Source organism: Hippopotamus amphibius, chromosome 17, assembly GCF_030028045.1.
Source record: "Hippopotamus amphibius kiboko isolate mHipAmp2 chromosome 17, mHipAmp2.hap2, whole genome shotgun sequence".
Taxonomy (NCBI): Eukaryota; Metazoa; Chordata; class Mammalia; order Artiodactyla; family Hippopotamidae; genus Hippopotamus; species Hippopotamus amphibius.
The window spans coordinates 34,853,584-35,125,665 of NC_080202.1; the positions used below are offsets into that span (position 1 = coordinate 34,853,584).

Here is a 272,082-nt window from a genome sequence, read left to right on the forward strand (position 1 = left end):
AAAGCCTTCTCAGTCTTGCAAAACCTCTCCTGGAATTACTAGCCTCCGGGAAGGGATGTGTTAATTTCACAGGTGGGTGGGGTTCCCGGAGGCAGGCCATAGTGTATGATTAAAGCAATGAAAAGCAAAGGTTAAAGTCAAAGAAACAGATCTAAGTGGAGCCTGATTTAGCTCTACAAGGTCACAATTCCCCACTGTCAATGTCCACTCCACAATCTTGTGGGAAAAGGGTGGTGATATTCTAACCGCTCTGTCAGATGGATCTTTCTGGGCATGTCCACCATCCACCATCGGTGTCAGTGTTCCAAATGTTGAGATTTGACTTTTTGTTCCGTTTTGGAAGTGTAAACCTATAAACTTAAAAATATTCACAACCTAAAAGTTGAGAGTTATCAGGAATTTTGATAGCTCAAACCCACGTGCTGGGACTCGAACCCTGCTAAACTCAGATTGGGACTCAAACCCATGTGGCCAGGACTCAAACCTGGCCAAAACCCAGACTGGGACTTGAACCCAAGCGGCCACATCTCAAGGTAAAGAATCTAGTATTTTTCTATGTATGGGAAGATACAAAAGGCTGTGCTCATTGAAATCTCTCCTTTTTTTTCCATATGTACCACAGCTGTCTAGGGCCTGTATCCTGTGTTTTCACATCCTGAGTTTCCTCAGGGCTCCCCATAGAAAGTGGCTGCAGTCCGATGGCTGCCAGGTGGCAGGTCTTCTTTTCCTGAGTTTTCTCAGGGTTCACCAGCTCACATTGGAGGCCTGCAGCTGCCAATGACTGATCCTCTTCTCTTGGTCAGGAATTTGACCAGTATTTGGGAGATGTTTCATGATGAAATTTTGTCCCACGGTGCCAGGAGGCTCATCCCAGGTCAAGTGAAAATTCTTGATATGCCACTCCAGGTGCTAATTTCAGATTAGGCCGTATTGATAAAAATTCTCTGGACCCTCTGTCTAATTATGATCCAGGAGACATTTACCCTTGTTGCTTCTTCCCATACCTAGAATCACATTATTACACTTTCAGCCATAGAAGTTGCGTTGGAGGCCTGGTTACACACTGGGTACTGCAAGAGACAATAATCATAAAATAGACAGGATATAAGTAACACAGCTAGTAACATTGACAAAGACATACTGCAGCAGGGAGACACAAAGCACAAACGATTTGTAAACAAAGAACAAATTAAAACAATGATTAGTATAACTAGTTGTAATCCAGCTGCAATAAAATATCAAGTCCACAGGAGAGACAGCTGGAGACACCAAATTCTGGAAGGATCAGGTAGAGAGAAAAAGGATAAAATGTTTTGTCTTTGTTTACAAAGGCATACTTTATCACCTTGTTGTAGGTCAAAACATAAAAGGTTTTTTCCAAAAAACAAGGATTAAAGCCAGTAAATTTTCCAAAGCCATAAAGTTATAAATTGTATTTACCAGTCCACTGTCTCATGTAATTAATCCCCGTTGATCTGGGTGAAATACTCAAGCTTCTCATGTTTTTGTCATTTGTTACCCAGTCCAGTGATACTATCTAAAGGAAACTTACATTTGTTAAAAAGTTCTTTGTAAAGCATCAGGACATATCAGAAGAGGGATTCCATATAAATTTTGGAATATCCATATAGATGACATTTATCCATACACTATAACCTAAGGTTCATCTCCAATCACTTGACAATGTTTTTGAAGTAATGTAACACACCAAATAAACTTAGCTTGACATCTCTCTCTGAGATGTCTCAGAGATGTTCTTTCCAAGTATCCCCAGAGTCAGCTGGAGGCTAAAAAGCTTTAGTCAGATTTTGATACTTGGGAAGTTTGTTAAAAATATCAAAAAGGTTTTAAAACATAACAGGATCATAGGTTACTGTGAAACAATACTTATTCATTTAACCAAAGTCACAAAATGATGGAAAGAAAACAAATACAGATCACCTAAGGGCGCAGAAACTCATACAATCTGTTATCAAAGAAAGAGCATTTTTAACAGATCAAATTCCAGTCTTGTATTAGGTTACTTAACAAAGTCCATTTACTTAGTTAACTTCAATCTAGCTTTAGTTAATCCTGACCATATACAAAACTTTCTCAGTAAAATGTAATTCCATTTCTCATAACTTCTTAACTAAAAACACACATTATACTATCAAGTTATTTTTCTTGCTGACAAATTTGCAACAGATAACACTATTTCATTTAACTTCTATTAAACCTAGGTGCAGTGAGAGTACCATACTTAGTGTTGATGGCTCTAATGACATGTCTATATTAATTAGATCAACAAAGTTAAACACTAATACTAGGTATTAGTTTAATACTGAATATTTCCCAGTTCGTGTGAACCTGAAACTCATTTAGCTTAATTTCTCTTCTATTTAGAATTATTTGGTTTGCAAGTGCTTACTTTTCTTTAAGCCAATTAAATAGAGCTCATTTACAGATAACAATGTTATCTAAAGACAAAGACACATACAAACACACAAACAGAGAGACCTCATAGTTCTCATTTCAAAATTTCAGCCCAGAGTCAGGTACAGCAATGTAAACCCATCAGTTTACAAAAGGTTGGGCTAAGATTGTGTTTCTGGCAGATGGAACAAATCAAGCTCACTTGTCTAGATGGCTAAACCCTTTTTAATAATATTTATGGAAAACAAGTTCTAAATTACTGTCTTCTAGGATGACTTTGTTTCCCTTTGTTGGTCTCTAAGCAGACAAAGCCATTGCAATCATGTGGGCCTTTTGCCTATTTCTCTGGGTGTGTTCAGCCTTTTCAGCCATATCCCTATTATTGAAAACTGAATAAGCCAATTGGACACTGGAGTCTGAGGACCAGCAGTTGCTTTCTGAATTTTGCACCTGATGTCTGGGGCAGACTGGGCCATGAAATGCCTAGCCAAAAGGGCCTGCACCTTGGGGGAGGAGGGGTCCATGTTCATTTGGGATCCATGGCCCTGTAGGGTGAGGTCCCCTAGTTGGCCTTCTAGAGCTTGTAAGAAGGAATAGTGTTGTACTTCTCCAGAAAATCCCATGACCAGGATAGACTGAGATGTTTTCTGTGCCACCTTGGTGTTTAGCACAGAATATGTGGCACCTGTATCTATTAAAAAGTCAGTCAACTTGTTTCCCACTGTCAGTGTTACCTGGGGTTCCTGTGGTGAAATCAGAATCAGACACCTCAAGTCCAAAGGAATCTCCTGGTCTCTTACCAGATATAGGAAAGGGAAATTGCCCTGCTGCAGAAATGGCTCCTGGTCCAAATCAGGTGCCCTGCCAAGTCCCTGTGCTCCAGGGGTTAATCTCATGTCCCCGCTCTCATTTTGTCTCTCTTCCCTTGTAGAACAGGTTTCCCACTGGGTTTCCTTTCTGACCACTGCACCATAAGGTCACAGTCCTCTGACTCCTTTTCTTCCTGATGCAATAGCATAAATGCTTCTACATATGGAATCTCATCTCTTTTCCCTGCTCTTTTGCAAAACACTTCTAACCGCTAGATGGTATAATAATTGAGTGAGCTATTCAGGGGCCATTGTTCTTCTGATCCTAGCATATATTGGTTCCACATCAGATTACAATAGTATATCATGCCTTTCTTAGTCATAGGCTCACAGCTATGCTTTGCCCCTTTACTAATATACACCCCAAAGGGCTCTCCTTTGGGATTGATGGAGTATTTCCCATTTTTATAAGTATGATAACACCAAAACACAAAAGATGCAAACAAATTCCAACATTAAAAGCCTAAGCAAATTCTAGCGTCGATGCACATAAAACCAAGACATAACCAAGACAAAAACCAGTGAACTAATTCCCAGCCAGCCAGCTCCCAGAATCAGGTAGAGTCCAACAACAATTCACCCCTCCAGCAGGGTACCCCAACCAGGTTTGCTTGTCCCATAAAGGAAAAGCCCAGATTGAGGGGGAATATGTTCCTGGCATGCATGCCAGAGTGACCTACCCTCAGAATTGGATCGAGTCCATCAACTTGTATCTCCAGATGGGACCAAAGTCCCCCAGACAGAACCAAAGTCCCCCAGATGGGACTGAAGTTCCCCAGATGGGATCGAAGTCCCCCAGATGGGACCAGAGTCCCCCAGGTGGAACCAAAGTCCCCCAGACGGGACCGAAGTCCCCCAGATGAGATCAAAGTTCCCCAGACGGAATCGAATTGAGTCTCTTGACTTGCAACACAGAAGGATACACAAAACCAAACCCAGGCAACACCAAGACAAATGAACCAGTTACCAAATTGGGTAGACTTACCGTACAAAATCGAGTCTGTGAACTCGCAGAAGTTGGTTGGTTCCTTGCTCCAACTGCCAAGTGCTGGTGTAGCCGGTGCCGCTTCAGGGAACTTTGAAGGGAAGATCCTCAGGACAAATGGTCCTGGCAGCTGCTAGGACCTTGCCCCAATATTCCCTGACCCAGGGCTGGCTAGCCACGAGCAGCAAGGCTCCTGGCTGGCTCGCCAAATTTGTTACCAAGTCCAAGCTTGTTCTGCTTGCCACACAGCAGTCCAATGAATCAAAGACGAGGTGTTGAGGCAAGGAATACGACTTTATTTGGAAAGCCGGCAAACCGTGAAGATGGCAGACTACTGTCTCCTAAAACACCATCTTATTGGGCTCTGGATGCCAGTTTGTTTCATAGAATCAGAGATGGAGGGGCTGGGAAGTAAAGTAAAAAGCCTTCTCAGTCTTGCAAAACCTCTCCTGGAATTACTAGCCTCGGGGAAGGGATGTGTTAATTTCACAGGTGGGTGGGGTTCCCGGAGGCAGGCCATAGTGTATGATTAAAGCAATGAAAAGCAAAGGTTAAAGTCAAAGAAACAGATCCAAGTGGAGTCCGATATAGCTCTACACAGTAACACAGGGACACCCAGTGTTTAATTTTATTTGAGCATCCTTTTCAGTGTTATTAAATGTCAACTGTGAGAAAGAGTGGGAATTTCACTGGATATTTCTCCACAGAGCTGTTTGCCCCTTGGCCTGGTCCCTAATACCGTCTTGCAGTACAGCCAATAGCAGCCCTCTGCCTTTTACCTCTCCTTTCCTTCCTGGGAAGACTGTCCTTAACTGGGGAAGGTATAAATGAAGAGGGAAGGTGACAGGGCACAATCCTTAAAGAATAACACAGCCCTTGAGAAAAACTGGATACAACAAAAACTGGCTAGAACCAATTAGGCCCACGATGGTGGAAGATTCAACTTCCAGTAGAACTTGAGCCTCATTATATGCTCATTGTAATGCATTAGCATGCTAAATGACAACCCGTTAGCCTGTGGAATTACCCAGCCTATGAAGACTAACCACTCCCACACCTTAGGGCTTCTCTGCCTTCTGAGACAGACCCTATTCTGTCTATGGATTTATAACTAAGCAGGACTCTTTGGGGCCTTCTGGGGCAGACCCTTCCCTCATATCCTCTGCTTTAGCTTCTCTCTGAAGTACCCAGATATTAGTACCTGATGCACATTTACTGAGTTATTTTACAGATGTGAAAACCCCCCACCAAATGGAAGATACTAACTATTTGATGACTGTGAACACATAGCCCCCAGGCCTCCTGGAGCCTAAGGATTGACTATGCTTACCCACGTGACACCACCCTGTTACCTCACCATCAACCAATTAGAGAACTGTACACAAGCTGGTCACATACCCTGTGACCACCCTCCCTCACCTGGCTTTTAAAAATGCTTTGCTGAAACCCTTGGGGGAGTCAGGGGTTTCGAGAGCATGAGCCACCTGTCTCTGTCTCCTTGCACTGCCCTGCACTAAGACTTTCTCTGCTCCAAATGCCAACATTGAGGTACTGTTTGGCCACACTGTGCATCAGGCATATGATCATAAGTTTGGTAACAGAATGTATATCTCTCTCCATAAACCTGCTTTCACTTTACTATGGGTTGGCCTTGAATTCTTTCCTGCACAAAGCCAAGGACCCTCATTTGGTGGCCTGTCCCAGGAACTCACCCGAGACCTGGGACATGACCATCCTCTCACACCTCATTTTCCTGCAACATCTTTACAAAGGAAGAGGAAGAAGGTGGTCTTTTCCCCTCCCCACTTTTCCTTTGATTATAAAAATGTAGCCCACTTTGTTCTCAGGGCAGAGCCCTCTTGCCTGCCCACTTGTATCCTTCACAAGCATCCTTTGTTAATAAATCTACTTCCTACCTATCACTTTGTCTCTTGCTGAATTCCTTCTGTGCCAAGATGTGAAGAACCTGAGCTTCAGTAAGTCCTGAGATGAGGTATGCAATTTCATAACCGTCCTGCCTCGCTACATGCATATTCATCCCCCCAAAGTCCTGCTACTCTATCTCACCCCCTATTCTATGTATGAAACAGAAACTCATCTAGTCCTCAGCTCCCCTGAAAAAAGTTGGCCCCCGATGGGAGAAATGTATACTTATAGCACAATGTATACTTATAGCAAATCATTATGTTGTACATTTTAAATATCTTACAATTTTATTTGCCAATTATACCTCAATAAAACTGGGGGGGGAAATCCAAGCAGGTACGGTATGTAGAGGTGGTGATGGTGGTAAGGCTCTAATCCTTGAGGTGGTCCAGGGACTAAGTTCCCTCCAACCAATCCAAGATGGTTACTGCCCCTATATCCACCTTCCAGCAAGTTGGGAATGGATGTAGAATCATCCCTTCCTTGCAGGGTACAACCTTGAACTTACCACCTTCACTTTTTCAAGTCTCTTTGGCCAGAACTTGGTTCTGTGGCTGTACCTAGCTGCAAGTTAACACAATCAAGCTAATTAGCATAACCATGGCTGTTGCAACAAAAATAGGAATGAGGTTTTTTTTCCTCTGCTGGTAACCAGCAAAATAAAGGGAACAGTGAACATGCTAGAGAAGAAACATAACCTGGACTGAAAGAGTTAATCACTCTTTGTATTAACTGTCACTAATCTGTAGTGTCTGTAACTAGATTTGTACTTTGCAAAGCTAACTTCACTCCCTGATACTACGTAAAGTATATTTGGCATGCCCCTTGTATCAAATCACTCCTGTAGTTTTTGCATTTCAGAAGGAAGGTCTCCAGCCAATAAACCAGAGGCAAAGGGACACAATTAACAGATTGCTGGACCCCAATTACCGGGTGGCCTGACGTCAGCTATGACTGTTTTGAAATAATGTAAAGGAAAAAGAATACAAGGCCTTCACTACTTTGATCCTTATCATATACCCCAGACTGGAGCCCCAGGTATAAAATCTTCCCCAGCTCCCAAGGAGGGGGGGCACAGTTCTTGAGGCGCTAGCCTGCTGTGTCTTCCCTTCTGCCTGGCAGAAAGATAAAGCCATCTCTCTCTTCCTCCAAAATCTCTGTCTCCGTATTTCTGTTTGGCCTCGGTGAACAGATTAGCCATAATTGTGGCAACAGGGCTTCCCATGGTTACCATTTCCTTTCTTTCTGACTTTCTTTCTTTTCTTCCTTTCTCTCTGTCTCTCGCTCTTTCTCTTTCTTTCTCTCTCTCTCTGTCTCTCTCTTTCTTTCTCTCTCTCTCTGTCTCTCTGTCTCTCTCTCCCTTTCTTTCTTTCTTACTTTCTTTTTGTGGTGAGAACACAGATCTACCCTCTTAGCAAATTTCAAATATACAGTACTGTATTGTTAACTATAGTCACAGTGATCTACATTAGATCTCCAGTTTGAACTTTTAAATAAATAATTAGTAAATTTCCATCTTGTCTCTGTTAAAGCAACCAAATCAATATCCTAACAAATCAAAACTACTTAAATGATATCTCCTGCTTCTTTTGAGGTCATCCCAGAAATTCAGGCCCACTATCCACACAGCTTTTCTGTTTTGGAATAGTTACAACTTCTCACATTCCCCCAACCACTGAATCCCTGAGAGCTTCTCCAGAGCAGGAAGGATATCTTTTATTTCCAGTGAACCTTTGACACATAGGAAAGTCTTGGCAACCTAGCAGATCCCTGACAGATAGCTGTTGACTGACTCAGTGGCAAGAGTGAATGGAATGCAGGGGGAAGTGAGGGACAGGCACAGAATGTGTGTGTATATGTGATCTCTTAGGCCAATATAAATAATTTATATAGTATTTACACTCTCTATTAGCTTAGGTTAGCCAGAGTACATGAAAAAGAAAAAACAATACAAAGCAATACAACAATACAAAGTAACTTACTCAATGACTCCTTCCTTGAGATGAAACATTTTAATCTGATAATATCACATAACATTGTACAGAGAGCATCCACAGCTCCAAGAGTTTCCCTCCAGATGAAAAGCTCCTTCTCAGAAATAAATAGATTTGCTATGGCCTGGCCCCTGCCCACGGGAGGGAAGGGAACAGGCATGGGACAAGCATTGTGGTCTGCTTCCATGTTACTCATAGATCCAGTTCTGAGCACAGCTCTTGTAATTCACCAGTTCCTCAGGGTGAAACCACAAGCCAATCTCCTTCTCCGCACTCTCCATGGAATCACTGCCATGGATAATGTTTCTGGATGGGGAAAGAGATGGCCACATTACCAAGACCAGAAAGATTAAACTGCCCAGAAGCTCCCCTCATTCCCATGGCCAGAAAGCCTACAGCCACCGGAGCAGAAAAATAACAAAGCTTCATGTACATTATTCCATGTCAAAAGGAAAAACTCATGACTGCCATTAATGTAAGGATAAAGAATGCCCTCCCCACATCCAGCCCTCCTAGCAACACTGATACAAGCAGTGGGAGCCTTCAGGAAGGACTCTGGCTGGGAAAGTGCATTGTACCAGGTTCTACTTTCACAACAGAGGCACAACCATAGTGATGCTGATGACCAAAGGCAGAGGGCCTGCAAAGCCAAACACCAATTAAGAAAGAGGAAAACAATAAAACTGATTACAAATTGATCTGTATATGGTATCAGGTCTACCCTCAGCTTCAGAAACCCAAATTCTTGTGGCACTTAACTTGGATTTTAGAATAGAGTAAAATGCATGAATTCCCACCTGCCAACTTGGATGCAAAAGTCCCCACGGATGGTCCCAGGCTTGGAGTCTGCAGGGTTGGTCTCCCCAAGCATTACTCGACCTGTCTTCACAACATTTAGCCCCTGCCAGACCTCCAAGGACAAAGGAAGAAAGAAAGGAAGAAAACCAATCTCAGCAGAAAATCTGAAAACTATTCATTCAAAAAAAGAAAAAGCCCCCTCAAAATGATATTCATTCATTGAACAAATATTTATGGGGCATCTAAGTGTTCCAGCACTGGGAATACTGGTCTCCCTGCCCTCCTCTTGCCTTTCTACAAACTATTCTTGACACAGCAGCCCAGAATAGCCTTTTTAAAACACCAAGTGGGGACATCCCTAGTGGTGCAGTGGTTAAGAATCTGCCTGCCAATGCAGGGGAGATGGGTTCAATCCCTGGTCCAGGAAGATCCCACATGCTGCAAAGCCATTAAACCTGTGCGCCACAACTACTGAAGCCCACGCACCCTAGGGCCTAAGCCTGCATGCCTAGAGCCCCTGTTCTACAACAAGGGAAGCCACCGCAATGAAAAGCCAGCACACTGCAACGAAGAGTAGCCCCCACTTGCTGCAACTACAGAAAAGCCCGTGCACAGCAATGAAGACCCAACGCAGCCAAAAAAAAAAAAAAAAAAAAAAAAAACCCCAACACCAAGTGTGAAAACCTCCCATAGCTTTCCAGCACTCATGAAGTACAGCACCAAGACAGCCCTACATAACCTGGCCTCTGCCTGTACCTCTGAATTAATCTCACCCAAACTTCCCTTTCACCCACCAGGCTTCAGCTACTCCAAACATCTTTTTGTACTTCAAATAGTCCCCCACCCCAAGTCCTTTGCACGTGCTATTTTCTTGGTTGAGAATGCTCTTCACTGTGAATTTGTGCTTTGCCAGCTCCTTCTTATAGAGATATCAGCTTGAAAATCAAGTTTCTTGACCACCCAAACTAAGGTGGTCACTTGCTATCACATCATCCTGTTTCATTTCTGTGCATATCACTAATCATTAGCTGATATATATATGTTTTTTGGTTTCTTTATTATCTGTCCATCCTCCCTTTTCAGGATATGTAGGCAAGGAAAGCTATGAAAACAGTTACCTATTTTGTCTTATTCATGATTGTATCCCCAGTGTCTGAAAAAGAGGCTGGCACAAAGATGACAACTAATACACACTCAGAGAATTACTGCAACAAACAAGACACAGTCTCCCTGCCCTCCAGGAGCTTACAACCAAGCATATTTCTCCTGATCTCTCCCAGATGTGAGTCTTCAGTTAGGTAAGCAAATGTATGTTGTGTTTGGTGAGCCAGAGAGCTGCCTCATATCCTGTGTCCAATGCCTCAGCTTCAGTATCCTCTGCATCAATGAGGACCTGGCATTAGAAGCAGGAATCACAATATTCACTCTTCGCTCCCGAGTCATTCACATCAACATCCCACACATGTACACTCACCATGGCAACCACTGGCCCTGAGTGCATGTATTTCACCAGGCCAGCAAAGAATGGACGGTCCTTCAGGTCAATATAGTGCTCCTTGAGAAGGTCTTCAGAAGCCTATCCCACAAGATACAGAATGAGACTTGATCCCCAAATTATCTAAGAACCAGTAATTTAGTTATTTCCCACTTACCCTTCCTGCTATTTAAAACGTGAGCTCTCAGCTCACTTGTTCTATTATAACCCAATTGACTCGACTTTATCAGAGGGAAGAAGTGATAGAGACTAAAAGTGCTTTAGCTCTGTACCAGTTTCCCCCCGATTGTCCTTGATGGATCAGCATAAAATTACAGAACATTAGAACTGAATCCAGCCATGGTATTTTAGACAGGAAAAATAACAATACAATGAATTTCTATTCCCAAGCCAGCCTCAACTAAAATGTTACAGAGAGGTGGTCTCAGCATTGCATGAGAAGCAAACTGAACCAGGCCACTTCTCTTCACATTTATTCAGAGAATAAAGGCCCAGTGTGGTGACCATGCAATTTCCACAGGTATTTGCAAACCACCCAAAAGTACATGACATCTAGCAGTAAGTAATTTTAGTGAAGAATGAATTAGAATCTTTTACATTGCAAGGCTGCTATCTGGGAACAAACCAAGTTAGCTAGAGAACAAACCATCTGCTTAGCAATGCCAACTTGACTCAGCTGTGTTCTGTCCTCGCCACCATATACATGCTTAAATGTCTAATGAGGTTCCTTAGTTTTCCCAGGTCTCTGGTACTACATCATACAGCATACTACACACTTCAGTGATACACACAAATGTTGGGTTTTGCTGCCAAAAAGCACATCCTATTGTTCAAACCCCAGTTGATTTTCACTTGCCAAAGTAAAATTACACAACCACGTCATCACTCCGTGTTAGTGTTCACCTTGACCCATCCCTTTCAATCCAAATGGAAGACTTGTGGAACTCTCCTAACACACTGATGACCTTCCCTTACCAGAACACTCTTTTAATTCTATTAGTTGGTTCTGATTATCTTCACCCTGCAAAACAGGTCACAGGCTTTTTTTTTGGGGGGGGGGAGGCAGGTGGGGAGGTGGCTCAAGTTTTCCCTCACCTCCCTCCACATCAGATTTAAATAACCCTTTAGGCTCAAGGCAACTATCCCTCTTCCCATTCCCTCTTCCCACCAGATCCATGCCATTGATAGCAAAATCAGTGTAAAGTCAAAATGTATGCACTTAGGGGTCAGAGAGACCTGGGTTAAAATCCCAGCTGCATCACTGACTGGGTAACCACACATGATTTAACATCTCCGAGATGCAGCATCCTTGCCACTAACAACCACGGGAAGAGGAATAAATACCCCCCTGGGTTGTCATGAGAGCTAGATGAAAAAACACATAGGCCCAGCACAAGGTAAATATCTGATCAACAATACTTAGATTTCACTTTACTTTCAAAACCTAATTTAATACACAAACTCTCTGGAAAGCACTGCTTGTCCAATTCCTGGCTCTAATCATTCTATCACGCTCTCCCCTCAGCATTAACAGCAGTCTACTCCCTTTTATATTAACACAGTTTTTCTAAAACATTACATAGGAACTAAAATGCAAATCAAACTAAATTTAAAATGCACTAGGAGGGGAATTTCCTGGTGACCCAGTGGTTAGAACTCGGTGTTTTTACTGATAGGGCCAAGGTTTGATCCCTGGTCGGGGAACTAAGATCCCACAAGCTGCGCAGCATGGCCAAAAAATAAAATAAAATGCACTGGGAAAGTCCAAAGTTGACCACCTCCCCTTTTTTTTCTGATTCATTCATTAAAAGTTGACTCTTAATAGGAAAAAAGATTATCTCCTAATGTATTTGCTTTGAGAATTTAAATTCTTATTTCCCAGGTCTGTTTGAAGGTGGGTTCTTGGCCAATCAATCCTTTGCATTTTTTTAATTATTGCTTTGTAGATATCTTGCAAGTGTGTCTGCTCTCTGCTGTTTCAGATGGGCCTCCCCAAGGGCAAAATCACAACTTTCCCCTACATGCCCTGATGGCACCTAATGTATGCTAGACACTAGGCAGGTGGCAAACAATGATAGAAAGACTTCCTTGCTGAAAAAAAACTTGCCTTAAATGATGTGGACAGAGGGTGGGGGCGGGGGGGAATTATCTGCTCAGGAAGCTCAAGATCAGCAGCACAAACATGCCCAGGGCTTGGAGTCAGAAATCACAATACTGCAGTAATACATGGAACTCTGCATTGCCAAGAGAAAAGGGTGGCTACTTCCAAAAGTCCCAAATAACTTGCTTTGTTCCAAGACTCAGCGCAGATGCCACCGAGGAGTTTCCAGGTTTTAGGACATTAGTGTTCACCCTAAATGGAGAAGTCTGAAACAAGTTGAAGGGAGAAACAGAGAGGCTGACCTACAATGCTCCCCTATTTCTATGAAATAATGGAAATAGCAAGAATGAAGTCCACTTACCTGCATGAATTTCATGGCAACAAGACGGAATCCCTTCTGCTCAAAACGCTTGATGATCTCTCCCACGAGACCACGCTGGACTCCATCAGGCTTGATAGCAATGAAGGTGCACTCGCTGTTGGCCATTGTCCTGGGGATTGACAGGTGGAGGGATGAAACAACACTGAATATCCTGCTTACATCATTATCCTTCTCAAGCGGATTACCCCATAAAGCTGGTTTAAATCTCTCACGTCAACTGCAGGACTCTCTAGTAAAATCCTAATTCCTCCTCAGTCCCCTCATCTATGAACTAATATCCTAGAGTGGGGAAGGGTCCAAAATCAGGGGCTATAATTTCTATCTCAATTTATTTAATAAGCTGCTATTGTCATGTCAAGAGGACATGACTACCAGTTCACCCTCAACTTGGGCCCAGGCAATGAGTCTCCTCACCCCCTTCCTGTCCTTGGAATACACATTCTATACACTGTTCCCACAGTAGGAGCCATCCCAAGGACACAGCCTTGAGAGAGTAAGGTGTTGAGACCATCTGGACTGAACATGTGACTGAACCCAGTTAAATTATACAAACTATATAAACCTTAAGATTCTGGTAGGTGGGTACAATTCAGCCAGCCAAGACAAGCCTCATATGTATGTTCCCTTGCTTATTAAATCACCACCTTCCAACTGGAGGGTCTGCCTCATTCTTTGGTCTCTCCTCGCCCTCTCTGTACAGGGCCCAGTTTGTGAACTAACAATTGGTGAACCAGCCAGGAGACTGAAGAAATCGGCCTTGGGAAAGAGGCATCCCTGGGGGAAATCCCAAGATGAACATCGACCTCTATGTGGGGAGGGTGGCCTGCATATTTGATGCTTGTGGACCATGACATGAGAACAAGGATGCCCTGAAACCACTGGCTGCTTTAATGCATTTGTTAGAGAAACTACACAGAGCAGCAAAGAAGGGAAATGAATGGCTGCCACAGTGCACTGGCCTCTACTGTGGGCAGGCCACTAGCCACAGATGCACTAGAGGCTGAAACTTGAGTTAGACAGTTGGAAGAAGAGCTGAAGTTAGAGAAGAACATGCAGGTATCCACTGCTCTGCCAGCTCTGGGGCCAGCAGACAAGGATGAGAGAGCAGCATAATAAGTTGGAGACCTTAGCTTGTCATGTTGCAAAGCTAGGAGAGCACAAGCTGCTGCAGATTAATGTCCAAGCACTGTGACAAAGCCTGATTAGGACACTAAGAGACAGAATCCCTGGGAAAGTAAGGAGCACAAAGAGGAGGATGTTGTGGTGATTGACAATGAATCAGATGAAGTGCCCCACGCTGTCCAACCCCTAATACAAAGAAAAACTTGAAACAGTAATTACCCTAGACTTCTGAGAATAGAGAAATACACCCCAAAACTCCTAAGAGAAAACTTGCATTCTTTCTCTGGCCCTTGAAGTTGTAAATCTTACCATGTCTTTGAAATGTAAACATCACGGGAGATAACTAAAACATTGCCCACAAACTGAAGAAAAGTGAGGGAAGGGTGAAAACACAGACTGTTATAGGAGCACCCTCACACAAAATCTAGTCCACAGCTTCCATAAGATTATTCATCAAGCGCAAGTCCAAAAAAAATTTTTTTGGTGGTGCTGTGTGGTTTCAGGGGATCTTAGTTCTCCAACCAGGGATCAAACCCATGCCCCTTGCAGTGGAAAATGCAGAGTCCTAACCACTGGACCACCAGGGAATTCCCAAATTTTTTGTCTTCACCACGAATATTAGTAAAAGGCTTCAGCCATGTGAGTGGATACCTGATTCATGGCTAAAGTTTTGGAGAGAAAGCTATGGATTCTCTGTTTGTGTCTGTCTGTGTGTTCGTATGTCTATGGATGTATGTTATACATAGGTGATGTTTTTCTATCTTCAGAGAGTATTGTCAAAATTAATTTGAAAAAGCTCAATTTAGTTGGGCTAAAGAAAATAAGCTTTGATATCTATAGTGTATTTATGTAAAGCTGAAACAATGTTCCTTCATCTGTTCAAAGGACAAAGTTTTGTTGGACTACTGGTCTGTTCCTTATGGGATTGTAAGAGGTTTTTCTTTACTTTTTGAGTAACTTACCTAGAAAAAAAGATTCTGTTTTATCAAAATAATTTCTTGTGCCTCATGTTGTCTTTATCACATCTTCAATTACTTAAGAAAACTGAGTCTTCGTTAAAAGAGCTAAGTTTTTTTCTTACAATTATGTAATTTTCTATATTTGCCTTTGGAGTCTGTGTCACTTAAATTAAATAGATAACTAAATTTTGTTTCACAGTGACCTAAGATCCTATTTAATCAAGTGTTTTAAAACCTTTTGGTATTTTTGACAAGCTCCCCCAAAATCTAATTCTAAATAAAGTTTTGCTGACCTAGAACTAAATTTGGGATTTTCCAGAGGGCCCCTGGAACATCTCAAAAGCTGTATTTTCTTTCCTTATAAAAGAGAGATATCAAACTAATTAGCCTATTTGATATATTAAATTTTATGGGAAACACTGCAAATAAAAAGTGATGTCAAACTTTCTTTGGTATATATTTGTATGAAATTCCTAAAAATCTGATATGTTCTGATATAATGTTATCAGTTATTACTTTAAAATGTATGTCACAAAATCAATCAAATTCCTTTGTCAACTGTATTAGAATGAACTCTCATTGGATCTTTAACCATGGCCATTTTAAAGTCTTTTGTTGGGACTTCCCTGGTGGCGCAGTGGATGGGACTCTGCACTCCCAAAGTGGGGGAGGCCCCAAGTTTGACCCATGGTCAGGGAACTAGATCCCACATGCATGCCACAACTAAGTTTTCATGCTACAACTAAAGAGCCGACCTGCTGCAACTAAGGAGCCAATGAGCCACAACTAAGGAGCCCTGGAGCCGCAACTAAGGAGCCCATGTGCTGCAACTAAGGAGCTGGCGAGCCACAACTAAGACCAGGTGCAATCAGATAAATTTTAAAAAAAAATTTTTTAAGTATTTAGTCATTTACAATCATTGTTTTACTCTGATGCTTTTGCAAAACTCTTCCTGCAAAAGTGCTTTGTCTTCAAGGAGATTTCTGGAAAAACTTTGACAAGCATAAGTTTCTGATAACTATGATTACTTTGCCTTCATATGAGAAGGGCAGTAATGGACATTTCAAGGACCTTCCCATGGCTACCTGCACAGCCCCACCACACGAGATGGGATGATAGCTCAAGACCCGTGCCTGTACCCCTTCCCCACTTCAGGGTCATTACATTGATGATATAATGTTAACATGTGAAGACTTGCCCCTGCTGTAGGACACTCTGTGAGGGAGAGGATAGGCAGTGAATCCAGATAAAATGCAAGGCCCAAAAAACAAACAAACAAAAAAAACAAAAAAAACCAAATGCAAGGCCCAGGCACCACAGTAAAGTTTTTGGTGGTCCTTTGGTTAGGTAAGATTCAAGTTGTCCCAGAAGCTGTCATTAATAATGTACAAGACTATTCAACCCCTAAGAATGGAAAGAGGTACAAGCCTTTGTAGGAATTTGGAAGCTTTGGAGGACTTTGATTCACCATTTGGCACAGTGCCTCCATTCCTCATACCCCCTTATAAAGAGAGGGCATACATGGGACTGGGGATAAGAGCAGCAAGACTTTGAGATGGCAAAAATACTAGTGAAGCAAATTAAAGTTCTGGGCATCTCCCAAGCCAGGCTACCATTTGAGTTAGACATATCTGTTACTCCAGAAGATCTGAGTTGGGCACTGTGGCAGAGACAACAGGAGAATACCCCTAGGATTTTGGTTCCAGCTCTGGAAGGGGGCAGAAACCCAATATACCCCACAGAGCAACAACTTCTAGCAGTGTACACAGCCTCTCACAAGGGAACAGCACACCATGGTAAGAACTTCCCTTCCTTTGAAGGGGTTATTAAGAATATATTCCATCTACCCACCTCTGCCATGGCTCAAACCCCCACACTGACTAAATGACGCATCTATTTACAGCAGAGGAACACCCTACCACCAGCCCACTGTATAGAAATGTGGGTGCTCCTAGGCCCTGTAGAGAATGTAGATCCTCCAAATGTCCTGCCCTGGTTCCTACATCGGCCCATAGAGAGGGAGTGAGGGAAATTCCCACTGATGCCTGGTATACACATGCCTGGGAAGAGGAACAAACTGTAGCTTCCAGTGGGCTGGTGAGCCCTGGCCACTAACCCTTTGCACTGACAGTTGGGCTATTCTAATGGGATTGAACTTATGGCTTGGACAATGGAAAGAGAAGAGGGGGATGATGATAAATAAGCCTTGTGGGGTCTGGATATGCAGAAAGACATTCGGGTTCACCTGCAAGAGCCTGAGGCAGTCCTCACTGTCTTCCACGCCCTGGCTCATAAGGCACTGACATCCTCTGGCAATCAGGAAGCTGCTGATGCCCTAGTTCAGAAATGAGTCCTAGCAATGGACACTTGGGTGCATAGGAAGCAGGAACACTGAAGTGCCTGAGGGGATGATGAATCGCCAAGGATGCTGGATAGCCCTTGAAATACAGTGACTCAATTAATGCAGTAATAGCATGTCCTTTGTGTTCTAAACCACACCCAACGGACTTCCTAGATGGTGCAGTGGTTAACAATCCACCTGCCAATGCAGGGGACATGGGTTCGATCGCTGCTCCAGGAAGATCCCACATGCCACAAAGCAACTAAGCCCGTGCGCCAAAACTACTGAGCCTGTGCTCTAGAGCCTGTGAGCCACAACTATTGAGCCTGTGTGCTGCACCTACTGAAGCCGATGTGCCTAGAGCCTGTGCTCCACAAGAGAAGCCACCGCAATGAGGAGCCCATGCACCACAATGAGGAGTGGCCCCTGCTTGCCACAACTAGGAAAAGCCCGTGTGCAGCAACAAAGACACAACACAGCCAATAAATAAATAAATAAAGTTTATTTAAAAAAAAAAAAAAAAACCCAGTCAACTGCCAAAGGAGTCTGGGACCACCCACCAGAGCTCCCAACTGATGTGGAATTAGCCCATTGATTATACTGGCCCCCTTCCTCCTAGTGAGGGTTCTAAATATGCCCTGGTTTGTGTGGCCACTACATCTGGCCTAACCCAAGCTTGTCCCCTGTTGCCTCACAAACCAGGCTGCCACCATCAGGGGATTAGAGAAGCTAAGACCATGTATGGATACCTTTGTCGAATAGACAGTGATCGGGGGTCATATTTCAAAGGTCATAATGTGCAAAACTGGGCAAAAGAACATGACATCGAATGGAAGTTCCATCTCCCCTATAACCCACAGGCAGGAGGACTGGCAGAAATGAAAAATGGAATAGTAAAGCAGTAGATTAAATTACTAAGGTAAAACCACCTTGGCCAGGTGGACTAAAGTACTGTTCCAGATTTTGATATGTTTGAATGATCAACCAGTAGAACCAATGGCCCTAAATGCAGACTGGGGGCCCCTGACAAGACACTAAATGCCATATAAGTAAGGAAGTTTTGGAAAACAGCCACTGCAACAACTTTCTCTGTGGATCAATGTGCTACACTGCTGAGAACACCAGGCCCCATCATACCTGGGAAAGGAGTTATCTACTAGAATTTGCAATGGAATGTCTCACCGGGATGGGTGAGGGAGAATTACTCAATCTCCACTGGGATCCTGCTTTTCTACTGCAAGCCAGACTGTTAAAATGTGCTATACCTGGAATGAAACACGCACCTCTGAAAGAGGGGAGAAGGTGGGATTCCTGGCCTGGCACATCCCGCCCCCAGTCCACCTCCTCATGCTTAACAGTGCTGCTTGCCCCAGCCAATATGTACAGTATGTACAACCAGGTCAAGTTCCTAAAGCCACCAACCTCCCTCTCCTCCAGGCCAGATGGGCACATTCTGTTTTCTACTAGTACAATCATTTAGCCACCATCTCTGTCCCCTCCATTGGCCTGGAGGACATTATAGCACACAGAGAAGCCGTTACTTACTAAGTTCACCCAGCAAGCTTTAAATGACAGCCTGCGAAGCCAGTCTTTACCAAACACTGAAATATCTTTAATGAGAAAAGCTCTCTTCCAAAACATAATAGGCTTGGACATTATTACTGCCTCATAAAGGGACACAGGAGATCAATGGCTTGGATTTTGGGGCTCTTCATGGAGGAAACTGCTACTTATTTTGGGAATCATCTTAATCTGTGTTTTCTCTTTCATGTGCCTCTATATTGTTGCTGTGGCATCTGCCTCCACTGTAGTCAAACAAGCCACCTCCATGCTGGCAGAACCCCTTGCTGACCTCTCAGGGCACACTGCTGACCCCGCAGAAGGGGGAGGTGGGGGGGGGGCGGGGTGAAATTGTAAGAGCCAGCCACAAGGGGTGGAGTATTGGAAGAGGTCATGACTATCAGCTGACCCTCCAGCTGGACCCAGCAATTGGAGGCTCCTCACCCCTGCCCCTGTCATTGGAATGTACACTCTGCCTACTGTCCCCACAGTAGGGGCTATTCGAAGGACGCAGCCTTGAGAGAGTAAGGTGTTGTTGAGACCATCTGAACTGAACATGTGACTGTACCTAGTTAAGGCCTCTATGTATACTTTTAAAACTCTGGTGGGCAAGAGCAGAGATCTACTCGTTTTGCAACCACCCAAGACAGGCCTCAAGCTTCACTGCTCATTACACCTGCCACCTACCAATCTGGAGTGGTCTGCCTTTTTTCAGAATCTCCTTTCCTTCTGTGCACAGGAGCCAGTTTTTGAACTAATATAAGCATCTACCATGTAGCCAATACTGGAGAACTAAGGCAGGGGATATATTTAAAACAAAACAAAAAAAGACATCTTTCTCAATTATCCAGATAAGGGAAACTACAGTGATAATATGAAAGTGATATCTGGTACAGGGCAGTCTGAAATATAGTTTGACCTCCTGCCACAGTCATGTTACTAGAACTACAAGGGGTTTTAGACATTATTTCATTACAATCCCCTTCTTTTACAAATGAGGAAACAGATTTAGAGCACCCAAATGAGGACCAAAATCCAGATTCCCAACCCTATGCAACCTATGCTATATCATGAGATGTAATGAATATTCTGACTAACCAATAAACGGTGGATTGTGAGAGAACTATAGCTATGAGTGATATGCGAAATCATGCTGGAAAAAGACTAGAGAAGTATCTATTCCAGACCTTTCTTTTTACAGAGAAGACTGGGCTCAGGACCGGCTCTATCTCCACAAGATGAGAAAGGAGTCCCCTCACTTTGAAAGACAATTCCTCTGTGACTAGCTGCACCACCTATCTTCCTGTACTTTAGTTTACCTCTTATTACAGCACCTTAACAATATATTTGAATTTTCTGTTCATCTGTCTCTCCACTGGCTTGCTGCCTGTGTGCAAATGTGGTTTACTTCTGTGTCCATCCCTGGTACCTAGCCATAGGGCCTACCACTCAACAAGAGCAAAGAAAATGCCTTAAATGATAATCACCCTGCACCTCCAAGAAAAAGTGACAAAGCCCAAGAAGTGGCAGAGAACTCCCAATGGAAACTCAAGACAAGCATGGATTCCCCAGGGCAAAATAGAGCTAAAGAGCCGCAAACAGTCCCTAACTCTCCACATCCACCTGACACACACATCTGTCATTCAATCCGACCCAGCCAGACAAAAACAAATAAGGCACAACCCTACGGTGGCGGCCTGATGGGAAAGGCAGCCAGGGACAAAGGCGAGTCCGCGTGGCGTGGGACGTGAGGGGACAGGTTAGCACCTGTCTACAGGCACTTCCCTCCCGCCTGATCCCCCTGGCCACCTCTCAGAGCGGAACTCATCCTACCTCTTCACCTCCCCCTCCTCCGACCCTATTCCTCTCCCTTTCCTCTCAGGACCCGCAACCCTTATCACCAATCCAGCTACTTGAGCTTCAACTCTGTCTGCTGCCACCGTCACCGGAAACGCTGCCCGGCTCGTCGCGGTTCCCGGCTTCCGCCCGAGCAGAACGCTTCTGCCCAGATCGGTTGCGGGAGGGCCCATTTTGCAGAACACCACTCGCCTACGCTTCCTCCTGACACTCTGCCGGGTGTCATTCTAGGGAGCAACTTCCAAAATTCAACTTCCGGTAGTGTTTTAGCCTGCACCTTTTTCCTGCTCTTCTGATTGGCTACCGCCATCTTTTTTTTTTCTTTCTTTTCTTTCTTTCTTTTTCTTCCTTCCTTCCTTCCTTTCTTCTGCGTTGGGTCTTCATTTCACTGCACAGGCTTTCTGTAGTTGCGGAGCTGGGCCACTCCTTATGGTGCACTTCTCTTGTTGCAAAGCACGGGCCCTAGGTGCGCGGACTTCAGTAGTTGCAGCACATAGGCTTAGTAGTTGTGGCTCTCGGGCCCTAGAGGGCACGTTCAGTAGTTGTGGTGCATGGGCTTAGTTGTGGGATCTTCCCGGACCAGGGCTCAAACCCATGTCCCGTGAATTGGGAGGTGGATTCTTAACCACTGCGCCACCAGGGAAGCCCCTTTTTCATTTTTTTTTTTTCTTTAAGATTCTGTGACTCACTTTTTTTGTTTGAGATTTTCTTCCCGAGAGGTGGCGCTCACACTTTTCATGACGTCTGAACAACCGCCTGACCTACAAGTAGACAGTCGCCCTCGTTTTACATTTACTCATTCTTTCCAGCCTGTCAAGCAAATTATTCTTCAAGTACCTTCTATGTGCCAGGCACTGTTTCAGGGTCTGGGGTATAGCAGTAAACTTTCTTGAAGCTGGTTAAGGGGTTGGGAATGGGGACAAACGATAAACAAATGAGCAAATTAATATATAATATATCATAATATGCAAATGCTGTTAAGAAAAAGCAGGGCAAGGGGAGAAGATTGAGGGAGTAAACTACTTTAAAGATTGAAGGAGGTGACAATAGAATAGACTTGCATGAAGTGAGGGAGCAATTCTGGTGATTACCCAAGGGCCAGTATTATAGTGGGCATTAAGTGCTAGAAACTGCAGTTAGAGAGCAGCAAGTTTATGTTTTGGTGGGAAGCCATTGGAAGATTTTGAACAGGGTATCATATCATCTGATACACTTTTTTTTTTTAAATCATTCTTACTGCTGTAGGAGGAATGGATAGTGTAAGTTACAAAGTAGAATCAGGAGACTTTCAACAAATGTGCTGAAGCAATGTGACATCTATAGGCAAAAAAATGAAAGAAAAGAAGGAGGAGGAAGGGGAAGAGAGAGGAGGGGGAAGAGGGAGGAGGAGGAAGGGGGAGGAGAACCTCTACCTAAACCTCTCATCTTTAATGAAAATTCACTCCAAATGGATCATAGATTTGTAGTTGTAAAAGTATGTGGAAAAGAGAGAGAGAGGAAGGAAGGAAGGGAGGGAAATCAGGAGAAAAATAGGATACTGAGCCTAGATAAGATGCATATCAAAGAATAATTTAAATGAGCATATTTTTTCCAACGCATCTTCTTATTAGTAATTTTTTAAAAAATTTACTGTAGTTGATTTACAATGTTGTGTTACTTTCTGTTGTACAGCAAAGTGATTCAGTTATGCATATGTATGTTCTTTTTCATATTCTTTTCCATTATGGTTTATCACAGGATATTGAATATAGTTCCCTGTGCTATACAGTAGGACCTTGTTGTTTATCCATGTATATATAATAGTTTCCATCTGCTAACCCCAAACTCCCAATCCTTCCCTCCCCTACCCTTCTCCCCCTTGGCAATGACAAGTCTGTTTTCTAAATTGATTAGCAGTAATCTTTTGATGTTCCATGAACATGTTTCTTTTTCTTTTTTTTTTTGGACAAAAACTATATATCCTGGCTTCTCCCTTACCTCTTTGGAACAGTTCCTCAGAGCTATCTTAGAGACTGTCTTGCAAGCTATAGTCCTCAGTAAGGTCACCAAATAAAATTTAACTCACAACTTTTAGGCTGTGCAGTTTTTTTCAGTCAACACTGTAAAAAGTTTAGAAAAAAAATGAAATGTGGTAAAAAATCTTCAGGACTGGGGACTTCCCTGCTGACACAGTGGTGAAGACTCCACACTCCCAATGCAGGTGCCCGGGTTTGATCCCTGGTCAGGGAACTAGATCCAACATGCATGCTGCAACTAAGAGTTCACATACCACAACTAAGGAGCCCGTGTGCTGCAACTAAGGAGCTGGAGAGTCACAGCTAAGGAGAGTGCATGCCACAACAAAGACCCAGTGCAACCAAATAAATAAATATTAAATATATATATAATATATATATTAAAAAAAATCTTCAGGACCAGGGGCTAGGCAGAGTTTTCAGACTTGCCACCAAAAGCACAATTCATACAAGGAAAAGGTTGATAAATTGGATCTTATCAAAATTAAAACCTTTGGCTTTTCAAAAGACCCTGATAAGAGGATGAAAAAACAAGCTACAGGGTGGGAGAAAATATTTGCAAACGACATATTCAACACAGCCCTTGTATCTAGACTATGTAGAGAATTCTTACAACTCAATTGTTCAAAAAACAATCCAATTAGAGAATGAGCAAAAGACAAGAACAGACAGTTCACTGATGAGGATATACAGATGGCAAATAAGCACAGAAAAAGATATTCAGCATCATTAGCCATTAGGGAAATGCAAATTAAAACCACAATGAGATATCACTACACACCTATGTAGTGGCTACAATTAAAAAAAAAGATAGTGACAACACGAATGCTCTCAAGGAGGTTGAGAAACTGGATCTACTCATACATTGTTGGCAGGAGCATACACTGATGCTTAAGGTCTAGTGGAAGTCAACTCATCCTCCGTCTTGAACCTGTTTAGTTCTAATCAGTTTATGTCATGTCCTCAGGCTATGTCATTCTTTTAAATGTTGTGCCCTGCTCCCTTCCCTCCTGTTTCACAGCCACTCTGGAAAAGTTTGGCAGTTTCTCATAAAACTAACATGTATGACCCAGCAATTGCACTCTTGGGTGTTTATCCCAGAGAAATTTATTTATGTTGTGCTCACACAAAAACTTGTACACAAATGTTTATAGTGTAAGAAGATATGGTAGGGGGGTCCCCAGAGAAAGAGGACTAGCCTTGTTTGTTTGTTTGTTTACTTTAAGAGAAGACATTCTTGGCCTAAATCACTTTGTGATCTAAGCCTGGCCACAGTGCTTGCCCCTGAAGAGGTCTCAGTAATTAATGATCTTTTTTTTTTTTTTTTTCTTTTTTGAGACAGGGTCTCACTATGTTGCCCAGGCTGGAGTGCAGTGGCTATTCACAGGCGCGATCCCACTACTGATCAGCACAGGAGTTTTGACCTGCTCCGTCTCCAACCTGGGCCGGTTCACCCCTCCTTAGGCAACCTGGTGGTCCCCTGCTCCCGGGGGGGTCACCATATTAATGCCAAACTTAGTGCGGACACCTGATCGGCATAGCGCACTGCAGCCCAGAACTCCTGGGCTCAAGCGATCCTCCTGCCTCAGCCTCCCGAGTAGCTGGGACTACAGGCGTGCACCACCACACCCGGCAGTAATTAATGATCTTAAGGGGACTAAACAATGCAGGAACAAAGGGAAAACAATCAAGAAACAATAGCTCAGTAATAAAAGAGTCCTAGTTCTTCCTCAAGGGATACACATAACAACTAATACATATCTTTGAGTTCTGCAGGAACTAAGGCCCCCAGCCAGGTGGAGGATGGTTAACTACTGGCTGAGACCCCAGACTGGTCAGAACCTAAGGAATAACAATATTGACCTTTACTGAACCTAATGACTTCAATCAACTAAAGCATGGTCTCTCAACCTTTGTCCCAATTCTAAGCTAAATTCTCCTCTGCTCAAGCCCCTTCAAGAGTATGCATATACCCTTAGCTTAAAGCTTCCCCAGTTTTGCTGTTGGGGAGACTCTGCTTTGGGAAAGATCCCTGGTGTTCTCCTTACTTTCTATAATTAATATAGTCTTCCTTCTCCCATTCTTTGGCTTGGTTGTGTCTTTTGGTTTGACACCCACCAAGAGGTGAACCCAGTTTTCAGGTAACAATAGCAGCTTTGTTTGTAAAAGCCCAAAACTGGACACAACCCAAATGTCCATGATTCACTTTGCTGTACACCTAAAACTAGTACAGCATTATAAAACAACTATAGTCCAATAAAAGAAACAAAAACAAAAATAGAACTATGGTCCATCCATACTGTGCAATGCTGCACAACAGTAAAAAAGAAACCACTGATACATGCAAAAACTTAGGCAGATCTCAAGAGAGTTAGGCTGACTGAAAAAAGCCAGTCATGAAAAATTACCATGTTACTGCATTTATATAATTTTTTTAAGGTTCTTGAAATAACAAAATTATAGATAGGTTAGTGGTTGCCAGGAGTTAGTGATTGGGGAGAGGGCATGTGTATGTTCTAAAGAGGCAGCACAGAGTCTTATGGTAACGGAATCGTTCCGTATCTTGATTGTGGGGGCAGTTACATGAATCTGTTACCAAAAGCTCAGCCTCTCTGTACACTGGTGTGGAATCAAATCTTAGAGACAGAGTTTTCAGTTAAGTAGAAAAAAATACCTTTATTGCTTTGCCAGGCAAAGGGAGACACACTAGGCTCCTGTTGGGTGTCCCAACCCCAGAGGATTTGATGAAGGTTTTATAACAGTGGTTCAAGGGTGGGGTCTCTGACAAGATTAGGGTGTGTGTAGGGCCTGTGCTCCTTTAATCTCATTTCAGGTGGTGTCTCCTAATTTTGATGAGCCTCTCCGATCCCTTTAATCTTGCCTCAGGTGGTTTCTCGGCTGCTCCTCCCTTGATTAGCAACTGTTTGAATCTGCCCTTTCCAACTCAGGGAAGGTTATGGAGGCTGGAGTCTTGCCTACAAGAAATGGGGGACAAAAGGGCCACAGGGCCCCACTCAGTTTCAAATCTACACATGTGACAAAGTTGCACAGAACTATACACATACAAAAAAAAAAATGAGTGCATATAAAACTGATGAGATTCAAGTAAATTCTGTGGATTATACCTATGTCAATTTCCTGGCTTTTATATTGTACTATTGTTATACATGATGCTACCATTAGAGGCACTGGGTGAAGGATACATGGGACTTCCTCATACCTATTTTTTTGCAACTCCCCATGAATCTATCATTATTTCAAAATTTTAACAATTTCTAAACAGAATCAGAAAAACTGGTTGAAACTATAGTAGTAGCATTACCAAGTCCAAGCTCACTCTGCTCACCACATGACAGGCCAATAAATCAGAAGACAAGGTGTTGAGGCAAGGAGCAGCATCTTTTTTTTTTTTTTTTTGCTTTTACATTTGCATTTATTTTTTTGTGGCATTTATTCCCGGGCCATAAGTTTCTGTTTCTTGAGTTTCTTCTGGGATATCTTTTTCTTCTGTGCAACCTCCTCTTCTGGTTTAGGAACAATCTGTTCTTTCTCAGTAAGAATCATCTCAATGTGGCAGGGAGAGCTCATGTATGGGTTAATCCGACCATGAGCTCTGTAAGTCCTTCGCCGCATCTTGGGGGCTTTGTTCACCTGGATGTGCTCCATGACCAGAGAATCTACATCTAAGCCCTTAAGTTCAGCATTACTCTCTGCATTTTTAAGCATGTGCAGTAAAAATTCAGCACTCTTCTTGGGCCACCGACCCTGTGTCCAGCCCCACTGTTTGGCCTGGGCACACCTACCAACTCCACCATTGTAACGACAGAATGGCACACATTGTTTCTTTAAAGTGACATCCTTCAGATACTTGGTGGCTTTTTGGATATGCATACCCTTAATGGCCTGGGCAGTTTCATGAGTGTTCTTAAAGTGAACGCGAAGATTTGAACCTCTTGATTTGCATGACTTTGTGGGGTTTTCTGGGTCAAGTGAATAACGAACCATTTTTAGAGGTCACCTCAGGCCGCTTGCCGGAAAAGGAGGGGGAGCAGCATCTGTATGTGGAAATCTGGGATCCGAGAAGGGGATGTGTTAATTTTTTTCTTTTCTGCAGCCACTCACAGGTGGACAGGGTCAGGGTGTTTCCCTGTGAGCTGAACAAAGGCACTTTAACATTCAGACAGAGGAGCAGGGTCCCCCAAGGCAGGGCATTATATATGCCTACAGCTATAGACAGAACAAAAGCAAAGGTCAAAGTAAAAGAAACAGATCCAAAACGGAGTCAGATTTTGTTCTTCCCTTTTACAGTAGTCCAAGTGGGAAATGGTGGTGGTTTGCAATAAGTGGTGACAAAAGAGAGAAAGAAAAGTAGTTAGTTATAGGGTATATATTTAAGGTTGAGCCTGAAACAGGAGGGAAGGGGGCACAACCCCTAACGAAAGACATAGCCATTGAGGATCTGACATAAATTGGTTCGAACCAACTAGGCCCAAGATGGTGGAAGATTTAACTTCCAGTAAACTTCGAGCCTCATTATACACTCATTGTAAGGCATTAGCGTGCCAAATGACTCACCCACAGGCAACATGACAGTTCCAAGGCCAACAATAAAGGCCAAAAAAATGGGCAGTTGCCCAATTTCTGGAAATCCCCACCCCTTCCCAAAATAGTCGGAATAATCCTTCCACTTGTTAGTCAATGAAATTACCCATAAAAACTAACCTCATATTTCCAGGCTGCACTCACCTTTTGAGTTGGAACACATTCTGTCTCTGAAATGTATATCTCACAGGGCCTCTCACCTTCTGAGGTGGCCCATACCCTGTCTATGGAGTGTGTATCTCCCTAAATAAACCTGCCTTCTCACTTAGTTCTTAGGACAGATCTCCCTTGCCTGCCTGCTTATATACCTCCCAAGTGTCCTATATTAATAAATCTACTTCTTGCCTATCACTTTGCCTCTCACTGAATTCCTTCTGCCGTGCATAAAGAATATGACCTTTAGTAAGTCCTGACATCAGTTGAGTGATTTTAATTAAAAGACAGCGGGTTCAAGTCTGAATCTGAGTTTTGGCTGAGTAAAAGTCTCAGCCTGTGGGTTCAAGTCCCAATCTGAGTTTTGGCCGGGTTCGAGTCCCATATCAGTTGTGCGGTTTCAAGCCTATACATAGATCTTGCTGATGGATAGGATGTGGGGCATGAGAGGAAAAAAAAAATAGATGCAGACTCCTAGCTTTTGTTTTGTTTTGTTTTGTTTTGTTTTATAGAGGGTACATTAAATATCAGCACAATAGAGTATTCATAAAGCACCTTTTTAGTGTTTGGGGTCCACTGTACTAGTGCTTCTAAAACCTCTGTGTACAAATGAATCACTGAGAATTTGTTAAAAGGAAAATTCTGATTCAGTAAGTTCTGGGATAGATCCTGAGAGACTGATGATTCCAATACTGTTGATTGGTAGACTGCAAGACCATGTCTTAGAGTCAGGTTCTTTGAAATTGATGATTTAAGCTTTATTGGGTGGAGAGGGTCTTGCCCAGGCAAATGCTGGAGAAGGGGGATGGGCAATAGAAAACATGAAGGTCTCAACTCTTCCTGGAAGCCTTCCTAATTACATGACTCACCCTAATATTCCTTGCTCAACCTCACACACAACCTCCATGCTTCCACAGGTAGATGTTTCTGTAAACCAAATCAGAAAACAATGAGAATTTAAAGATGAAAGTAATCTTAACTGGCAAATGGACCAATCCCCTCTCCAGAAACCCTAGCAAGTGGTTTCAGTCTCTGCTTGAAACCTCCAAAAATGGGAATTCACTACATCAGACATTAGATCACTGGCTTTGCACCCACTCATTGCTAAAAGAAATCTGCTAATCAAATATCCTCACCTCTCAAAATAATAATAGGAGTAATGTTTAGTGAACCGTGCTAATGATATCAACTATTGTGAAGAGACAAAAAGGGGTCATTAAGCTTCTCTGATAGAGTGGGGGCAAGATTTTATAGAGGAGGTAGGATTTGGATCCACAAAAAGAAGATGGTATTGATAAATAAATAAGTCTGTAGGTACTGGAAGATCAGGAAAGTAGCCAAGAGTAAAGATGTAAGCAGGGAAAAGTAGAAAATGTCTGAGAAACTGATTAGACATTCCTAATAAAGTGCAACTGAACAGTGGGGGATAGAACCGCCAAGATTAGTGACAAACCTTGAATGCTAGTCTAAGTTAAGAGCTTAGGCTGTAATTAATGCAAAGCCATTGACACCATGGGGATAGGAAAATGACATGAGAAATATCTTAAAATTCTATAACTCAAAAAAAACTCTCAAGGCCATTCACTCACTTTACAGAGATAGAAATAGATTAGAAGAGATGATTCAAGATTATACTGATACAGAGAAAGAGCTCTCTTTTAGATAGCAAAGAATCTAGCTATGATTTGGAGGATAGATTGGAGAGCAAGAAGCTGGAAGCAAAGAGACTCATTAAGAGGATGCTGACAGCATCAATAATCAAGGTATGAGGATTAAAATGGTCAAAGGAATGGTTATGACAGAATTCCTAGGATAAACTGACAGGAATTGACTAGGTATAATGAAAAGAGACCGACTGAGGAACTGTATTATAGCAATGATAGTGCTTAGGAACATGGCTTTCTTTTCAAAAGATGTGGGGATGATTCTTGACTCAGCCATTTATGTTAGTCAACATCACTAAGCCTCAGTTTCTATATTTGCTAAATCATCATAAGACTGTTGTGAGGATTATATAAAGTAATCCAATAAATATTTGTTTTGCACATAGTAAACAATGTGTCAGCTGTTTGGATTTTTATAGCTATGGTGACAAAATTATTACACCTAAGAAACTGTGACAATAATGAAATTAACAGAAATAGGGAAGTCCAGAGGGAGCCAGCAAGAGGAAGATGAGTTTGGTGTAATGTTGAATCTGATGGAAAGTGATGCAAGAGAGAAAATATATAGTAATCAATTGAGGACATTTGTGTGGGGTTCAGAAGAGATGCTAGGCCTGTAGAGAGAATGTGGGAATTATCTGCATAAAAGTGATCTGCAGGTCTATAAAATATTTACAAATGGGCAATATTTACCATTCATTTGTTACACAGAAATGAATAATAACCAATGTTTATTAAAAGATTGCTCTATGCCAGGTACAAAGTGTTTTACTTATGGTAACTTTTTAAATCTGAATAACTACTTAATGATATACATACCACTATTATTCTCACTTTTTTTGAACCCCCCCTTTATAAATATTTAAAATTTTTTTAATTTTAATTTTTTTATTGAGGTATAGTTGCTTTACAATGTTGTTTTAGTTTCTACTGTACAGCAAAGTTTGGTAGAGTTCCCTGTGTGATCCAGCAGGTTCTTAGTTATCTATTTATACATATTAGTATACATATGTCAATCCAAAATTCCCACTTCATCCCACCCCCCCACCCCCCACTTTCCCCTCTTGGTGTCCACATATTTGTTCTCTACATCTGTGTCTCTATTTCTGCCTTGCAAACTGGTCCATCTGCACCATTTTTCTAGATTCCACATTTATGGATTAATATATGATATTTGTTTTTTCTCATTCTTACTTACTTCACTGTGTATGACTATCTCTAGGTCCATTCATGACTCAATTTCATTCCTTTTTACAGCTGAGTAATATTCCATTGTATATATGTACCACATCTTCTTTATCCATTCGTCTGTTGATGGACATTTAGGTTGCTTCCATGACCTGACTATTGTAATTAGTGCTGCAATGAATATTGGAGTGCATGTGTCTTTTTGAATTATGGTTTTTCTCTGGGTATATGCCCAGTAGTGGGATTGCTGGGTCATGTGGTAATTCTATTTTTAGCTTATTAAACAACCTCCATGCTGTTCTCCATAGTGGTTGTATCAATTTACATTCCCACCAGCAGTGTAAGAGGATTCCCTTTTCTCCACACCCTCCCCAGAATTTATTTGTTTGTAGATTTTCTGATGATGGCCATTCTAACCAGTGTGAGGTGACACCTCATTGCAGCTTTGACTTACATTTCTCTAGTAATTAGTGACATTGAGCAGCTTTTTATGTGTATGTTGGCAATCTGTATGTCTTCTTTGAAGACATATCTATTTAGGTCTTCCACCCATTTTTGGATTGGGTTTTTTGTTTTTTTGATATTGAGCTGCATGAGCTGCTTGTATATTTTGGAGATAAATCCTTTGTCTGTTGATTCATTTGCAAATATTTTCTTCCATTCTGAGGGATGTCTTTTTGCCTTGTTTATAGTTTCCTTTGCTGTGCAAAAGCTATTAAGCTTCATTAGGTCCCATTTGTTTATTTTTGTTTTTGTTTCCATTATTCTAGGAAGTGGGTCAAAAAAGATCTTGCTGTGGTTTATGTCAAAGAGGATTCTTCCTATGTTTTCCTCTAAGGGTTTTATAGTGTCTGGTCTTACATTTAGGTTTTTAATCGATTTTGAATTTATTTTTGTGTATGGTGTTAGGGAGTGTTCTAATTTCATTCTTTTACATTAAGCTCTCTAGTTTTCCCAGCACCATTTATTAAAGACACTGTCTTTTCTTCATTGTATATCCTCGCCTCCTTTGTCATAGATTAGTTGACCATTAGTGCGTGGGTTTATTTCTGAGCTTTCTATCCTGTTCCATTCAATCTATATTTCTGTTTTTGTGACAGTACCACATTGTCTTGATGACTGTAGCTGGCAGTACAGTCTGAAGTCAAGAAGTCTGATTCCTCCAGCTCCGTTTTTTTGTTTGTTTGTTTGTTTGTTTCTCAAGATTGCTTTGGTTATTCAGGGTCTTTTGGGTTTCCATGCAAATTTTAAGATTTTTTTTGTTCTGGTTCTGTAAAAAATGCCATTGGTAATTTGATAGGGATTGCATTCAATCTGTAGATTTCTTTGTGTAATATAGTCATTTTCACAATATTGATTCTTCCAATCCAAGAACATGGTATATCTCTCCATTTCTTTGTGTCATCTTTGATTTCTTTCATCAGTGTCTTTCAGTTTTCAGAGTAGAGATCTTTTGTCTCCTTAGCTAGGTTTATTCCTAGGTATTACATTCTTTTTGATGTGATGATAAATAGGATTGTTTCCTTGATTTCTCTTTCTGATCTTTCACTGTTAGTGTATAGGAATGCAAGAGATTTCTCTGCATTAAATTTGTATCCTGCAACTTTACCAAATTCATTGATTAGCTTTAGCAGTTTTCTGGTGGCATCTTTAGGATTTCCAATGTATAGTATCATGTCATCTGCAAAGAGTAATGGTTTTACTTCTTCTTTTCCAATTTATATTCCTTTTATTTCTTTTTCTTCTCTGATTGCTGTGGTTAGGACTTCCAAAACTATGTTGAATAATAATGGTGAGAGTGGACATCTTGTCTTGTTCCTGATCTTAGAAGAAATGTTTTCAGTTTTTCACCATTGAGAACAGTGTTTGCTGTGGGTTTGTCATTATATGGCCTTTATTATATTGAGCTAGGTTCTCTCTATGCCCACTTTTGGAGAGTTTTTATCATAAATGGGTATTGAATTTTATCAGAAGCTTTTTCTGAATCTATTAAGATGATCATATGGTTTTTATTCTTCAATTTGTTAATATGATGTATCACATTGGATGTGCTTATATTGAAGAATCCTTGCATACCTGGGGTAAATCCCACTTGATCATGGTGTATGATCCTTTTAATGTGTTGTTGGATTCCATTTGCTAGTATTTTGTTGAGGAATTTTGTGTCTGTGTTCATCAGTGATATTGGTCTGTAATTTTCTATTTTTGTAGTATTTTTGTCTGGTTTTGGTATCAGGGTGATGGTGGCCTCATAGAATATGTTTGGGAGTGTTCCCCCCTCTGCAATTTTTTGGAAGAATTTGAGAAGGATGAGTATTAGCTCTTCTCTAAATGTTTGATAGAATTCAAACATTATTATTATGAAGCCATCTGGTCCTGGACTTTTGTTTGTTGGAAGATTTTCTTTCTTCCTTCCTTCCTTCCTTCCTTCCTTCCTTCCTTCCTTCCTTCCATCCTTCCTTTCTTTCTTTCTTTCTTTCTTTCTTTCTTTCTTTCTTTCTTTCTTTCTTTCTTTCTTTCTTTCTTTCTTGGCTGTGTTGGGTCTTTGTTGCTGCGTGTGGACTTTCTCTAGTTGCAGCAAGTGGAGTCCACTCTTTGTTGCAATGCACAGACTGACTGCAGTGGCTTCTCTTGTTGTGGAGCACAGGCTCCAGGTGCACGGGCTCAGTAGTTGCAGCCCGTGGGCTCAGTAGTTGTGGCTCACAGACTTTAGAGCGGAGGCTCAGTATTTGTGACACTTGGGCTTTGTTGCTCCATGGTATGTGGGATCTTCCCAGACCAGGGATCAAATCCATGTCTGCTGCATTGGCAGGTGGGCTCTTAACCACTGAGCCACCAGGGAAGTCCCTATTGCAAGATTTTTTATTAATTAAATGTATTTATTTATTTTTGGCTGCATTCCTCACTGCTTTGCTCAGGCTTTTTCTAGTTGTAGCTAGTAGGGTCAGTCTTCATTGTGGTGCACGGCCTTCTAATGAGAAGTGTTGGCCTCTCTTGTTGCATAGCATGGGTTCCAGTCTCATGGGCTTCAGTAGTTGTAGCACGCAGACAGTAGTTGTAGCTCAAAGACTATAGAGCACAGTCTCAGTAGTTGTAGAGCACAGGCCAGTTGCTCTGTGGCATGTGGGATCCTCCAGACCAGGGCTCAAACCCATGACACCTGCACTGTTAGGTGGACTCCCAACCACTGGAACTCCCAACAGGGAAGTCCCCCTGTTGGAAGATTTTTAATCAGTTTCAATTTCATACTTGTGATTGGTCTTCTCATACTTTCTATTTCTTCCTGGTTCAGTCTTAAAAAGTTAACCTTTCTAATAATTTGTCCATTTCTTCCAGATTGTCCATTTTATTGGCATATAGTTGCTTGTGGTAGTCTCTTATGATGCTTTGTATTTCTGAAGTGTCCATTGTAACTTCTCCCTTTTCATTTCTGATTTTATTGATTTGAGTCCCCTCCCTCTTTTTCTTGATGAGTCTGTCTAAAGGTTTATCAATTTTGTTTATCTTCTCAAAGACCCAGCTTTTAGTTTTATTGATTTTTGCTGTTGTTTTCTTTGTTTCTATTTCATTTATTTCTATTCTGATCATTATGATTTCTTTCCTTCTACTAACTTTGGGTTTTGTTTGTTCTTCTTTCTCTAGTTCCTTTAAGTGTAAGGTTAGATTGTTTATTTGAGATTTTTCTTGTTTCTTGATAATTATGTAGTGTCATTATGTAGTGTCCTTCCTTGTCTCTTGTATCATGCTTTACTATAAAGTCTATTTTGTCTCATATGAGTATTGCTACTCCAGCTTTCTTTTGATTTCCATTTTTATGGAATATCTTTTTCCATCCCCTCACTTTTAGTCTGTATGTATCCCTAGATCTGTAGTGGGTCTCCTATAGACAGCGTATATACAGGTCTTATTTCTGTATCCATTCAGCCAGTCTGTGTCTTTTGGTTGGAGCATTTAATCAATTCACATTTAAGGTAATTATCTATATGTATGTTCCTATTACCATTTTCTTAATTTCTTTGGGTTTGTTTTTGTAGATTCTTTTCTTCTTTTGTGTTTCCCACTTACAGATGTTCCTTTAGCATTTGTTGTAGAGCTGGTTTGGTGGTGCTGAATTCTCTTAGCTTTTGCTTGTCTGTAAAGCTTTTGACTTCTCTGTTAAATCTGAATGAGATCCTTGCTGGGTAGAATATTCTTGGTTTTAGGTTCTTCCCTTTCATCACTTCAAATATATCATGCCACTCCCTTCTGGCTTGCAGAGTTTCTGCTGAGAGCTCATCTGTTAACCTTATGGGAATTCCCTTGTATGTTATTTGTCATTTTTCCCTTGTTGCTTTTAACAATTTTTCTTTGTCCTTAATTTTTGGCAATGTGATTACTATGTGTCTTGGTGTGTTTCTCCTTGGGTTTATCCTGACTGGCACTCTGTGCTTCCTGGACTTGGGTGGCTATTTGCTTTCCCATTTTAGGGAAGTTTTTGAGTATAATCTCTTCAAATATTTTCTCAGGTCACTTCTCTCTCTCTTCTCCTTCAAAGATCCATATAATGTGAATGTTGGTATATTTAACATTGTCCCAGAGGTCTCTTAGACTGTCTTCACTTCTTTTCATTCTTTTTTCTCTACTCTATTCTGCAGCAGTGATTTCCACCATTTTGTTTTCCAGGTCACTTATCCTTTCTTCTGCCTCAGTTATTCTGCTGTTGATTCCTTCTAGTGTATTTTTTTATTGTATTGTTCATCTCTGTCTGTTCTCTAATTCTTCTAGGTTTTTGTTAAACATTGCTTGCATCTTTTTGATCTTTGCATCCAAACTTTTTCAAAATCCTGGATCATCTTCATTATCATTATTCTGAATTCTTTTTCTGGAAGGTTGCTCATCTCCACTTTATTTAATTGTTTTTCTGGGGGGTTATCTTGTTCCTTCATCTGGTACATAGTCCTCTGCCTTTTCATTTTGTCTGTCTTTCTGTGATTTTGGTTTTCATTCTGCAGCCTGCAGTACTGTAGTTCTTCTTGCTTCTGCTGTTGCCCTCTGGTGAATGAGGCTATCTGAGAGGCTTGTGCAAGTTTCCTGATGGGAGGGACTGGTGGTGGGTAGAGCAGGGTGTTGCTCTGGTGGGCAGAGCTCAGTAAAACTTTAATCCACTTGTGTGCTGATGGGTGGGGCTGAGTTCCCTCTCTGTTGATTGTTTGGCCTGAGGTGACCCAGCAGTGGAGACTATGGGTCCTTTGGTGGGGCTAATGGTGGACTCCAGGAGCACTCACACCAATGAGTACTTCCTAGAACTTCTGCTGCCAGTGTCCTTGTCCCCGTGGTGAGCAATAGCCTCCCCCTGTCTCTGGAGGAAACCAACCAACAATAGCAGGTAGGTGTGCTTCAGTCTCCTATGGGGTCACTGCTCCTTCCCCCTAGGTCCTGGTGTGCACACTACTTTGTGTGTGCCCTCCAAGAATGGAGTCTCTATGTTCCCCAGTCATTCCTCCTCCCATTGCCAGAGCCCCAGGTTGGGAAGTCTGACCTTGGGCTCAGAACATTCACTGCAGCGGGTGGCCTTCTGTGGCATAGTTGTTCTCCAGTTTGTGAATCGCCCACCCAGTGATTATGAGATTTGATTTTATCGTGATTGCAACCCCTCCCCCAGTCTCATTGCAGCATCTCCTTTGTCTTTTGATGTGGGGTGTCTTTTTTATTGAGTTCCAGTTCCTTCCTGTCAATAATTGTTCAGCAGCTGTGACTCCAGTGCTCTCACGAGAGGGAGTGAGTGCTGGTCCTTCTACTCCTCCATCTCAAACCAATCTCCATCCCCCCCCTTTTTTAAATTAAAGAATGCTAACGACTTTGAGATAGATGGTGCTGTTGTCAGATAATGAAGTAATTAAAATAATAAAACAGGGACTTCCCTAGTGGTCCAGTGGCTGAGAATCTGCCTTCCAATGCAGGGGGTGCAGGTTTGATCCCTGGTCAGGGAACTAAGATCCCAGATGCTGCTGGGCAACTAAAACTGTGTGCCACAGCTAGAGAAGCCCCTGTGCTGCAACAGAGACCCAGCACAGCCAAAATAAAAATAAATAAATAAATAAATAAATAAATATTAATGATAATAATGAAACAGAGGGAAAGAAAGCACTGATTTGAAATTATCTTCTTTTGAGTTTGGATGGAAAATTAAGAAAATTTCCAATTCAAAGTCTAAGCACAAAATCCAGGTATGTGTTGTGGTGGACTTACTTCTTCAACTGGACATGAATTCAGCAGCCAATGGAAAGAATCCACACTTTAACAAACAGCAAATGACAAAATGATTTTCTGGAATTCCCTGGTGGTCCTGTGGTTAGGTCTATGCACTTCCATTTCAGGCAACACAAATTTGGTCCCTGGTTCATGGAATTAAGATCCTGCAAGCTGCTTGGCGAGGCCTTAAAAAAAAAAAAAAAAGAGTCTCCCCATGAAGAAGCCAGTGACTTTGCATTTGATTTTTCCAGCCTGGCTCATACCCCAAAGTTCAGGCTTTGGAATCCTAAAGTTTTCTTCAGAATTTATCTAGTTCTTTGTTGTTGGAAGGGCTAGGACTGTCTCTCCACATGTAAACTGATCTTTGTCATAAATCACTTTTATAATGAGAGAGCACCTAAGGCACATTGCCATGTCTTCCCTATTCACTAAATCTTCCCAGGTGATGCAGAAGTTACCCCCACATCGTCAGGGGTAAAAGTATATCTCCTAGTTCTCATCATATTGTCCTCGATCTCCACCACCATTGTCACTGTGTCCAGCAGAGATCTGTCACCTCCACTGTCCTATGCAGGCTGGGGCTGATCCAGCTTCATAGGCACTGCACAGCTAGGCCTATTCTCATTCTTTAGGTGAAGAAACTGAGGCTTATGGAGGGTGGGTAACTTGCTTAAATTCAGGTAGCTAGAAGAGGTAGAACTAGGATTTAAACCAATCCATGCAGTGCCACAGCCTGGGCCCTAAACCACATGTATTCTACAAAAGGCTTTATTCCCAGGTCTCACCTCCATGTGGGGATCACTATGGGGTGCAAAGAAATCGTAACTCCAGACCAATAATCAAATACTGTGGAAAGAAAATAATTGATTCAGGTCATGACTGTCCTGTTGTTAATGATTTAAGGAATCAGAGCAACTAATGCATTATGCCTATGTATGAGTAATGGAAAGGTGTCTGGGGATGCAGGGCAAAGAAAGAACATTTATAACACTTATTGGGAATGGGCCCCCAGGGAATCTTCACTGTCTATAAGCAAGAATGAAGTATGAACCCTTCCACCTTTGACTCCAGAGTCAAACTACAAATCAAACAGAAGGATCATTTGGTGAAGGTAACTGCTTCTGTTTCCCAAAAACTATACACAGAACATCTGTCTGCTTCCGGCTCTAGAGTGTGGAAGGAAGAACTACCTCCTCAATATTCTGAGTGAAGCCCTGATCACTGAGGGAGGGAGAGGGAGAGTTTTTGGGAAAACTGCATTATTTGCTGATTGGGGAAAGAAGTTGTGAGAGACTCCTCACATATTCTGCTGCAACAACCATATGAAGAGCACACTATTTTAATTCCTATTTTACAGATGAGGAAACAGAGGCACCAGGAAAGTTAAATAACTTACCCAAGACTACAAATCTAATAAGTGGCAGAGCCAGGCTGCGAATCCACCTTACTCTTGCTCCAGAGCTCACATGTTTAACTACTATGGTATACCGCATAGAATAGGATGTCCTCAGAAATCAGACTTCCTTGGCCCAGTGAGACCTTAAGGATCACAGCCCAACCCAAATTACATCGGTCATCTTCGTTCTTCCATTCAATTTTACTGCCTGCCTTTGGCATCCCTGCGTTTTCTTCTTTTGCCTATAAACAATGACACTAATACCATTGATCTTGTCTCCATAAACTCCTCAATCCCGTTTATTTTTACATTCTCTTACAACCCTCCACTTGTCTCCATTTTTTTCTTTGTTTTTTCTCTTGTCTCCACTTTCTATGCTTAGACATAATAAAGCTTTTAACAAAAACATGGACTCTGCCTATAACAGTCCTTCCACTTGCCTTGACCCTGATAGTCTTTCAGGCTAAAACTCTCTGGGGGAAGGATTATGTAGCTGAAAAGGCTCTCCATTCAGAGCAGTGATTTAGCATTAATCTGCTTCTTGCTTTCATGTCCTTTGACTCTCCAGGACCCCTACTGGGAGCCTATGACCTGCACATGGTATCTTTCATCTTTACTGTTGAAGGTTACCATATTAGACTGGCTCAGCAGTATCTCTCCTTCCTCCCTTCAGACTCTTCAAATTGGGGCTGAATGTAAATGTCATATAATCTGTGATTTCTATAATACTATGATTGTTGTGCCTTTTGTATTGGTCAGGATAGGCTGGGTTGTGCTGAAGAAAAAAAAATCACCAAATCTCCATGGCTTAATTTCTTAGTCCATTCAGATGCTATAACAAAAATACTGGGATTTTCCTGGCAGTCCAGTGATTAAGACTCCACGTTCCCAATGCAGGAGGCACAGTTCAATCCCTGATCAGGGAACTAAGATGCCGCATGCCACATGGCACAGCCAAAAGACAAAAAAAAAAACAAAAAAAACACCAAAATATTATAAACTAGGTAGTTTATAAAAAACAAACATTAGGGAATTCTCTGGTGGTCCAGTGGTTAGGTCCACCTAACTGCCGAGGGCCCAGGTTCTTGGGGAAATAAGATCCCACAAGTTGTGCAGTGAGAACATAAATAAATAAATATATAAATAAACAAACAACAAACATTTATTTCTCATAGTTCTGTAGACAGAGAATTCCAAGATCATGGTGCCAATAGATTTGGCATCTAGTGAGAATCCCCTTCTTCACTGACAGCAGTCTTCTTACTGTAATGTCACACAGTGGAAGCAGCAAGGGATCCCTAGAGGTCTTTTTTATCAGAGCACTAATCCCAATAATGAGGGTGGAGCCCCTCCCAAAGGCCCCACCTCCTAATAACATTATCTAGGGGCTTAGGATTTCAACATATGAATTTGGTTGGGAGGTGGGTCATAAACATTTAGTCCACTGCATTGAACAAAACCAGACTTTCTCATTCACCTGAAATCCGCTGCAAGGCCAGCACCTCTGTGGTTAGTTCTCCCCCTGTAATGACTTGGGAACCTGGTTCTTTCCAACATGTGGCTCTGCCACCCTAATACAAAGCCTAAGTGCAGTACAACAGGGCAGAGAGAGCTGGAGAGTCATGCAGTCGCCCTTAAATTGTTGGTTTGGCCTGGAAATGACACCTATCACTGCTCCTTGCAGCCCATTGACCAGAACTTGTCAAATGGCCCTGCCTAACTCTAAGGGAACTAGGAAATAAGAAGGAACACAGGGCATTCTGTGAGTAAGAAATATCTTTGCCTTCTTCTCATTATTGTATCATACATTGCAATCTTGTCTCTTTCTCTGCCAGTCTAGTCACAGCCAATCCACATGTACCTTGAACCTTCTACCTCTAAATCCACAAATTATAGTTTACTCCAATTCTTGTCCTTTGGAGTGTTTTATCTCCTGCCAGATGACCCTGCCTTTGCTCTTTTACTGGTATACCTCACAGCTGCAGAGTTTTCTCCCTGATCCCCATCCCTACTTTTGTATCTAGTCATTTTCCAGGATCTACCCAGCTGAGAATAGTCTGGAAAGACCACCTAAACTTTCTGCAGTTAAAATTGTAGTTATTAAGAACAAGAGCCGTGGACTTGCTAGGTGGTGCAGTGGTAAAGTATCTGCTGCCAATGCAGGGGACGTGGGTTCGAGCCCTGCTCTGGGAAGATTCCACATGTCACGGAGCAACAAAGCCCGTGTGCCACAACTATTGAGCCTGTGCTCTAGAGCCCATGAGCCACAACTATTAAGCCCATGTGCTGCAACTATTGAAGCCCACGTGCCTAGGGCCCATGCTCCACAACAAGAGAAGCCACTACAATGAGGAGCCTGCGCACCACAATGAAGAGTAGCCCCCACTTGCAGCAACTAGAGAAAGCCCGTGTGCAGCAATGAAGACCCAACGCAGCCAATAAATAATATAAATAAATAAATAAATAAATTTAAATTAAATAAAAAAGAACAAGAGACGCTCTTTCTCTGGAGTGAAGAGAAGAAAGGGAGAGAGGGGAAACTTTGACAGGAAAAAAACTGGTTGAATAAATCTTCTGGAAGTCAGGTCCAGGAGCTGCCCTGGTCTACTGTTTCCCTAGGACAGTTTAATACAGGTCAGAAAAAAAGACCTCTGGGAAAGGGCCTGAATGCTCTGTGCTATCTGTGAGTTTTCCTCTTCCATGGTTTACTCATGTTCTGATCAGAATGAGCATTAGTGTCACACTTTTATTTTCAATAAACACACTAAAAGAGCAGTATTTAAGGAAATTTTTAAAAAAGAAAATTTAATCCTACCAACCTAAAAGTTATTGTTGCTTGCCTACTTCTTTCTAATTGTAGGTGAGGAAAAATCTTTTCCTCTACCCATCCTGGGTTCTCCAGCTGGGACCCAATAAATTAGACTGGCTAAAGGCAGACAAATTAACAAAAGAAAAATAGGTGTTTATTAACATGTTTGTTGCACATGCATCTATGGGAGTACCCAGTGATGAGCTACTCAAAGGGATAGCTAGCATTTGGGTTTATATCCAATCTTAGGCTAAACATGGGAGAAGATATTTGGGGCTTCTGAGCAGGGGAGGCAGCTTACAGGAAGGAGATCAGGAAAATTGCAGTAAATAAGGGTTGTTTAGTAAGGTTTGTTATGTAGATTTAAGTGGGTGCCTTCTCCTTTAATAAGAGTTGTTAAAGGAATGGTCCAGTGATTAGGACTCTGCACCAAGGGCCCCCAGAACTAAGAAGATCCTGCAAGCTTCCAGGCAAGGCCAAAAAAAAAAAAAAAAAAGAGTTGTTAAGAGTCCTCCTCTTCCTGGTTAGGAAGAGGGAGACACACAATGGAAATTTCCTTTACAAAAAGAAAATTGTGCCCTGTTTTTGAGCTTTTCCTGAGTCTGCTTGTTTTCAATGGCTTTTAGCTCAGATTAATCCATATGCCAAAGAGGCATATTTTGGAGTGGCAGTATTCTGGTACCCTTCATAGTCTTTGTTTATTTTTATATGTTTGTGATTATACTAAACGTACAACTAGGAGACAAGTATTTCCTTTTTTTTTTTTTTTTTTTTTAAATAAAGGCCTTTATTTGGTTAAGTATTTCCTTTTAAAGGGGTGTATCCCTGAGAAGAGAAGACATAAAGTGAATGACTTAATCATTTATATTTTACTAAGAATTGGCTGCTCGAGGAGCCTTTTTATTTTTTTTTCTTTAGCAACTGTTTGGGATTAGGACCCTAAAGCTTGTGTATAGAAGGAGCAACAGGTAAGCTGGTGGGCATGTGTTCCTCACCAAAAGACTCTGGGTAGCCCATGGCAGCAAGCAGTCACTGGGTCTTCGGGCCAATCGGGGTAGAATATTAGAATTAGAAAAAACAACAGGAAAGGGGAGCAATTGGCTCCAAAAGAAACTTTGCCAGCCTAGTGATTTTAAGATCACACACCTAGTGTACAGGATCTTGAAACTCACCTATTCCAACTCCCATCTCGTGTTTCTCTTAACTGCATCTTTGTCATTTGCTGCCAAAACTGGGCTTGAAGTGCTGGGGACTCCATTATTTCCCAAGATCCCCATAACTATTTTGGATAACTCTCACTCATTAAAAAAATTTTTTTTTAATTTTAGCTTTATTAAAATTTTAAAACACATCTTGAGAAAAAATGCACCTCCTTGTAGCTTTAATTATAATCTGCCCTCTAGTTCTGCCCCTACACGACCTGCTATTTCAAGACAGCTCCATAATCTCTTTGGGGGCCCTCTTAAATAGGGTAATCACGTCCAGTTACTTCAAGCATTTTTCTCATGTCAACATTTCAAGGCCGATTTCCAGCCAGGCCACTTTCCCCAGAATATACCTGGCCTTTGTAGTTTTCAAGGGATAATATCATCCTGCATAAACCTTAAGAAGGAAATGCAGAATCCTTCTGAGAGAATGGAGACACTGCTTCAGACATGCTAGGTGTGATTTAGGAAACAGTGACTTGTAGTAAGAAGAGATCCCTGTAAGAAAGGGAGGTGGGCTCGGCTCCTTGCTAATAACTCTATGTCAACTAATAATCTTAGCTTTTATTTATTGAACATTTATGTGCCAGGCACTATTCTGGTGCTTTATGTATATTGTCTCACTGAATCCTCACAATAACCCTATAAGATAGGTCCTCTTATTCTCAACCTCATTTTACAAATGAGGAAACTGAGGCACAAAGAGTAACTTGCCTCAGACGTCACAGCTAGTAAGTGGCAGAAGCACAATTCAGACCCCAGCAGCTAATTCCAGACCCCTTGTACTCTCTCAGTCACTGTTGTTTATTGCTTCATGCTTGGCTAAGATTTTGAATTTTAATATTTTTACAGAGCAGTGAAGAATACTTCCCTCTGAGTCTTGATCTCTGCTAATTTGATAGTGAACAACAGAATGTTATTCCCTTATATGCAACATATACATTACATCAGCCCAGGATATGTCCTCTTCTTTCAGACCTATGGTCAAACATATGGTATTATTTGGCTTTTGACGGAGGAATTTGAAAAAAGAGAGGTCAAATTGGTCACTGAGCTAAGAGTCCAAAGCTCTAGATACTAATCCCAACACAGCCATAATTTTGCATGCATGACTCCTCAATTGTAAAATGAGGGAATTGGACTCCACTGCACTCTAGGGGACCTCCAAATGCTGCAACCTCATGTCCAAAGGAATGACTTTCCCACTGAGAGTGTCCAGCACCCTGGCAGAAGGAAAGAACAAATATATATCTTGAAAAAGCTGGACTCTCTGATGCCCCTTGAGTGACACATATCAAATTGAAATGAACAAATGAGCATCTGTTCCCTGTTTCTGAAGTGTAAAGCTGTCAATTGGCAATAGTTACTATGCTTAGGTTTTCAACCGGCTCTGTTGTCCCTACTAAAAATAAGTCACTGGTGTTAGGGCTGAGTCATTCTCATACATGAATATGTGGAGGAAAAAAGTGACAAAGGTCATAAAGGAACTGTGGGTTATTTCCCTTCCAACCAGACACCACACCTTGTTCCCAGCCAGCCTCTCTTTTTCTGTTTTATTTCAGATAAGCTGCATACCTTAAATAGAGAACGTATTCAAAAATGTTATTGTTATTGTTTTAGTTTGTTCATATCCTGTTCACTGCTTGTAGATTGGCCTTTTCCTTAGAGCTGGATTTTGTACTTTTCTGAGGAATAGAGGTTGACATTAACAACATTTGCAACTGCACTTTATAGTTTACAGAGTGATTACATACACATAGTTTCTTTGGAATAGTCAGCCTCCCAGTTAGTAAAGTCTTATGGGGACAGGAGATATCTTGGGCAAAATTGTAATTTTGCTTTGTTTTAAGGTGGTCTTTCTCTTTAGTTTTTGGGGATTATTTCTCACCTTGTGGAATCTCCATTCCCCAACCTCCATCCCTGTGTCCAGTGCCCTCATTCTGCTTTCTACTCAAAGCTTCGCACTCTTTCAGCCTTATTCTCCTAGCTCTAAAATGGGAGGAAAGTTGGAGGAGGAAAACACTAAAGTTCTTTCTTACTCTAACTTCTTTTTCCAAATATGCCTTTTTAAGAAGCAGTAACAAACTCTAAAATTATCTTAGGCTTCTTTCCCTTACCTGATAAAATCCCCCATTCCCTCAGGGTTGCTGATTTCAACTAGCTATTTGATGGAAAGCAGTTGACTAGACAAAATATAAAGGGTGAATATTGGACCATGTGTTTCATAAAACAATTCTTCCTAGGAGTATTATTCACAAACAAGACTTAACTACATTCATAAATTAATGACTTAGAATGGTTTGTCCAGCTACCATCTCTCTTTGCGATCCAGTCCAGAAGCACCTCAAACCAAAAATGTCCAGAATGAGCTTATTATTTTATTTTAAAAAGCTACTTTCCTGGCAGCTACTCACTTGATTCTGCCCACTCTCCCCTTGAGAGTGTATTATCACAATAAATCCTTGCTTTCTTGAGGAAAAAACAAAAGTACTTTCCTTCCTGAATTTACTTTCTCTCTCGCTCTCTCTCTCTTTTTTTTTTTTTTTTTTTTTTTTTGGCCTCACCAGACTGCTCGTGGGATGTTAGTTCCCCAACCAAAGACTGAACCTGGGCCCTTGGCAGTGAAAGCTCTGTGTCCTAAACACTGGAAAACCAGGGAATTCCCCTGAATTAACCCTCTTGATTGATGGTACCACCATTTATCCAAACCAGAAACCTGTGGTTCCCTGTCTTCCTCTAAATCTACCAATTTCTGTCCACTGGATTTCTCAAATATTTTTCACATCCATACCATTGCCATTACCTTAACATAAAGGATGGGGTGGCAGGGAGGGAGATTAGGCAGATATAGATGGAATGCACAGAGCATGATCTAAGTAAGACCAGTTTAAGTGCATGCATCAAGGCATTAGTCTGGCAAACAAGACAAAGTTCTTGACCCCTACACATAGCACTCTACCTCTACCACCGCTTTTTAGCATATCAGTAGCCTAGTCTGCAGGGCTCCCAAATGTAGAGAAAATACCTCTGCTCACTATTAAGATTTAACTTGGAGGGACTTCCCTGGTGGCACAGTGGTTAAAAATCTGCCGGCCAATGCAGGGGACACAGGTTCAATCCCTCGTCCAGGAAAGATCCCACATGCTGGGGAGCAACTAAGCCCATGCACCACAATTACTGATCCCATGTGTCTCAACTATTGAAGCCCACGCGCCTAGAGCCCGAGCTCCACAGCAAGAGAAGCCACCGCAGTGAGAAGTCTGTGCATCCCAATGAAGAGTAGCCCCCGCTCGCCACAACTAGAGAAATCCCACACGTAGCAACGAAGACCCAACGCAGCCATAAATAAATAAATAAATAAATAAATAAATAAATAAATAAATAAAATGTTAAAAAAATTAAATAAAAAAAAGATTTAACTTGGAGTTGAAGTTGAGATGGAGAAAGAATATACGGGAAAAGTCCTCATTTTTCAGACTGAAAGATTGGTAAGATGGAGGCAAAGAGAACAGGAGTAAAAGAGAATAAATCTGTCAGATATGCATCCACAGTTTTGGAAGTCCAAGCTTTGTTCCAGAGTGTAGGAGAAGCGTTGAATAATGAAAATAACATTGAGAGCTCTACGCTCCTCTTTTTTTAAAAAATAAATTTATTTATTTATTTATTGGCTGCGTTGTGTCTTTGTTGCTGCACACGCACTTTCTCTAGTTGTGGCGAACACAGGCTACACTTCATTGCGGTGTGCCGGCTCCTCATTACGGTGTCTTCTCTTGTTGTGGACCACAGGCTCTAGGCATGTGGGCTTCAGTAGTTGCAGCACACAGGCTCAATAGTTGTGGCTCGCAGGCTCTAGGGCACAGCCTCAATAGTAGTGGCACATGGGCTTACTTGCTCCGCAGCATGTGGGATCTTCCTGCAGGAGGGATCAAACCCATGTCCCCTGCATTGGTAGGCAGATCTTAACCACTGCACCACCTAGGAAGTCCCTACCCTCCTCTTATCTGGGGCTCAGGATGCTGCTGCCTTGAAGATCACCCCCTGTCAATGCAGGGAAGAAATGCATCAGGTTTGCTGTGTTGTGGACTTGGGTGGTGGGAAGCTCAGAGGTTTAGCTTTCTTAATTTAGCCTGAGAACTTGGGGTGGGGATGGGCAGTAGGCAGGAGGTAGCTCTGAGGTGAGGTCTGCAGGGAAGGCTACCATCATAGCCAGACCGCAGAGACATCTCATGTAACATCAGAGTCAAAGAAGGCCAAGTTATATGGGGAGTGGTACCAAAAGAATTCCTGAGTTCCAGTAGCTCAAAAATTCAACTTTTTTTTTTTTTTTTTTTCTGGCCACACTGAAACAGGAGGGAAGGGGACAGGGCACAACTTTTGAAAGAATGACATAGCCCAAGGACATGACATAAACTGATTAGGGCCAAACGGGTCCAAGATGGCAGACAAGTCAATTTCCACTAGACCTTGAGCATCAGTAATACAACCATAAGAATCAAAAAGTGGACAATGGCCCAATTCCCTGAAATCCTCGCCCCTTCCTGAAATAGCTGGAATACCCCTCCCTCTCATTAGCCTATGAAATTACCCACCCCTATAAAAACTGACAACCCCCATACCCTTGTGCCTCTCTCACCTTCTGAGATGGCCCACATTCTTGTCTGTGGAGTGTGTTTCTCTCTAAATAAATCCACTTCTTACTTATCACTTTATCTCTCACTGGATTTTTTTCTGTGATGAGACATCAAGAACCTGAGCTTACAAATCCTGAAACCAGGTGTGTGATCTCAGTTGGAAGACCTTGGGGTTTGTTTTTATATATATATATATACATTTATTTATTTATTTATTGACTGTGTTGGGTCTTCATTGCTGCACACGGGCTTTCTCTAGTTGTGGAAAGCAGGGGCTATTCTTCATTGTGGTGCACAGGCACCTCATTGTGGTGGCTTCTCTTGTTGCAGAGCACAGGCTCTAGGTGTGCAGGCTTCAGTAGTTGCAGCACACAGGCTTAATAGTTGTGGTGCACGGGCTTAGTTGCTCCACAGCATATGGTATCTTCCTGGGGCAGGGATCGAACCAGTGTCCCCTGTATTGGTAGGTGGATTCTTCACCACTGAGCCACCTAGGAAGTCCAAGACCTTGGGTTTAGGCTGGGTTCAAGGCCTGGCACGTGGATTCAAGTCCCAATTTGAGATGCACAGTTTCAGCACCATGCAGCATGCAGGATCTTAGTTCCCTGACCCAGGAAAGAACCTGCGCCCCCTGCAGTGGGTGCTCAGATTCTTAACCACTGGACTGCCAGGGAAGTCCCTGAAAACTTCAACTTTGAAGGCTAGCTCGATATTTAGAGACTAGGCAAGCAAGGAACATTGCTTAGAGGCCAGAAGACAAAGAGCGAAGACCCTGTTCACCTTTATCTACCTTAATCAAGTGGCCAAAGAAACACTTCTCCCTCATAATCTAAATACTCTAAAGGGGAGGACCAGGAAGGGGAGAGGTTAACTGAAAAGACTCACCATTCTTATCCAAGAGAGACTGAACATGACCTAAAGGAACTGTTTCAACAATCCCTTTTTAGACCAAGCTTTCCTTTAAACTCAGTCTTCTGTGAGTGAGGTTTCAGGAAGTAGGCCAGATTAAGTTTAGATAAAACAAATAAATCATTTTTCTCTGCTTATCTGAATCTGTGAGTTAACTCCCTAGCCAAACCTCTACTGAGGTAACCTTGGCAAAATCTTCCAGGAGGCCTTCACCTAAATAACCTCCAAACAGATGTAACTATTCTTTCCTCTTTATCATTGCACTTTATACATATTTAGATTGTTGCACTTGCACAGGATTTATGCTTCCCAGACCTGCCTCCTTCACTAGACTGCTTGCCTTGGGGGAAAATATTGTGCCTGACCCATTTTAACCTTGGTCTAGCATCTTCAACTTGAGCCTCACACAGGACCAACATCTAATAAACAAGTGCTGTCTGAGTTCTTAAAGATGGTGGATTTCAGGTGTGATGTTTTGGGTCATTGACACCTTCCCCCCAAATCATATACACAAACAAATCAGTATTCAGAAAAATTTGGCAGTTTCTTCTTCTCTCCATTCCTTTTCCAGCATGACTGTTAAAAAGTGTGTCAAAATTAATTTCTAAACCTGAATGGATTGACAGTGTCATCCACAATGAAATCTGTTTAAAGACTCTTATGGAGGGCTACCCTGGTGGTGCAGTGGTTAAGAATCTGCCTGCCAATGCAGGGGACATGGGTTTTATCCCTGGTCTGGGAAGATCCCACATGCTGCGGAGCAACTAAGCCCAAGCACCACAACTACTGAGCCTGCTCTCTGGAGCCTGTGAGCCACAACTACTGAGCCCACTCTTGTTGCAGCTACCAAAGCCCATGCACCTAGAGCCCTGCTCTGCAATGAGAGAAGCCACTGCAATGAGAAACCCACAGAGCACAATGAAGACTGGCCCCTGGTCACCACAACTAGAGAAAGCCCATGCACAGAAGTGAAGACCCAATGTAGCCAAAAAAAAAAAAAAACCTCTTTTGGAAATGGGCTCTTGGTTTTTCTGATGTTTCCTAAAATTCTAATGTATACCTTTCTCATCTATTTATTTAGGAGACTCCAGTGAGGGGGTGGGTGAACAAAATTCAGGTTTCTTGCTGGCGAGTCTCACTGGATGCTTACTTGCTCCAGACAAAGCAAGTCCCCTTGCACTTGACTCTTTTCCCACAAGGATGATGATTTCCTGGATCACCTCACAGATTGTTGAATGTTAACCATGTGATATCTTGGAAATGGAATTTTCTGGGTGGTTTTGAATTTCTTTGTGCTTTTCTGTATCTTCTGTAGTAAGTATACATTTTGTCTATAATTGGAAATATCCAACTAACACACTGTTTTGAAAACGTCTTTTATTCCCAGAGTGAACCTCAGCTATAAAAAGTATACTGAGGTATTAGCTAACAGAATCCAACAGCACATTAAAAAAATCATACAGCATGATCAAATGGAGTTTATCCCTGGGATGCAAGGATTCTTCAATATATGCAAATCAATCAACATGATACATCATATCAACAAATTGAAGGATAAAAACCATATGATAGAGGACTGGGGCGGGGAGGGTGGGGGGGACTAGAGGGGGGGCATCAAGGAAGGGAGGGAATACGGGGATATGTGTATAAAAACAGTTGATTGAACCTGGTGTACCCCCCCCCCCAAAAAAAAAACCATATGATAATCTCAATAGACACAGAAAAGCTTTTGACAAAATTCAACATCCATTTATGATAAAACCTCTTCAGAAAATGGGCATAGAAGGAAATTACCTCAACATAATACAAGCCATATATAGAAACCAACAGCCAACATTGTTCTCAATGGTGAAAAACTGAAAGAATTCCCTCTAAGAACAGGAACAAGACAAGGGTATCCACTCTCACCATTATTATTCAACATAGTTTTGGAAGTTTTAGCCAAGCAATCAGAGAAGAAAATGAAATAAAAGGAATCCAAATTGGAAAAGAAGAAGTCAAATTGTCACTCTTTGCAGATGACATGATATTATACATAGAAAACCCTAAAGACTCTACCAGAAAACTGCTAGCACTAACTGATGAATTTTGTAAAGTAGCAGGACAGAAAATTAATGCACAGAAACCTCTTGCATTCCTACACAAACAATGAAAGGGCAGAAAGAGAAATTAAGGAAACTCTCCCATTTACCACGGCAACAAAAAGAATAAAATACCTAGGAATAAACCTGCCTAAGGAGGCAAAAGACCTGTATGCAGAAAACTATAAGACACTGATGAAAGAAATCAAAGATGGTACAAACAGATGGAGGGACATACCATGTTCTTGGATTGGAAGAATCAACATTGTGAAAATGACTATCTTACCTAAAGCAATTTACAGATCCAACAAAATCCCTCTCAAGTTAACCACGGCATTTTTCACAGAACTAGAACAAGAAATCTTACCATGTGTATGGAAACGCAAAAGACCCTAAAGAGCCAAAGCAATCTTGAGAAGGAAAGATGCAGTTGGTGGAGTTAGGCTTCCTGACTTCAAACTATACTACAAGGCCACAGTGATCAAGACAGTATGGTACTGGCACAAAAATAGAAAGGTAGATCAATGGAACAGAATAGAGAGCTCAGAGGTAAACCCAAGCACATATGGGCACCTTATCTTTCACAAAGCAGGCAAGAATATACAATGTAAAAAAAAAAGACAGCCTCTTCAATAGGTGGTGCTGGGAAAACTGGACAGCAACATGTAAAAGAATGAAATTAGAACACTTCCTAACACCATACACAAAAATCAACTCTAAATGCATTAAAGACCTACATGTAAGGCCAGACACTATAAAACTCCTAGAGGAAAACATAGGCAGGACACTCTATGACATACATCAAAGCAAGATCCTTTCTGACCCACCTCCTAGAATAATGGAAATAAAATCAAGAATAAATAAATGGGACCTAACGAAACTTAAAAGCTTTTGTACAGTGAAAGAAACCATAAACAAGACAAGTAGGCAACCCTCAGAATGGGAGAAAATACTTGCCAAGGAAGCAATGGACAAAGGCTTAATCTCCGAAATATACAAGCAGCTCATGCAGCTTAATACCAAAAAAGCAAATAACCCAATCCACAAATGGGCAGAAGATCTAAACAGACATTTCTCCAAAGAAGACATACAGATGGGCAACACGTGAAAAGATGCTCAACATCACTAATCATTAGAGAAATGCAAGTCAAAGCCACAATGAGGTATCACCTCACACCAGTCAGAATGGCCTTCATCAAAAAATCTAGAAACGATAAATGTTGGAGACTGTGTGGAGAAAAGGGAAATCTCCCGCACTGCTGGTGGGAACGTAAGCTGGTACAGCCACTTTGGAAAACAGTTTGGAGGTTCCTTAAAAAACTAAAAATAGAACTACCATATGATCCAGTAATCCCACTACTGGGCATATACCCAGAGAAAACCATAATCCAAAAAGAAACATGTACCATAATGTTCATTGCAGCACTATTTACAATAGCCAGGACATGGAAGCAACCTAAATGCCCATTAACGAATGAATGGATAAAAAAGATGTGGCATATATATGCAATGGAATATTACTCAGCTATAAAAAGGAATGAAATTGAGCTATATGTAATGAGGAAGATAGACCTAGAGTCTGTCATACAGAGCCAGAAAGAGAAAAACAAATATTGTATGCTAACACATATACATGGAATCTAAAAAAAAAAAAAAAAAAAAAAAATTGGTATTGATGAACCCAGTGACAGGGCAAGAATAAGCATGCAGATACAGAGAATGGACTGGAGGACTCAGGGTTGGGGGGGGCGGGGGGCAAAGGGGAAGCTGGGACGAAGTGAGAGAGTAGCATAGACATATATATACTACAAACTGTAAAATAGATAGCTAGTGGGAAGTTACTGCATAACAAAGGGAGATCAACTCGATGATGGGCGATGCCTTGGAGGGCCAGGACGGGGAGGGTGGGGGGAATTTGTGGGAGGGAGGGGATATGGGGATATGTGTATAAATACAGCTGATTCACTTTGGTGTACCTCAAAAACTGGTACAAGGGTGTAAAGCAATTATATTCCAATAAAGAGCTTAACCTGGTGGTCCAGTGGTTAAGACTTCAAGCTCCCAATGCAGGGGGCCCAGGTTTGGTGCCTGGTCAGGGAACTAGAGCCCACACGCATGACACAACTAAAGGTACCGCACACAGAAATGAAGGTCCTGCGTGCTGCAACTAAGACCTGGTACAGCTGAAATAAATAAATCATAAATAAATAGATATTTTAAATAAAGTATACTGAGAGGTGGGTGATGAGTCTTATTTTCCAATTCTTCCACCAACCCAAGTCAGAAGGAGGTGGAGAAAATAGACCTAAACACAAATATGATCAACACACCTTGGTCCCATCTAAAACAGTCTCTATAATGGGATATTGCTTCAGCCATATGTTCAGTCTCCTCATTTTAGAGGGATTTCTGGTAGTCTGATGTTCTGGGTGGGTGCTTGGAGGGTAGGAGAGGGTGCTACAAGGGAATAGGCCTTCTTGCAACTTCAACCTGGACATATTTAGCCCATCTTATCCTGACACCTTAAAAGGCTTTCAAACGAAAAACTGAGAACTCAGAAAAGTCCTCTGGCACTTTTCAAGAGCCCTGAGTTCCATAGTTGGACTGCCTCACCAAGCATGTCTAGTTTATAAGGGGTGATAAATCACTTATCACTCCACACTGCCATAGGTGGAGGGTCTTGTGCACTAGCAGCCCTCTTTTCTCTTCCTCTTCCAGCGACTCACTCTCCCCATGTGGGAAAATGTAGTTTGTGAGACCAGAGAAATTGATTCACATAAAAATAACTGTAAAAGTTCCAGAAGGCTAGACAAAAAACAAGACCAGCAATTTCAGTCTTCCAGTGATGATAGTAATTGAGCTTAGGAAGAAACACCTCCCTTCCTTCCTTTATCAACTCTTCCCCTCTGCTGCTCCCATTGGTGTCCTCACGATTTGTGCAAGGCCAAAGAATCTCTTAAAATGAAATTTCCTTCCTTTTAGGAACCAAAAGTAAACATGTACTCAATTTTTTTTTTTTTTTTTTTTTTTGCCACACCGCACAGCATGTGGGATCTTAGTTCCCTGACCAGGGAACAAACCTCTGCAGCGGAAAAACCACTGGACTACCAGGGAAGTCCCGTAAACATTTATTTTAAATCCACAACATAACCTGTTTTCCTGAATGACTCTTAGTCTTTAACAATAATCTCAGCCCATGGGGTTAGAGGTGGGTGCTGGGAATTTATCTAGGTGGTTGAGCACAGGAGGTAGTATTACCACCTACAAAATTAGGAGTTGACTAAAGGGACTCAGTTTCAAGGCCCTCTCTCCCATCTGTCACTCCCACCTACAAACCAGAATCATGGAATTTAATAATTGCAAGAAATCTTTACAGATTCTGTAACACAACTCTTCATCATACAGATAAAGAAGTTGAGGCTTGCAGTCCTCATCAGAGTGACTGGCACCCAGTAGGTACTCAGTAACCATTAGATTTTTCGTTTCTGGCCTAAGTTCTTCAAAATGACCAGTCCAAGACTATAAGTTTCCGAGTTTAAAATCTGTTTTCTTTGCACTCTATCACACTGAGTTATGTGGTTCTATTGGGTTTATTATAAAGTCATTATAGCCATAAATTTATTTTTAACAGCTTCAATGAGGTACAATTCACCCATACAATTCAACTATTTAAAGTGTACAATTCAATGACTTTCAGTATTTTCAGAGTTGTTTATCTACCACCATAATCAATTTTAGAACATTTTCCTTAGCTTTAAAGAAACTCATGCCCATTAGCATTCACTCTTATTTTCCTTTGTTCCCCCAGCCAACCCTAAGAAACCACTGATCTTTCAATTGCAGTCCTTTGTGACTGGCTTATTTTACTTAGCATATTTTCAAGGTTCATCCATGTTGTAGTCTGTACTTCATTTCTTTTATTGCTGAATAATAAATATTCCATTATATGAATATACTATATTTTATTTGAGTTGATGGATATTTGGCAGAATTTTATTTTAAACAAATGTGATCACTGAGCTAGCAGAAGCTTAAAATCAAGATAAATATTTATCTCATATATTTCTATCTTGAATTGATACCTAAAAAAGCATACTTTCTATGAAAACTTTATTATAATCTCGATAATCAACAGACATTTTTCCTCTAAACTCTCTGATGTGTATGATAATACTGTGGAAAGACAAAGTAAAGCCTTGCCCTAAGTTTTCCTGCTCCTCTGACTCCTAGGAAAATAAAGGCATATATATATATATATACACGCCTCTTTTTCTCTTTCTGAGGGTGCTTACTTGGACAATCTATTATATATCTAGATTGTTCAAGTAAGCACCCTCAGAAAGAGAAAAAAGAAAAGAAAAAACAAAAGAAAAGAAAGATCCAGAGCAAGACTCTTCTGGTTTTCAAATGTGAGAGTTAGAAAAGAAGGGGCATTTGGAGCACACACCCAACCAGCTGATGGGCAAAACTAAGACCCAGACATATACACAAACAATATAAAGGTGACTGTAGGGTGAGGGTGAGAAATGAGGACAGTACAGGCTGCAAATTCAGTCATATCTGACCTCATAAGACTTAGTATTTTTACTTTTGTTTTTTTATAGCTTGGCTCCTGCCCAACTTCCATACTGCTTTTGTGGGTCTCCAGCTGGGTACAGATTGGGAGACTTTGGAGAACTAGTTTGCGCTTGGAGACTTGAACTTGTATATACTAAATTGAGGGTGTTTATGATCCTGGTGAAACAGGAGGGAAGGGGGCAGGACACAACCTTTGAAAGAATGACATAGGACTTCCCTGGTGGTGCAGTGGTTAAGAATCTGCCTGCCAATGCAGAGGACTTGGGTTTGATCCCTGGGCCAGGAAGATTCCACATGCCGTGGAGCAACTAAACCCATGTGCCACAATTACTGAGCCTGCGCTCTAGAGCCTGCAAGCCACAACTATTGAGCCCACATGCCTAGAGCCTGTGCTCTGAAACAAGAGGTCACCACAATGAGAAGCCCACACACCACAATGAAGAGTAGCCCCTACTCGCCCCAACTCAAGAAAGCCTGTGTGCAGCAACGAAGACCCAATGCAGCCAATAAATAAATAAATTAATTAAAAAAAAAGAATGACATAGCCCAAGGACATAACATAAACTGATTGGAACCAAATGGGTCCAAGATGGCAGAACATTCGACTTCCAGGCGCCATGACAGTTCCATAAGGATCAAAAAGTGGGTGGTGGCCCAATTCCTGGAAACCCCAGCCCCTTCCTGAAATAGCTGGAATACTCCACCCACTCATTAGCCTATGAAATTACCTACCCTAAAAAACTGACAACTCCCATACCCTGGTGCCTTGCTCACCTTCTGAGATGTGCCACACTCTGTCTGTGGAGTGTGTTTCTCTCTAAATAAATCTCTAAATATACTTCTTACCTATCACTTTGTCTCTCACTGAATTCTTCCTGTGATGAGACATCAAGAACCTGAGCTTCATTAAGTCCTGAAATCAGGTGTATGATCTCAGTTGGACGATCTTGGTTTTTGGCCAAGTTTGAGTCCTGACCTCATGGGTTCAAGTCCCAGTTAGGGTTTTGGCTGGGTTCAAGTCCCAGCTTTGTGGGTTCTAGTCCCAATCTGAGTTTCAGCTGGGTTCAAGTCCTGGCACATGGGTTCAAGTCCCAATCTGAGGTCACGGTTTCACTGGGAGGTAGCTGATTCCCCTACTGAACCCTTCTTTATCCAAATTTTGCCTTCCCTGGTCCTATTCTTAGAGGAGTCAAGACCACAGTACTCCTGAGTCACCTGTTGCAGAGATAAAGGGCTTTCGGGAGTGTCTTCTGCCCCCTTTGCTGAGGCTGTGATGCCGGAAGCTCAGCTTCTCTGTACACCAGTGCCAAACAATCTCAGAGACAGAGTTTTGGGTGAAGTAGAAAAGGATAGCTTTATTACTTTGCCAGGCAAAGAGGGACACAGAGGGCTCCTGCCTCAAAAAACTGTGTCCCAACTTGGAGAGGATGGTGAGAAGTTTTAGAGTGATGGTTCAAAGACCGCGTGATCAGCTTGTGGACATTCATCTGATGGGTTGGTGGTGAGGTTAGTAGGAGTCCGCATCAACAACCTTTAGGTTCCAAATGGTCTGTGGTCTACATGCTTGTGGGCAGCATACCAACTATAACTTCTGTCCATCTGGAAAGGATTTCAGTATCTGCAATACAGCTCAAAGATATTAGCATGTCTATGCCTTGACTAGGAACCAGGACCTTGCCCCAATGCTGCACTATTGTTTCTCGACTTTGTTTCTCCCTTGCCTCCACTCCCCTGCCTTTCCTAATTAACAACTGCTTTAATCTGCTAGTTGGAATTCAGGGAAGGTCATGGAGGCTGAATGAAGCCTATTTCCTGTAATCAAAGAAATGGGAGACACAAAAAGGCTTTTGTGCCCAGGAGCCCCACATGGCCCTGCTCAGTATCAGCTGGAAGAGAACACCAGGAAGTGATCCTTGACTCACCCTGCCTGAGGTTTGAGTGTTGTCATTCCCCACACGTGATTCTCTCCCAGGCAGCTGAGCCCTCAAGTACCTTGCGACTTACTCACCCTAGTGGCTCCACCTCTTTCCTCTACTCTCCAACCCCCTCTCCCCCATTAGCCTGTCCTGTTTCAAGATTAGACGAAATAAGGGTAGCTGGAGCCAGGAAACGCCACCCCCCGAAGTTGGCCGGAAGCAGCAGAGAAGCCCGTGTTTGGGAAAGTGCAAAATGTGGTGTTCGGTTTACCCTTCTCCACAATGCTTTGCACGTCCTCTGTTTAAGGCCACCCTTACTGTCTTTATCCCCAAGTAATTCTATCCTATTCAAGGTCATCTTATCTCTGAAGCAGACCATGTCCCAGTTAAGGATGCTTTCCCTTTCCGTCTGTTTTCCACTTCTCTGAGTATGGAGTTCTCAATCAGAACTGGTCTGAGTCCCTGATCAGCCTCCTTCCCGGTCTAGCTGCGTGACCTTGAGTGAACTATAAGTCTTCCGGACCTACTCTCCTCCTCTGTGAAACGAAGGCCAAACGTCTACCGCGCCCAAGCCTGTGGTGAGCAACAAATGCGAAAGCCCTTTGTGACCTGTAAAAACTAATAACACGTTCGCTATTTTGGACTGCTAGTCACTCTTCCAGAACCCCTCCCTTTCCATTGGGGGTCGCCCCGCAAATCGCGCCTGCGGCGTGCACTTCTCACCACCCTTCTCTCGCGGTCTTTCCTATTGGCGTACGCAACGTCCGCGTGGCGCCGAGTGTTGACGTCACTACTACTCCGACGCATGGTGACGCATTGGCCCCGCCCCCGGCCGCGCCTGGCTTCCCGCGGGTCCCCGCCCTACGGGCCGACGCGGCGCGGCTCCCGCCCCGCCGGTGACGTGCGGCGCGCGCGGCCCGGCCGCTCCAGCAGTTGGTGCAACGGCGGTTGGGCTGAGTGCGCTCGCTTCACCCCTCCCCTCCTCCGGCCCGGGCCCCCACCCCGCCGGGCCCAGCCCCAGCCCCAGCCCCAGCGGCCCGTCCCGCGCGGGCCCTTGTCGCCCCCTCAGCCGGCGACGCCCCGGGCCGGCCGGCCGCCTGCCACCATGGAGCTGGAGGATGGTGTGGTGTACCAGGAGGAGCCCGGCGGCTCTGGGGCCGTGATGTCGGAGCGGGTGTCCGGCCTGGCCGGCTCCATCTACCGCGAGTTCGAGCGGCTCATCGGGCGCTACGACGAGGAGGTGGTCAAGGAGCTGATGCCACTGGTGGTGGCCGTGTTGGAGAACCTCGACTCGGTGTTCGCGCAGGACCAGGAGCACCAGGTGGAGCTGGAACTGCTGCGGGACGACAACGAGCAGCTCATCACCCAGTACGAACGAGAGAAGGCGCTGCGCAAGCACGCCGAGGAGGTGAGGGCCGGCCGGCGGGGAGTGCGAGGGCCGGGCCTGAGGGCGGGCCAGGGGCCGGGGGCCGCGGTCAGTCTCCGGGAGGGGGTGGGGTGGTGAAGACGTGCCGGCCTCCTTGGGGCAGGCCTGAGGCCGAGGCCCGCCGGACTGAGCCCGGCAGCCGCGAGGTCGCGGGACCCCCAGCCGGGTTGGACGCCCAGGCATATAAGTGAGTGTTCAGGAGAAGAGAGTGAGATTGGGGAAGCAAGGCCCGGAGAAGAAGCCACTGCCTGGCCTGAGGGCACCTGGGGTTGGCTGAGAGCGGAGATTTTAGGGTGTTTGCTTGCCTCTTGTAGTTTAGGGAAGTTTCCGACCCCCGTGGGATCGTCAAATGGCTGTTCAAACTTTTACCATGGGCGGGGGTTGGGGGACGCATTTAAATACTCTTGTCTTGGATATGTAACTTCCGTTGGTTCCAGCACCTTTCCTGGGGGTTGCTGCTTTGGGAAGTTAGAGATCTCCCTCTTTCGGTCAGTTTCTTGTTGACGTTTTAACCCTGTTGAAAAAGAGGTTTTATTTTATGTTATGTGTGCCTTGGTTGACACTCTGTCAACATTTAGATGCTGTACAACAATACTCTGTAAATATGGAGAGTATGCAGTTTTATGTTATTGGTATCCCACATCAAAGCGTTCTCCCTTGTCAGGTGGTAACCTTGGACAGTTCCCTTTAAAAACCCTTTGTTTTATAAAGAGGACGGAAACGGGGTGGGGGGTTGGTTCAGGAGGTGTAGGGGTGACAGTTGGCAACCCTTTTCAAAGACTACAGTTTACAGGTGCACTTGGCCAGTTTTTAACTTTAGTACCTCAGCAGTGTGACCTCGGTGCCCTAACCTTGAGTCTGTGAACCTTTTGGAGCTCTGGAGTGCAAGTGATAGGTCTTTGACTTCTTGAGACAGTCAAGGATTTTAGCTTTCAGGTTGTGTTGGCATTATTTCTGTGGAACTTGTCTAATACGGGTGAAGTGTCATATTCATCTTTGTTTGCTGAGCATCTAGCAAACCTGACTAAATATATGGTGATGATAATTATTGGAGGAACGGCATGTTGTCTTTCAAAAATACTTGAAAAGTTTTAAGGATGTGCAGCAGCTCTTTCCTAATACTAAATAGTGCCACCATTTAAACTTTTTGTCGCTTAATACCTTTGTACCAGGTCGAATAGTTTTGTTTTTTTTTAAGCTTGACTATATGATGATTTGTAGTTCTGATTTTGTGATCCTTTGTCTCAAAGGAATGCTATTGAATTTGCCAAACAACGTTGACTTTATTTCAAGAATGTTTCCAAGTATATAGGGAAGGAAAGGTTGAAAAAGAAATCTAAGGATGGAATCACAATTTCCACAAGTTTATTAGCACAGCTTATGGAACACAGATTATGTACTACTCCTGAGATGACTTGCCATGTCTTCATGCTTAGACAGGCCCTTGCCATTTTGTGGATGTACGTGGAAAGACTGTGGAATTAACCAAATATACACACAGTTGAGGAATAGGCCCAGCATGACCTATTACTACAGATAAAAGAAATTTCTCCTTTCAGCCTTAAACTCCTGTCAGTCCATGTAAACATGGGCAAAATGCCAGGGTCACACGTGCCAAGAAAACCATCTGCCACAGGTTGCAGAATCAGAAAATAAAACTTAGCTGCTAGACTCTGGACTGTATATTAATTTCTTAAGTAAATGACTTTTTAAAAATAGATTATCTATGGGGACTTTGGTGATGGCTCAGTGGTTAAGAATCTGCCTGCCAGTTCAGGTGACACGGGTTTGATCCCTGGTCCGGGAAGATCCCACATGCTGCAGAGCAGCTAAGCCCGTATGCCACAACTACCGAGCCTGTGCTCTACAGCCCACATACCACAACTACTGAAGCCCATGTGCCTAGAGCCCGTGTTCTACAATAAGAGAAGCCACCGCAATGAGAAGCCCGCACACCGCAATGAAGAGTAGCCCCTGGTCTATGCAACTGGAGAAAGCCCATGCCCAGCAACGAAGACCAGATACAGCCAATAAATAAATAAGTTTATATAAAAAATAAATTAAAATAGATTTTCTTTGTAATTTATGCTTTTTCAAATATGTCTATAAATTTTCTATATAATGAAACCTTTGGGCAAAGGGCCATGACCTGAGAATACAGAATATTGATGAGCCAACTTCCAGACCACAAATGCAAAACCATCTTTTAAAAAAAAAAATTAATTGATTTGATTGCACTGGGTCTTAGTTGTGGCACGCGGGCTCCTTAGTTGCAGCTCACCTGCTCCTTAATTGTGGCTTGCCAGCTCCTTAGTTGTGGCACATGAAGTCTCACTTGCAGCATGTATGTGGGATCTAGTACCCTGACCAGGGATGGAACCTGGGCCCCCTGCATTGGGAGCTCAAGTCTTAACCGCTGTGCCACCAGGGAAGTCTCCACACCATCTTGTTACCAGTTTTTATGTAAATCAGGTTTTACCCACGTACTCAGAAATTCAGTCTCTCTTAGGCTCACATGCAGAAATGAGTCTGTGTTTAATTTTCTTTCAGTGTTTGTGGCCTTTAAAACGAAGACTATTTACATAAACAGTCTGGTATTATAGCAAAAGTGCCTCAAGGTATTTACAGCAAGAGTACTTCAAAGTATGGAAATTGACCATCACCAGAGAGTGTAAAGTAAATTCTGAGCACCTCTGTGGAGATTTAGAAGGATGTGTAAATAATGATGTTTTAGGAGGTGTGAAGTGCTTTAATCTCTTGCTTGCAGGAATTCTCAACAAGGAATCAGGAATTTAATCTTTATTATAATGATATTACTTAATTTGAATGCCTTCTGTCTTTTTCTTTGCTTATTTGGATTTGTTGTGTGGAGTTACCCTGCTGGTTTTTTTTTTTTTTTAATTTATTTATTTTATTGGCTGTGTTGGGTCTTTTTTGCTGTGCATGGGCCTTCTTTTTAGTTGAGGTGAGCGGGGGCTACTCTTTGTTGTGGTGTGCAGGCTCCTCGTTGCCGTGGCTTCTCTTGTTGCGGAGCATGGGCTCTAGGTGCATGGGCTTCAGTAGTTGCAGTACATGGGCTCAATAGTTGTGGCTCATGGGCTCTAAAGCACAGGCTCAGTAGTTGTGGCACACGGGCTTAGTTGCTCCGTGGCATGTGGGATCTTCCTGGAGCAGGGATCGAACCTGTGTCCCCTGCATTGGCAGGCGGATACTCAACCACTACGCCACCTAGGAAGCCCACCCTGCTGGTTTTGAATCATTAAAAACAATCTGAAGGAGGGCTGATTTTAGATAGATTGGTAACCAGCTTCAACTGCTAATCAAGAAATCTATTATATTATAGCTCACCACTCTCCCCTTTGGGTCCCTCCTCCAGCCATATATATTTTTTTGTATTCTTTAACCAAGTCCTTGTCTGATGCTGTTTCTTTGGCCTAGAATGCTTTTCCCTCAGAGCCTCACCCAGGCTAGCTACCTACTTTGGACTCAGCTTAAATTTCACTTCTTCTGCTAGTCTTTTCCTGTCTATTCTATGCAGAGTAAGCCTTGTGAATCTGTGAACAATTTATCTGTAAATCAGTAATTTAAAAAAAATCTGGAGAAGGAATTCCCTGGTGATCCAGTGGTTAGGACTTGGTGCTTTCACTGATGGAGCCTGGATTTAACACGGTTGGGGAACTAATCCCACAAGCCAAGTGGCATGGACAATAAATAAATAAATAAACAAACAAACTGGAGAGAGATGTTTTTCTTGGGAGGAATACGTTAGTGTTTTTTATGTTTTTGTTTGTGTAACTTGTGATTGTTTTCAAATAGACATGATTTGTTTTGAGTAATTAAAAAAAAAAAGAAAACTTCCCTGAAGTAGGCAAATGAATTAACCTTTTTCTTGGGAATTAAATTTTTTATTATTTTTTAAAAATATTTTTTAAAACTTTTATTGAAATGTAGTTGATTTACATTATGTTAGTTTCAGATGTACAGCAAAGTAAAACAGTTATATATAGGGAATTTAGTTTTAAAGTGAGAGTGTATTTAGCATACACTGGAAGTGGGTGGAAGTAGATTGCACATAAAAATGGAGATGTACCCTCCTCATGCTCCTTGAGTGGTAGCAGCATATATGAAGAGAGAATATCTTTACTGGGAAGAAGATGTTGTGATTATATGATTTTATAACTGCTTTTCTGTGGCTTGTCTAAAAAAAATTGGGGTGATTAAATGCAGAGATGAGAGAGATTACTGAGAATTTTCTAATTAACTTTGCCCCAATGAATCAGCACTTAAAGTAGTAACAAAATTGATGTTTTATATTAAGACTTTAATCAGGTTTTCTTTGGAAGTCTGTGAACATGGGAGTGAGTGATAAGATTTGTGGGCATGAAAGCAGGCATTGATATTGATTTTTTTAAATTGATGTTATAGTTCTCATCCATTCATAAAAATATTTTAATCAAAAGTTAAGGAAATTAATCTTGATTTGTTTGCAAAATAATTTACAATGAAAGTTCACTTCTTTAATATACACTTAAAAAGGAACATTTGAAGTCTTTTCAGTTTGGTTTTTATGACTTTTTATCAAGACAGGAGTGAAGAATAATTTTGAATACTTTAGCTTATATTCGTTGATGGTGGCTATTGAGGACTTAGGATGCTAAAAGTGGAAATTCCATATTTGCTTCAACATTAAGTTTATTTTGTGTCTTTGGCACAGTTGTTATTTAAACTGGTAATCATGGTGGTTCTTTAGATGTTTAGCCTTAATTCTATTATTCTAGTGTCAAAAGGAATTTAATTTCTATTAAGTAGGTTAAGGGGATTCGGTGGTGGTCCAGTGGTTAGGACTCTGAGCTTCCACTGCAGGGGGCATAGGTTCCATCCTTATTCGGGGAACTAAGTGGCGCAGTAGGGGAAAGGTAGTTTGTTTATATGCACGGATGATCTAATAGTATAAGAGAAAAATTTGCTGGTCCATCGGATGTTAACGTTTGACATTAAATTTTCAAAAGTGTTTTAAAACACTTTTTAAAAGTAAAGTCTCTCTGTGGCATCTGTTCAGTGTTTTTTATTTTTGTTTTTTGTCCCCTAAATATTTATTTATTTAGGCTGCGCCAGGTCTTAGTTGTGGCACATGGGATCTTCATTGCAGCTTGAGGGATCTTTAGTTGTGGCATGCAAACTCTTAGTTGTGGCAGGCATGCGGGATCTATTTCCCTGACCAGGGATCAGACCTGGGCTCCCTGCATCAGGAGTACAGAGTCTTACCCACTGCACCACCAGGGAAGTCCCTGGTCAGTGGTTTTTGAAACCAGTATCTTGTGGTATCTTCAAGAAACTAAGGATTTTTGGTCCAAGGATTGGCTGAGGTGCTGACTTTATTGCTCTCTTGGTTCAGTTAGAGCAAGGGTCAGCAGCTTTTTGAATGTTATAGCTTAATTTCTTTAAACTTAAGTTTTAGAATGCTCAAAATACACTTTAGTGCTTCATTGATCTCTGTGTACCCAAAATATTTTGTACATAAAACCAGTACATTTTAAAACACATTTAAAATACATGTTTTCCTATTTAAAAAAAAAACCATTGTTTTTTCTTCTTGAAGTATTTGAAATAAACTTTACACTGCCCCTAGTCAGAGTAGATATGTCCTTGCCCCTAGTCAATCCCTACATCCAGGCCCTTTCTGAGATGAACCGTGTATTTGTTCTCTGTGGGAATGTGTACACTGGTGGGAGGGGGTGTATGTTACCTTTTGAAATGTAGCCAAATACCTGTTCTTTTGTTCCCTTGACTAATGGTTGAGTTATTTTAAAAACACCTTTTTTTTTTTTTTTTGCTGTGCTCAGCACTCATAATGAATATAGCTGTTACCTAAATACATTACTAGGTTGAGATAAGAAATATCAACATAGACTCTTTAATAATGTATGTAATGTGTCTATTCAAAAAGCTGGAGAATGGAAATCAAGAAAGCTGGAGTAGAAATACACATATCAGACAAAATAGACTTCAAAATAAAGAATGTTACAAGAGACAAAGGAGGAGACTTCATAATGATCAGAGGATCAATCCAAGAAGATACAACAATTTTATATATATATGCACCCAACATAGGAGCATCTCATTATATAAGGCAAATGCTAACAGCCATAAAAGGAGAAATCAACAGAAACACAATAGTGGGGTACAGATCATCCAGACAGAAAATTGATAAAGAAACAAAGGCCTTAAATGACACATTAGACTAGATAGCCTTAACTGATATTTATAGAACATTCAATCTGAAAGTAGCTAAATGCACTTTCTTCTCAAGTGCACACAGAACATTCTCCAGGATAGATCACATCTTGGGCCACAAATCAAGCCTCGGTAAATTTAAGAAAATTGAAATCATATCAAACATCTTTTCTGGCCACAATGCTATGGGATTAGAAATCAGTTACAGGAGGGACTTCCCTGGAAGTCCAGTGGTTAAGAGTCTGCGCTTCCAATGCAGGGGGTGCAGGTTCCATCCCTGGTCGGGGAACTAAGCCCACATGCTAGCAGCACAGCCAAAAAAAGAAAAAACTGTTAAAAACACAAACATGAGGAAGCTAAGCAACATGTTACTAAACAACCAATGGATCACTGAGGAAATCAAAGAGGAAATTAAAAAAATACTTAGAGACTAATGACAATGAAAACACAATGGCCCAAAATCTCTGGGACGCAGCAAAAGCAGTTCTAAGAGGGAAGTTTATAGCAATACAATTTTAACCTCAGGAAACAAGAAAAATCTCAATTAAACAACCTAACTACACCTGAAGCAACTAGAGAAAGAGGAACAAACAAAACTCAAAGTTAGTAGAAGGAAAGAAATCATAAAGATCAGAGCAGAAGAAGATGAAATACAGACAAATCAATAGCAAAGATCCATGAAGCTAAAATTTGGTTCTTTGCAAAAATAAACAAAATTGAAAACCTTTAGCCAGAGTCATCAAGAAAAAAGGGGACAGAGCTCAAATCAGTAAAATTAGAAATGGTTAAGAAGTTCCAACTGACAACACAGAAACACAAAGGATCATAAGAGACCACTGCAGACAACAATATGCCAATAAAATGGACAATCTAGAAGAAATGGACAAATTCTTAGGTACAACCTTCCAAGACTGAACCAGAAAGAAATAGAAAATATGAACAGACCATTCACAAGTACTGAAATTGAAACAGTGGTTAAAAAACTTACAACAAACAAAAGTCCAGGACCAGATGGCTTCATGTGTGAATTCTGTCAAACATTTAGAGAAGAGTTAACACCTACCCTTCTGAAACTCTTCCAAAAAACTGCAGAGGAGGGAATACTCCCAAGCTCATTCTATGAGACCACCATCAGCCTTATACCAAAACCAGACAAAGATATCACAAAAAAGAAAATTATAGGCCAAATATCACTGATGAACATAGATGCAGAAATCCTCAACAAAATACTAAGCAAACAGAATCCAACAATGCATTAAAAGGATCATCCACCATGATCAAGTGGGACTGATCCCAGGAGTGCAAGGATTCTTCAATATCCACAAATCAATGAGTGTAATATACTGTATTAATAAAGCAAAGAATAAAAAACATATGATCATCTCAATTGATGCAGAAAAAGCTTTTGACAAAACTCAACACCCACTCATGATAAAAACTGTCCATAAAGTGGGAATAGAGGGAACCTACCTCAACATAATAAAGGCTATATATGACAAACCCACGGCTAACATCATTCTCCACAGTGAAAAGCTGAAATCATTCCCTCTAAGATAGGGAACAAGGTAAGGATGTCCATTGTCACCACTTTTATTCAACATAGTTTTGAAAGTCCTAGCCACGGCAGTCAGAGAAGAAAAAGAAATAAAAGGAATCCAAATTGGAGAAGAAGTAGTAAAACTGTCACTGTTTGCAGATGACATTATTCTGTATATAGAAAAATTCTAAAGCTGCTACCAGAAAACTACTAGAGCTCATCAATGAATTTAGTAAAGTTGTAGGATACAAAATTAACACATAGAAATCTCTTGTATTCCTATACACTAACAACAAAAGATCAGAAAGAGAAATCAAGGAAACAGTCCCATTTATCATCACATCAGAAAGAATGTAATACCTAGGAATAAATCTACCTAAGGAGACAAAAGATCTCTACTCTGAAAACTGTAAGACACTGATGAAAGAAATCGGAGATGACACAAACAAATGGAAGGATATATCATGTTCTTGGGTTGGAAGAATCAATATTGTCAAAATGACTATACTTTCCAAGGCTATCTGCAGATTCAATGCAATCCCTATCAGATTACCAATAGCATTTTCCCACAGAACTAGAACAAAAAATTCTAAAATTTACATGGAAACACAAAAGACCCAGAATAGCCAAAGCAGTCCTGAGAAAGAAAAATGGAACTGGAGGAATCAGGGTCCCTGACTTCAGACTGTACTGCAAAGCTGCAGTAATCAAAACATATGATACTGGCACAAAAACAGAAATATAGATAATGGAACAGGATAGAAAGTGGAGAAGTAAACACATGTACCTATGGTCAATTAAACTGTGACAAGGGAGGCAAGAATATACAATGGAGAAAAGACAGTCTGTTGAATAAATGGTGATGAAAACTGCTACATATAAAAAAAAAATTAGAACACTAACACCATACACAAAAATAAACTCAAAATGGATTAAAGACCAGACATTATAAAACTCTTAGAGGAAAACATAGGCAGAACACTCTTTGACATAAATCACAGCAAGATCTTTTTTGACCCACCTCCTAGAGTAATGAAAGTAAAAACAAAAATAAACAAATGGGACCTAATTTTAAACTTAAAAGCTTCAGCATAGCAAAGGAAACTATAAACAGAAGAAAAAGGCAGTCCACAGAATGGGAGAAAATACTTGTAAACAAAGCACCTGTTAAGGGATTAATCTCCAAAATATACAAACAGCTCTTGCAGCTCTATGTGGGGAAAAAAAAATGCAGAAGATCTAGATAGACATTTCTTCAAAGAAGTCATACAGATGGCCAAAAAACACATGAAAACACATTCAACATCACTAATTACCAGAGAAATGCAAATCAAAAATACAATGCGGTATCACCTCACACCGGTCAAAATGGCCAGCATCAAAATGTCTACAAACAATAAATGTTGGAGAGGGTATGGAGAAAAGGGAACCCTCCTACACTGTTGGTGGGAATGTAAATTGGTATAACCACTTTGGAGAACAGTATGAAGGTTCTTTAAAAAATTAAAAATAGAACTACCACGTGATCTAGCAGTCCCACTCCTGGGCATATATCTGGAGAAAACCATAATCCGAAAGGGTACATGCACACCCATACTCATTGCAGCACTGTTTATAATAGCCAAGACATGGAAGCAACCTAAATGTCCATCAACAGAAAAATGGACAAAGATGTGGTACATATATTCAGTAGAATATTAGCCATAAAAGAGAATGAAATAATGCTGTTTGCAGCAACATGGATTATACTAAGTGAAGTAAGTCAGACAGAGGAGGACAAATATCTTATGACATTGCTTATATGTGGAATCTAAAAAAATGGTACAAATGAACTTATTTACAGAATAGAAATAGAGTCACAGGTGTAGAAAACAAGCAGTTACCAGTGGGAAAAGGGGGGAGTGGAATTGATATATGCACAATTCTATATATAATGTAGATAACTAATAAAGACTTACTGCATAGCACAGGAAACTCCACTCAATACTCTGTAAGGACGTATATGTTAAAAGAATCTAAAAAGAGTGGATATATGTATAACTTATTGCCTTTGCTGTACAGCAGAAACTAACACAACATTTTCAGTAAACTGTACTCCAATAAAAATTAAAAGAAAAAAAAAGAAAGAACAAACAGTACATTTCAAGGGAAAAAAAAAATTTTGGTGTCTAGTGGTTTAGCATAGTTTCCCTGAAAATATTTCAACTGAACAACGGGAAGTTATGTATTAATACAATAGAGAAGTTACCAAGTTGAGGATTTAGAATTATTATTGGGAACTTTAAGAATACCATTCTTTTTTTTATGTCAGTAAACTTTTTCAGTAAATCTTCCCCCCACCCCCCAGCTTTTTATTAGGAAAAATTTCAAACATACAGAAAAACAGAAAGTATGTTTACTATCTATATATTCATTACCTGGATTCAGTAGTTGTTTTATTTATCTACCTACACATACGATATACAACATATAAATATACACATTTTTAAATTGCTGAACATTTCAGCATAAATTACAGATGTTATGACATTTCACCCTTGAAAGCATTGTACCATATAACCATAATTTTATTTACATAGAACATTCTCTAATATCTAATATTCCATTTGAATTAATTTTTAAGAACAGTATATTCAGTTATAGAGATGAGTAAGTTAGTATTTTTATAGTGAACTAATGTCACTCATCTGGAAAGGAAGAAATGATTGCAGCTTAGCTACTTTTCTGTAAGAAATTTAAATCTGAGATCTATAAAACAATTAAAATTAGTTAAAGTTTTTAAGATTGTAGTATAAAATTATTTTTCCCCTTTGAAACTTCGAGATGCAGAAATTGAGAATCTACCCTATATTTAAGTTTTCTCTAGTAACTTTTTTTTTTTCAGTCTTACATATATTCCGGGATATCTTGTTTCTGACTGCTTACCTGCTCCACTAGGATTATAGAGCCTAAGAAGAATTTTTTCCTTGTAATTTGACGTCCTGCTGATTGGCTTCTCTCCAAGGGATGGGTCTAGGATTTTTGTGATTTTGGATTCTGTTATCCTTTAAATTGTATTTTCACTTGCTCTTCCTGCAGGTATTTTTAAAAAATAATTTTATTTACTTATTTACTTAAAGTATATTTATTTACTTACTTCTTTCTCTCTTTATGGCTGTGTTGGGTCTTTGTTGCTGTGCGTGGGCTTCATCTCGTTGACGCTAGTGGGAGCTACTCTTTGTTGTAGTGCTCGGGGTTCTCACTGCAGTGGCTTCTCTTGTTGCAGAGCACGGGGCTCTAGGCGTGGGCTTCAGTAGTTGTGGCTTGCGGGCTGTAGAGCACGGGCTCAGTAGTTGTGGCGTTTGGGCTTAGTTGCTCCGTGGCATGTGGGATCTACCTGGACCCAGGGCCCGAACCTGTGTCCCCTGCATTGGCAGGCCGACTCTTAATCATTGTGCCACCAGAGAAATCCCCTGCAGGTATTCTTTGACAGCTGGGAGGAAACTCCATGATCTTCTGGTTCTTCCTTATCCCATTCCCATAGGTTGATAAACAGGACACATGAATGATCAGAAAGAACAAATATTTACTGAGCCAGGTACTCTTCTAAGATTATGGGAATGTGGCCACAAACAGATCAGACAAGTAAGGTAACACTTGCTTTCTTAGAGTTTATACTGTAATAAAGAATAAACAAACCAGTTAATTATAGATTGTGATAGGTGTTACACAGGAAATAAAAAGGGTGAGGTTATATACAGAGAAAAGAGGCAGGCACCTTAGATGGAACAAACAAGTTTATAAAACGGTAAGCTGTCCATGCAGGAAATAATTCATCTCATTGTTTAGATATGAAGAGTAATTATTTAGATATGAAACTTTAGGCATAATAGAGTTTCTCCTACTCATATTCTTGAAAGTTCACAAAAGTGATGGGAATTCCCCGGCAGTCCAGTGGTTAGAACTCTGTGCTTTCATTGCCAAGGCACTGGTTCATTCCCCAGTCATCCAGCAAGCCATATGGTGTGGCCAAAAAGAAGCAAAAAAAACCCCAAAACAAACAAACCAACCAACCCAAAAACCAAGTAAGAAAATTCACAGAAGTAACTCTCATAAATGCTTTTCTTCTATTATCTGCCTTACTCCTTCTCATATTTGACTTTTCAGCAATATTTGACTCTTTTGGTCACTCTTTCCTTAAGAAACATATTTTGGTTTTCTGACTTTGAAATCTCTTGGTTTTCCTCTTATCTGACCACTCTATGGATTCTTCTGAGTCATATTAGCTTTGGTGTTCCTTGATGCTTTTTCTAAGATCCCCTTAAGTTCTCACTCTGCACACTGCCTAGCTCAATTACCATTTGTTGACTATTCCAAAATGTATATCTCATTCATTCATTTAACAGATATTTATCGAGCACCAACTGTGTGCCTGGTACTGTGTCTGTTGGGGTTACAGTGATGAGTAAAAGAGGCAAGCTTCTTCTCTCATGGACCTGACAGCCTATTAAGAACAGCCTGTCAAGGCCAATCTCTCTGGAGTTTCAGATCATATTACTGTTGTTTATTGGACATGTTGTTTATTTGAACATGTCTCCTAACTGAACTTAACTCCCAAGTTTGCTCATCCTCCGTTCTCATTCTTTGTGAGGGATACTGCGATCTATGTAACCAGATAGCAGGTCACGATTCTTAACTGTTCTTTCTCCTTCATCCCCATTGCTACCTTCTTGTTTTCAATTTTTAAATGTATTTGGAATCTCTTTACCTTTTTTCAAATCTATTTTTACTATTCTGAAGAGCTGAAACTTCTTTCATTCACACTGAATATCAGATTTGGTACAGAGGAAGTACCCATTGAAAATTTCTGAATAAATGAATGGGCAACTAAAACTATCCCATAACTGATCTCTCTGCTTCCCGTATTGCTAACCTACAAACTGCCCATCACACTATACTCCAAAATGGCAATCTGATCAGATCATTTCCACACTTAAAAGCCTTTAGTGACTGTGTCTAAAGTTGTTGAAATGACTAAAGTTTCTAACATACAAGGACTTGTAATCTGACTGCTCCTTATTTTACCAGCCTAATGTTTTCCTTTTAGAGCTATATAAAGGCATTCTCTCTAGGCCTTCTTAAAAGCTGCCTCTTCGCTTGGCATTCTCTTTTCTCTTCTGTTTCCTGGCTGCCATATTCATCTTTCAGGTTTCAATCCTGGCATGCCTTTTTTGACACCTAAGTTTGGATTGTACCCATTTTCTATGTTCCCACAGCATACTGTCCTTGTCTACTGTCCTTGTCCTCTCATAGTACTTTCAGTGTTATAGCTAACTAACCTATTGCTTTAATTCCCACACTAAACTACAGGGATGCATTAGGTATTAGATATTTGTTGGTTGGTTGGATGGTGGATAGATAAGTACGCTAAAGGTCAAATTACAAAGCCTAGTTATTTAAAATTCTCTTTTGTGCATTCAAGTTATTGTCCTTACTGTTGGTGCCAAGTTATGCTAAAACTTCCAAAAAGTTCTTCAATAAGTCTTTTGACTTAGGCATGTACGGAAAAACTGACTTCTCCTGAGTATAGTTATTACAGACAGTTTACCTACATTGTCCTATACTTAACATTCTAGAAATATTTAGGCATTTTAAAAGTTGAAATATTAAGATCATTGGGACTATTGTCAGAGTATTGTAGAGAGTATTTCTGCATTAGCAACAGTTGGGCTAGGTGATCTTAAAAGTCATGTTAGCACCATGATTTTTTGATTGTCTATTTTTTTTTGTTTTTAATTCTGGCTATGCCATTTGGCTTGCAGGATCTTATTTCCCCAACCAGGGATTGAACCCGTGCCCCCTGCCATAGAAGCACGAAGTCCTAACCACTGGACTGCCAGGGAATTCCCTTTCTGATTTTTTTTTTCTTCTTCTTCCCTCAGAGAAAGAAATTTGGAAATGGGAGTGATGGCATCAAAGTCCAAGCCAAGACTATGAGACCTCTTGTAATATACCTCATGGTTAAAAAGTGGTTTTCAGAACTCTGGATGTCATCTGCTTTCCAGAGAAAAAGAGGGGAGAAGAGGTGGTGTCAACCACATCTTTTTTCTCTTAGTCTGCTCAGGCCGTTATAACAAAAATACTCTAGGTTGAGTGGCTTTAACAACAAATATTTATATCCCACTGTTTTGGAAGCTGGGAAGTTGAAGGTCATGGTGCTGGCAAATTCAGTGTCTGATGAGGACCCACTTCCTGGTTCATAGATGGCTGTATTCTCAGTGCCCTCACATGACAGAAGGCTCTGATTAGTTTTTTTAATTTATTTTAGCCACAAATGTTTGTTTTGAAGTTACTGGTTGAGAAATAATTTCTTCTATCTGAATAAATTTGCCACACAAATGACAGTTAAATGCTAAAACTTAATTTTAACTATTTGCTTAGAATTTTTGATAGACATTTCTAATTAGGATACAGTAGTAGTACCATATAGTAACAAATAAAATGGTTAGTAAAACAACGTTGATTTTTTTTTCAAGACAAGTTTATTCTGAAGAATAGCAAATATTTATTTCTTAGGCATTGAAATCTATGTTGATTAAAAGCATCTTCTAGGTTATTATGGTATAAATAAACTTTCTAATTTTAATTATCAGATCCTTAATTTGAATTTTCTTTCAGTTACTTGTCTCCCTAGCCTCATTTTTTGTTACTGCTGCCTATTAAAAAACAAACACCTTTTAAAAAGTTAAACAGGTTGCGCAGAATTGTGGAATCAAATAAAATAGGCTTTTGTAAAACCAGAAAAGTAACTTTTTAAAAAGACTAATGTTTGTTTTTGGTTCTACTGTGAAAATAGTCTACTTGTACTTGTTTGCTGTGATTTGATTTAGGAAACGTTTGACAGAAATTACCCACTCATTTGTTGCTCTGTTTAACAAGTACTTGTATGTATAAGATGCTAAATACCTAAGTCAACCTGCGGGACACTTAACAGAGACAGGGTGGCATTTAATTGGGTTATGTGTCACTGAGTCAACGTATGGGAGGTTTGAAAGTGTGTGATGTACTCAGAGAACTATAAAACATAACATTTATTTTTTCAATATATTTAAGTAGTAAAAATTAGTTTTCCATATGTTCTTTAAAAAACACACAAGTTCTTTTTTTTTTTTTTTTTTTTTTTAAATTTATTTATTTATTTATTAGCTGCGTTGGGTCTTCGTTGCTGTGCACTGGCTTTCTCCAGTTGTGGTGAGTGTTGTGGTGCGTGGGCTTCTCATTGCAGCAGGTTCTCTTGTTGTGGGGCATGGCCTCTAGGTGTGCACGGGCTTCAGTAGTTGTGGCAGGTGGGCTCAATGGTCGTGGCTTGTGGGCTCTAGAGCACAGGCTCAGTAGCTGTGGTGGATGGGCTTAGCTCCTCCGAGGCATGTGGGATCTTCCCAGTGCAGGGATCGAACCCGTGTCCCCTGCATTGGCAGGCAGATTCTTAACCACTGCGCCACCAGGGAAGCCCAACACACAAGTTCTTTTATGTATTTACATAGATGAGTGACAAGAACTGAGGTTGAATCAGGGGTCAGAAAGCTGGACTGTGTATGTTGTGTTTTTGTTTTTTGGGGGTCCTCGCTGTGCTGCATGTGGGATCTTAGTTCCCTGACCAGGGATGGAACCCGTGCTGCCTAAATTTGAAGCACAGAGTCTTAACTACTAGACTGCCAGGGAAGTCCCTGCATTTGTTTTACTTATTTATTTATTTATTCATTCATTCATTTATTTATTTTTAAGCTCTTTATTGGAATATAATTGCTTTACACCAGTTCTTGAGGTACACCAAAGTGAATCAGTGGTATTTATGCATATATCCCCATATCCTCTCCCTCCCGTGACTCCCTCCTACCCACCCTGTCCTAGCTCTCTAAAGCATCACCCATCATCGAGTTGATCTCCCTTTGTTATACAGCTACTTCCCACTAGCTATCTGTTTTACAGTTGGTAGTGTATCTATGTCTATGCTACTCTCTCACTTCATCCCAGTGTCCCCTTCGCCCCCCACCCCCAACCCCACCTCCATGTACTCAAGTCCATTCTCTACATCTGCATCTCCACTCTTGCCCTGTCACTGGGTTCATCACTACCATTTCTTCAGATTCCATACATATGAGTTAGCATACGGTATTTGTTTTTCTCTTTCTAGCTTACTTTGCTCTGTATGACAGTCTCTAGGTCTATCCACCTCATTACATATAGTTCAATTTCATTCCTTTTTATGGCTGAGTAATATTCCATTGCATATATATGCCACATCTTTTTTATCCATTCATTCGTTAATGGGCATTTAGGTTGCTTCCATGTCCTGGCTATTGTAAATAGTGCTGCAATGAACATTATGGTACATGTTTCTTTTTGGATTATGGTTTTCTCTGGGTATATGCCCAGCAGTGGGATTACTGGATCATATGGTAGTTCTATTTTTAGTTTTTTAAGGAACCTCCAAACTGTTGTGCAAAGTGGCTGTACAAGCTTACATTCCCACCAACAGTGCAGGAGACTTCCCTTTTCTCCACACCCTCTCCAGCATTTATTGTTTCTAGATTTTTTAATGATGGCTATTCTGACCAGAGTGAGGTGATACCTCATTGTGGCTTTGACTTGCATTTCTCTAATGATTAGTGATGTTGAGCATCTTCTCATGTGTTTGTTAGCCATCTGCATGTCTTCTTTGGAGAAATGTCTATTTAGGTCTTCCACCCATTTGTGGATTGGGTTATTTGCTTTTTTGGTATTAAGCTGCATGAGCTGCTTGTATATTTCGGAGATTAAGCCTTTGTCAGTTGTTTCGTTGGCAAGTATTTTCTCCCATTCTGTGGTTTGTCTTCTTGTCTTGTTAATGATTTCTTTCGCTGTACAAAAGCTTTTAAGTTTCATTAAGTCCCATTTGTTTATTCTTGATTTTATTTCCATTATTCTAGGAGGTGGGTCAGAAAGGATCTTGCTTTGATGTATGTCATAGAGTGTCCTGCCTATGTTTTCCTCTAGGAGTTTTATAGTGTCTGGCCTTACATGTAGGTCTTTAATCCATTTAGAGTTGATTTTTGTGTATGGTGTTAGGAAGTGTTCTAATTTCATTCTTTTACATGTTGCTGTCCAGTTTTCCCAGCACCACCTATTGAAGAGGCTGTCTTTTTTTTTTACATTGTATATTCTTGCCTGCTTTGTGAAAGATAAGGTGCCCATATGTGCTTGGGTTTACCTCTGAGCTCTCTATTCTGTTCCATTGATCTACCTTTCTATTTTTGTGCCAGTACCATACTGTCTTGATCACTGTGGCCTTGTAGTATAGTTTGAAGTCAGGAAGCCTAACTCCACCAACTGCATCTTTCCTTCTCAAGATTGCTTTGGCTCTTTAGGGTCTTTTGCGTTTCCATACACATGGTAAGATTTCTTGTTCTAGTTCTGTGAAAAATGCCGTGGTTAACTTGAGAGGGATTTTGTTGGATCTGTAAATTGCTTTAGGTAAGATAGTCATTTTCACAATGTTGATTCTTCCAATCCAAGAACATGGTATGTCCCTCCATCTGTTTGTACCATCTTTGATTTCTTTCATCAGTGTCTTATAGTTTTCTGCATACAGGTCTTTTGCCTCCTTAGGCAGGTTTATTCCTAGGTATTTTATTCTTTTTGTTGCCGTGGTAAATGGGAGAGTTTCCTTAATTTCTCTTTCTGCCCTTCTGTTGTTTGTGTAGGAATGCAAGAGGTTTCTGTGCATTAATTTTCTGTCCTGCTACTTTACAAAATTCATCAGTTAGTGCTAGCAGTTTTCTGGTAGAGTCTTTAGGGTTTTCTATGTATAATATCATGTCATCTGCAAAGAGTGACAATTTGACTTCTTCTTTTCCAATTTGGATTCCTTTTATTTCATTTTCTTCTCTGATTGCTTGGCTAAAACTTCCAAAACTATGTTGAATAATAATGGTGAGAGTGGATACCCTTGTCTTGTTCCTGTTCTTAGAGGGAATTCTTTCAGTTTTTCACCATTGAGAACAATGTTGGCTGTTGGTTTCTATATATGGCTTGTATTATGTTGAGGTAATTTCCTTCTATGCCCATTTTCTGAAGAGGTTTTATCATAAATGGATGTTGAATTTTGTCAAAAGCTTTTCTGTGTCTATTGAGATTATCATATGGTTTTTATCCTTCAATTTGTTGATATGATGTATCATGTTGATTGATTTGCATATATTGAAGAATCCTTGCATCCCAGGGATAAACTCCATTTGATCATGCTGTATGATTTTTTTAATGTGCTGTTGGATTCTGTCTGCTAGTATTTTGTTGAGGATTTTTGTGTCTGTATTCATCAATGATATTGACCTGTAATTTTCTTTTTTTGTGACATCTTTGCCTGGTTTTGGTATCAGGGTGATGGTGGCCTCATAGAATGAGTTTGGGAGTGTTCCTCCTTCTGCTATATTTTGGAAGCATTTGAGAAGGATAGGTGTTAGCTCTTCTCTAAATGTTTGATAGAATTTGCCTGTGCATCCATCTGGCCCTGGGCTTTTGTGTGTTGGGAGATTTTTAATCACAATCTCAATTTCCATACTTGTGATTGGTCTGTTCATATTTTCTATTTCTTCCTGGTTCAGTCTTGGAGGATTGTACTTTTCTAAGAATGTATCCATTTCTTCCAGATTATCCAATTTATTGGCATGTAGTTTCTTGTAGGATTTTGTATCTTTTGTATTTCTGCAGTGTCCGTTGTTACTTCTCCTTTTTCATTTCTAATTCTGTTGATTGACATCTTTTCCCTTTTTTTCCTGATAAGTTTGGCTAATGGTTTATCAGTTTTGTTTATCTTCTCAAAGAACCAGCTTGTAGTTTTATTGATCTTTGCTATTTTTTCTTTCCTTTCTTTTTCATTTCTTTCTGATCTGATCTTTATGATTTCTTTCCTTCTGCTCACTTTGGGGTTTCTTTGTTCTTCTTTCTCTAATTGTCTTAAGGGTAAGGTTAGGTTGTTTATTTGAGATTTTTCTTGTTTCTTGAGGTAGGACTGTATTGCTATAAACTTCCCTCTTAAAACTGCTTTTGCTGTGTCTCATAGGTTTTGGGTTGTGTTTTCATTGTCATTTGTTTCTAGGTATTTTTTGATTTCCTCATTGATTTTTGCAGGGACTTCTTGATTGTTTAATAGCGTATTGTTTAGCCTCCATGTGTTTGTATTTTTTTACAGTTTTTTTCAGGTAATTGATATCTAGTCTCATGGCGTTGTGGTCAGAGAAAATGCTTGATACGATTTCAATATTTTTGAATTTACCAAGGCTTGATTTGTGACCCAAGATGTGATCTATCTTAGAAAGTGTTCTGTGTGCACTTAAGAGGAAAGTGTATTCTATAGTTTTGGGATGGAATGTCCTATAAATATCAATTAAGTCAAGATGGTCTAATGTGTCATTTAAAGCTTGTGTGTCCTTATTTATTTTCTGTTTGGATCATCTGTCCATTGATGTAAGTGAGGTATTAAAGTCTACTATTATTGTGTTACTGTCAATTTCCCCTTTTATGGCTGTTAGCATTTGCCTTATGTATTGAGGTGTTCCTATGTTGAATGCATAGATATTTACAATTGTTATGTCTTCTTCTTGGATTGATCCCTTGATCATTATGTAGTGTCCTTCATTGTCTCTTGTAATAGTCTTTAGTTTAAAGTGTAATTTGTCTGATATGAGTATTGCTACTCCAGCTTTCTTTTGGCTTCCATTTGCATGGAATATCTTTTTCCATCCCTTTACTTTCAGTCTATATGTGTCCCTTGGTCTGAAGTGGGTTTCTTGTAGGCAGCATATGTAAGGGTCTTGTTTTTGTATCCATTCAGCCAGTCTGTGTCTTTTGGTTGGAGCATTTACTCCATTTACATTTAAGGTGATTATTGACATGTGTGTTCCAGTTACCATTTTCTGAATTGTTTTGGGTTTGTTTTTGTAGGTATTTTCCTTCTCTTGTGTTTCCTGCTTAGAAAAGTTCCTTTAGCAATTGTTGTAAGGCTGGTTTGGTGATGCTGAATTCTCTTAACTTTTGCTTGTTTGTAAAGCTTTTGATTTCTCCATCAAATCTGAATGAGATTCTTGCTGGGTAGAGTATTCTTGGCTGTAGGTTGCTCTCTTTCAGGACTTTCAATATATCCTGCCACTCCCTTCTGGCCTGCAGTGTTTCTGCAGAAAGGTCAGCTGTTATCCTTATGGGTTTTCCCCTATATGTTATTTGTTGCTTTTTTCTTGCTGCTTTTAATATTTTTTCTTTGTGTTTAATTTTCATTAGTTTGATTAATATGTACCTCAGTGTATTTCTCCTTGGGTTTATTTTGTGTGGGACTCTCTGTGCCTCTTGGACTTGATTAATTATTTACTTTTCCATGTTGGGGAAGCTTTTCACTATAACCTCTTGAAATATTTTCTCAGACCCTTTTTTTCTTTTTCTTTTGGAATGCCTATGATTCGAATGTTGGTGCGCTTAATGTTATCACTGAGGTCTCTGAGACTGTCTTCCATTCTTTTTATTCTTTTTTCTTTTTCCTGCTCTGTAGCAGTTATTTCCCCCATTCTGTCTTCCAACTCACTTATTCGTTCTTATGCCTCAAGTTATTCTGCTCTTTATACCATCTAGAGTATTTTTAATTTCAGTTATTTTGTTGTCCATTACTGTTTGCTTGCTCTTTAGTTCTTCTGAGTCTTTACTGTTTCTTGTATTTTCTTTATTGTGTTATCGAGATTTTGGATCATCTTTACTTTCATTGCTCTGAATTCTTTTTCAGGCATTTTTCCTATTTCCTCTTCATTTATTTGGTCTTGTGTATTTTTACCTTGTTCCTTCATCTGTGACATATTTTTTTGTCGTCTCATTTTCCCCCGACTTTGGATGGGCGGGATTGTGTTCCTGTCCCACTGGGTGTTTGGCCTGAGGTTTCAAGCACTGGAGTTTGTAGGCTGTTGAGTATAGCTGGGTCTTGGTGTTGAGGTGAGAACCTCTGGGAGACCTCACTCTGATGAATATTCCCTGGGAACTGGGTTTCCCTGTTAGTCCAATGTTTTGGACTCAGACCTCCCACCTCAGGAGCTCAGGCCTGAACCTGGGCTTGTGAATCAAGATCCTACAAGCTGTGTGGAGCAGGAAAACCAAAAAAAAAAAAAAGATGGAGCAACAACTGGAAGGTAAAACAACTGCAGTAGCCTAACTGAGGAGGTGGGAAGAAAGAAAAAGAAAAGGAAAAAGAAAAAAAAAAAGCCAGAGAAGGCTTTGGCTGTGGGGGTGGGGCTTAGACAAGGGCAGGGGAGGTTAGGCAATGGGCAGGGCCTACCCTTAGAAAAGGCCCCAGGGGTGGTAGGGAATGGGGCTTAGGCCCAATGAGGCAGAGGAGCCCAGGAATGCCTCTCGTCCTGGGGGCAAAGGACCAGGTCAAGGTACCCAGTGGGCTTCCTGGGCCCGAGTTGGTGGGAGAAATGCTCGGCGCCTCCCCTAGTCCTCCAGTCTTGCTTCCCCTTGGGTTTTCTTCTTCCTCACCCCCTCTTTCCTATTTCCCTACGACCCTCACAGCTGGAGGGGGCACTGGAAGGCAGGAGACCAGACTCTGATGCCCAACAGGCTTCCCAGGGCCAACTGGGCTAGGGTAACGCCTGCGGCACTTCCCCAGATCTCCCAGTTTCATAGGGTCTCTGTCTGCCTCTCTTCCTCTCCCCTGCCTAGCACTCTCCTAGGTCACGAACAGCTGGAGATGGCCCTGGAGTGTGAAAGACCAGGTCCATGAGCCTAGCAGGCTTCCCAGAGCTAGTGGGCAGGGAAAATACTTTCTCTACCTCCCTTGATCTTTCAGTCCCAGGAAGTCCCCTCCCCTGCCTGCCTCTCCTCTTCTCCCCTGCTTTCCTTCTACACCCCTAGGACCAGTGAGACCTAAAGGGGCCCCTAGAGGACTGAAGACCAGGGCTGGGGGTGCAAACAGGCCTCCCGGTGCCAAGTAGGTAGGGAGATTTCCCACAGCATCCCCACTGATCCTCTAGTCCTGCATGGTCCCCCCCACCGCTTTCTTCCTCTCTTCCTCTTCTCCTCTCCTCCCTCCCTCCCACTCCAGTATGACCCACTCAGCCAGAGAGACCAAGGGACCAGACTCGGGAGCCCAGCAGGCCCACCAGGCCCAAGTGGGCAGGGGAACGGTCTTCCGCACCTACCTTGGTCTTCTCCTGGAACATCCCACCACCAGTCTGCCTCTCTTCCTCTTCCCGTGCCATACTCCAATGTCCCCAGGACCATCACATCTGAGAGGGGACCCTGGAGAGTTGGAGGCCAGGCCCAGGAGCCCAGCAGGCTTCCCGGGCCAGTGGGCAGCGGAAATGCCTTCCGCTCCTCCCCAGATCCTCTGATCCCATAGGGTCCCTCTCCTCTTCCGCCTCTCTTCTTTTCCCCCCACCACTTCCCTCCTTTACTTCTAGGACCAACGCCGGGAGGAGCCTTGGAAGGTGGAGGACCTGCCCAGAAGAAGTACCTGGTGGCATCTCCCCTATTCTTCCGACCTGGAGAGATCCCTTCCCACCCCCACTGTCTGTCTCTCTCTCTCCCCACCCCTGTCCACCTCCCCCTGCACGCCCCCAGGATCCTCGTGCTGGAGGGGGACCCAGAGAGTGAAGGACCAGGCCCAGCAGCCCAGTCGGCCTCCCTGGCCAAGAGGGCACATGAAGTGCCCTTTCACCTCCCCATCCCCCAGTCTCAGAGCCTGAACCCCCACCTGATCGCCTCTTCACCTCATTGCCCCTCCTCCCTCCTTCCACACCCCCAGGACCCAGGCAACCTGGAGGGGGCCTTGGAGGGTGGAGAACCCCGCTGGGGCTGCCCAGCAGGCTCCCAAGCAGGGGAGTTCAGCAGGCCTCCTGAGTGGGAGAAACCCAGTTGCGGTTTCAGATCTCCCCAGCCCCCAACGGTCTCTCCAGGCAGGAACCTCCCCCCTCACCCAGCCACCCCACGGGGGTGCTGGTCCTGTCTGGCTTCCCCTTCCCTGCCCCCCTGACTTCCCCCAGGTCCTACCCAGTTGCTCCGGGGTTCCTGTGGTCTGCTTGGGCCTCAGGTCCCCCGCCAGGCTCCGACAACCTATCTATTTTCCTGCATTTGTTTTAAATAGGCTAACTTGATTTTTTTTTCTGTGAAAATTTCACTTTATGTAGTTGCCACCATATTTTTTCGTTGTTTTTTTTTTATTGTAGTAAAACACACAAAAAATTTACTGTTTTAACAATTTTTGAAAACATTTTGTGATGTGGACCGTTGTTTTAAAAAAGTAATTAATTTATTTTTCGCTGCTTGGGTCTTTGTTGCTGTGCACGGTCTTCTCTAGTTTCAGAGATCTGGGACTACTCTTTGTTGCAGTGCATGTGCCTCTCATTGCAATGGCTTCTTTAGGTGCATGGGCTCTAGGCACATGAGCTTAAGTAGTTGCAGCATGCAAGATCAGTAGTTGTGGCTCTCGGGCTCTAGAGCACAGGCTTAGTAGTTGTGATGCACAGGCTTAGTTGCTCCCCAGCATGTGGGATCCTTCTGGACCAGGGATGGAACCTATTATGTCCCCTGCATTGGCTGGTGGATTCTTAACCATTGTGCCACCAGGGAAGTCCTGATGTGGACCATTTTTAAAGTCTTTGTTGAATTTGTTTCAATATCACTTCTGTTTTACTTATTTATTTATTTATTTGGCGACATTGGGTCTTCATGGCTGTGTATGGGCTTTCTAGTTGCGGTGAGTGGTTCGTTGTGGTGTGCGGGCTTCTCATTGTGGTGGCTTCTCTTGTTGAAGAGGATGGGCTCTAGGCCCATTGGCTCAGTAGTTGTGGCACGTGGGCCCTAGAGCAAGTGGGCTTCATTAGTTGCAGCATGTGGACTCAGTAGTTGCAGCATGTGGGCTCAGTAGTTGCAGCATGTAGGCTTAGTAGTTGTGGTGCACGGGCTTAGTTGCTTCACAGCATGTGGGATCTTCCCAGACCAGGGATCAAACCTGTGTTCCCTGAATTGGCAGATGGGTTCTTAACCACTGTGCCACGAGGGAAGTCCTTGCTTCTGTTTTATGTTTTGATTTTTGGCCCCGAGACATGTGGGATCTTAGCTCCCCGACCAGGGATCGAACCCACACCCCCTGCATTGGAAGGTGAAGTCTTAACCACTGGACTGGAAGGGGGGTTCCCAGTTTTAACAGTTATTTAAGTGTACAATTCAGTGGTATTAAATACATTCATATTATGGTGCAACCTCACCACCCTCCATCTCCAGAACTTTTTCATCATCCCAGGCTGAAACTCCATACCCATGAAACAATATCTCCAGTTTCCCCGCTCTCCTAGCCCCTGGAAACTACCATTCTGTTTCTGTCTGAATGAATTTGACTATCCTAGGGACCTAATATAAATGGAATCATATAATATTTTCCCTTTTATGTTCGATCTATTTCACTTAGCATGTTTTTTAGGGTTCATCCATTTTGGACCATGTATCATAATTTCATTACTTTTTAAGGCTAATTTTCCATTATGTGTATATAAAAGTCTCTTATTAGATACATGATTTGCAACTTTTTTCTCCCATTCTGTGGGTTATCTTTTTACTTTCTTTTTTTGTTTGTTTGTTTTTAATTAATTTATTTGGCTGTGCTGGGTCTTAGTTGTGGCCTGCCAGATCTTTAGCTGCAGCATGTGGGATCTAGTTTCCTGACCTGGGCCCCCTGCACTGGAACCACCAGGGAAGTCCCTCTTTTTACTTTCTTGATGTTGTCCTTTGAAGCACAAAAGTTTTTAATTTTGATGAAGTGCAGTTTATCTATTTTTTTATTTGATTGCCTGTGTTCTTGGTATATATTTAAGAAAGCAGCTCATAGTCCTGTGTTTTACACCTGTGCTTTCTTCTAAGAGTGTTATGTTGATAATTTTAACTCTTACATATAGGTATCTGATCTATTTTGAGTTATTTTTTATATATGGAGTCCAATTTAATTCCTTTATGTTGGATATCCAGTTGTCCCAGGAGCATTGTTGATGAGACTATTCTTTCCTCATTGGCACACTTGTTGAAAATCAACTGACTATAAATGTGAGGGTTTATTTTGGGACTCTCCATTCTATTCCATTGATCTTAGTGTCTGTCTGTAGGCCAGTACCACCTTGTCATGATTACTGTAGTTTTATGTAGTTTTGAAATCAAGAAGTATGTCCTCTGACTTTGTTCTTCTTTTTCAAGATTGTTTTGGTTTTTCTGGGTCCCTTGAATTTCCATATGAATTTTATGATTAGCTTGTCAATTTTTGCTAAGAAGCTAGCTGGGATTTTTATAGGAATTTCATTGAATTTGTAGATCAGTTTGGAGAATTTTGTTCTCAACAATATTGAGTCTTTTGATTGATGAACATGGGATATCTTTCCCTTTATTTAGATCTTTAATTTTTTAACGTTTTATAATTGTCAGAGGATAAGTTTTGCACTTTCTTGGTTACATTTATTTCTAAATATTTTGTTCTTTTTGATGCTATTGTAAATGGAACTTTCCTTCCTTTCATTTTCTTACTCTTTCCAAATGTTTAGAATACACTTCATTTTTGTATATTGATCTTATATCCTGCAGTCTTGCCAAACTCATTTATTAGTTCTAATAGATGTTCTTGTGGGTTTCTTAAAATTTTTTATATGCAATATCATATCATCTGCAAATAGAGGTAGTTTTACTTCTTTCAGACGTGGATGACTTTTATTTCATTTTCTTGCCTAATTGGCCGGACTAGAACTTCTGGTGTAATAATGAATAGAACTGGCAAGAGTGAAATTTTTGTCTTGTTCTTGATCCTAGGGACAAAACATTCAGTCTTTAACCATTAAGTATGATGTTAGTGGGGTTTTTGTAGATGCTGTTTATCAGGTTGAGAACCTTCCGTTCTCTTCTCACGTATAGAGTGTTTTCATTATGAAGGGTTATGGAGATTTGTCAAATGCTTTTCTGGTAACCATTTAGATAAGCCATTGCTGTTCAAATACATTTTTATGATTGGGTGTTTGTTTAATATTTTGAAGTATTTTGCTTTTGACAAGATGGAAGTTTAATTTTAAAACTCAAGTTAACTTTGAGTAGTATAAAATTAATCTTTAAGAAAGCCATATGTGTGCATCTGAAAATTAAGATTATATGTATGTGAGAAGTTAAAATAACTATCCTATTCACTCTGATAGGATGGTCGGGGAATGCCACTAGGGACATAACATTTTAGTTGTGACATGAAGGTTGAGGAGGAGACTATCAGGGAGAGTGTTCTAAGCAAAGGAAATAAGCCTTTAAAGTAGGCAGCAGTTTAAAATGAGGAGTCATCCTTCCTAGAGGAAAGGGAGGGGATGAGGTAGGAGAGGTATGGTGTTAGTGATTAGTCACTGGGCCTTGCAGGCCGAAGTGGAGATTGGGTTGTAGTCTAAGATTGTGTTCTAGTAGGAAGCCATTGATGATCTTTAGTCAAAGCTATAAGAAACGCGCATGCACACACGTGCACACACAGGCACACACACACACCCCTACACACAAATACATATATTTAAAGTTTATCTTTAATACTGTGCATGCTAATGTATTTATTGTGAAATCATATGATGCTGAGGTTTCTTGGGGGAAAAGAGGATGAATAAAGGTACAATAAGATTTGCCATGTGCTGATAATTGAAATTAGGTGATGGTGTATAGGGGTTTATACCATTTTTCTCTACATTTTAATGCATTTTTAAAAATTCCCATTAAACATTTTCAAAAATAGAAAAACAACTGTAAAGAAATGATTATTCATTGTTTTTTTTTCTTTGTAGATATTTTCTAAATGTTCTCCAATAATAGTGTTTTTTGGGGATTAATTTTCTGATTTTTTTTTTTTTTAGTAATAGAAGAATATTTTCATAACAGAGTCGGATTTGAAATAAACCACATTGTCAAACTTTAAGATCTGTAAATTAACATCAGAAATGTAAAATATTGATCACATTCCCAAGGAAGCAGAAAACTATAATGAGGTCAGTAGAGCATTACTTAGCTGATGTTTCCCATTGTTGTACACCTTTTCAGGCTTTATCAGTGTGGTAATCAGTTCCTGCTTGATAGCCTCTGTCATAGGGCAGTGAGTTTCCCTTCTCGTGTTTCTGAGTAAGACAATAGAAAATGAATTGTTCTGTGTTTGCTGTCGTCATTAGTCACAAGGACTGTAAGGAATATAAAATACACAGATACAAGAATAATGAAGCTCATGTTGAGAAAATGGTTGTGTTCTACTAACTTTTTACAATTATGCATGATATCTTAGGCAGTAAAATTTTCTTCACATGCGGTACTTGTTTGGCTATTATTTCATCTGATGGTTTTATTTGTTTTAATTTACTTTTCCTCTTTACAGACAAAATATTACATGCTTTAAAAAAAGAAAAAAGAAGCAAAAACAAAACAGAAACATTACCAAAATACTTATATAATCCTGCTTGTTAGAGAGACTTCACTACTAATGGCTTGATATACAATCTTTCACATACTTTTTCATATCTGAGTGTATTTTAAATTAATGAAATCATAATGTATGTAGTATGTTGTAACATGACTTTATTTTATTATTCTTTAAAAGGTTATTTATTTATTTATTTATTTGGCCGTGCCAGGTCTTAGTTGCAGCACACAGGATCTTTGTTGCAGCATGCGGGGTCTTTTAGTTGTGGCATGGGGACTCTTGGTTGCAGCATGTGGGATCTAGTTCCCTGACCAGGGCCCCCTGCATTGGGAGCGCATAGTCTTAGCCACTGGAAGTCTCAACTTCCCTCGCCTTAGCCAGGGAAGTTTCAACATGACTTTATTTTTAACGCAAAAGATGCCTTGGACATCATTCCTTGTCCATACTGAGCAGTTGGATCATAACCACCTGGAGGCAAAAGGTAGTTAGGAATTGGTTTGAGGCCTCAAGGGGAGTTTGAAAGTCAGGACCCATCCTGGGTTCAGCTGCTCTTCCTGACTTCTCATTACAATAGGAAGTACCCCCAACCACCTGGGGGAAGGTTTCCAAATAATCAGTTCTTTAAACCTTCCCACCCACACCCCCACAGTTGTGTCAGACTGGTTGTAAGAAGTGCTGCTACGCTCTCAGGGTATTTGTGATTATAAGTGCCTTAATCCTAAAATGGAGAACCTTTGTTTAGAAGCTCAAACATATGCTTACTAGAAGTGTAAGACCCTCTTCATTCTTTTTATTTTATTTTTTTAAATTTTTAATTTTTGGGGGGCTGCATTGAGTCTTTGTTGCTATGAGAGGGATTTCTCTAGTTGTGGAGAGTGGGGGCTACACTTCGTTGTGGTGTGCAGGCTTCTCATTGCAGTGGCTTCTCTTGTTGCGGAGCATGGGCTCTAGGCACACGGTCTTCAGTAGTTGCAGCACGCAGGCTCAGTAGTTGTGACGCATAGGCTTAGTTGCTCCAAGGCATGTGGGATATTCCCGGATCAGGGATCAAACCCATGTCCTCTGTATTGGCAGGCGGATTCTTAACCACTGCGCCACCAGGGAAGTCCCCATTCTTTTTTTTTTTTAAGCTCCTTAGCAGAATATAATTGCTTTACACTCCTGTGCCAGTTTTTGAGGTACACCAGAGTGAATCAGCTGTATTTATACATACATCCCTATATCCCTTCCCTCCTGCGACTCCCTCCCACCCTCTTTATCCTGGCCTTCTAAGTCATCACCCATCATGGAGTTTATCTCCCTATGTTATGCAACAGCTTCCTACTAACTATCTATTTTATATTTGGTAGTATATATATGTCTATACTACTCTCTCACTTCGTCCCAGCTTCCCCTTTGCCCCCTCCCAACCCCGTGTCCTCAAGTCCATTCTCTACATCTGCATCTTTATTCTTGTTCTGTCACTGGGTTCATCAGTACCATTTTTCTTAGATTCCATATATATGTTAACAACATACGGTATTTGTTTTTCTCTTTCTGGCTTACTTCACTCTGTATGATAGTCTCTAGGTCTATCCACCTCATTACAAATAACTCCATTTCATTCCTTTTTATGGCTCAGTAATATTCCATTGTATATATGTACCACATCTTCTTTATCCATTCATCTGTTGATGGGCATTTAGGTTGCTTCCATCCCATACTTTTTATTTTACTTCCCTGCCACCGCTGCCGACTTTTTCTTCACTGTTAAATAAATAAGTAAATAAAATAATAGAAGACTAAATACACTAATGTAAAAAATATCCATCTACATACTACCAAGGGTAAAATATTAACAGTTTGCTTCTACTTAATATATTTATCTTAAGTAAAAGATACAGAACATTAAAGACAAAGGGAAAGTCACCTTCTGGAAGAGAAGTGGTACTGGAAGGAGAACAAAGGTAACAACATGAATTTAGTGTTTGTCCTTCTATTTCTTATTTTTAGACATTCACTATATATATGTATAATCTATAAATATGTAGAGTATTGCTTTGGGATTATTTGGGGGATAAATATATCTTTCTAAATCCTATTACATTTTCATGTTATTTTGCAGTTTGTTTATTCAATGTTTTCTAGATCTGTCCATGATGATACATACATATGTATTTAGTTCTTTTAACTGTTATGTATTCCATCATATGAATATATCACTATCCATTCTTCAGTTGAAGAAAATTTTGAATTATTTCCTATATTTTTCTACATAATGTACTACAAGCATTGTAGTAACATTCAGTGCATACCTAAGAGCTTCTCAAATATATATACTTTATTAATGTATTTATTTCTAATGTTTCAGGTATACACAATTATAGTTCAACATCTGTACACACTACAGAGTGGTCACCACAAGTATCCATCACAATACAGTTGACCCTCTTCACTCATTGCACCCACCCCCAATCCCCTTCCCTTTTGGTAACCACTAATCTGTTCTCTGTATCTGTGAGTTTATTTTTATTTTGCTTGTTCATTTGTTTTTTTTTTATTTTTTATTTTTTAAAGTAATTTTATTTTTGGCTGCGTTGGGTCTTTGTTGCTATATGTGGGCTTTCATTGTGGTGCACAGGCTTCTCATTGTGGTAGTTTCTCTTGTGGAGCACGGGCTATAGGTGTGCAGGCTTCAGTAGTTGTGGCTCGTGGGCTTCAGAAATTGTGGCTCGCAGGCTCTAGAGTACAGGTTCAGTAGTTGTGGCACATGGGCCCATTGGCAGGCAGATTCTTAACTACTGTGCCACCATGGAAGTCCCCAGTTATCTTTTTGAATTAATGTTTTCATGTTCTTCAGATAAATACGCAGAGGTGGAATCACTAGGTCATATGGTAGTTCAATTCTTATTTTTTTTGAGGAGTCTCTGTACTGCTTTCTATAGTGGCTGCATCAAAGATGTATACTTTAGAAATAAAGATGCCAGGTTTTAAGGTATGTATTTGTATACTTACCTAGATATGGCCACATTTCTTGTCAAAAGGGGTGTAGTGATTTATATTCTCGCCAGTTTTGTATAAGAGTTATTTTCGTGTATTTTTGCCAACACTCAGTACTATCAGACTTTCTGGTTTTTGTTGCCACTCTGATGTATGTGAAAAAAACCTCTTGTTTTAATCTGGTTTTCTCAGATCACTAGTGTGGTTGAGCATATTTTCTTATATTTGTTGATGGTTCTACTTTCCTTTTCTATGAATTGTCTATTCAATTTCATTTGCTCATAACTGAGAACAACCTGTGTCTGGATAAATCTAAACTGTATAATGGTTTTATAGTATTCCGTTATAAGATCATCAATAGCTGCTCTTAGCCCATAGGGTAAAAAGGACTGGGGAATCTGTAGTTTAAGAGAGACATAAGAGATAGGTCATCCAAATGCAACATAAGGACTTTGGATCCTGACTCTAAAAGCATTTAGGAGACAACCAGGAGAATCTGAATAGTGACTGGATATTCCCTGTTTTTTCATTAAGGATTGGGAAATAGTTCTAACTCTGTTATTCATTCAGCATTTATTAGCTTAATTTTTTTTCTTTTTTAAAAAATGTTTGTTTATTTTGGCTGTGCGGGGTCTTAGTTGTGGCACGTGGGATCTTCATTGTGGCATGCTGGATCTTTTTTTTAGGTGTGGCATGTGGATTCTTAGTTGCGGCATGCAGACTCTTATTTGTGGGATGCAGACTTATTTGTAGCATGCAATCTCTTAGTCGCAGCATGCATGTGGGATTTAGTTCTCTGATCAGGGATTAAACCCTGATCCCCAGCATTGGGAGCACAGAGTCTTACCCACGGGCCACAAGGGGAATCCCTAGCTTAATTTTCTTTCTTTTTTATTTTATTTTATTTTTTAAATTTTTTTGGGGGTACACCAGGTTCAATCATCTGGTTTTATACACATATCCCTGTATTTCCTCCCTTCCTTGACTCCCCCACCTTGAGTCCCCCCCACCCTCACCTCCCCAGTCCTCTAAGGCATCTTCCATCCTCGAGTTGGGCTCCCTTTGTTATACAACAACTTCCCACTGACTATTTTACAGTTGGTAGTATATATATGTCTGTGCTACTCTCTCGCTTCCCCTTCACCCCCCCACCCCCTCCCATACCTTGAGTTCTCCAGTCCATTCTCTGTGTAAAGGAAAACTTCTTCCTCATCAATGGTTTGGTAACCCTAAGGTGTAGTGTATACAAGGAAAGATGGGATAAGTACTAGATTCTTCAGTTCATACTTTTGTAGTTTCTTTTCCTTTGCTGCTGTGCAAGGGTTTTCTCTAGTTGCGGCAAGCAAGGGCTACTCTTCCTTATGGTGCTCGGGCTCCTCATTGCTGTGGCTTCTCCTGTTTTGGAGCATGGGCTCTAGGCCTCGGGCTTCAGTAGTTGCAGCACACAGGCTCAATAGCTGTGGCACACAGGCTTAGTTGCTCTGCAGCACGCGGGATCTTCCTGGAGCAGGGATCAAACCCGTGTCCCCTGTGTTAGTAGGTGGATTCTTAACCACTGCACCACGTAGGAAGTCCACTTTTGTAGTTTCTAAGAGCTCTTCTTTGTTTTTGCTTTCCCCCTTTCCCCACTTCTTTTTAAAGTAGTATACTGTTCTGGTTTCATGGATGCAATGCCTTTTCTTTGGATATTAATTATAGCTTTTATCTGTTCTCTGCTTTGTCTGTTTCCTCAGAGTACCTCCACCACCACCCCCCACCTCCCACCCCCCACCCCCACCACCCTTTTTTCTGATATTAGATCTCTTTTTTTCAGGTTGGAGCTTCAAGTGCCTGATAATCCTTAATTATCCCTTAATGTTTTGGGAGTGAGGCACTAAAAAAGGACGGCCAGAAGTTTTATGTGCCTAGACACAATTTATTGTCTCTTGGCAACCCAGATTTCAGTATCATCCCAAGGTCTTTTCTTAGAGACATTTATTTTTTCCAAGGAAAGATTAATCTCTTTGGGGGTAGCAGGGAGTAGAGTGGTAGATAAACCTAGTTATTACGAGAACCTGGGTGAAAGCAGGAACTGAAGGGGGGCTATCAGTATTACTTTTGGTACATAGATTTTCATTTAATTTCTCTCTTTTCACTTGGCATTTGGCTGTGCCTGGTATCTCTCCTCTAGTCTAGAATCTCTCTTATTGAGTTTGTTAAGAAAACAAACTTCTGTTTTCTATGTGGGTGGGCAAGGAGGGTGACCTGGCTACTCTGGGATGGTGCTAGGGACCTACTAGGAACATTGCTTACTAGTGTTTTTAGACTCCCCATCATTTCCCCTGTTTTCAGCCTTACTCTAATTCTCTAATTCTGTAACATGGATCTATTGTAATTTACTTATCCACTATCTGTTGATGGACATTTCAGTTATCTTCCAGTTTTGAACTGTTACACAAGTAGCACTTCAACGAATATCTTTGTACATGCCCCTTTGTGCATATTTATTTGATTTTTTTTTAATTAATTTATTTTTTGGGGGGCACACGGGCTTAGTTGCTCCGTGGCATGTGGGATCTTCCTGGAGCAGGGATCGAACCCATGTCCTCTGCATTGGCAGGCAGATTCTTAACCACTGCGCCACCTAGGAAGCCCCTATTTGATTTTTAATGACAGGAAGCTCTTATTACAAAATTTTGTCATTAACTTAAATGCTACAAATAATTCTGTTCCAAGTTATTTCTTAACTTTTTAATATGGAAATATCCAAGTATTAAAATAGAAAGAAATAGTATAATGAACTCCCACGTATCCATCACTCAGCTTTAACAGATATCAATATCAAGCCAATATTGTTTCATCTGCCCCTCCCCACTTCCCCTTAGTGTCTCAACCATGGTTTTAAAGCATATGAAAGACTGTATACCAGCGTATCTCTAAAAGATTTTTTTAGAAAAGCAAACATTGTCATACTTAAAGGTTATAAATGATTATTTTTTTTCTAGTAATTCATTTTTTTAAACTTTTTATTTATTTATTTATTTACAATAAACTGCATATATTTAGAGTGTACAATTTGGTATCCCAATCTCCCAGTTCATCCCCCCCCAACCCTCCCCGCTTTCCCCACTTGGTGTCCATATGTTTGTTCTCTACATCTGTGTCTCTATTTCTACCTTGCAAACCGGTTGATCTGTATGTACCATTTTTCTGTAGTCCACATATATGTGTTAATATAGAATAATTTTTTTTCTCTTTCTGACTCACTTCACTCTGTATGACAGTCTCTAGGTCCATCCATGTCTCTACAAATGTCCCAGTTTCATTGCTTTTTACAGCTGAGTAATATTCCATTGTATGTATGTACCACATCTTTATCCATTCATCTGTTGATGGACATTTAGGTTGCTTCCATGTCCTGGCTATTGTAAATAGTGCTGCAGTGAACATTGGAGTGCATGTGTCTTTTTGAATGATGGTGTTCTCTGGGTATATGCCCAGTAGTGGGATTGCTCGGTCCTATGGTAGTTCTATTTTTAGATTTGCAAGGAACCTCCATACTGTTCTCCATAGTGGCTGTATCAATTTACATTCCCACCAGCAACGTAAGAGCATTCCTTTTTCTCCACACCTTCTCCAGAATTTACTGTTTGTAGATTTTCTGATGATGCCCATTCTAACCGGCGTGAGGTGATACCTCATTGTCGTTTTGATTTGCATTTCTCTAATAATTAGTGATGTTGAGCAGCTTTTCATGTGCCTCTTGGCCATCCGTATGTCGTCCTTGGAGAAATGCCTATTTAGGTCTTCTGCCCATTTTTTGATTGGGTTGTTTGTTTTCCTGATATTGAGCTGGATAAACTGTTTATATATTTCGGAGATTAATCCTTTGTCTGTTGATTTGTTTGCAAATATTTTCTCCCATTCTGAGGGTTGTGTTTTCGTCTTGCTTATAGTTTCCTTTGCTGTGCAGAAGCTTTGAAGTTTCATTAGGTCCCACGTATTTATTTTTGTTTTTATTTCCATGATTCTAGGGGGTGGACCAGAAAAGATCTTGCTGTTATTTACGTCAAAGAGTGTTCTTCCTATGTTTTCCTCTAGGAGTTTGATAGTGTCTGGCCTTACATTTAGGCCTTTAATCCATTTGGAGTTTATTTTTGTGTATGCTGTTAGGAAGTGTTCTAATTTCATTCTTTTACGTGTAGCTGTCCAGTTTTCCCAGCACTACTTATTGAAGAGGCTGCCTTTTCTCCATTGCCTCCTTTGTCATAGATTAGTTGACCATAGTTCATCTCTGGGCTTTCTATCCTGTTCCACTGATCTATATTTCTGTTTTTGTGCCAGTACCATACTGTCTTGATCACTGTAGCCTTGTAGTATAGCCTGAAGTTGGGAAGGCTGATTCCACCAACTCCGTCTTTCCTTCTCAAGATTGCTTTGGCTATTCGGGGACTTTTGCGTTTCCATACAAATTGTAAAATGTCTTGTTCTAGTTCTGTGAAAAATGCCATTGGTAATTTGATTGGGATTGCATTGAATCTGTAAATTGCTTTTGGTAGTATAGTCATTTTCACAATGTTGATTCTTCCAATCCAAGAACATGGTATGTCCCTCCATCTGTTTGTGTCATCTTTGATTTCTTTCATTAGTGTCTTATAGTTTTCTGAGTACAGGTCTTTTACCTCCTTGGTTAGGTTTATTCCTAGCTATTTTATTCTTTTTGTTGCAGATGAATGGGATTGTTTCCTTAATTTCTCTTTCTGATCTTTCATTGTTGGTGTATAGAAATGCAAGAGATTTCTGTGTGTTAATTTTGTATCCTGCAACTTTACCAGATTCATTGATTAGCTCCAGTAGTTTTCTGGTGGCATCTTTAGGATTTTCTATGTATAATATCATGTCATCTGTGAACAGTGACAGGTTACTTCTTCTTTTCCAATTTGGATTCCTTTTATTTCTTTTTCTTCTCTGATTGCTGTGGCAAGGACTTCCAAAACTATGTTGAATAGTAGTGGTGAGAGTGGACATCCTTGTCTTATTCCTGATCTTAGAGGGAATACTTCCAGTTTTTCACCATTGAGAATGATATTTGCTGTGGGTTTGTCACATATGGGCTTTATTATGTTGAGGTAGGTTCCCTCTATGCCCACCTTCTGGAGAGTTTTTATCATAAATGGGTGTTGAATTTTGTCAAAAGCTTTTTCTGCATCTATTGAGATAATCATGTGTTTTTTATCCTTCAATTTGTTAATATGGTGTATCACATTGATTGATTTGAATATATTAAAGAATCCTTGCATTCCAGGGATAAACTCCACTTGGTCATGGTGTATGATTCTTTTAATGTGTTGTTGGATTCTATTGGCTAGTATTTTGTTGAAGATTTTTGCATCTAAATTCATCAGTGAATTTGGTCTGTAGTTTTCTTTTTTTGTAGTATCTTTGTCTGGTTTTGGTATCAGGGTGATGGTGGCTTCATAAAATGAGTTTGGGGGTGTTCCTTCCTCTGCAATGTTTTGGAAGAGTTTGAAAAGGATGGGTGTTAGCTCTTCTCTAAACGTTTGATAAAGTTCACCTGTGAATCCATTTGGTCCTGGACTGTTGTTTGTTGGGAGATTTTTAATCACAGTTTCAATTTCTTTGCTTGTGATTGGTCTGTTCATATTTTCTATGTCTTCCTGATTCAGTCTTGGAAGGTTATACCTTTCTAAGAATCTGTCTATTTCCTCCAGGTTGTCCATTTTATTGGCATATAGTTGCTTGTAGTATTCTCTTATGGTGCTTTTTATTTCTGTGGTGTCTGTTGTAACTTCTCCTGTTTCATTTCTAATTTTATTGATTTGAGTCCTCTCCCTCTTTTTCTTGATGAGTCTTGCTAGAGGTTTATCAATTTTATTTATCTTCTCAAAGAACCAGCTTTTAGTTTTATTGATTTTTTCTATTGTTTTCTTTGTTTCTATTTCATTTATTTCTGCTCTGATCTTTGTGATTTCTCTCCATCTACTAACTTTGGGTTTTGTTTGGTCTTCTTTCTCTAGTTTCTTTAGGTGTAAGGTTAGATTGTTTATTTGGGATGTTTCTTGTTGCTTGAGGTAGGATTGTATCGCTATAAACTTCCCTCCTTAGAACTGCCTTTGCTGCATCCCATAGGGTTTGGATCATTGTGTTTTCATTGTCATTTGTCTCTAGGTATTTTTTGATTTCCTCTTTGATTTCTTCAGTGATCTCTTGGTTATTTAGTAGTGTATTGTTTAGCCTCCATGTGTTTGTGTTTTTTACAGTTTTTTCCCTGTAATTGATTTCTAATCTCATAGCATTGTGGTCAGAGAAGATGCTTGATACGATTTCAGTTTTCTTGAATTCACCAAGGCTTGATTTATGATCCAAAATGTGATCTATCCTGGAGAATGTTCCACGTGCACTGGAGAAGAATGTGTAATCTGCTGTTTTTGGATGTAATATCCTATAGATATCTATTAAATCCAGCTGATTTATTGTGTCATTTAAAGCTTGTGTTTCCTTATGAATTTTCTGTGTGGATGATCTGTCCATTGGTGTAAGTGGGGTGTTAACGTCCCCCACTATGATTGTGTTACTGTCGATTTCCTCTTTCATAGTTGTTAGCATTTGCCTTATGTATTGAGGTGCTCCTATATTGGGTACATATATATTTACAATTGTTATCTCTTCTTCTTGGATGGATCTCTCAGTCTTTATGTAGTGTCCTTTCTTGTCTCTTGTAACATTTTTTATTTTAAAATCTATTTTATCTGATATGAGTATCGCTACTCCAGCTTTCTTTTTTTTTTTGGAATATCTTTTTCCATCCCCCCACTTTCAGTCTGTATGTGTCCCTAGGTCTGAAGTGGGTCTCTTGTAGACAGCATATATATGGGTCTTCTTTTTGTATCCATTCTGCCAGTCTGTGTCTTTTGGTTGGTGCACTTAGTCCATTTACTTTCAAGGTAATTATCGATATGTATGTTCCTATTACCATTTTCTTAATTGTTTTGTTTTTTCTGTAGGTCCTTTTCTTCTCTTATGTTTCCCCCTTAGAGAAGTTCCTTTAGCATTTGTTGTAAGGCTGGTTTGATGGTGCTGAATTCTCTTAGCTGTTGCTTGTCTGTAAAGCTTTTGATTTCTCCGTCAAATCTGAATGAGATCCTTGCTGGGTAGAGTGTTCTAGGTTGTAGGTACTTCCCTGTCATCACTATAAATATATTGTGCCACTCCCTTCTGGCTTGTAGAGTTTCTGCTGAGAAATCAGCTGTTAATCTGATGGGGGTTCCCTTGTATGTTATTTGTCGTTTTTCCCTAACATTTTTCTGTCTTTAATTTTTGTCAGTTTGACTACTATATGACTTGGCGTGTTTCTCCTTGGGTTTATCCTGCCCGGGACTCTCTGCACTTCCTGCACTTGGGTAACTATTTCCTTTCCCATGTTAGGGAAGTTTTCAACTATAATCTCTTCCAGTATTTTCTCATGTCCTTTCTCTCTCTCTTCTCCTTCTGAGACCCCTATAATGTGAATGTTGGTGCGTTTAACGTTGTCCCAGAGGTCTCTTAGGCTGTCTTCAGTTCTTTTCATTCTTTTTTCTTTATTCTTTTCTGCATCAGAGATTATCACCAATTCTGTCTTCCAGCTCACTTATTCGTCCTTCTGCCTCAGTTAATCTGCTATTGGTTCCTTCTAGTGTATTTTTCATTTCAGTTATTGTGTTGCATATCTCTGTTTGTGTGCTCTTTAATTCTTCTAAGTCTTTGGTAAACTTTTCTTGCAACTTTTTGATCTTTGCATCCAATCTTTTTTCAAAGTCCTGGATCATCTTCACCATCATTATTCTGAATTCTTTTTCCGGAAGAGTGCCTATCTTCTCTTCATTTAATTGTTTTTGTGGTGTTTTATCTTGTCCCTTCAACTGGTACAAAGTCTTTTGCCTTTTCATTTTCTCTGTCTTTCTGTGGATGTGATTTTCAGTTCCACAAGATGAAATACTGCTGATACTGCTTGATTCTGCTGTCTGCCTTCTTGTGGAGGAAGCTGTGCAGGAGGCTCCTGGGTGCTTCCTGATGGGAGGGACTGATGGTGGGTTGGGCCGGGTGGGTGGAGCTCAGTAAAACTTTAATCTGATTTGGTGGGTGGAGTTCAGTGACACTTCAATCTGCTTGTCTGCCAATGGGTGGGGCTGTTTTCCCACCCTGGTGGTCGTTTGGCCTGAGGAGACCCAGCCCTGGAGCTTACAGGATCTTTGGTGGGGCTAATGGTGGACTCTGGGAGAGCTCACGCCAATGAGCACTTCCAAGAACCCCTGCTACCAGTGTCCCTGTCCCCTCAGCGAGTGACACTGCCCCCCACCTCTGCAGGGAACTCTCCAACACCAGCAGGTAGGTCTGGTTCAGTCTCCTTTGGGGTCACTGCTTCCCCCTGGGTCCTGGTGAGCATGCTATTTTTTGTGTGCCCTCCAAGAGTGGAGTCTCTGTTTCCCCCAGTCTTGTGGAGGTCCTCCAATCAAATTCCGCTGGCTTTCAAAGTCTGATTCTCTGGGGATTCCTCGTCCTGTTGCTGGACCCCCAGTTTGGGAAGCCTGACATGGGGCTCACAACCCTCACTTTAGTTTGTGGACTTCTGTCGTATAACTGTTCTCCAGTTTGTGAGTCACCCACCCAGTGGTTATGGGATTTGATTTTAACGCGATTGTGCCCCTCCTACCGTCTCATTGCAGTTTCTCATTTGTCTCTGGATGTGGGGTGTCTTTTTTGGAGAGTTCCAGTGTCTTTCTGTCAATGATTGCTCAGCTGTTAGTTGTAATTCCAGTGATCTTGCAAGAGGGAGTGAGCGCACGGTCCTCCTACTCTGCCATCTTTATTCTTCCTAAATGATTATTCTTTTTTTTTTAAGAGAAAGATGGGACTGGCGGACTCAAGACCTCTAGGATCAAGAGCCTTGCTGATTGATCCCTGGTTGCTTTTATTGAGTTCTTGGCATAGCCTAAGGGTCTAACACTCCCAGTTTAGTCCCACAAACAAGGTTATCTTTGAAATAAACAAACAAAGGCCTCACATGACTGGGGCAGTGATCTTTGTTTGCCTCCTGGGTCCGATTTGAACAGGGTGTGGATCTGAGCTGGGTGTGGAGAGCAAAGCAGCCCTGGGGGCAGGAGACCCCCTCTCAGAAGGATTAAGGGTCTGTGCCCCACCCGTGTTGGCACCTCTGCGACTGTGCCTGTCTTAGGTTGTTCCTCCCCTGAGGAATCTTACCTGTCTCTGGCTAACCAGCCATCCTCCAGGGCCAAACAGGGTGATATGAGGTGTGCAAGTGAGAAAGGGGCTGTGCCCCCAGAGAGGGTCAATATTCTGTTTCCACGGTAGCCTGTGCCCCCATGGTCTCCACACCCAGCACCCTTAGTTCCTCCACTGCTCATGCAGGACATTCTGCATCCAGTCGCTCGGCCCACATACTTTAATTACTTTTAGTAACATTTACAAGGTTTCAGAAAGACTTCTGAATGTCTTCCCACATTTCCCCCTTTTTGTTTTCATAGGAGAAGATAAGCCATTCGAGTTACTTCTTTTTCGATCAATCCTTGGAGTGTTTTTCTTGTGCATCTGAGAATGGCAGGATTTTTAGTTGTAATTCCAGTGATCTTGCAAGAGGGAGTGAGCACATGGTCCTCCTACTCTGCCATCTTTATTCTTCCTAAATGATTATTCTTAATAATAGTTAATATTTACTAAGTGGTCACATTTCCCCAATTGTCTCATAAATGTAATTTTCTAGTTGCTTGTTTCAATTAGGGTTGAAGGAGGAGGGTCCACATATTTATACTTTGTTTAAGATGTCTCTTAAGCATCTCTTAATCTGTAACTGTTCTCCTTTTCTCCCCTCTTGTTATTTAGTTTTGAAGAAACTGAGTCATTTGTGTTAGAAATTTTTTCCCACATTTTGGATTGGGGGTCAGGGAATCACATCCTTCAGGCATTGTTTAATAATATGGTTTATCCTCTTGTTTCTTTTTCATTTACTTTTATTTTTTATTTACTTCTATTTAATTATTTATTTATTGGGTTACACCGGGTCTTAGTTGTGGCAGGTGGGCAGCTTAGTTGTGGAATACCTGTGGAATCTAATTCCCTGACCAGGGATTGAAACTGGGCCCCATGCATTGGGAGCGCAGAGTCTTATCCACTGCACCACCAGGGAAGTGCCAGTCCTTTTATTTCTTAAAAGATACTACATTGAAAAACAATTACATTTAACTGAACTTAACTGAGTTTACCAATAATTATTTAAAATAATGGAAATATTTTCCTTCTACCACTCTGCAGAGTAAATGGGGGAGAATAATACCTTAGTGGATTCTGAGCAGTAAGTCAGCCTTTTATTTGGTGGTATTTTTTTTAGAGAACTACTGTATTCAAAGTGATATTTTAAAGGTTGTGGGTTTTTTGTTTTGTTTTGTTTTGTTTTTGTCTCAACATCTTTCTCCAGTAAGCAACAGTGTCTAGAGCTTTTTTTCCTTTAAACTTAGGGAGCTTGACTTTTCAAAGTATGTGTTTGTTTTTCTCCAGAGCAGTGGGGCAAAACAGCCCCTATAAGCCATCTGGACTTCAAACCATTTTGCTTCAACACAGAGCTTGTTCTTTTTAGATCCTGACATGAGTATGTATTGTCTACTGCCTTTTTTTTTTTTTAAATACTGTCTAGTTGCTCCCAGGAGAGTTCTGTCTTGAGTTACATTTGTTGCTGGCCAGTTATTGAAAGGAGAAAGTGTCTAGTGAAGACATATTTATAACACATGCTAAAAAAAGCCCATTCATGGGCTCTTATTCCACTCTCCCAACACTTTTTTTATTTTTTATTTTTTGGGGCTGCGTTGGGTTTTCCTAGTTGTGGCAATTAAGGGCTACTCTTTATTGCAGTGTGTGGGCTTCTCATTGCGATGGCTTCTCTTGTTGTGGAGCACAGGCTCTAGGTGCGTGAGTTTCAGTACTTGCAGCATGTAGACTCAGTAGTTATGGCACACATACCCTAGAGCATGCTTGGGCTTCAGTAGTTGTGGCGCACAGGCTTAGTTGCTCTGTGGCATGTGGGATCTTCCCAGACCAGGGATTGAACCCGTGTCCCCTGCATTGGCAGGCAGATTCTTAACCACTGCGCCACCAGGAAAGTCCCCCCAACACTTTTTTAAAAAAGTGTGTGTGAAAGAGAAACTTAGACGGATAAGACAGACAGAGGGGTTAGGGGGAAGTGTGTACTCTACACCAACATATCTGAGGCATCTGACAAACTCTCTTATGCTTGAGGGGACTAACCAGAATTCTCCAGGGTAGGATGGTTTTGTAATTTGAAAAACTGCCCTTCTCCTGCCTTGATTTTGATATTGATCTAACCCCACCATTTGCCAAATGTAGTGGAGGGTGACCATCTTTATAAAGTTATGACAGTGGCAAGAAGTAGAGCTACATTAAATCAACTATGAATGCCTGTAGGCTTCTTATGAGCATTCATTTACCTTTTTTTCTTTTCTGCCTTCTTTAAAATGTCTCTGGCTAGGGTAAAGCCTCCAAAATCCTAATTACTTTGCCTAAAAGCGCTGTGTTTTTTTGGTTGGTTTGTTTGTTTCTGGCCATGACACACGGCTTGCAGGATCTTAGTTCCCTGACCAGGGGTTGAACCCACAGCCTCTGCAGTGAAAGCTCGGAGTCTTAACCACTGGTCTGCCAGGGAAGTCCCTACACTACTAAAGAATGAGGCTATTCAAAAAAGATAAAGTCATCCTAAATCCCACCACTGCCATTTTAATATATGCCTCCAAAGTCTTCTTTTGCCTATTTTCTTATTCCTCCAGTTTGTAAAAGTAGGATCATACTATATAAAACGTTATATGTCCAAGTTCTTAAAGTGTGATAAAAGTAACACTTTTTTCTTACATTCTTTAAGGACTTTGATCCACATTGCTAACTTCCTCGTGGGTTGTACCGGTTACACTCCTAATAATGAGATACCTTTACAAACAAATATTCGATGTGGTACACTTGAATACCTCACAGGTAGCTCGCCTTGATATTAAAAATCAGTTCTATTATATTACCCATACCTCTCCTCCATCTGTTTATCCTAGATAAGCAATACCACCATCCTCATCTTTGGTCAAATCAGAAAGCTAGACCTTTTTTGTGAGCTTTCCTTCTCTCTTCTCCTTTACATTCATTCAGGCACCAGTCCTGCTTATTTCACCTCCGAAATATCTTGATTCTCATCTCTCTATCCTCACTGCTACTGCACGTAATCACCTCTAATTACTGTGGTAACCTTTGGTCTCCCTTTTCAGCCCACTCACAGCCCATTCTCCATAGCCTTACAGATTGAGCCTTTTTTTTTAAAATAAATTTATTTATTTTTTATTGGCTATGTTGGGTCTTCATTGCTATGCACAGGCTTTCTCTAGTTGTGGCGAGCGGGGTGGGTACTCTTTATTACAGTGCTCGGGCTTCTCATTGTAGTGGCTTCTCTTGCTGTGGAGCTTGGGCTCTGGGTACTCGAGCTCAGTAGTTGTGGCTCGCGGGCTGTACAGTGCAGGCTCAGTAGTTGTGGCGCACGGGCCTTTAGTTGCTCCTCAGCATGTGGGATCTTAGTTCCCTGACCAGGGATTGAACCTGCATCCCTTGCATTGTAAGGCAGATTCTTTACTACTGGACCACCAGGGAAGTCCCTGAACTATGATTTTTTAAAGTCTCATTTTGTGTTGAGAGTTTGAAATGTTAACTCATTTCAGAAAGTCTTGGCAACAATCACATCATAATATAAGCCTGAGCCTGAGACTGAGTTGTAAACCAAGGCTGTGTTATTATCCCATGTTGGTGTCACTTAGAAAGTAACAGACTCTACTTAATACTCTGTAATGGCCTAGATGAGAAAAGAATCTAAAAAAAGAGTGAATATAATGTATATGTATAACTGATTCACTTTGCTGTACACCTGAAACTAACACAACATTGTAGATCAACTATACTCCAATTAAAAAAAAGTTGTCTCTCTAAAAATAAAAACTAACAATTAAAAGAAGTGTTTCGCAGTTTTCAACTTTTCACTCTATGAAAGAGACATAATTCTCTGGATTGTGAAACGTAATATAGTATAGTATACTAATTTGACTTATTTACCAAATAAACTGTAGGGCTGCAAAAAAAAAAAAAAAAGTAACAAATACCAGCATTAATCTCAAAGTAGGCAACAGTTGTGTTACTTATCTTCACAAATCAGCCTTTTGTCACTTGTTTTTTTTTTTTTTTGGCTTGTCTAATATTAGTTCCCCAACCAGATATTGAACCCCAGCCCCCTGTAGTGGAAGCCGCCAGGGAATTCTCGTCAGTTACACATATCTAATGTTTGTTTTCATCTGCCAAATTTCAAGCAATTGAGCATAGGGACCAGGTTTGTCTTATACTACATTCGCAGTACCTTAGAATACTCAAGTTGTGTGTTGAAAGGATGGATGGATGAATGGAATTTTATTTGCCCACTTATTCCCTTTGTGAATCAGAGGAGAGATTCCCAACTTATTCTTTGGCTAATGGTTTACCCTTTACATCATTTACTGAAATTCCAATCCTGAATTTTATCTCCCTGGGCAGGCCGTGATCTTTAGGCCTCTATGCCTTTACATGTGCTGTTGTCTCTGCCTGGAATGTCTTTACCCCACTTTGTTGGATAAACTATTTCTTTTAGAGTCAGCTGAAATGGCTTCTCTTTTTTTTAAAGCAGATTTACTTACTTAGTTCTCTATGTTTCTATTGCCTCTTGTACATTGCTTCCATTGTAGTACTCGGCATATTATGTTGATAACTCTTCACTCTGTTTCTTTGGTGACTATTATGAAGTAAGTACTTGGATTGGTTGGGTAGATAAAGAATTTTTAGTTAATACATTATTTAAGAGTAAATCTTATGAATGTCATTACTTACTAGTTTGTAATAAATATCTTTGTACTACCTCACTTCCTATTCTGTACTTCTGCCTGTATCTGGAGAACAGTCATTGTAAATAAGTGTGTGGTTTTATTTAATTGTGATAATTTTTCTTTGACTAGAAAGTAACAGAATGGTCTATGTTCCTATTTTTATGTTATCTCAGTTTGTGTGTTAAGTTGAAAATACAGGAGTAGAAAGCAGACATGTTGTTTTGAAGTAAGTTAAGAAGACTTTATTTTTCACTGATAATAGCTAATGCTTATTGAATATATAATAATTGCTTACTTTAAGTACTCCGTATACTAAGTCATTTTACCCTTAAAACAATCCTTTAAGGTGGGTGCTGTTCACAGGTGAGGAACCTGAGGCACTAGGGGTCTGTTTGACTTGCCCAAGTTCACACAGTGCATATATGCAAGAGCTGGGGTTTTGAAAACTAGACACTGGACATCAGAGGTTGTCCACCAACCACCATCTTACAGTGGCTTGCCCTGCATATTAGAGCAGTGATATACTCAGACGGCTTCTGTTCATCTGTTCAATTGCATTCCCTCCAGTAGATGGGGGAATTTCACGCCAGGGTGAGGAAGGGAATTAAATATTCCTTTATCATAATGTTCAATTTTAGTTAAGAAGACTTTAAAACAAGAGTTAGACATGTTTGTAGTCTGCAAGGCCACAGAGGGGTTCAGCAATACTCACATATGCTAACTAGCCCACCTAGGATCTCTGAGCATAGAAGTAGAAAGCCTTGTTGGAGAACTTTCTATTTACTATAATCCATGCCACCTATTGCCTAATTATTTTCACTATAGTATGAGACGGTTAGGTACAGAAGAAAGAAATAGTTCTCATTACCTCGCTTATACTCTACCCCTAACCCACAACGAAGAAAAAGGACTTCTATTAGGACCAGGAATCCAAACCTTTTTCTGCCAACAGTCTTATTTTAGCAGCTGATTGAATTTCACAGCACCTTCTCCATTTCTATTCTAATTTTCTTTTTTCTTAAATTTTTTTATGTTTCTCCCTTTCACATTATTGCTAAGTGCCATTTAGAACCAGGCCATTTTCTGAAGTTTTTTATACTTATTATCAGTGTTGTGTTTTTGAGTTATCCTACCCTATAGCAACTTCTGTCCACAGGATTATATATGTTATCAGGGATATTTCACAAAACAGTGGCTCAAAACTAGCCTGTTCAACAAATATTTTTCTTGGATAACAATTTAGATAATTTCAATCTTTTGCTACTTTTTCCTGATTACTCTTTGAAGGCTATTAAGAAATGTTTATCCTACCAGGCTTTCAGTGCCCTGTGTGATCTACTAACATGCCTTATCAGAACTGAGGAATATTTATTTTTGTTGTGCAATAGTGATTAGCATTTTAAACAAGGGCAACAGCTGTACATTTTTAAAGATTTAATAGATTTAATATACATTTAAAATTGGGATTTTCTGAAGTTTCCTGGTGGCCTAGTAGTTAGGATTTGGCACTTTCACTGCTGTGACCTGGGTTCAATTCCTGGTCGGGAAATGAGATCCCGAAAGCTGTGTGGCACAGCCCCCACCTTCAACCCCCCCAATAAATAAATAAATAAATAAATAAAGGAGGGAGAAATTTTAAAAATTATTTTTTTAAATCATTTATAATGGGGAAAATCATTCTTGATTTCCTATAGAGCTTGAAGATGCACTGAAATTGAATGAATAGTATGCTCCATATATATATTTTAATACTTTGTAATTCTTCACATCTATTTATTTTCTTTTTTGGCTGTGAGGGGTCTTCGTTGTGGTGTGCGGGCTTCTTTGGTTGTGTCCCCAAGGCTCCAGGGAGTGTGGGCTTCTCAAATTGTAGTATGCAGGCTCTCTAGTTATGTCCTGTGGACTCCAGAGCTCACAGGCTCAGTAGTCACGGTGCATGGGCTTAGTTGCCCCTTAGTGTGGGATCTTAGTTCCCTGACCAGGGATCGAACCCGCGTCCCCTGCATTGGAACGAGGATTTTTAACCACTGGACCACCAGGGAAGTCCCTGCTTCATATATTTGTCTTCTTGGGGGTAGGTCTATTTTCATAATATTCTTTCATATTCTCAAAGCAGTTCATGATTCCAAGAAGCGTAAGATCCACTGTTTTTAGAATAAGAAAGGAAAAAACATATACACCCTTGAGAGAAACATTTTGTTTTGAAGTCCCTAAGTTTATCTGTTTTAATTTGCTTGAAGGATAGGCCTGGGATTGTGTATTTGCTTTGGAATATTTTCATTATTGCCAGTCCTTTCCTGTGAAGGGAAACTGCAAAACAAGAGATTTCCATTTGAAGATAAATAACCCTGCCAGTCCAAAAAATGTCAGATCATTTTGGAAAAACAAAACAAAACTCTCTTCTTTTTGCCCTAAGTACTTAAGGTGATATGTACTTAAAGTGTATGTGAAAAAAAGCAGAAGCTTGAACCATCTAGGTGTAGGTCTGCTTGTAGAGTAAGCATATAATAGTGACTGCTAAACTAGTTATGGATTATTCATGCTCTTAAGCAGCCAAACTGGGTTGCCAAGAAACAAAGCAGACATGAAACTGTGTGTTCGCGATGCTATTTCTTCTATCATTCAGAAAGGAGTCCTGAAAAGACGAAATAGTGGTAAAGTTAGATTTTTTTCCTAGCTTTTTGGAGAAATAATTGACATATAGTTTAAGTTTAAGATGTACAGTGTAATGATTTGATAAATATATATGTTGCAATATGATTACCACGGAAAAGTTAGTTAAGACATTGCCATCATTTCACATCAGTGTTTGTTTGTGGTGAGAACTTAAAAAAATCTACTCTCTTAGCAACTTTCAAATATACAATACAGTAATATTGTTAACTATAGTAACCATGCTGTGTGTTATATCACCAGAACTTATAAGTGGAAGTTTGTATCCTTTGACACCTTCACTCATATGCCCCATCTCCACTCCCTGCCCCTGGCAACCACCAATCAGTTAGTGGTATAAATTTTGTTAGGAGTTTAGTAGCACAACATTTTAGGTGTTACTTGGTAAACATCTGCTGTATGTTCTTTAAGACGACATTTTATCCACAGCACACAAGCCTGAAATAAGAATTTCTGGTTATTTGCCCAGAAATGGCAGTTCAGTTAGCTAAGGGAGCATTATTTTCAAAGCAGATCAAAAAATAATTGCATTTTCTCATTAATTCTTAGTCTTTGCTTCTGCCCCCAGGCAAAATGTTGAAATAACTTACCCAGAGTTCATCAGCAACATCCTGTTATATAGTGCTGCTTTTCTGTTCAGTGTAACCTTTGTATCATCTGGCTGCATTCAGTTTATAGCCAGTGCACACCCTTAGAAGGCAGGCATAGTGTGATACTCACAGTCATATTCCATGTGCCTGGCACATACTAAGTAGTCTAAGGAAGTAGTCATTTCTTTTCTTTTTTTTAATTTATTTATTTATCTATTTACTGGCTGCATTGGGTCTTCGTTGCAGCACATGGGCTCAATAGTTGTGGCACACGGACTTAGTTGCTCCACAGCATATGGAATCCTCCTGGATCAGGGATCAAACCCATGTCCCCTGCACTGGCAGGCAAACTCCCAACCACTGCACCACCTGAGAAGTCCCTAGTAGTCATGTCCTGAGTGAATGAATGATTTGTCAGGTTTACTTCTTTTCTTATATTTACTATAACCTTTACTCCTTCTTTCTGTAATCATTTTTAGATTAATATTCTACAAAACATAAACAATGACTGAGGCTTCCCAGAAACCTCACAAATCTGGAATATTTTCATAGAAAAGTAGAGGGCAGGGGTGCTAAATGTGGGGTGTGTGGAAGAGCTTGAAGGGTCTCTGAGCCCCTGAGAAAAATAGGCAGAATTTGGGCTGGGAGGGGACATTTCTTCTGGGGAGTCATGAATACATCAAATTCCCAAATGGGTCTTTGGACCTCCAAATGATTAAGAACCAGTGTTTCAGATGTTGGAGGTTTCAGGCTTCAAAGATAAGAAAAATATTGGCTAATAAAATGAGAAATTAAAATGGCTCTTGAGAGAAAGTAGATGAATATTATTAGGATGCTTTTAGTTTCTTGTGATAGAAACCAACTCAAGCTTATATAAAATGGAATTTATTGGTTTATGTCCCTGAAGAAATAAAACAATTGGGAAATGCTGGCCTCAGGAAATAGTGAATCTAGGACTCAAATAGTATCTTTAATTAGGGTATCCCCCCTTGTTGTTTTCCTTTACATTGGCTTTGTTTTCAGACATGCTCTTTCCACCTGTTGAAAAGGATGTCCCTCTGCAGGTTAAGCCTGCTAGATTCTTAAGTTTGGGATTCCAGAGGAAGAGAGGTAGTATTTTTCTTAAAAACTGGCAAATGTCCCAGAGAGGGCTCTGATCAGTCTGGTTCAGATCATATGCCCACCCCTAGGGAGATGGAGTCCTTACCAATCGAATTGCAGGGACTAAATAGATTTAGTATGAAATTGGGGAGAAGTTCTTCAGAGGAAGACCGTGTGTGCAGACAAAAAAACAATGGCCACTACAGTGATTGAAAAGTTTCAGGATGTAGGTAATAGCAAATTTCCTATTAAAGCTAGAGAGTATTTAGTGATATCTGTTTATCTATGAACTGTACATTTTTCTGTATGGGTTTTAATTTTTTTACTCTGAAAAATTTTTCATTTATTTATTCATTCATTTAACAAATATTTGAGCACCTGCTATGTGCCATCTTCATTCTTTGCACTGGGAATACAACAGCAAACAAAACAAATCCCTACCTTCGTGGAACCTGCATTCTAGTGAGGCAAGGCAGATAATAAAAAAGATAAATTAGTAAAGTATACAGTATGTTAGGTAAGGATAAGTGCAATAGAGAAAAAAGCAGGAAGGGAGGTAGGGAATTTACAGTTTTAAATATCATGGGCTAAGAAAGTCTTAGTAAGAATCTGACGTTTGAACAAAGATGTTAAGGAGGTAAGGATGGAGCAAGCCATTTGGATGTCTGGAGGAAGAGTAGTAGAAGATGATGTCCAAGAAGTAAGAGGATGATAGATTGTGTTCATCCTGGGGGGCTATGGGTAAGGACTTTGGGAGAATGCAAGCAATCAGAGGATTTCGAGCAGAGGAGTACAATGAACTATTTTTTAAAAGGGTCACCCTGACTACTGTATGGAAAATGCATTGTAGAGGGTGGATGGAAGTAAGGGGGCCAGTTCGGAGGCTATTGCTACTGTAATAATCCAGGCAATAAACAATGGTGGCACAGAGCAGGATGGTGATGGAGATGATGAAAAGTAGTCAGATCTGAAGGTAGATTTGCTGATGAATTGGATATGAGGTATTAGAGAAAGAGTAGAATTTTGGGCCTGAGTAATTGACCCCAGTAATTTAATGTGCTAGGTAAGACCAGGAGGAACAAGCTTTGACATGTTAAGTTTAAGGTTCTTATTAGACATTCAGATGAAGTTGTCCAGTAGGCAGTTGGACATTACAAATCTGGAATTCAGGTCTGGGCTAGAGACTGGCCTAGAAATTTGGAGGTTGTCAGCATTCATTTAGTATTTAAAGTTATGAAACTGGTTAAGATCACCAGGGAATAAGAATAAACAACGAAGAGAGAGTTGTCCAGGGACTGAGCTTGCAAGTGTTGAGAAGTTGGGGATAAGAGGAAGAAGGAACAAAGACCAAGAAGGAGCGGCCAGCAAAGTAGAAGGAAAACAAGTGAAAAACCAAACTGGGGGGTGGGGAGGGGAATGTTTTAAGGAGGAGCAAGTGATCAGTTGTCAGATGATGCAAATAAAACAATTTAAAAAACAAGATGAGATTTGTTGATAATCTCCATGAGGAGAGGATTTTAGTAAATTATGCTATCACATGGTTCAGGTAATTTAGAAACTGTTCATTATCAAATAATCATTTAACGTATACTTATTTATTTTTATTTATTGTCTGCATTGGGTCTTTGTTGCTGCGCACAGGCTTTCTGTAGTTGCGGAGAGCAGGGGCTACTCTTCATTTCAGTGCACAGGCTTCTTACTGGGGTGGCTTCTCTTGTTGAGCACGGGCTCTAGGCTCGAGGGCTTCAGCAGTTGCAGCAGGTGGGCTCAGTAGTTGTGGCGCATGGGTTTAGCTGCTCTGCGGCATGTGGAATCTTCCCAGACCAGGGCTCGAACCTGTGTACCCTGCATTGGCAGGTGGATTCTTAACCACCGCGCCACCAGGGAAGCCCTAACGTATACTTACTGATATTCCATCATTCTTTAGTTCTCTGTTTTACATATTATATACAAAATTATGTAAAAAATTATGTATTGAACTCAGATGAATATGTAAGTTAAAGGATTTGTATATTTGGAGTAGATATATGTATTTTCGTTGAAATGCCTGTTATAATGAAGTGGAAACACTTTGATAAACATTGTCATCTTTTCCCTTCTATATTTGGAGATTTTAAACCTTAATTTTTTAATTTATTTATTTTTTAATTTTTGGCCGCACCGTATGTTTTGTGGGATCTTAGTTGCCCTGACCAGGGATCGAACCCATGTCCCCTGCAGTGGAAGTACAGAGTCTTAACCACTACACCGCCAGGGAAGTCCCTTAAACCTTATTTTTTCTAGCGAAACTAAAAATTAACCTAAGTTCGTTATTCAGAGATCTTCTTGAGTAGTTAATCCCTAATTGTTTTTCTTAATACCAAGAAACAGTTTACAATGTTAAAAAATTTCATTTATCTAATGAAAATAATATATTTTTCTTCTTTATTAGAAATTCATTGAATTTGAAGACTCTCAAGAACAGGAAAAGAAGGATTTACAGACCAGAGTGGAATCCTTAGAATCTCAAACAAGACAACTTGAACTCAAGGCCAAAAACTATGCCGACCAGAGTAAGTAAAATATGTTACAGAGTGGAATGACTCATCCTGACATTTAATTAGGGTTCCAAATATATGCTTGGAATTGTCACCCCAGACTCAAGAGTGAGACCTGGGAGCTAGGTTTAGTCCTTTTTTTTCACATTTTGATGTGGTAGCCCTGTCTGCAGAAATGACTAAGTCAGACACCTGTAGGACTCTCTTCCTCAATATAGTTCTCAGCTTTTATTTGTAGTTTATAGTATTTGTATAGTAGTTAACATTATGCTGTATCCATTATGCCTGATTCTGGGGTGTGTACATGTGGATCATTTCTTCAAATTTTGATCAGTTACACAAAGTTCCATTGGTTTCTGTGTTGCTTTGAAATTTAAAAATGTAAGAGAAACTCTAGCTTTGAAGTATGTTTTAAAAAATTACTGAATTCTCTTTTTCATTCCTTTCTAATGGAAAACGGAGGGCATTTAGGGTAATAGAAGGTCATTTTTCAGAATCATTTCATTTTGAATATAATCTCATATATTCTTGATTCAAAAATAATTATTGTTTCAAATTCCAAGGACAATTTCCCCTTTTTGGCTAATGGAAGTGAACTTAATTAAGTCAAAATTTGAAAAAGAAACTTCATAGCATATCTTCCTGTTTGATTCAGGCAGCTCACTCTCCAGTTTTCCCCCCAAAGATTATAAACTTTGAGATAGCCAGCAGTTACTCTTCCCACATTACCCATGAAGATTACATACTGACACCTGCTCTAAAAGGACTGGCATTCATGAAGGATAACCTTCACTTCCAGGCTTAGAGTGTGTATAACTGACTGCTCCCTTTAGGACTCTTTCTGAAAGAGTCCAGTAGAGCTAAACACAGAATCACAGGGAATCTGGAGCTTAAGCATTCTAGAATTCAAGGAGAACTCAAATGGCTGTTAAGCGAATGTCATAGAAGGGAGCCAATGAATGTCTGTTAATAGAAGACAACCAGAGTGAGACAAAATGAGCCATGTGTCATGTCTTTGTTCTTTTAGGCTTGTAGATACCTAGAGTGCTGTTTCCTTCCTTTGTTAACAGTGAATCCTAACTTGATTTTGTTTTCATATCAGGGACTGTATAGTATTTTAGAACAAAACACTAAAGGTGCAGTTGTGAAAGAACCAACCTCATTCTTTTACCAATTAAATTTACCTCTTGACTTCTCCCGAGCATCAAGTTTTGGATAAGGAAATTTTCTTGTGACTTACAAAGGAACTCCTTGTCTAGAATCTTCTGATCTGCTTCTAATCTGCTTCTATGATAGGAAAATATTAAAGGAAGAATTACCTTGTACTTGATATAGTAGCATTTTAAATTAAGATTGTTGTCCAGTCCAGTGAGTCATACGTACCTTTTTTGGAATTTGCCATGTTCCTTGTTATCCATTCTCTCATTTCTCTCTCAGAAGTACTGATTACCATGATTCTTATTTTAATTCAAAATAATTTTTAAAATGTCATTTAAAAATAATTGATAATTCTCTATGGAAGGAGGGATGAGTAAATTATTCACCAGATACTGGATATAGTGAGGAGCAATATTTGATCTGAAAATTTTATTTTTGTTATTAATATAACATTTTTCCAAGAATTTCTCCCTCTGGATGTCTGCTATTCCCCCCTTTTTCCTGCTGTTACAATTTGAAATAAATAAATAACAATTAAAGAACTTAAAACTTAATCAAAATTGACCATTCAGATGCACAAAGCTGATAATCTCTTGGTCCATGAGCCAAAGCTATAATGAGTCTCCTTTTACTTATGCTTTGGAACTTACTCCCTTCTCCTTTGATACATTGGAATCTTTTTCTCTTTTCCATTTAATTGTTTTCCTCTTCTATTTTTTTCTAAGTGAGTATAATCTAAATATATGTAAAAGTTTTCTAATGAGTTTTTATTTTACCACATTTTAAACATCTGAAAAAATTGGAGGGGTGGCAGTAGTTTGACTTTTTTCATTTTATTGCCTTTGTTTTCCCTTCCCCAGATCTCCAATATGAATCAAAGCCCCTTTATTTTTTAAAAAAGTGGTGGTAGGAGGTAATCCTTAAGTATTATCAATGCTGTAATATATTGGAAAAACGGGACTGGGAATAGGTTTTTTAAAAAGATGAAAACATATTTAGATGAATGTATGTCAGAATATATTAATTCTTTTTTGTATATTAGGATACAGAATATCTGGACTTTATTCTTGTAATTTTGTTTCTTTAAGGCTATATAGTGATTTTTATTAGGGTTATTGTAACCCAACATTTTTTTTTTTAATTTTTCTAAATGTTTTAAATGTTTTTTTTTTTTAATATTCTGATTATCTGTATTTAAATAAGCATTTAAGGCCAAAGAAATTACTGATGATGACACCTATAGAGAGGAAGGATAGATGCAGTTTTTTCTGTTTAGTGCTATTTTTTGAGTGCCATATGATAAAATATTGTCCAGTTTCCATGTTTGTTTGTATAAATATGTTAAAGTCTTTACTTTAAAAGACTGTCAATTCTGATTGATGTGTTTTAGGGCACGTATCCCTTTTAAAAAGTAGCCACAATGAAAGTCCAGGTTCTGCTTTGAGACTACTTACGTTAAAAGGGGAAATTTTGGTTGTAATTACTTGCTTTGAGAAGCAAGAAAAAGTTGAGAAATAGGAACTGAATTAAAGGACATACTTGAAACAGCTGTTAGGAGTATGGAATCTATCAGGTTGTTGTGATACGAGTTTAAAATTTTTGATGATGTAAAAATTTTGTTATAATTTTATGATCATGCTTGGGCTTGGAAATTTCTGGTTACTCTCTTTTCAAAATTTGAACTACATAAGAATTATTTTGGCTTTTCCAACATGAATAAAGCCTTTTTTAAAAGGCCACGTATTGTTCCTTATCTGGGAATAATAGTAACAATTCTTGGTAGTTAACATATTGTAAGCGTTAAGAAAGATTCTGAAGTATATATGGAGTGGAATAAGGAAGTTGTGGGTTGAGGCCTTTCGTGCTTTTCAGCTTGTAAGGTGCCAGCAATCAACGTTGCCATTCACAGTGTGGCAGCAATGAGTTCTTCATCAGAAAATACTTTTTATATTCATTATTTCTCTTACATACTGATTATTTCTGTTCTTGTAAGCCAAATACTATCTTAAGTCCAATAAATACAGACATTTTAATACATTAAAAATATTAAACTACTACTGTCTGCCTACCATTCAGCCTCTAGGTATGATTTTGGCACAGAAAAGTATGATATGGTCATTACAGTCAAAGAAATCATAGTTTTGTGGGGGAAAAGGTTATGTATATGACCGTCTTGTCTTTTCCATATTTACCATGCTTTTATATCACTGCAGAGTGTGTGTATAATTTAGTATCTTTTCCTTAACATTATCATAAGTATTTTCCTTATTGTATAATCTTTAATTATTATTTTTTTATTAGTGTGCCAACACCCATCATCCAGAAGCTATGCCATTTATTAACAATTCTTGTTTTCCCTGTGAAATTGTGCTTTCTCCTTTCCTCTATGAGACTTATTTAATGGTTACTTTGTTTTTTACCTTGGCTACTCAGAAACTCAGAACAAACTTTGAAGTACAACCATAACAGCTGGTTTGGGCCTTACTTGGGTGGCATATTTAATTGTTTTTCTCCCCTTGGTCCACATTTTGTACATATATAGTGAATTGTTAAGATATATTCTTATAAACTATCTGAAATCCTTTGTGGAATGAAGGAATGAATGAATTGATAAAAATAAATATAGGTGAATTTAAAAAAAAAAACAAAAAGTTTCTGTTGGTTGGTTGGACATTTTTTCCAGGATAGCAAATCATATTACAGTGAATATTTTTTCACACCTATGGATTGCCCTCTTTTGGTAATCTTCTTAGGATATACTTATAGAAGTAGGTCAAGGAATATGAGCATTTTAGTGGTTCTGGTATTTAGTAGTGTTTGGAGATTTTTAATGTGAATAGAATTGGAGAAGTAAGAATTAGTAGCAAATTCCATTTTATTTATCATAACTTATGCATTTGCATCATTATTTATAACATATTAGCACCCAGAGCTGATGCAGAATCATTATTTATTTGATTTTCTCTTGGGAAAATTATGTTGCCCTCAGGCTACTCGAGTTTGTAAGAGATGACCTTTTCCTTCAGTTGTAGAGGAGATGGCAAGATTTAGATGGCAGTGATTTTAAGCTATTTAAATAATATTCGAATCTGCCCTTTCTTCTTTTGAATGAAAATCCATTTTTTAAAATTAAATGGAAAAATATTTTTGACACCTGAAGACATTTGTGGTAGAGTTTTGTACTCTGACCTTTCTACACTTCTCATCTCCCTAACATTCATTTGCTTTTTAAATTTAGTATTGATTTCAGTCTAGTAAAATACCTTCAAGCCTTTACCTTGAAACACATTATTGGAAGGAAAACTCTCCTTATTGGTCATAAGAATTAGCACACCATTAGATGGAAAGTAATAGGAAGGTAGTATAATCATTAACATGTTTAATTTTAAAGGAATAAATGGCTTAAAACATTCTTCAGATTTGGGAATTATTTTTAAGCAAGGGCTGTCTGTTAATAATGTGATTGATAATTTGAGAATTTTCACAACACAGAAGAAAAAGGATCTTTCAGTGAACAGGTATAGTTTCACACCAAAGTTAATAGTTGAAAGGGCCTAAATATTGTCTGTCAGTATTTTTTAAGTTATTTAAAAAAATACCGTCAGGTCAATAAAAGCTTTATCAGCTCCTTTACTGTACTTTGCAATTGGCAAAGAATGTTAATACTCTCAGAATTTCAATAATACTGTAATAGGTTACTTCTTCCATTTTAATTTTATCTTTTCAATAGGCAATCCCTTTCTACATTATTTTTAGAATGATGAAAGTAGATAGCTGATGATTTATATTTTTGTTGAAAGCATGTTTCTTAATAAGGCAACTTTAGGAGTTTCAGATTTATATCTTCTGATTTTTAAAAATTACAAAAATAAGATTCTTTATATGGAAAGTTAGTTTTTTAGTTCATTTAACTTGAATCTAGTTCTTTGAAATATTAAGAATAGCTGTATATTTAATAAACTTTATGTAAGGATTTTTAAGAGCCTGTATATGAGAGGGAAAGCAGACAATTAGGCACAGGATAATTTATGCAGACATTAACATTTTATTGCTTCTGCTTCATTAGGCAGTATCTATGTGGTCTTGAGATCTCTTTTACATTTTATTATCTGTATTTGGACTGTTTCATTTCTGTAGTCTAGTGTTGTCTACTGAGAAACTGAAGATTGTTCATAATTAATATCTAGAACTGAAGATTTCATGGAAAATTAATTTTATGAATGAGAATTAAAAGATTGATTGTGATTTTAGCTTAGAGAACAGAATAAACACGAATGATTTGGTTATTCTTCAAACATAAAGGAATGAGTAAGGAAGATACCAAGTTGTTTTTCTGTAAATTTGGAAGATTAAATCAGAGAAATGAATTTGTTGTTTCTGGTTGATCATGAGAAAGTACTTCTTGACCATGAAGGTGATACATAGGAATATGTGCTGAGGGAAAGCATGGACTATTCTACATAGAGACTTTAGGTGGCATATAATATCTGTCTGAAAAGTCTTTTGAAGTTTAGGGACATGGTGAAGGACTTAGTTGGCAGAGCAGAGCTGCTGTTTTGATGTGGTTGTGGTTGTGTTTGTGATTTGTTTGCTCTTAAGTGAGCATTTGATTTTTGGTTACCTGTTGAGATGTTTGATGCTAATTTGTTTAAGGAAAGCTTCTGAAAGACCAACCTCAGTCTTCTGAGGCCAAGTAACAGTTGGATTATCTGCCTTCCTTGAATAGTAAGAACTGATGATTCCTTTTGAGAAGGCAAATAATGAGTTGGATATGGCATTCTAGCAGGTTTGTTTCTCTTTCTTCCCCCCATAGGCCTATCAGCAGTCTGATGGGGCAGAAGACAACAGAGATGGAAGGTGTTCCAAACTTGGCAAAGGCCATCAATCTAAGGAGGTAAGCTCTGATTTTGAGCAGGCAGAGCAGGTGGCTCTTCCTGCCTTAACCATATCCTCTTGCTCTTTGGAAAGATGAATGGAAAGAAAGAGCATTTAAAACGAGGCTGAAGTATCTTCATTAGCTATTTTAAGGGGAACATTTTGAATTTGTCTTTTGATTCTTCTTTTATCTTTCTCCCCTCCTCCCTTTTTGCTTTTTTTGATACCTTGGTTTGTTTGATTTTTTTTTTCCTCCCTAGAATATTAGCAGCTTAAAAAATTGGCAGATTAGTTATTTGTTGTTTGGGGATAGGAAGAATGAACAGAATCTTGTTTATTTCAGGTTAATCTCAGGTTGTGGCTAGTTTGAGTAAAATGATATGCTTTTAGGATTTTTCCTGAGATCATTTTGAGGTTTGGGTTCACATGGGAACTATTAAATAAGAGATGATCTTTTCTTGTTTAAATACTTCAGATATAATGCAACAGTATAGGTATAGGTTAACTTTATGGTACTTGAGGTTTTCAGGGATGTCTACTATCTTTGCCCAGATGGGCCTTTGTTTCCCACTTTCCCTTCTACTTCTCTTTTCTTTTCCTCTTACTGATTACTTAGTGGCATTCAGAACTTTGAGGATAAGGCTCTTCCCAGTATTTAAAGGTACTCTTCAGTTAAACACTATACCATCTCGTGTGACTTAGGCCTTGAGAAAAATGGGTCCATTGACTCTGTTGTTATACCTGATGTAAGTAGTATTTTAAGAAAAGAGTGAGAGGTTCTGAATTTGTATTATATGATCTTGGTGGTTAAATCGTATACCTAAAAATATACTGCTAATATTCAGAATCACAGTACAGATAAAGAAAACATAAAATATGGGAAGTCATAGTTTCTGTTAAGATAGGTGTTGGTGATGTTAGGTTGGAGAAAATAATGGCCAAAAAAAATTCAGAAATCATCCAGAATAGCAAAAACATAAACTATTCTTAAGCACCATGGAGTGACATACTTTTGATAATTTAAAATGCCTTTTATTTTTAAAATTTTTAAATTAAATTATTTATTGGCTGTGTTGGGTTTTCATGCTGCACGCAGGCTTTGTCTAGCTGTGGCGAACCGGGGCTACTCCTCGTTATGGTACACGAGCTCCTCATTACCGTGGCTTCTCTTGTTGCGGAACACAGGCTCTAGGCCTGCGAGCTTCAGTAGTTGTGGCACATGGGCTCAGTAGTTATGGCGCACAGGCTTAGTTCCTCTGCGGCATGTGGGATCTTCCTGGAGCAGGGATTGAACCCGTGTCCCCTACGTTGGCAGGTGGATTCTTAACCACTAAGTCACCTAGGAAGTCCCTAGAATGCCTTTTAAAAGGTTTTTAATGTGTGTCTACAAGTAATGTAGGAGTTAAGGTAACTCTAGTTGCTATAGCAAACAAGCCACAAATGACTCAGATGTTATATGTTATTACTTGTTCATGTGAAATTTATTTATTTATTGGCCACACTGTGGGATCTGAATTCCCAAACCAGGAACTGAACGTGGGTCACGGCACTGAAAGTGCCACGTCCTAACCACTGGACTGACAGGGAATTCCCTCCCCATGTGAAATTTAAATTGGATGTTTCTGTCCCCTTTGGAGACATTTCCTGTCCAATTCTGCTCCAAGTTTGTCATACCTACATTGAGTTGGAGGAAGGGGAAAGAGAATGGAGGATTGTTTGTGGAAGGTTCTTATTGGGCCAGGCCTAAGAATAGCACACACAGCTTTCACTTCTACTTCATTGGCTGTATAACTCAGTTTGAAGCTCACTTACAGAGGCTGGGATACGTAGTCTAGCTATGTGTCCCAAGAAAAAGAGAAACTGCTTTGGTTAATATCATTTAGTCTTTGCTTTAGCCTAACAGCCTTGGTAGATGGTACATGATTTTGTTCAAGTGTTGAGGCAAGGGAGGGAATGTATCTATAAAGCTTAGCAGCCATCTGCCTGTTCTTCCTACTGTGAGTAATCTGAGGAAGGGAAGGTGAGCAAACTTTAATGAAAATATAGCATTTATGATTTGTACTCTCATCTGATTTTTTAATAACTTCAAGGTTACTCTGGTTTAATTTTTATTATCACTTTAAAACTTTTTGCTGAACATTCATTCATTTATTCAACAAACATTTACTAAGTGTTGAGATTTTCTTTTTTGTTCCCTTAACTTCCTGACTTTTCCTTTAAAAAAATAGGTTACTATTCAATTGAGATGTAATTTTCTGATGCTTATGTTAAAGGATAGACTTTGAATGACACCCCCCCACCCCTTTAAAAAAATGTAGTTTACATAAAAATCCACCATTTTAGAGTATACAATTCAGTGGTTTTTAGTGTATTCATAAAGTTGTACAACCATCATCACTATCTAATTCCAGAACATTTTCATCATTCCAAAAAGAAACACCATACTTGTTAGCACTCATGGTTCCTGGCTTTCCCTCGGCCCCTGGTACCCACTAATCTGCTTTCTGTCTCTGTGGATTTGCCTATTCTGTACATTTCCTGTAAATAAAATCATATAATATATGGTCTTTTGTGACCAGCTTCTTTCTCTTAGCATGAGGTTCCTCCACCTTGTATCTTGTATCGTTACTTAATTCCTTTTTAAGGCTGAGTGATATTCCATTGTATGGATATACTATATTTTATGGCCACACTGATCCCTTTAATTGCCTGTTTATCCTGCTGGTCTGAGAACTAGAATCAACCAAAACTCTTCTTGGCTGTCTGAAAGCCTACCTAGTTTTGTAGAGTTGAATATAGTGAACAGCCACTTTGGGAAAATATCCCTTGGATTTCTCATTGGCATCCTGACTTGTTTAGTTACTAGTTCATAACTGGGGAAGTAGATAACTTAATATTTGAACTGTTTTTGAATCATATTCTTTTTTTAAAATTTATTTATTTATTTATTTAGGCTGTATTGGGTCTTCATTGTTACACACGGGCTTTCTCTAGTTGCGGTGAGTGGCGTGCAGGCTTCTCATTGTGGGGGTTTCTCTGGTTGCGGAGCATGGGCTCTAGGCGTGCCAGCTTCAGTAGTTGTGGCACGTGGGCTCAGGATTTGTGGCTCGCAGGCTCTAGAGCGCAGGCTCAGTAGTTCTGGCTCACGGGCTTAGTTGCTCTGCGGCATGTGGGATCTTCCGGGACCAGGGCTCGAACCTGTGTCTTCTGCATTGGCAAGCAGATTCTTAACCACTATGCCACCTGGGAAGCCTGAATCATATTCTTTTGAATATGATTGTCTACTAGTTAACTGGTAATGTATTAGTGTTCTTGTTTTGATTTGTATAATACATCTCTGTGTAACTATAGAAAAGAAAAAAAAACCTGTTTAATTTTAATGGGATAGAGAAATAAATTATATTTAAGGGCCTCAAGTAAGTAGACTCCTAAGTAGTTCTACTGGAGTGGAAAGGAAGATGGAAATATACAATATTTATGCTAGAGAAGCTGATTACCATTTCATTAATTTTTTTCTATTTTGAAGTATAATTGACTTATGTATTAGTTTCAGGTATACAGCATAATAATTGGATGTTTTTATATATCACAAAATGATTACCACTATAAGTTGTTACCGTCTGTCATCATACAAAGTTATTAAAATATTTTTGACTATATTTTACATCCCCATGACTTATTTATAACTGGAAGTTTGTACCTCTTAATCCCTTTACTTATTTCACTCCTCCCCTACCACCCTTCCCTCTGGCAAGCAATAGTTTGTTCTCTGTATCTGTGAATCTATTTCCATTTTGTTAACTTTCTTTTGTTTTTCAGATCCCACATATGAGTGAGATCATACAGTACTTGTCTTTCTCTATTTCACTTAGGGTAGTATCCTCTTAGGTTCATTCATGTTGTCACAAATGGGGAGATTTCATTCTTTCTATGGCTGAGCAGTATTCCACTATGTATATACACACACCACATCTTTATCCATTCATCTGTTGATGAACACTTAGGTTGCTACCGTGTCTTAGCTACTGTAAATATAATGCTGCCATGAACATTGGGATGAATATATCTTTTTGAATCAGTGTTTTCATCTTCTTCAGATAAATATCCAGAAGTAAATTACTGGATCGTATGGTAGTTCTTTTTTTTATTTTTTGAGGAGCCTCCATACTGTTTTCCATAGTGGCTGTACCAATTTACATTCCCACCAACAGTGCACAAGAGTTCTTTTTTCTCCACATCCTTTCCAACACTTATTTCTTGTCTTTTTGATAATAGTCATTTTCACAGGTATGAGATGATGTCTTGTGGATTTGATTTGCATTTCCCTGATGATTAGTGATGTTGAGCGTCTTATCATGTACTTGCTGGCCATCAGTATGTCTTCTTTGGGAAAATGTCTGTTCAGGTCTGCTGCTCATTTTTTAATCAGATCATTTTTTTTTTAAATTTTATATATTGGCTCTTCATTGCTGCACATGGGCTTTCTCTCGTTGCTGCGAGCGGGGGCTACTCTTCACTGTGATGCGCAGACTCCTCATTGTAGTGGCTTCTCTTTTTGTGGAGCACAGGCCCTAGGCGCGTGGGCTTCATTAGTTGTGGCACATGGGCTCAGTAGTTGTGGCTCATGGGCTCTAGAGCACAGGCTCAATAGTTGTGGCTCATGGGCTCAGTTGCTCCATGGCATGTGGAATCTTCCCAGGGCAGGGCTCGAACCCGTGTCCCCTGCATTGGCAGGCAGATCCTCTACCACCATGCCACCTAGGAAGTCCAATCAGATCATTTTGTTTTTTGATATTGAGTTATATGAGTTCTTTGTATATTTTAGATGTTACCCCCATATCCAACATATCATTTGCAAATATCTTCTCCCATTTAATAGCTTACCTTTTTGATTTTTGTTTTGTTTTGTTGCGTTGGATTTTTGTTCCTGCACGTGGACTTTCTCTAGTTGTGGCAAGCAAGGGCTACTCTTCATTGTGGTGCATGGACTTCTCAGTGCAGTGGCTTCTCTTGTTGCAGAGCATGGGCTCTAGGTGCGAGGGCTTCAGTAGTTGCAGCACGTGGGCTCAGTAGTTGTGGCTCACAGGCTGTAGAGCTCAGGCTCAGTAGTTGTGGCAAACGGGCTTAGTTGCTCTGCAGCATGTGTGATCTTCCCAGACAAGGGATCAAACCTGTGTCCCCCGCATTGGCAGGGGTACTTGTAACCACCGCGCCACTGGGGAAGTCCCACCTTTTTATTTTGTTGATGGTTTCCTTTGCTGTGCAAAAAGCTTTTTAATTTAGTGTATCCGCACTTGCCTATTCGTGCTTTTATTGCCATTACCTGAGGAGATAGATCTAAAAGAAAAAAAAAAAGTTGCTAAGACCAATGTCAAGGAGCATACTGTCTATGTTTTCTTCTAGGAGTTTTGTGGTTTCAGGTCTTACATTTAAGTCTTTAATGCATTCTGAATTTATTGTTGTATATAATGTAAGAAATGGTCCAGTTTCATTCTTTTACGTGTAGCTGTCCAGTTTTCACAGCATCGTTTATTGAAGAGACTGTCTTTCCCCCATTGTATAGTCTTGCCTCCTTTGTCATAGATTAATGGACCATATAAGTATTGGTTCATTTGTGGGTTCTCTCTTCTGTTCCACTGATATATGTGTTTGTTTTTGTGCCAGTACAATACTGTTTTGATTACTGTAGCTTTGTTCATCTTTCTCAAGATTGCTTTGGCTCTGGGATTTTCTGTGGTTCCATACAAATTTTAGGATTATTTTTTCTAGTCTGTGAAAAACATTGGGTATTTTGATAGGGATTGAATTGAATTTGTTGATTTCTTTGGGTAGTATGGACATTTTAACAATATTAATTCTTCCAATCCATGAGCACAGTATATACTTCTATTAATTCATATTGTTTTCACTTTCTTATAGAATACAGGTCTTTTACTTTCTTGGTTAAATTTATTCCTAGGTATTTTATTATTTTTTATGCAATTGTAAATGGGATTGTTTCCTTAATTTCTCTTTCTGATAGCTCGTTGTTAGTATATTAAAAATGCAACAAATTTCTGTGTGTTAATTTTATATCATGCAACTTTACTGAATTCATTTATTCTCATAGTTTTTTGGTGGAGTCTTTAGGGTTTTCTATGTATAGTTTCCTGCCATCTGCAAATAGTGGCAGTTTTACTTCTTTACCAGTTTGGATGCCTTTTATTTCTTTTTCTTATCTGATTAATGTGGCTAAGACTTCTAATACTATGTTGAATAAAAATGGTGAGAGTGGAGACTTACCCCGAGATCCAGTGATCAAGACTCTGTGCTTCCACTGCAGGGGGCTTGAGTTCGATCCCTGGTCAGGGAACAGGGAATCCTGCATGCTGCACAACGTGGGCAAAAAAAAAAAAAAAGGTGAGCGTGGCTATCCTTGTCTTGTTCCTGATCTTAGAGGAAAAGATTTAGCTTTTCACTGTCAGGTATGATGTTTGCTGTGGGTTTGTCATATATGGCCATTATTGTGTTGAGGTACATTTCCTCTATACCTGCTTTGTTGAGAGTTTTTATCATAAATGGATGTTGAATTTTTATCATGCTTTTTCTTTTTTTCCTTTTTTAAAAATTATTATTTATTTATTTATTGGCTGCATTGGGTCTTCAGTGCTGCACACGGGCTTTCTCTAGTTGTGGTGAGAGGGGGCTACTCTTCATTGTGGTGCTCCCCACTTTGGTGGCTTCTCTTGTTGTGGAGCATGGGCTCTAGGTGTGTGGGCTTCAGTAGTTGTGGCACACAGGCTCAATAGTTGTGGCTCGAGGGCTCTAGAGCTCAGGCTCAATAGTTGTGATACACAGGCTTCGTTGCTCCTTGGCATGTGGGATCTTCCTGGAGCAGATATCAGACCTGTGTTCCAGTGCATTAGCAGGCGGATTCTTAACCACTGCGCCACCTAGGAAGTCCCTATCATGCTTTTTATGCATCTATTGAGTTGTGTGACCATGTGTTATTATTCTTTGTTTTGTGAATGTGGTATCTCATGCTGATTTATTTGCCTATATTGAACCATCCTTGTATCCCTGGAGAAAATCCCACTTGGTCATTGTGTGTGATTCTTTTATTTTCTTGCTGAATTTGGTTTGCTAATATTTTGTTGAGGATTTTTGCATCTATTGTTCATGAGGGATATTGGCCTGTAATTTTCTTTTTTGTGTGGTGCCTTTGTCTTGTTTTGGTATCAAAGTAGTGCTGGCCTCATAGAATGAGTTTAGAAGCATTCCTTTCTCTGTAATTTTTTTTGCACTAGTTTGAGATATATTGGTGTTGATTCTTCTTTTTTAAAAAAGTTTTATTTATTTTTGGCTGTGTTGGGTCTTGGTTGCTGCTTGAGGGCTTTCTCTAGTTGTGGCGAGCGGGGGCTATTCTCTGTTGCGGTGCAAGGGATTCTCATTGCAGTGGCTTCTCTTGCTGCAGAGCATGGGCTCTAGGCGTGTTGGCTTCAGTAGTTGCAGCCCGTGGGCTCAGTAGTTGTGGCACACGGACTTAGTTGCTCCGCAGCATGTGAGATCTTCCCGGACCAGGGCTCGAACCCATGTGCCCTGCATTGGCAGGCGGATTCTTAACCACTGCACCACCAGAGAAGTCCCAGCTCTTCTTTAAATGTTTGGTACAATTCCCCTGGGAAGCCATTTGCTCCTGGGCTTTTGTTTGTTGGAAATTTTTTCTTTTTTCTTTATTATCGATTCAGTTTCTTTACTAGTAATCAGTCTGTTCAGATTTCCTTTTTCCTGATTTAGTCTTGGAAGGTTGTATGTTTCTAGGAATTTATTCATTTCATGTAAGTTGTCTAGTTTGTTGGCTTTTAATTGTTTGTACTAGTCACTTTTGATTGTTTGAATTTCTGCAGAATCTGTTGTAATTTCTCTTTCATTTCTGATTTTATTTATTTGGGCCTTCAAATTTCCTTGATGAGTCTGGCCAAAGGTTCATTAAGCTTGTTTCTTTATTTCTATTTTTTTTTTTTTAATGTGGTCAATTTTTTAATTAATTAATTAATTTATTTATTTATTTTATTTTATTTTTGGCTGCACTGGGTCTTTGTTAGTGCATGCAGGCTTTCTCCAGTTGTAGCAAGTGTGTTCTACTCTTCATTGTGGTATGCAGGCTCCTCATTGCGATGACTTCTCTTGTTGTGGAGCGTGGGCTCTAGGCACTTGGGCTTCAGTAGTTGTGGCAGGTGGGCTCAGTAGTTGTGGCTTGCAGGCTCTAGATTGTGGGCTCAGTAGTTGTGGCGCATGGGCTTAGTTGCTGCACAGCATGTGGGATCTTCCCAGACCAGGGTTCGAACGTGTGGCACCACCTAGGAAGTCTTTTTTCTATTTTTTTTTTAAGTCTCTGTTTCATTTTTTTCCACTCTACTCTTTATTGTTTCCTTCTTTCTGTTAATGCTGGGTTTTTTCTTTTTCTAGTTCCTTTAGGTGTAAGATTAGATTGTTTATTTGAGATTTTTCTTGTTTCTTGCACTTCCCTCTTAGAACTACTTTTGCTGTGTCCCATAGATTTTGGAACGTTATGTTTCCGTTTTCATTTGTCTCAAGGTATTGTTGGACTTCATTTCTTCATTGACCCATTGATTGCTTATAGCATATTGCTTAGCTTTCATGTGTTTGTATTTTTTGTAGTCTTTTTCTTGTAGTTCATTTCAAGACTCATAGCATTGTGGTTGGAAAAGATACTTGATACAATTTCAGTGTTCTTAAATTTATTGAGATTTGTGCCATAGCACGTGATATATCCTGGAGAATGTTTCATGTGCATGTGAAAAGAGTGCATAGTTTCTGCAGGTTTTGGATGGAATGTTCTTAAAAAGCATAGTTATAGATGAGAGATAAAATCAGAATACAATAGTGATGCATCAGACTAATAGGCTGATATAAAGTACAGTGTTGTCAATTTACGTTTTGAAGTAAATATGTTCTACTTTTAACCTGGATCTTTTGCTGCCTTAAAAAAAAATAAAGTTAGTTGTGTTAAATAGTGTAACAGGTAAAATATATTTATACAGAAAGCTGAGAGAGAGCTTGATTTAAGTGTACTTGTGATTTATTTTGTATTAAAAACAGTGAAAAGATGGAAATCATCTGTCAGCATAGAAGTGTGTAATATGCAGCAGTACTAACTGAAAATATCTTTGTAGATTAAAAAAATTAAGTTTAAGTGCTTAGATGAGATGATGAGCATTTAAGGCTTATAGTTTTTAGACTGTGGCACTTATGAAAATAACAGGAATAAACTGTGGTGCATCCATACAATGGAATATTTTTTTTAGTGCTAAAAAGCACCAAATGGCTTCCCAGGGGAATTTTACCAAACATTTAAAGAAGAGTTGGGACTTCCCTGGTGGCGCAGTGGTTATGAATCCACCTGCCAATGCAGGGGGCATGGGTTTGATCCCTAGTCTGAGAAGATCCCCCATGTGATGGAGCAACTAAGCCCATGCGCCGCAGCTACTGAGCTCATGTGCTGCAACTCCTGAAGCCCACATGCTCTAGGGACTACATGCTACAACTACTGAGACTACGTGCTGCAGCTGTTGGAGCCTGCATGCCTAGAGCCTGTGCTCCACAACAAGAGAAGTGACGGCAATGAGAAGCCCGAGCACCGCAACAAAGAGTAGCCCTCACTCACCGCAACTAGAGAAAGCCCACGTGCAGCAACAAAGACCCCATGCAGCCAAGATAATGAATTATTAATTAATTAATTAAACATGGAGGAACCTCAAATAGATATTACAGAGTAAGAGAAACCAGTCTAAAAAGACTACATACAGTATGATTCCAACTAAGTGGCATTCTGGAAAAGGCAAAACTATAGAGACAGTAAAAAGATCAGTACTTGCTTGTCACGGTTAAAGTGGATAGTGGGAGGGAGCGAGGGAAGAAAGAAGGTAAGGATGAATAGGTGGCGAACAGAGGATTTTTAAGGTAGTGAAACTACTCTGTATGAAACTATAATAGTGGATACATGTCATTATATATTTGCCCAAATCTATAGAATATTCAACACCAAGAGTTAATCCTAACGTAAACTTTTAGTGTTTGGGTGATTATGACGTGTCATTGTAGGTTCATTGACTGTACTATATGTACCACACTGGTGTGGGAGGATATAGATAGTGGGGGAAGATGTGGGTGTGTGAGGGCAAGGGTATATGGAAACTGTTTTGCTGTGAACTAAAACTGCTCTAAAGAATAAAAAATCTATTAAAAAAAATACCTAGCAGACTTCCTTGGTGGCGCAGTGGTTAAGAATCCACCTGCCAATGCAGGGGGCATGGGTTCTATCCCTGGTCTGGGAAGATTCCACATGCCGCAGAGCAACTAAGCCCGTGTGCCACAACTACTGAGCCTGAGCTCTAGAGCCCGAGTCACAACTACTGAGCCCATGTGCCACAACTAGAGAAGCCCGAGCACCTAGAGCCCATGCTCCGCAACAAGAGAAGCCACCGCAATAAGTCCATGCACCACAATGAAGAGTAGCCCCCACTGTCCACAACTAGAGAAAGCCCACATGCAGCAACAAAGACCTAGCACAGCCAATAAACAAACAAACAAACAAATAAATAAATAAAATACCACGTAAGGAGCAAGTCACATGTAACCATATGTAGTTTGCATATGCTAAATGCCCTCTTTTGTATTCTATAGGCTTACAAAGAAATAGTACAAATACAGATAATTTCTATGAGATTAGTAAATATAATGTGAAAGGGTTGACTAGAGAAGGGGTGATAGTTTATTGAATTTATTTTTGAGGTGAAAATAAGAATATGATGCCAAATGGAAGTAAGTAGAACGTTAAGTCTAATGGGTTAAAAAGTTGTGAATGGAGGGTTAAGGAATTATTGACAGAAATAATCCAAAAAGTTTAAAGGGACAGAGTGAATAATAGAAATTTTTGTAGATAAACCTAAGCCAGCTTGAACAATGATCATGTTCATTTAGGTAAATATAGGAGATTCTGGCAGTTAGTGGTATTTTGGGACCTTATGTCTCCTTTCCGACATTCTTGCAACTAAGTAGTACATTACAACAAAGCTACACAAACCAACATTGGTTAGCAAGCTGCCATAAAGTCAGTCAGGACCTGTTTCTGTGAGCTACAAGCCCAGCTTTCTGTCCCAAGTCAATTGATAAACATCTTGTATGAAAGCTTCTCTCCAAGGTTAGCTTAATGATATTTATCAATAGTTCTTGTAGGGCTGCCATAACAAAATACCACAGACTGAGTGTCTTAAGTTACAGATATTAATTTTCTCCCAGTTCTAAAGGCTGGAAAGTGCAGGCAGGTTTGGTTTCTTCTGAGACCACTCTCCCTGGCTTGCAGATGGCCACCTTCTCTCTGTGTTCTCACAGGAGCTTTTCTCTGTGGGTGTGCAGGGAGAAAGAACTCTGTTACCTCTTCCTCTTAAAAAAGGATACCAGTCCTATTGAATCAGGACCCCACCTTTACGATTTCATTTAACCTTAAGTACCTTTTTATTTTATTTTTATTTATTTTTTTGGCCACACTGTGTAGCTTGCAGGATCTCAGTACCCAGGCCCCAGCAGTGAAAGCACAGAGTCCTAACCATGGACCACCAGGAAATTCCCCTTAATTACCTTTTTAAAGTTCTGTCTACAGACATAGTTACATTGGTTAGGGGTTCAACACATGAATTTGGGGAGGACACAGTTCAGTCTGTAATGGGTCAGGAGACAAGAATTCTCCATGGGAGCAAAAGTGGTATGGCTTGATGCATCCAATCCTGAAGGGTCTTGTAAGCCATAGTAAGGACTCCCTCTTTCATTTCTTCCTTTCTTTATGTCACAGGAAGCTGTTGAAGGGTTTCGAGTAGTTAGTCACTACCTGACTCCGCCCAGGCTACGATTTAAAGAATACGGAGGAGCAGAGACTAGAGCAGAGACACTAGCCAGGAGATAAGTATAATAATCCAGGCAAGAGATGATGCCTTAGATCAAGGTGGGAGTGATCGAAGTGTCAAAAAGTTGTCAGATTTATTTTGAAGATAAAATGGACAGAATTTGTTGATGGATTGCAATGTGGGAAGAGAGAAGAGCAAAAGGATAGCGCCAAGATTTTTGCCTGAGTAAGAAGATTATGGGAAAGAGCGGGTTTGAAAGAGAGCATCAGTATGTTTTGACTTTGTAGACATCTTAGTGACATCATACTACATTGTTTTATATTTTTAAATTTCAGATATAGCAATAATATTCAACGTCCTTCCATTAAGTTCTAGGCACCATCCCATGTCAGTACTTACAGATGATACTGCATTCATTTTGAGTACCTTTAATTGTTGTGTTTGAAAAACATGTATATGAGGTCCTGTTCTACAGCCTTTTCAAATATTAACTCTTCCTTAATCCTCATGTCAGCTCTGATATATTATCATTATTCCTCAATTTTAAATAAGGAAACCGAGGCCCAGAGAGGTTAATATACCCCAGATAACTTAACTTGGAAGTAGCAAAGTCACTGCATTGTAGTCTACCATACTGACTATCAGAATTTACTTCACCAACCAACTAATGACATATTTGGGAGGGGTTCCAATTTGGAAGTTACTATGAGATACATTGCATGGAACATCCATTTTCATATCTTTGGGCATTGGTGTGTTTCTGTAGGATAAATAAGAATAGGAACAATGGGTCAAAGGATATTACACGTTGCTTATTTTAATACATATCAGCAACACAACCTTCAAAAGAGTAATTGCAGTTTATCCTCCAATGATGTTAATCATTTTTTATTTCTTTTTATAATTCACCAACCTGGTAACATTTTTGCTCATCTCCCTATATATTTTAATGATGAATTAGCATAGCTTATTTGTAATGGTTTTGAATAGTCTGTTTAAATCCTGTGCTATATGTTGAATTTATAGGAGTTGTTGGAGAACATAAAGAATGATAAGTATTCAAGCCAAGGAGAGTGCTTGTTGTGAATAGATACACATTATGTTTGGACTAGGGTGGGGTTGGGCTGTATACACAGCAAGTTCATCAGGTCATAACTCCTCCCCAGGGATAACCACTATATGACTTCTAACATGTTAGATTAGTTTTAGATTAGTTATGTGTGTATTTGAACTTTGCATTCTTTTGCTTTTGCGTCTTTTCCTCAATATCCTGTTTGTGAGATTCATCCATGATGTTGCTTACAGCAATAGTTTCTTCATTCTCATTATTGTATAGCATTCCAGTACATGACTATTTATCCATTTTGCCCTTGATGGATATTTAGGTTGATTCCAGGTTGGAGCGCAAATAATGCTGCTTTTGAGCATTGTTTTAAATGCCTTTTGGTGGACACATAGACATATTTCATAGTAATGAACTTGTTCTGTCATAGGGTTGGCAAATATTCAACTTCATTAAATTGTGCCAGTTTTCAAATTGGGTGTACCAATTTATACCCTCACCAGCAGTGTATAAAGTTCCTTACCAGAACTTGTTCCTTATCAGCACTGTGTTTCATTTTAGCTATTCTGACAGGTATATAGTAGTGTTACATTTTGGGTGGGTTTTTGTTTTGTTTTGTTTTGTTTCGTTGCTTTTTTTTTTTTTTGGCCGCGCCACAAGGCTTTGTGGGATCCTAGTTCCCCAGCCAGGGATCAAACTCTGAGCAGTAAGAATGCAGAGTCCTAACCACTGGACCACCTGGGAATTCCCGCATTTTGGTTTTAATATGCATTTCATCATGATTAATAAAGTTGAGTACATATTTTGCTTGGCAGTTTGATACCTTTGAGTTGTAGTATCTGTGATTAGGTTCTTTCCAGAACAGGGGAGTTTTTGTTTGAAGTAATACAGGAGTATTCTCTGTCCTTTTTTTCCTGAAGTGAAATTTTAAAGTAGACTCCGATATATAAAACAGATTAAAAGGAGTATTTTTTGAGAGGCAGAATACCATGGTAATTAAAAGCTGATTCTGGACCTAGTCTCCTCCATTAGGAATTGTAGTTCTGCTATTTACTAATTTTGTGAATTTGGGCAAGTTACTTAATTCCTTTTGCTTCAGTTTCCTTATCTCTAAAATGAAATGTATTGAACTTTCTGTGTTATGTATTAAACATCATAAGGTTAATGTCAAGCTCAAGTTAGTTAACATAAAGTATGTAGGACAGTGCATGGTATGTAACAAATACTTTATAAATATTAGCCGTTAGTAGTGATGGTGATATAAATGTATCTTATGAATTTATACAAAGTTGACAAGAATAATTGGGCTCTACTCTTGAGCACAAATTTGAAATTGAGGATTATGGACGATAGTTGCAATTTTATTTTAGCCTTTTGTTTTGGTTGTACAGTACCAGGAAAATTTTGATTCACATAGATGAGCAATTAAAAATACTTAAGGTTCACCCAGTAGTTTTAGGATTATGCTTTTAGAGTATTTAATTGATAAGGAACAGTAGAAAATGTTTATTTCGAAGTTGTTACTAAATGTCTAAATTTGCTTGGATTTCCTGTTTTTAGATAAAAACCACAGAAGCTGCACTGAAAATTATTATGATTTTAGTATCTGTTGTGTTATCACAAAACAGCTGCCTTATAGGTTTGTTTTTTTATTGCTTTCAGCCACAAGATGAGATGAATGCAGCCCATGTCCTCAAGTCTTGCCTGGCACCATAAAGTGTGACTCTGTGGATATTGCAGTGTGTTTACTCACTGTTGCAAATTTAATGAGCCACCACATAGGCTTGATTAGAAACAAATCAAAAGTCAGAGCTACAGTTTTCCTAAGATGGCAAGTAAAGCTACACAAACCAAAATGAGTTTACCAGGCAGCACAAGTTATGTGTTATATGGTGTCTGATGTGTTAATATTAGGCATATGAAAACATTCATGTCTGGGCTGTTATAATTCATAGTAGTTAATTCTATAGCCAGCTGACACAGTCACTGGCTGTCACTTACAAACAGCCTTGCATAAGAGAGAACATTACAGATAGCCTTATACCAAGAGAACATTTCCAACTGCTCTCATGCTTTCAGACAGAGTTAAATGAGTATCTTGACAAGCTCCTTTAGCACCAGCTTTACTTCTCCCCAGCACCAGAATGGGCACTTCCAGGCTGGCTGGTCTCCCCTCTGCCTCGCCACCTCCACGGTTTTGTGTTCCCTTCTCTGTGGTAACAGTGCCTGTCTGCTATACTCTTATCACTATCTTGGGTACTGTAATTTCTTTGTGGTCCTGCTTGGATTCCATCTTCTCTCAGAATCATTCCTCTCTGATACCATTCTTTCCTGTGACATCCTGTCCTGACATTCTATGTCTCAGGATCTAAAACCTTCTTTAAAATAAATATCAAAGTTGTGTTCCATGAGCCACGTGGTGGCTCGCACGAACTCCATCAGCAGAGGGAGCTAAATAAAAGAAAATGAGTCCCTGAAATTAAGACCTGAAGTAGAGAAAGTACTTCTAAACAGTGACATGTTCACATACTGCTCAGTAGTGAAAAAGAGCTGGCATAATATTAGAAATGAATGATTTGGGCCCTGGTCCCAGGTCAAAACTTCTGTGAGGAGATTTGTAAAGTGTTTTTCAAAGAGGTAATTCTCTATCATGTGAAAAACCTACTTAGATGGAGATGACCTGATAAACATATACATATTAGGAGAAGCAATTGAATGTTTAGTTTTTAAAAAATTCTGTTTATTCCCTCTCCAAAAGTCTTATTAAGGATGATGCAATGAGGTCACTAGCTTTGTGAAGAATTTCATATGGAGGAATAAGTCCTGAAGTTATCGAGGATTATGGATAACCCATTCCAAGTTTTAAAGATAGAATTTTCAAGTAAATTTCTTATATTTTGTTTTGATTAAGTGTATGTATCTTAATTTCAGTTAGCAGACTTGAAGAAAGAGAAGCAGAACTGAAGAAGGAATATAATGCATTACATCAGAGACACACTGAGGTGGGTTTCTAGGTTGTTCTTACCATGCTAATATTGAGATAAAGAGATTAATCTTAGAATATGTGTCTTAATTTTTCTTTGAAAATCAGCTAGTATGATCCTTGGGGATTATTTCGAGAAGACTAAATTTCATGTAGCATTGACTTAGTTACCACATGTTGACTTTTAATATCTTTTATCTGGCATTAACTTTTCATGTGGTGAATTATTGTGTCACAGAATAATGTCATTATTAAGGCAATTCCAATACTTGTGTCTTTGGCTGGTTAAGTGATTACTTAACATGTTCATAATAAAAAGTATATGTGATACTAGTATGAAAGAATTGGTATAATTTATTTTGTTACTTTTGGGAAATGATGGATTGATAAATTGTTGGTCAGAGTCTCTACATTTATGATACAGTATAAAGGACTTATTTGCATTAAACTCATAACAAATAAATTATAATGACTGAAACAGGTTTTCTGCATGAAATTTCAGTATTTTAGATTAACAACTCTAGCACATAATCTCTTCAAAGCAAGGTAGAAAATATACTTGAGGCGTTTTTAACCTTCTTTTTATGATTCTCTGTCAGCCTTTTATATGTTGCCTTTGTTTCTATCTCCTTAATGTGAAAATTGTTTTTGTGTATCGTGGTCATTCTGAGGTCCATATACCTAAATAAATAGAATTTTCATAGACTCGTGAACTGTTACATAAAAAAAAAAATAATTGCTCTCTTTTCCTTTCTAGTCCACCCTTTCCCCATGATACAGGTGGTTCCAGTCTTTAGCTTCCATTTTCCACTAGTTTGGGTGATCTCTTATCCTGCCTCTGGTAGGGACCTATATTGTTGCTTTTAAGGAATATAAAACCCCACTGTACTCAGTTTCATTTGCTTTAGAGAGTAGCGTGCTTATTAACACTTTCTTGGGAGGTGTTGGAATTTCTTCCTTGCTTATTTCTGTTTTAGCTTACAAAGTCACACACCAAGCATGAAGTGTCACAAAATTGATATTTAGTGATAAAGGAAAAAGATTGGCACAGAGGTCTGGAACCATAGAGCTCTGGGAAAACAGGTTACACAGTAGCCTTTTCAGTATGTCAAAAATAACCACATTCTTAATAAGATGGTATTTGGTAGATATTAAGAGTGTTAAAAAACAATTGATTGTTGAAAGTCTATTGCTGTTTTTTTTCACACCATTCATTTCAGTGCCTGAACAATGCCCTGTACTGGTAGTGCTTATCAGTGCTGAAAATTATAAATGTTTGGAGAAATAGATTTATGTGCCATAAATAGTTGATGGTGATGAATAATGAATAATCATTTTGTTTTTTCATCGAAGTTTTAACCTTTGTAATCATTGAGGATTGTTAAATTGAAATATATATAAAATATATGGCATCTTAAAAAATTATTGTAAAGTATAATTTCATTTTTTCTCTCCTATATGTATTTAGAAAAAGTGAAGATGTGTTCCAGTAGAAAAAACAACCTGACATCTTCATTTCAAATGAAAAGATACAATAATTTTTCTGTTTCTGTTCCTTCAGAGAAGCACAGTCCAGGAAGAAAAAAAAAAATCTCAGGAAAATCTTAAATACCAAGGCAGAGAGTTGGGCCTGTGTAATAACCAAGGCAGATCTCATATGTAGCATTTTCATAGGGTCCTGTCCCTTAGACATAAGCATCTTCTATCCTCTGCCCTGACAGGCTCTCTGTGTTTCACTCTGCCTCAAGGAAGGTTTATATAACACAGATATGGCTGCTTTAAAATGTGGGTCTGTTCTACTCTAGCCCACATTTTTCTGTGTTTATACACCTGTACTAGAAATACAATTCAATTAGCAATTATAAATAGCTATCCAATCCTAAAGAACTAGGTGTCCTTTAAAGGTAAATTTTGAAAACCTTGGGAAAAGAACTCTGAAGGATTTAACCTTCATCTTTCCACTGTTATTTCTAACAGGCATACAAAAAAGTTGTTAAAAAAAATCAAACACATTGTTTGCTGCTTAAGGGAAATCTCTGGCTCTTTGTGTAATTTTGGATTTGATTAGAGAATAGTTATTGAATTTGCTGAATTACTGAATTTGCTTAAAAGAAGACATACCTTAAAGAGGGCAGTAGAAGAAATATACATACTCTTATATTAATCACCAAAAATCTCATCTTCTGAGCAAATTCTTATCATCCACCCCCATTTTACAGAAGTTTAGAAAGAGAAGATGGAGTGATTTCTCTCAAATGCGATGCTAGTATATGACTGGCTTTGAACCTAGATCTGTCTGATTCCCTTGCCTGAATTTTCAATGAATTTAGATTGTGAAACACATGGTTGTTAAATGCACTAGAAAATTTTCTTTGCCTCTTTGTTTTATGCCATCTCAACCACTTTAAGAATAGTGGCTTTGTGGATATACTTACAGGATTTTGAGGTGCATATGGAAAAGATTCAAGGCCAACAGAATTAAAAGGATTCATGTCACTTGTCTCCAAAACCTCTATTTTTGCCTTGCTTTTCTAATAACTGTTGTCTTGCATTTCAGTTTTAGCCAAAGCTCACAGTCAGCCTCTTCTGTGAAGATTTCTTTGTGGGGGGGGGAGCAGTTGGGATGTTCCAAACAGTGTGCTTGGGATCCTTCTTCATGACTACAGCTACTTGTTGCTGAATTGACTCCTGAATATGTGTGAATTAATGAGAGTTGCAGTTCTGAAGTCAGAAGGGAGGGGACTGATGTACCCAACAGCAGGTTATCTAAAGCATATCTTATTTTACTCTCTTACCTCTCTTTTCTATCTGGCAGCATTGCCCCCTACTCAGTTTTTTATAAAAAACCAGAGCTACTCTGTGAAGCCCTGTAATTAAAATTTACATTGTTATGTACAATTTATTAGTTCTACTTTTTGTGTGTGTGGAGAATATAGTGCATATTTTATTTTAGACGTCAGGAAATGCTTTAGGATGTAGGGTTTTCTTGTGGGTGTGAGGAAGAAAGGACAATGAGCTCATTGCCTGCCTCCAGAATTGACTGAAAGGGCAGAAACACCATGCGTCCTTAACTGCTCTGATGACTGAGTCATGTGGACCTGAGTTCTGACCGCAAAGCCAGCTAGCTAATGACAAACCACAGTTAATCATTAACTAGCTGTTCAAATTGGGCAAGTTATTTTAATCTGCTTAAACTGGAGTTTATCTAGAAAATCATTATTGTTGTGACGATTAATTGAAACAATGGCTGTGCATGAACTGGCTGATTTGTAGTTGGTACTCAATAAATATTAACTGTCATTTTGTTGTTGTTTTTCTGTCCTATTAAATGCTAGTTTAATTGGGCTGAAACCAATTTCATTATGTAGACCATTTTGGAATGTCAGAAGTAGTTACTTGGGATGAGTTATTTGAAGAAGGTTTGGAATTCAACATCTAAATTAAAAAATTTTTTAACTTATTCATTAAGACAAGAATCAGTCTATAAAGTGGACTATTTGGGGGTAAAACTGATTCTGTATCTTTGCATTTTATTTAATCTTTTGATTTTTTAATATTGAATAAGTATCAGTAGATTATTATAAAAGCAATCTAGGGGAGCAGTTTGTTCATTTGAATGCTTACAGAAACTTAGATTCTTCCATTTGAATAAGTCAAATTTAGATAATTACTCTCCATTATAAAAGAATTCAATTAGATTCAATTTAGATTTTCTAAAATCTTTTCAAAATTTAAATTGATATCTATTTGGCCCAACCATCACTTTGTTATACTAGTCTCATTTGAATTTTTTCCCTTAAAGTTTTCCCTGATATAAGAAGGAAATAGCTCATTATTTCTGACTTATTGACACAAAGACAAAAACTATATTTCTGCAGAACGGTTCTTTAAATGGTGGTAAAGAGAAAATCTTGAAATTTAAAATTAAAAGTATATAAATTTAAAAGTTTTGAAAATGCTTCATATACCATATCCATATGATTCTATATTCATTTTTCTTTGCCTGATACATTTCTTGTTTGGGCTAGCTTTAATTGGGGAACAGCCTGATTGATTCTTTTTTATTTGATTTGATAGAATCACCCATCTTATTCATGCATCAGAGTTCAACTTTTTGTTTATTTGAAGTAAATACCACTTTCAAATTGATTTACATACTTAATTTTTGTATTATGCACACATGCCAAGTAAAATTTTCACAACAAAAGCATACTTTTAAAAATTATTTTTTTATTTGGCCACACTATACTACTTGCAGGATCTCAGTTCCCCGGCCAGGGATTGAACCCCAGCCATGGCAGTGAAAGCACCGAATCCTAAACACTAGACCACCAGGGAACTCCCAACAAAAGCATGCTTTTTAAAAATAAATTTTAAATATTTGTTTAAAATTTTGTTTCTTTCAGTAGTTATCCTTTTAATATGCACATTTTAAATTGTATTGAAATTGAAACCCATCTTCATACAGCTAAAGTTTAGCAGCTTACAAAGCTATTCCATGCTATAGTTTTAAGAATTCTAGAAATAGTCACCTTTTCTTGCCTACACCTAATGTTTACATTTCTTTAAATTGCTAACAGAACTTTCTTACTCATTTTTTTCCTATTCTTATCATATCAGTGTCTAGCAAAGGCTTTCTGATTTTGTGATTGAAATTTGTTGCATTTTACATGTTTTAATGCCAGATTTGGGTTTCTTAAAAGTTATGGAACTATAGTTTATCAAGAATCAAATCAGACTGTAAAATTTCTTGACAGGTTATATACTTGATATTCTCGAAGTTTTCACTTCTATATTCAGCTTGTCTGATGGTTCCTTATCTACGACTCAGTCAAAGTGCTCTGATTTTTCCATTGTTTTGGTTTGCTGCTATTATTATATAATTATATTAAGTAATGATACCACTAAATTAGTGGTCAAACAAAAGAGAGAATATTTTAGCATTCTTTGAACTAAATCTGTAGACAAAAGAAGTAAACATCTTGGTATCAAATTAAATTGAAAATGACCTTTATATGAATCTTTTATAAAATGGAGAAAAATAAGGGTGTGATTTCTTCTCGTTTTCATGTTAATTTCTTTGTTGTTTCCCATTTTAGTAATGGATTTCTCAGATGCCTTCTATCACTTTTAACCAGTAATCTCTTGTCAATTCCTTCCCAGTGTCCTATATCCTAATTTGTGTTACTTATGTCAAAATTATTTAATAGCATTACATCTTGTAAAAAAAATTTTTTTTCCATGCTAAGCAAGATGTTGGCTACTTTTGTGGACACTAGCATCCTTAAATGTAAGCATTTGCTTATTCTTTTGCCATTAAAAGAAAATTTCATCCTTAATATTCTCTTACATAGAACTATGGGTAGTCTGATAAATAAGAAATTTATATTAAAACGTTTCCCTTGTTAAAACAGTATGTTTTTATTCCAGGTTTTAGTCTTAAAATTTTGTGTATTCTTTTCTTTCTTCAAAATAGATGATCCATAATTATATGGAACACTTAGAAAGAACAAAACTTCATCAGCTCTCAGGGAGTGATCAACTAGAGTCCACAGCTCATAGTAGAATTAGGTAAGCTTTTTTATACATTTTTTCCTTGGGAAGAAGTGAACTAAATCTGTTTGTTTCTGTTTCTCTCTGGTCTTTAATCCTGGAACAATAGTTAGGCTGATTCAAAAAGCTCTCTACTGTAGTTGGAATGTTATAGGAGAGAGTAGCATAGAAAAACAGAGCAGCTTTCACTAATGAAAAGGTGATGGTGAGCCATGCCATATAAGCAACATATCGAGGTATTTTGATTGATTTCTGATACTTAATGAAGATTGCACTAGGTTTAAAATTGTTTGATTTGTGAGAATGCTGAAAAAACTTTATTTCTCCTGTATAATTGGTTTAAAAGTCCCTTTTGCTACAGGCATGTTTGAAAGGGTTAGCTAGACTTCTGTTTGATGTAGGAGTGTGAATAAATTATGTAGATCTCCAAGCATTGTAGCCAATGAGCTAAGCCAGGACTCCTAGTGGAGAGGAAAATAGTTAATAGGCTGGCCGTTGCTCTGGATTGCTGCATAAATGCTAGAAGCAGCAGCTCTATGGTTATGAGGTGGGGCGAGCGGGATGACGTCATCGCTTCGGAGCTGCTGCAGGATGGAGTGAAAAGCTGCTGCTGATGGCATTGTTTTTGTGGCAGCAGCTGAATGACAAATTCTCACTACAAAGATACCCCTTTGGCCCCCGTGTAGGCCTCCTGGTTCGGGTGTTTCACCATGCCAGCACAGCGCCATGAGTCCTGGATGCATGCTGCTGTTTGTGTTTGGCTTTGTTGGCGGGGCGGTGGTCATTAATTCTGCTATCTTAGTATCTCTCTCTGTTTTGCTGCTTGTGCACTTTTCTATTTCTACCGGAGTGCCAGCTCTGACGCAGAACCTACCAAGGATACTCAGGTACTTCAGTCTCTCTTAGAAGTCCCTGTTTAGTTGGTTTTTCTTGCATTTTTAGCTTCAAGGGTCTTCTTTGTAACCATTTCTGTTACAGATTGAAACAATGGAAGATGGCCTGAAGCTAAGATTTCTATTCTTATTTATAGTAATTTATAGGCTATCACTTAGGGATATGGCTTTGTGTTTGGAAAGCACCGACTTAAGAAAAGGATTTTCAGATTGTACTTATACAGAAGTACAAGGTCAGTGTGGTCTTCTGTTAAGCAGAATGTTCGAAGAGTAAAGGGAGAGCAGGAGTCGAGCATCGGGTCTAAATTTATACAACCTCTTCCTTTAGCATCTGAGCATTTAGGAACAAATAATCTTTTATGGTGGGACTTGTAGTTGATTACACATAGGCCATAGGTGTTTATTTTGTTCCATTTGTACTTTGTCGGAGGTTCAGGCTTCCTTTTTGCAGTTTTTGCAATTTTTGATAGCAGCTCATGGGAACTGACAATTTAAATATTTTGCTCCCAAAACAAAATATATTTTAAAGTGAAAGAATTTAAACCTTTTAGGACAAGAAATTCATTTTTTCCCCTGGTTATTTACACATCAAAGTTGTGAAAGCTTTACAAAGCCTATTCACTATTGTTTTGTCAGATGTTGCCCTTTCTTTGCAGACTTGGGTGACAAATATCCATGCCTGCTTGTGGGGGTGGTCATTAATCTCTAGCTTTTCTGCTGTTCACTCTACTTGCAAGCTCTAAGAACCATCTTCTGTATTTTAGAGGTTTAATGTTTTGGTTTCTTACTCATCAAACTAAAACTATCTGATTTGCTGAGATTTCTGCCTTGTGCATCATTTTAAATGAGGGTTCATAGTGTATAGCTTTTATTATGTAAATGTTTACTTAAAATTCAACTCCTAATTGTGGTCTTAAAGAAAGTAAGGTGAATTAAAGTAGTAAATTCCCTTGTGTGTTCTTTTTTTATTCATAGGTCCATTCATGTTCAACATTAGTTTAAGGGCCAGAAATTAAATTTCATCTATGGTCTTAAAACTAGGTACTTGGTCTTTTTTTTTTTTTCCCTGATATTATAAAAATCGGGAGCAATCTTATTACTTGTGTATATTTTAGTACATAAAGGATTTGTGTATAGACTTTTAGGAAATTGAAAAATACCTCAACTCAAGAACATATAGACTATTAAAATAAGCTTAGTTTTAAAGGGCTGTCTTAGGTTTCAGTTCCATTTAAGAAGCCAGTGCTGTGCTATGCTGTGCCATGCAGTGCTGTGCAGTGGGTAAGAGGTTTGGAGTTGGACTGCCTAGCTAAAAATGCTCTGCCATATGTGAACTGTGGGACCTTTGGCAAGTTCCTTAATCTCTGTGCCCGAGTTTCCGCCTCTGAGGTTCTTACCTCATTGGGTCATTTTAAAAAAAAGTGAGATGATTATTTTGTATTTAACCAGATGCAAGATATATTGTAAATTAATAAGTAATTTTCATAGTCACTTATATTTACTCCATTTTTAGCAAAACTGTTTTAACTCTATTCATAAAATAGTTTATGATTAAATTAAAAAGTTCCTTGACATAAAAGTTGCTGTTGATCTGACTGAACAAAGATATCAAAGTCTTTAATATTAAGATTAAATTGTCAAGAAGTAGAAAGTACATGGGTCTTGGAGTCAAAACAGGCCTGACTTTGAATACCATTTCTGTTGATTACTAATGCCTGAAGTCTCTGAGTGTCACTTTTCCTAATCTGAAAACAGGGAAAATAATTCCTGTTTCCTTATGAAGATTAAATGAGATAATGCAAATAAATCTCAGTGCTTGCCACAGGTGAGTGTTGAACAAATGTAATCTTTTTACTGCTTTCTATGCATATGTAGAGTAGATTTTATTAATGATTGTTTTAAATGGGAATAAAAAAGCAGTTTCAAAACATTTGCAAAATTATTTATGCACATAAGGTAATATTTAAATAACCAATTAAAAATGGATATGTGGCAATTTAAAAAAATATGTAACAAGGATTCTGATAGCTGATGATAGCTTTGTTTCTAGACGATAATAGCATATTGAAACACCTGGGGTTTAAATTGGCCACTTGATATTTGCACACGTACATTTCATTCTGTGGTTTCTTCTGTGAGTTTTACTAAAGCATTTAATGCATGTAGTATCAAGCGTGCATACCAGTATAGTACAGAACTAATGCTCACTTTCCAGAATTTCCTTTTGAAAATAGGACTCTAATTAACATGCATAATTACATGTCCTTCTCCCTCCCCCACCAAGTCTTATGTAGTTTATCAGTGAAAAAAGGAGGGAAGAGATGTGTGTAGTAACACAATTTTTCCAGAATTGGAACAATATAACCTAGAGCATCACTGACCCTCTTGACAGCTATCAATCTCTGAAGAAAAATTCCCTCCCTGTAGAGCAATTTTTGAAGGATAAATAAAAGCAGTATAAAGGTTTGAATTCTACTTATATTTTGGATTGTAGATTTAGTATTTAACAGGAGTAGGAAAGTAAAACTTGGATCCACAGGTGACTCCTTCCCCCAGTAATTTTAACACTTTTCCAGTATTTGACATGGATGAAAATGATTGTGTTGTCATTCATAAAGGAAGATAGTTCTCATGACTGGCCTGTAATTTGATTTCTGTTGGCAGTGTGATGAATTCGAATGAAGTCTGTATTATCTTTCTTTGCATTTGGGGTTAGAGAGCTTTCCATTAAATTCCATCTGATTAAATTCCTGGTCACTTTTTTTGCTGAAGTCATTAAGATATGTTAAGAAATAAGTATTCAGTTCCTAAAATACATTCCCTACCCAAAATTTCCTATCATTGTCACCATCATTTGATGAAATAAAGAGCATTTTAAAATCAAGCAGAGAAGATGTGGCAAAGGGGTGAGGCATTCTCAAGGAAGAACAGGTTCTATGATATGTGGAAACATGTATGTGTATAATGTGTTCTGTATTATCCAGTAAAGATATAATAAATAATGCCTCTTTTCACTGTGGACTTAACAAACTGTTTTTGCTGAACCAACATTTGGGAGTAACTGGTATAAACAGAATAGCTGACTACTTTGTTATTTGGTTGTTCTGGCAGGTCTTGGAGACAACTTAGATTTGGTTTTAAAATCTAGCCTTTTATTATGCTACCTATGTGCCTTTGAATTTTCCTCCCAAATCAAATAGGAAAAGTACCCCAAGTGTGAAGAAGTGATGAGTAACTAATCACTCTGATAAAGCCCTGTTTTATTTCTTTGTGCATACAACTTTAATAAAATGCAATTTCTCAACACTTTTGCTTCACCTAATCTTTAAGAACGTGTTTGACAGTTGTACTAATTCTTTCTGATTGTTATCGGGAATGAAAGCAGAGTACCCTTTGTGTTCAGTGAGGGCACATTTCAAAAGTGGCTTAAGTTTCTTGGTATAAAAATAAGCTTATAGAATAAAGGCTTATTTAACAAAACTGAATATTTTCCAGCTTTTATTTATAACCTCTGTTTTTCTGTTCTAACTTACATTTTTACCGTAGCGCTATGGTTCCAGACCTTTAGTGCCTCATTTCTTGCTTAATTTCCATTTGAGTTAATGACCCAGGATGACCCAGGCTTGTTTCTGCCCTCTAAAAGTCCTTTGCATTAACAAAGGACGTGTTTCTAGTTAAAATTCTATTATTAAAATTGAAACTCTGAAATTTCCCACAAAGCATTGGAAGCTCTACAGTCTTTCATAGAATTTTTTGGCTGCCTTGTTTGGAAAAACTGACAGTTGTTTTCTCATACGTACTGTGGTGGAAAAGATCTCATATGTTGGTTCTGTAGAAAAATACAGCTTTCCTACTTTGAGGGGCAAAACTCTGGGTGAGGGGAAATAAAAATAAAAAAACACCACACACACACAACCTAAAAGCTGAGAATTAAGTTTTATTCAGGGACATTACTAAGGACTGTAGCCCAGCAGGGCAGGCTCTCAGCTCTGAGGAACTGTTCCAAACAGGCAAAGGGAGGAACCAGGATATATAGCAGTTTTTGCTGGGAAAAAAACAAAAAACAACATAGAGTGGAACATCAAAAGATTTCTGCTAATCACAAAAGACATACATCTCAAGTTAATGATTTTAGTGCTTTTCTGTGTATGGGAAGAGGCAGGCATCTGCACTCATTGAAATTATTCCTTTGATATTCATCAGTATCCTGTTTTTCTCCACCCTGAATTCCCCTCAGGCTGTAGTGGGTGTAGTGGCTGATGGCTAAATGGCAGGCAATATTTTTTTTTTTGTCCACTGTTCTTTTTACCATTTAATCAGTAGCCCTGATTTAGACCATATATTGATTTTCTGCTAGGCAAAAAAGACATACCCTGAAGAGGCTTGGGTAAATATCTAGGGATTAATATGAGGAATTGGGAAGTCTAGAAGCAGGAGTTGGGCTCACTTCTACAGGAGAAGTTTGCAGGTTCCCTAGGGCTGACCTAAGCATGAATGAAGCTGTAGCAGCTCTTCCTGCTTTGAAACCACACCACGGACTGCTTCCTGGGCAAGGAACTCATAATAAGTAATTTAATAAGATTTACTTCCTGGACAAGTAACTTAAACTATTTTTCTTTACTACCTTTCATAGTTGATTTCTTGGGGCTAATTTAACTTCTGAGACTCTGTCCTTTCTCTTTGGTAAGTCTACTTGTTCAGACAGGCAGACAGTATTATTTAAGAGTGATAATTCTAAAGCAGTGACAGCCCAGGCTTATTATTACAGTGGTGAAGAATAAAAATTAAAAACGAATTAATGCTTAATTTTGCTCCCCTCTCCAAATAGAAAAGAACGCCCTATATCATTAGGGATTTTTCCATTACCTGCTGGAGATGGACTGCTTACACCTGACACTCAGAAAGGTGGCGAGACCCCTGGATCAGAGCAATGGAAATTTCAGGAATTAAGTCAACCACGTTCTCATACCAGCCTGAAGGTAAGCTTTATTCTATGAAAATCTTCAATTTATGTTTTATAAACTTTCTTATCCAAATTGAAGTGCTAGATAACCAGAACACAATAAAATGAAATAATATGTATACATTTTAGTTTGTACTAATGCCTTTTTTATTTTTATTTTTTATTTTTTATTTTTTGGCTCACGGGCTTAGCTGCTCCACGGCATGTGGGATCTTCCTGGAGCAGGGATTGAACTCATGTCCTCTGCATTGGCAGGCGGATTCCCAACCACTGCGCCACCTAGGAAGCCCCATGTAAACATTTCTAGTGTTTCATTTTTTTTTTTTTGGCACACGGGCTTAGTTGGATTTTCCTGGAGCTGGGATCGAACCCGTGACCTCTGCATTGGCAGGCAGATTCTTAACCACTGCGCCACCTAGGAAGCCCTCTAATGCCTTTTTTAAATTGGAAATGAGCTCTTTCCGAAGAGTTTTAGTTTTTTATTATACTTTTTCTTTTCAAGTTATATAGGAAAAACAGAATCAAGCATTGTTACATCTTGATTGTCATACTAATGACCAATATTTCTATTTGATTTTGGCTATTTCTATTTGATCTACATTATATAAATTTAGGATGGGGTAAGCAGTGAACCTAATTATGTTTTTTAGAATTGAAAATTATTGCCACCTGAAGTCCTTGGTTCACTGTTGTGAAGCTTCACAATTTAGTAGGGCTTCACTTAAAAAAACAAAACAGAACACGATACCTTCCTCAAAACCTTCGTAAAGTGATATCCAAAAGTGCATTGTGTGTAGCTAAAAAGGCCCAATGTCAGTTCATTATAGATTATATTCTTGACCAGTAACTTGTCACAAATAAGTTATAAATAAAAATAATAATATATTCTAAGAGTAGAGATATACTAATAATTAAAAATATTTTGTTACAGTCTGTATCTTATAAAGTGGAATGTTTATAAAGGGAACATTGATTATAAAGGAACCTTGTTACGTTAGAAGATCTACTCTGTCATAAAACAAATAGGCCACCTACAGTGAATACAATTGAGTTACTTATATCTTTATCTTCTTTTTCTGGTCTCTTTTTCTCCAAATTACTTATCATGGTTTAAGTACTTAGATAGCTCTTATGATGCTTCTAAAATACGAAGTCATTTACTTATTTACTTTATTTCTCTCCACTAAGAACATAAAATCCACACAGTTTGTTTAGTGCTATGCCCCTAGCACTTAGAAAAGGTGCCTACCAGCACATAATGGTCACTCAGAACATGTTTGTCAAATGAATTGTTTTAGATGTTAGAAATACTTTTGAGATAATATAAATGGTCTGTTTCTCAGCTCTAGTAAGTAAAGGCATTTAGAATCATTTCATTGACCTTTGAAATGTGCTCAAAACAGTAAGCAGTCAATAAATATTTCATAGCTTTGCTCCCACTGAGAAGTATTTTTAACAGTAGGCCTAACCTCACCTTTTCCCCCTTCTTTCTTTTTTGCTCAATTTATTAGAAGGTAATTATGCAGCTGCTCAGTATCAGTCCACAGTGATGCCACTAGGAAATTCTCTCATTCTTACTCCTACAGCCACACTGACTTTTTTAGCCTACCTGTTGGTTTAATAGATCTTCTGAAACACCCCACTCTCAATCGTCTACTTGCCTTCTCCCTTTCCCAAAACAAAATTAAGTAGGAGGGATACTTGTAGTACATCAAAAGTGTATACCATATGGTAACTATGTTTTAACTACTATCCAAAAAGGTACCTTAAAGAGAAGATTGTTATTTAATCCAGTGACATGCTGTGACAGAACTCTACTGACAGGTTATAAACTGATTAACAGATTATTAATATGAAGTTAAATGGGGGAGTTTTTTCTGTCCTCCCTAGAATACTTAAGGCAAGTATTCCCCAGAGAGGTTTCTAAAGTAAATTCCAGTCTGTCTCTACTCTGGACAGGGAACCAGTAAATGAGATAAAGGCTCAGCAGAAAGATTTCTGGGAATGGAATGGTACATTACGAAATGGTGAAAGTCCAGTTCATGAAATATGTCTCATAATTAGGGTGAATTTTACTGTTTACCTAAGCCCTTGTTATTAGTCAGATGTCTTTCTCTAACTTTACAAAAGCCTGGGAGTCAGGGGTTTAGAATTCACTTGTGGATTGCATTGAACATACATACTAGTCTTGGTTTCCATGTCTGACAGGAGTTGGACTAGATCATCTCTAATGTAAGGTGTTCTTCAACTTTCATTTCTCTGAGAACTTTGGGGATGACCTAGCTATATTTAGGATATGCTTTGCCTTTGTTATGAAAGATTGAAAGTGAGAATTTTAAGTAATATTAATTTTACTAGCACAGTTTTTCTGTGAGGTAAGGTTAAGGTGAAAATGTTTTGTGAGAAAAACACATGATAGGTTATAACCAAGGAAACAGAACTACAGGGAAACTCTGTGGTAGAAGAACGGCAGAAAAGGAGATTTGCCATGATTGTAAAGTTATAGACCTTTTTTATTGCTTTATTGTAGATTTCTCACTGTGAGAGAGTTGTAGTCAATAAGGTTATATCTTCAGGTCTACTATACCATTTTATATAGGGGACTTGAGCATCTGTAGATTTTGGTATCCACAGAGAGTCCTGGAACAATCCCATGCAGATACCAAGGGACAGCTGTACTGGGAAATCTGCGAGGACTGATGCACCTAGGAAAATATACAAGTTGTTCTTAAAAAGAAGTATTTGTACATATTATTCCTTTACTTACTGTATTCCTGTGGGGGAAATCAACAGATAAATAAATGAAATCATGGAATTTCAAGTAGTGTTATGTACTATTTTTAAAAAGCAAAGTAAGGGGCTAGGGAGTAATTAATAAGGAGGGGTACTTATTTTAGGCTGGTAAAGGAAGGCCTCTTGGAGGTAGTGACTTGTGCCCTGAAATGAAGGATGTACAGGTGCATGGAAAGGTCCAGAGGAATATGTGTTTCAGGACAATCACATAGCATCTGTAAAGACCCCAAGGTGGGAACAAACTTTGGCATGTTTGAAGAATGTTTGTTTTTTTTTCCCTCTTCATCCCATTCCTCTGAGACTTCAGTCCTACCTACTGTACCAAATGTGCCATTTTTCAGGATTACCCCAAATATCCGTCTTTCTAAACAGTATGATGGAAAATTCTCATTCCCACCCTCCTTGTAACAGCATTTGATACATTTGAATACTTTTTTGCTTCTTGAAATGCCTTCTTCACTTTGCTCCCAGGATATTAATTGCTCTTGTGCAAGTGTGAGTGAGCATGTGCACTCTCTCTAACTGGTTTTCTTCGCAGGTCCTTTTCCATTGCTGCTTTTGCACCTCTAAATGTTGGAGTTCTCTAGGGCTTACAGCTTAGCCCTCTCCTCTGCTTAATCTGGATAGCTCAAGTTTTATATCTGTAAATACAATCCACCCATCAGCGTTCACAGATTTGAATCTCTGACCTTGACCTTTTTCCTGAACTCCACACCTTTGCGTCCAGTTGCTTTTCTATATAGTTTTCCTACATATGTATTTGTATCCTGCTTAGGTTACCACCAAAGTATTCTTTCAAGGCCAATCTAAATGCCACAGCTTACATGAAGCTTCACCTGACACCTTTTTGATGGTCCTCAAATCTAGTTTAGGCGAGAAAGCAGAGGAGCTTTATATTGTATCATTAACAGAAATTTCTTACTGAGGGGGCTACTAGCAAAATTGGTAAAAAGGAACGTCTTATGTTAAATGACATTTTCTTTTGAAAATTTATTATAAAAATGCCAGGGTGGAAGTGGGCAAAAATGTTAAGGTAAGGTTGTTCATCCAGCTGAATTATATTCATGAAAGGAGGAAACAGAAAGTGTATGTTACTCAAGAAAGGTGGTTGTAGTGGGAGGAAAGTAAAAGGATATCTTCAGTTGGCAGGGTGAGGGGAAAAGTACTCTTAGAATGGGAGAGACTGGATTTTTTGTGTGCTTAGAAGAGGAGTCCAAAAGAAAAAAAAATTGAAAACGAGGGAGTGAAGGAAGGTGAGTGATATATCAGAATTGTAGAGAAAGGGCCGAGGGAAAGGGATCGCATATCCCAACTGCCATTAAAATCTACTTTATTGACAGGACACCTCAGTTTTTCCTAATTTTTTGCTATTACAAGCAATGCTACATTGGATAACCTTGTGCATAATTTTATATTTGTATTTATAATTCCCATAAGTGGGATTGCTGGATTGAGGCATGTGTTTAAGATTTTGCTAAATATCACCAAATTACCTCCCAAAAGGATCTCACCAGCTGTGTGGTATAAGTTCTTCACTGCTTTACAAGTTTAGAGTTCAGATATCTCTCTCTTGTGCCCAAATGTAGAAAGAGAGAGAACAAAGTGTTTTAAATATCATTTAAAATATCCTATGCATGAAATTTTCATGCTGTTTTCTAGACCTTGGTTGGTATCACTTTGGCAGTGATTTCATAGATTGCATCTGGTTTCACATGTACACATTTTACATTGTACACACCTATGTGTGTATATATGCACCTGCATGTACCTAAAGACATATGTATATATACTCCAAAACAGTATTATTTTTTTCCTTTAAAGAGTCTCCTGGGTTGTTGGTTATTAGTAGAATGTGACTTTTAGAATTGAGAAAAACAGTTTTAGCTAAAAAGCAATTGGATTGGTACCTACTTGTGAACGTTTTAAAGAGTACTTTTAAAACCACATGACTTGAAATACTTCAGTGGAACTGCTGTGAGAAGGTCTTGTTAGCAGGGTTTGGTATATAAAGCCAGTGGTCAATGTGTGCTGCACTCGTCAGGGGATGTGCTTAGCATGCAAAATGGAAAACGTCTGAACAGAGCCAGCATTCTTGTTTAGAAGAATTTCCCATCCTCCTCCATTTGTGTTAAATTGTTCCTATTTCTTTAGTTTTCCCAAGCTTGAATCTCCATAGTAGCTAAACCGTACTCCTGTATCTTTTGGGATTTAAGATCCTATTGTAAAATGCATGTGTGATTTTAAATTTCAAAACAGTTAAAACTCTTCGTTTTTTTAAAAACAAAAATTTTTCATTTTGAAACATTTTAGACTTAGAGAAAATTTGCAAAAATAGTACAGAGGGAATGATACCCATCACGCACCATCCACCAATGTTAACTAACCATGGTAAGATGATCAAAACTAGGAAAAATAACAATGGCACAATACCATTAGCTGAACTACGGACTTGTAGTCAGATTTTGCCAATTTTCCTCCTGCTGTTCTTTTTCTGTTCCAGGATCCACTCCAGGATCCCAGATTGCGTTGAATTATGTTTCCTCAGTCTCTTCTAATGTGTGACAGTTTCTCAGCCTTTCCTTGTCTTTCATGACCTCCAGGCTTAAAGAGTACTGGTTAGTTCATTTGTAGAATATCTCTCAGTTGGGCTTCTCTGATGATTTCTTATGATTAGATTGAGGTTATATATTTTTGGCCACAATGCTACAGAATGTCTTAGTGGTAATATTAACCTTGATTGCTTGGTTCAGCAGGTGTTTATTGGATTTCTCCACTGTAAAGTTACTGTTTTTCTCTTTATAATTTAATTAATATCTTGGTGGATATATTTTGAGACTGTGCTAATATCCTGCTTCTCCTCAAAATTTCATTTACCGATTTTAGTGTCCATCAGTGAATCTTACCTATATTAATTGTTACTGTGGTATTCTAATGCTTACTTCTTATTTTCTAAATCCTACATTATTAACTGGAATTCTTTGGAAAGGGAGAGCTGCTCCCTCCCTCCCTTCCTTCCTTCATGTTTGAACTCATAGATTTTATTTTGTTCTGTAGGTTATTGTTTCAGCCTTGGACATCAGGAGCTCTTTCAGGAGTCATCCTATACCCTTTCAATATGCCCATACTCTTTTGAGTCCTTCCTTCCTGACACCAGCAGATGCTCCAGGCTCTTGTATTTTCTTTGATGCTGCTGTGCAATCAATTGCTTCTCCAAGAAGCCTTAGTTCTGTTTATTGGAGAATATTATTTAGGAACCAAGATCTAGGGACTAATGTGCTTATTGGTTGGAATGTGACTCCTTCTAGGCCCTTTCTTCCTTTGATGCTTATGTTGGGTTTTTCCATTAATTTGTATTATACCTTACCTCCTTTTTATTTTTATATTAGTGTGTACAGTAGGGTAAAATAAAAATAGAATTTTAAGAAAAGTGGATTATATGTTGTAATATTTCATGTTGGTTTTGCTTGGGACAGAGGATAAGGAATTTCTTCTGTAACTTCAAATTTTATTTACAAACTTTCCCACTCACATACATCCTCATTAGATAAATTCAGGAATCATCCACAGGTGACAGTTGGGATTTGAAGGGAAAAGGGAGTTAAGATTTACTCTTCTTAATATTTACTCATTTATTCATTTTTATTGAGGTATAACAGACAAATAAAATTATACGTACTTTCTCCCCTTTTAAACGTATGCTTGGAGAAGAGGGAATGGAATTAGTTCTTTCTTGGTGTTAATAAATGAGATTTCCCCGCCTTTTTTTGGGACATATTTATTGTGTTGTGTGCTGACCAAGATGCTAGTGTATGTTAAGAATGAAAATTGATGAAACTGCAGATAAACAACACTATTTTAAAATGGTGGTATTTAAAGCTTATGTTTCTGATGTGACTTTTTTTGAAGTAATTGGCACATGAATATTTATCACTATTGATAATGTTTAAACAAGCTCTTAGAATAGGAAAAATAGCTTTAAGTATTTCTTGTTGAAGAAAAATTACCTTGCTTTTTGCATTAAAAAACTTTGATGTCTCCTGGGTCATGCACAATGCCAGATGCTAGAAATGTTGTAAAGTTGCTCAGAGTCCATATATTTTAGAAAGCAGGCTGAATAAGTGTTTAAAAAAGTTATATTAATAACATTTCACAATAAAATAATATCAAAGAATCTAGAGTAGAAATGTAAAGTTGTCCAACTCTAAATTCCATTCCTTTGCCTCAGTCATTGTGAATAGTTGGTGTATCCTTCATACCCTTTTCTTTACATACACACATAGATAATACATACTCATATATGTCTTTGTAAGATGAATAGGTTTAGGAACTTCCCTGGCAGTCCAGTGATTAAGACTTTGCCTTCCAGTGCAGGGGGTGTGGGTTCGATCCCTGTCTGGGGAGCTATGATCCCACATGCCTTGTGGTCAAAAAAACCAAAACATTAAAAAGAAAAAAAAAAAGAAGCAATATTGTAACAAATTCAATAAAGACTTTAAAAATGGTCCCCTTTAAAAAAAAAAAAAGATAAATGGGTTTATGCTCTACTTCCTATATAGCTTGCTTTTTGTTTTTCATTTAAAAATATTTTCACATCTTTTCATTTTTATTTAGAGAGTTATTTACCCAGTTTTTGATGAAATGATAGTTGAAAAGAGTTAAAGATGAGAATCAGAATCGAAGATCATGTAAACAAATATTAAGGAAGAGGCAGTGTGGTTTGTATAAAGTGAGTCATGCTGTGGTATATTAAATGGAATATCATCCAACTATATTACAGAATGAAATCTTGCCATTTATGACAATGTGGATGGACCTACAGCGTATTACAGTAAGAGAAAAAAGTCAGGCAGAGAAAGACAAATACTATGTGATTTCACTTATGTGTGGAACTCAAAAAAACAAAACAAACATAACAAAACAGAAATAGACTCATAGGTACAGAGAACAAATGGGTAGTTGCTGGAGGGGAGGGGGTGTGAGGTGGTGAGTGAAATAAGTGAGGGAAATTAAGAGGTACCAACTTACATTCATGAAATAAAGAAGTCAGAGGGATGTAATGTACAGCATAGGGAATATAGTCAATAATGTTTTAATAACTTTGTATGGTGACAGATAGTACTTAGGCTTATTGTGGTGATCATTTTGTAAAGTCTAAAAATATCAGACCACTATATTGTACACCTGAAACTAGTATAGTATTGTAAGTCAATTATATTTCAATTAAAAAGAAAAAAGAAAAAAAGTGAATCATGCCTTGCTCATCTGTGTTTTTGTTTTGTTTTGTTTTGTTTTGTTTTGTGGGAATTAATAGAGCTACCACAGGTGTATTTTAGACTTTCAAAAGGACTTTGATGGATTTCCAGACTAAGAATATTTAAAACTTGAAGTTGCTTTGTGTTTAAGAGAAACACTTCTGTCTCAAAGAGAGCAAATGTACAGATAGAAATAAAGAATATGAGTAAATAGATGTTTCTGTGGAAAATGATTTAAATCTTGGTTACTCTTCGATTGGTAGTATTCTCTAACAGTTTCCAAAATGATGGGGTACAGCGAGGGGGAAGAAGAGTGTGGTCAATGATTCCAAGTATCCTAAACTGGAATATTTATTATGTTAATTATTTAAGATGATTAGGATAAATTTCAGGAAGATTTCATACAGCCGTGTGAATAGAAAAAAGGGTTATGTGATAAACTGCTTATCGACCTAGTATAAGGTAAGACCCAAGAGGTAGCTTTTGAGTCATGCTATGGCTTAAAATAGAGGCTTAAAGGAGGTGATTTTAAGTCAAAACCCCCAAACCCTTATTTTAACAAAGTAGATTAAAGGGAGAGATGGATCTTATTATCCTGAGATATAGCACAAGCCAAAGATACAGAAATATGCTAACACCTAGTAAATACATGATTTATTTTTTCCCTTTTTATAATGTTTCCCTCTTCCCAGGTCAGCAGTAGTCCTGAACCTCTGAAGGCTATAGAACAGGAGGTGAGAATGGGGTTTCAAAACATTTTGCAAAAAGTAACAGAAGTGATTAAATTTTGGTTACTTCCTCAACTGCTATTCTCAAGACATCAAGTGCTCAGTTGGGAAGACTACTGATGTTATTCACTGAAATAAAAAAGAAAATTATTTCTTCTACAGTGGTTGTTAGGGCTTTACTGTAATCTGTAATTTACTCCTTCTCTAAAGTCAGCATTTTGAAATAAAGGAGAGAAAATAATAAGCAAATCCTGTGGAAATGCTGCCTATTTCCATTTATCCAGCTGTAGGTAAGAAAACTTGTTTGCTTTGCACGAATACCTTCCTCAGGGCAGAATGTACATAACTTGTATGTATCCTGGAGATAGCTTAGTATGTCATTTTACCATGGGCTGCCTCCCTAGTTAAACAGATTTGTTCAGCCCCAGTCAGGGCACCATTCAGCTTCAGTCAACAAACATCTTTTGAGCCTATTTCATGTCAGGCATGATATGCTACGCACTGGGTATGTAAAGACAAAATAAGACTTTCTCCTACCCACTAGGTCAGGGTTAACCATGGTAAGGCCTTCAGCAGGTCCATGACAGTGGAACAGTGTCTTTTTCAGAAATATCTTCAGAGGTAGATCATCCATGCCTCTCTAAATTTTTTTGAACCTACAATATCATCTACAACCAGACATATTCATCTAAATGTGTCTAGAGTTATGCTTCTCAGTGTTTCTTTGGGTCACAGATTCCTCTAGGAATCAAATTAAAGTTATGAAGCTCTCCAGAAAATACTTGTATACACAGAATTTTGTGACTCTGTTATGCTGTAGAGTTGTAAATCAAAAGAGTGTTTTGGCCATTTAACTTTTACTTAGGGAGAAAGAAATGTAAATATAGAAATTAAATATAAGGTTATAAGTGTTATAGTAGGTATCCATGGGGTTAGTTACCTTCTGTAATTTTGTCTTTTACTTACATTAGGCTTAAAATCTTTGAAGCTAAAGACAAACTTACGTAGCAGAGTTGCTTGCCTCCTTTTTAGCTTATTTCAAATGAAACAGGAAGGCTACTTTGGAAAACACTATATTTCTAAGTTGTCCTTAATGGGATAATTTATTTTTATATTTGTAAACTTACTTTATAGTCTCTCTGAACATAAATAGTAATGGGGCAATGCCAGATAACACATGACATATGTATTCTATACAGCACTGGGTACATGAGGCATTTGATGACTGGAAAAACTGAAAGTGTTTTGTAAAGGTGTATAGACTTTTAGCCTGATATCTAAAACCAGTAGGAAAATAGCACAAAGACCAGATTGTTTTCACCGTGGTACCTCAAGTGAAGCTAAAAGTAATGACACCTATTCTGTTTTTTTGTGTGTGATATAAAAAACATATAAAATTTACTATCTTAACCATTTTAAGAATACAGTTTAGTAGTGTTGAGAATATTCACATCGTTGTGAAACAGATCTCTAGAACTTTTTCTGTCTTGTACATCTGAAGCTCTATACCTATTAAACAACAACTCCCCTTTTCCTCCTCCCCTCAGCCCTGGCAACTACCACTCTACTTAGTGTGTCTATGAATCTGACCACTTTAGATACCTCATGTAAGTGGAATCATGTAGTATTTTTCTTTTTGTGACTGGCTTATTTCACTTAGCATAATGTCCTAAAGGTTTATCCACATTGTAGCATGTGACAGGATTTCCTTCCTTTTTAAGACTGAGTAATATTGCATTGTATACCTACACCACATTTTGTTCATCCGTTTCATCCCTCAATGGACGTTTGGGTCGCTTCTACCTCTTGGCTACTATGAAGAGTGCTGCTGTGAACATGGGTGTACAGTTATCTCTTTGAATCCTCGTTTTCAAATCTTTTGGTTTTATACCCAGAAGCGGTAGTGCTGGATCATATAGTAGTTCTGTTTTTATTTTTATAAGGAGACTCCATGCTGTTTTCTGTAGCAGTTTCACCATTTTACAACCCCACCAACAATACATAAAGATCCTAATTTCTTCACATCTCACCAGTATTTGTTATTTTGTTTTGTTGCACAAGAGTGCCATTCCTTTATAGTTACAGCACTGGAACCCCAAGTCAGGTCCCTTGTTTTTGTGGGCATTCTCCAGTGACATGAAAAGCCTACAATGTGAGAGTTTCTTAAAGACTGAAGAGTGGGCATGGTGTTACAAAACACGTAACATTTATCAGAAAGAGACTTGACCACCTGGTAAGTCTCCATTTTTGGCATCCACATGTGCCATTGAAGAGGATATCTTAATGACATCAGGCAAGTGAAATTGATAGCTCAGTGGTCTTCAGATAAATCAAAATTTGTAGTCAAAACTGTTAGCCAAAACAGTATAACCTGGCATATGACCAGCATAAAATAGGAATTAGAGGTCTCCAGAAGTCACAGATTGAATGTGATATAATAGCATGCAACTCCCCTATAACTTTGAATAATTCATACAAATACTTCCAGTTTCCATTTAGGTCCTAGTAAAAAATTTTCCTTGTTTTGTACCTGATATCTTATGAACTTACTGTTGACCAAAAGCAGTACATGTTATCTTTTAACAGGCTAGTATTTAGGTTTGTCTTTCTTCTTTCTAGCTTTAGTTGGAGGCATTGTTAGTGTCAGAATTTTGTAATTTCTTCCATAGGAGATACAGCATAAGAATGTTGTGCCCTCGGTCAAACACTGTGGCAGAGACTTCCCATCTCATTGCTTTCCTGCTAATCTTAGGAGCTTTATGTCTCCACTGCCTGGGAGACCAAGGAGAAATACCTCTTTTGAAAGCTGTTCCCAAAAATTCAGAGCTTTTCCCTCTTCAGCTCTCATGCGCTATCCCTGGGATCCAGCTGTCAGAAGTACAGCCCACACAGTGAGCTTTTTTAATATGTGTAAAATATTTTAATGTGGTAAAAGTATAAAAGGGAAATAAGTTGCAGGTCAATAATCTCATGTTATATGGATAGCCTAAAACAAATTTTCAAATATCATCTTCTAAGTAGATCCTAATTTACCACTTCTTTGTAGCCCTAAATCTTGAGATCCCCTAATGTGTCAGAGTCCTTTTCCTATTTTAGGTTCAGCTCTGTGCTGGTTACTTTATTTCATACTCCCAGATCCACAAATGAATTTGGGGAAGAGGGCTTTTGTTAAGCTGTTTATATTGTGAAATTAGCCAGGCTATTAGAGTAACCAAAATAATGCCACTTCTGTTTTTTCTGTTAGAGTACACATTAAAACAAAGATCAAGAGAGTGGTACTCAGGGTGACTTCTAGTTATTTTCACTACAGTCCTCTTTGGCTCCAGAAATATTATTGTCAGTTTTCCAGACTCATCTTTTCTTTTTCTTCTTTTTTTAAATATGTATGTGTGTATGTATGTATGTATGTGTGTGTATGTATGTATTTGGTTGCACCAGGTCTTAGTTGTGGCAGGCAGGCTCCTTGGTTGTGGCACGTGAGCTCTTAGTTGTGACATGCATGTGGGATCTAGCTCCCTGACCAGGGATCAAACCGGGGCCCCCTGCACTGGGACCATGGAGTCTTAACCACTGCGCAATCTGGGAAGTCCCCAGACTCAACTTCTAACAAGCCAAATTGATGGAATTTTTATCAGATACTTTTATATTAGGTGGCAGTCTCCAGCTCAAGGAGGTAGTCAGTGGTTTGTCTTCCCATTGGAAATCAGCTCTTTATTTGAGATGCACAGAAGAAAATAGTTGCCTGTGTATTTCAGCTAATTTTATTAGCATATGGTTAATATTGCACTGTAGATAAAGTTATTTTAAAGACAAGGCAATAATGAATGGGTAGTCCCAATTCATAAATAGTATGAATGGTTTTCTTTTTCTCGAAACTTTCAAATTGAAAAGAGAATTTCATCTAGTTATACTGTTTCACTTAACTATCTCATCACTTTATATACTTAAAGAAATTGTTTTTGAAACTATACTTCATATATAGATTTATGATTTTTATGATTTTCTTCTACTTAAAAAAAAAAATATATATATATATATTTAAAAGTGCTAACCAGGGCATAGTAGAAGCAAAAAGTCACTCATGGTCAAACTACCCAGTGGCAACCACTGTTAAAATTGTCATGAGTTTCCTAACAGAGCCTTTTCTAGCCATTCTTTAGTTGATTATACTGTACAGAACTGTTTGAATCCCCAATCCCTTGGCAAAATATTTTGAATATTTTCCATCTCAGTAAATATTCTTCTACAACACTTTTTAAAAAAATTTATTTACTTATTTATTGACTGCGTTGGGTCTTCGCTGCTGCTCGCGGGCTTTCTCTAGTTGCAGTAAGCAGGGGCTACTCTTCGTTGTGGTGCGCAGGCTTCTCATTGCAGTGGCTTCTCTTGTTGCGGAGCACAGGCTCTAGGCACACAGGCTTCAGTAGTTGTGGCTCACGGGCTTGGTTGCTTCGTGGCATGTGGGGTCTTCCCGGCCCAGAGATCGAAAGATCGAACCCTTGTCCCCTGCATTGGCAGGCGGATTCTTAACCAGTGCGCCACCAGGGAAGCCCCCAACACAGTTTCTTAATTGCTACATAATATTCTGTTGTATGGATGTTCTATAATTTTCTTAATTTCCTATTTTGGAGAATTTGTTTTCAGTTTTTTGCTATTATAAGTGACATCCTCTACTAGGCTCTGATTATTTCCTTAAAAATATACATTTTTTTCTTCCAGTTCAACACAGCATTTTCCTGTGTTGTTGAAAATTCATTTTAAGTGGGTATTGTATGCTAATATGGATATACCACTTTATTTTTCTTTTGACAGGTTCAGAATCTCAGGTGAGATTTGTTTTTTCTAAATGGGTCATCTGCCATTGATATATATGTTTCTTAAAATGATGATGAACAATAAATAGTCATAGCTGACCAGCTATTATAAAAGTCCAAGTACAATATAAACTGTCAAAAAATGAGACTAGCAAAAATTTACCAGGATGAAGGTCTTCAGCAAATATTTGGGTTTTATCCACGTTTTAGAGCTTAAGCCCACCAGTAGAGCTAACATACTCAAGACTCTTAGTGAGTAAAAACATCCTAGATCGCAGTCTGTGATGTTACACATTTCTCATCATTAAAAACAAAAACAAGGGGGGAACCTCCAAGAGCCTGGGAAAGGGATGAAGAGTGTGGGTGGGAGGATTATTGAAGGGATAAAGAGGTCTCAGTTTGCCATAGGAGATATATTTTCTTTTACATGCCCTACGTTCTCATCTGGTACTTGCTTTATATTAGTTCAACCATACATCAAAATGCATGATAGTAAATTAAAATATTAAGATAGTGGAGAGGAAAACATTTTAATGTTATAAAACTAAGAGTTTGGGTGATGGTTAAGTTCTCCAAGTATGGTTACTTTCATTGTAGTTGCCATACATCACAGCATGTGTAAGTGGACTGTACGTCAAAAAATGTTTTCTTATACTTGAATACAGTCTTTTTTTTTTTTTTTTTTTTTAATTTATTTGGCTGCATCGGGTCTTAGTTGGGGCACATGGAATCTTCATTGTGGTGCACGGGCTCTTCATCGCAGTGTGGGGCCTTCTCTAGTTGTGGCATGCAGGCTTCTCTCTAGCTGTGGCATGCAGGCTCCAGAGCTTGTGGGCTTCTCTGTAGTTGTGGTGCAGGGCTCCAGAGTGTGCAGGCTCTCTAGTTGTGGTGTGTGGGCTCACTAGTGTGGTGCATGGCTTAGTTGCCCCACAACATGTGGGATCTTTCCCTGAGTAGGGATCGAACCCAGGTTCTCTGCATTGGAAGGCAGATTCTTAACCACTGGACCACCAGGGAAGTCCCTTGAATAGAGTCTTGAATTTGAACACCCTCTTACTTTTCAGCACTTAAAATAACCTAAATCTCTCGGGTAGTGTACGATTGATATAGTGTTAGGGGTTTTTTTAATTTTTATTATTTATTTAATTTTTAAGCTTTTACTCTTTTGGCTGCGTTGGGTCTTCGTTGCTGTGTGCGGGCTTTCTCTAGTTGTGGTAGCTTCTCTTCTAGAGCACAGCCTCAATAGTTGTGGCGTACACTTAGTTGCTCCACGGCATATGGGATCATCCCAGACCAGGGATCGAACTCGTGTCTCCCCTGCATTAGCCAGGCGGATTCTTTTTATTTATTTATTTATTTTTTTATTGGCTGTGTTGGGTCTTCTTTGCTGTGCGTGGGCTTTCTTTTTAGTTGCGGTGAGTGGGGGCTACTCTTCGTTGTGGTGCGTGGGCTCCTCATTGCCATGGCTTCTCTTGTTGCAGAGCACGGGCTCTAGGTGCGTGGGCTTCAGTAGTTGCAGCACATGAGCTCAATAGTTGTGACTCACGCGCTCTAAAGCGCAGGCTCAGTAGTTGTAGTGCATGGGCTTAGTTGCTCCGCGCATGTGGGATCTTCCTGGAGCAGGGATCAAACCCGTGTGCCCTGCATTGGCAGGTGGATTCTCAACCACTGCGCCACCTAGGAAGCCCCACCAGGCAGATTCTTAACCACTGTGCCACCAGGGAAGCCCAGTGTTATTTTTAATTGCTTGGATTCTATTCCATTATTTTTATAGCTATAATGTATTTTATTTTACTTTTATTGAACTATAGTTGATTTAGCTATGATGTATTTTAAACAATATTTTTTAAAAAGTTAAAAAAGATAATATTTTAAAGAGGGAAATAAAAGTTGCTAATAATCATCTCCCACCAAAGCACAATTTAATATGTTTATATAATTTTTCCCCCCCTTAGGCCAAAAGCATGCATTGCAAAATTTTCAAAGTTGTGCATAATGTATTGTTATAAATTGTAATAAATAGCCAACATTTTAAACAGTATGTGTGAGTACATTGCTAAGTCTTTATATAGAAAAATTTAGAATAATCCAATGAATTAGGTACCATTATCTCTGTTTTACAGATGAGAAAACATAGGTATAGAAAGAATACATAACTTATCCAAAATTACAGATTTGGTAAATTCACCCTAATCATCACCATCATCATTACTAGTACTAAACATTTTGTCAGGTTCTCTTTAAGACTTGAGTACTTTGTTGTAAAGAACTGCCTCATTATTGGTAACCATTCAGCAGCTGTTTTTGATTATTTTGGAGTCACAATCCCCTTTGAAAATCTGATAAAATTTGTATATTTTTTTCTTAGAAAAATCCATTGTACATAAATTTTTGCATAAATTTTCAGTCTGGGCATGTAATTCTTGAAGCTTATCTGTGGATCTTATAAGTAGTTATTAAATTTTAATGATTATATAAATGACCTGGATTGCTTGTTAAACATGCAGATTACCTGATCACACTGCCTAAAATCTGGGCTTGGACTTAGAATCTGTCCTTTTTACAAGCACTTCAAATGATCCAGATGCCGGAGTTTGTTTTTTGTTGTTGCTGTTGTTGTTTTTGGTGGCGATTATGCAAAGCTTGCAGGATCTTATTAGTTCCCCGACCTGGGCCCTAGGCAGTAATATCATGGAGTCCTAACCACTGGACAGCCAGGAAATTCCCTGGATGCAGGATGTTTTAAGAACACTGTTTACAAAACTCTATCCTGAAATTAAGAATCTTGTTATTCCACTGCTGTTTTAGAGTAGCTACCACACAGTACATGCTCTAAGTGTTTTGAAACAAGTCTTTATTATCAAATGATTGTACAAATTAGGACTGCCATTACAACCTCTGATGATGACAGTAATGTATAATTTTATTGCTAATACCGCCAATCTGCTTTTATCTTCAGGAATTCTACTAGAATCTCATGTATATCTGGAAAAATATGATTACTTAAATATTTCCCAATTACTTGAAAATAATCTGCAGAGGTTATTTATTGATTTCCTTTGGTAATCAATGCCTTACTGTTTTTTAATAGAATTTTCTCTCAAGTTTCTTAACCCATTTAAAGGATAGTTTTAAATAAATTGCTTATCAGAATGTTTTCCCTAATCATATTTATTTGTAGGATGAACTTTCTGATGTTAGCCAGGGAGGATCTAAAGCTACCACTCCAGCATCAACAGTTGCTTCAGATGTGGCAGCAATTCCTAGTGATACTCCTTTATATGAAGAGAATGAAGGATTTGTGAAAGTTGCAGATACACCAGATAAGTCAGAAATAAGCAAGCATATTGAAGTACAGGTAGTTCAAGAAACTAGAAATGTGTCAACAGGTAAGTGACCCTAGTTCTTTCCATACTGACAGAGTTTTCAAAAATCCAGATGATGTGATTGTGAGAAGATACATTTTTGGGGTGTTGCTGCCATAGATTTATAAAATTATACTCAATTGTAAATGAGCTTAAAAGATGTGTTGATTAAACAAAGTTTTATAGAGAAAAGTTCTGGGGCAGTGGCTGGGGGGTTGAAGAGCCTGAAAGGCAGAAGGACATTCTTTTTCTGTTTCCTCCATCAGGTTATTAATCTTTGTCTTTAATTTCTCTGTATTTCACCCCTTTAATACAATGAAAACAGTGAGTTCTGGCCCGGTGTATATGGCACTGTGTCCAAAGAAACACAAATGAGAGCTTTCTTTGGTTATTTTTTAGTTGCTGATATTGACTGTTAATTGAATATAAGACATATTATCTATCTAACCTTGTGTTTCCTAGAATCAACTCTTAAAATTTTTTATGATCAAATAATGTATTTACAGCCATAGAAGCAATTTTCATATGAGGGGCAATATGTGTTATATCCATTATTTTTGTTATCTTGTCCTTTCCTAAGGCTCTGCTGAAAATGAAGAGAAGTCAGAAGTTCAGGCAATCATTGAGTCCACTCCTGAGTTGGATATGGACAAAGATCTCAGTGGATATAAAGGCTCAAGGTACTGTAAAAGTCTTATTAGGACATCTTATTCTTCCCTGTCCCCTCTCCCTGAAGCACACTGTTGTCCCCTGGTGTCTGACCAGATAAAACGCATTCAGATGTTTTGGTGAAGAAATGTCGATATTATTCTTGTTTTCTCATTTTGAAGCTGGACATTGTACATAGTTTAAATCTTCTGTGAAGTATTATCTTTGCAGCATCAGGGACTAGAAGCATGTGAAAGGATGGGGAAAAAAGACAGCCAAGGAGTAATCCATACTTTGTGGAACTTGGGAAAACATAACAGCAAAAGTGGGGAAAACAATAATTTGAAGAAACTTTATTGCTTCCCCCAGTCAGGAAGAAGAGAATATACTCCTGTCAAAACTCTGTTGATATCATTACTAGGAGAAATTGGTCTCATTTTAGTATCATTTTACGTGGAGGGCTGTTTTGAGGTTAGAAGAGAATGGTTATGTATCTTCTTAATGAACATCATCTGAAATATATTGATGTTCAAGAATGTCACACAGGAGCTGCTGCCTTTCTTTTAATTTCTTCCATAGATTTTATTTTTTAATTAATTAACAATGACCATAAAAGTATATGCCATTTTTTGATCACTACTAGACATTATATGCAGTAGTGTTAAAAAGCATGAGCCTAGAATATGTATGTATTCAAGTCCTGATTTGGATTTGAATCTGAGGTAAGTTTCCCCATCCATAAAAGAGAATTATGATAATACCTCAGATGGTTTTAAAGAGTAAATGAATCAATGTATGTTAAATCATTGGCAAAGTGTTCAGTTCAATAAATGTTAGCTAACATTATTGTTACAATCATTATTATTTTATATAATTTTATCTTAATTATAACCTTATGAGGTAGATGTCTTCACCCCTATTTTACAAATAAGGAAGCTCAGAGTTGTACAGTAACTTGTGCAAGATTACCAAGCTAGCAAGAGGTAGAGCTGGGATTCAATCTAGGACTCTGATTTCAAAGGCTGTGCCCTATTGAAATATCTTTTTCTTTATTTTTGTTTAAGAAATTAAATAATGTAGAGTGTAAAAAAGTGAAATTTGCTTCTTATTCATCCTGCTCTAAACCTAGGAGATGCGGCTCCTTAATAACAGTTGTGCGCACTTGTCATTCTGAACCTCTTTTTAAAAATTGAAAACATATTTTTATTAGACTAAAGTATGTATGCAGTACTAAGATCAAATGGTAATACAAAATATGAAGGGCAGTAGTAGTCCCTTGCCCCTAGTGACCCCTCAATCCCACTCCTAAGAGGCAGTCTCTATCACTTCTCCAGTCTCTTTGGGTATGTTTATCTTCAGGTATCTAAATCACATCCTTATGCTGTTCTTCCTTGGTCCCTCTCTTTCTCAGTTGAGATTCTGTGAGAAAATCAAGTCCTAATGCCTTAAGGCACCCCTTGTATATAGTGAATTAGCTATACTCCTGTGCATCTAATATAGTACTAGCTAGGTACTTTCTTTGGGAGAATTGAGCAAATAGTCACTCAAATCATTTTCTGTATTCTGTGGATCAACTGAGGAGCCCTGGTTTTAAAAAGGCTGCAATATTAGCTATTGACTTTATAGTGGAAGATGACAAAGATATAGCCCTTTAAACCATCATCTTTCCTTTCCTCCTCCCAGTATAATTATATCTCAATTTCTGTTCAGTTAACATTCATTATTTATATCATTGTGATTATATAAATACTAATAACAGTCTAGCCACAGAATATACTATGATTACATTTCCTTTCTTTTACAGCTTTGTTTTTCTTTAATTTAGTAAAGCCTCAGGGCTTTTTTTTTTGTTTTGTTTGTTTCTTTTGCTTAGGTTTCTACATACCTATCACTAATTCACTGACAGATACCCTGCAAATCATAGATGTAAACATTCTCAAAATGGCCAAACATAAAGCCAGTTTCTTGACACCTTCTATTCCCATTCTCCAATGTAGACGTTTTTGTTTGCTCTGGTCCTGGAATTTGCTCTCATTTTCATGCTGGGAGTTCTTTCCACCTCTCTCCTCTGTTCTGTCTTCTATTTCCTGGACACCATGTCATCTTGCTTCTTAATTTATGCCTTTGTTTTGACAGAACATATTCTTACTGACTTTGCTGGCAAAAGCTGTTTTGGAAGTAAATTTTTTGAGAACTTGAATGTAATAAATGTCATTTAAAGGGATGATTGATAGTTTGGCTGGATACAGAATTCTAGGTTGGAAAATCTTCAGAAGTTTTCCTTCAGAATTGTAAAGACTTTAATTCATTGTCATGTTCATTTTGGAGTGTTACCGTTTGATTCTTGCTTTTTTACATATTCTCTGTAAGCTTTTAGGATCTTTATCCCTGTTTGTTGTTTTGTTTTTTTCCTTTTTAAAAATTCACGATGATGTGTTTGATGTAGGGGTCTTCTTTTATGTTTGCAGTAAGTCCTTTCATCTGGAAATTCATATTTCCCAGTTGAGAAATTTTCTCTTTATTTCTCCTTTTTGTTGTCTTCTCTCTTTCTGAAACACCCATTAGGTAGATATTGAACATTCTGGACTGACCCTCATAATTCCCCTTTCCCCCTTTTCTTTTTCTTTCTTTGAATTTTTTATTAAATTTATTTATTTATTTATTTATTTATTTATTGGCTGCATTGGGTCTTCGTTGCTGCATGCAGGCCCTCTCTAGTAGCAGTGAGCGGGGACCACTCCTCGATGCAGTGCACAGGCTTCTCTTGTTGCGGAGTATGGGCCTTCTAGGCGTGTGGGCTTCAGTAGTTGTGGCACTCAGGCTCAGTAATTGTGGCTCATGAGCTTAGTTGCTCTGTGGTATGTAGAATCTTCCCGGATTAGGGCTTGAACCTCTGTCCCCTGCATTGGCAGGTGGATTCTTGACCACTGTGCCACCAGGAAAGTCCCCCTTTTCCCCTCTTTTCTGTCTCTTCTATTTTTGTTATAATTTCTGGATGATTTCTTCAACTTTATCTTTCAACCCTCATCAGTTTTTTTTTCTAAAAACTTTTTGTTTTTCTTGGATGATTAATTTTTTCCCTTTCTCTCTCTCTCTCTCTTTCTTTTTTTTTTTTATTTTTTTATTTTTTTAATTTTGGCTTAATTGCTCCACAGTATGTAGGATCTTCCCGGACCAGGGATTGAACCCATGTGCCCTGCACTGGCAGGTGGATTCTTTTTAACTTTTTATTTTTTTATTTTTTACAATAAACTGCATATATTTAGAGTGTACAATTTGGTATCCCAATCTCCCAATTCATCCCCCCCCCCCCACCCACTTTCCCCACTTGGTGTCCATATGTTTGTTCTCTACATCTGTGTCTCTATTTCTGCCTTGCAAACTGGTTGATCTGTACCATTTTTCCATAGTCCACATATATGTGTTAATATACAATATTTTTTTTTCTCTTTCTGACTCACTTCGCTCTGTATGACAGTCTCTAGGTCCATCCGTGTCTCTACAAATGTCCCAGTTTCATTGCTTTTTACAGTTGAGTAATATTCCATTGTATATATGTACCACATCTTCTTTATCCATTTATCTGTTGATGGACATTTAGGTTGCTTCCATGTCCTGGCTATTGTAAATAGTGCTGCAGTGAACATTGGAGTGCATGTGTCTTTTTGAATGATGGTGTTTCTTTGGGTATATGCCCAGCAGTAGGATTGCTGAGTCATATGGTAGTTCTATTTTTAGTTTTGCAAGGAACCTCCATACTGTTTTCCATAGTGGCTGTATCAATTTACATTCCCACCAGCAGTGCAAGAGGGTTCCCTTTTCTCCACACCGTCTCCAACATTTACTGTTTGTAGATTTTCTGATGATGCCCATTCTAACCGATGTGAGGTGATAACTTCATTGTTTTGATTTGCATTTCTCTAATAATTAGAGATGTTGAGCAGCTTTTCATGTGCCTCTTGGCCATCTGTATGTCTTCCTTGGAGAAATGCCTATTTAGGTCTTCTGCCCATTTTTGGATTGGGTTGTTTGTTTTTTTGATATTGAGCTGGATAAACTGTTTATATATTTCAGAGATTAATCCTTTGTCTGTTGATTTGTTTGCAAATATTTTCTCCCATTCTGAGGGTTGTCTTTTCATCTTGCTTATAGTTTCCTTTGCTGTGCAGAAGCTTTGAAGTTTCATTAGGTCCCACGTATTTATTTTTGTTTTTATTTCCATTGTTCTAGGGGGTGGATCAAAAAAGATCTTGCTGTTATTTACATCAAAGAGTGTTCTTCCTATGTTTTCCTCTAGGAGTTTGATAGTGTCTGGCCTTACATTTAGGTCTTTTATCCATTTTGAGTTTACTTTAGTGTGTGGTGTTAAAGAGTGTTCTAATTTCATTATTTTACGTGTATCTGTCCAGTTTTTCCAGCACCATTTATTGAAGAGGCTGCCTTTTCTCCATTGTATATTCTTGCCTCCTTTGTCATAGATTAGTTGACCATAGTTTATGTCTGGGCTTTCTATCCTGTTCCACTGATCTATATTTCTGTTTTTGTGCCAGTACCATACTGTCTTGATCACTGTAGCCTTGTAGCATAGCCTGAAGTCAGGAAGCCTGATTCCACCAACTCCGTCTTTCCTTCTCAAGATTGCTTTGGCTATTCGGGGACTTTTGCGTTTCCATACAAATTGTAAAATGTCTTGTTCCAGTTCTGTGAAGAATACCATTGGTAATTTGATTGGGATTGCATTGAATCTGTAAGTTGCTTTCGGTAATATAGTCATTTTCACAATGTTGATTCTTCCAGTCCAAGAACATGGTATGTCCCTCCATCTGTTTGTGTCGTCTTTGATTTCTTTCATTAGTGTCTTATAGTTTTCTGAGTACAGGTCTTTTACCTCCTTGGTTAGGTTTATTCCCAGATATTTTATTCTTTTTGTTGCAATGGTGAATGGGATTGTTTCCTTAATTTCTCTTTCTGATCTTTCATTGTTGGTGTATAGAAATGCAAGAGATTTCTGTGTGTTAATTTTGTATCCTGCAACTTTACCAAATTCATTGATTAGCTCCAGTAGTTTTCTGGTGGCATCTTTAGGATTTTCTATGTATAGTATCATGTCATCTGCGAACAGTGACAGTTTTACGTCTTCTTTTCCAATTTGGATTCCTTTTATTTCTTTTTCTTCTCTGATTGCTGTGGCAAGGACTTCCAAAACTATGTTGAATAGTAGTGGCGAGAGTCCATCCCTCTATCTTATGTTCCTCTTGCATGCCTCTCTCTGCAGATTGCTGGTTCCTTCAATTCCTGAGCCTTTCAGGGTTCTGGCAGCATACAGACTTTCTCCTTAAACACTAATGGCTTAAATTTCAGCTTTGTCTGGTCTGTTAAATCAGTTTCTACTGTTTGCCCATCTGTTTTCCATCTTATAGAATTTTGTTCATATTTCATCTGCTGTAGTCTCTTTTTGTTCCCTATGTCCTTGTGGGCGTATACTTTTTAAATTCCTTTACTGTAATTTTAGTTGAGTTTCTGAATTATTGGGTGATAAATGACTATGTCCACCATGTTTAACTGGAAATCTTGTGCAGACTTTTATCTATTAATGTAACACTAATGCAAAAACATGCACATTTCCACATTCTCCTTCATACCCCTGCAAAAAAGGGCTTATATTATACATACTATATTGCAACTTGCTTTTTAAAAAGCACCTTTATGTAATGGGTTTCTTTGGTTTTTAAAGCTGTGTTTTAATATTTTCAAAGTCAAAAGTTTAAACTTTTATGTATATCCATAACTTATTTCAGCTGTGCCCTATTAATGGTCACTTGGGTTGTTTCAACTTTTTGCTGCTCTGACCATCCTTTTACATACATAATTGCCTTCTTGTGACAGAAGCTTTGTAGGAGTTTTTATTTTTTATTTTTTTATTTTTGACTGTGCCGCTTGACTTGCAAGATCTTAGTTCCCCAACCAGGGATTGAACCCAGACCACAGCAGTGAAAGCACCGAGTCCTAACCACTGGACTGCCAGGGAATTCCCTGTAGGAGTTATTTTTTGACATCAGGTTCTTGGGTCAGTGGGTATTTGCATTTTAAATTTTGATATTGCCAAGTTGCCCTTAAAAGAAAAGTAATATCGTCATGCCAATTTATACCCAGACAACATAGACCATGGTAGTTAACATCATGGATTCTGAAGCTTGACTCCCTGGGTTTGAGTTCTGCCCCTTTGACTCATTTGCTGGATGATCTTGGCAAATTCCATAACCTCTTTAGTTTTCTCTTCTGTTAAGTTGGGATAAATGCAGCAGGTCTTTTGTAGAGTAGGTGTGAAGATTTTAATAAGGTAATCTGTGAAAGGACTTAGACCAGTGCCCAGACAATGTAGAGTAGTGCTCTGTTAGCTGCCATTTATTGTTTGTGTTTGCTAGGATCTCACCACAAAAACATTCTGTTTTCTTCAACAGTTCTCTCTGTAGAGTTTAATGGGAATTTCTTAGGAAACCCTTGAGAAATTCTTTTAAATTATATTTTATATTAAATGTAAATTACAGGTAAAAAGTTCCTATGTAACTTAGCCTTTTGTATTCATTTTGCACTGTTAAAAACACCTTTGACATATTTGTTGATTTGGTTTTGTTTTTGTTGCCTAGCACTCCCACCAAAGGCATAGAGAACAAAGCTTTTGATCGCAATACAGAATCTCTCTTTGAAGAACTGTCTTCAGCTGGTTCAGGTCTAATTGGAGATGTGGATGAAGGAGCAGATTTACTAGGTATGATAGTTTATCTGAAGTAGTAACATGCTGTTTTAAAAATAGGTTTTTAAAATGATTTAATTGAAAATTTCTTTTAAATGTCCCTAACTGTCCAGTGGTGCAGAATTATTGCACTTTTACCTAATTAATAGGAATGTATTCTTTGAGATCATAAAGTTATAAATGAAAACGTCTTCACATATGGATGTGCCTAGAATTGAATTGCATTTTAGTTTGTATTTTGAATTCATGTAACACAATTTATTGAATCCTGCTGTATTTTGAGAACAGTATTACACAGAAGAAGCACAGTGATATATGTATATATGGGGTATGTGTATAGATGTGTAGATGTAGAGATTTGTGGGTTGATGGATAGTTACTTCCTGGCTTAGAGTTCATTAAATCCTCTTGATCATAATTAAATAAGAAATTATAACACTTGATTTTTCTGAGATTTCACAGAGTATTCTGTTTTAGCCCTTTGGGAAATGTAATCATTTTAGAGTTTGTGTTGCTGAAGAATATCTGATTTGAAAAGGATATTGCATTTGTCTCAGTGGGCCAAATCCAGCTCACCTCCTATTGTATGAATAAAGTTTTATTGGGACACAGCCACACTCATTTTTTAACTTATTGTCTGTAATTGCCTTTGTCCCACAACAGCAGAGTTAAGTTGTCTGTAACAGAGATTATGTGGTTTACAAAGCTTAAAATATTCACCATCTGGCCCTTTACAGAAAAAGTTTACTCCTACTCTAGGTAATCTCTAAAGTTCCTTTCAGCAGTAATTGCAGGAATGGGACTTCCTTGGCGGTCCATTGGTTAAGACTCTGTGCTTTCACTGCAGGGTTCACAGGTTCAATCCCTATTTGGAAACTAAGAATTCTGCAAGCCGTGAGATGAGGCCAAAAAAAAAAAATTACATGATACGTCAGTTAGCTTTGGTGTGCCTTTCTTATAACTTAAGACCTTACAGAAATTGAAAACCTTATAATCTTAAAAAAAAATCTATGCCTTTGGAATAGATACTGGTCTCTAAACATTTTTTGTATCCCTTAGTGTAAATTCAATATAGATTACCCTGTTCTTAAAAGGTGCTGTGTGTCAATTCTTGACTCTAGAGAGGTGTTGGTCACATTCATTTATGTTAAATTTATCTGTTATCAGTTATGTCCTCGACAAGTATTTTTTGAAGGAAACACAAGTTCTGCCTAAACAGAGCTCATAGTCTTATAGAGAGATTGAAAGTACATAAATAAAACTGAGTTAGACATACCCATTAAAGTCTAAGTAAAACATTGGAAGCAGTTGAATGAGCATTTCTCAAGAAAGGCTAAAAGATTAATTCTTAAGGAGCACTCCATTTTTACATTTAAATTTATACTCTAATTTTGTTAACATTAAATTATGCATGAAAAGTTCCTTTTAAGATTTGATTGGTTTAAGAAACTGATTTCCTGGCAAAATTGAGGGGTAGATGCAGAAAATGTTAGAAATAAAAAAAATTTTTTTTAGCGAATTTATGTATTTATTTATTTATTTATGGCTGTGTTGGGTCTTCTGTGCTGTGTGCAGGCTTTCTCTAGTTGCTGCTAGTGGGAGCTACTCTTCGTTGCAGTGTGTGGGCTTCTCATTGCAGTAGCTTCTCTTGTGGCGCACGGGCTTGAGAGTGCAGGCTCAGTAGTTGGGGCGCACAGGCTTGTGGAATCTTCCGCAGCGTGTGGAATCTTCCAGGCCAAGGGCTCAAATCCGTGTCCCCTGCATTGAAAGGCGGATTTTTAACCACTGAGTCACCAGGGAAGTCCCAGAAAGAAGAATTTTTTAATCTTTCAACTTATGTTCAAATTTATATACAGTAAAGTTCAATTTTTTTGTGTTGACAAATGCATAGAGTTGTATAGGTACCACCAGAATCAATATACATCATCCAAAAAAAAAAAATTTCCTTCATGCCCCCTTTGTATTTAACCAGAATGAAGTACTTTTAAAATGTACTTTGTACATTCTGCTTCCTTATGATCCAGTATTGAATAATATCATTATTAAGGTTGGTGGCCCCAAACTTACTTTCTCGTAAAGAGTTAAAAAGCCACATAGTACTTAGAAATAATTGTGGTCTTTTAAATCAAGTATTTTCCCAAAAGCTTCCATTCTTTAAGTCAGAAAATGAAACATAATAAATAGGTTAAAAGCAAAATCCTGATTTCCTTTCCACTTTGAAAAAAAGAGACTGTAAACTACTGTTTTTTCCCTTTTGCAGATTTTTTTTTTTTTTTTTTTTTGGCACAGGGGCTTAGTTGCTCCGCGGCATGTGGGATCTTCCTGGAGCTGGGATCGAACCCTTGACCTCTGCATTGGCAGGCGGATTCTTAACCACTGCGCCACCTAGGAAGCCCCCTTTTGCAGATATTGATATATTTATCTTTAGAATGTTCCAGATTAGTTTTTAATACATTAAGTGTAGTGATTTAAGCCTACATGAATACTGTCAGTCAAAGATGTTAAAATGAAATCTCCAAGGCACGTAGTTGTTCCTTGGCTTCCCTTCTGTTCAATTCAGCAATAGTAATTGCGGTGTAAAACTTACTAAATGGAACATAGTTAAAACTAGTAGAATTGTTTCCCAAAGTTCTTTAAATGATCTTCAGTTGGTAAATAAGTCCATTTCTATAGTCCATTTCTATAACTTATTATTCATTTTTCTAATTACTGTGCTATTGTAAAACTCGTCCCTTGTTTTTGCAGTCAGTATGCATGTACTCAGTACTTGGCTTTTAATAATTTAAAAGAGATAATCCCCCATGGTTTGTCCTTTATCTTGATTGCTGTCTCATCCCTTGACTTTATTTCCATTGATTCTTTTCTCTATTGACTTTAGTCACTTACCCGCATGGCCACATTCTAAAACTTGGAAGTCATACATTCTACTCTTGAGATTTTCTTTCTCTTGATTAAATTCTGTTTTTTCAGCTTCACTATTTTTACTAACTTCTTCCTGTTGTCATTTAAACATGTTCAGGTCTCTTCCATTTTAAAATAAAACTACTGCCCTCCTCTGACTCCATATGTTTAGTACCTTTCCACCCTATCACCTACTCTCCTCCCATTTCCAGGCATGCTTTTTTTGCAGCAATATCAGTGAGTTAGGTGTCTGTTAAGTGCCTGGCACTATTCTAGCTGCTTGTGATACACCAGTGAACAAAACAGACTTCTTGAAAGGGTGGCTGCTTTTAACTGGCACGACTTCCCTAGTCCCACTTGCACCTCATCTGACTGCAATCTGGCATTCTCCCCCACCTAACCTTCCCTGAAACAACCTTCTTGTTTGCTATATCCAGCAGTTCCTTCTAAATTATTTACATGACTTCTCAAATAGCATTTGTGTTTAAAACAGTCTTTGCTGGGTTTCTGTGGTATCACACTTCCTTGCATTCTTTCCTGCCTCTGACTATTTCTTTTCCGTCTTCTTTGCAGGATCTGCTTTCTCTGCCCATCTTTCACATGTTCCTTGCCCAGGCCTGCTTCCATGTTTGGGAAGTCTTATTTGCTCTTGTTTCTTGGCTTTCACAGCTAATTGCTCCAAAATTTTTCTCTCCATCCAAGATTTTTTTCTACAGCCCCAGACTATTACTTCCAAACAGCCCACTAGGCACCTCTGAGATGATTTGTAAAACTTTATAGTTGATATGCCTAAAGCTCAGTTCGTCAACATCTTTCTTTATTGTCCTGTCCCACAAGGCTGTTCTTATACCAGTATGTACTAACTCAATGAATGACCTCACCATCAACTCAGTTCTCCATCCTAAATCTCTCTCACTTCCCTCAAAACCAGTCATGAAGGATTGATTGCTTCCTTTCTTTAAAAAAAGAGAGAAAAAAACCTATGTATCTGTCTCTATATCTCCTTCTTGCCTCTGATTAAATGGCAGTTCTAGTTCTGCCTTGATCCCCTAGTTAAAGCTCAGTTGTCGGGAAACATACTCCCCACTGTAGTTTATTATGCAACTCTTCATAATACTTTATCATAGTTTTTTTAGTATGCCTGTCTCCCTGGCTAGATGATAAGCTCAATGTGGCAAAGACAACTATATCTTTTGTTCCCTGTTAAGTCTTTGGCACATAGCACAGCAGCTAAGTGAATGGGTTGTTAAATAGCTCTAATAGTTTTGTCTCACTTCTAAACCTATGCTTCTTTTCCTTTGGGAATTAAAACTCCTTTACAGGAGAATTTGTAAGAGAGTAGTGTACTTTTGGGAAAATGCACATATAGAAATAGATAAAACTGTGTATACTTTTTTAAGGAAGTAACAGATAATCCAGAAGCCCATTTATGGACCTAGCTTGAGAATCAGTGCAAATCCACATGAGATGTCTATTATTTTTAAAACTGTCAGGCAGTTTTTTTGCTTGTTTTAAATAGGTAAGTTTTCCAAATATGTTAGACCTAAGTTTATGCTTAGTTGAAGTCACGAATAGAAATGGGGCCACTTCAAGTTATGTTTTTCTTAAAAATTAATTAACTAATTAATTTATTTTTATTGGTTGCATTGGGTCTTTGTTGCTGCCCGCAGGCTTTCTCTAGTTGCAGAGAGCAGGGGGCTAGTCTTCGTTGTGGTACGTGGGATTCTCATTACAGTGGCTTCTCTTTTTGTGTAGCATGGGCTCTAGGCACTTGGGCTTCAGTAGTTGTGGCACTTGGGCTCAGTAGTTGTGGCACACGGGCTTAGTTCCTCTGAGGCATGTGGAATCTTACCAGACCAGGGCTCGAACCCGTGTCCCCTGCATTGGCAGGCGGATTCTTAACCACAGCGCCACCAGAGAAGCCCATCAGTTGGTTTTTATAAATACATTTCAAAGTGAAAATTTTGGAGAATCCTATTGTTTATATATTAAATTTATACACTAGATTTTAGGAGAATTCTTCATTGGGAACGTGTTTACTCTAGAAACTACATCCATAGAGTACATGTTTCAAAAATTTTTCTTATTTATAACATTTACACTTTATTGTGTTTGGTTTCTGTACATCTTTTCAATTTTATTGACTCCTCTCTCTCATTTTGAAATAAATGAGTATAGATCTTGCTTTCTGAAAACAATCTAATTGAGATTCTCATTCATTTTTTCTCTTGGGCTGCTTACCCAGGGGAATATTCTGGTGTGTATGCTTTTAAATACTTTAATATTACTGCTTTTTAAGCTAGGTGGTCTTGGCTGCTGTTCTCATTTAATGCTCTCTCTCTCTCTCTTTTTTTTTTCTGCTCAACTATTTTTTTTCCCCTGCATATATTTTCAGCTTTTGTGCTTATCTCCCTATGTGCTTGGGAGTTTAGCAAACATTATCATTATATAAACTTTTTTCACCCAACCTCAACCCTGTTTCTTTTGACTCTATAGCTTTATTGAAAAGTTAACATTAGTGTTTTAAGCAAACATATCTTGTCAAAATTCATTATTAAACTGGAACTTGGAAACTTTTTTAGTTTGTCTTTATTTTCACTTTTTAGAAATACGTAAATGATTAAATAAGCTACTGTTTCTGGTATTTATTCTTCATGGTAGAAGTACCTTCTTTGAGAATATTTGAGGTAATTATAATACACACAAAATATGAGTCTGTGAGCATTGAACTTTTCAGCATTCCTCAGTTGGTTGAGTTTTAAATTATCTTTAAGTCATTGGAAGTATTACCTCTTTTTTAAAATAAAGGGACATGTTAACTCCTTTAACTTATGTTGTTTTCTTTACAAATATTTCCTTCCTTTTTTAGGTGGGTTATGAATATTACTTCTTCCATTGTATGTGATTTGTCAATATTAGCTTAAGATAAGTGGAATGATGGGTTTTTTGTTTTGTTTTGCTTTGCTTTGTTGTAACTTTCTGAGGTATATTCTCTAGTGTTGTTTGATTTCTTCAGTTTCTTACCAGTAGCAGTAGCAAACTAAATCGCTTTCTTCTCTCTAAAGATCACTACATTGGCTCTTTCATTGAATGCTCTACCGTGGCACCTTACAGTAATCATTGAATTATTAAGCATGATTCTATAAATTGAGAACTAAGTATTACTGTTTTCAGAGGTAGCACTTTGAAGAAATCTTTATATTATTGATCTGGGATTTTTACTCTTAATTATATTCAATTTTATTTTGCAAAAGAATTGATAACATATCAGAGCATCCTTAAGAATGAAGGAAATCATCTTAATTTCTATCTTTTGCACCTCATTATGCATTAAATCATAACATTGTGATTTCAGATGTTTTTCATATCATGCATAAAACTTTACAGATTAATGATCTATTTTCATGCTGTTTCTTACATAAAGCATTTCTTGTTTTTTGTTTTTGCTTTACATGGAATGCATGGGCTTTAAGACCATAATTTCTTTGGTAAGGTTTCATCTGCACTGGGGTTCTGTCTTTCTTGTTTCTGCCTGTTTGCTATTAATAAGACCTAATTTTTAGGCAAAAAGCCCACAATATCAGGTATGATTTAGAAATTATTTCTGATCCATATTAATACTACTCTTTTCCCCCCCTAAATACTGCTACTTTTTAGAATATTTGACAGAAAAGTCTTCATTCTTTTGGAACATTATCTATAGGAAGCAAAATACAGATTAAGAAAATCTTTAGATTTGTTTTGTGTTGGGTAATTATGCATAATTTTATAATCCATACAAGTAGATATATAAAATAAAATTATAGACAAAATGAGATTACTAAAGGACAGAAAATTTATAAAATAAAATTTGTGACTATAGCTTCTTATGTTTATATAATTTTGATAAATTTATTTTCAAAGTTTTTCCTTTTTTTTTTAATAGGAATGGGTCGTGAAGTTGAGAATCTTATATTGGAAAATACACAACTGTTGGAAACCAAGTAAGTATATACAAAATTTTAACAGGGAAGAAAAGATACTGAATTTTCTTCTCATCCAACTCAATGGTGCATCTTTAATTTTAACAGCACCAAATGTAGTCTCACTACCCCATGTCCTTCCCCTTCTCCCTGTGTGGGCTTGTGTGTATACTTGTACACAAGCAAATAATTAATGGGACCCAATTTCACTGATGGATAGGTTTCATTGCTCAATTTTTTTCAGAAAGAGGTTTTGATCTCCTTTTTCCCTACAAGTATCCATGCCTTTCTTTTAATCTTCTAGATGTGTCCTGAGTGGTTTTTGCTCCCTCCCCTGGGATGTCTGTTTTCTTATCTCTCCTCTTGGGGCTTCTTTTATTTCTGCATAAACATTTTTACGTATACGCAGTCCACCTCTTCAGAGTTCTCCTCCATAGTAGCAGTTTGTGGGGTCTTAGCCCCTCAAACACATTGGAGTTTTGTTTAGTGCAGCAGGTCCTGAGTCACGTGGAAAAGCAGATCAGGTCCCTTTGTTAATTTGCTGTGTCAGAGCAACTTTGGAACATCTGTGTATATCCAAAGCAGAATGCAGCTATAATGAGGTCCTGTTATGTCCACGATACCCAAAAGGAACTAGATCTTAGATTTTTTTTTTCACTTTTTTCAAGCTTAGATCTTCTTATTAATTATTAAAGGTAAATTCAAGGATTAATTTTACTTTGTTGATTAGATAATATCTATTCCGAACTTATTAAGAGCAGTACCCTTATGGATGCTATTTGTTAAACGTTTAATTTTACTTAATTCTGACTTATTAATAATTTGGTGGTCTGCCTTGCCTTATCCATTTATTCTTCCTCCCCCCTCCCCCCAGTATTTATTTATTTACTTACTTACTTACTTGGCTGTGCCAGGTCTTAGTTGCAGCACACAGGATCTTCGTTGTGGCATGTGGGGTCTTTAGTTGCGGCATGCGAACTCTCAGTTGCAGCGTGCAAACTCTCAGTTGTGGCATTCAAACTCTTAGCTTAGTTTGCAGCATGTGGGATCTAGTTCCCTGATCAGGAATCGAACCTGGACCCCCTGCATTAGGAGCACAGAGTCTTAGCCACTGGGCCACCAGGGAAGTTCCTCCATTTATTCTTTGTTTGATAAGTGGGCAGAGTAGAAACATACCATTGCTTTGTGGGGTTTTTTTTTTTTAAACCTTTATCTACAGACAGCATCAGGTAGAATACTTTTGATGGTTTCAGTTATTATTTAACATTGTAATTGTAGTTACTTAGTCTACAAGAGAAATAAACTGCGACATAAAAAGATTATTTGCTTGTAATGGTGCTCTTGAAATATGTTTCTTAGAAATGCATTGAATGTAGTGAAGAATGATTTGATTGCAAAAGTGGATGAACTTACCTGTGAGAAAGATGTGCTGCAAGGGGAGTTGGAGGCTGTGAAACAAGCCAAGCTGAAGCTAGAGGAAAAGAACAAAGAATTGGAGGAAGAGCTTAGGAAGTAAGTTTTCACCATTTTGTTCTAAACTGAACAAGCTTTGCCAGTGTGCCACCGTGGCAAACTGCTGCCTTTAGCCCTCTTGAGTCACGAAGGGCCCAGAGCTGCCTGGGTTAGGATGGGGTTAAGTACCTGGCTGATTGCCTCTGCTTTCAGCAGACCCTTCCATTTATTGAATATTATCATTTTTTGCTTATGTCATGATGTGAAAGAAGTTAGAAGAGCTGTTCAAATATTGCTAATCAGGGAATTGTAAACATTCATTATTTTCCTTTACCCAGCTTTCTTTAATACCTGGTTTTCTGAGAACAGCGCTATGATAATGTTCTCCTAATTGAAAGCAGCTAAAAACCCTGTTTGGAAAAAGAAAAATAATCATTTAATGGTAGTTAAAAATTTTAATCTATTCTGTATTTTTTAAAAAGGTGAAGTCAACTCAAATAACATGTTTTGTTTTTTTCCCCTACTAGAGCTCGTGCAGAGGCTGAAGATGCAAGGCAAAAAGCAAAAGATGATGATGATGTAGGTTTATAGTTCTGGACCTGTTTTTGTACCTTATCACATTTGTTATTTGGGGGAAATCTTGTTAATGAAGCTTTGGATATAGCATTATAGAGATGAGAAGAAAAAGTCAAAATCATGTTTATGATAACGAGTAGAATAGATCATGCTCCCACGTAGTATCCAGATGCTAAGCTTTACTACATGCATTGTGCTTTTTTTTCCTCTGTGGCTTTGTGCTCTGACTTGTATTTGCATATTCAAGCTCAGGGACCAGGTGGGATATTTTGGAGTTTTTTGTTTTGTTTGAAATTTCAGCTTAGAAATATATGAAAGCTTTATTGTTAATAAAAATAGTTTAATGGTATTAAACATTAGTCATTCTGTTGGTAGCTAGGTTATCATTCCTATGTGTGTTTGCCAGTCAAGTATCAAGCTTGAGATATATGGATGTCCTAATCAGAATGATTATTTGGTACCCCTTCAATCTCTTATTTGTGTTTTATATAATATTTGATACATTTAAAAATATATGTGACACATAAGTTATAAATAACATTATAATAAATTAACGTTATGAACCTACCATTTAACCTAAAAACTAGAACATTATCAAACATTGAAGCTACCCTATGCTCTTCCCTCTAGAGGAAACTACTATGCTGTATTTATCATTTTCTTAACTAGAAAAAAATTTTTTTTATAATACCACACATGTGTGTATCCTTACAACATATGGTTTAATTTTCATTGTTTTTGTGTTTTATATGTGTTTAGTCTTGGAGACTTGCTTCTTTTTCTCAGTATTATGTTTTTTTATATTTACCTTAGTTGTAGTATAGTGGTGTAGTTCATTCACGTTCACTGCTTTTTAATATCCCATTGTATGAATTTACTACAATTTATATATCTGTTTTCCTATAAATGAATATTTAGGTTATTTTCAGCTTTTTACTACCATAAACAATGCTGTTATGAACATTACAGTGAGAGTCTACTGGTTTTTCCAGGGTATATACCTAGTAGTGGGATTGCTGTGTTGCAAACTCAGAATCCTTTAATCATTTGTTGCTTGACTTTTTTTTAAAGGAGAGGTCAAGTTCTGTGGCTGGAGGTCAAAGGAAGACAGCTGCTGAGGGCTAAGCTCAGCCTCTTTGTTACTGTCCCATGCCTTTCAGCTCTGATTCAAAATGTACATACTCCACTCCGCAAAATAAAAGTCCCACTGGGCTTCCTCTCAAGAAGAGCCTTTAGAAATCAGCAGTAGAGGGAAGTCTAGCATGCCCCTTTGGGGTCTTATCATACTCACAATTCCTTATTCTCCCTGATAATAATTCTGGTTAATACAGTTGTTGTCTCCATCTTGTTATGTTTCTTTTGTTGTTTTAGTGATTTCTAGCATTGGATACCTTGGTAACTAGCCAACAAGTTTTTATGCTTTTGGCTGGCTTTGAGTGTGTATGTAGATTGGTAGTTGGAGATAAATGAACCCCTTTTGGAACTTACTTGTAACTGATTTCTGAATAAGTAGCATTTGTTATATAGAACATGAATTTAAAATACTGTTGTTAGTGAGAACAGCACTTGCAGGTGAGCATATTAAATCTATAGAGAGAACAGCTTTTTTGGTTTTCTTCAAAATCTGCACTATTCTTTGTATTTCCTTTATAATATATTAAAATATTTGTATTTATATTCAGGAATTAAATTGTCTACTTCTTTTTAGTCATAAGTAATTAATTATATCTCTTTATAGATTTGATTTTTGTAAGGCCATTTTTCTTCAAGTTATCCATTAGATTAGAAATTAAGGAATGTTAAAAGCTTAAAATTTTTACTTAAGTCTGAGATAACACTAAAACAGATACAGGCTCCCAGAGTGATCTGTAGTCTTCTTTTCGTTATAGAGTGATATTCCCACAGCCCAACGGAAGCGGTTTACTAGAGTAGAAATGGCCCGAGTTCTAATGGAGAGAAACCAATATAAAGAGAGACTGATGGAGCTTCAAGAAGCTGTTCGATGGACAGAGATGATTCGGTTTGTATGAGAAGTACCTCTGGTGTTTTTCTACTTATTGTTTGCTAGGTTACTCATTGTTTACTAATATTCATTCCTTTATTCAGAACTAGTCCTATCTTGGGGATCCAAGCCCCTTGCTCTGTTTCCTAGGAGAGGTCTAAAGAAACACTGGCAATTAGTAACAGAATCTGATCAAAGTGGGTGCCTTTTGGGCCAGTAAGACCTCTTGGGGAATATTCCCACAACCTCTAAAAGGCAATTAAATGATGGTCTGTTGATGAAAATAATAAACAATCTATGATTGGAATAGAAAAGAATTTTATTTGAGCCAAACGGAGGACTATCGCCTGGGAGATAGCCTCTCAGATAACTTTGAGTAGCTGCTCTGGAGAGGCAGAGTTTTCAGCAGTTTTATATCTTGTCAGAAAACTAATATCAAGTCAAGGATACATTCCTTCAAGGTTTCATAAAAACCAGATCAGCACATATACTGTGAGTCAGTATGGCCTTGGCACCTGGGAAGGGAGTCTTATTATCAAAAGAGTGAGTACCAGCATTGGTGTCCCAGGAAGGGAGGCATTTCATCTTTGTTTTTAACGTGGACATTCTTTACTTCTGGTCAGTGCACCCTTTTCTTTAATAATTATACAAAATATGTTTGATAGGCCACAAATAGGCTGTTTTAGTCAGCATAACATTTGAGTTAAATCACGTATAAGCCGGAATACTTACCCATACCTCAATATGTGAAAATTTCTTTCATCAGTCATTTTTTCCAAAGAATATAGAAATTGACACTACTTTTGCAGTAATGTCAGGAAGAGATAAAATTTCCATCTGCTGCATAGGAAACTAAATCATTCTTACCCAGTGACTTCTCTAAAATATTCCTGATTTACTTATTTATTTTTGCCTGTTTCTAATTAGTCATGCAAAAAGCAACCTTCCATTGACATCGTTGTCGGTTGGATCTTAAATTTCCCCTAATGCTGCCATCTAATGGTCAAATCCTCCGTAACAGCATTCCTCACTTTAATTTTAGAAAGAGGTCATGAAAAGTTTGTAAACTAGTTGCCCCCTAATTTGCCCATATTTTTCAGTTTGGGTTATCAAATCAGAGTTACCAGTAACAGTACACCCTGACACATTGTTCTAAAGTTTATGAAAATATTTTCTAACCACCAACTTTTACTTCCTTATAATTATATCCTGTACACTTTGTATAGCATATTTACAATTTGCAAAAGTTGTTGCTTGTAGCTGCTAAGAAGGAAGATTAGTATCTTAATCTTCATGTATTGGACAAAGAAGCTAAAATACTAACAAATACGTTCTTAACTGCAGCTTTTAAAGGATAATTGAATAAATAATGAGTAAATAGTTAAACTGCATATAGGCAGGCTCCACTTTTCATTACTATTTTTAGTTCTAGCAGTCAAATGGTAGTAAACTAGTGGGGAAAAAAAACAGTAATTTAACCTTCTCCATTGAATTAATTCAATCAATTTCAGTCCTTTAAAAAAAAAAGAGAGAGGGAGAGAAGTGAAAAGGGGGCTCTGACAGTTATGGCAGAATCCTTACAAACCTCACTAAATCGATTGGCAATGCCTTTTTTTTTTTCCTTTTCTTTTTAAAATTTTGTCAAATTATCTAATCAGTCCTGTTTCTTTTCTTCCCTTGTTAGCTTTTCAGTGATGGAAAAGTTTTAGTCCTGTGAAAAATGACCCATCAGAACAATAAAGTTACAAGCTAGTTTTTGAGAGCTGGAAGTATGAGACAAACGACAGATTTATGTAGAGACAGGGATTTACAATGCAGTATTTTAATAAAAAAGTTGAAGGATAGCTCTTCAATAAAAAATTTAAGTATTAACACTCAGACCTGTTAGCTGTCTGTCCAGCACAGATAACAATTTTGTCTCTCTCAGTTGTCTGAGCTCTTTGCGGGAGGAATGCAATTTTATTTATATTAGTTGTGTTTTATTTATATTAGTAAATACAGTAACTATTTACTGAAATTGTTGACTCTCCTCAATGTAGTTCATGAAATTCTTGGACCCCTTGTTCTTTAGATAGGAACCGAGATTACCTCACTAATAACACATTTTTTTCATATCTCTCTCTCTCTCTACCTGCCCCGCCACCCCCTTTCCTTTTCCTTTTCCCTTTCCCTATAGCGCATCAAGAGAAAATCCAGCTATGCAGGAAAAAAAAAGGTCAAGCATTTGGCAATTGTAAGTATCTAAAAACACACAAAGACATTAGATAGGATTTTGAGACAAGAAGATTAGAATCAAACTTTATTTTCACAAATGATTTCTTTCTTTTTGCTTTCTTTTTTTAAATTTAGGGTATAATAGCTAAACTGAACTTTTTCTTTTTGGTATGTAGTATGCCAGCTCGGTAAGGCTGTTCTTGAGGACAAAAAAAGTAATGCTATCGTAAGCTGCATCATGTTGGTTATGCATTTGGTGGAATCCTCTGCTAAATTAAATAAAATAATGGGGAATCATTTTTAGAGCTGATAATTTCCTGGATCCCCATTGAAATTACTGATTCACTGGCTGTGTGATTGTAAGGAACTTTACAAAGTGAAGATTAGAAATTTAGTGTTTGTGGGGTTTGAGTAGTGTGTGTATGTGTGTGTTTTGAACTTGAACTGTGTTTGTGCCAGAATTACTGTGCATTTACTGTGCTTATTAATAGAAATAGTTGGGGGTTTTTTTGAGTGGATGTGAAAACAGTTACTTAAATTGAGGTTGCTAAGAAAATGTAAAAGATATGTGTTAAAATGGTAATACATGTTCTAGTACTTCATTATGACTATTTTTAGAAGTGGCTTACTAAGCTTTTGTTCAAACCATGCAGCCATAACCTTGCTGTTTGACAACCGCTGGCTGGCTAAAGGAACCATCTTATTTTATTTCTTCATTATAGGTTGCCTATACTCTAGAGCTCTTTCTTTCATTATGAGAGTTGCTAATTAAAGAGCAGGGATCTGCCATTCTAGGCAATAGTTTCTCTTTCCTGAATGTCTGAGTTTGGCTGTACTTGATTGCTAAGGCTGCAGTGTGTAACTACAAAAAATCTTTTTGCTGGTTTCTAACTCATTGCCTTGTAAAAGTTCTCTGGAATTTGTGGATAGTTATGGATTATTCTTAACCATGCACATAATACATACACATGCCACACATATACATCCTTTCTTATTTTCCTTTTAGTTTCAGCAGACTTTTCAGCTCCTCAAGTAACACTACTAAGAAGCCTGAACCACCAGTTAATCTGAAGTATAATGCACCCACCTCTCATGTCACTCCTTCCGTCAAGAAAAGAAGCAGTACCTTATCTCAGCTCCCTGGGGATAAGTCCAAAGCCTTTGATTTCCTTAGTGAAGAGTAAGTATTTTCCAGACTAGTGGTTATCCCCTAAATAACTTAATAGTCAGAATATTCTTGCCCCTTCTCAGATCAGCTATAAGGGTTTGGATAAATCTATAAAGAAACTATTTCTATAACTTGACTACCTTTAAGCATGTTGCTCATAGTTTTCATAAAGAGAATAAAATTTTTAAAAATCTCCTTTTTGCTGGTTTGACAACATGGATAAATAATAATAGAAATGTTGAAGACCTGTGTAAGCCTTTGTCCCAGATGTCTGAACAGTTCCTTTGTTATCAGAAGGAACTGACTTTACATTCTGACCCTGCTCCTCACTAAGTACACGAACTTGGCAAAATTAACCTCTCAGAGCCCCAGTTTCTCTGCCTATAAAATGAGTATGATAACCTACCTCAGAAGTGTTAGGATTAAATTATACAGTGTCTGTAAACTGTCTGACACCAAGGTAATTTTTTCTTGTTATTTCTGCTCAAAAGAGCAGGGGACGGGAGATAAGCTGTTATTATAGTCACTTAATTAAAAAAAGAAAATTTCTTTTCTTTTTAGAACTGAAGCTAGTTTAGCCTCACGCAGAGAACAAAAGAGAGAACAGTATCGTCAGGTAAAGGCACATGTTCAGAAGGAAGATGGTAGAGTGCAGGCTTTTGGCTGGAGTTTGCCTCAAAAGTACAAACAGGTAACGTTTGAACATGGTAAGAACATCTAGTGGGAAATGAAGGGGCGAAGGTAGGCCTGGACATGAAAGACTGGAAATACACATCCAACCTGCTCACTTCAAGCGGCATGGATTTGGCACACGTTTAGAGAAGTACTGAGGGTAGTGGTTTTTAGACTGTTTTCCAGAGCCCTACAGCTCAAGAGAAATGCCTAGAGTTATGTGAGGAGGGAGAGGGGTCAATAGGAGGTGGCCAAGTACGTGGAACTTGGGGTATTTTACTTTGTTTTAATATTTGAAGATTTCATTTAAGGAAAAAAAATAACAACAGTATCTATTGTTTGAAAGTTTTAAGACGCCTTTGTCATGGAGCCTTTCAAGCTTGTTAACTTAAAACTCAATTCAGGAACTTTACCACATTCCCTACCTCTAACACACACACACACACACACACACACACACACACACACACACACACACACACACACACACACACACACACACACACACACACACACACACACACACACACACACACACACACACAGAGTCGTAGTCACACCACATGTGTGACTAGCAGGTCTGTGAATTAGTGTATCTTTTCTGAGCTCCCAAAGCATCTTATTTTCCCTAATTACCACTTGATTTTCTGCTTATTTTTCAAATAAGAATGACAAAGTTAGCTTGAACTTGATTTCATAGAGTAAATACGTTGTAGCAGTGCTTGTCCATGTCTCAGTGGTTCTGTAAGTTCACTTTTGATGAGGCTTACCCAGTGTGTCTTTCTCTCCCCTCTCCAATTATTAGGTAACCAACGGACAAGGGGAAAATAAGATGAAAAATTTACCTGTGCCTGTCTATCTCAGACCTCTAGATGAAAAAGATACATCAATGAAGGTAAATTAATTTTGAAGTTAATGGTAATATTACTTAAAGTCTTGGTGGATTTTTTTCCTAAAACCAAAAAAGTTTAATTCTACTTTTGTGGACGAGGTTATTGCTCATTTTGTAGTTTTAGACTAGAATACGTTGAATATTATTAGAGCCCTCTATTTGTAATCATTAGATCTTTTAAAGAAATATAAAAAGTTCTAAACATTTTTAGAAAGTGGCTTAATACCATCTTTTTTTTTTTAACCCAAAAAAGCTGTGGTGTGCTGTTGGAGTCAATTTGTCAGGTGGGAAGACCAGAGATGGTGGTTCTGTTGTTGGAGCAAGTGTATTTTACAAGGATGTTGCTGGTTTGGATACAGAAGGAAGTAAACAACGAAGTGCATCTCAGAGTAGTTTAGACAAGTTAGATCAGGAACTTAAGGTAAGTGCTTACACTAGCATTTGACCCAGTTTCTGAGACTAATAGTTTAGCTCTTCGGTCTCAGACTTCCTTCTGAGTCCAACTTCTGATTGGGGTTACTATGCCCTTGCTTACTCCTCATCCCCCCCCCCTTTTAAATCAGTTTTACTGGTATATATTTTATATACAATAAAGTATATGCTCTAAATGGGTACAGTTCAAAGAGTTTTGACAAAGGTATGCACCTAGGTAACAACCATCACAGTTACGATATAGAACATTTTTATCACTGATCTGTTTTAACTGCTAGTTTTTAGTCTACTGATTATTGTTGAAAGGTGGTTATACATTCAGCCTTCCAAACAATCTGGAAATAAACTTGAAATAGTATTGTCCTTTACTGTAATACCACAGCCATGTGAATATTTACACATACATCTCATTTGAAACATTTATTTTCCTTACTTTGCCTATGTAGGAACAGCAGAAGGAGTTAAAAAATCAAGAAGAATTATCCAGTCTAGTCTGGATCTGTACCAGCACTCATTCAGCTACAAAAGTTATCATTATTGATGCTGTTCAACCAGGCAACATCCTAGACAGTTTCACTGTTTGCAATTCTCATGTTCTGTGCATAGCAAGTGTACCAGGTAAGAGTAACATGCTCCTCTCTTTCCACCATCCACAGCTCCTTATTGGCAGGAACTGGTTGCTTATTGGAGATAGATATGTACCACTCTCTCATGGAGTTTATATTCTAGTTGGTGAAGACCAAAATTAAACTGGAAACAAATGACTAAGGAAGATATTTTCAGATACTAAGAAGATGAGTGGGAGGCAGAGGGCAAGGCACTGTTTAGATTCATTGGTAAGGGAAGGCCCTTTAAAATTCTGTATCTAAAGTTCTATATTATGTGATGTTAACACTTTGGTTTAAAAATTAAAGGGAATTCCCTGGCAGTCCAGTGGTCAGGACTCAGCACTTCCACTTCAGGGGGCACAGGTTTGATCCCTGGTGGAGAAACGAAGATCCTGCATGCCCCACAATGTGCCCCCCCCCCCCCCCAAAAAAAAGTTAAAGAGGTTAATGTTATATCTACACAGTGGAATATTATTCAGCCATATAAAGGAATGAGATTCTGATACATGCCATAACATGGATTAACCTTGGAAACAACTCAGGCACAAATATTGTTTGATTCTACTTACATGAGCTATCTAGACTAGGCAGATTCATAAAGGCAGAATTAAATTAGAGATTACCAGGTGTGGAGGCTCAGGGAGCAGAGAGTTATTGTTTAATTGCTACAGATTTTCTCTGTGGAGTGACAGAAAAGATTTTGACATAGGTAGCTGTTATGGCTGTACAGCATTGTGAATGTAATTAATGCCACTGAATTGTATACTTAAAATGGTTAAAATAGCAGACTTTATGTCATATATGTGTATATTTTACTACAATAAAATTTTTTAATGTGATATGAATAAAAACAGCTTTCTAAATAGAACTGAAGACATTTATTTTTTTAAGGTACATGCTTAGTTTTTAAATGTGTTACTAATATCTTAAGGCACTGTATACACCTAGGCTGTATTAATCTTTAATAGTGGTAGAAGTTCATATTTCAAATAGTAATAGTGATAATTAAAATTTTTTTTGCTGACTTAGATATACTTAGATTTCATTGTTTTTAATCTCATTAGGTGGCTGCTTGAGCTCGTATTAAGAATAGAAATGTCATTTCTGACATTTTCAGCTTTACTTGTGCTTGCATTAATAGGAGTATTATCTTAATTTTTTAAGCTACTTTCTCAACTTGTGAATTGAGCTTAAATTAGTTTAAATAAAATTTTGTTACCATCTTGGCAGTGTATTTGAATAGCTATTTGTCTCACCTGCACTCTTATTTCAAATGTAATAAGAGAGCCTTAGTGGAGAAAATGCTATTTATAGGAGTTTACTGAGCTATTAAATGAAGGTTTATCTTGTTTTTCAGGAGCACGAGAAACAGACTACCCTGTCGGAGAAGAGCTTTCAGAATCTGGACAAGTAGACAAAGCATCTTTATGTGGAAGCATGACAAGCAATAGCTCAGCAGAGACAGACAGCCTGTTGGGAGGCATCACAGTAGTTGGTTGTTCTGCAGAAGGTGTGACAGCAGCTGCCACTTCCCCTAGTACCAATGGAACTTCTCCAGTGATGGAAAAACCACCAGGTATGTCTGTCCTCCTTAGATACCATCTGTATAGAGTCTGAGCCTGTCCCAAATGCGTCATTAACTTAGATCTTAAAAGTAATAAGGATGAAAGAGCTTGAAAGAAGATCCTGTGATGAATGTTAAATGACATGAAGAATCCTCAATTTTGTTACATAGTGTTGAGGAAAAGGGAGTAGTAGAGTGGAGGTCTAGAGGGGGTTTGTGTGGGGGATATTATTGGAAGAAAAGTTCAAACTTGGAATAGTTAGCATGCTTTATTTATTTTGTAGAAGAGCTAACAGAAAATAGTGAGGTTGATGAAAATGTTCCAACAGCAGAAGAAGCAACTGAAGCTACTGAAGGCAATGCAGGGTCAGCTGAAGATACCGTGGACATCTCCCAAACTGGCGTGTACACAGAACATGTTTTCACCGATCCTTTGGGAGTTCAAATCCCAGAAGACCTCTCACCAGTATATCAGTCAAGGTATACAAATGAGTCAACAACTTAGGGAACCAGATAAGTGCACCCATAAAAGGAAGCAAAACGATCTCAAGCAGCCAAAATATTCCTACTAATTGACATTGTTGTGGCAGATTTAGATGTTATTACTTATTCCAGCTATGTCTTTATCTATTCCTTCCACTGTATTCTCTCTAGACATATTTTTCACCCCATTTGCTCTCTTTTCCTTTCAAATTAAAAAAATCTTGCTTATAAAGTATATTAGTCAAAATCTTCCCAGTCATTTTCTCCGTTGGTTTTTTTTTTAATTGTTGTGCTCACTGTCTTCTATTCTGTTAATAACTCTTTGCCATTTTAATCCCAACTCTTACTCTCATACCCACTCTATTAGTGAAATTGGCCATTTAAATTTAAATTTCCCATGTGGGTTTTAATGACCTTTGAATTGAGATTTCTGACAAACATTTTATTAGGACATAATTTGTTTTAGACTCTTCCTTCAAAAGGAAGGCCCATTTAGCAAATTCTTTTAATTTTCTTTCTTGCCTTCTCTAGTCCTTGTAGAAAGCTGACGGGGGTCTGTCAAAACTGGAGTCTTTTTACAATTTGATGTTCTTCCTCTTAGTGAATAGAGCAACCAAGTGTCTATTGACATTTAATTGTTAGTATAAGAATAAAGTCATCTTTTTATAGACTTACTGATTCGTTTGTCTGTTCTGAATTTGATATCCCAGTTAAGCTGCTTTTTTCAAAAAAAAAAAAAAAAAAGGCAACCAAATGTCCTCTGACAGTCTAGAGAAAGAAGGTTTTGGGTGGAATATAAGCATGTTTCAGCTTGTTAATTTATTTTAGAAAGTTCTTTATAATTCATCCTCCTGTTTGTGTGTGTGTGTAGTTTTGAAACAAACCACCTCTCTTTCTCTCCCCACAGAAGAAACTCGTAAAATTCAAAATAACTGTAAGGGAGAACCTTAACTATAGTCTGGATATTAACTGCTATATTTCATTACTGTGTCTTAACCACCTTATCTGTACCCTGAGCTTCCTAGTATGTTAATGTTACTTCTGGCACAGTTGCCGGAATATATACATTTCTTTCATTCTTTCTCATCTCCCCCCATTGCCTAGCCTGTCTTCCCTCCTTCCTTCCTTCCTTCCTTCTTCCCTTCCTCCCTTCCTTCTTCTCTTCCTCCCTTCCTCCCTCCTTTCCTTTCTCTCTCTCTCTCTTTTTGAAATGTTTAATATAAGTGTTTAACTTTGGCTTTACTGGAATTTAGTGTTTGATTTTTTTTTTTTTAACTGTAAACTAAATGTGGAAGTGATCAATCCCTTAAAACTGTAGCTAAACATATTCACATTTTTTCCCCTTTGTCCCACCTTTTCCAGTAATGACTCAGATACGTATAAAGATCAAATGTCAGTATTGCAAAATGAACAAGACCTGGTGAGAGAGGAAGCCCAGAAAATGAGTAGCCTTTTACCAACTATGTGGCTTGGAGCTCAGAATGGCTGGTAGGTACCAACTCTTTGAATGTTAGAAATCTTTAGTCTTTCACTTTTGCTTTTGAAATCAGAAGATATCTAAAATGTGGTACATACAAATACAAACAAAAAGTGCCTATTAAAGCAAAGAATTCCATCCAGTTTTGAGGTTATATTGCAACTGCCTCATAAACTGGACTTGGGCTTGCATTGATTCTGAATGGTAAACCATATGTTTGTCACAGGATATTCTCTTTATGTAATATTCTTGGGAAAAGAGGTAAATAGAACTTTAAAATCTGAATGATATAGAAATAGGAGGTCCAGAACAACGAAAGGTTTATATAGGCTAGAGTGTGTTCATGGAATATCAGGGATTAAACTAATCTCTTTGGCTTCAGGAAGGCCCAGTTTTAAACATAACTTCTAGGAAAACCAGGACAAATCACAGTCTGAAAGCTTAGGCTATGATAAACATTATAGGACTTTCCACTTTGTAGTAGTGTGGGGAGTCTTCCAAACTTGTGCTTTTCCTAAGGTTAAACAGCATCACTAATGCATCTTTTCCATAAAGGTCTGATAGTACAGAATGAAGGTTTGGCACACTTTTTCTATGAAGGGTCAGATAAGAAATGTTAGGCTTTGTGGCCATATAATCTTTGTAGCAGATTCTCAGCTAGGCTGTTGTGATGCGGAAGCAGTCACTGCATTGACAATACATAAGTGAACTGGTATGGCTATGTTCCAATAATAATAAAACACTGAATTTCATATAAGTCTCATATTTCATGAAATACTCCCTGATTTTTTTCCGACCATTTAAAAATGTAAAGACCATTTTTAGCTTGCAGACTGTACTAAGACAGGTAGGTGGCTGGATTTGGCCTATGGTCCTTAGTTTGCCACTCTCTGGTATAAACCACTCTGTCATCAGAAAGCTCAGTGTAGTAGAAAAGTAAGATTTTTTTAAAACAAGGTTTATAACCAAGGATTCTGAAGTATGGGGTAACCTGAAACAAACTAACCATGTGTTAGTTCTGGCTTTTCACTCTTTGTATGTTTCTGTTTGCTTAAGCAGCTTATTTCTCTGCCTTAGGCCTACCCTTATTCTCCTTTTCTCCTAAAATTTTTATGTTCCTCTTCTTTCCTTCTGAAGGAACTTTGTGTTCATTATTAGATATAAGCAACTACTTGATGTTCTCTATGCCTTACCAGTCTTGATTTTGTTCTTGCAGTTTGTATGTCCATTCATCTGTAGCCCAGTGGAGGAAATGTCTCCATTCTATTAAACTTAAAGATTCGATTCTCAGTATTGTGTAAGTTTTACTTTAGAAATTCTTCCTTTCAAAAATATGTATTTTGGTATAAACTAGATTCTAAGACTATCAAAGTTAACATGTGCTTCGTGACTAAATCAGTATCCATATATATATATTTTTTAAACCCTCTTTATGAGTGAGATTGAAACTCTAGGAAGTAAAGCAGAGAACTTTAAGTAGGAGAGAAAACTTGCCAGGTTGATTGATTCTTCACCATACTGAAAGTTCTTTAGTACTTTGGGGGAGAAAACCAATGAAAACCCGTTAATTTATATTTGTTTTAGAATATTCTTTATACTTTGTGAATATGTTGATTGGGACATTGATTTACTAGTACTTTTCTGTATGTTGACTATCAAAAGTTAGTCTGTTAGGTCCACAGAACTGACTCTGTCAGTTCTACTCAAGGGGTGTGTCTCTGGTCTGTGGACCTTTTGTTAACAGTCTGTGATGAGAGGAGGAACTTAGGCTAGAAAGTGAAACAACTGAGTCACCACACATGCTTTTTATTTAGTTTAGCTGACATTTTCATAGCAAGACTTTCTCAGTGAAAAGAATGTGTTATTAGGTTCTCATGTAATCCTCATATATCACAGATTGGCCTTCTGAGAACCTCTGAACTAGTTCAGTAGCATACAGTGTCTTCTGTATTCCTGAATGGAGAGTTTTAAAATCCCCTTTCCTGTTTGCAGACATGTGAAAGGAATTGTGTTAGTGGCCCTGGCTGATGGTACCCTCGCAATCTTTCACAGAGGAGTTGGTGAGTTGTTATAAATATTTAACATGTGTACTAATGTGTTGCTTTGCAAAAGCATTTTCAAGCAGATTGGCTTCTTATGTTTTAAAGAAATGATACTTAATAGGAGAAAGGGTAAAGGTTTAAACTGAATACTAACCATGTATGACATAAGTAACTCTGTGAGTGCTTGCCTGCAGGCATACATTAATAGTATACCTCAGTGAAAACCTGTTTACCATAATGAGCAGATAGTCCTCATTCATGGTCCTCTTAATGTGCAATGGAGGCATTTGTTTTTCACTCATATACTTATTCAATTAGGAGAAATTTAGTGAGAGGAGATGTTTTCTTTTTTTTTTTAATATAAATGTATTTATTTATTTATTTATTTATTTATTTATTTATCTTATTGGCTGTGTTGGGTCTTCGTTGCTGCACATGGGCCTTCTCTAGTTGCGGCGAGCAGAGGCCACTCTTCCTTGTGGTGCGCGGGCTTCTCATTGTGGTGGCCTCTCTTGTTGCAGAGCACGGGCTCCAGGCGCATGGGCTTCAGTAATTGCGGCACATGGGCTCAATAGTTGTGGTTCACAGGCTCTAGAGCACAGGCTCACTAGTTGTGGCGCACGGGCTTAGTTGCTCCGCAGCATGTGGTATCTTCCTGGGGCAGGGATCGAACCCGTGTCCCCTGCATTGGCAGGCAGATTCCTACCCACTGCACCACCTAGGAAGTCCCAGGATATGTTTTCTTATGTCCAATATTTTAAAAATAATTTGCATCCACTTACATTTGGAATGTTTTTTAAAAGATTTTTAATTGGGTAACGTTTATTCATTTTTGTGTCACATTATTTGTATTCTTCCCCTTTAAACTAGTGTTTCTACCATCTGCACATAGAAGGATGGTAGTGTCAGAAAACTGCCTTGAGTGATTTAAATTAAGTGAATGAAGCATGTAACTCCTTGGTACATGTATCAACCAAAAGTGATATTTCATTTCCTACCTACTAGAGTGGTAGGTCAGGGAAATATAAAAACGTAGGTCCACTAAATTCAGATTTTCGCAAGGCTTTTCCCAAAGGCTCATGTCTTTTGAGGCCTCAAGAAATAATGAGGCAGATGATATACTGAGGTGCCTAGAGATTGCTGGTTAATGACTCCATAACAAAAAGAGAGGCCTCTGTTTTACCTTGTCTAGGTCCTTTATGGACTTTATCTGAATTTAATCCTCACAACAACTTATGAAGAAAATTCTATTGTCATCCTCATTTTATAGATGAGGAAACTGAGGCAGAGAGTATTTTAATACTTCTTCATGGTCACTTAACTAGTGAGTAGAAAAATCTAGAAAAAAATGGGATAATGGTAAACTGAATCCAAAATTATATTGAACAAGAGAAACAGAATACATTTACTAAGGATAAATATGAAGTCCTGCATTTGGGTTCAAATGGAGGAGATATGACTAAAGAGTGAAAGTCACCTAAAGTTTGGTGGCATCAAACTCAATGCGAGTTAGTTAACATCCTAAGCCTCATGGAAATTAGTGTCCAGAGCAGGGCTGGTGGTAATCCTGCTCCATTCTGGTAGAAAGACAACATTAAATGGATCTGGACAAAGTGCAGTTAGAATGAAGGTCCCATAAATTGTGGTGTGCTTGGTTTTGAAAGGAGAAGACAGGGCAGTAGCAGTGAAGTGGGACTGGATTTATTATGTGTTTCCATTAGGCAAAACTGGATTAATGAGTGATTACATACAAGAAGGCAGACTTTAGCTAGGTATAGGGAATATTTTTAAGACAATTACAGCTTTCTTAAAATGGAACAGCTGCTTTGTGAGGCAGTATGTTTTTTTTTCACTGAAATTGTTCAAGCAAAGCAAGTTACAGTGATTGGTTCTCATTTGTATCTCATTTCTCATTTATTTCTGTCATTACTAAAATTATAGTATGCATAATTCCTAAAGTGTTAGCAATGAGTTGCCCTTGACTTCTACCCAAAAAGATACATCAAAATGCAAGTGAGCGAGAGTGATATTATCCCCCAAATAACCTTAAATCCATTCTAATTCTTAAAATATTATTATAAACTGATAACTTATAACTGATATATCACATCACTGCTGTTGAGAGCATAGGGATCCAGGTACTAGGTGACAGGTTGGACCATGTGACCTTTGAGGTCTCTTCCAACTTTGCAGTTTATAGAACAAGAGAACTCAATCTCTGTAAATATACACCGAATGCATGGTATTTGGGGAGTGCTTCATCAATACATTTAATTACACACCCAAATAGAATGTTTCTTGAGATACAGTTGAATAAAAGGTGATATGCATAACTAATCATCTATTTCTCTTATTTTAAAGATGGGCAGTGGGATTTGTCTAACTATCACTTGTTAGATCTTGGACGACCTCACCATTCCATACGATGTATGACTGTGGTACATGACAAAGTTTGGTGTGGCTATAGGAACAAAATTTATGTGGTTCAGCCAAAGGCCATGAAAATAGAGGCAAGTTAACCCACTTTTTCTGTACTTATTGAATTTGTATTACCTGAAGACCCTAAGACTTAATTATTTTCAGCTTCTTTAGAAATTTTCTGAATCTGTGTGTTTGGGGGTACTCCAGTGATACATTGGATGAATTCTCAGCTTTCATGTTACTTTACCTCTCTTGCTGCTTTTGACTATGAGTGTGGGAGGTAGTTTTTTTTTTAAAGGAAGGAGGATTCATATATGTATATCTAAATGTGTGTCTGAGTATCCATAGACACACATATGTATTATATGAATATGTGGTTCTTGACATGTTTAGTTCTGTAGAGGTGGTTTGGGAGCAGGACTCTCAAGTCTCCCCGACTACTCAGTGTGTATCCAGGCAAATCTGTATGAGTGTCACAGACTGAGGAATAGTATTGCAGTGGGAATTTGTTGTAAAAACAAAAACCTCTTAGCATTGTTTCATTGTTTAAAAAAAGAAAAACAGTAGGAAATTTTTTTTTAAATAAATTTATTTATTTATTTATTTTATTTATTTATTGGCTGTGCTGGGTCTTCATTGCTGCACACGGGCTGTCTCTAGTTGCTGAGAGCAGGGGCCACTCTTCATTGCGGTGCGCAGGCTTCTCATTGCAGTGGCTTCTCTTGTTGTGGAGCATGGGCCCCAGGCGCGTGGGCTTCAATTGTTGCGGCACTTGGGCTCAGTAGTTGTGGCACACAGGCTCAACAATTGTGGCGCACAGGCTCAGCTGCTCCGTGGCTCGTGGAATCCTCCCAGGGCAGGGCTCGAACCCGTGTCCCCTGCATTGGCAGGCAGATTCTTTACCACTGCGCCATCTAGGAAGTCCAGTAGGAAATTTTTAAGGTGAAAGTTCTTCTTCCTTTGTCCCAAATCCTGTTCTCAACCCTAGAAGTTCCATTTGGTGTTTATTTTTTGGATGTATTACATGCAGATATATATATACACACACACATATAGCATTGTAGGTTTGTTTTTGTTTAATCATAAATAGGATCTTATTTTGGGTATTGCTCTGTAACAGTACAAATCCTGAGGTCAAATTCAGTCTTTTTGTTGAATGCTGTTACATAGAATGGATGTGTCAGTATTGCTTTCAGAAGTTGATATCATTCACAGTGCTGAAATCCAGCATCCTTCAGTTCTCCTTCATTTTGTTTTGTTGCAGTCTAGGATATAAGTGTAAGCAGTATTTAGGCTCCCCTTTTAATACATAGTCTGCCAAATTATTGTGCAAATTAGCACAGTTTTTAAACACAAACTCCTACATAATAAAAGTAACATTGTGATTGAACAATCTTTTCTAGAAATCATTTGATGCACACCCCAGGAAGGAGAGCCAAGTGCGGCAGCTTGCCTGGGTGGGTGATGGTGTGTGGGTCTCCATTCGTTTGGATTCCACACTCCGTCTCTATCATGCACACACTTATCAACATCTGCAGGATGTGGACATTGAGCCTTACGTAAGCAAAATGCTAGGTAAGCTTTCAAAGCATTTTATCTTTATCAGTCAAAGAAAATGATTTATTTTTAAATGGTCTCAAATGCTGGGTAGAACCAATGAGTATGTTCCCTCAGGAATAGTGAGCTCTTATCACTGAAAGTGTCAGGCAAATGCTCATCTACCCTGTGGTTCTTGACAGAAACTTGGGATCATTTTTGACTCCTTCTCTCTCATTCCCCATATCTAATCCATCAGCAGGAACTGTCAAGCCTCCTACCCGGAATATCTTAAATCACTCACGTCTTTTGTTTGTTTTGTTTTGTTTTGGCCATGCCACGCAGCTTTCAGGATCTTAGTTCTCCAACCAGGGGTTGAACCCAGGCCCCAGCAGTGAAAGCGCTGAGCTCTAACCACTGGACAACCACGGAATTCCCTTAAATCAGTTATGTCTTTATCTCTAACACTATTCTCATAGGCCAGGTCACCAACCTTCCCTCTCCAGATGACAATGAGCCTCTTAACTGGTCTTGTCTCCATTTCAGTGAGTTCTCTTCATAGTAACCAGTGTGTAGATATCACCGTGACATACCTCCACTTATGTAATGCCAGCCACTTTTAGACTATTCTTGTCTTTAGGTGAGGTGACATTTTGTGACATTATCAGAAGAATAAGTTCTTCTGGACCACTCTCCTTGCTTACTCTGTTCTGCCCACACTGACCTAAACTCAACAACTTCCTTCCCGTTTCAAGGCCCTCATGTGTGCTATCCTCTGTCTGAGAAGTTTTTCTTAGTCCCTTTTTACTTGGCCTTCAGGTCATAGCTTACGTGTCACATCCAGAAGAGACTTTTCCTGATCTCCCAGTTATATTTAGAAGCTCTCATAGTTTTTCTTCGTGGGCTTATCATTACTGTGGTTGTACCAGTATCATACTGTCTCTCTCCCCCATGGAACCTAAGCTGCATGAAGGGCAGGGACTATCTTTGGCTTGTTGCTTGCAGTATCCCTAGCACCCAATCCAGTGCTGTGTGACTGTTATGAAGAGAGGTTGAACTGCACCAGTGGTTTTTAACATTTTTAGAGTTGTCGCCCTCAGAAAACCTGATGTGTCGTCTCCCTAGAATCAGACATATGTACATATAGACACAAACTAATTTCAGGAATATACTTTGACCATAGGTTAAAGATCTATAGGTTAAATTATCTAAGGTTCCTTTTAATACTGTGATTCTATGATCATACTCTCATTTCTAGTAAGTAGAACTTATGAGTAACTAAATGCTGTTTGTCTTCAATGTATTTATCTGTTTAATAATTTTGCCTCTCAAATCCCTGAAAATAAGATCACTTTAAAGATTCTCATGAAATAAAAAAGTGCATTTATTCTCCCTAAATCACATGCATGTAGTATCCTAAAATTTCTAAACTGCTTTAGACTCAAATATATAAAGAAGGAAAGGGTATAGGTTTTGTTAGCAAAGATTGTTTCTTACCTATGCAAAGAAATTTAAGGCAAGCAAGAACTCTCTCAGCTTATAAAATGGATGACATTTAATTTCCCCAATCTAGTAAACTGTTTTTGTTGAGGTTTTTTTTTTGTTTTGTGCTGCATTTTGGTTTGGTTTTGCAGCTCCTTAAGTAAGTCCTGTATCATACTTCCTGATCCACAGCATCTTCCTTCTGAATGATAACGTAATGTCAGCCACTTTGAGTTTTCTTTCTCCGTTAGCCATGAATTGTCAGATAGTTGATAAAGCCGAGTGAGAGTTCGCTTTGATTGATGTGCAGCTTCAGGAAACATCCAACTAGCTCTGGTCACATTTCCTTTCTGTTATATTAGTCCAGCTACTCTGAGGGTCTTGGAACCTAAAACATCCCCTGCTCTAGTTTTTCAATAAAATGTTTTCCCTCCCACCATGCAGGTACTGGAAAACTGGGCTTCTCATTTGTGAGGATCACAGCTCTTATGGTGTCTTGCAATCGTTTGTGGGTGGGGACAGGCAACGGTGTCATTATCTCCATCCCATTGACGGAAAGTAAGTAAATTTTTAGGTAACTATCACAGGAGAGTTGTGGGTAAGCCTTGTCTGGAATTCAGGTAGAAAGAATTGTTTAATTATTGGCTAATCTGTGGTAAATCAGAAAGTCAAGCTGATGGCAAAGATCTAACTATTGTTCTTTCACTCTTTCTATGAAACTTATAGACTCTAGCAAATGTATCAGGGCCATTATTTACAGTTGAAAGTTTTTCATTGTTAAGAAACTCTTTTTCTCATTTCAGGAATCACAGTCCTATTTCATCTCTTAAGTAATGGTTGACATCCATTTTTCTTTCAGCTTTATTATATTAGTATCCAGAAACATTACTTAACTACCTAATATCCTAGTTTTTCATATCTCTGTGACAGTTAGTTTAGGATATTCCATTTGGCTTAAGAGTTGTGGGACAAGTTTCTTAGGAGGTCAGCAAATCCTTCCTGACCTTGGAGACAAACCATCTATCCTGTTTTTGAAAAGAATGTGAACAAAATATACATTGTGTGTTTTTATATTTGCTTCATTATTATTATTTTTGTGAACAAGTGTGCATTGTATGTTTTTCATATTATGTTCCATCACATTGACCATTCATTAAATAAGTTTTTGTGTTGCAAAATTCATGGGCAGGGAATGATTTGAAAAAAAGTGCCAAAAGTCCATAAAATAAGTTAATAAATCAACACCTCAAAATTTTCAGGGGAAAGGAGGAGGACTGGATGGTGGTATATCTGGAGCCTTTAAAGAACCTAATTCTTCTTCTTCTTCTTTTTTTTTTTTTGCCACACCGCAAGGCTTGTGGGAAATTCCTTTCCCAGCCAGGGATAGAACCCGGGCTCCTGGCAGTGGAAGCAAGGAGCCCTACCACTAGACCACGAGGGAATTCCCTGAAGAACCTAAATTCTTAATCCCAGCTGTATTTTCTACCACTACTTATAACTCTGTGTGTTTAGATCATTCCTTATATCTTAAGAAATTCCAGGATCCCCAGAGTTCATGTCAGTTCTTTATATATGAGGGTTCCATTTTAGCATAGTTACTTGCACAGGATTTCTTAACAAAAAGGGAGAAATATTAGCATTTGGGAAATGTTCCCCAGTAAGTTCTTATTCACTGAAATTGCTTTATAACTAAGAAAAGCAAAATCACAGTAAATAAAATTGTCTTTTGAGCAGAGATATTCTTTATTTAGAGGCTTTGGTAAGAACTTTGTGTGTTTCTTGGTATTATACCAAGTTGGATTTTGTTAAATTAGTTAGGAGCTTTGAGCTCCTATGTTGCCAAGATAGAAGACGCTGAGAGTGGCGGTTCATAGTAATCCTTCTCCTCCCTGTCATGCACCTCTCCATGTCCCCTTTCCTCCTTTCTCACTTTAGCGGTAATCCTCCACCAGGGACGTTTACTGGGGCTGAGGGGTAAGTGCAGATCCTGAACCACACTCTTCTTTCTGGCTTCTCATGGCCACCGTGAGGCCTTTCTCACGTCTCTAGACCCTCTTGAATGTTCCTAAATGTCATCCACTTGCAGTTACTGCATTGCAGCAGGTGTTTTTTTGTTTTTGTTTTTGTTTTTTAATGTTTGTTACATGGCCACCAAACTACTGCTCAGCAGCTTAGTCTATTTATCATCTTTTGTTGCAGCTGAACTTTCTTTCAGACTTTGTTTTCCCTCCAATAAAAACACGAAACATCTCTGAAAACTGTCATTAATCTACATTGTTTACTCTTGTTACCAATCATGTTTCTTTCATTCACTTACTGGCCCATGGAATGGGGATGTTTTGTGAGTCTGGTCATTCTAAAATAATTCACCAAACCATGAGTCTGGTGTAAATAAAAGCTACTCTATTGTATTGGATGGATCCTTTTAAGCACAGCTTTTTACCATTCCTCAAAGGAAATATTCTTACCACAAGGGAGAAAAATCAAAAGATAAACTATAAAAAATTTTGTTAAAAAAATATACCTGTCTCCTTTAAGCTATATAACTGGTTAGTTTTCTAAAATGAGGATTAAAAATATAAAGTAAAATACACATGCCTAAGAAATCTGTTTTCTTTTGTTAACTAAAATGGTTTTTTAAAAATTAATAGATGTGTTTAAAAAGTAAACTTAGTTACTGCTAGACTGACAAAATCCCCTACTCCATTTACCAAGAAACTTAAAAATAACTAGCATGCTGTATATCTTTTTTTTCCCAGCTTTGTCTTGAATTGGCATTGCTGCCCTTGTTTTATCTCAACTGGCTGTAGCTTTTAGATAATATCATAAGAATTAACCAGTAATCTCTTGCATCATTACTGTTTTCTAGGAGAAAATATTTGGTGTTTGGTTTTTCTGTTGCAGCAAATAAAGCCTCAGGAGCATCGGGAAATCGTCCTGGAAGTGTCATCCGTGTATATGGTGATGAAAACAGTGATAAAGTGACACCCGGGACATTTATACCCTATTGTTCGATGGCACATGCACAGCTTTGCTTCCATGGGCACAGGGATGCTGTGAAATTCTTTGTGGCAGTTCCAGGTGAGTTAATTATTCTATTGAGAAGTTGCATGTCCAATTGACTGTTGAACAATGTGCATTGGAACTGCATGGATCCATTTATATGCAGATTTTTTTTCAGTAGTGAACACTACAGTACCACATGGTCCATGGTTGGTTGAATCTTTGGATGCAGATTGTGGACACGGAGGAACCATGACTATAGAGGGCTGACTATTAATTTTACTCAGATTTTTGACTGCGCAGAGGGTCAGTGCCCCAACCTCTGCATTGTTTAAGGGCCAACTGTAATTGTCTGTCCCTTGGTTCCTCTACCTAGTCTAATACTACATACTGGAATTACAGATAATTCCAGTATAATAAATGAAATGTTCTATAATGGAGATATGAATAAAGTGCTGTAGTGGTACTTGATAGAAGCTGTTTTGGAATCTCCCCTCCACCCCAAAAACAAACTTGATTTTTATGTAAGAGACTTCTTTACTTTTGAAACACAATGGTATTATTTTGTCACTGCAGAATACCAAAAATGGTTTTGGCCTCATAAAGGAGATTTCTAGAAAGAAGCCCCTATCATCAAGGCTATATTCAGGAAGAGATGGAAAATGTGCTCTGATACCTTTATCAGTGTTGTGGCAAAGAACAGGAAGAGTCTGGGCGTCTGGGCCTTTTCCATTTGCCTTGTCTTGAGCAAGTTGCTTAACCTCTGATACTCACTTCTTTGTTTCCTAAGTGGATGTGATTAATATCTGCTCTGCCAACTTCATTTGTTGTAAAGATTAATGAAAGGGCTTTGGGAACTATAAAGCACTATCCAAATAAAAGGTGGCAGTGATGACATGCAGTGAAAAATGTTCTGTCCCTTGAGAATACTAAAGTGATGTTACTGATCATCTGTAAGCAGGACGTATGGTTTGGATTTTTTTTTCCCTGTGAGAAGCAAGTTTAGGAGTTAGATAAAGTTCAAATCTGGCTTTGCCACACCAGCTGTGTGATGTTAGACATGGTGTCATTTCAGTGTATTAGTTAGGGTTCTGCAGAGGAACAGAATCAATGAGGGGGGAGGGAGGCCGAGGGCACTCGAAGAGGGGGAGGGAGAGAGAGAGATTGACTTAATTTAAGGGATTGGTTCATGTGATTATGGGGGCTGGCAAGTCTGAAATCTGCAGGGCAGGGTGTCAGGCTAGAGGCCTAGGAAAGAGTTGATGTTTGCAGCTCAAGTCTAAAGGCAGCTTGGAGGCAGAATTCCCTTTTCTTTGGAGGGACCTATCTTTTTCTCTTAAGGCCTTCAGCTGATTGGCCCACCCACATATGAAGAGTAATCTGCTTTACACAAAGTCCACTGATTAAAATGTTCATTATTTCTAAAAAATACCTTCACAGCAGTATCTAGACTGGAGTTTGAGCAAATGTCTGGGCACCAGAGCCTAGCCAAGCTGACACATAAAATTAGCCACCACACTTTTTCCCAAGGGTGTTCCAAAGATTGATTAAATATATGTAGTATAGGGTTGGCATATGGTACCCTAACCAGTTATTCAGTATTCTTAACAACATGGTAATGAACTTGAAATTACATGTATATTTTTGTATAGTTATTTCTTCAGAATAAACTTCTAGAAATAGAATTGCTGGCTATGGTCTTTTCTTGCTTTTTTTTAAAAAAGAAATAAAATGCCATAGAGTCCCCTTTGAGTCTCCTTTTTATGCCTCTAATCCCATTCCCTTCCCTCTTTCCTGTCCATCTGTAACCACTATCCTGAAGCTGACACGTATCCTTCTGCCAAAGCTTTTGTAATTTTACTACATTGGAACATATCTATAAACAATATATAGTATTTTTTGTGTTTTTGAATTTGTTGCATATATATTCTGTAACTTATTTCTCATTTTTGAGATTTGTTAATATTTATGCATAAAAATCTAGGTCATTCATTTAACCATGGTATTCTAGTATCTGAATAAATATGCTACCTTTTATCCATTCTTCTGTAGATGGGCTTCTAGGCTTTTTCTCTGTTTTCCCTCCACTATTAAAAAACATTAGTGCTGTAGACCTTCTTGTGCATATGCGAAAGCCTTTTCTGTCGGTTATAAATCTAGAAGTGGAATTGGCAACATTGTTGTTTGTTGAGCAGTTGGCCCTAAGGATTAAACCATTCAGATTGGCCTTAGTATCATACCACTGTGCTCTTGCTTCTGTGGCAAAACTAACTAGTCTGCTAACAGAAGTTATCTCCAGCAGGCTTGATTTCTTCCAGAGTGTAATTGAATAATGCATGAATGAGGTACTGTGAAAATAAATCAAACTGTCCTATCCATGTCCGACACAAATTAATTTTTTATGAAGTGTATTGCATCATGGGACTATGTCCTGGTGTCACCTAGAGGCGTGGTATGTGTAGTTGGACCAAAGGAGAGCAGATCTGGCAAGAAAAAATACCCCACACTCATAAAGGTTAAAGTGTGAATGATATTTCAAGGTTTCTATCATTTCATGCTTAAAAATTCTACCTTAGAACTTAAATGTTAGGACAAATTACACATTAACCAGTAATCTTATTTGCATAATCTAAATTAAAAATAAGATATGCTTTTCCTAAAGATGAGGAAACCCATGGATTTGAAATCAGCTCAGATGTTAATTATGAATATCCAAATTCATAAGGCTTAAGCTGAAGACTTTTCTCAGTCTTTTGTATAAATACACATGGACCCTTCCAGGGGAGAGGTCTTTCCACTACCCCTCAGATAAAATGATATAGGTTATAATAATCTGAAGCAGGCGGCGAAGACCAGCTGAGCCATATACAGATCTCATACTGGATTCTGGACCTATTTCTGTTTTGGTACAAAATAGCTTTACTTGGATTTCAAATTGGGCTTTTGTGACCGTTATAGATGTTTTCTGATCATGCAGAGGCTTCTGACACCCCCAGTAAGCCAATGTACTTACCTTGTTGTCAACTTCCTGAAAATATTCAGAAAGAATTAGTCTCTCCCACCCCAATCCTTGACAAGTAATATTCACTTCTGTTCCTGTATAAATAGGTCAAGTCATCAGCCCACAAAGTGGCAGCAGTGGCACAGATCTAACAGTTGAGAAAGCAGGGCCATCTGCACAGGAGCCTGGCAGCCAGACACCCTTGAAGTCTATGCTTGTCATCAGTGGAGGAGAGGGCTACATTGACTTCCGAATGGGTAGGTCATTGGTTCTGGGGGCTTCGTTTCCAGTGTTCTGCGATGTGGATTTTCACCCACAGTAAGCAAGAAACTCAGAACATGATTTCTAAGAGGTTTTCTTTGAACTCTTTATTGGAAAATGATTTTATATTTCCTTTTCTTTCCTACTTTCATAACTTTTTTCTTTTTATACCAAGGTGTGTGTGTTTGAAGGAGCATTAGGAAATAGAGTTTGGTTGTATGTTGAGGTATTAGTGAAGAGCATATGGAGTCAGAAGGCCTTGGGGAATTCATTCACCCTCCCAGAACCTCAGTTTCCTCACCTGCAAAGTGGAGAAATAAAAATACTTCATAAAGTGTTGTTTGTAACCAAATTCATTTCATTTGTTCATTTTCTCACCTTATAAACATTGTCTACTGTGTGCCTTTCAGCCTTAAGCTTGAGATACACAATCAAATCAAAGTCTCCCTCCAGTAAATTATAGAACGGTATAGATATGGAAACGTTAATAAATTACAGTGTTACAGATGCTCTGATGGGGAGTAGTCAGTTTTTCCTAGGGGTAGGGGAAGAAGGAAATCAAGAAATGATGCTTGAGGTGACTCAGCAGTGAAGAGCATGAGTCTGAAGAATTGGAGTGGGGATGGTATGGGGAAGGCTGGGGAGACTGGCATTCCAAGATAAGAGATAGCTTAACCAAGGCTTAGAAACGTGAAACAGCCTTAATTGAAGAAAAACTACTTAAAAATGACTGGAGCATGGAGTAGTAGCAAGTATAAATTTGACCAGAGATAAATCTAGAAACGGAAGGAGGAGCTGGATCATGGAAGGCCTTTATATACCTGATTAAGGAGTTTACATTTTACTTTATTTTTATTTTATTTTTCTTCCTTTTTCTGAAAATTTTTATTGGGGTATAATTGATTTACAATGTTATGTTAGTTTCAGCTCTACAGCAAAGTGAATCTATTATACATATATCCACTCTTTTTAAGATTATTTTCCCATATAGGTTGTCACAGAGTATTGAGTAGAGTTCCCTATGCTATACAGTAGGTCCTTATTAGTTATCTGTTTTATATAAAATAATAGTGTGTGTGTGTCAATCCTAGTTTTCCAGTTTAGAGTCTGTCTGTTCTCTCATCTCCTACCTAATGCAGGCTAGAGGGAAAGCCCAACCAGCAGTTCAAATAATGGAACTTCTGAATGTGTGGACATGAATGTCTCCTCTAGAGCAGAAATCACTAGGATTATGAAGGCAGGGTTAATAGGGCCTCCTCCTGAGGAAAATCCATCTAATAACTCAAAGATTAGGAGTTTGCATTTTAAAGTAAAGGAAAATTATTGGACAACTTTACACAGAAGAAAAATATTTGCATGTAAATGGATTGGAGGTATAAGACTAGAGGTAGGGAAATGGGTTAGGAAAAAATAAATGACTAAGGTAGTAACAGTAGGAGTAGCCTAGCACTATCATGGGAAATTGGTAACTAACAGGATATGAAGAAAGAGGGAGTGATTCATTTACTTGGAGTGAAGAACTATCAGAACAGAAACAGCAGACCTGGAGGGAGAGGAATGAGGAGTTCTATGTTGGACATTTGACTTTGGAGCACATGGAAGTTGGGAGTTATCTAGGTGGAAGATGTCCACTGGGCTTTTGGGTATAGGGTTTCATATATTAGGAGAGAGGAATATGGGGACTTTTGGCATGCAGTGGTACTAAAAATCACAAAGGTTGATGAGTTCACCCAAGGAGAATATGTAGGGGCCAGAAGAAAAGGTTCTAGGATAGAACCATGTTTTAATACTCCATTTAAAGAATCATTAGAACTTATGAAGGGATCTAAGAAGGAATGGCTAGAGAAGTTTCAAAGAAAACACAGAGAATTGATGTTTTTAAAAGTGTAGTGCTTTGTAAACTGTAAAGCACTGTGATGTAAATTTATTTATTTGCTATGAATAAAGGAACACTTTGGACTGGCCTAAAATCACAGTGACTGAAAAAGTTTCTAAACATAAGGCTTTAGAGAATGTAATGTTGTAGCCTGGTGACAAAACTTTCGTTTTAATTCTGTAAAAAAAAAAAAAGAATATAAAATTTAGGGTCATATAAATGACTGTACCACATGTAATTAGTGTAAACTTAAATTTCTGATGCAAAAGGCTTATTGACACATTTTTAAGATAGGGCTTTTAATGTTAAGTTTAGAAATGGTGATGTCAGTAGGGACGGAGTCACTTCAAGTGTGTTTTAAATAATTGACTATTGGTGCAGAATTCCTTTGTAGAGATGGCCTTCACTTGGTTGGTGAAGTGATTCTTGGAACTTTTTTTTCAATTGTAACATGGTAGTTGGAACCATACTAAAGAATATGTCAGTAAAATCTTTATGTGGTTTTTTCATTTCTTCTAAAATTTTCTTCCATTGTGGATTATAAAAATAATATGAAAATTGCTTAACCAGGTTTGTCAGTATCTCTGAGTAATCCAGCCTGAAAAGCAGAATTTGTCTTAAAGCATAGGTTGATTTTAATAGTAAATACACTTTTTAAAAATTGAATTTGATATTTTTTGTTCTGTTTCCTTTTTCATATCCTATAATGTTTTAACAATGAGAAATTGATCTCAGCAGTCCTCTTCAGAAGTTAGAGGTGAAGATTCTGACTCATGACATTTCTTTTACTGTGTTCTCTGAAATGGTTTTCAGACAACATTTCTTTTACTGTGTTCTCTGAAATGGTTTTCAGACAAGTTTTATGCGTGCTGCTCGTGGACTAACTTTGACTGATGTATATTGGCCTTTATCTTCAAAATGCTTAACCTGAGTCTTCTTATCACCCACTAGGTGATGAAGGTGGAGAATCAGAGCTTCTTGGAGAGGATCTTCCACTTGAACCTTCTGTCGCCAAAGCGGAAAGGAGTCACTTGATAGTGTGGCAAGTGTTGTATGGTAGTGAGTGAACCCATAGGAAACAGGTGGCGACGGGGAAGTCATCTCTTCTGCATGGTTTATTTTCCCTTTTTCCCTTTATTTAATGCTCCCTTTGTGAAATAAGTTTCACCACATAATGTGTGAGCATTTTTTTCTGTTAACTTTATACTATAAAATCTGTCCTACTGTACCAGTACAGGAACTAGCTGTTTTACTGCACCAGTGTTATAGGCAATTTCAGTATATTATGAACAAATCAAAGAATGTTTACTTTCTGCAAACTGGTGAATTTTAGAAAGCAATCCAGATGTGGTTTACTCTGCCACAGCTAATATCACTTACTTCATTTAATGGGGTCACTTTTTAGCTGTCACTTATAATGGAATTAATGGAAACACTTGATAAATGAAACTGTACCGTTAAATACGATAGTGACGTTTTCCCCAATGTATTATAAAATTGACACAAACTAATATCAGGTGGATTATCAGGATTTATCTAAATGTCCCGAGAGGGCTAAAAGTTAACTGTAAATTACTTTAACTTTCACTTTCAAATCTGACAAATCTTGTTTATATGGTATATAAAACTTTGTTTTCATCAGATTTTGCGGGGGGGTTTTATATTAAAGAAATTAAGACTACACTATTTAAATAAAAGTTTCTTGTTTCTGACTTATTAGAGCTCTAAAGTTTATGAGGCCTGCTTCTCTGAATATTCTATTTGTTTTTTGTTTGTTTTTGAGACTTGTCTCACTCATTTTCATACTGACGTTTGAAAAGTTTATTATTTATAAGGCTTAGAAGATACACTTCAGCAATGGGAGGGGTTTTTTTTTTTAAAGGAAATTGTGTTTTGGATTTCTTGTACCAATGGATGGTGGTGGTTGGATGAGTTTTTTTCCATGTAAAAAATTCACTTGTTTACCAGTTGTTCTTAGACTGCTCTTACCAGTTAGTAAGAGTAAAGCTGTAGTAGTGATGGAGTATGGCCTAATCAAGTGAATGAGAGATTTGATTAGAAACGGTATTTTCTCGTTCTGTATAAAAACTGCACAACTTCCAGTACTTGATATTCTGTATGTAAATGACATTTAAGCTTTTGTGCCCTTTGAGATTAAAATGCCATCTTCAAAGAAGACTTTGAAGGAAAAGAAGACAAAACCAAAATAGCATAAAGTAAAAGCTGACATTACCATCTTTTCACTCACAATGCCCATTTAAAAAAATAGATTCTTCATTTAATTGATTTTCTTGTTTAATAAGTTTTTAAAAACCATTATTCTGCAGTTTTTTTCCCTCTCAGACTTCTTGAAAATTTATGATTTACCATTCTTAATCCATTACTTTCAGCACTATTTTAAAATATAAACTTATTGGACAAAGGGCCCCCAGTCATCAGAAGGACTGCTTCAGGAAGAGAAAACAACAGAGGTCTCTCAGATTGTTAAGCATCCTTAAGAACCAAGGACTTTTTTCTGACTGTAATGGGAAGATACTTGTAAAAAGTACTACCAGTATCTTTTAAGCATATAGATGATTAGGCTAGATTATAAAGTACACAGGTTTTAATACATCAGAGGAAGCCTTTGGATCCTTTTGGCCACATGTGTCTATAAGCACACTGTGTATACAATAGCCACTTTAGATGGCTAGGAGAAAAAAAAATTCTTTTGGTAAAAGCTGTTATGAAAAGGATGGTTTTTTTACTTGAGCTACTTAGTCACTTTTTTCAGGGCACCAAAACTTAGGTCACTTTTCCATAGCTTATAAGCTATGTTTTTATTTTATTTTAAGTCTGAGCCATTGTTGGCAATACCTTAAAAAAAAAATCATTAAATATTTTGGGAGAATGTTGTATAAATTCACAAAAAAAGAGACACCAAAGTATTTGGGAATTTTAATCCCAGGAAGTAAACATCCCAGAGTCAGACCCCATGTGCTGTTCAGTCTTTTACATGTTTCTATGACTGAATGTAATTTAGGAAATCAGGAGTTAAAGATGAAAAACGCAAACATGTTACAATGGTTGTTTATTGCTCTTTTTATTTTATCTAAGACTGTCAGATATCTGTGACCCTGTTAACTTCAGGGACTAGAGAGAGTACAAAAATGCCTGTACAATTTGTTTTAAGAGCTTGTCTTTATGTTTGTAATTTCAGTTAAATATTTTCTACAGATTGCTTTACCTCTACCTTTTTCGCAACAATAGGTTTATATTCTTAGTAGCTTTCACTTTGGTCAAGGTGGTAGCTTTTGGAAGAAAATGCCAAAAAAATGTAAACTTTTTGCAAGCAGCAAGTGGTTGGTATAACTGCCTGTAGCTACCACATCAATGGTAAAGAAGAGGCTTGAGTATGTAGGGTTGGTCTCTCCATGTAAAAAAAATTACCCCTATTGGAAGAAAAAAGGAATACCAGAGAATTTTCTCATTTGGTTATGTTTGGGTTATGTATGACGTTGAACCATGTGAAGTTGCCGATATTCAAACATTGCTGAGCTACAAAAATGACAGTATCATATACACCAGCCTAATACTTACTTCTCAGTGCAGGTTAAAAATCTCTATGAGGCAAAGGGAGAATAATCTTTAGGAACTCAGTTTTGAATGTTTTTCTCTAACTCATGTGGATCTAAGTTTTTAAAATAGGAATGAATATCTTAATAGCTGCAGCTTGTTGAGAGTGTAAAACATTTTGAGCACAAATATGCTGCACGTAACTTTTCACATGAAGCGTGTTTGCATAGAAAAGGTTAAAATACATTTTCTCGGTTGCCGTGTTGTTCATTTCTTGTAAAGGTCTTCCTGCGTTTGAGAATAGACCCTTTAACATAGGTTGCCTTAGTGACGAAACAAAGCAAAACAATTGTCTCATAATATTAACTGTCCTAAAGAATGTGTCTTGCAAATGCTGTGGAACTGAATATTTATTTCCTTGTGAGTATTATGACCGTTACCAAAGGATTCAACCAGATTTAGAGCTCTTCTAAATTGATCATGTTGAGAAAGGGACTCATTTTGGTCCCAGTTTGTAATAAGGGAAGAGAAGAGAAGAGAGAATTAAATGTGGAGATCATAAATGCTTTTCTAACAGGGTTATGCTCTTTTGTAACATTAAATGTCTTTTCCTTTTTAAAAGTTTTTAAGTTTTTATTATTAATTTTGTCATACATTTCTCATTTGAATATATTTTAACCATTTTATGGTCTGAATTTGTCTTTTTGTCCTAGACATTTTATTCAGAATTTTACTTACCTCTATAATCTTAAAAATGGGTTTTAGAGGGTCCCACTTGCTGTTTCTTTAGAGGCTGATGCTTCATTTCTATGAGCAAAAAGCTCATTTAGCAATGTAGTTATTTCAGTATTTATTTCTCTTATGGAATCCCTGGGGTTCGGAATGTAACTTTGTACATGAAATATATATAAATATGTATATGAAACATGTATGAGGAGTGTGTTTTGTTTTGTTTTTGCCTTTCCTAGGGGTCTGACCTTGATTTATATTTTAAAGTCCAATAATCATTCCCCATCAAACGTCATTTCCAAGGGTCAGGACTGTCGCCATTTGGTACTGGCTGAAGGTGAGTGAGCAGTGAGGAATACATGAAGAACATGTTTGCTTGGCTTATGTGTTTAAGTGACATATGAATAATAGACAATAGGGCTTTCTAGAAATGTGGACCAGCTGAGTAACAACCCACACATGATACCAAGGCATACCATTTGTCATACCTTATTACTCAGTAATTAAGAGGCAGGCTGTAATGCAGATGTTAATAATATGGTGTGCTCATTGTGATCCATTTGCTTGGGAAAGACTCTGGAAGACTCTGAAACTAATCATGTGGTAGCACAATGTGAGTCCATATTCAGTGCAGTGGTATTTAGTCTGATGTCCTATACTTTGTTTACAAGATTGTGGGGCTCTGACATGATAGTAAAAGTAGTCCTGCTTGGCATGTTAATAGGACAGTTCACTAGATGAAGGCACAGCCATCTATCCAGTGAGGTTGGATGCTCTAGAATATAATTGAATGGCCTGTCTCATTTCTATTTTAAAGAACCTTACTTAACTGCCCCTTAGTCCTTTGGGGCCTGCCAGGTCAGTGTTTTGGAAGCTGATTTTTTTGAGCCTTATTTAGTCATGTTCCTGATTAAGCCAGTCTCTAGAGATTATAGTAGCAGCACAGGACAACAAATGTTCATATTAATTTTGTTGGAAGAACAAGACAGGGGCCCTGTACTCTTAATTGGAACTGCAGCCCTCAGTCCCACCCAGTGGTGAGACTCTCTTCCAAAACTTAGTGGAGAGATACTGCCTGAACCTCCAAGCTCTTCCTTACCAGCCCCCAGGCCTCTCACACTCCGTGTGGGCAGGAGAGCCCTGGTGACCATAAAAGCCTGGACTCTATCTTCAGCAGTGGCCAAAATGTTGGGAAAGATACTGTAGTTACGGAACTTCTCAGAATGCCTTAAATATTTGGTAATTAATACAGTTCAGTTTTACAGCTCCCTTCCTTTAGAGACAGTGGTCTAGTGGTAAAGAAGGCAGTAGACCTGAACAGGCCCTGCCCCTACCATGACCCGTGACCACTCACTTCAGCACAGCACTCCACAGCCACCCACAAAGGTATGAAACTACCCCAGACCTGTTGAATTGACTCTCTTATGGGGTCTGGAGTCAGGCATCTGTTGAGGACTACTGCTTTAACATCTTTGGACCTTAGTTCTCATGTGTTAAAGGAGGGTTGGCTTATCCAGGTGATCTTTAAAAAAAACCCTAGCTCTAATCGTTCTGGTTCTCTGACCCTAGCTCTAATTTCCCTTGGTGTGCTGTCAATACAGATACCAGCCATACCTGCTTGCAGGTCCAGGATTGCCCAATCCGGGTGGAATTCGATTACTGTGAAAATCCAATTTATCAGCACGCACTTTACAAAAGGAGACAGTTCAGCTCCTTGCATTTATGTCCAAGCAGAACATTGGCTCCCACCCACAGACAGAAAGTAGTTATGGTTTGATTTGAGGCCTCAAGGGAGAAGTGGACCAAAACGTCCCAGCTCAGGGGGGTCACGGTTCTCAGCCAGGCTGGGAGAGGGAAGTGTGGCCAGAATCACTCAGGAGCTAGTTCCAGAATGAAGTTATTTCCTCCTTTCTCTCACCTCAGGCATATCAGATTCTGCTGGTGTGTTTGGTAAAACAGTTACCCTGGTGATTCTTGTCCTTCTATTGGGAATAGCTGCTTGAGAGGAACTCAAGCAGCCCAGCTGGATTCACAAACATCTGTTTTCCAGGAGCACAAAGCTTCTTCATTCTTAGCCATTTATTACCAGCACGTGGTAACCTGCTAGTAGGCTCACCCCAGACTCAACCCAATATTTTCCTTTTTAATTTGTGGATAATTGAAGTTTAGGTATTTTGAACTTATTGCTACATTAAAAGCTTAAAGGGAATATTTCATCTCCATTCATTTGGTAAGGCTATTTTTTTAATAGAAAAAAAAGCTATGCCCTTTTAGTTGTTATGACTAACTTACGTATTCATAACACCTAATAATTTTTTCAAGGTGTTTACTCCATAAATTCACAGGTGATCCACAGAGCCACCCTTTGGAGTATATTATTGTCCCCAGGTGATCCAGAGGCCTGGCCACAGGAGGGGCCTTGCCCACTGGTAAACAGGCCTAGCTGAGATGAGTGAAGCCCCAGGGTCCTCACAGGAAGGTGTAACCAGATTAACTCCACACTAGAGGCTACTGCAACTGTTTCGGGAAAAGTACTGTATCTCAGAAGATTTGGGTTTAAATCCGGAGTGCTGTTCCCTAATCTTGTGACCCTGCACTAGTCACTTACCTATTGTGTTTCCTTGCTGTAAAAGGAGAGTAACATCCCAAAGGGTTCTCATGATGGCTTAATGAAGTAGTAATGTGATGGCAGTCAGCACATTACCTGCCCCCACTAGGCATTCAATAGCAGGCTTTGGTGGTTCCTAGGTGTCAGGTGTGTGAAAAAGAGTAAGACACCCTCGGGGAGATTAGGGTAAGAGAGGAAAGTAGACATGAAAATGGTGAAGTGGAGTCAAGCATTATGGCTATTCATTGAGGCATTAGCTGAAAAATGGTACTGGTATGGTGTCAGCTTTGGCTATTTTGTAATGTGGTAAAAACAAGAGGAAAACTGTCTTCAATATTTATGCAGTACACAGTATTCTTATTTCCCGTCTTTTTATCAGTGTTCTAGACCTTGGCTATCCTAAAAAAACTGTGTTAGGCAACAGAGTTACCTTGGGCCTATTGGACCTTTCAGGGAAACCTTTCTCTCTTGCCCCCACACTCCCCAGTTTAAGGAAAAGGAGTGTTCCATGAAAATTAAACTTAGGAGGAGATCCATATTCTCTTTTTCATCTGAGAGTTCATTTCATTCCTGTGCAGGCACACTGAGGGACGTGTTGAAGCATGAAGATAGTGGTAAAGTTGACATTTTTAGATGCCATCAGAACATATTTTTTCAATATCTGTTACTCATAATGCTTTATGACAAGAATTAAACTCCTAGTCACTACATATAAACAGAAGGAAGACATACAGAACTAAATAAAATGTTAACATCTGATGCACAACAGGGTGTGGTATGGTGGTGAGGAGGATTAAAAGCTTTCTACATGATTAGGAAGCTTAGCATTACTCTGCCCGAAGAAGAATACAAACCCCCATCTGTTAAGATTTTTGCGGGCCATCTCAGGTGCAGAAACCCCCAAAGAGAGTGGAGCAGTCTTTTAAAAACTTGAATTTGGTCATCAGGAGTATTGTAGTAATGATATATCATTCAAACGATTGTTGAAAAGATTAAATGAGATAATGTACTACTCAACAGTAAACAAACATGTATCCTTCCCCCACTGAGGCCTCAGTTTCTATTCCTGGTGTCCTCTCTCATTAAGCTTTTCTTTACCTTTGGCTAGCCCAAAGTGACAGATCTGGAGAGAATTTTCAGCTGCTGGCCTTTTACTGCATTTTGGCCTATTATGCTTCTGTGGAAACAGGCGTTCATTCTGTAGCAAATCTACGTTTCTGTCTTGGAGAGTTTACCTAGGGCTGTAAATAAGGAACTAGGAGCAAAAGTTTGGCATGTTCTTCACCAGAAAAGACTCCAATATTGATTTTTTTTTAAGATAAAGATCCTTTTTATTTTTAAAAAATTTTTATTTATTTATTTGTTTATTTTTTGGCTGTGTTAGATCTTCGTTGCTGTGAGCAAGGTTTTCTCTAGTCATGGCAAGCAGGGGCTACTCTTTGTTGCAGTGTGCGGGCTTCTCATTGCAGTGGCTTCTCTGGTCGTGAAACACGGGCTCTAGGCACATGGGCTTCAGTAGTTGCAGCACGTGGGCTCAGTAGTTATGGCTCGCAGGCTCTAGAGCACAGGCTTAGTAGTTGTGGCACACGGGCTTAGTTGCTCCGCGAGGCATGTGGGGTTGAACCCGTGACCCCTGCCTTGGCAGGCGGATTCTTAACCACTGTGCCATCAGGGAAGTCCTTCCAATATTGATTCTTAGAGGCATCTCAAACATTCCTCCTTCCTGGAGGAACCCGACTGGGGATGAACAGAAACTGGGCATATGCCTCAAGGCAAACCTTGGCTGATGTAGAGACCCAGTCCTGGGCTTTTACCCAATTGAAGGTTTATCAGACTATTTTGCCCCCTATTAAGTCCATGTTTCTGGGGCCCCAAGGTGACAGTCCTTTCTTTGAAAGACCACTGTGTGATGGGAGGTCTTTCTTTGAAAGACCACTGTGTGATAGGAGGCAGACAACATCTCAATAGCCAAGTTTCCATAAAGAACCAGAGGTTCCAGCCCTTCCCTGCCACTGATCCATCAAAAGTTATAGCTCTGTCTGGACCCTCGGTTTTCCTTATCTGTGAAAGTCAGGACTTGGCTCCGATGAACTCTAAGGCTTCTTCTAGGGTGACAATTTTTGAGGCTGGATCATCTGTGCCATGTGCAGTTGGACTAGTAGCCTTTGTGCCCAGCCAGATCCTTAATGGAGGGAATTCGTGTAACCTACACCACTTGGTACAAACCAACCCAAGGCATCGAAGCATCACTTCCATGAATGGAAGGAATATGTCTTAATTAGAAAGAGAGACGCTTGAGTTCTACAGGTCCTGCTCTTCCCTTGGGTGTCCATCTTTCACTTCCTGAACCTGGGAACAGGTCTCCAAAAGTCTACTTTAGAATGTCAGCTGAGACTTCAGAGAGTTTCTCCCTAGGGCCCTTTTGTGGCATCACTTGGGGAAAAAAGAGAAGGGCTGAGGAGTGATGTTTAATTAGGGAGGATCTTGGTGTTCCAATACCACCCCTTCCCAGAGCAGAAAAGGGGTTGGGGAACAGGAAATGAACTTGTTTGGGAAAGTGGCCTTGCTACAGAGAGGCTGGGCTCTGCTGCCTTTTGAACACAAGGTGGCGCCGCGGTGGTGTTAGCCTTCCAAAGACTGCCAGCCCCTCATCCCTCCCCTTCAGGCCAGACCAGATAAAGGAAGGTGCCTACGGGGGGTCAGATTGTACAAGTAAGGTAAACTGGGTTCACTTTACTAACAGGCAAGCAGAAGCCCGGGGTGGCTGTATCCAACAGCAGAGATTGACTGTTTAGTGTTCTTTCTACTAGACTGCCTCTAGATTCTCATAGCCCTGAGTTCTCTCTCCTTTCATTCACCAGAGGCAGGGTGAATGGGCCTCCCCAGCCAAGGCAGCCTATAGCCCAGGAACCCAAAGGGAAGGCAGGTGCTCTAGAGCCTGGGACCCTGCTGAGGTGAGCAGGGATTGCTATGGGTAAGAGAGAAACACTGGCCAAAGTATTAAAGAAGCGGGTTTTTGAAAGCATCCACACCACCAATTTCTGGTCTTTGAAGTTGTGAAGGAATTTCTGCTACTGCCACCTCTGAACAAGGCTAAAAGAAATGTCACAGAATCAGCTTAGTGAGTTGCTTCAATAAGAAACTTCATCCAAGGCCGATAATACATAGGAGTTACATAACTCAGTAGGTCACAGCACTAACTAAGCCGTTTATAGGCCATCAATCCACATTTATTTCCTGGGTTTTATAACCGCTGCTGAAAAGGAAAGAAGGAGGGGGTGAGGATTAGAGGGAGAGAACATGTGTGACTGGAATAAATCTCCAAGTCCACTCTCCAGTTGCCTTTCCCGCACACCACCACTCAGCTAACTCTTGGAGGGGCTTGCCGAATTACAGTGCATCCAGACACCCTGGGCCTCGTGCCAGGAAACCCAGACCCCTGTTCCAAGCTGCTCTGAGTAGCCATGAGCTTTAGGCTACTAAAGGATAAAAGATCCTCTTAAACATCACTTCTCAGAGTCCTTCTCTTTTTCCATTTTCTTTCTGGCCCTCAGTTTTCTATTCTATAAAATGTCAGGGGATTGGGTGAGTTCAAGGTCCCTTTCTGTCTTCATGATTCTAAACATTAGGAGCAAAATGGTGGAAATTAGGGCTTTTTATCCCACCACCACCATCAAAGTTGCAAGACACTGTTGGATCCTCTTGATGAGGAGGGGGGGTTGTGAGATGTTACTGCACTAATGGAGGCCGATAAGGGCCCCAAGGAAGGAGACAAGGCCAGCCAACACCGGTGGGGTGGGGGTGCGGGCACAGCTGCCCTGGATGGGGCAGGGAGTGCACAGGGTGAAGGACCCATGCCACCTCCCAGTTGGCCTTCAAGTGCTGTAGCCCAGTCAGCATGCACGCATGTGCACATGCATACGTGTGAAATGGGAATGGGAGTAGCCACAGACCTGGAGAAGAGGAATATTTGCCATTCTCAAACCTGGGGAGTTCAATGCCTGAGAGGGTTCAGGGCTGCTCCAGGGCCCTCGGGTGGGTAGGAGGAGCCAGCAGTCCCCATACACAGTTTCTGTGCTACCACTCCCCCAGCCCCCCGCACCCCCATCCCTCCCCCCCAGGGTCAGACAGACAGTTCCTACCATCCACATAACACTCGGGGGAGCTTGTCCATCTTGGCCCAGACGCCTGTGCAAAGCTGCAAGCCAGATCCCACCATCTGGGAGCAGCCAGTGTAAAGACGGTTGAGGAAGGGAAAAACTTGGGAGAAAAGCTTGGTTTGGGAGGGGAGGATGTCAGAAAGTTTGTGGCATTAAAAAGTGACAGGAAAGCTGGAAGTTGAAACAGCCAGAGGGACAAGGGTCCTTGGAAGGAACTTTTGATGAGCAGCCTGGGCCTAGAACTTTGATGATGGGATCACCCCTTGGGCAGGAAGCCCATAAATGCTTCCCCAGAGGGAATTCCCTGGCAGTCGGATGGTTAGGACTCCCTGCTTTCACTGATGAGGGCCCAGGTTTGATCTCTGGTTGGGGAAATAAGATCCCACAAGCCTAGCAGTGCAGGCAAAAAAAAAAGGATGGGGAGGGAATGTGTTTCCCCAGAAAAGAGATTTTTGTGGCAGGAGGCAGCTCCAACCTGAAGACTCAGAACAGATCCTTTTATTAGGCCCTTTTAATTGTACTCATCAGTCTGAAGTGCTCCTCTTTCCCCTCTTTTCAGTGCGTTGCCCTTCCCCCACTGCTGCTGCTTCCTTTTGAGAACAGCTGCATGTCTGGGCTTGTCCTGGAGTCTGGGTTTCCAGACTCAGACAGAAACACCACCCCCACCTCGGCCTACTGCCATCAGCGAGGTTTGGAAGGTGTTTGTGGCCCTCATTGAACAGGTGCCTTAAACTGAGACCCAGAGGGGGAGGGTGTGATTTTAATCCCCCAGGCCCCACAAATGAGCAATGCCAGGAGGGGCCTCAGGGTACCATCTTTATCAACGGACCTGACCCTTCCACCTGCGTCAGGGCCATAATCCAATAATCTACTATACTTGAGCTGGGTAGACCAGCAAAGTAGAGCTTAGGGGCCAGGGTGTGGGGATTCTGATCTGGGTTCACCAGCTGCATCCCAGAGGAGAAGGCGATGACTTATTTGGGACTGATTTTTGTAGAGAAGACACTTGACCCCATGGTTGCTCAGGCTGAAGCCAGGTGCCAGCTGAGGTGAGTGGCAGGGAGGGCTTGCCCGATCATAGACGACACACCAGCCTCTGCACAGGGCTGCTTCTAAACAAATCTTCCTCCCTGCTGGGCTGTCTGCTAGGACTGATTACAGCTTGGAGGAGGTGTTTTTTGCCTCATATCCTCCCCCCTCTCTGCCTCACAGACTCAAGTAAAAGAAGTGGGTGGGTGGGTGATTCACAGGGAGACTTGATGAGCCCAAGGGCCGAGAGGGACGGGTGGAATGGCAAGTGCCCCGTTTCCCTACAGAACTCACTTGCTGAGACAGTGGGCTTCTCCCCCAGAGCCTGCTTTCTCTTTGTTGAAAGGATTTGCAAGTGAGCACCAGAGTGTTCTAGAAACACTGTCTCAGACTGTGTGGGGCAGAAACACCAAGATCCATTCAGAAAGATCAGTTCTCATGTGAGGGGCAGAATAGGTGCCCACTCCATCTGCGCCCACCAGCAAGGGTATCCCAGGCCAAGAAAAGGCCTCAGCAAAGGACGGTCCCTTGCGGACATGGAGCATGAGCTAGGCCCAGTCCTGGGTTCTTCACATGCATTAATTCCCTCAATCTTCAAGGCAGCTCAGAGGCAAGGATTTCTCCCACCAACAGATGGCTCTTAAACCAGGGTTTCTCAGCCTGGGCACTGTTGACATTGAGCTGGATGATTCTCTGTTGTGTGGTCTGTGCTGCTCATTGTGGGATATTTAGCAGCATCCTTGGTCTCGACTCACGAAATGCCAGAAGGACGTGCACATCCCCCTCACCCCCCGCCCCAATTACAACAACCAAAACTGCTGCATTGCCAGACGTCTTCAGGAACAAAACTATCCCTGTTCCAGAGCCACTGTCTTTGACAGTAGGTATCCAAGGGCCCTTGAATAGGCCCACGTTTGAACCTGAATCATCTACTTTTCTTGCTGCTGCTTTTTTGTGGGGAGAAGCCCCTTTGAAAAATCCCTTCCCAGAACAAGGCTCCCACCTTGAATTTTAATGATGTTGTGGACTCCAGGTGCTCATTTGTGCCTGGATGGAAAGCCTGCTGAATCAGCCTGCACTCCTCCCTTTGACCCCCTAACCCACGGGGACTGGAGATGGGGTGAGTGTGAGTCAGGAGAGGGACGTGAGAACGGGGTTGCAAGAGGAGGAACCTGCCCTCCTTGGACCTCTACCATGTGGCCACAGCCCTGCATGTCCGTCAGCCCCGAGGAGGCAGCTGTGCCAGGCCTCGCTCAGCACCTTGTAGATGGGTCGGCTTGACTCACAGCCACTGGATGTGACCTGTAGTTGTCTCATCCCAGAAAATATTCACTGTGGCTGAGTGACCTCAACACTTAGCAGGCGTACCTGCCCCTGAAGGAAGTGGATGGGTCCAGTGAACTCAGAAGTTGGCCTTTGGTTCTGGGTTTAGAATGTATGATCGGGGTGGTGGAGGAGCTTCAAGACTCCACTCACCCTGCACTGTAGCATGTTGTAAAAACACGTGAAACTCACTGCCAGACAGTAGTTCTCATTCCAGCTTCTGGCCTCAGTTTACTTGTTTAAACTGGAGAAGTCGGACTGGATGGGTGATCTCTAATAATTCACATGCATTGAGAATTTCCTATGCGAAAGGCTTTTTACGTACATTCTGTCGTTTAATTTCTGCAATGCTCTGTGAGATGGGAACTGTAATTATTATCCTCATTTTACAACTGAGGAAGCTGAGCTCAGGGAAGATAAGTAACGTGCCCAAGGTCACACAGAAGTAAGTGGAGGGCCAGTCACGTACCCAGGTCTGACCCAGAGGCATTGTTAAGGATGGCATTAGCTCAGGTGAAAGGCCAGCTACCTGGGGCAGTGGCCATGAGAGGGGTGTTAGAGTGACCTGCGGAGTGAGGAGGGGCAGGACCAGGCACCCAGCCCAGTGTGGGGAGGAGTGGAAGATGACTTGGAGGTTCGAGGTTCAGAGCCTGAGGGACTGGGAGGGTGGCGATGCTATTAATAGAAACAGGGAAGTCAGGAGGAGGAGCAGGTTCAGGGCTGGCAAGCAGATAAATGCATTCTTAGACAGGTTGAAGCTGATTTGCCAACAGTGGGACCTTTAGGCCGAGATCCAGCCACATTTCAATTAGGAAAAATCAGCACGTCCAAAAAGTACTTCTAAATGCCTACAGCCCTCTTAGCAAAATCCAATCTCTAAACCTTGCACACCCCGGAGTTCCCTAGCCAATCCTCTGGGCTGAGGCTTGGTGTTGGGTCTGCAGTAGCCCAAGTTTAAATTCCACACTAACCACTGGGGGTCACCACTGGTGCACAGACCACGGTGCAGCTGCCCAGGGGTTGGCCACTGTAGTGTCGACCTTGGGGGACATACAGCGGGTTTTGGGGAGCCACCGCCACCCCCGTCGTCCCGCCCCACAGGAAGGGCAAGTGTTCTCTTCCTCCTTTTTAGGGGTGGGAGGGAGAGGGGCTCACAAGACACTGAGCTGCTGCTTCTCCCCAGTCCCCCAGGCATCAGCAAAGCCTTGTCACGGGAATTTCTGATTAACCTCCAATCAGATACAGTTGACCTTAGAACCGGGAAGAGGGAGAGGCAGTGGACCCCCTTCCCTGCAATGCACCCTGGGCTCTCGGGGCCTGGCCTGGAGGACACTGTGTCCAGGGCGCTGGGGCAGCAGAGCCCAGGGAGCAGGATCCCAGCTGTTCTAAATGGCTGTTTCCCCTGACATTTGCGTCAGCAGCTCTGCCCTTTGACTTTTAATTCCTGGGAGTGGCGGGTGGAGGCAACCTTGGCGATCAGGACTAATTATTTGCAGTTCGATTGAACCAGCAGTTTATTGGGGTTTGGCCTGGCTGCCTGCCCTCTTCTCTGCCTCCCACCCCCGGGTTTATGTCCTTGGTCTCCTTCCGAAGCTGGGAAGAAAGGAGGGCAAGAGTGCTTCCACCAGGAAGGCACCTACTTCCTCTGTCTCCTGAGTCTCCTGATTTCAGGCACAGCCTGTGGGAAGTGACACCTATAAAAGCACTGAGAGACCCACAAATGGAGGCGGTGTCCCCATGCTCACGCCCAGCCCAGGCCTGGCACCCCTCGGCCTGGTCCAGCTCCAATCAGGACTTGTTAGGACACATCCCCTGGCCATGGCCAGGCCAGGAGGCACTGCCTCCCAGCTGCCTGGGTTTAGGGGGTGCAGAGCTCAGAACGGGTGGGGGTAGGGTAGGCATCTCAAAGCTGGTGTGGCTCCCCAGGCGCGGAGTCCCCCGTTGGTGTCCTGTGTCCCTCTATATTTGGCCTTGGCATTACCAACATGCCCTCTCTGAGGGGCAGGTAGCCAGCCTGACCCATGACGTCTCCTCCAGGGCCTGGGCTATTTTGGAACCAGCCTTGAGAGGGCTGGGGAAGACAGGGGTGAGGTTTAAGGGAACACTTGCACCTGTCATTGGATCACAGAAGAGGCTGAGGATGTGTAGCATGGAAAATTGGCCCTGAGGCCTTTCTCAGAATTCCCTATACAGTTACTCGAATGTTCCTTCTGCTCAGGTTTCCTGGGGACGCCTGGGCTCTGGGGCTGTGGGGCTGAGTCTGGGCAGGAACCCCATCCACCTCCTTCTCCCGCTGGGTTTTTCCAGCTGTTCAGATATCATCCCTCAATTAAAAAACAACTTCTGTGCCAGGTCCCACCAAGAACTAGGAGCTAGCTCAGTGGTTCCCAGTCTTTGGATTTCTCAGGTCACTAATATTTCCAAAACAACAATTTAGGATCTGACATGGTCACCAGTTTTTCATTTTGCTGAGTTAAGGACACTGAAAAGGAAGTGTCAAAAGAAAAGTCCTTTTAAACACACACATACACACACACACAAACACACACATGAAAATATACAATTCAGGTGAGAGGACAGTCCTTCAGATTGAGTAGGTTTAGCTTTATGAAAACCTCACTATATCGTCTTTATTTTTCTCATTTTGCCGCAAGCAGATGAGAATATGGCAACAGCTGGCACTGGGCTCATATTCCAGGAACTGCTGGTCCCTTCTACTCCTCTGCTGGGCCCAATGCCAAGGGCAGCAGGGACCCCTCCCCAGCACCTATCTCTAGGTCTCTTCTGTAGTAGTCACTTTTGCTTCTTTACATCTTCCCCACCATCCCAGCCCCCAATATTTGCAGGAGGGGAGGATGGGGAACAGTCTTCACACTGCCCCAGATGAATAAAGCAGATTGTCTGGTCTCGCTGCAGGGACTGGTGCAGGCTTGCCGCTGGAGAAGTTGGACAATCGCCATGATCGCTCCTCTGGGAAGAGCTGCTGCTGTGGAAGGAGCGGGTCTGGACAGGGGTCAGGGAGGCTGGGTGGCTGCCACTTCTTGGCCATGAGACCTGAGACTAGTCCCAGAACCTCCCTCCTGCGCTTCAGTTTCTGATTCCATAAAATGGGTATATTAACTCCTCATCACAGGGCAGGTGTGAGGATTAAATGAGAGAATGTATATGAAAGTACGTTGTGAACTATACAGCTTAGGCAGGGGTAATTATTATTATTATGAGAAACTAGTAAATGGCTGAAGAAACAGCACCCCAAAAGGTGATCTCAGCTTCTAGGTGCAAAGATGGTACTCACATCAACCCCTGGGTCTGTGATCTCAGGGCCCCTCCAGTCCCACAAAGAAGCAGCGCAAGACTGATTGATCCCTGCGAGTCAAGGCAGCCTGGCCTGGACCAAGGCACGGCTCAAAATAGGGACCAGCCTCTGGCTTGTGCTTAGAGAAAGCCTTCTGATTACTTGTGGTGGCCCCACTGCATGGTTAATGATGTCTACTACCCCCCAAATTGTAGAGAAGTAAGTGCAGCATCTGAGGATTCAGAGAAGGTCCAATGCCTAAACGTCAAGGCCTTCACAGAGGAGCAGCTTTAAGGGCTGCCGTCCCATGTCACAGTGGGATAGAGTGGGAGACGCACAAACCCGTGTCTCTAGGCCAGTTCCACCACTTACTCTAGCTGCGTGGCTTCCGATGCTCCCATCCCTTTGCCTCTCTGAGCCCCAGTTTCCTCATCTACAAAACAAGAGTCCTTACCTCACAGGGCTGCTGTGAGCTCATGCGATAGCTTGTGAAAGTCCCTGGAGCGTGCTCAGTGCTCCAGAGCCCCCCTCCCCACCTTCCTGGGAGACCCTGGCATAACCTTGGCCCCCACATAGGTAACCAAGGGGTCCCCAGGAAGCAGGAGCCTGGGACTGGGCTGCTGATCCCACCCAGAGAGGGTCCCCAAGCCTTGCTCCAAACAGGGGCCAATGGGGCAGGTTTCCTCGCTCAAGCCAGGCCCAGCTCCCCACCCCCTCCCCAGCAGCCAGTTGCCATGAAGTCATTGCCACCTTCCCCAGCCTACACCCCAACCCCTGCCTCTGTGCTGACATCTCATTTGGCAAAGAGGTTGGAAAAGCCGCTGACTCCTCCAGACCCTGAGTTCATTGACTGGTCAGGGCCCATCAGCCACAGGCTGACCATGTGGGCAGAGGGAGTTTACAGAGTGAGGGAGCACCCGCCAGGTTTTCATCCCACGCCTCAAGCTAAGCCTGGCCAAGATACTCCTCCAACACACACACCACCCTCCATATACATACCTGGACCTGTACGAGTGAGCCCACACACTGCGCGCTTGCACACACACTGTCCCCTCTCCACCCCCACGTAAACAGTCCTGTACGCACACCAGGACATACACACCCTTCTGAGCACGGGTTTTATACAGCCACCGGCCCACGAGGGACACTCCTACACACACAGCTGCAAGCATGTCCTGCATGTTCACACAGGCAACGTGTGCACGGCACTTTTGCACACATGGCCTGGGTGGCCGGCCAGCACTGACTACCCATGGCCACTTGGCCATGCCTGCCTGCCTCTGCCCTGGGCTTCATCGGGCAAGGGGAACACTCGCAGGCTGAGCCTGACTCGGGGTGGAGGATCTCTGAGTACCTAGAACAGGACCCCAGGCAGCCAGGCCCTTTCATTCTTGTGGAAACTGTGGCCCAGAGAGCAGAAGGAGATGCTGAAGTCACAGAGCCACAGTTCCCACAAATGCTTCCAAGTGTCTGCAAGCATGGAAGAAAAGGAAAGAAGAATCCAGAACCCTTCCTCCCTCACTGCTGGCCTCTTCACACCTCCTCAGTCAGTTCCTCTCTTCATTGGGCAGAACCAGCTCCTCAGCTAGTCCCAGTCCCGTGGCTTCCCCCGGAGGACCACCACGACTGGGCCCTGAGACCTCACCCTCTGCCCTGGGTGCAAAGTCATTTAAAGCGGTGTGGGGGAGGGCGTCCACTAATGAGGCAAAGCCTTCACAGCTTGGGATGTTACACTCACTTGGCTCGGGTCACCTGCAGCCAATACTCAGGCCAAGGCTGCATTCCCACAGCACCCTCAGCCTGGCCCTCTCACTCCCTGACTCAAGTGTCCCTCCCTGGCCCTCAAGACCCTCAGCAAGGGACCCCAGGCTCCAGGGAGTCAGTGACACTGTCCCCTAGACCAGGTCCTCATCCTTTTTGGCACCAGGGACCGGTTTTGTGGAAGACAATTTTTCCACGGAAGTGGTGGGAGGGGGATGGTTCAGGCAGTAAAGCGAGCCATGGGGAGCAATGGGGAGCGGCGGATGAAGCTTCACTGTCTCGCCCGCCACTTACCTCCTACTGTGCAGCCCAGTTCCCAACAGGCTGGGGACCCCCGCCCTAGACTACCGCTCCACAAGGGTAAGGGTTTCTGCCTGGAGCTGTGCCTGGCATCAAGTAACTGCTCAGCAAAAATGTATTGAATGAATAGGCCAATCTCCCTATCCCCAACCTCTTTTCACAAGGGCTTCTCAGGGTCAAAATTAGGAGATCTGATATCCAGGTCCCTCCCCATAAGCCAGGAGCAGGGGATCTGCCATGGAGGCTGTGTGACCTTGCACCAGTCACATCCCCCTCTGAGCTTCAGTTGTGATCTAGGAAGGAAGGACCCTGCTGGGGAGAATGCTGTTTGTCTTGTGTGATTCCAGAAACCATTTAGGGCTGGAGGTCCAGTCACCAGTGCTGCCTCCTTCCCACTGGCTTTGAAACCCACGTGGGCAGACCCAGGCTGGGGGGCCCTATATTGTAAATACAACTGCCACCCAGAAGAGACCAACATTTTCAACCTGGGATGCAAGGGACCAGGAGTAGCTGAGTCTTTCTTGCACCTTCGCCTCAACTCACACGTGGCTGGGTCTGCCCGAGGGAGCCTAGGGTGCCTGACTCCGGGCCAACATCCTGCTTCCTGCAGCCCTACAGTGAGGCCCAGAGCCTGAGAGGCCCACAGAGGGGTATTTGTTCGCAGTGGGTGGTGAGGAGATGCTAATTGCTGTGGATCGCTGGGCGCCAGCTGGAGGTCAGGAGGTAATGCAACCCACAGTTATAAATAACCTCACTAGCCAGGGCAGCGCTGGATCCACGCCCCTCCCTGGGCTGCCCTGTGGCTAGGATTGATTACTGCCCTCGCCTGTCCAGACTGTGGCAACCTGAGCCCCTAGAGCACTGGTGCGGTGACCTCTGGGGGCTAAGTACGAGGTCAGATGAGGCCCCTGGGCTTCCTTGCCCTTGAGGGAAGGCGAAGCAGGTGCCCTGCTCCCTGACCTCTGCTGGAGGTGGGAGTTGGGATGGAGGCACTGAAGTGTGATGGTCCCACCTGCCAGGCTGCCCCCTACAGGGATAGGAGGGTACAAAGAGGCTGCCAGACAGGACTCAGGGACCCAGGCGGCCTGTGCTGCTGTGCTCTGCCCTCCCACACCAAGCCTGCCCCATGCCCCCCAGCCCCCATTCCCAGCTATGTTTCACAGCTGGTGGCTGGTGGCAGGGAGCCCCAGAGTAACGCGACCAGGGAGGGACAGCCTGTGGCCCCCCAGAGCCCTGCCCCTAGGTCCTAAATTAGGATGATTGACCCCAGAGCTCTGGGCATTCTCCAGGCTTGATGGAAACAGAATCTCTGCGTCTGGGGGTTCTGTGTCTCAGAAACTGGGGAGGAACTCTGGAGGCACCGGTGAGAGGCCAGCATACCAGGGACCCCAGGCCCCTGTACTCTACCTCCCTTTGAACAGAAAAGAGAGGTGGATTTAACTTATTCCAGGATGCATGCCCTTTTTTTTTTCCCTTAACATTTTTATTGGAGTTAAACATACATACAGAAAATTGTAAAACTCAAAAGTGTACAACTGCATGAATTTGCACTATCTGAGCATGCCTATGGAACCAGCACTCAGATCAAAAAATATCCCCTCCCCAGCACACAGAAGGCCCCTTGGGACACCTTCACTTACCACCCCCAGAGTTAAATTAATCCCCTAGGCCTGCTTCTAAACTGCACACACTAGCTGTCCATAAATGGAGCCATGAGGCACCTGTGCTCTTTTGTGTCTAGTTTCTTTTGCCCAATATTATGTTTTATTTACATCTATTTAAGTAAGTCCTCATGGCTGGTAGCTCAACACAGAGGGACTCTATCATAACTTGTTCACCCATTCTACTATTGGTGGGTGTTTGAGTAGGTTCTAGTTCCTAACTGTCATGAATACTCTAGTCTTGATCTATTGTGACTACAGGGCCGCATCTCTGTTGAGTGTATGCCCACAGGAGGGACTGCAGGCCGAGGGATGTGTGTCTCTTCAGCTTTGGAAGATACAGGAAGTGTTACTTTTTTTTTTTTAATTTATTATTTTTGGGGGGGTGCACCAAGTTCAACCATTTGTTTTTATACACATATCCCCGTATTCCCTCCCTCCCTTGACTCCAGGAAGTGTTACTTTTTAATCAACATTTTAATAAGAATGATTTTTCAAGGTTTTTGTTTTTCATTCTAAACATTGAGGGATGTACTTTATTTTTAAAAACTGGAAAATACAGAAATGTAGAAGAGGAAAATCACTCCAAGCTACCACTTAGAGTCAACCATTCAGAGAAAAATCACTCCAAGCTACTACTTAGAGTCAACCAATCAACCAAACAGCCAATGGACGTTGCCTAAGAGTCTCTTCTGTGTCAGGCCCTGGAACAGAAAGACCCAGGTCCTCCCCATGGAGCCTAGGGTCTGGGTCCAGGTCAGCAGTGGTGGCACCAAGGGATAGACCAGGGGCCTCAGCACCCTCCCTGGTCTCCTCCTTCCATTATCTTCCCCCTCCGCCACCACCCCTCACCCACCACAGCCTCTCTTGGTAAACATCCAAACAGACCAGCCAGCTTGCTGTGCAAACATGACTCAAGACAGAGCCCTAAGAACTCAAAGCGGGAAGTCAGAATGGCAGTTACACAATTAATTGCAGTCATGCAAGAAGAGGGCTGTGGAGAGGAGGAGGAGTGTGAGAGCACCATGGGGCTGAACCCCCACAGGAGCTCAAAGGAAGGAGAACCGTGAGAGGAGGCTGGAGAAGGAGGCAGAGCCAGAGGTAGATGCATCCAGACTTCGAATTTTATCCTGAGGACCACAGAAGGAATTTAAGCAGGGGTGGGGAGCAAGCCTGCTGTGCTTGTTAGCAAGACCGCTCTGGATTCCTATGGAAGCTTTGAGGCTTTGAGCTGATGAGCAAGGGGGCAGTTGGGTTGGACAAGAAGGGGACTGAGGACACGTCCTGGAGCTGACCTGAAGGATCTGGGGCCTGGCTGGCTCAAAGGCTTAGGGGAGGAGGAGGTTCCAGGAAGGTGTGAGGTTTCAGCCTCACAGTGGAATTGCAGATTTGCAGGAGGGTGTGATTGGCTCTGTTGAGGTTTTGGTGAATTTCTTTCCCATCCTTAGCAGGTTCTACATAGGTCTAAGAACTCCTGAGAGCCAAGTGGTCGGACCTGACAAAAACAGCCTGTGCCAGCCCTGGGAGACTTTGAGGTGAGAGATGGCCATTACTTTATTTGACAAAAATTTACAAAGTGCCTGTCTGGGAGTTGTTCCAGGCCCTGAGAATACATTGGTGGCAAAACAATTCTTGTGGGGGGGAAATCTTAAATTTAAATATATACATGAGGGGCTTCCCTGGTAGCACAGCGGTTAAGAATCCACCTGCCAATGCAGGGGACACAGGTTCAAGCCCTTGTCTGGAAGATCCCACATGCCACGGAGCAACTAAGCCCGTGCACCACAACTACTGAGCCTGTGCTCTAGAGCCCACGTGCCACAACTACTGAAGCCCACATGCCTAGAGCCCGTGCTCCGCAGCAAGAGAAGCCACCACAATGAGAAGCCTGTGCACCACAAGGAAAAGTAGCCCCCACTCAAAACAACTGGGAAAAGCCTGTGAGCAGCAACGAAGATCTAAAGCAGCCAATAAATAAAAATAAATAAATTTTTAAAAATAAATAAATATATATATATATATACACATGAACTGATGATAAGTATTAAGAAAAACTAAGCTGGGGAAGAGGGTAGTGGTAGAGGGTGGTCAGAGAAGGCTTGTCTGAGGTGACATCTGAACTGAGGCCTGAAGAGAATGAGGGGATAAGGCGCATAGGAAAGTGGTCAGGCAGGCAGAGGCCACCGCAAGTGCAGAGGCCCCGGGGCAGGCATGGCCTAGGATGTTGGGGGCACTGAAGAGGCCAGTGTGAGAGGCCTGGAGGGAGGACGGGAGGGTGGAGGCAGGTCAAGCAGGGCCAAGGGGAGGCCTTTCCATTCCAGGGTTTATGAAGGGATGGCCTGACCTTGTTTTTGTTTTAGAAGCATCATTCTAGCTGCTATGAGAACAAACTGCAGAAGCAAAAGCAGGAGGAAGCTCTTATAGAGGCACAAACTGGAGAAAGTGGTGGCCTGGACCAGGGTGGAGACAGTCGGGCGAGGGGTGGTCTGACTGCGTGTCCATCACAGGGGTGAAGCCCACAGAACTTGCTGATGGGTAGGCGGGCGAGTGAGAGAAAGGGAGGAGGCAAGGAGGGCTCCTGGCAGAGTCCTGAGAGGCCCAGGGCTGCCGGCCTGCCCTGTGTCCCCTCTCCTCTCCTTCTTCCCTCACCCCCCACCCCGTGTCTAGGACCCTCCCTGCCTCCTCCCTCCCCTTGTCTCCTATCCCCTCACCTCACCCCTCTTCTGCAGCCTTGTCTCCCTCGCCCCCTCCATCCCTCCTGTTTCAGGAGTCCAGTGGCCTCTGGCTACAGCCAGAGAGGCTGCCTACCAGAGTATGTCCTTCTCTCACTCAGCAGATACGATGACTGGCTTGGGGCCCAGAGGCTGGGTGTTGAGGAAAAAGTAAATGTGGTTCCCAAGTCCCACCCTGGGGAACACCCAGCTGGAGAGAAAGCCCACCCCCTTTGAGGCAGTTCCATGCCCTGAGCCCCAGATATTCATGGTAAATCCTGGTCTAAAGCAAAGCCAAGTGTTCTTTGGGAACTGACCAAGCCCTCACCTGGATCTGGGGCCACTTCCCTCAGGGCCTCCTCCACCCCTGTGTGGTTGAGGGCTGGCTCCTGGTCCTTTGTTCAGCTTGGGCTGAGGGGCATCAGCCCTGAACAGGCCTGAGCCCATGGCCCTGAGGCTCCGACTGGCAAAAATCAATGAGCATCTCAGCACTGGGCTGGGAGGCTGGATACCTGGCTCTCCCTCGAGCCTTGTGCTCATTTCATATCTCCATCCCACCCTTCCCCTGAGCTCCAGACTGGATGAACAGTGGTCATCTTAAACTAACCTGTCTAAAAGGTGAGCTCCTGAAACCCCACCAAATCTGCAGCTCCTCCAATCTTCCCACAGCGGGGCTCGTCACAACGGCCTCCTTCCAGATGATCAGTCTCCCAGCTCTCTCCCAACTTCCAACCTGTCAGAAAACGCTGCCAGCTCTGCCTTGGGATCTCAGCCCTCACCCCACCTCCATTGCTTCAACCTGATCTAAGTCAACATCATTGCTCATTGGATTCTTACAGTGGTATCTGCTCGTCCCCTTCATTCTATTCCTGACATAAAAGCCAGAGTGATTTTATTAAAAAATAACATAGGGGAATTTCTTGGCGGTCCAGTGGTTAGGACTCTGAGCTTCCACTGCAAGGGGCACGGTTCAATCCCTGGTTGGGGAACTAAGATCCCTCATGCTATGTGGCCAAAATAAACAAACAAACAACAACAACAAAAAACTAGATCATTTTGTTTGTCTGCTCTCTTGTCAATCTGAGGAAAGCCACAGCCCTTTGCAACGGCTCCACTCTACTTGCACCTCCCCGACCTCTCCCACATCTGGCTCCCGTCACACTGGCCTCCTTCTTCCTTGCCTACACTGTGAACAGGTCTGCATCAGGGCATGCGCAATTGCAGTGTTCCTCTTCCTGGAGTCATCTTCCCCGAATATTTCTATGGTTTGTTCTGACTTCCTTCACTCATATATTTTTTCTCTGAGAAGCTTTCATTAACCACCATATTAAAAATTACAGAGCATACCTAGTACCCAGATCTTGGTTTCTAGTCCCATTCTACAATAAAAGGATCCCGGGTTTCTTGGAGAGATCGCTGATTCTAGGACTGGGGCAGGAAGTATGCAAGATGAGCCTGGAGCATCTTGTTGTGCCAGAGAATAAGGAAGTGCTAAAAAAAAAAAAAAAAAAATGTTGATGGGGGCAGGTCAAAGGGCCACAGGAGCCAGTGAAAAAGCTCCCAGCAGCCAAAGCTGGAACAATTTGAGCAACAAAATAAAATACTATTGGATTATAACCCAAATGTACAATAATTATCTGTGAGTCCATTATAAATGTGTTGAGTAAATTAATACATGGGAGAGAAGAGACCAATCTCTCATGCAGAAGAATTCCAAATAATTGATGTTGATACTTCACCCTAAATGGGGGAGGGGGAGCTGCACGCACTTCCTTCCTGAGATGTCAGTATGGAAAGAGGAGAGGGGAGACTAGCTTTCCAGCAGAGAAACGTGACAAATACTGCCTCAGCCGGGTGGTCAGGGTCAACATCAAGATCCATAAATCATGTTGCTAATATGTACCCTTGATGCGATATGTGTTGAAAATGGCACTTTACCTCTGTGACCTTGCTCCCGGAAACCCGCAGCCCCAGTCGGATCATGAGAAATATTAGGCAAATTCCAACACAATATACCTGACCCGGACTTCCTAATTTTGTCAAGGTCATCAAAAACAAAGAAATCTAAGAAAATGGCATAGCCAAGAGGAGCCTAAGGAGACAAACCAAGTAAGTATAATGTGGTGTTCTGAATGGGATCCTGGAACAGAAAATGAAAATTAGGTAAACTAAGGAAATCTGAATAAACAATAGACTTTAGTTAATAATAATATTGGTTCATTAGTCAAGTGTCACAAACGCACCACTCTAATCTAAGATGTCAATAACAGGAGAAGCTGTGTACAGGGGAGGGATTTGGGGGAACTCTCTGTACTATTTTAATTTTTCTATAAATCTAAAACTGCTCTAAAAAATAAAACCTATTAAAAATCGCAGCTCCCCAGCGACCCATGTCTCTTCTCCTTGCCCTCGTCGCATCACGCTTATCCCCGTTTAACATGCTATGTGTTGAGCTCAGGTGTTTCTTACTGTCTGTTAACTCTCAAGAATCCCAGATCCCTAAGGGTTTTGTCACTTCACTGTTATAACCCCAGCACCTGGAACAATCTGACAAATACTAGGTGCTCAACAAGTATTTGTTGAATGATAAATTTCTAAAGATAATCACTGTTAGTTTTTCCAGTTTCTTTCTCTGCCTAAATACATTTAGTATTGTTTTAAAATAAACACAAAGTCACAATGTTTTGTTTATCTGCTATCCTCACTTGATAGTCCCTGATTATTTTTCCTCGCTATTATTCTTTTACAGCATCATTTTTCAGAAGGTGCTGATGTTTGCAGGCCTATGGTGAAGCAAATGGTTGTGATTCACGAGGTGAGGCTTTGGGGCTCTTCTTCCTCTCTGATGGCTCCGCCACGCTCATGTGGGCAGGAAGGATGGAGCTGTGCCAGGGCCGCCCTCTGACATCAGATCCGTGGGCACTAGATCCTGCTTGGTGGTGAACTGGGTGCGTCAGAACCCAAGGATTAAATAGCTTTCGAAATCCACTGGCTTGTCTGCGATCGGCCAGAGGGCCGGGGCACATACCCAGACCTTCTGCCAGCTCAGGAATAGTGCAAAACACCATCCATGCATACATTTGGGGGAACCGGGGAGAGGCCTCCCACAATCAGCCACAGCCCAGGCCCAAGGCTGATGGTTATGGCCCCAAGTGCTCGGGAAAGCTGAGCTCCTGAGAGGGGAGGATGGGGCAGACCCTCTCTCCAGGCACCTGGGTGGGGCCTAGGGAATCTGCCCTGCTGGCTGCTTTCCTGGTGGAAGGGAGCAGCCTAGGAAGGCTTCTGGAGAACCCAATTGCTTGGGGGAGGGAACACTACGGTGTGTGTGTGTGTGTGAGGAGGGTGACGAGGAGCAAGGGGTATCCTTTCTCTGCACCCAGAGGCCATCTGCCACTTGTCCTCCTTCCTGGCAGCAATACTGAGCCACCCAGACTCTGCTAGACATATGAGTGCTAAAGATAAAAATACTCGAAGGACATATGCCTCTGTGAACTGTATTGCTAAATGTGCTTTAGGAGTCCTTCAGCTTCCCTCTAAACCACAATTTCACTCCACCCCTGCTGGTCCCACTTACAAGAAGAAGCAGGGAACGTATTATGGCCTTAAAGCCACCATGTGTGTGAGGGCACGAGTGTGCGGATGCAGGTGTGCCCTCTGCCTGAGCAGCTCCAGTGAGGCGGCATCCGTATCCCCCTGCACGTGTGTGCACGTGAGTAGGTGCTGGCGTGTGTGTGGACATATGTTCCCCTATTTGTGCTTTGGTGTCTTTTGTGTGCTTGCCTTCTTGTGCGTGAGCACCCATGGGTTTACCTGGGCACGAGGGTCTGTGTGGGTCTGTACTGGGCGTGTGCATGGATGTGCGCTCTTCTCATGTGTGGTAGGCTTGCTTGTATGTGAGGGCTGTGTGGGTGTGCACGAGTGGGTATGCTCACGAGAGGAGTTGTGCACCCGTGTGCCTTCTGTGTGAGTACATGCCTGTACGTGAGCACGTGCAGGGGGTCCAGCTCTGAGGAGAAAGATTCACGCTGGCCCCTGCGCCTGCCCCGGCAGACGTGCCCCCATTGGTGGGACGGTTAGTTTTCATCTCTCACAGATGAGGTGGCCATGTCCCCCCCACAACCCTGTACCTAATCTTCTTCACCTGAAGTTTCCCCAAACTGTGACAGTGCCGTCCTTCACCTCCCGTCTGTCTCCCGCCTTCACTAGCTCGTTGGTTTACAGCGTTCTGGGCCCCTGAGAGGCTCTGGAAGGAAAGGGCTCCCAAGTCACCTATTTTCGGTAAAAGGTGCATTCAGTACACCTTGTGGACAGTCTCCATGTGCCTGAGCAGACGGAAGACCTTGAGAAGTCCTGAAGTAAAGACACTTGATTAAATTAGCCCCACACAGGGTTTCCTGGTTTGGAATGACAACACCTTGCTGGAGTCGGTGCACATCTGGGGACATCTGCAACACGCTGTCGAGACACCCCGTTGTGTACGGGCAGCCTCCTTGCTTCTCTACGGACCGTGTGGATGCCTCCATCGTCTGGCTGATTGGTGTTGTGCAGACACAGACTGGGCCTGTAGTAGGCCTGGGAAACACATCCTGCCCTCTGCCTCTGGGGCCTCAGGGAGCTCTGGCCTTGCCCGGAGATGCCAAGTCAGGAGATGCCAAGTCAGGGGACACTTCTCCAGAAATGGCTGAGGTCTCGCATTTGGCCCCAGGCCTCAGCGCTGGTGGCCAGGTTGCCACACCTTCTCGCCTAGTCCCGGCCTGGCCTCAGGGCAGAGGATGCCAGAGCGGTGAGCAGAAGGGAGACTCAGCTGTCCAGCCAGTCCTCCAGGGCTAGAAGCTGAGTTTCTGATTCCCAGTCCAGTGCTCTGCCCCTCAGCCTCTGCCCTGCCAGACCAGGGGCCCATCCAGTCCTCCGCCCCAAGACTTCCGGCAGCAAGACCTCAAAGCACGGTGGTTCTGCCATCTTGAAGCCCCAGCCAGGGGCAGGTAGACAGCAGAGGCCTTCCTGCTAGTCCCACTCCTGATCGGACCACTGCTTCCAGAGACAAAGATAGAGTCAAGGAAGCTCCCTGCACTTCTCTTTCACTCCCCTGTAATGCTGAAAACAAATTAAAAGCATGCAAGTAATACACGAATATAGTCTCTTTGTATGAGTCAAAAAATGCAGAAGTAGGATAAAACCCTAACGTCTCTTTCGCCCTCCCCACCCCAAATCTCAGTAGACTGGCCGGAGGTGACCACCTCACAGTCCAATGTAGCCTTCCATTTTCACACTGATGATTTTTTAAAAACACAAGTAGAACCGTACTATATTTTTCTGTGACTTGCCTTTTTTAAACATTTAATTTTAATTTAATCAAATTCGTGTCAAGCCATCTTGGTCAACCCATTATTATTTTTTTTTCTTTATTATTTTTGGGGGGGTACACCAAGTTCAATCATCTGTTCTTATACACATATCCCCGTATTCCCTCCCTCCCTTGACTCCCCCCCCACCCTCCCTGGAGTCCCCCCCACCCTCCCCGTCCCAGTCCTCTAAGGCATCTTCCATCCTCGAGTTAAACTCCCTTTGTTATACAACAACTTCCCACTGGCTATCTATTTTACAGTTGGTAGTATATGTATGTCTGTGCTATATTTTATTATTTTTTATCAGCTGCACAGCACCCTAGAGTGCCCAGTTCCCTTCATCTACTAGCTGGATCCCCATCGACAGGAGTGCTGTTTCCAAGTTCTTGCTATTCCAGAATAAACAATGGTGCAACAGACATCTTTCAACAGATCTCTGGGTGAGGGCACAGGCGGGAAAGACGGATACCTGGGCCTGGACACAGGAATTAGAGCCGGAGAATAAGAGAAAAGGGAGGAGGCCGAGGTTCCTAGAGGATCCGAGGCGCCGGCGACCCGAGCGTCCCTGCGTCTGCGGGTGCCCCCGGCCAGCCCTCGCGGCGCTGCCCTCCTTCGTCCCGGGCGTCCCTGGCCCTCCAGGCTCCGGGCGGTCCGGTGGCCTCTCCCTCCTGCGGCCCCCGCCTGCGGCCCCCACAGCTGCAGAGCTGCCCGCGCCTCGGAGGAACCAAAAAAAGCCGGCGCGTGGTGCGCGCGCGAGCGGCGCGGGGCCCTGGCGCTGCCGTTTTTAGCGTGCCTGGAGCCCAGAATACAGACTTAGTCACCCCCAGGAAACGCGGCCATAATATTTTTGGTTGCATAAGCAAACTAAATTAGAAATCTGGAGCGTGTTCAAGACCCTTAGATGCTAGCGCTCGGCGAGAGCTGGGGACCAGGGGAAAGACAGATGGGGATTAGGCGAATTGAGCATCAGGAGAATAATTTCCTCTTTTAATTTGGGTTCCACCGACCATGAACGCAGCATTAGCGGCCCACTTACGTAACCGCACCAGAGCAGGGCCAAGGGAGCACAGCAGCACTCCTGCCTCTGCTGCCGCCTGCCCGGAGGAGGCAGGCGCTGTGTTCACCGGCTGCTCTGGAGTTCTCAGAGAGCCTAAGTGAGGCGTCCCAGGCCACACAGCTCCGGACTCGCACTCAGGATTTGAACTGGATTTGCCCGGAAAGAGCCTCTCAGCAGCTTTGGGCAGCGGTGCAGTGTTGCGCAGCCCTGCAAGCCGGGAGCCCCTGAACACAGCCTGAGGATATCCACTGTAACATGCAAATATTCCATGTCCATTGCAAGGAATAATGGAAAATTGGAAACTACCAACATGTTTGACAATAAGGAAAATGGGCGAAGAACTACGGAGCATTCATGCTGTGGCATATTCTAGAGGAATACAAAAGACTTGGGGGGTGATCCCTGTTCAGAGCTGTCAGAGGTGCAGAATTAAGGGAAAAAGAGCAAGTTGCAGAACAGCATCAGCAGTATGGTCTCATTTATGTTAAAAGAAAAAGCAAACCACATATCCCCAGCAAAACTATCCCTGCATCTAAAATGTACAGGAAAGCAGATGCTTCTTAAAAGGGCTGCAAGGGTGGTCACTGCACTCATGGGGCTTGTCCGTTTTGAAAGGAGGCAGGGCCTAAAGGAAAGTCAGCGGGAAGTTCACATTTTACTCTGCATATTTCTGCACTATCTGAATTTCTCACACCAGAATGTATTGTGTGTGCTTGTGTCATTTAGAAACAACCCCCCAAAGACATAAAGGCTGGGAGCAGCCTTGCAGATAGAGGCTGGAAGTGGAGTCCGTCTAGACCTTCCTTCTCAGAAAGCAAGAAGGAAGGTCTAGATGTGCTTCAAGTCAGAGCAGAGAGGGTCTGAGAGAAATGGGGCCCAGCAGCTTGCTGTCTGAGCAGGGAAACTGAAGCCCAGGACTAGACAAGGACTGGCCCCACCATTTCCCAGCAGCTGGCAGCAGGCTGTGGGTTGTTAGCAGGTTGGCTCTTCCACCACCAGGCTGCTCTGTCCTGCCAATTCTCAGACAGCTGGGGTCATGGTGGGGCAGGAGAAGGAGGCGGGAAAGAAAGAACTAAGTTTGCATTGGACAGAAAAGGTGGGGAGCAATTTGGCATACATCCACCCAACACAGGTGTTGAGGGTTATGGAGGATTTAAAGCATGTCTGCAAATTCTTCCAACACTCTTCCCTTTAGAAAGTGGGGTCCCTGTCTCTTCCCTTTGAATCTAGGCTGACCTTAGTGACTCACTTATAACACATAGAATGTAGTGGAAGTGACACTGCCTGATCTCCAAGCCTGGATCGGAAAAGACCATGCAGCTGTCTTTTGTCTCTCTTGGGATGCTTGCTCTCAGGGAAATTAGGCTCTGTAAGATGTCTGACTACCCAGACACTGCCCTGCTGGAGAGGCCACATGCAGCACTGTAGTCAAAAGCCCAGCCGAGCCCCCAGCCAACTGCTACCATCAGTTGCAGCCATGAGCATACACCATCTTGTGCATCCATCCCAGTGGAACTTTTACATGACTGCAACCCATGGCAAACCCCAAGTGAGGACTACCTGGCTGAGACCATCCCAAATTCCAGATCCACAAAACCAGAGGAAAATAAAATAGCAATGTTAAGCCACTAAATTATGGAGTGATTTGTTATGAAGCAATAGTTCGTGAAAAGGAGGTTTACTCTGTGACAGGCACTGTGCACAGAGGAGCAGAGTGACGAGTAAGCATGGTCTCTGCTCCCAACATAATAACAATTTAGGCGAAGCTGAACTCATAGGCAGATAATTACAAAATATTGTTATAAGCACACCGATGAAGTCATGCACTGGTCATATGGGAGCAAAGCGGGAGTCTGTAATCTAGGCTGGGTGGGGTCTGAAAAGTTGTCCTGGAGGAGGTGACATTGAACTGGCTCTGAAAGGTGAGTAAGGGTTGTTTAGGTAAGGGATCAGGTGAGGAAGGAAAGGCAGTCCAGGCAGAAGAGTAGCACGAGTAAGCCCCAGAGGTGAGAAACAAAATGATGTCAGCGGGGATGCCTCTTATGAAGTAAGAGACAGAGAGGGAAGGAGATGAGGCTGGGCACGTGGCAGGGACCCCAGATCGTGTGAGCCTTGAAGGACAGGAGAACAACTGGGAGGTAGAGGCAGGAGAGGGGGCCTCTGGGGGCAGCAGCCGGGAGGACGGAGAAGAGGAGTGAGAGCGGGGGCAATAGGCCGGGAAGGAAAGAGAACGTAGGGGATCCCAAAGCTAGAAAAGGCCGAGAGGGATGAGATGTGAGAAACGCTTGGAAAATAAATCATCAGGCCTGGGTGCCTGGCTGGGAGTGTCAAGGGAAGCTCCTGGGTTTCTGTCTTGGGGGGCCCAGTTGGCAGTGACATCAGCAGCTGAGAGGGCCCTGGAGGAGAAGTGGGTGTGATTTGGCCTTTTGGCTGCATTTTGGCAGGTCCGAGGGGGTATGTCCAGCAGCTCATTAGATATCCAGTCCAAAACTTGGGGAGAGATCTGGGGAGGAGGTGTGGTGACCGTAGACACTCCATAAAGTGTGTTGGATGAATGAGTGAATGAATGAATGTGTACCAGGAGGTCACTGAGTCCAGTAGGTTAGATGAGGTGTTGAGGGGATGTGGGACAGGCCCTGGGGACTGGCTCTCCTGCTGAAACTGGCTGAGGAGGCATAGGTGGGAGCCAGATATGGTAATCAATGGCCTGGTGATCCATGGTCCCAATTCCTGGAATGCATCCCAACGGGTGGGCCACAAGAAAGGACAAGGAAGAAAACACAGACGTCCAGGGAGTCAGGGGATTCAGATCCAAGAAACATTAATGTAGCACCTGTTGTGTGCCTGGTACTGTGTTCCATATGTATTATTAAATTTAATCCTTAGGTCAACCCATTCATTGATTCAACAAATATTTGTTGATTACATACTATGTGTCAGGCACTAGGTGCTGGGTATGTCTGGTGAATAAAACACTGTCCCAGCCCTCATGGAGCTTATATTATTCCCATTTGAAAAAAAGCTCAGAGCCATCCAAGGTCACACAGCTGGTGAGGAGGGGGCTGTCTGGCTCCAGGCCCAGAATGCTTCAAGGCACCAAGACATGGCAGCTGGCAGAGGAAGGAGTAGAGCTATGGCTTGAGCGCAGAAGTCAGCCTGATTCCAGGGCCCTAAGTCTGCAGGGAAGCTGAGGAACCACCCAGGTGAACTTGGCTTGGGCCAGAACCCCATTTCAGGGAACTTAGGCTCAGTAGGAACCTAAGAGGATCCCTGTTATCAGGAGATGCATCTTGGGGCTGGGACTGAGATTTCAGGGGATGAACAGGACCCAGGTGCAACTTGAGTATCTCCTCTTGATGAGGAGGAGGAGGAGGATGACCAGGATGATGGTGACCCTGAGTATCTACTACACACAGGGCTCTGTGCTGAATGCGTTCCATGCTTCAGCTGTTTGATACAGCAACCCATTACTAGCCCATTTTATGTGTAAGAACACTGAGACTCTGGGAGGTTAGGGAACCTGCCCAAGGCGTCACAACCAGGAAGGTGGCAAAGTCATAGGAATAGCCATCTGGCTACCTACAGTGCCTCACGTTAGAGTTGCTGTAGGGACTGAGTGGGCGTGAGCCCACAGGCGGCGACCCAGAGAGCCCAGCTTGAGGGAACTGGGGGTGGCGGGAGCCTATGGTGAGACAGGCACAAGCCAAGACTCCGCCCAGCCCACAGCTGGGGCCCTGCTGTCTCTCCTCCCTAAGCCTCCTCCTCTTCCTCCTCCTCTCACATCATGGCTTTAGGACCCGGGCTCTCTTCTCTCAGCTCCTAGAATGGGAAGGACCCAGCAGGTCAGCAAGTCTCACACTCTCGCCTTGCACGTGAGGAAACTGAGGCATAGGGAAACGTTGTTAGCTGTCCAAGGTCACCCTGCAAATTGGTGACCAAGCTGGGATTAAATCCTGGGTCTCCTGAGTTTCAGTCTCGAGCCCCCCACCACTCTGACTTTCCAGGCTAAAAGCAGGGCCTAACCTCACTTTCTGACACCCAACACACACACACACGCACACACACACTGCCACAGTCCTTTCCCCAGGTCTCCTGTCTCCAGTTGAAGGTATCATTCTGGGTTCCCACTCCTAGATCACCTGTCCACTCACACCTACCCACTAACAGGGGAGGGGTATAAATGGCTCTAAGGAGATAAGATCACTGGGTGTCTCAGGCCCAGGCGGATCTAATACACAGGAAGTGATGGGCACTGTGGCAGGCTGGCAAGTGCGTGCCTATCTGAAAGGGTGGCCATGCTCAGCTCCAGCCAGACACTACCACATGCCCAGATGCTTGCCCAGAGGAACCAGAAGGCTTGGTTTTATGACATCTCCTGATTTATACCTTGGTAATAGTCTTACACATTTTTTCCGGCATTAGCAAACAGTTTATTTGGTTTCAAAAAAACAGGTATGGAAGTATGGCTTGCATGAGACAGCTTACCTTTGCCTCTCAGAGACCCACTGCCTGGCCGGCCCCGATCTAGGAAGACTGAGCAGGTTATCCATGAAATCCAAGGAACCCTCCCGACCTGAGGAACCTGAATCATGTCTGGTGGCTTTTGCCATAAACCCTGGCAGCTTTCAATCTTGTCAGTACATTAGAATCACAGGGGGGCTTTGCTAATCCTGCTGCCCAGGGCTGCACCCCCGGTCCTTTTTTAAAAGCACCTCAGGTCATCCTCAGGTGTACTGGCAGCATCAGCAATCCCAGGTAGCTTGTTAGAAATGCAAGTTGTGGAACCCCACCCTAGACCAACTGACTCAGCGTTACTGGGCTGGAGCCCAGCAACCTGTGGTTTAACCTACCCTCCAAGCGATTCTGACTCTCAATAAACTTTGAGGCTCACCATTTCAGACTGAGGTGGGAGACACAGGGGGTGGCTGCCTGTAACTTGACATCTGAAAACAAGCAGCTTAACAGGACACCTTCAGTTTAAAGATGCTTTTAAAAAAAAACAAAAAAAACTTATTCTAGTTTATTAATTCCCAAGGGTCAAGGAACACTACAGGTTGGGTTACTCTCCCTTGGAAACCTCCTCCACTCTGACCTCGGAATTGTTAAACACCCCTCTTTTACAATCTGGGGCCAGAAGTCCTCCTCATTCCTCACATTCCCAACACAAGGCTGACACATAGTAGGTGCTCACTTAAATGTCAGTTTCTTTCTGTTTCCCCTTGGAATGTATAAGCAGTGGCTTACATACGTCCTACTGCTGTTTTGATTTGTATTGAAGTTAGTCGTATCACCCGAGTGCTCAGCGTGAGGGTGGCCAGCCAGGGATTATGAAACACTGGGTCTCATCCAGGAGGGGCTGGTGGTCTTTACTTTAAAACTTTTGCTGATGTGGAGGGATCTACAGGATAGTGAATGGAGAGGCAAATCACATTCACGGTTTTATTATATTTCCACAAAATGACCTATCCTATTTCTTTGATTCTATGACACAAGAGATTTACCAGAGAGCTTTTTTGGGCAGAAAAAAAAATGGGGCACATTATGTGTATACATCAATTGTAAAATGCATTTATATATTAGAAAAGTGAAACATGCTTATCTCAGAGACAATGAAATAGGATTTCCTATGACTAATGGTTGTAAGGAAACATGTGGAGATATAACAGATGTTTTTTGCTTACAGATTATCTTTTGGTCTTTTGGGGTTCTTGTCATGGATGTTAACATGGAGTTTGTGTAATGATTACAGAATAAAATTTACAAAGGGAAAGAAATCCCACTAGCCACAATAGCCACAGTCACTTGGGGGAGATATGACAGGACAGGGTCTTTGGGAAATCTGCTATAACGTGGTCCTAGTTCTTTGGGCTTGAATTTCATCCCCATGCAATCTCTGGTAAATTACCCTTTGGGCCTCAATTTCTTCACTTGCAGTGGGAACCATGGCCTTCTTCATGGTTGGTTAGAGAATCAAATGCAGGGATTATTGAAGGGAAGAGCAGGTGCAAACACTAATCTACTTAGCGTGGGAAGGGGGTGTTTCTGGGACTCCCAAGAATCCCAAGCCCAGCCTTGCAATGGACCCCCTGTCTGCAAATGCAGGGCACAGCTCATATTCTCTGCTTCCATAGAGGCCCCCACCTTATGTGCTGGCAAAATTCAGTGCCTCAGACTGTTGCCAAAATCTCAGATCCACTGGTGCCTGAAAATGCATTGTGGGGAGACAGGGTCAGTCAGCACAGGACACACAGACGCCTGGTGTGACCCAGGGACAGCCAAAGGGCCTGCAATTCCCTCACAATGGTCTCTTTTTTTGGAGGAAAGGCCCTAACAAAATGCAAAGGTGTTATGTGAGCAAGATTAACGCTGAGATTTAGCACATGGATTGTAGCCTACAGATGGACTCCTTTTGGCTTTCACAGGGTTTTAAATATTTGAATTTCCCACAAGACAGCCATAATCCCTTTCATTCCTGCGGTTGCTGCTTGGGATGTGGTGGGACTGGACATGGCAGTTCCAACGGGGCTGCCTGGGCCCCAGGGCACTGGGAGAGCTTCCAGAGAGCCGGACGCCAGGGCGTCTTCAGCCTTGGGCTTTCTCCTGCAGCCTGTGCTTGAGCATGTGAGGAGTAGGGAGGGCTTCTCACCCAGATTATAAAAGTTTTACAATTTCAAGGTCAAAGTGGAGAGGTCTAACCCAATAAGGGAACATGGCACATGGTAGGTGCCCTCTCGGTGCCAGTGGGCCAGTTATCTCACTGAATTCTCCCAACAGTGAAAGAGGTATTATTGTCCTCATTTACAGATGACTAAACTGAGACTCCCCTTCAGGAAAGCTATATCCCCCTCTCTCCCCTCTGCTCCTTGATGCTGGCAGGCCCAGGGAGGAGGTTAAGAGGCCTGTGGTAGGAGTTGTCCTCTGTGTCTTTGTGGTTCTGCCCTCTCTGGCTGGGGTTGGAGTTTCCAGGGCCCCATGGCTAGGTCTCTCGGCCCAGGCAGCCTCACTCTCCCTGCAGAGGTGGGGCTGGGGAACCTTATCTACTTGTCTGGGCAGGCCCCTGTGGGAGGGGGAATGGCCCACCTGACCTCCAAGGCTGTGAATGGTGTGCTCTTAATAGGATCCCAAGAAACACTTCTGTTTATAGCGGGAGCTCTCCTTTTGTAACATAGAGTTTGGAAAACGTGGCAAAGGTATTAAACATCCCCCACGATGCCACCAGCTAAAGATGACCATTCTGAGTATTTGGAGATAGTTTTCCTTTCTGTCCAAAGTGACATTAAACATGAGTTACAACTAGACTCTATTCTTCTGTGGGGGCAGGGATCACAGGTATTTAGTTGTTTAGGGTTTTTTAATCCACTTCATTCTTTTTTTGGCTTGTTTGGAAACTTTTTTTTTTTTTTTAACTCTTCCTAGTACGTAGCACAGACTTCAGGAAATACTTGTTCAATGAAAGAATGACAAGCAGAGCCAGGTAATGGCTGAGGCCGGAACACTGGCTGGCTTTAGGCGCACCCAGCACAAGGCGGAGAGTCCCATCACCATTCACCATCCAACAATTTCTGGCATCCCTGGTGTATGTTCAGCCCTCACCCAACGTCACTGGTGTCATTGACCTTTAACGCGGGAGATGCAGGTGGGGAGGAGGGGCCCCAACGCAATGGCCATGGCATCAGTCAGGGTCTCAGCCTATTCCTAGAGTTACCAGCAGAATAGAACCCCAGGACTAAACCTTTGAGCACCCTGAGAGGTTGTTAAGAAAGAGGGAGACAGCCCTTGAAGGAGCCAATATCCAAAGAAAGCAGGAAGGGTGAAGCTAGACAAAGGAAGGCTGTCGGCTGTCAGCACAGAGGCAAAGGTCACGGAGCTTCTCTTCCTGGAGACTTCCAAGAAGGGGGCATCTCTGTGGACTGGGTCAGGAGCCACCCACCCCAGGGCAGGAGGAGGGACCAGGGACTTTAGGATTCCTTCAAGAGAGCAAGGATGCCAAGGCAGACCGTCGGGCAGAGGAGGGTGTGGCAGGGCTGAGAGGGGGGACTGCAGGGTTTTCCTCACCTGGCAGGGCGGCCTGCAGAGGCAGGCAGGGAGGCACCGGCTTTGTGGTTCTCTGTTGGCCCAAGGCCCTCTTAGGTCCGGGAGCGTGTGGGAGGCTCAGGACACAGCTGGCCCACTCTACAAAGGCACTTTAGGATTCTTCCTGGAAAACCAGAAGGAGGAGGAAGCTAACAATACCAGGCTGTCAGCCCATGCCATTGGCTCCGGCCAGTGGGGAGGCTGCAGGGTAGGGCCTCAGATCCCTGGGTTTGAATCCAGACTCTGCCACGTTCAAGTTGGGTGATGGTAGGCAGGGAAGAGATTTCAGCTCTCTGAGATTTAGTGTCTTCCACCGTGAAATGGATTTTTAGAAAGACCCACCAAAAACCCATTTCCTCCCTTCACCTCCCCCTCGCAGGGTTGGCGAGAGGATTACGCAAGATAAACTAGGCCAAAGAGTCTAACACATCTAGGTGCTCAGTAAACCTAATCTTCCCTAAACGGTGATTCTCAGAATTGACTGTACACCCGAATTGCCTTGAGGACAAGGTCAAACTGAGGCTCTTCCCCTCCGCCTGCCAAAGAGGTCTGCAGTGACCCCGGGATTTTTCTTTTTCACAAGACCCTGGCCCAGGTGATTCTGAAGTGGCAGGGCCCCAGGAGAGCATTAAGTATGCTAAAAGGCTACTATGAGGCTGGGGCCCTGAGCAGGGGTGCAGGGTCTCCCCTACACCTTCACTGCCTTGGCTCCCAGCCCCAGACCCTAGACTGCAGCCCTTCCTTCCTGAGGGCACCATGGGCCATGCTGCTGGGATGCAGTGTGGGTTTGTCTGTCTTCTCCACCCCGTGCCAACTCGCCCAGCAGGCCCCACTGCCTAGGCAACGAATTGCAAAGTCCACACAAAGGGAAACTGCGCTGGGGAGGCTGGTCCTGCCCGATACGCCAGGGGAAGGGTTTCCATGGCAGCCCTGACATCACGAGGCTCAGCTGGCTGCAGAGACAAGCCCTGAATGGAGGTCCCTGGATGTTCACGCTGCAGCCCCACAGAGGAGGGAGACACGGGGGCCCTGCTGGGACCCAGAACTGCAGATCTGGGTTCAAAACCCAGCCCTGCCCCTGACTTGCTTGGTGGCATTGAGTGAAGCCACAGGGCCTGAGACTCAGTCTTCTCATCTATAAAATAGAACTAACAATATTTACCTTGCAATGAAGGTGAAGGAAATCATGGATAACAGACAGGTGCATAGTAAATTTTAAAAACAGTCCAATGGTAAGTAGCAACTTCAGGTGTTTCCAAGGGAACCTCTTGACTGCTGGGCCCCTTGATGTGGGATCTGGGAGAGAAGCCTTGAAACTGGGGAAGAGAAGGCCACTCCCCCGGATGAGGGGCAGGTAAAGATGGTATTGGTGAGGAAAGTCATGGGATGGGAAACTACAGGGTAGGCTCAGGGGTGTTCTGGTCTCATGCTCTCGGTTGGCAGATGAGGATTTAGAGGTCCGGGAAGCAGGTATGACTGGCCCAGTCATACCCTGCATTATGATGGAGTCAGGTTGTCAGCAAGGGTCCCCTGTGCCCAGTGGGTGGGCCCTGGGGGTGGAGTCACTCTGTTCTTCACGCAGTGGGGATAACAGACTGCTTTGCAGGAAATCAACAACAGAAAGTCAGGAGCACGAAACTGGAGAGGCTGTGACTTTTGAGATCGAGATCGGAGGCGCTGTGGGTTGGAGTCCACCCCCGCGGCGCCTGGCAGCAGGGAAGCCAGGCAGCAGGGGGCTAAGAGAGGCCACTCGGGTTTTCTGTTTGCTGCCTCCTCCTCAGAGGCTCTGGGAAGGGGCCAGGCAGCACATTCAGAAGGTGCTCTCAGCCATTTTCTTTCCTAAGCTCCGGCCAGGGGGCCCGGTCTGTTCTCCAGCAGCAACCCCCAACGTACCCCCACACCCACTGTAGCCTGTCCCAGCACACATGGTGAGGGCCTCCCCCAGCCTCAGCTACATGGCTGAGGGCAATTCTAGGAAGAGGCCGTGGGCCCTACAGAGCTTGCCTGTCCAGCAGCCCCCCACTAGCTTTTCCCCTCCAGCCTGTGCCCTGTCAGGCTCTCTGTTTCCAAGGGAATTGCTAGGACCTGTCCCCTCCACAGTGGCTCAGCCTGTGCTCTGGACCCTGTCCTGCCAGACTCTGCTCAGCGTCCACCAGGCTACCCTCTGATCTGGGAGACCTCTCAGGGCTCTCGGCTCCCTTGGGGGGAGGACAGACTTCCCACAGAGCCAGGAGTCCCCCGTCAACATCTCAGGACACTTCTGTAAGTTCTAGACAGCTGATTGGAACTCAATGGTCCTCTGTCCTTTAGGAAGGCCACAGCCCCTCGTTCTGTTCCCCTCCTTCACTTCCCAGGTGAGGGGCAGGCCTGCTGCTGGGGAGAGGAAGGCGTGTGCTGCCCAGCAGCCCTGATAGGGTCACAAGGAAGAGAAGGACCCTCAGGTTATTTTGCAAGGCCACATAGTCCCTGCAGACCTGTGGAGGACACATGCTACACACATGCTGTGGTCTACCCTTGAGTGTCTAGAGATCTTTTGCCTCTCTTAGCCTTGAACTAACTTGTACTCACCCCACTGTAGCCTCCTGTTCCGTTGGACTGGGACATGTCATTGTTTGGCTTCAAACTGGTTCTGTAAGGGCAGCCCCAGTCCAGCACCCTAGAGGTGGGAGAGTCACTAACTGGGGTGCGCTGGAGGAGGCAAGTGTCTGGAAGCAGGAGGTCCAGAAAGTGTGGGGAAAAGGAACACGCCTTCTGAGATGGAGGTCCCAGCACCCCTGGAAGCGGAACTTGGTGCCACTTGAGACACACTCTCAGCAGGTGGGAGCTGCCTGACCCTGTTAAGGGCAGTGGCCGGACTTGGGCCCCTGGAAAACCAGCCACACCCTTTCCCAGTCTGGGTCTCCTGAGGGAAGGAAAAATTGGATCAAAGGCTGAAAGTACCTGGCAAGAGGGTCCCTCCTCCCAAACCAGATGATGGGCTTTCCAAGGCTACATCCTTCAGCCACCTCCCCGCAAGAGGATGAGCCCAGCATTGGGGCTGGAGGCTTAATGCCCACGTTGGGGAGGAGCCCAGCTCCTCAGGCCCCCTGCTCTGGCCTTAGAAAGGCTTCCAGAGTGGGCGGAACAATGACCCGCACTGGTCCAGGCCTTTGGACACGCTGGGCGCTTGATTCTCGACCCTCACTTGTGTGTGCTCAACCCAGCACCTACTTACCTAACGTGGTTTGGTAGGAGGAAACAAGCCAGCCTTTGGCATGGGGGTAGCCCCAGCTGTGGCCTGCCGTGGGCAGCTGTCCTTAGCCTACCTGCCCTGTGACCCTGCCTCCTGCCTCCCACTGACCTCTGCAGATGCCTCAGCAGAAACCTCTGGCCCCAGCATGGCAGCAAGTGGCCTTGATGAAGCAGGAGTCAGCTGCTGAGGGTGAGGACACCATGCTCCCTCCTGGGGAAATCCTGGGGCCTCCCGCTCCTCTGAGGCTGAAATCACAGCAGAGAGGCCCAGAGAGTCCATGGGGGGAGGGGCTGCTGGGCCCACCCTGCGTGCTAGGCCCTGCCTGAGACTCTCGCACACGTGTCATGTCGTTGCACCTTTACAAGACCTGCTGAGGAAGGCAGTCTCTTTCCCAGGGAACCAAGGAGGAAATTCAGGAGTCACAGCTCATGTCGCACGGAGCCAGCATGACCCAGGCCTGTCCTATGTGGCACACAGTCTCTGACTGGGAGCACTGCCCACCCGGGAAGCAGGTGGGTGCGTGTCTGTCTCCCCAGGGTCTCCAAAAGCTGGAGACATCTCCCTCTGCCTGCCTGGGATTCTGGGCCAGAGGTGGGGGTCCTCCTTCTTCCTTCTTCTCACTAGAATGTTGACACCAGCTGAGCACACGGTGACAGGTGGGACCCTACTTGAGAAATGGCCAAACTAATGCCAGTAAGCATGGCAGCACTGACACCCTGGGAGTGAGCAGACAGACTGTCTCAGGGCCGAGACAGGCCAACCCAGCAGAAAGGGGAAAATGGAGGGCTAGTCTGAAGCCTTGCTCTCAAATTGACGGTCCACTCCAAGATGGACCCGTGCAGGTCCCCAGCCCTCATCCTTCCCACACTCAGACCAGAAACGTTGTGTCCTGGGGTCCTTTCTCTGGAAGCAGAGGCAGGACTGGCACACGCTTGGGAGCCTCAGACAAGCCTGAACCCCAAGCTGTGCCTGGAGGCCCGGTCTCCCTCGGGCTGACAGGCTGCCGGCACTCTGAACAAGGGCCCTAATCTCTCGGACTCTAGGTTCCTTAATCTGCAACACCAGCCCTGCCTTCAAAGGCTTTTATGGGAGCAGATGAGATCTATGTGCCCAGCTCTGTAATCAGGCAGGTGCTGAACAAAGGCAGAATGTGGCCCCACCCCCAACCACAATGGAGGGGTTGCAGGCCAGTAGGCACAGTCAGCTCTGTTGGAAGAAGCAGAGGCCGTAAGGTGAAGCCCCACCCCCACCTGGTCTGCTCAGCCTCTTGGCCCAGCCATGTTGGGCCAGGAAGGCCAGTGACTCATAGTAACCTCACTGCACTTGGGCTTTGTTGCTCTTTCTGTAAAATGGGCACAGCGGCATTTGGTTAAGGATTCTCCCCATGAAAGGTCTGGGTGGCTGTGGAACTCTGTTATTACCATCACCACCCCTCCTTGCTCCTACTCATCTAGGAAGTTGTGTGGAAGGGGGGAGATCCCAGAAAAAAGTTAAAAAACAAAGAAAATGTTTCATTCACCCAGAGCTAGCTGGCTCTCACACTGCTCCTCGTTAGAGCTGGTGACTCCTTCTCTGTCACTTTTCCACAAAAAACCAAAGACAAGTTACCATTTAACCAGCCCATGGGAACTGGGGCCAAACTCTCCAACTGGCAAACCAGCAGGACCTGTTTGCTGGAATTAAATAACCCCACTGGACCTAGTACATGGCTGCCCTGGCGCAACACTCACCTCCCCCTTGCCCAGCCCAGCAAGGTGAACTTTCTGAGCTTCCGGGACTCAAGGGCCAAGGTGGGGGCAGGGGCTGCTGGGAGGAGCCAGAGCTGGGGCTCAGGGGAGAAGACACAGATAATCAAATGAGAGAGCAAGCAGTGTCCCCCAGAGTTGGCTAGCTGAGTCCAGCGCAATCCACAGCGCACTGGAAAGGCAGGCTGGGATTGGAGGGGGAGCCTCATGAGAACTGGAGAGGAGGGGGCTCGCCAAATCTACAGACTGGGAGCCCCGGGAGCCAGGGAGGGAGCAGATCCCAGCCTCCCCCCTCAGCCCTCCCACGTCCAGCCCTGAGGCCAGGGGCCATGGGAGGTCTCCTCTCTTAGGCTCCTTTTGAACCAGATTGGGTCTTAATCACCCCGGGAGCTGCACATGTCTCATGGCCATAGGTACAATCAGTGCTTATTGAATAACTTCTTGGCTCTAGTCCTTCTCCCCAGGACCCCAGTCCTTGGTGAGTTCAGCTCCTGGATTCCTGGGCTATCAGAGCAGGAAGGGTGGAAGGGGTCTTAGGGACAACGCAGGTCTGGGGCTGGGGGATTACACTTTACTTTACTATTAAAAAAGTTTTTTTTTGCTTTGAGTGACATCAGATTATATATTTTTACCCTTCTTAAAGTTTTAAATAAATTTAAATTATAAAATATTTCAAATATACAGAGAAGTACAGAGTAATATTTTAAATAGCCACACATCCAACCACCAAACTTGAACACGTGTTAACATTTTGCTATATTTTCTTTAGGTCTCCTTTGGTCAAAAAATTAAATGTTGATAATAGAACCAAAGTGCCATCCCTAGCCCATCTCCTTCCTGCCCTGCTCTTCAGAGGCCACAGACTGAGACCAAGGCATTTTCCCATGTGTGTTTTCATACTTTTGCTATGTATGTGGGTCCATAAGCAACCTACAGTGTAGTTTTGCATGTTTACAAAGTGATGTGTGAAATATGAGTTGCAGACTGATGCTCGGTACAGGGTTTTCCTCCTCAGTATTCTGGGGCCTGGCCAATCAGGTACCACTAGGTTGGGGCCTGGAGGAAACAGGGCCCAAGCCCCGCATCATCTTCAAACAGAGCAGCAACTCTTTCTTCTGATGTATACACTGGGCTTCTGCATAAGATCTCCTTTGAAAAACAGGTTCCATTGCTTGAAAGTCGCAAGTCTAATGGAAACCCCTTACCTGACAGAGGATCAAAATAAGGCCCAGAGAGGGGAGGTGACAGTTTCCCCATGGGCCTCCTTGTTCAACAAAAGAAATTCTATCAATGGGCACCCAGACCCAAAGGCTGATTTGCTCCCGTGTCAGGGAAAGACAAAAGGGTCTGGACCTGGGGCCTCTGAGGAGGCCGAATGGTGGGCCCTTTGGGGAGTGGCAGGGCACAAGGAAAGCCCTAGAACTGGGCTGCCCAGTATGGCAGCCACGAGCTCCGTGTGGCTGTTGAGTCCTGGAATGGAGTTAGGCCAAGCTGAGAGGTGCTACAAGAGTGAACTACACACCTGATTTTGAAGACAGTGCAAAAAAAGAATATATAAGATCTCACTAATTTCTATATTGATTACATAGTGGAACGATAATATTTTAGATGTGTGGGGTTAAGCAAAATATATTACTAAAATTAATTGTACTCGTTTCTTTCACACTTTAAAAAATGTGGCTACAGAGAGATTTTAAGTGCTGACGCTTTATATGTGCTGGCGTATTTCTGCTGGACAGGGCTGCCCTGGGCCTTATGCTCAGTGGCCAAAGGCAAAGCAGCCAGACCCCAAGAGTGAGGCCAGGGCTGGAGGGGGACGGTCTCCAGGAGTCCTGAGCTGGGGGCTCTTTTTACAGGCCACATCTGGGTGCTGGGTTCTGCTCAGAGTGGGGTGAAACCAGTTAAGTGCCTCCCTCACCTCACTGTCAGGGGCTCCTCCCTCTGAGGCCCTTCCACCCTGGTCCTCCAGGATCCAAGTTTGCCCTTGTCTCTGGCCTTGAGAACCGAGTCTGATTCAGAGTAAGCCATCTCCACCTGGCAGCTCATCCTCCACCTGCAAGCCCCCCATGTGCACAGGACCCGGGGAATCAGGACAGCAAGACAGCAACCTCTCCTGGATCTCTGGCCTCCCTTTTCTGTAATGATGACAGTGGCCTTTGCTGCTCCAGTCCCATCTTCCCCTCTGGCATTGGACTTGAGTGTGGGGTTGGGCTCTTCTTTCTGAACTCCCCCCACCACAAACATACAACTCGACCTTGGGAAGAGGGTCCTTGGGGTCTGGTATGGGCTGCAGAGACTCTCCCACATGTCAGCGGTACACACTAGGGGCCCCTGGAGGTGAGAGGGGTCGCTGAAGGGCCTGAGCCTCTGGACACAATGCCTCTAGCATGGCATCATGGAAGATGCCCAGCCCACCTCTGGGGGACCCTCCCCCAACCAGCTCTGTCTTCTCTTGAACCATCGCCCAGGTCTGTGATTCCAGCCAGTTATTCTGTCTTCCCCAGAGTTGGCAAAGCACCACACTTCCCTATTGGAAATTCTCAGCTATCGCCCTGTGTAGATGGGAGCTGTCAGCCTACAGCTTTTCTCTGTTAAGGTAGGGGTGAGAAGGAGGGGGAGGGGCTGCACTGCCAACACAACATAAGAAAAATGTCAGGTGCTTAAGGGCAAATGACAGAGAACAACCTTTTCTCCCCATGGGGGAAATAGAATCCAGGATGTAACAACTTTGGAGTTTTCAATGTACCGGGGGGAGAAAACAGCATCCTCTATTACTACAAAACAATGCAAATGCACATAGTAAGATATTCGAATTATACAAAAGCCCCCAAAGTTTTTAAACATTGACACATAATTCGCCTTTCGTCACTGGCCTTTGCAAATTCCAAGGTGGGCACTGACGGACGCTCTGAGGCTCTCCCTCCACCCTGCTTCAGCTCGCGTTGGGAAATTAAAATAGCTGAGTTTTACAAGCCACTTCCCTGGAAATATGCCTTCTAATTTAGAAAAAGTTGTCAACAGAGGACTGTGCTCCAGAAACTACAGACTATGAAGAATAAGCGTACATGTTGAGAGTTCACTGTTTTAATCAAATAAATCCTACAACAAAGTTAATCTGACATATAGTTAATGAGATAATCATTGCTGCACTTCATGGGAATTAGGCGTTAATGGGAAGTAGTTTTTATAAATGATAGTAATTATACTGTTTCCTTTACTCAGCCAAAATTTTACAATTTTTTTCTTCTTGTTTTGTTACTTCCCTTGCATATGCTGTCAGTCTCTGTGATGAAGTTTCCTGTGGTTTCTGTGCCATTTCATCACCGTCCCCTCCTCACCCTGCCTCCACCCAGGTCACAGGCAGTCAGCAAGGTTCTCCTGAGCACCCACCATAGGCCACTATGAGAAACACTCACCTTGAACTATCTCGTTTAATCCTCAGAAAAATCCCCAGAAATAGGTTCACAAAAGAGAAAACGGAGGTTCAGCTTGGTCATAGAAGCAGGAATGACCCAACCCAGGCAGTGTGCCCCTGCCCCTGGAGGGAAGCCACAATGCTGGGCAGCCCCTCTCCCTCATCCCTGGCTGGCCTCTGCTCCCCAGGACTTTAGTGCTGGGCAGTTGAGGGCAGCAGAAGCATCAGGCCCTGTGCCTGCCCAGGGGCACACAGCCTGATCTCCAGGCTACAGCACATGGACAGGAGGTCAAGGCGGCATGGCCTTGTAGCCAAACACGCCAAAGTTCAAATCCCAGCAGCTCATCAACCCCTCTGAGCCTCAGCATCTTCATCTATCAGATGGGGTGGAGAGTTCAGGGCTCCAGTGATGATCAAGTGAGCTGATCTGAAGGCCAAGTGCAGGCCTGGCACACAAGAGGGGCTGAGCGTGAGCAGGCCCTGTGGGGGGGAGGGGTGCGGCATGGGGGTGGCAGCAGGAACAGGAGGCTGTGCAGGCCCCACACCTGGGGGCCTTGGTGCAGGGACTTGGATCCAGTGAGAGAAACAAGAGAGAGAGCATACTTTTCCAGTGAGCTTTGTGACTGGGGGGCACTCAAGGGGCAAAATAATCACAGGCTCTCTTTCAGACCAGCTGAAGGTCGGTCCAGTTTCCACGAACAAGGAGAAAGACCCCTTTCACTGCAAATCTCCCCAAAAGCTTCAGGTTCCCTCGGCAGTCCTTTCACACCACTCTGGGTTATAAATGGGTTAAACCGCAGCATGCGGTCTGCAGCAAGGGGAGGGGCAGCCAGCAGGAAACCCCAAGTGGGAAGAGAAAAGAACAGAGAGGCTGAGAACACCATCCAATACAAACTTCTGCCACCTTACCATTTTGCCTTGGGCCTGCCCTATTTGCCGTCACCAACAAAGAGGGGTTGTGTGCAAAAGTACTTTGTGTTCCTGTGGCAGGGGGCCAGTGGGGAACTCTTGTCACCTGGCTGGGCTGAGGATTCCAGGGCAGGATCTAAACCGCCAGGGTTATCCGGGTTATCCGCAAAGCAGGCCTGGGTGGAGCCTGTGTCACTGAAGCTAGAAAGGCCATCTAGGGCTGCAGAGTCCTGGGGCCCTCCCCAGCTTTTCACCCTGACCAGCTGCACTGTCATCTAGGCTGCAGACAGAGCACAGAGATCAAGAGTCACAGGGCTGCATCTAGGCTTTAGAATCAGCTACACTTGGGGTCACGTTCCAGTTCTGCCACCTTCTAGCAGTGAGACCCAGACAAGTTACTTATTTCCTCTGAGTCTTAGTCTTCCCACCTGTGAAATGGGACTGATCATTGGGACAGATCATTGTGAAGACACATGCGCTCTGACTTGCATACTGAGTCCAGTGGCTTATTCAAATGAGGCCTCTGTCCATTTATAATGACAAAATAAATATAATGATAATTCATTCCAGGTATACCTGTTGAGCACCTGTGACTGGCCAAGCACTGTGCAGGGTGCTCTTGGAGATATGAAGGTGAGTAAGATGAGTCCCACCCCTCCTAGTGGGCATGCACAGGAATAATTCTAACCTAAGTCTTCGGGTGTTGAGTGACATGGAGAGAGGTGTGCCAGGACAGGCATTTGGGGAAGGTTTCCTGGAGGAGGCAACATTTCAGCTAGGCTTGGGCAGCTGGTTAACTGGAGGTGGGGAAAGAGAGGAAGGGCATTACTGCATGAAGAAGGAAGCAGAGGTGTGAAAGAGTGTGCAAGCTTAGGGCACATGGAAGCTCTAGTATCCAGTGGGGGCGATGGGAGGGAGAGGTGGTCAGCTCCCCTGGTGAGAAGAGAGCATTACTGTCCCCCAAATATGCCACTCTGCCTCTGCCTTGTTGGGTGACCTTGAGCCAGGCACTCCCGGTTTGTGTGTCCAATAAATGGATCCCCATATTTTCCTCCAAGAACTTCAGCTATTCCTTTCATTTTTCCCCATTCTGCCTTCCACACATATGCTGAATCTTTGTATGATGAAGTCACTCAAGGTTTTGACCAAGGTTGTGAATGACCAGTCATAGGTGAAGGGAATGAATCCCCTCTGACTCTAGTGCGGGGGTGGGTGATAGAGCAGCCGATGGCAGGTTCCCTGGGTCAGAAGGCAGAGCCTGGGTGATTGGTGGCCAGGGGCAAAACTGTGGAACCCAGCCAGGGAGGCAACTCCCCCACCAAGGGGGAAAGTGGGTTGGTGTGAGCAGGTTGAATTTGAGGCACCTCCAAAATATCATGTGGAGTGTCCAGTAGGGAACAAAGTTAGGAGCAGGGGCTATTCACCTGGAATTCACTAGACAGGGCTCAGATTAGAAACCCAGGTTATCCCATCCAACTCAGTGCCTTTGACCTATTCTATGGGGACCTGGGATGCAGGGGAAGGGTGGGGGAACATAGAAAAAAAGAGAATGGCAAGGAAGTGACTCTCCTGGGCCTCAGTTTCCCCACCTGCGGAATGAGAGGAGGTGTTGACAGCAGGAGTACAGGGATGTGGGGGAGTGCCAAGGGGACAAGTTGTCCTTGCACATTTGCTTTAAACCCCTCGAGTTGGTCTGGGGAACAACCTCTATTCCCAATGTGGTCTCCTTTGCCAAGGCACCTGGCCTCTTTCCCTTGGGAAAATCCTGAGGTGCTGCTGGTGACTATGGCTTCTTCCCACTTCCGCTGTCACTAGCTCTGAATTCTGGGGTTACCTGTAGGTTAGGCTGGCAGGTGGAGCAGAAGGATTTGTGCTGGGGGGAGGTCTTGGGTCCCAGGCCCTGTCCTGCTGGCCATTTTCTTTGTTATCTGATGGGAGACCAGGCATTGGTAGGCAGGACCAATGATGTTGGTGCCTAATGAGTGACTGATGTGATAGCCAATGAGACACACTCGGGCCTACTACTCCAGCAACACAAGGGGTCTTAAAGATCACCTATCCTTGGCTCCCCACTTCACAGCTGAGATCAGAAAAGAGCAGGGAGGAAGAGACCTGGAGCTGATTTTTATCTTTCCAAGAGCCTAGCAGAAATAGAACATTTATCTATGTGAAGGCTACACAGGCTTAACTAAAATGTCAGGTTTCTTTGCTGGAATTATAATGGAGAACATGATAAACATACATTTATTCAGTAATTACTAATTCAGGATCCTGTTTGATATGAAACAAAACCATGGCATGCTGCTCAGAAGCTTTGGTTGGTTTTGCTTCATACAAAATTGGCTCCTGAATTAATAATTATTTTAAAATGTAATTTGATAGCTCTAAACTTTTAAAACATGGAGAATGTCCCTGAGTATGCTGGGGGGGTGTGCAGAGCCGGGATAGTAAACAGGTAAGATGCTCTCATTTTACAGATGATAAAACTGAGGTGCAGGGGGCAAGGGCCCAGCTCATGGCACATGATGAGGCAGGGGTCACACAGCAAGGAGGGCCAGACCCCAAACTTCCTGAGCTCTGACCCTAGGCTACCCTTGGTGCTCTGCTTCTGATGGTTCTCTGGAAATACAGTGGGTGGGAGGAGAGGAAGAGTTAACTAATTCTGTACCTCCAGGCCAAGGCCAACAGCTGCCAGGAAGACAAGGGGCGGGGATCCCTGGGAATGAACAGCCTGTGGATTGGAGAGACTGAGCCAGGCAGGGAAAACAGGTGCAGATGACAGCAGGGAATGGGGGAGGGGAGGCAAAGACAGAGAAAGGCAGAGAGGCAGAGACAAGGAGAGAGAAATGGAACCAGACAGAGCAGAGGCGGTGGGGCTCCTGGGACGCTTCAGAACCTGGGTGGTCTGGAAGGCCGGATCCCACAGTGGGCAGAATCTGGTCCGAGGCCCCACTCCCCAGGGGCCACCAGTCACTGCGGGAGACAGTCACTTTGCTTCACAGGCCTTGCCCTGGAGAACGCTTGTTCAGAACCAGCCCTGTTAGAAACCTGCCCCCGGAAAGTAACTTGGAGCCCAGTCTGAGGTAGGGGAAAGGGCACTGGGCTAAGAGTTCAGAGTCCACGGCTCCAGGCCCTGTCCCGTCACCAGCTCCCTGACTCTCTGGGGGCTGTTAAACCATCTCCACTCAGAGCAGAAGTCTGGGGGACTCTCTGGGGGAGCAGGTTGAGTGCTGGGGCCTTGCTTGCTTCCCCTGCGAGCTTGCTCTCTAGGCAGAGACCCTGCCACCACAGTGCGGGGGCAGAGGCTGGGCTGGGCATTGGGCAGCTTCCCTCCTCTGCCCCCTGGGGGGACCTGCCAGGGCCCTCGGGCCCTGTGCTTGGGCAGCAGGCCAGCACCTGCGTGAGGAGTGGCGAGGCGTCCTGCCTGGAGCTGAAGAGAAGCTGCCCAGGGACTGGGCCCAGGCCTTCTTGTTCAGCTCGAAATGCCAGCCTTTTAAGGATCAAGTGCCAGAGAGGAGCCTTTTCCAGGGCACCAGAGAGCGGTTTTTCCAGCTTGGCAGTATCACCAGGCCTTGAGGGAGACGTCTCTGATCTTTGCTTGGGCTTTCTGGGAAGACATTTGCCTGCTCATGGTCAGATTGTTGCAGGACAAGCTGGCAGGCTTGTGGTCACTCTGACAAGATAGAGGCTCTGGCCCCTTGTCCAGGCTCTTGGGAAGGAATTATTTTTCTAATCAGCTTTATTGAGGTCAATTTACATACAATAAAGTGTACCTACTTTATATACAATGACGTACTCACTTTGGATGTACCGGTCAACGAGTTGATAAATACATATGCTTGTGTAGCTACCGCAATAATCAAGGTATAGAACGTCTCCATCACCCTAAAAGATTCCCTCCAGCCCCCTTCCCAGTCAATCACCACCCCCTACACTGGCCCCAGGCACCTACTGATCCACTTTCTGTCCCTACAGATTAGACTTGCGTGTTTCATATATATTACCATACTGCTTGTACTCATGCATAATTTTTTCGCTCAGCATAATAATTTTGAGACTCATCCACGTCATTGTATCTATTGGTAGTTATTTCCTTTATATTGCTAATATTCCATTGTATGGATATATCATAGATTGTTTATCCATTCCCTGGTTTTTGGACATTTGGGGTTTTTCCGGGTTGCAGCTATTATGAATAAAGCAGCTATGAACATGTGTGTATAAGCTTTTATGTGGATGTATGTTTTCATTTCTCCTGCGTTAGTATCTAGAAGTAGGATCGCTAGGTCATATGATAAGCAGATGTTTAACTCTTTAAGAAACCACCAAACTGTTTCCCAAAATGGTTGTACTATTTTACCATGTATGAGTGGGAGAGACTTTAAATGCAGCCTTTCCCTGTTCTACATCTCGGCCTTTTCTCCTCCCCAGGGACTGAGCTGGTTCTGTAAGGTGGTTTGGTGCTTCAGGGAGGGGGAGGGAGCCCCCTCGCCTCACCAGAAAACATTCCCCTTCCCCCAGAGTGGCTGCTCAAGGTTGAGATTAATGGACTGTGCTGAGTAGAGGAGGGCTTAAGGATCTATTTATACCTGAGTTTAAGCAGATGCATTGTTAGCTAAAATGCTGTAATTATTTTCCTTTTGCTAGTTCTTACCATCCCGTAAGAGTGTTTTTACACAGTTCCTGCCACACTGGCAGCCTCACCCTGACTTCCCTGCTTGCCACCCCCGAGGTAAAACCATTTCTTCCCAGGGCTGGGGGCGGTGGGTGCTTCTGTTCCCCAACCCTCCTGCTTCACCAGCGTGGGTTGATAGCTGGAGCAGGCAGCCTGTAGCTGGAGAACTTTGCTTTTTTACTGTCAGTGCCGCCCCAGTTCTCACCTCCCTGTCACATTCTTCCACCTTGCCATCAGCTAGAGAGAGCTTTGGACACCCCAACTCCAAATGATGCAGCTGTCCAAAGAGAAACGATGAATCTTTATTTTCTTTTTTTTAAAGATTTTTTGATGTGGAGCATTTTTAAAGTCCTTATTGAGTTTGTTATAATATTTCTTCCGTTTTATGTTTTGGTTTTTTGGCCCCGAGGCATGTGGGATCTTAGCTCCCCAACCAGGGATTGAACCCACACCCCCTGCATTGGAAGGCAAAGTCTTAACCACTGGACTGTCAGGGAAGTCCCGAATCTTTCTTTTAGTGTTCAGACACGTTGCTAATTGCCAAGAGGTAGGAAAATAAAGGCAAAAGAAAGATTTTCCACTGGAGCAAGAGTTTAAGGAAACCTATGAGCCTGACACTGCTGGGCTGGTCCTACTCTACCCCTGTTCTAATGTTTTTAGGCCCAGGCCAATAAATGGCTCCTTCAAGGTAAATTAAAATCTTCTTCATAAGAATCTTGGGCTGCAATGTCTCTTGGACTTCAGGATACCTAAGAAAACTTTCTCGCTGCTTGGGAAAATATCACTACCCATTTCAGGAGTCACTCAGCTGTTTTCAAGCTCTGACTCTTTAGAAGGCACTTACTGGCAAGATCCTGCCAGTCCCCAATTCCAATATCACAGAAAATTCTAGTGGCCAGCACATGGTTGGTTATGTGTGCAGCAGCAGCTTTATCACGGAGAACATTCCTGCACCATCTACTTAGGTCCTTTATCTGGGCTGGGTCTTAAAGGAAAAAAAATCTCAGATGTACAATCCCTGCCCAGAACGTATCTACATTTCCAGAATGACACAATGACACAGGATTTAAGACAGTAGAGGACAAATATTAGACCAAGCAATGATGGACATGTAAGGGCAAGAGAGAGAGCAATTAGAGAAGTAAGTATAAAATCCTGTGGGAGCTCCAAGGAAGGGTGTCTTTTGGGAGGAGTTCAACGAGACTCATTTGAGAAGGTATCTGGACGGGACCTTGAAGGGTGGACAGAGCTTTTCATGTGAAGGAGGCAGAAGGATATTCGCAGAGAAGGGATTACATGTGCAAAGCTCCAAGGGTGTGAGGGGCTAGCCATGTTTGAGATAGTATTGGAGTGGTACGGCAGGAGTATGGGGATCAGGTGGGCCAGATATGAAAGGCTCTGTGGTCTGCTAAGGGGAATCTAGTTTATCAAGACATGGGGAGATTTACATTTTAGGGAGATCATATTAAAGAAAGTGAGATACATAACACAGAGAGAGCAACCAGGAGGACCATGGAATAATCTAGGCGCAAACTGAGTTGTCCTGAACGGAAGCCTGGACAATGGGCATGGAGAGAAGGGGACAGATCTGAGGGACAGCTGGTCCAGTCTGGGCGAGGCAGGCGGGAAGGAATGTTTACCATACCCGGGGAGGTTTCATGTAGGAGATGTGACTTCCGGAATTGATTTACTGCTATGGGCTCTAAATTCAAAAGGCTGCTACAATAAATACCCAAGCTAATTAGTCCCTAGAACATCAGCCTTGATTCCTTCCAAACAGTGAAGTGTGATTCCTCTCTGAGACCTCAGCTTTCCACTGGAACCAATGAAGCAACAAATCTATTGTTGGAAAATGGGTTCTCCAGGGAGGGGGCGGGCTCATTACAGCACAGAATGCACAGCTGTTGGCTGTCCAAACTCTCCCCTTGGCTTTATTTATAATCCTAATCACACCCTCCAGGAAGGACAAGTGCTGATCAACCCAGTTACAAATTAAAGTTAATAAAATAAAGAGACGGCAACAAATAATCAATGCAAATACTGCTGAAAGCCATGATCAATGGCAGAGGACCCTGTGGTGGTGATCGGTGATCGCTGGCTCCAGCTGCCTGGTCTCCTCCTCATCCCACCCCTCCCCTCCCCTGTTTCCAGCCTTCCCATGACTCAGTTGACCTGCTGTCATCTCCCATCAGGGGCTGTCAGGCTTCAAGTGCCCAGGTGGGTGCCCCACTCACCACTGGCTCCCCCACCACCACTTCCCTCCACCCTGTCTTGCCAAGGGGCCACGTAGTGTGGAATGAGGCTGCTGTAAGCAGAGCTGTAAGAAGCAAAGCCAGGAAACAGGGCCTTGGCTTCTATTCTCCTTCCCAGATCTCTTTTGTCCTCCTTTGCCGCTCCCTTTCCTGTCCATGGTGTCTCTCATCTCCCATTATCTTCTTTCCCACCCGCCTCCATACACCCTGAATGCTCTGAGCAGGGCCTGGATTCTGGGGACATCCCAAATGGGCGAGCAGGCACTGCCAGCTTTGCTCAGCAGCACGGGCAGCTTAAACACACAGCCTCTAGCTTTTGCTGACCCTGTTCATTTCTCTTTCTTTGTAAAGAGGGAATTGGAGGGGGGGAGTAGGGGATGAGCTTCCTCATAGGCCCTGTTGTCTGTGCAGTGGGCTCCTGTCTCTGCTTTCCTTGGTCACCGGCAGCATGCCCCCTGCTCTGCAGTCCACAGCAGGCCCAGATGAATAGGCACGGGTTACCTGGGAGGCGGGCAGCATGTGAGGACTGGGCCACATCTCTGCAGCAGGTAGGAAAGGCATACTGGTGGATGTCCTACCTCTGATCCTTTTGCCAGCCCCCAGAACCCATGCACCATGTGCTTACTAGCCCACTAGGGAAAATACCAAATCTTCCCAGGGTTTGTGACAATTATCCTGGGAGTTCTGGCTTCTTCTGGCCTCATGTTTGCCCAACTCCAAGCTCTTGGCTCTGCCTCCCCACTCCTGGCCCTTTGGACTAGGGGTTTCTATCTAGTCCTCCTGGCATTTGGCTCTTGCATTTCCCAGATGGGCATAGACATGGCTCACATGCTGGGATGCCTTAATAGGAGCTGTGCCTTAATAGGAGCTGTGCCTTGTCTCCAGTCCTGCCAACCCCAAATATCTACACCAAACTCTTGGCCTTTGCCCTGAGGAAACCAGGCTGGACAACCCGAGTGACAGGGAGGTACAGTGACCAGCAAAGGAACAGAGAAGAAACTAGTGTTGCCTCCAGGGTGGGTCATGCCAGTGAGGGCTGATGGCAAGACTCTGTCATCAGACTCCAAGGACTCAACTCTGTGGGTGGCCCACTCACCCCTCTGTATCGTAATCAGTCTGTTTACCTGCCTGCCTCACCCACTAGACTGTGGGCCGCGAGGGCAGCTTTGTGTCTGATTGGCTGCTAGATCTCCACTGCCTGGTGTAGGTCCTGGCTCTCTGACCAAGTGTCTGTTGAACAAAAAAGCAGATGAACGAGTGAGCTCTTCCTCCTTTATTCCTGCCATGGTTAATGTCAGCCTATCCACATAAGGCCTAAGCAAGAAGCATAAGGTCATCAAGTCCTGTTGATTCTACTTAAAATACTTCTCCAACCAATGCCTTCTTTGGGGGACTGTGTGTTTCTTGCATGGGTAATTCCAGCCAGGAATGGGTAGACTGATTTCCTGGCTTCCTTTTTTTGACTCTTTCACCTTGTCTATCTTCCCTATTGCTTACAGGTATAACACAAATCTAATCATGCCATTCCTTTGTTAAAATGTCTTCCATAATTCTCCATTTCTCACAAAATAAAGTACAGTTCCTCCAGACCCTCCATGAGTTGGCTCAACTTACGATTCTAGCCCATTTCTTGCCATGTTTCCCTGTGGATCCTGTGAGCAAACCCCGTTGAACGTCTCACTGTCTTCAAGTAAGTTATTCTTCCATCTCCACACTTTGCTTCTTCTATCCCCACTCTCTGCAGCAAACCCCAGCCTTTCTGATCTCCTTAACTCATGCTAGTCCTTTAAGACTCAGCTGAAATGTCACCTCTTCTGTGGCTCCTCTGATGTCATCAGCTAGCCATCAAACATCCCTTTCTTATGCTCCTTTCCATCTTGCACATGAAAGATCACGGAGTAGTACAGTTCTAGGCTCCATATCTTTTTTGCATGAGCACTTATGTTCCTTGAGGGCAGGGCCTCACACTTGCCTCCATGTACCAAAAGATAGCAGAGAATGTTGTGTGTGGTGGCAGAGGCATATACCAGAGGTGGTGTGGCCTTGGGCAAGTTATTTAGCCTCTCTGTCTCTCATTTTGCTCATTTATAAAACTGTCAAAATAACAGTTCCTGCTTGAGGAACTCTTTCACCAATGAGGATTAAATGAGTTACTACAGGTGAAGGGCATAGAGCGGCACCTCTCATATATTAAGCCCTCAACAAATGTTAGCTACTCTTATTAACTGTGATTATTAGGCCCTCTGCAAATGTTTTCTGAATGAATGAGTGAATGAGAGTCTACAGAGTCTAACAAGGCACTTTTCCAACCATAAAGAACTTTCAGTATCAGAGTCCTTCTGTTCAGATCTTAAAGGTTGGTCAAAGTATCTGCTATGTCACCTGGGTCGGTGGTAACTCACTGGTTAGTGATAATTCACCACCTCTTCAAGTGGAGCTGAAAACATTTGCTTAAGGAAAGATGACTGGAGAGAGTTTTATCATACTTGTGAGAAGGAGGACAGGGAGGGGCAGTGTCTGAGCAGCTTGATGACAGTGGTGGTACTGAAAGCCAGTGCCAGAGCCACCCACCGATCCACGAGTTAGCCATAAATTCCCTCATTATCTTTGAGAACTCCAAGGAACCAGATGGGGAAACAAATTTACATCCAGAAAACCTTAAAGACAATTGAAAATCAATCATTTCTTCAAAGAATGGTGATTATTCTGTTCTTGGTTCAAATTCTGATCCTGTTATCTACTATTTTGTAAGATACTGATATATTCCTGAAACTTGCTGATCTATAATGTGGAAATAATTCTTATCTCATGTGGTGATTGTGAGGTTGAAATTATATTAAATGGGATCATTTACATATAACATAAAGCACTGTGATCATAAGTGTGTACAAACTTGGTGTCTGAATCAATTTTGAAACATACGCTGTACCTGGATCTAATAAAAATGCTTACTTCCTAAGCAAGAATAACATTGGGCAGCTACAGCTATATTTCTCATTCTTACATTCTAGTAAGAAAAAAAAATTGAACTGTGGGCCAGACATTTTGTTAGTGGCTAGAAAAACACAGTTAAAAAACACAGTCCTAGGATATACAATGTAGAAAAGGCAGCCTCCTCAATAAGTGGTGCTGGGAAAATTGGTCAGCTACATGTAAAAGAATGAAATTAGAACACTCTTTAACACCACACACAAAAATAAACTCAAAATGGATTAAAGACCTAAATGTAAGGCCAGACATGATCAAACTCCTCGAGGAAAACATAGGAAGAACACCCTTCGACATAAATAACAGCAAGATCTTTTTTGATCCACCCTCTAGAGTAACGGAAATAAAAACAAAAATAAATAAGTGGGACCTAATGAAACTTCAAAGCTTCTGCACAGCAAAGGAAACTCTAAGCAAGACGAAAAGACAGCCCTCAGAATGGGAGAAAATATTTGCCAATGAATCAACAGACAAAGGATTAATCTCTGAAATATATAAACAGCCCATGCAGCTCAATATCAAAAAAACAAACAACCCAATCCAAAAATGGGCAGAAGACCTAAATAGGCATTTCTCCAAAGAACACATATGGTTGGCCAAGAGGCACATGAAAAGTTGCTCAACATGCAAATCAAAACTACAATGAGGTATCACCTCACACCGCTTAGAATGGGCATCATCAGAAAATCTACAAACAGTAAATGCTGGAGAGGGTGTGGAGAAAAGGGAATGCTCTTGCACTGTTGGTGGGAAAGTAAATTGATACAGCCACCATGGAGAACAGTATGGAGGTTCCTTGCAAAACTAAAAATAGAACTACCATATGACCCAGCAATTCCACTGCTGGGCATATACCCAGAGAACACCATAATTCAAAAAGACACATGCACTCCAATGTTCACTGCAGCACTATTTACAATAGCCAGGACATGGAAGCAACCTAAATGTCCATCAACGGATGAATGGATAAAAAAGATGTGGTACATATATACAATGGAATATTACTCAGCTGTAAAAAGCAATGAAACTGGGACATTTGTAGAGATATGGATGGACCTAGAGACTGTCATACAGAGTGAAGTGAGTCAGAAAGAGAAAAACAAATATATATTAACACACATATGCGGAATATAGAAAAATGGTGCAGATCAACCGGTTTGCAAGGCAGAAATAGAGACACAGATGCAGAGAATAAACATACGGACACCAAGTGGGAAAAGCAGGGAGGGTTGGGGGAGAATGAATTGGGAGATTGAGATACCAAATTTTACACTCTAAATATATGCAGTTTATTGTATGTTAACTGTATCTCAATAAAAGTTCTTTAAAAAAAAACAACACACAGACCTGGGCTCCCCTGGCGACACAGTGGTTAAGAATCTGCCTGCCGATGCAGGGGACATGGGTTCTACCCCTGGTCCAGGAAGATCCCACATGCCACGGAGCAACTAAGCCCATGCGCCACAACTAATGAAGCTCATGTGCCTAGAGCCTGTGCTCCACAAGAGAAGCCACCACAGTGAGGAGCCCCCACTTACCAGAACTAGAGAAAGCCCACATGCAGCAATGAAGACCCAACACAGCCAAAAACAAAATAAATAAATTTTTAAAATTAAAAAAATAAAAGATTTAAAAAACAAAACAAAACAAAAAACACAGACCTTGCCTTCATGTAACTCATGATCTAGTGAGGGAGATAGACAAGACAGCATATTTTCAGTCATGAGTCAAGTTCTATAGGTAATACGACATGTCCTCACAGAGAGGAAACACTGAACTGAGATGGGACAAGACTGGAGGGGAGGTGGTTAAAGAAAGCTTCTGGAGGAGGTAATGCTTGAATTAGGTCTGGAAGGAAAAGTAGAAATCATCCAGACAGAGGAGGGGAAAGGAAGCTCATTCCAGGTAGAGAGAACAGTGGATACAAAGATCCTGTGGCACAAAAAGCTGTCCCACTCTAGGAAGAGCAAGCTTCCTGACACGGGTAGAGAGCCGGTACCTTAGTGGGGAGGCCAGTGAAGAGACAGGAAAAGTAAGCCAGCCTCATGTCATGAGAAGCCACTGGTTCTAGGCTAAGGAGTCCTGATTCTATCCTGAAGGAGGTGGGAAGCCACTGAAGGCTTCAAGCAAAAGAAGGACCTGGTGGCATTAGTGTCTTGGTCTGCTCACTCTGGAGGCCCTTTGGAGGACAAGCTGGAGGACAGGAGACCAGGAGGGGGCTATTGGAGAAATACAGGCAAGATATTCCCACCTGGAGCTGCACCCAGGCCATAAGGAAAGTGACTCCACAATCTCAATCCATGCATAAGCTGACAAATATATCCTGTCCTATCGTAGATGCTCATTAAGAAATGGCATCTGCATGTTTTCAGTACACCAGGCTGGGGGTATCGATCAGAGGTACCCCAGCAAGGAAGGGCACAGAGATAAACTTTGGAATGTAGGGAGGTAAGTCTAAGAGGATGTACCCCCCCAAAATATTTGTAGAGATTATTTATGGGTGGCAGAATTATGGGAGATTGCTATTCTTTTTTCTACAGTAAACATGAGTTTTTTATATAGTTTTTAAAAGAATTAATTTAAATACATTAACCCAAGAACCTTGGATCAAAGGGGAATTGGAAGATCCAGGACCTTCATTAGGCACTAGAAGGTGGATACTTCAGAGGTCCACATGCAGTTTAGTGTCAGCGAAGGAGAGAAGATCTAGGACGGAAAGAACAACACCTGCTCAGGCAGGAGAATCAGTGCCTCCATTGTAGGGGATCCTGGTGAGCAGAGTCAAGCTCAGCAAGAAGGCAGTGAGCTACCCATCAAAGATGGGTGACGCGCCAGTCAGGCATCTGGCAGAGGGATGGGGAGCATGCATTCAGTGCAGGCAGGTTTTTAGTAGGAGGCTGAAAGACACAGGGGAAAGATTGCGTAACTGAATTGTGGGGAAGAATAGTGTCTTATTGTTGGAGACCCAATAAACAAATTGAGAGCATTCATCCTGGGGGTGTGGACCTGAAATAAATTCTAAGACAGCTTAATGATCCATCACAGGTCCTCTTCTGGGATGAGTCACTGGAGAATTATATTAACCCAGTTCAGCCTTCATTGCCCCAGCACCTGCAACAAAGTCACTGAGATTTGGTAGCTGAGCTGCTCTCAGGATAGAGCCTCCAGCCTGTACAATAGGGGAGATGACAGCAGCCAGCTCACCCATCAGCCCTGGGCAGGCCGCAATCTCCCCTTCATCTCGAATGCTCGGGATTTACATAATTAGGCCCCGATGGAGGTAAATGCCCTCCCCACTGACAGCCAGCACTCTGGGGACGAGGTGTAGGTGGACAGCTGCTGAATGGGCCCAGGTCTGCTCCCAACAGCAGCAATGTTCTTTTGCAGGAGCTGATTAATGAGATTGGAAACTGGTGACTTGGGAATCAGGGCCAACTGAAGTCATATCAGAAATGGAAATAAGAAACTACTGGAAGTAATGAAGGAGCTCACAAGTCTTCCACCCGAGGCTCCAAACTTCAATTCTGGGTCCACCCCACAAGAGCCATGTGATATTGAGCATTTCATTCAACTCCTCGGAGTCTCAGTTTTCTTGACTGTGGAGTGCTGGTAATGTCCCTGTTCTCTTAGCCCAGAAGCTAAAAGCAGCGCACCCTCATGTCGAGCTTATATGTGTGTATGTCTGGCACTGTTCTAAGGGCTTTACACATAGATAGATAGATAGATAGATAGATAGATAGATAGATAGATAGATAGATAATAGATAGATAGATAGATAGATAGATAGATAGATAGATAGATAGATAGATAGTTATAGATGATAGATAGATGATAGATAGACAATAGATATAGATAAATATACAGACAGAGAGATAGGGATAGATAGATTGATAGGGATAGACAGATAGCAACAACCTTGCATGAGGTGGCTATTATTATGATTGTCACATCCCTTAAAGATGAGATAACTAAGGCTTGGGGAAATTAAGAAAAGTGCCTAAAGTCAGACACTATTGTGGAACCAGACCTAAACCCAGGCAGCCAGATGCGGGAGTCCATGCTTCAAACCACTGCATTCACCTCCTCCATCAGCTGCAAAAGCTTTACAAATAAATGCAGTTTTATTTTTCTTCGTTGTGACTGACATTTCCAGAGCACCAAATTAAATGCCTCAGGCTCCCCTCTCGCGACAGGTTTGTGGTTGCCAGGATTTTAATGCAGGAAAGAATGGGGCTGATGATTGTGTCCACCAGGTGCTACAATAAGTGCCTAGTGTCGATTCTTATAAAACCATGGAAGATGCAGGAGTGGATACTGGGAGAACTTCCCACATTCTTGGAGTTCATAAGCCAAAGAGCCTTGTTTGATTCCAACCTTTCCGGCATGGGGCTTCTTAGGTTTTAAAGAAAGACGGGCAATGTGGTAGTTAAAGCCTGGATCTCTAGAACCTAGATTCAGCCCATTCCTGCCGCTGCCTAGCTGTGTGACCTGGGACAAATTTACCTCTCTGGGCTTTAGATTGCTCATTTGTAAAATGGAGATAGCAATAGTATCTACCTCATAAGGTTACGGGGAGGTGCACGTGGGTTAATACAAGCAAAGCATAGAACAGTGGCACATAGTATGCTCTCAATGGTTATTAAAGCAACAACTCCAGGCCTGGGACGAAAGTATAGTACTTGAATCAAGGTTTGCTTTCCTCAGAGGAGGCATGAGAAGGGCTGTACCCAGAAACCAGAAGATTCAAACAGCAGTGGGATGTTTGTTCAGGGACGATTCTAGCAGGAAACAATCAGTAAAATCAGACTGTTGGGAGGGTAGAATGAGGGCTCAGGAGGGCAAGACACAGGTAAGCGGGGAAGGGTCCGGTTGGACAAGGGGTTAGCTTGGGTGCCCCAGAGCTGGGCAGCAGGTAGCTCTCCTTCCAGGGTTGGTGCTCAGTATTCAGAGGGTCTGACGGTGTCTGGTAGAAGCCCAGCCACATAGTCAGTATAAAGGTCTGGTGAGGATTTGGCAGCAGGGACGGGAGACACAGCCACTGACTAGGAATTTTGAGGCAGAAGTTTACTTTCTAGGTGGCCAGGGGTCAGGGAAAAGATTGTGAAATGTAGTAGAGGAGCCATCAGAGCCGGGGTTCAGTTGACAGTGGGCTAGGTCAGAGTAGGGAGGGCCAAATCCAGCTTTTAGGCAGATATGGGCGGACAAGATGTCAAAACAAAGGAAGGAGTTAATTAGCACACGCAAAGGTTTACGACAGTGCTTTACACACGTGGTGGTGGTGGTGGTGGGGATGATGAGGATGAGGGTGATGGTGATGGTATTTGGCGGCCAGGATCTGAGGTTCAGGGTCAGGATTTCAGTTCCTTAGAGCAGGAGTAACCAGACTGGGCTTTGATGCTTTATGATTTTCCCTCATAAGTCTGCAACCAATATTGGCAACTTTTTAACTTAGGCAGGTGAGGCCATTCAAACAACCAAAAACTTATCACCCACCATCACCATGATTTATCTCATTAAAGAAAGGCCATCTTATCACGAAAAGTAAGACAGACATAATTTCAAAATAGACAGCCACTTAAATTGGAAACAAACATTAACTTCACAAAATACTCACTTACATTGTCTTTTTCTCAGAGGGTGGCTGATGGAGGACTGGTGGGCAAAGCCAAGTTTAGAACGTATTCACGCCCAGGGCTCCCCTCCATGGGGCCCGGACTACCTTGGAGGCTTGGCTGCAAGGGACTGACAAAGGCTCTGTGGCCACGTGCAAGGTGTCTGTCCTGGCCCTGAGCCTTCATGCTGACCTAAGCCATCCACATCTTCACAGCTGGCCCATCTGAAGTTCCTGTGTGGATACTCCAGGATACTCACTTCCTGCCCAGCCTGCTCCCCTCCATTCCAGGGCCACCTGGGTCCTCTCCCACTTACAGCCCTCCACCTGCACTTTGGACCTAACACCTGAACTTGCTTTCTCCAGTTTGACCCTTGGCACTCTCTAAGGACCTCGGCTGGAAACTGCCTTCAAGATCCTCCTGCTCCTACCCACCTTTGAGTAGGTGCCCTGCCCCATCCCTACCCCCGGACCTTAGCCTTGCCCTTGTCCGCAATTGCTGGGGACCTGCATGGAATGTTGGAACTTAGATCAGCCCTCGCAGCCACTGCAACGTGGATCCAGCACTTCGTCCACCCATATTCTCCTGTTCTCCTGTGTTTGGTCCGGAGAGGCCCCATGGGGGTGAGGGACAGAAGGAGAAAACTGTGTTTCAAATTCGGTCACAATCTGTGGAGATTAATAGGCCCCAGGGCAAGGAGCTGAATGGGTTATTAACCCACATCCACGTCAAAGTTCATTTCTTGGATTTATTGGGAAGCTCTTTGAGGCAGGGATGTATCCTGGTCATCTTTAATCTTTTATTTTCTACCCACTCCCACCCCTCCATGCCCAATGCTCCCCCCAAAACCAACTAGCCAGTTCCATCCACAATATATTTGTTGCCTTGAATTTGATTCCTTCATTTGATATAGGTTTACTGAGCACTTGCCAAGAATGCGCCACTATGACAGACACTTGGAGAGATACAAAGGCAAGATGTGGCCACAGCCCTCAAGGAGCCTTCCACTTAACAAGGAGGAGAGATCACACCCACAGAACTAAGAATGAAGTAGGAAATACAGGATGTTTCCAGAAAAGCATAAAGGCTGAGCTGAACTGGTTTCACCTCCAAGTGCCTGGGTGGTTTGGCCCCTCTGCGTCAGCCTAGCCTGGGAAAAGAAATCTCCCTGCTGGGGCTCCAGCCACGTCCCAGTGGGCCCTGAACACAGCTCTGAGCTGAGAGCCTGCATCGCAGTGATTTGTTTTGTTTCCAGAGAGGTTTTTCCCTTCAGTTCCCTGTTTGCCTTGATCAGCTAGCACTCCTTCTCCCTGACCTTCCTCCCACACTCATCCTAAATAAGGCAAGATCTTTCCCTAAAAGTAACTCTCCTCTTCCCATTGCAAGATAAGGTGGCATTTGTGTGTTATTTTCATTAATTCATTGATGCTTGTTTTCATACTGCATTTGATTGGCCCTGTACTTACTTTGTTGAAACCCGGAGGTTGTTTAAGCAAATGGGCACAAGAAAGGGGAAAACAAATCAAAAAAATACTAAACCCTTAAAAAAAAAAAAGTTCAATCAGCTGATTTAGTACCAGTGATGAAGTTTCCCAAGAAGAGAATCCAGAACAGGTTGGATAGGAGTAACTTTCAGGCCAACGATACAGATCAGGGATTTCCATAACTTGCTTTATTTCACTGTTGAATGACAGTTCGTTGGACTTCCTATGGGGCCACAGGAGACATCTGTCCCCAGGGGAGTCTGTGCTGTTGCCCTTTGGTGGCCTGTGAAGACTGGAAGCTGCTCTCAGTGGGCTGCCTTCTGATCTATGCACAACCTTTCAGGGTAAGGCTCTCCAAATTTCCACACGCCTTTTGGTGGTACAATTGTCACTTTCTTCCTCATTTGTAGCTATATGGAATGGGGCAGCCTGAAGGTTGCGAGAAAGAATTTTGAATTCCCAAGCTGGAAGACCTGGGTCCTAGTCTTGACCACAGCAAATTCCCTAACTTATCTGGGATTATGTTTCCCTAATCAAATAGTAAAGTTCAGTGAGTCTATGGACGCTTATTTAATTTTAATTATTTAATAATAAACTTAATGCAATTCAGTGTAAAAAAGTGAAGATGGTACAGCAATATATCAAGATAGGTCCCTCACCTCCACCCACCATCACCTCCAGAAATAACCACTCTAGTTTGGGAGCACTCTTCCAGAAATTATCTATGCCCACACAAAGGTATCACTAGGTATGTTTAGATCCCATCTAGTTTCCAAGGTTGCCACGGCCTGCCTAATAGCTGTGGAATTCCTCACTTTCCAAGACAAGACTCTGTCTTCTTGACACATTTTATTATTTTGGCACCAAGAAAGGTTTATGCTTTTTGGTTTTCTGTGGTTTTTAAAAATACGTATTCACGTTTTCTAGAAAATTCCAGAGATAAGGAACAGGTGTAGAACTGGCTTGTACAGGGCTGAGAATCAATTATGTGTATCTATTCCAAACTTCTCATTTACCGATGTCACATTAGTAGCTTGAAATCAGCCATGGTAGGAGTACTTACACCAGAGGAACTGGCAAATGCTACCAATCAGGGCTCCCGCACCCCCACCCAGTTTACCAGCATCTTGCTGGGCATGGCGAAGAACATGCTTTAGCAACTCAGGAGGGTCCAATAGCGCTGTGCTGTTTGACAGGCTTTGTAGAGTCAAGCGAACTAGATTTGTAGGCGATGTTCTTACCGGCAAAAGATAACCCTAGTTAACAACATGGAAATAGAAGAATAGGAGACGTACAATTCCTCTGCTCTGTTGCTCTGAAGCAAACGCTTCAGGCGTCACGCCTTTTAGGCCTTTGTGGTAGAGTTTAGAATAATGAGCTGCATGGAGCATACCTCCTGTGTCTATACCCCTGTGCAGTGCGGTGCGGCTCCCCCACCAAGAGGTCAAGTCTATTTTTTTTAATTTATTTTTTATTGAAGTATAGTTGAATTACAATGTTGTGTTAATTACTGCTGTACAGCAAAGTGACTCAGTTATGCACATACATAACATTCTTTTTCATATTCTTTTCCATTATGGTTTATCACAGGATATTGACTATAGTTCCCTGTGAACCTTTATAGTAGGACCTTTTGTTTATTGAGATCAAGTCTATTTTAACATCTCCTTGAATATGGACTGGCCTCGTGACTTTTTTGACCAATAGAATATGGCAAAAAATAATGTGCAAATTCTGGAGCTTAGGCCTAAAGGGGTCTTCCAGTTTCTATTGTCACCTTCTCATAATCTTGAGACCACCATACCTTGATGAAGTTCAGTCAGTCTCCTGGAGGATGAGAGGCCACTTGGAGGACTGACAACCAGCACCTGCTGCCAGACAGGTGAATGAGGCCATGTTGAACCCTCCAGCCCAAGTCTGAAGCCACATGAATGATCACAGGTGAGACTAGCAGAATTGCCCAAGTAGCCAACCCACAGCACGTGAGATACAATAAAACATTGTTTTAAGTCACCAAGTTTTGCTGTGGTTTGTTACACAGCAATAAGCAATAGCTAACTGAAACAACCTCGAAATCTAGAGAATGTGGAGGTCCTGGAAAGCTGGCTGCCTCTCCCTGCTGTAGACACATCCCCACTAGAGTTGATAAGTAGTCAGGACTTACTTAAGGCATCATTCTCCCCAGGACTCGTCCACCTTCAAAGGAATAAAGTTCTAACCGTGAAATTGTGGGACCTTATCAAGTACATATTTATGGCCAGGGACCCTCCTTCCTGCTCTTATTCTTATTCTTTTTTTTTTAAATTGAAGTATAGTTGAGTTACAATGTTGTGTCAATTTCTGCTGTACAGCAAACTGATTCAGGTATATATATATACATATACATATATATATATAATATTATATTCTCTTTCATATTCTTTTCCAACATGGTTTATCACAGAATATTGAATATAGTCCCCTGTGCTATACAGTAGGACCTTGTTGTTTATCCATTCTGTGTGTAATAGCTTGCATCTGCAACCCCAAACTCCCAGTCCTTCCCTCCCCCACCCCCAACCCCCTTGTCCTATCTGTTCTTCAGAAGCCACATCTTGGCTGCTTTCTTCAGCAGCTTCCAGCTTCCCTGTTAAAGGCCTGCCTTTCCCAAATGAGGAGGTGATGGGGCACACCTAAGTCAGAGGAGACACATCTGGTCAATGATGCAGAGGGAATTCTGAGGAGACACTAAGGCACATCTAATCTTCTTTGTAGCCAAAGCAAAACAATCCCAAACCCCCAAAAAGTACTGGAGGGAAAAAAACCAAGGATTGCAAAGATGATAAAATGTTGGGTCATGCCTCTAGGTCATACATTATACATGGCAGTTACATAAATATAGTAAAAAGTTGGATGGACTCCATAGAGTTTGACCTCTTCTGAGGTCTTTACATTGTTCTGAAAGTTTCTGTTTGTATCCAATTCCCTCACTAGACTGGAAGCCTCTTGAGAGCAAGGATTATGAATTATTCACCCTCATGACTAAGAGCCTAGCACAGGGCTTCGCACAGAGCAGGCATTCAATGAATGCTGTTGAACTGAAGTACAAATTCAAGCCCAAAGAACAGGGTGGGGAATGTTGAAGCCCCTAGGTCCCGTGGTTTTGAAATTTTGAAGTTTGAAATGTCTGCAGAGGTGCCAGGAGAGCAGCAGTCTGAACCCTTGGAAATGGCTGCAGGCCTGGCCCTCCAGGCACTTGTCTCCCCACCCCCACTGCAGGCAGGGGCTCATGCCCTCAGCTGGGACTCTGTTAACTACAAGGTGAGGCTGTAGATCCTCAGGTGGTGGCAGCACCTTGACCTCACTTACACACCAAGCTTATTCAGAGAGGCACATGGTGGAACTTGTTTGTGTCCCAGAGCCAGAGCCCTGGAATTGTGGCCTTCAACCCCTCAATTGTCTTGAGGCAAAACCTACAGTGCAGAAGAAACACTGGAAGGTGGCACACCCTCAGGGACCCTCCCCAGACACTTGTCAGCAGCCTCGTGACTTTGTCATTCTCACTGATGGGCACTTGCCCTCCCAACTCCTCCCTCTAGCCCCCACCTTTGGGGCTTAGGGTCCTGGGTGTTTCAGAGGCTCCCAGGCACCTCTCTGCGTGAATGTGGTTGCCCTGGGGAGTGACTTTCCCTCTTTCTACTACTCTAGCTCTGCTTTATACATCTGGGGACAGGACCAAGAAAAGGGTCCGTTGAGCCAAATTGCCTTGTCACTTCATTTCCATCTAAAAACTTACTGTCTGGCACTTGGAGTTTCCCTGTCTCCAGAAAGAAGAACAGCAGGGAAGGAAGGATAGGAAAAGGAAGGGAGTAGGGGAAACACTGCCTAACGACCTTCCCAGTTTCCCTCATTACCTGCGGAATAAAGGTAAAGTCCTTTTTTGGTATGTAGAGCCCTTCCCAAGCTGAGTTCACCCACAATTGCAGTCTTATCTCTGCCTCTCCCCTCTCTGACTTGACAACGACAGTGGAGTCTACATCAGGCTTCTGCGGCTTCTAAGTCTGGAATGTCCTTTTCCCTTCCCTGCCCTTGAAATGATACCCACCCTTCAAGGCCTCCTTCTGTTCTGTGATGCCTTCCCCACCTCCCAAGCAAAGACAGTTTTGCCCCAACAGCCCCACAATCTGTCTGGTAAAGCAGCAGGACCACACATTCATTTACTCATCCACTCATTCATTTATCCTCTCAAGTGCTCATTGAGCACATGGATGAGTCAGGCTTTGTGCTTGTTTCCAGGGATACTACAGGGAACAAAATAGACATGGTTCCTACCCTTACGGACCTTACAGACAGCTTACAGACAGCAGTTGAATAAATAACTACACAGGAGTTATGGGGTGAAGAGGAGGGCTTTGCTCCAACAGTGAGGGTTGGGACAGCTGGAAGCTAAGTAGAGGTTACTGGTGGGGGGTGGGGGGGTGGCAGGGAAAGGGGGCTGGTGAGAGACCCCAGGCAGAAGGACTCATACTGAGCAAAGTGGAAGGGAACCTAGCATATTTGAGGAAGTAAAAGAGGGTGGAAGAAGGTTGTGCAAGTTCTGGGCTGTGGCTGGACAGGCAGGCCAGGTCCTCCAAGGGCCTTGTAGACTGCAGTGAGAGTTTTGATCCTCTTCCTAAGAGAAATGGGAAACACTGCTGGGTTGACCCTGCTGCGGGTAGGAGGTAGGAACATGTCCATTTTGCTTTTTATAAAGTTCTCTCCACTGTGAGGTGGAGAATGGGTTAACAATGGGGGCGTGAGTGAAGGCAGGAGGACCAGTGGGAGGCTGGTGAAATGGTTCAGGGAAGGGGTTCTCAGTGGCCTGGAGAGTGGTAGATGGACTAGACCAGCTCAGTGGCAGGTTGGAAATAGGGATGAGGTGAGCAAAGGGGCTGTCCAAGATAGCGCCCCAGTTTCTGGCTTGGGAAGTATTTGTAGCTCCCACTAGCCTGGGGCTTGCTCAGTCTCTTGGCCCCTGCGCCCAGCATGGCATTGCACAAGGAACTTGTGGAAGGGAAATCTAGATGCTGGGAACAAAAATGCAAACTCCCTTTTAGGGAGTATGTTAAATTTTAGCTAGACCATTAAAAATGCACAAAATCAGATCTTTTCCAAAGTGATAAATTAATGCTTTTGGAATGTAGGCAGATAGATGAGGCGTGAACATTCTGTTCTCATTTTTGCTAGATAAGAGTTTGAACTGAAAGAAGCTTCTGGAAACAAACATTATATAAACACAGAAGTGAACTCCATATGTAAAGATAATTTAAGGGTATAAATCATATATAGTATATAATAAATATTAAAATATATTTAATACATTAATTGCAAAAGTAACTGCTCACTGTGAAAAATTCAAGCAATATATAAAGAATGGAATCAAAGTGAAGTGACCTGTCACCCAACTCCAAAGCCATCCCTCACCAAATGTAACCACCTGGTCCTCTGCACCAAAACATATTTTCCACTTTTAATAAGGATGAGATTGTTGAATATTTTTCTGATGCTTGCTTATCTTCCCAGTCATAGTCATATGGAAGCACGATTTAGGGTCATGGTCAAACCATGGGCTCTGGAGCCAGACCATGGGGTTCAAATCCCAGCTTTGCCACTTACCAGCTGTTTGATCTTAGATGGATGACTTATCCTACTGAGCCTCAGCTCCCTCATCTGTGAAACAGCACAAATTACGGTATCTTACTCAGAGGATCTCTGTG

At 41.2% G+C, this 272,082-nt stretch overlaps 3 protein-coding genes and 1 long non-coding RNA gene across 13 annotated transcripts; 2 read left to right on the forward strand and 2 right to left on the reverse strand.

The window, feature by feature from the left end:
• Positions 1-8,188: 8,188 nt before the first annotated feature.
• On the reverse strand, positions 8,189-20,937 carry NME1 (NME/NM23 nucleoside diphosphate kinase 1). 5 transcript variants are annotated; one of them, XM_057715506.1, is made up of 5 exons: positions 20,781-20,937; positions 12,945-13,074; positions 10,462-10,563; positions 8,987-9,099; positions 8,189-8,495 (listed from the first exon to the last, which is right to left on the reverse strand). In XM_057715506.1, exons 2-5 carry the CDS (start codon positions 13,068-13,070, stop codon positions 8,378-8,380), a joined length of 459 nt encoding a protein of 152 aa, XP_057571489.1. In that variant the 5' UTR covers positions 13,071-13,074; positions 20,781-20,937; the 3' UTR covers positions 8,189-8,377. The 5 variants fall into 5 exon arrangements, with proteins under 5 accessions (XP_057571489.1, XP_057571490.1, XP_057571491.1 ...); XM_057715507.1 differs by having other exon boundaries at positions 20,849-20,932; XM_057715508.1 differs by having other exon boundaries at positions 20,861-20,926.
• A 5,302-nt stretch (positions 20,938-26,239) lies between these two features.
• Positions 26,240-26,856, reverse strand: LOC130840387 (60S ribosomal protein L17-like). Its single transcript, XM_057715844.1, has one exon. It carries the CDS (start codon positions 26,822-26,824, stop codon positions 26,270-26,272), a length of 555 nt encoding a protein of 184 aa, XP_057571827.1. The 5' UTR covers positions 26,825-26,856; the 3' UTR covers positions 26,240-26,269.
• A 30,187-nt stretch (positions 26,857-57,043) lies between these two features.
• Positions 57,044-204,140, forward strand: SPAG9 (sperm associated antigen 9). Of its 5 annotated transcripts, none has more exons than XM_057714048.1 (30): positions 57,044-57,590; positions 108,553-108,673; positions 130,589-130,659; positions 136,117-136,211; positions 141,915-142,065; positions 158,818-159,025; positions 159,582-159,681; positions 166,297-166,418; positions 173,230-173,287; positions 174,626-174,778; positions 175,246-175,297; positions 177,184-177,314; positions 179,473-179,529; positions 180,517-180,690; positions 181,240-181,369; positions 182,156-182,245; positions 182,496-182,663; positions 183,121-183,292; positions 184,640-184,858; positions 185,176-185,326; positions 186,692-186,817; positions 188,023-188,103; positions 188,799-188,866; positions 191,210-191,358; positions 192,673-192,844; positions 194,732-194,845; positions 196,223-196,261; positions 197,192-197,368; positions 200,399-200,548; positions 203,380-204,140. In XM_057714048.1, the coding sequence occupies exons 1-30, from the start codon at positions 57,288-57,290 to the stop codon at positions 203,493-203,495; spliced, it is 3,918 nt and encodes a 1,305-aa protein (XP_057570031.1). In that variant the 5' UTR covers positions 57,044-57,287; the 3' UTR covers positions 203,496-204,140. The 5 variants fall into 5 exon arrangements, with proteins under 5 accessions (XP_057570031.1, XP_057570033.1, XP_057570029.1 ...); XM_057714050.1 differs by having other exon boundaries at positions 185,179-185,326; XM_057714046.1 differs by having other exon boundaries at positions 57,045-57,590; positions 185,131-185,326.
• Positions 204,141-223,848: 19,708 nt separating this feature from the next.
• Positions 223,849-230,652, forward strand: LOC130840484 (uncharacterized). 2 transcript variants are annotated; one of them, XR_009050019.1, is made up of 5 exons: positions 223,849-223,950; positions 224,298-224,384; positions 227,605-227,669; positions 228,310-228,375; positions 229,939-230,652. It is a non-coding gene; the product is annotated as an uncharacterized LOC130840484 (long non-coding RNA). The 2 variants fall into 2 exon arrangements; XR_009050017.1 differs by having other exon boundaries at positions 228,310-230,652.
• Positions 230,653-272,082: the final 41,430 nt, after the last annotated feature.

Bases quoted from the DNA above. Each gene is read 5' to 3' on its own strand.
- SPAG9 (XM_057714046.1), top strand. From the start codon at position 57,288: ATGGAGCTGGAGGATGGTGTGGTGTACCAGGAGGAGCCCGGCGGCTCT. The intron at 177,315-179,472 runs GTTTGTATGAGA...CTTTCCCTATAG, and splicing joins CGATGGACAGAGATGATTCG to CGCATCAAGAGAAAATCCAG. The intron at 181,370-182,155 runs GTAACGTTTGAA...TCCAATTATTAG, and splicing joins TGCCTCAAAAGTACAAACAG to GTAACCAACGGACAAGGGGA.
- LOC130840387 (XM_057715844.1), bottom strand. From the start codon at position 26,824: ATGGTTCGTTATTCACTTGACCCAGAAAACCCCACAAAGTCATGCAAA.
- NME1 (XM_057715506.1), bottom strand. From the start codon at position 13,070: ATGGCCAACAGCGAGTGCACCTTCATTGCTATCAAGCCTGATGGAGTC. The intron at 9,100-10,461 runs GTGAGTGTACAT...TTGTCCTTGGAG, and splicing joins CAGGGCCAGTGGTTGCCATG to GTCTGGCAGGGGCTAAATGT. The intron at 8,496-8,986 runs GTGGGAATTCAT...TTCCCCATCCAG, and splicing joins TTTTGCATCCAAGTTGGCAG to AAACATTATCCATGGCAGTG.